This window comes from Chamaea fasciata, unplaced genomic scaffold (assembly GCF_029207755.1).
Source record: "Chamaea fasciata isolate MVZ Bird 193981 ecotype frontalis unplaced genomic scaffold, bChaFas1.0.hap1 SCAF_3, whole genome shotgun sequence".
NCBI lineage: Eukaryota > Metazoa > Chordata > Aves > Passeriformes > Sylviidae > Chamaea > Chamaea fasciata.
The window spans coordinates 70,050,335-70,273,888 of NW_027094088.1; the positions used below are offsets into that span (position 1 = coordinate 70,050,335).

The 223,554-nt window shown below is 40.2% G+C and overlaps 3 protein-coding genes across 6 annotated transcripts; 1 reads left to right on the forward strand and 2 right to left on the reverse strand.

Moving 5' to 3' along the window:
• Positions 1-19,949: 19,949 nt before the first annotated feature.
• On the forward strand, positions 19,950-116,130 carry RTN4IP1 (reticulon 4 interacting protein 1). 4 transcript variants are annotated; one of them, XM_066179472.1, is made up of 10 exons: positions 19,950-20,046; positions 29,066-29,185; positions 93,609-93,760; positions 94,564-94,632; positions 94,866-94,990; positions 100,336-100,384; positions 101,893-102,029; positions 104,136-104,319; positions 105,678-105,770; positions 115,997-116,130. In XM_066179472.1, exons 3-10 carry the CDS (start codon positions 93,635-93,637, stop codon positions 116,111-116,113), a joined length of 900 nt encoding a protein of 299 aa, XP_066035569.1. In that variant the 5' UTR covers positions 19,950-20,046; positions 29,066-29,185; positions 93,609-93,634; the 3' UTR covers positions 116,114-116,130. The 4 variants fall into 4 exon arrangements, with proteins under 4 accessions (XP_066035569.1, XP_066035570.1, XP_066035571.1 ...); XM_066179473.1 differs by lacking the exons at positions 19,950-20,046; positions 29,066-29,185 and adding an exon at positions 91,401-91,521; XM_066179474.1 differs by lacking the exons at positions 19,950-20,046; positions 29,066-29,185 and adding an exon at positions 92,020-92,404.
• On the reverse strand, positions 78,399-91,904 carry QRSL1 (glutaminyl-tRNA amidotransferase subunit QRSL1). The gene is made up of 11 exons (XM_066179470.1): positions 91,835-91,904; positions 91,463-91,622; positions 90,123-90,221; positions 89,030-89,126; positions 87,149-87,325; positions 84,747-84,922; positions 84,524-84,636; positions 82,804-82,996; positions 82,311-82,428; positions 79,397-79,602; positions 78,399-78,929 (listed from the first exon to the last, which is right to left on the reverse strand). The coding sequence occupies exons 1-11, from the start codon at positions 91,856-91,858 to the stop codon at positions 78,718-78,720; spliced, it is 1,575 nt and encodes a 524-aa protein (XP_066035567.1). The 5' UTR covers positions 91,859-91,904; the 3' UTR covers positions 78,399-78,717.
• Positions 116,131-117,100: 970 nt separating the features above from the next.
• CRYBG1 (crystallin beta-gamma domain containing 1) lies at positions 117,101-213,997 on the reverse strand. The gene is made up of 23 exons (XM_066179475.1): positions 213,654-213,997; positions 182,539-182,668; positions 159,456-160,942; positions 152,033-153,479; positions 151,778-151,954; positions 149,270-149,317; positions 149,034-149,152; positions 147,535-147,697; positions 146,450-146,589; positions 142,639-142,765; positions 142,276-142,311; positions 141,728-141,870; positions 141,357-141,483; positions 141,120-141,265; positions 135,051-135,177; positions 134,839-134,871; positions 132,968-133,077; positions 132,615-132,744; positions 128,779-128,918; positions 126,399-126,522; positions 125,065-125,223; positions 122,030-122,192; positions 117,101-118,896 (listed from the first exon to the last, which is right to left on the reverse strand). The coding sequence occupies exons 1-23, from the start codon at positions 213,995-213,997 to the stop codon at positions 118,808-118,810; spliced, it is 5,709 nt and encodes a 1,902-aa protein (XP_066035572.1). The 3' UTR covers positions 117,101-118,807.
• Positions 213,998-223,554: the final 9,557 nt, after the last annotated feature.

Consider the following 223,554-nt stretch of genomic DNA (forward strand, 5'->3'; position numbering starts at 1 on the left):
GTTGCTGAGGTGGGGAGACAGAGTCTGTCCTTCCTGTGTGCTGTGAAGATAACAAGTCACGTTCCTAAGCATTGACCAAGGTTACTGGGGAAGTTTGAGAATGTTTCTGAAAGCAGGTTAGATAAACACCATTTTGAAATAATTCAGATCTAGCTGATCATACCTTTGGGCAAGAGAAAGGCTGGAGGGCCTCTCACAGCCCTTCTTTCCCATCTGGTTCCAAGATAATAGTGTTGATGCAAGGATTTGGGGCATCTGGAGATGCAATGTGGCCTCGTTATGTAGGAATGGCAGAGTTGTTATAAGGACAAGGGTAAAATAAGGAGAGACAGACAGCTTCTGTGGATGAAAGATAATTTTAATGTTGCTGCATGGTGGGGATAAGGAATGGCTATCAAATCACTATTTCACTGCTTTTGAAGTTAACTTGATTGCCCCTTAGTGGACACCCCCACAAACACTGAAGCCAAGGGAACCCTGGTGTCTAACACACATTTTCTGAGTGAGCTGAGTCTTTAGAAAGGCTAAAGCCTCACATGGGATGAGTGTATGTTGTTTTCAATCTCTTAATTAAGGCTTTTAGAGGATGCTTTTCTTTTCCTTAACACTCTTTTTTCATGGGATGAGCAGGAATTTGTGTTCATGGCTTTGACCACCTTGTTAAAATCTGTTGACATGGGTCAGCGGGTTCCAACACTTGAATTAAGGAAATGTGAAGACGTACATGCACCACGTGGTCATGTAAGCTTAAAGTCAGTTAGACAGGCTAGAAATTATGTGAGCTTTAAATAATAAAAAAGCTATCATCCCTTTGATGACATGAGTGAGACAGTAAGGAAGTTCAAAGAAGTTGTTTCTTAATGCTTTATTCCTTGAATAAGCTTCTGTATGTAGCAACACTTAAATCAAATGGTGATAAGGCATTTCTCAAATAGCTCAAATTTACTCTGCTTGAAATTGGAAGAGGAGTTACTGAAATTTTAGTAAGTGCACAGGAAATCTGGAGCACATAATATACTATGAAAGGTTTGTTTGTTTTGTCTAATTTGCATCTTTCAACCTTTCATTTTCTGTAGAAGGAGTTAGAATATGAATTGCTTTTTTTAACGCAGCAAAGATTCTCTAAAGGTTACTATAGTCTCTGTAGTCCATTCAGCACATTCAGAATGCAAATTAGTTCCACATCAGAGTCTTTTTGTGAGGCTTTTCATTACAGGGGGACATGTAAAACACTCAAATTTCTTTTTTAATTTCAGATAAAGGTGGATCAAAAAGTAGATAGATCTCTTTATTTGTATTTTTAAGAGTCTTTTTAATACTTTTTCCTATTAAACATGAAAAGGAAAATAGTTGCATTTCTAGGCATTTGGGGACCCCTTTGAAGCACTGAGCAAAGGAATGCTTAATACTTTGAAACTATGTATTATTGAAACTATCAATTACTTTAACATTTTTCAAAGGCAAAACAGGATCCTCACTAGACCAGCTTTGTGTCTCGTTTTTCTTGTTCTGAGAGATTGTCTATCTGTATTGTAATGAGAAGATGGTCAGACTAGCTTAATGTTTAAGGACTTCTTACTTTTCATCTTCAAAATGATTTGTGAACATCAAGCAGGCACATCAGCTTGAGTTTCTCTAGAAAATACTTGTGTTGAATACAAGCAACAGATCATGACTTTTTGTAAAATCTTGTGGCGATCATTATATACTAGCGGTAATTTAAAAACCTTCCAAAAATTAAGTAGAGCAAAATCATTTGGGGGTGTTTTGGGTTTTTTGGTGTTTTTTTTGTTTTGTTTTGTTTTGTTCTGTTTTGTTTTGTTTTGTTTTAAGGGGGGATGTTGTTGGGGTTTTTGGTTGTTTGGTTGGTATTCTTTTTTTTTTTTTTTTTGGGGGGGGGGAGTTGTTTGTTTGTTTTTAAACTAAAATAATACCTGTTGGATTTCTAGTGATAAATAGCACTGCTGAGGATTTTGTATTACTGAGGCCTGACTCTGTAATTTTGACCCAGGTTTTTGTTGAAGTCAAAGATGACATCACGGAATTCTGCTTGAAACAATTGTTTAATTATTTGCAATGTGTAGGGGTTGATTAAAGCTTTTGTGGCTCCTCCCATTCATCTTGTTCTTGCTTATATTTTACTAACACATTTAGAATGCATTAACAGAGATGAGAAGTCTACTTAGAATATGTGCTGGCTCCTGACAAGAAAGGCAGGGAAGATACCATAAAAATCTGGTATCATAAAAGTTAAATTGTTGTGAGGAAACTCTGTTTGGGGGGTGGCTCTTACTCTCTAAAAAGCTCTGATTTATCAGCCAATTTGTAAAGACTGTAGAGCTATAAAAGGTGATGGAGAGAGGAAATGGACCAGTTAAGTGTTCAGTTCTGGTATCTGCTGGATGCTTATTTAATAAGTCCTGACTCCTGATGTGTGCAGTGGTTAAAAAAAATGAAAACCTCTTCATCTCGAAGGAAAAAATAATTTGGAAAAGTCCTGGAAGTTTTCTAAGGAGGAGCGACACCACCACACATGTTTATATTGTGTAACATTCAACATAATTATGTAAGGAAAATGTGATGACATAAGGAGGAATATAAATGGGATATAAAATTCTCTGATTATATGTTATTTGGTTTATGTGACCTTTCTTATTTTCTTTTTCTTTTCCTTTGGAAACAGCCTCCTTTTGTTTCTTCACCCATTTTCTTAGCTACGTTTTTGTTTTAAATGTTGATGATTTTTTTTTTTTCCTGTGGTGATATTCAATGCCATAATCTATGGTTGGTCCTGGCACTATTCAAGTTAGCCATAATCCTCCTCCCACCCAATCTTAAATTGTGCATATACTTCTATGGCCTAGAAACTGATAACATTTTTTAAAGACTTGTTCCCCTTCCTTTTTTCTCTGTTCCCTGGACTTTTTCTCCTTCAGGAGAAACTCTTACTTTTTAAATAATTGTGTAGAATTCATCTCTTTTAAAGATTTCTGTAAAAATGCTATTATCTTCCTGGTTTAATATCATAAATGGATAATGCAGATGTTGAAATATTCTGAAGATCTTGAATAATTACAGAAGCTCTGTAATTACATTTATTATTAATGTTTTTCATTAGCAAATTATTTGAGTTTATGTTGCTCCTTTCATTCTAAAGACTTATGGTGCTATATAGTAAAATATTACATCTTAAGACAACCCTGGAAGACAAATGAGTTCTCAGGCTTGTCTACATGTGTGCAGGAGGAGCTGTAAGTGAAGGCTGCTCGCAAGAAAGGAGCTGTGGGCCAGGTCAGAAGACAGAATATTTCTAATGTGGCCTGACTTCTTTTCTCCCCTGTACATTCCAACCATATGAATTTTTTTGATGCCATTTTGAAAGAACTTAATCTGCATCTCTCTGTGTCACAAGCATTGCCCAGGGGAGAATGAGATAGCTGGAGAACAGGAAAAGTGGGAATTTCTCTGGTCAGAGCCTGATCAACTGCTCCTGGGGTCACAGGGGCTTGTGCTTAGCATGGAACAGTGCTCTGGGGCTCCTTTTGCTCCACTCCTAGAGAAAAAACTTCTGGAAGCTGAGACAGCTCTACTTGAACATGCACCTGAATTTCCTTCTGAGCCTAAGCTCATGACATATCTATCTCTGCTTTGGCAGCACTCTCTGACACCCTTGAATAAAGAAACATGCAGTGTGGTGTTATATCAAATACCTCTAGCCCTTACCTAGAAAAGAGACAGAAATGAAGTCACCAGAATTGACTGCGACAGCTATCTTGAATGGGCAATTTTTTTTTTTTTTTTAATAACAGAGAGCAAAGATGTTCACAAGATGTTGTTTGGTGCTTTTTACCCACCTTGGCACTGGAACACTGAATAGCTTCCAATTAATCACTATTTTCCTGGAGCTAGAGAAAAAATCAACATCTCCTCCTTTGTGGGAGTCAAACGCCTGAGCTGTTTGTCATGAGTGGATTGTGCTAATGGCGTGATATTTTATCTTACAAATAACCAGAGGTTTGCATTGATCCATGGGAGTATGAGGGAAGGCCAAGTTACCCATTAGATATTGCACCTCGCTAATGGACAGATTAAGCTTCTGTCCACAGTATTTCCTTGCAGTGCAGAGACATTTTCTGGCTTTTTTGGGGGGTAGGGAGGGAGGGGAGGAGGCAAGTGGTGGTGAGTGATACCCTGAATAACACCAAGAAATCAGGCTCTGACACCTGGATCTAAGATATAAAATTCTTAATTCACTGCAGTTGCCTCTTGCACAAACTGGAACCTTGGAGTTTTGGGGTTTTGTGTGGTTTTTTGGGCTTTTTTTTCTTTGTTGGTTTGTTTGTTGGGGGGGGGGGGGGGCTTGTTGTTTTTTGGTTTTGTTTTTAATTCATCATGTTAGAGCTGCCTGCCTCTGATGCTGGAACTTAAGCAAAGGACATATCACGAATTTTAAGCTCCTTTCCTCACAGGAATCCCACTTTGCACCTGTTGGAGGAGGAGAAATTTCATGGTTGCTGAAGGAGTCTCTCCTCTTCAGGTGGGGTATGATTATTCACCTGCTGTTTCCTATGGAATGCTAGGTCCTTTGTTCAGGTGAGATAACAGCAGCATTTCTCAGGGTCTTGGAAGTGGTGTTCTACAGGAAATGGACAATCTTTTGCTGAACCTAGCAATTTCTTTCACTTTCCAGACTTGCCAGTTGTGCAGCCCATTCTGTCATTAGTCAATATGACAAGTGGCACTAGTAGCACTACACATGGATTATAACCCTGCTACCTCTTGCATAAGCAGCAAGCAAGATGCCCCTACTGCAAAGACCTTACGCCTGAAGAAGTTACCATTTGTTGTTGCTGCTTTGGGGCAGATCCCTGCCTTTTTGCACCTCATTGCTCATTTTCACTCTTCAGTTTTAATCTCAATCCCTCACATTTGACAGATTATTCTGTCAGAATTATCAAATGGGTATTCTTGATTTTTCATGATACTGTAAATAGGAATTACAACTTTGCTTTGAAAACAGTGACATGTCCAAGTATCTTTCTTATCTTTGGGTGGCATGAAAAATATCAGAAACTTTCAGCACCCTCTCAGTTGCTGCCTTCTTGTATTTCACTGCTGGAAGTGAGCCCTTCAACCAGTGACATCCATCCATTTCTTTCTTTAATGAAAACTGTTTGAGGATGCTAAAAATGATGGAGCTTTTATCTGACAGCTCTTCTCAGGCATTTTCTGAGCATCAGTCACCGTAATCCCTTTTGGTTGTGTGCAGATACATAAATATGATATCTGAGCTGAAGGGGGATGTGGAAATGATTCTTCTGCATTGGCACAGTTCCAGGTGTGGGGCTGTAACACTTGAAAGTGTGAGAGCAATTCCTGCAGCTTGGTCTGAGTCTGCCCAGCAGGCTCAGAGGCCTCTCTGGCCCAGTGTGGTGGTGCCTGAGCAGCATGACTGACTCCCTTCTGTCAGCAGTGATTTTCTCCTGTAATCTGGCTTCACCCTTCTGTGTTGAAATAATCCAGCCTGTGCTTCATTCCTATTTAAGTAATTCAGATACAAGCAAAGCAGAAAGCTAATTATGAGTAAGTTCAGGAGACTTGGAATGAAACTTTTTTTTAATCCTGACAGTAATTTCATGTGACCATATAAACTGTCTGCAATGTAAAGAGGAATTGGGAGAGTAATACAAGAGTCCACCTGGCAGAGGAATAACTTGTGATCTGTTTAAAATGAAAAAAATTGTAGCATCAACCTGTATTCTGTCCTGATTTCAAACTCAATTTACACTTAAGAAACATGAAAGGCCAAATGGTAGATTGAAAATGGAAATTCTTTGTTCCTGAGAGGGCACGTCTTGCAAAGGCAACATTTTCTGAATCTTATTCTCACTTTTGATTTTATTGTTCAGAAAAGTCTCTAGTTCTTGTGATTGATAAAAAAGACACCTAAAGTGGTAGGAATCATCATGCAACAGAAGGACTGTGGGATATTCTTAGTCTGAAAATTTTCCATCCAATAAGGGACTAAATTGTGTGAAGTAGATTGATGGTAAAAAAAACTGAGTCCTGACAGTAAATGTCAGAGAAGATATATTAATGTACAGTAATGGAGTAGGAAATAGTCCTTTTTTTTTCTTTGATTGCAACTTCAGTAATTACTTGCACAAAATGTCTACTAAGTGTCTTCTAAAAAGACATGAACCAAGCTACCCTATTCCTTATATAAAAGCTTGAAGCAAACTAAGGACTAATTGGACACAATGTAGAAAGAAAAACCTGATACAAGAGGTTCTCAGATACTTTGTAATCATGAACCTCACTTTAATATAGTGATTTCTTTCTTCATCTGTCTTTTTTAGGAGAGTTAGGCAAAACGTTCAGTGATTTTGTATATAATTTTAGTGTGGGTTTTTTTTGTTTTGTTTTTTTTTTTGTTTGTTTGTTTGTTTGTTTGTTTTAAAAGAAAGGTGAGAAGAATCTGCAGCATGTTTCCAGTCACTCTTTTTTGAATGACCAACATGGTTGACATGAGCATCCTTACCTGAGCCCTTCCCTGTGAAGTGTTACAGCAGAAATGGATGAAGAACAGTCATTCCATCCCATGGAAAGTTCTTGAGGTTTCTGAAGTCTTTCTGTATCTTTTGTGGGAACAAAATACAAAGCAGGGCCTTTCAAATGTGTCTGTGAAAGAGAGCCGCATTGACATGCCTAGTTTGAGATCAAAGCCCTCAGATATCCTGTTGGAAGGTTTCATTTTGGTCACAAGCAAAACTCTCAAAACGTTCATGTTCTTCTGAGATGTTTCATCTCTGATGTAGTGGGATATTTGGGTAAATACCACTTTGAAAATGTTGAGAGTAGGTCTGTGTTTCCGGTGCCAATGTGGTAGGATGAGAGGAACTTAAGTGGGGAGAGCTGATAGGTGAGGAATTATGAAAGACCTAGAAAAGGAACATGAACATATAATAAGGTGTTGGCTCTGTGCAGGATCCAGCCTGCTTAAATTGAGACTTAGAAGCCCAAAGCCTAAGGCTCAGACTGTCTGCTTCTTGCACTTCAAGGTACCTCAATTCCATGCCTGAAAATTTCCTGGACACCTGGTAAACTTGCCAGTGTACTGCTGAGGGATCTAAAGCACATGGGATTTTTTTCATGACAGTGTATGAAAGGAGCACTGAAGTCAGGTATTTATTACAGCCCTTTATTACAAGTCTGTTTCTGCATTCTTCAGCCTCCAGTGTCAGTGGTTGTAAGATCAGGATTTTTGTATGCTGCTGCCTTGCAAGCATGCTGATATGTCTTCATAATTGTAGCTGATGTGATATGCAGTGCAAGTGATACCTCATCCTGCTGCAAGTGTAGGCTGTGGAAAGCAGTGACTGCTTTAAAAGGTGTCTGTATTTGTGTAGATTGCATTATTTTTGTATTATACGAATAAAAAGGACTTGAGAGAGTACAGTCTTGTGGAAATGGAGGCATAAATTAAATTAATAATAGAATCATAGAGTGGTATGTGTTGGAAAGGACATTAAGGGTCATCTTCTGTTAGATCAGGCTCCTCATAACCCCATCCAGCCTGGTCTTGAATACCTCCTGGGACAGGGAGTCTACAAACTCTCTGGGCAACCTGTTCCAGTGCCTCACCACCCTCACAGTCAAGAATTTTCTCCTAATACCTGTTCTAAACCTGCCCTCTTTCAGTTTCAGGCCATTCCCCCTTGTCCTATCATACATGTCCTCATGAAAATTCCCTCTCCAGCCTTCTTACAACCGCCCTTTAGGTACTAGAAGACCTTTATTTCTTCTCCAGGCTCAACAAACCCTGCCCTATCAATCTGTCTTCACCAGAATTAAATGCTGATCAGGAGAATTTTCATATTCTGATCTAGGGCAATCGCAATAACTGTTCAGTATTATGGTAAAGGGAAAAAAAGGGATCAAAGTTGGTAAGGTTTGGAAACTCATGGCTTTGTTCCAGGTACGATAATCTATATAGCAAAGCATCTCTCTGTGAATCACATTTTCAGGCACTGATGATAACAGAAAATCAGGAATCCAGAAATAAGCTTATTGAAGATTTTGCACCACTCACACACACAAATGGAACATCTGGATGTAGATGTCACTGTCTATAGTGCATCCTTCCCCATGAAACGAAAAATATTTTGTTTTCGTGACATGAACAGTCAGATATAAAAGCTCCATTACTCTTAAAGGTTCATATATAGAAAACTAAGAAATTTTAAAAACTGCTTTTCAAAAGAATTACACACAGAAATGGGATTTGTGGATCCCATCCACAAGACCTTTCAGTTTTGTCTGGGAGTTTGTCTTAGAAAGCTGGCTTAGTGCCAAAGCTAAGTATTTATGACACTCTGTTAACTTGGTTCCAGCTCTGCCTGTGTTACATCTTTGGCTGTGTGGTTGGTTCTGTACCCCGTTCCTCATCTGTAGAAGCAGCGTCATGTGTCCTTTCCCTCCTAGAGTGTAAGTTTCTCTGCTCTGGTGATGTCTTTTATGATGAGTGTGGAGGATGCAATCTTGTTTAGTGCCTCTGAGCTTCCACAGTATGCAATTATCAATGTTAATGTCTCCAAATTGAGGAAGTGATTGGATCTAGCAGACTGCTTTGTTGTTTGTTTGCTGTTTAATTCTCAGCATTCATTACAAACAGGTATGTCTAATTTTTCCAGCTCTAAGCAAGCTGACTACAATGATGGTATTATGGGTTGGGTTTAACTGACTGGAACTGGTGAGTGAAATGGCTGCCCTTCTGTTATGAATAAATGCAACAAACACAGAGGTAGGCAGAAAAAAAAAAGAATGAAAAAAGGACTTGTTCAGTATGTGAGCTCTGGATTTGAGCTGCTCACAGAGGAGTTGAAAGCATGGAGCTTTGGTGGGATTTCCCAGGGTATTGTTTAACCATGTGCACACAGAGTTCTGCAGCGAGTAAACAGCAGGTAAGAGAGAGACACAGAACAGTAAAACTGGAAATATGGTCTGAGAAAGTATATGCAAGAGAGAAAGCATTTGAGCAGTGTCAATAGAAACCAAGAGCAAGGAGCAAAGAATCACCTGCTGTACCCAGAGAGACAGGGTTCTGGCCAACCCGCAGGAGTACACAGGGTTGTATCAAAGAGCATGTCCTTGGCTGAAGTGCTCCTGCAGTTATATTTCATCAGAAAAAAATGTTCTTTCTCCAGCACACTGCTGTGTATCCTTTCTGTGGTGCAGATGGGAGGCTGAAGCTACACTGATGCTCTGCCTGACAAATTCCTTGCAACTTTATAATCAGTCAGGAGCAAAACCTGGACAGGAAACATTTTGTAAAAAAGGAAATCCCTTCTTACCTAGACATATCTGGGGGTGATAATGTTTGGAAGGGAGAAATATCATTATTCAAGAGAATACCTTGCCATGGCTTCTTCTCCTGTATTTTCCCTGTTTTAGTACAGGTGCTACAGCTTGACCAAGACACGTGATGTGTTCACAAGCACAGAATCGTGTTCTCAGGTGTGCAGGCAAATCACCTGGATCCAGAGCAGCCCATGCCCGCTGGACAGCCGCCAGTTTAGAGCCAAATCCCAGTGACTGTGCGGTGGGATGTGGTGGGAGGCCCTGGGGAAGCAGGGAGGGAAATGAGCCGTGCGTGCCTCTGGTGCCGGTGTGTGTGGAGAGCCGGGAGGGACTGGGTGCATTGCCCGGGGGACGGAGGGCTCGAAAACAAACCCTGCTGCTCGGTGCCGACACAATGGCTCCTTTGTTCTCCGTGGTGGGAAGGAGCAGCTCGGTGCGGAGGATGTCGTGGGGAGGGAGGACTGCCAGGTGGCAGGCAGGGTCACCGCGACGCCCGGCCCGACACAGGGCTGCAGTCAGCGCTGAGCGTAGGATACAGAGAAAAAAAAAAAAATCAGCTCTTTAGAAGTAAATTTGCCAAGAAAATGTGCAAAAAGAGGCACTCGCACTGTTTGGAAAACCAAGGCGATGTTTCACTGGATCTAAATAGTAGGAGAGAGCAAAAAGTGTTTATTCTTCATTCATACACCGAGGGTGGTTTGGTTGGGGGGAGCTAAACCAGGCTCTGTGCAAGTTTATGTAGGTTACTGTGCCAAGAAAAATTATGAGGTGTCACAGAAGGGCAGTTTGGAGAGGTGTACAGTCATGGACTTAATAAAGGCAGATGTTACTTGTGTGCCAAGACAGGTAATTCCTACATGCCCTTAATTTTGCAGCTCAGGGTACAATAAAGTTCAGATGGCTAAAGTATTAGCTTGGAATGCACAGCAAGGCAATTTTTGTTGCACAGTTATTCAGCTGAAATGGGTTAAAGCACTTCATGTATAGTAGACACCAGTCCTGACATTTGCCCCCACCAAAGAAATAACCTCTTGTTCACACACTTCCTAAGTTTGATACAGGAAAACAACACCACAAGTATGGATTTTTCATGCAGGTCAAGGTCTGAACTGCAGGAAATAACACTGGATTTTGAAATTGCCACTGGTGATGCAGAGTAGCCATCCAAAACCACAAATGAGAATGGATTTCAAAGTTTTCTTGGCTGCAAACAGAATAAATAAATAGTGGACAGTTTGAGGAACTATTTGGTTCTGGTCTTACTTTGGCCCCACTAATGTTTTGTTTGATTGATGCAGTCAGTTCAAAAATTGTGTCCTAAGCACAGGGCAGATTGACAGAGAGAAGAAAGCTGCAGTTCATCCTATATAAATGTTACCAAAGCTGCATCAAGGGCGCTGAGAGAGTTGTTTGACTGTTAGAAAATATGCAAAGGGGTATTTCCCCTGTGAGTTTTATCCTGCCCTTTATTTGTGTTTCTACACACTGTTTGTGCCGTGGCTGTATCAGCGTGTTCCAAATTCCTCCCTGTTTAACCACAGCCAGTGTTTGTAAGGCTGACGCTCTGAGGTCAGTTTCTGATCTCCGGGGTGATGAAGGAAATGCGAGAAGGATTTACTGCACCACCCAGGGTTTGCTCCTGCACAAGCAAAAGGAAGAGTGGGAGGCAGATGGGCAGAGACTGTCAAAGAATTAAGAGCGAGTAACAGTTAAAAAAACCCCCAACATAACAAAGACTAAGAATAAAACACACAGCAATGCTATTTTTTATGCACAGTGTTTTGTTTAACTCTCTTGAAGATGTTTCGTGGGTGCTTCCTCCTGTTCTTATTTTTTAGTCTATTATCCTAAGAGCAGGTCATGTAAGGTTTTCAGGTCTCACTGACACAGGCACCCCTTAAAAAGTTGACTGAATATTCTGCCCTGTGCTTCTGTATATTTTGCTTCTCTGCACACGCTTTGCTCTGCGAATAGTAGTTAAAATTCCAGTGGGCTGCCCTCCCATTAAAATACCTTTAATGTTTTATAGAGATACCTCCTCCTTGAAATGGTTTAACACATAAAGGTGCTTTGCTCCTTTGAGAAAAAAATAAGCTATATTGCTGATGCAGAGGCAAGATTGTTTGGGTGGCTCTCCTGTAGATTACTCTTTATGCAAATGGTGCCTTGGGAACCGGCAGATTAACATGTTTCAGGGCAGGATGGAGATGCAAATGTTGCATCTACTTGCCTGGGAGTGCTCTGCTGCAAGAAGGGAAACAAGCTCTCCTGCACATTGCTGACTGCTCTCTTTCTGTCTGAAAGTTCAGCGAGTGTGTTGGAAAATAATTACTCATGTAAAGTAAGAAAGGGAAGTCCAGAGTGCCTGTTTCTGACCACTCTGCTTTGGAAGAGGAAGAAAAAGTTTGAACTTTTTCTTGCTGAGGATAAAGAGTGGAAGAAGAGTAAAACTGGAAAAGGTGATGTAAACTAAAGAACAACAAAGAGAGCAGATGAAATCTGAATGAAAAAAAATTTGTAAACACATGCAGGTTAATTCTCTTGAATTACTGGAACAGGGCTTTCTAAGACTGTGGAAACACATGGATAGCTGCTGGTTGAAAAGTGCATTTTCTAAGCCAGTCTAAGGAAAAAGAAATCTGCACTTTGAGAAAGGGAGAAGAGACTAAACAATCCAAGCTGAGAGCAGAGAGAGGCAGAATTCAACTCCGAAGATTTTGATTAAAGCTTTTTCTGAGAATCAGCCTTGTCTGCCTTTTCTCAGCCCTTATTTTAACACACTTGGTGCCTGTCTGCAAAAACCTCTAAGTGTTCCTGTTGGGTTTTTTGTCTTGTTTTGGTTTGATTGTCTGTTTTGGTTTGATTTATTTTTTTATTATTATTATTTATCAAAGCCTATTGACAGTTCAAAAAATGCTTTGTGCATTCAAGCTGCTGTGTGGATGTAACTTTGTTGCCAGTGTGCAGCTGCTGACAAAATCATGGTGGGACATTTGGCTGCCTGCCCTGAGGGGTCTCCTTCAGGCTCTTGCCAGGACTTCAGACAGAGAACTGGGAATTTTTTGTGGGGCAGTGGGACATGTTTGTCTTTGCCAGTGTCGTCCTCAAAAGGCAGTGGAACGTGCTTTATGAATTGTTGAACATCTCAGGGGGAATCAAAGACCCTGGAACTCGCCTGAAATCTCTGAAAGAAGTGGAAGATTTTTGGGGGTGAAATAGAGTTATCTCCAGCTCTGTTCCCTGCAGGACTCTCAGCAGAGGCCTGATTCAGCACTAGAATTCACTCTCCAATATCGTCTGTTTGTGCTCCATGGAGATGCCTGCAAGGGGTTCACTGAGCAGACTCCTGGTTTTCATGCCAGCATTTCAGAATGACAAAAGAGAGAATGGCACCTGGGGGGGTCTGAGGATATTCCCAGCACATGGGTGTGTGTAGAAAACCTTGTTGTAGCTAACAGTAGCCATGGCACGGATTTTCTGTTTGCCACCCTTACACAGCATTTTCTTTGTCACTGAAATCCTTTCCAAACAACTTGCTGTTATCTCGGTTGTCAGTGTATCCATGGAGTGCCACAGAAGATTAAGGGAGGCTTAAAGAAAGACTGAGACACCACAGGTATTGCAAAGAGCTAATGGGACTTCCTTCATTTCTTCAAAGAAATTCTTTTTACAGCCCCATTGAAATGGCTAAGCCCTTTACTCAGCCTCTCTGCTAGGAGCAAGATGTTGACAACATCCCTTCAGAATGTATTATCCCAAATGGTGCCTGTAAACCAGGCCTCTGCTATTTTGACATGTCTGTGTAATAAGTATCATTCCAGCTAAATAATTGAAATAAATAATTCCAGCTAAATAATTATTGCTGCTTCACTTATGACTTTAGTTAACAGCCTGCTGCAAAACCTAAGCAAACTTTCAAGCCCTGTGCTGTTGTACAGACCTACTATGCCTTCGTAATTTAATCAAAATATCTGGAAAACTGTCAGCATCTGAAGAACAAAATGTCATTTGCTATTGTGCAACAGCCCTTACTGGAATGCCCTTAACTACTATTGAAAGAGAGCTCTTCCATTTGCCCTCCCTCTCCTCTGTCCAAAGGAGGACAGTCCATTTCCTCCACTGATTGAATTAAGGACTGAAAATTCAATTTGAGAAGGAGCGTGGAACTGAAGATTTATTTTGATATGCAAAAATCTGAGGGCTTACCTGTTGGGGTTTTTTTGGTTGTTGTTTTGGTGTTTGTTTTTGTTTTTGTTTGGATGAGAAGGGTACTCTGAGGTGTGGTGGCTACCTGGGGCAAGATTTGTCAGAATATGTACTGTCCGTCATCCAGGCTGGAGAACTGATAAGGCAGACAGGGAATATGAAGGTTTGAGTGGTGCAAAAGGACGTGAAAGTAATCGTGCCTAGAATCACACACAGAATCACACAGAATCATTAGGTTGGAAGAGACCTTCAAGATCCTCGAGTCCAACCCAGCCCTAACACCTCAACTAAACCGTGGCCTGAGTGCCACATCCAGGCTTTCTTTAAACACATCCAGGGATGGTGTCTCCACCACCTCCCTGGGCAGACCATTTCAGTACTTTGAACAAGCCATCATTCCTAAACATAAATAGGTTTCAACATTTTCTCCATAGCACTACCCAGAAAAGTAAATGGAAAAAGTAAGAGGGAAGGGAATACTCAGTGCCCATTTTCTACTTGAATTAAATTTTCATTTGCAAAAAGTGGGAGAGAAGACAAAAATTATCAAAGCATGACATAGTGTGTTGGTTGCATCAGAAATAATGAGTGATAAGGTCTGAACTGTTGAGGAAAGTTAAAGGAGAAAATTGTTAGCAAAGCACCAAGGAATAAACCATATTTTTGAGGCCTTGCTGAACAGTATTGCACAGGGTATTCAATACAAGCTAATTTGCTTAATAGGGAAGTCTCAGGTGAAAGTATGAGAACAACCTGGAAGTAAAATGATAATATCCTTCCTCCCCAGCCTCCAAATTTCAAAAAGATCCATTTTTCCTTTTCATAATTAAGAACTGAAGACACCAAAATGTGTCTGTTAGCTCATTGTAATCATATGGGACTGAAAATAGTCCTAAGCCAGCTGTAAAGAGGAGGAAGAGATCCAGGTGCCTGGGACAGATGGACACAGCAGTCAGTCTGCTGTTTCGGTAGCACAGCTCAGGATTTCTCAACCAGGAATTTACAAGCAAGCTTGGCTGTCAATTTAAAACTAAACTAAATGAAGCTGCTGCATGTGAAAATGGCCAAAAATGTACATTCTGAAAGGTGGGAATAAAAAGCTATTGTTAAAATTTTGAGGAATAATTTGTTTGGGATTTGTTGTTGTAGTTGTTTTGTTTGGTTGGTTTTATGCTAGTATTAAACAAGAAAGCATGACCAGCAATTTATTTTTATTCTACTTCTTTAAATTATGTCTGCTCTGGCAATGTTCTAGTTACCTGAAAGCCTGGCCAGAGCAAAACTCTGCAAGGAAGATGGTTACAAAAAGGACTCCAAAGGTGGCAGTATCCTTCAGGCCGCAGGGAGAAAAGGTAATGCTGACACCTTTCTTGCATCAGGCTCATATGTCAGTGATCAGGGAAGCCTGGGACAGTGTTTCTTATTAGGTTTCTGTAATATGATGCACACTCAGATAAGTAAGCCACTCTCTTTTTTTTGGTGGTTTTTTTTTTGTTTGTTTGTTTGTTTTTGTTTTTGTTTTTGTTTTTGTTTTTGTTTTTGTTTTTCTGCCTACATCTCTTCTGAGAAAGGAAGAGGGAAATCTAGGAGAGCCTGGTGGGATTTCTGTCCTCTTCTTTTTTAGGGCCAGGGGCTTGGAATAGCAGATTCTAATGGAAGGCAGTGGCAAGGAGCAGTCAGAGGTACTTGTGTAAGCAGATGTTCTGCCATGTAGTACCTTAGAGTGAGTATCTGCCAAGATCTACTTACTGATAAAATTTAGCCTTCTGCATGTCTTGAAAACAAGGATTAGAGGATTATGGACATGATGCTAGAGGCAAGCACAGAGTGCAGAGAGAGATGTGTGGATTTTCTGAAGGAAAGGGAAGAGCAGATGCATGGACTGCTCAAAATTTGCCCAAAAAACCCACCTAGAGCATGAACTGTTTAATGAGGAGCGTGACCATCCAAAAAAAGAGGAACTTATCATTTAATGGTGTAGATTGATCTCAAAATACAGACAATCACTAAAACAAGCAAACAAAAAAAGAAGTTGGTGATGGAGGAGGGAAGACATGATGCTGGTGAAGAAGACGTGATTCCCATCCAAGATCCAAAGTTATACTGAGTTTGTGGAGAGAAAACATCACTGACAATTGATGTGAGTGCTCAGCAGTCTCAGTGACAAAGGACATCTTGACCGAGAAAGGAGATTTCTGTGGGTTTATATGGAGCTGCAGCCCCCAACATAAAATCCAGAAGAGTAAAATCTAAGAAAGTCTTTGAACTAGAGGGCTCAGAGGAGGACCATGAAGATGATCAGGGGGTTCTGGTCTGAAGTCAACCTGAGAGACATGGGGTTCTTCATCCTGGAGAAGAAAAGGCTCCTGAGAGACCTTGCAGCAGCCTTCCAGCACTTAAAGGGGGCCTAAAAAAAATCTGGACACAGAACTGTTCAAGTTGAGTTTGGACAGGGCTTTGAGCAACATGGTCTAATGGAAGGTGTCCCGGTGCATGGCAGCAGCATTGGAACTAGACAATCTTTATGGTCAATTCCAACTCAAACCATTCTACGAAAATGAAATGTCTGAAATTTTAGAGGTGGAAATATAACCACCAAAAATCTCAGTCAATGGAACACAAGAATTTTCACAGCCTTCTTCTTCACCTGGGGCACTTCAGTGGCTCAGGTCTCCATGGCTGACCTGAAAGAGGAAATGAGACCCTATTGAAACAGGAAAGAGTGCATGTGTGTATTTGTTTGTGTCTGTAAGAGTTTTCATGCATAGAAACTCATCTTGGGTGAGAATTTTGATGCCTAGATAATGGGATCAATATCCTGGAGACACTGGAAGAGGCAGCATGGTTTGATAAAGCTTGTGATGTGATGTGTTGTGCAGGTTTCAGGTGTGGGTGTTGGGCAGGTGAGAGGATCCATGCTGACCAGGAGATGTTGTAACAGTGAAGAGTTAGTAGAATTCAAGAGCTCTGTATTTGTGCCATGATGAGTGTCATTCCTGTGCTATACACAGCAATGCTCTCTGTTGTCTTCCTTCCTGGAACACTCCATTATGGGAAGTAAGCAAGCACTCTGGATTTTAGTTCTGTAGATGAAAAGTCCATCTGTTGTTGGAGTTGAGGGATCACTTTCATTTTGGTTCTTCTCTGAACACTGCTCCATGATGTTCACACCTCTCTTAAAACTGTAGGCTCTTATTCTTTTGCAAGAGAAGTAACTGTCCCCTCCTTTGACACACTCCTGCTGCCTACTTAGGGGGTTCTGTTGGTGCTGCCCAAAAACGCTATTGCCACCCAGAAATGTGCTTGAATACATCTAGAAGATTTTCTCACTCATAAATAACAGGTTTGTTAGGGTCATTTCTTCCTTATGTCTCTTAAACGCAAGCTTGAAGTATTCAGTCTGTTCCTAACAACACTGATGTCAAATTTGAGTGTGTTAGATTACATGGGAGCCTCTGCTGACTCTTAATCTCCACCTGTTCCTCTGCTATCCCAGGGAACAAGAGAATGAGGAAGAAGTGGGTAAGGCAAACCCAAGGATAGCGCAAAACCTTTGTATATTTACTTGGCTTCTGCCAACCCTGTTCCTGTTCCTTTAGACCTAGTTCTGCCTCTCTGCATTATGTTAAACAAGGGTTAAAAACTGCCTCTGTTCTGGAGTCACTGTTTAGGGCATCCCAGGAATGCTAGATCTCATTTATATTTGTACCACACCTGGCCACAATTCGGTCACGGTCTGGTTAAAGCTGTAGATGGTACACGATAGACACAACTGCTGGGGCGTGATACTCACGCAGGGTGTTCCTGTCCTTGAGATGGAGACAGTGTGGAAATGAAGAAAGCTATCCCTTCCCGTAGTGCACCATCATGTTCCCCTGATGTCAAACATTTTCATTTGGAAAATACCACCTTGCAATTGAAATGAGATCTTAATTTAGAAAAACACTGGTTTCCAAGTTGCCCATGGGCAATCACTGAACGGAAGTAGCTGTGACAGTGGTACCACTTTCTATTTGACTGAGGATTCTGTGCATGTGCTGGAGCTCATGCTCCCAGGAGGCCCCACACCCACCACCCTTGATTATTTTGGGATGTGGTGAGGGAAGGCTGAAGAGTGATGAGAGCTCACTGAACAAGCAGGGACTCTCTCCTCCCTCCAGCTGGTGCCTGGCGATGCATTCCCACAACAAAATTTTTAATTAGAAATCTTTTGCCTCGGGAGTTAGTACATGTGGAGCTAAACTCGCTTCCTGGCTGCAGTGAAGTTTCACTTTCTTCCCTAATTATTTGTTATTTTCTTTCTTCAAACAGGTGCTAGATACACTCCCTTCTCCTGTGTCTGTGTCTCCTCAGCATGGGTGGTAAGACACTGCCCAGTGCTCTGCTGCCTTTTGCAGTAGGAGCTGGACTGGTGAAATTTGTGGGAGTGTAGGGGAGGCTTTCTGCACCTGCCATTGTACGATACAGTACATTCCTCTTAGGTTAAACATTTACTGGAGAAAAGTTGGGCTACTGTTGCAGGAATCAATACACCTGCTTCACTTAGCAAAGTGCAGTCTAGAGGGGCCTGCGAAGTGCCACTCCTTGACAGGAACCAGGAGCCACACAAGCGTGTTGGATCCCTTGGAAAGCTGTGACACAAGCACATCTTCTTCACTGTTCTTCAGGGATTTGATCTGGGTTTTGCTGTTGGCTTTACTGCAGTGGCAAAGTGCAGGTATTCCTCTGGCATGCAGATCTGAAATCATGAAAAATCATGAACAGAACCTTTTTTTTATCTGATAATCCAAAGTGTGTCATATAATTAAGAGATATTTAGAAAGCCCTAGATGGAAAGGATGAAGGATGAAAATCACAGTCACATTTGCCATCTGTATTTCAGGCCACATGAGATAAAAATATAAGAAAAAATTCTGGACTTTGAATATTAAATCTTTCCTATAGGTAGGAAATTTTCAGGTAGCAGCTTTTCACATGGCAAAGGCAATGTTATTGATACACACTGATATTGTAACCTTATGCTGTTTCTTTATTTCTTAAAACCTAGTGTTTATGAGGACTAAATGCAACACATATTGGATCATCAGCTCATAAATAATCAGAGTTGCACATTTGAGTATTACCAGGCATTTCCATACAGACCAAAGCTGCAGCTGATTGACAGCTGTCCCTTCCCAAACAATAAAACTACTTCATATAATAAAGAAGGAAAATGGTGGGGCTTTTTTGTTTGTTGGTTTGGTTTTTTGGGGTGTTTTTCGGGGGGTTTGTTTTGTTTTGCTTTGTTTTGTTTTGGTTTTTGGGGTTTTGGTTTGGTTTTGGTTTTGTTTGTTTGTTTGTTGGTTTGTTTTGTTTTGTTTTGCTTTGCTTTTTTGTTAAAACTCCAAAAGAGAAAATTAGAGATCTTGACATGGCCTCTTTTATAGACATACAGAAGTTTTTGGCAGTTTAGTAACTGATGTAATGTTGATTCTTTCAATAACCTATTTTTAAATTGGTTGTCAGGCCATAGTTGTAATTCACATGAATACCAGGAAAATCAGAGTGGCTGCAGCACCTCTTTGGGACCACGAGGTACTGAACTGTGCTTACAGCCCTGCACAGCTCACACGAGTGGTTCACACTGTGCCTGTATGCTGAGCAACACAGGCAGGAGAAGCGACACGACAATTTTCAGGTTGTTGCAGGACTTAAACTTGGAGTGATCTGCAGCTTTACCTGCTGAAACTTGTGAATGTTGGTTCTGTACACCTGAGTGGTATCAGAGCAGCCTCCCTGGCTCGCCATGCTGATGGCAATGGCTCACTCTGCCACAGTTCTGAGCACAGACCTGTTGTTCTACTTTCCAAGGCTTCCTCACAGCTTAAGCTGTTTGTACATTGTAAAGCTGGAAGAGGTAAACCAGGCAGATTCTCAGCAAGGCACACTAATGCTAAATAGAAGTGACATTTTCTACCAGAAAAGAAATTGTTCTTCAGGAGAACTCTAATTATTTTGGAAAACCTGTGAATATTTTCCTCCAGAATAGTCCATCCACTCAGACAAATCCTTGTCTCTGCACTGTTGTTTTCAGCTGATGCTCTCACTTTTCCTCTTCTAAACATCTCTGGTCGCTCCTTGCCACCCACGGGAATGTTTGTGACCCAGCAGTTCCTCGTGCTCCAGCTCCCTCAGCACAGGGGCAGCGCCAAGCCCCAGCTGCAACAGGAGTGTGCCCCATCTGCAGGCTTTTCCCCTGCAGGTTTATTTTCATGTGTAGGGATAAACTCTGTTTTTCCTCTGCAGAAGAGAAGAACCTGTGTGTGGGCTGCTGCGTGTGTCACAGCAGAGCAGCTGGCAGGTGGTAACTTGTTTATCTGCAAGAAAGAGAGTAGCTCCTGAGCTTTCCCTGCCACCCCAGCTGCTCCTAGGCTGGGCTTGCCTGCAGAAACAGGGTGAGAGTCAGACCTGAGACAACCAGAGGCTGTCAGGGGAGAGAAGGTGAGTGGGCAAGGATGTATGAGGGCTGTGGTTGTGCACTCGGGACATGCAGGACTGTGAGGATTTGTGGGACAGATAAATGGGGGAGGATAGAAAAGTTATGTGTTGATTTGGGTAAACCAGTGTGGAGAGACTAAAGGTGAGCAGAGGACAGGCAAACTCACTATTCTACAATATAATTTCCAGCCCTGCCCCAAACTGACCCTGCTCCTACATCTCCTCCTCTGTGCTTGGAAGGAGGCTCGAACCACACCATGACTGCCTCCCAGTCTCCTGCACCCATCCCTACAGCCGTGTGGTCACCTCTGTCAGGCAAGGGAAGAGCTACAGAAGTCTCCATGGCCTCTGGGCTGCCCCTGCTGCCTGTTTCCCACTCAAATGTGGGGAAAAGTTGGTGCCTTTGTATTGTCCTGGTGTTGGACACATGCTTATATTCTGGCTTTGGCTGCCCATTACAGTGGGAGTTTCCCAGCGAACAAGACTTATCCTTGCCACCCCTCCTGTCTGCTTGGAGTCAGGAATAAGATCTCAACTGTATTTCTGAGGCCTTTATCAGAGTATTATGCTTTTCTCACTCCTGGCAGTGCCTGGAAAATTATAGTTGCCACTGTCATCAGCAGGAGTTTGGAGATACTCTGCGCTGCTCTAGATGGACCCTGAGGTGTGGGATGCTTAACTAGGCAGTCTGGAAGTCAGACATCTGAAACCGAGCTGGTCACCCTAGTCACTTATTTATACATAAGATAAAGCTCCCATTTCAAATGTTTTCCTCTGGCACAGAAGACCTGGGTGGTTCCGCTGTTAAGTGATTTATATGGCAGCCAGCAGTGAGTCAAAATCTTCCAGAGACGATGAGTTTGGCAAAAATTACTTTTGATCTTTCGTCAGACTGATAAACTACCTTTGCAGGGAAGGCTGGCCTCACCGTCAGGTGCTCAGGAGTGCATTGCATTAAACTGCTTCTGCTATTTACTGCCCTGCTGACTGATGGCAGAGAAAACACATGGTGATTTCTGCTTTGGTTTCCTCAGTTGCACAACACCCTACAAGTTCTTTAGGATTACAGTAGCTGAGTTCTTTGATGTTGCAACTTGAGGCTGTTGTAGGTTTGCTTTACTCTATGGTTTTAATTCTTCTGGAAAGCTCCAGTGAGTTTCCATGCAGATTACAAGAGCAGGATTACTTCAGGAACCCTTTTCTATGATGAGAAAATGCTCTCAGCAGGCACTGCCTCTTCAGGCAGAAGACAATAGGTTTGCTTGTCAGTATCTGAATGTTTATCAGGTATTCCAAATTCATTAAATGAAATGGAATGGGGCTTTTAGCAGTATTATTAGCAAGATGACTATAATTTAAGAGAGTAGGAGAGCGCTTCATTTCCTACCTTTAGTAATAAACTGAAAATAAAGCATAAATGTCAAGTGGTAATGTAGCAGTGCGCTTAGCAACCAGATGATCAAATGTTAGGAAAATGCCAGCAGCAGTAAGTCAGAGCTGCCTGCTTGTGTGTTTGTGTGCATGTAAATAGTCTTTCCTCAACTAGGGCCTAAGTGTTGACAAAGGTTGTTTTGCTCCCATATTTGTAGTGTTACCAGTCCTTGCTCATACACTCCTAAGAGTTTTTCTCGATTTCTTTTCCTGTTAAATCAGCCTCTCCAGGGCATTACACAATTTTTGTTGTTTTTAACTGAACTATGTGTATTTTATCAATACCTTTTTGAAAATAAGCTACCAGCTCTCACTGTGGCATCTGCTCTCATGTGAGCAGTAACTATTGCTCCTCTCTCTAGAAGAGCTGCATTTTATAAAGCAAAGAGTTGGGTTTTTTTTCCTTCCAGCCATTTCAAGCAGCCTGCAAACACCAAAGGACTGAGCTGCTCCACCAGAAAGCTCCTTCTGTGGCATCATGTGTAAGTTTTATCCATAAATATACAGGTAGGAAGTGGTGGTGCTAGGAAGCCATAAACATCTATGGGCATCATGAGTGAAAAAGGGTCCCAAGTTTTTTCCCGGAGAAAGCATGGAGATTTCTGGAAAACCTGTTATAAATGTAACACAGGTAGAGGGGCTGCTGCTGCACTGCTTCCCAGTGCAACCCCTACTGCTTTGAAGGGTTGAGAGGCTGAAAGACAGGGCCTGGGTAAATGCAGTGCCTTGTTTAGGTCTGTGTAAGTGTTGGATGGATTAAATCATACTCAGCACGTTCTGCTTCGCCCTGCCCCTCCTGCTGTATTGATTCTCTTCATGTGGGGTAGGAGAGCTTTTGTTCTCCCGACAGCAATAACCCTGGCCCCCCGCTGTCCTGCCTGCCTTGGAGCTCAGCCCATGCACTGCCTGCCTCCTTCCCGTTCCAGCCCTCTCCCTCACAAGAAAGGCCAGGCATATCATCACTGTTTTATGCTGTTATTCATCACCGAAATAAAAGCCAGTGCTCTCACTGACTTCACTGAGCACAGGAATTTGTGTTATTGTATGGGGGGTGCTATTTTATTTTTTTAGAAGGCGATACATGATTGACTACAGTGTCCTCTGTGTTGTCTTGATACACCCAGTATCAAGTGAAGGTTTGTGTCATGAAAGTACAGGTGTCATCTGTCAACCCAAAATGAAGCCTGAAACCATGAGTACCAAACATTTTTTCAGTCTTTCATATCCTCTGTGCTGAAGGCTGTACTCTTTGGTAATGACTAGATCTAGGCAGGAGTTTGATTATTCCTCTTATGAGAAATTCCCAGGGTTCCCAAATCTGCTATTTGTTACTAAATTGTCTAGAATAAAAGAAAAAAATTATTTTTCTGTGAAAAAAAATGAAAGCAGTCAACATGGAAACAAAAATCAAACTGTTCTGATTTTGATGATTGTCTTCAAAGTTTTGAATATACAAATTTTAAAAGCCTGGAAAAGTTTTGCAAACCCTTTTGTAAATGAAAGAGCATATGCTAAAAAAAAAAACCAAAAAGAGCAGATGCTACTTCTAAAGAGAGTGTTTACATTCCAACTTTCTCTCAAAACAAAGCTGTCTGTCCCTTAAAAGAACATTTCCCTAAGAAAATTCTCTTGCAAAGTAAGGAGTTGATGCCTGGTAGCTCACTTTTCCCACCTGCGTTTGGGTTTGCTTAGATCCCCTAAAGCCTTCTGAGGTGCAAAATCAGCTGGAAATACCTTGCACATGGACTACTGCATGGCATACATGGACTTACTTTTCTAAGTGAGCACCATTAAAGCCACTGGTAGGGATTTTGTAGCTAGATTTTTTGGTAGCTGAAGGCTGCCGGCACAGGTGGCTGCAAGCTGTGGAAATGCTGCACTTGTGGCATGGGCAGCAACAGCCCTCTCGGCATGGTCCTCAGGGGAGAGACACAATGGAGACACAGTTTTGGCTTGCTAGAAACCAGAGAGGGAGTGGTTTTTAACGAATGTTGTTACTAAAAGTATCAGACCTTTAGAGAAAAAGTAGTCTATGAAATGTAATTATCTTCTCCCATGGAGTTAATGGAGGGAGAATAACTGTGGCCATCTTATTCTGCTGTTACTATTGTTTAATACCAAATCACTAGCAGCAGCAGCAGACACTGGTGTAATGCTTGTTTCCTGTGTTGACTTCCATTTAAATGTTTTGTATCCAGATAATGACCAATTCTAGTTACAGTGATCTGAATATTGCAAGTATAGCTAACTAACAGAATGATGAACTATTTGATGAGAACAAGATCTGTGGGCAGCACATAAAAACTCCTCTCAAACCTACATTTTACAAACTACAAATGATCAGTAGTATCCTTTTGGGGTCTCCTGTTGGTGACCAGGGCGGTGTACACACAGTCCTGTGTGAAGCTGGGGTGTTCTACTGCCTCAGGTTAAGTGAATTTTCGCCCCGTCAGTACGGATCCAATCTGGTCGGAGCTATAATACAGCAATGCCTGCACAAACCTGCCCTTGGCACCGGACGGGGTGCACGGCCTAGGTAGGCTTATTCTGTGTAATACTCATGTGTCAGCTACCGGGGGGCACGGATCATGTCTCCAATTTGTTTGGGGCACGTGGATTCATGGAGGAAAAGTGAGCTAAACAGGAAGCTTGGGAATTTTGCCGAGACACTGCAGTTGGGAAGAGGTTAAAACATCAAAATATCTGGAGTGCTGATATAAGAGAAATTCCTGGAAGCCTGAACACCGCTGCTCTCTGCAACAGTGTGAGTTATTTTTGCTGGCATTTTTGCTGTTAATGCCACTTGCTCTCAATTAATAGTTAATTAATGTGAGAAAAACTGCAGTAGGGAAAAACATAATAATGAGTCTGCTTGCTTTTTCCACTCCCCCAAAAAAATAATGCAAGCCATTAGTTTCTCCTTGATGATTTGAAAGCCCAGATAGTGCATTTGTATACCCTTTGTGTGTTTGTGTATATTATATTACAAAATTTTTTATACAAGGTGGATGTTAGACAAAATCAAATTTTAAAGATTCATGATTAATTTTGTAATTTTTTCCCCAAATATATGTGGCTTTGATGATTTTCCTTTTGGATGTAGGAATAAATTTTTTAGGAATTAGAATCAGCATCACAGTCTGGGGAACTTTTCTTCATGTACTTGCCAGCTCACATTTCACAGCTCTGGTTTTTTGTGTTTTGTTTGGGTTTTTTTCAGAAGATTAAAAGTTAAAACAAGTGATACTGACTTATGACTGGCAATGAATGAGTTCAGTGCAGTTTTTTTTCTGTCATTAATTTTAGCCAGTGATATTTTTGCCAAGCTCTCTCTTCACTGCATTTCTCTTCACTCTCTAAATTGCAATTACTCTCCCGAATGGGAATAAATGTTGCCTATACAAGTTCTCCTGTATGGTTTTATGTAGACTTAATTTAACATATTGATCTCATCTCACTTGAGGCTAGAAGTAGAGCATCTCTCATGTTCTCACATTTTAAAATTAGTTCTGCCAGATTCACTGTGATTAATTTTTCAAGAGAATTTAACTTTCAGAAATAAGGGAAGTATCAGAGGGTTCGCCTTAATGAAGCTGTTTCCATTCTGCTCTTCCATGACTGATAGGTTTTATCTTAACTAGTTAAACAAAAATGCTGTGATGAAAAAGGAACTTTAGAGAGAAATAATCTCTTAAGATATTCAGTGTACCAGAATTAGCTCTCTTCTCTAGGAGGCTGAACATGTGAGTATGTACATATCATAACTTTTCAGAGGGTTTTTTGTCTTACTGTTATGCTTTGCACAGAACACTTCAACGTCGTTTAATCGGCTTGGTACTCTTTCTTAGGAAGATTAATAGATTCACAAAGTTCCAAAGAGGATTTAGATACATTACTATTCACAGAGCTAGGAGACTGGCAGTAGTTAGTTTTAGAAAACCCAATTAAGCAATTTGATGAGACTGCAAGCATAGTTCTGCAGAGTTCACTGTTTTTGTGTGTGTCTGTGTGTGAAGAGAGAAAGAGTATATTTCTGTCAAATTCTCTATAAAGAGCATCTTACTATGTGCACTGTACATGGGCTGCATCTAGGATGTTAAGTTTTATTATCTTAATATTTGTATCTTCTCTTGTCTACCCTTCTACCCTGTCCCCGCAGTTGCTCCCTTTCTCTGTTCTTCAGGTCACTTGCGTACTTGAGTCAGTATCAGTTTTTATAACTCCATTTCACCACTGAACATTTTGCAGATTTAGCATCTTCATGAACCTGTTAGAAACCCGCCTCTTCAATTACGGTATCTTGTTTATAGAACCTGTGCTTGTAATTTTCAATCTGGTGTTCAGTGTTGGCTCTGTTTTCCTCCAATTCTTTTTACTATATTAAAATACCTTACAGATGCCTGAAGTTAATATATCAGTGCTCTTAATTTAACAACCAAACTTGTAATATTACAAAAAGGTCATCAAATTTCTTCGGTAAAATTGATTTTCCATAAATCTGTATTACTGGCATTACTTATCTACTGTTACATCCTAATAACTGTCTCTTCTGTCAGGTTATCAGTTATATTGTCTTGGATTGTTGCCCAACGGATGCAGTATTTATTTATTTTAACTCTCTTAGGTAAATCTTGGCACAATATTAGGACTCTTTCTAACCTTTTGTACTTCTCTAATATTCAATGAGCTATTGATAACTGACATATTGTCTGACTTGGATAATTTCTTGACCAACACTTTTTAATATTCGGATACATTACTTCAGGCTTAGAATTTTTAAAGAAACATTGAAGTTCTGTTTGGATTTAACTATTTATTATCTTTCTCAGTTACAGATGAAATAAAAAGTTTCTTACCAGCCTCTGGTTTAACTGTACTATCTGGCTTCTTTTTTTTTCAAATTGAAACTCAGCAAGGAGCTTTTGTACCCTAACTTCCTAAATAAAAGATACAGAACAATTTTAAAATGAAGATAAAAAAAATAGAAATGTAAGTCAAATAAAGTTACCTGAATAAAAGACAGAAACAGAATATTTGCATGAACTCACAGAGGGACAATGAGTGTCCAAATGTCCTGTACTTCCAAAGTCATTAGTAGAAATCTGCTTGTATACCCTTAAAAAGGGCTTAAACATGGCCTTATATGTCAGAAGGAACCTCAGCAGGTTAGTGGAAATACAGAATACCCCACTTGCTTTATAACAAATGTGAATTAAGGCAGAGAGTTCTTTGCTGTGAGATACTCTTCCCAATGAGAGAGAGAAAAGTGCCAGCAGGAGGCAAGGGTGGCAGAGTTTGCACTTGAGTTTAGAAGCTTCAGTGTTTCCTGCCCGGAAGAGAAAGGACTCCTGGGGAACTTACCCAGCACTGATGGGCAGGAATGAGAGGAAATTAGGAAATATTCCAACTTTGTGGTTGGCTTCCCACTGAGGGGCAGGTGACGTGAACCACCAGGTTTGCAAAGGAAGGTGAATAATGGTATTGCAAGTACCAAGAAGCCCTCAGGGTGCATTGCAGCCTGCAGTCCTTTGGATCAGCAGGGTAGGAACTGTGCTACTGCCACGTATCCATTGTGATAAACACACAAAAATGAAATCATGCAGTACCTGGAGGGGAGTAATGTCACTCTGCAGGTCTCTTTCCCAAGCCCTTGGATGTGTTTCTTGTAGGTCAAGTGTACAGTTTAGAGGGATAAATAGATAGTGAGGAAGAGAGAGAGAGGATTTTTTTATGGCTTGGTCTCTTCCTCATACGGCACCTCATCTTCCTTACCTAGGTAACAAAACAGAGAACAGAGTAGTTTTGTGTTTTCTACCCAGGAACAGCATACTAATGGAATAAAGCTCTGCAGCCTAAGGTGAACTTGGTTTTGTAATAAAAATAGTTTTACAAAGAAATTCAGAAAACAGGAAATTAGACTTCTCCTGGAAACCAGCCCTTTCCTCCTCTTGCCCCAGCTAATTTAAACATATTGACCAATTCCAACCTTGTCTGACAGGAAGATTTGAGGAATTAGGCTCCTGCTGTCATTGTCAAAGGAGTTGCTGTGAGCAACCTTCCCAGGTCTGATGGAAGCTGCAGCGCAGGCAGAGCCCTTGTTAGCCATCAGAGTCCATGCTGTTGTTTACCTGCATAATGTGAAGCACAGTACATTGGGTTCCGATGTACCTCACAGAACTCCTACCTCTTGCTCTGTTTATTCCACATCCTATGATTCTTAATCAAACACATTAGTAATGGGACAATTTACTGTTTGTTCCTTAATTTACATCATTGCCTGGACCTGAACGTGAAATTGTACTGACCCTTTTTCATTACAGAAGAAATTTTATTGATAAATACTTCTTAAAGGGTGTAGTTCAGTTTGTCTGTAAACATTTTTGGTGCTTGTTGATGCTCATGCTACAGCACTCTACCCTGAAATGCTCTTAAGGAGGTGGACTGGTTACTCATCTGCTCCATTGATAACTTTTTTTGGGATGAAGTGTGAGAGGGTTGTTTTTACTGATCAAAAGCTGATCTATCATCTGCAAGATTTTAGAAAAGATGCTGTCACAAATGGTTTACAGTTCCTTTTCTAGTATTCATTAGCATCCCTGAATAGAAAAAGGAGTTCAGATCACAGGAATCACAGTCCCAAACACCCTCAAGAAGACAAACTGATTTGTTTTCTAGGGAAAATGCTTATCTAGGTTTAATTCTTCAATTACATTGAAACTCTGATTTGTAATACATCATAATGGAACAGTTATAGAAGTCTTGTGAGCAAACACAAGTTGCCCTTTGTCCAGGTGCCTTGTTAAAATGACAGCAGGGTCACCTGGACACCTTTTTAGAGGCAATGAATTGGTGTGAATTACCAATATCACATGAACACCTCCTGTATCCAGCTGGGGATGCAAGAGGAGGAAAGAGGGGGCTGCAGGAACCCTTCACAAGGGCTGTGTCCCTCTCAGGGCTGAGCCCAAGCCTACTGCAGTCCTGCACCTGCTGCAGATGCTGCCTCATTGGAATAGCGTTATCTTCGGTCACATCGTACTCGTTGCATCTCCACTGTCACTGAGGTTCATTGGCAAATGGCTAGGGTAGCAAGAGCCCTATTAGAAGTATTTTCTTACTCTCTGTGTAACTTATTTAAGGGAGAGTGACCTTTTCTTTGTTTGGTTGTTTTTTTTTTTTTAGTGTAACAGCTTTTTTCAAACCCTCGGGTACCTAACCCCCAAGTTACTAAAATTTCTGCGCATGCCGAATGCGTTCTTTCAAGGATAACTTTTCCAAAGTGTAGAATTCAGCTGAGTTACCATCTAAGCAGCAAAATTCAGTATTTCAATGTTGCTGTCAAGACTTTATTAAGTCATTAATTGTGCTACTGCCAGCAGGGTATCCTTGCAAATTTAAAGAATGAAGGCAGTTATTTTGTAATATGCACATTCCAGGACATTTCAATTATTGACCAGGTACGTAAATAATTGATGGCTCACAAAAGTATCACTGTAAGAGCCCTGGAAAGCATTGCATTCATTTGCCAGGGAGGTGGTGGGGTCAGGACTTGTGTAGGGAATAATGATTCATTCTTTCCTTCCCCACTCAGATGCCATTACCCTGCTCAGCTGCGTGAAGAGGACGTTTAGGCTCCAGCCGAGGAGCAGCACTTGACGCATGTACCGAGTATGAGGAACATTGTGTAGAGGTGCCTGTTAGTGACAAACACGTGAGTCTGTTTTCATTTCTGTCCTGCCCCCAAGATAAAGTGGCCTTCAAAATGAGGAAAAATCTGTGAATTTCTGAAAGTACAAGGTGACAAAAAGAAAACAACGGTGTCCATTAAGGAAAACTGACCCTTACATGTCACCCTCTTGCTGCCCCTGCTTTGTCTCATGCCTCCTGCAGCCCCAACATCTCTCTCCTGGCACAGCCATCACAGGCAGGATTCTACTAAGTGCAGTGCCATGGCTACTTGGGATGGCACAGAGGTGTCAGCCCTGGGGGAAAGGTGTGGGAATCTGCCTCATATGCAGCCTGTGTGGAGTGCAGGAACTGAGGTGGTTTTGGCTGTGGATTACAAACAACAATGCAGCCACATTTAGAGACCTTTAATGCCAGGCTCTCCCTGTTAAGGAATGCCAAACCATTGGTGGCATGACAGCAAGCAGTGGTCCCTAGGCAGTGCTCTACACAGGCAGGATGAATTCCCATGCCCCCAATATGTCCTTGGCACAGGGCTTGCCAGGGCTCTGTTTGGGTCTCCTTTGGGGCCAGGTGAGGGAGGAGAATGGCTGTGAGCCAGCTGCTGCTCAGCATGGTGCCCCCTGACATCCCCTTGCCCCTGAGGTGGTGCAGGAAGCAGTGTCAATGAGCTACGGATCCACAGCACCGCATGTGAGCAAAATCCATACCGCACAGTTTAGAAACATGAAAATATTTGTGAAGTTGACCAGAAAGATGTAATATTCAAAAGCATATAGGTCACTTGAGAGGCAAAAGTCCTCTGTGCACTCTCTCGAGTGGGAAATCCAACCTTTTCCTAATAGCTCTTGTGGATACTGTTGGAGCCATGCCCACAAAAATATTGAAACATTTTTTAAAGCCATCAGCCAAGTCATCAGTTACTTAGGCTGATGTTTCTCCTTACCCAGCTTTTGCCACAGGCTTGCTGACCCTTTTTTTCATATACCAAAACAGAAGAAGGGGGGCACGGAAACATGAGAAGTGATAGGTGACCTAGAAGTGGAGATGCAAGAACATGATGAAAGGTGACCTGAGCTCACTGGGCAGTGGGGTGCTCCAGCAAAGGGTGAGAAGAGCAAGGAAAGGCCAGTGGGAAGCCCAGAGGAGAGAACACCAAATGAGGCTAGAAACCCTTATTCAGGAGGAAGATATAGTGTGTCCTCCCTAGCCAAATGAGAAAAAGAAACAATTTAAAAGTCAGGAAGAGTGTGGAAAGGTGAATTGTAAAGAAAGAGCCCAAGTCTTGTGGAAGGAGACAGTCCCTGAGGGTACAAGCAGCTTCAGCAGCCCGAGACACAGCTCTCCTGGGGTGAAGGAGCCTCACCATCCAACTTCCTCGTGGAGCAGATGTTTTCAGCACTAGTTAATATCCTCTTGAATCTCTCCAGATTGGCTTCCCCTTTGGCCTTTAAGTGCAACACTCCAAAAGGGACTTAAAAGAGTGCTGGAAAGAATGAAATTATGTCTCCTGTCTCTCACAAGTGGCAACCCTCTCCGTGTGCCCCAGGCACAGCTTCATGCTACTCAAACATGGGAAAGTTTTGACCCATTTTACAGCTCAGGTCTTTTGTCAATCCTTGTTTTGTACTTAATTTCTCTCCTTCTGCAGTGTAGCATTAGCACTTGTCTGGGCTGAATTTCTTCCTAGTGATTTCATACCCTCCCTCCAAGCTATTATTGATCACTTTTAGCTCTAACCCTACCCTTCAAGGCATTTGCAACCTACAGTTTGTTGTTATCCACTCTGTGTACCGTCATTTAGCTGTTGATAAAACCATTGAGTGAGAGAGAGCTGGCATCTGACAGTGACTCACCAATAGCCCCTGTGCTGAAATCAGGTTTTCAACTCCTTTTGCCCATACCTAGAGCTGGTTACAGCTAGACCATGTTGCTAAAGCTTGTTTATGAGAGTGTCATGTGAGATGACTGTAAGTCATGGATATAGCCTCCCCCTCAGCCACCAGGCTTGCTACCTTGTCAGAAAAGGACACCAGATTCATCTGGTCTAAGTTTTTGACAGAACAGAACTATTTGGGTTTTTCGCTTGATCCCTTTGTCATCTTGTGGGCACACATGGACTGATTGTTCCCTTGTTTTGCTGGGATACCAGTCAGTCTGTTCTGGCATTCCCATGTCCTTCTTTGTATCAAATTTGCCTTCTGCAGACCTCTCATCTCTTCCACACAGTGTTGAAAATAACTGGTAGTGATCTGAGGTTTCATTGGCGTGGTATATTATAAGGAAACATGCTCATGTAAAACCAACCACCTGAGGAAAGGTTGGTTGATGTCTCAGACAGGGTCTCATAGAGTTTCAACAATTGACAGGTCTTCCTCAGTTCTAGGAAGGTCAGTGGTTGCTTAGAGTAAATAACCTTGCTGTAGGTGAGAAATAACCTCAGGGAGGGGAGAATTAGGATTCTTAATGGCAGCAGTTTTTCTGACAAGCAGATGGTAGCATGGTATATAGCAAAACTTAAAGCTGCTGCTGTGAGATGGTGAGTCTTTCTGGTAGTCTTTCTTTTTGCTGACTGCTGCTTGCAGGCACAGAATGAGAGGTATGACATAAGCCTCCCTTTCCAGAAATGCTTTCATTTTGGAAGACCTGAGTTGCTCTGTTCTTTAGGGGGTTATTTTCTCAATCTTGGTTATGGATGATAACCAGAAATTCATCAAAGTCAAAGAGATCAATGCCATTTGTGTTTCCTCTGGGCCTCTGATTCCTACCAGACCTAGGGATTCAGCTGAGGGCAGACATGAGTAGAGTATCAGGAGTGAAGATAACTATATACTTTAAATATTTGAAGAGACTGAGATAATAAATTTGAAGTCAGATAGCTCTCCTATGCTTTTGAAGATCTTTTCTAATTTGAAGTGTTCTAATGCATAAACCCTACGTATTTTAAGAAAATTGGAAAATAGATGTAATTTAATGTGTCTATCTGAACATCATCACCTTGCTAAATCCAAGCTAGGCACCCTAAGATTTATTTATATCAGTTGAGAGAAATAGGCCCCTCGAGAAGGTAATTCATCAAACCCACTTAATTTACATCACTTTGTGAGTCATTCTCTTGAGGTATCTGTACTTCTCTGTTGTGTATATGTGAAGATTAGGATGATGTGGATAACTTCAAGAAGTTCTTGTTAGATAAAACAACTGTTCATCAGCAGGTCTGAACTTGCTTTAAGAAATAGTAACAGTTTTGGGGCTCTTTCAGTCTTTGGTTTAAAAAAAATACATCACCAACAGTTATAGGAGAGCCAATGAAAGCAAGTTAATATGCTTTAGCTACAAGCTGTTGGGCTCTGGAGAATTCAGGAATATTCAAATTTCATTTTTCTGAAAGGCAAACTAATTACTATTGTCAATTTTATTGTTATAAAGCTTCGAGCAAATACAAAAGCATTCAAAGTTCAGTCGTTTATGCTTTGCATTCAGTACTGAAGTAGCTGAACATTTGTTTTCCTGATCTTTTATGCCTACTTTATTGTCATATGTTGTTTGACATTCAGGAAATAACACAATGTTTTAATCAACAATGTAAGATTGCATTAAAACTTGATGGCCCATGGCTTAATGGCAAAACTGAGTAATTAAAGCTGCGGTGTAAGTAATAGTCGGAGGCAAGTTCTGGTAAGATTTCTCCTGCAAACAAGGAAACTTCCAGGACTTACCCACCCACGTCCAGGGACACAGAGGTGCTTGAGCCATTTGTATTTCTTTCGTCTGTCCTGGTGTGTGTAGTGAGCCCACCAGACCTTCAAATTGTCATGAATGATGTAGTACAGCACTCTTTCCAAAATGCAGCCCATGCTGATGGCAGTGAGACTGTTACCTAGCTTGCCAGACATGCTACCCTTTGGACAGGTAGTCCTGTAATTGGGATAAATGACAGCAAGGATACCCTTATTGCCAAATCTTGAAGATGCTTCTGGTGCAATCAAAGGCAAACTCTGCTCTGAGCACCCCCACACAGGTATCATGTGTCTCTGGCAAGTTAACAGAAGGATTTCCATTACAACCAAGAAGGAAATCCATACTGAAACAACCTGACATGAGATAGGTCTCCTGTTATGTCCTGGAGCCCTCTTCCTCTTCTCTCACTGTCACAAGTCAGCAAATATGTCAGCTGTGAAAGTTGCCATAATCTTCAGCTTTGTTGTCACGTCCAATATAAACCATGATTTAAAACTTGTGTCTAGAGTGTCTGGTTTGTAACATCTTCCAGTGAATGTGTAATAAGGTAAAAAACCACTTGTGGTACTTTAGAGAACGTTACCTTCCCAGAAGTGTCATCCCCACACTGACCATGCAGGTCTCTCAGTTTCGCCCACTGTACGCAGCAGTCAGGAAAGGGAGCATCACAGGAAGGAAGGAAGAGCGTCACTCCATTTTCTGTCTTCTGGCTCTGTTTCTTGTAACGCCATCACCTCACAAGGTGACATGGAGGTGGTGTTTGAAGTCGATGTGGAGGAGTTTGGAAATGAGAGCTTTGAAACCAATGCCCGTGTGGCAATGTCCTTTGATGGAGTCAGGGAGTGAGGTGACATAAACATGCCTTTCTGAGGACAGTGAGTCACAGAGCTCTGAAACTTGGCTGAATCTTAGAAAGAATCAAGAGGAGTGAGGCTACATCATAGATGTGCTGGACTATGCCTCATGCATCTCTGGGGCTGCACTTCAACCAGCAAATTGAGCATAGTGCTTAGAGGACTTCCTTCGTGAAATGTAAAATTACTTACTAGAAAAGCTCTCTGTGTAATGTTCCCAATCCCTCTATAGAATTGAATATCCATTAATTTTGCATCTGAAAAATGGCTTTTTAAACTCTTGAAGGTAAGACGTAAGGTTTGTAGCACAGTGGTTGTAGCATCCTGCAAGTTCTTTTCCGTAGGGCATTTTTTTTGACGGAGTTCACTCATTTTACAGAAACACAGAATCACAAAACAGTTGTGAGGGACACCTGGAGATCATCTGGTCCATGGCAGGGTCTCCTAGGGCAGGTGACACAGGAATGCATCCAGGTCTGGTTTTGAATATCTCCAAAGTGGAAGAATGCAGAACCTCCCTGGGCAGCCTGTTCCAGTGCTCTGCCACCCCCAGTGTAAAGAAGTTTTTCCACATGTTGAGGTGGGGCTCCCTGAGTTCTTTCTCCTGTCACTGGGCACGACCAAAAAGAATCTGACAACATCCTCTTGATACCTGCCCTGGTGATGTTTATATGCATTATTGGGATCCTCTGTCAGTCTTCTCTTCTCCAGATTGAACAGACCTGGCTCCTGTGCTATTTCCTGATAAGAGAGATGATCCAGACCCCTCATCATCTCTGTGGCCCCTGCTGAACAACTGATGTCAATTAGTTTCCAAAATCATTTGGACACGTGTATAGATCTCATGGATCATTAAGGGGAAAAATAAAATCCTTAGCAAAGTATGTTCTTGTTCATGTAGTGTTTGCTTCCAGTTGTACCTTCTTCATATAAACTGAATTAAGTTCTTTGTTTTTCGAAAGGAATAATGTGATTGCTGTAGCAGTGCTATGGCAGGCAAACCCCGCCCCCGCAATCCATATCCCTTTTGTGGTTCAGTGTAGAATGATTCGAAAGGAGCAGATATTTATCTCTGTACCCAAACCAAACCTCATGGTACTTGCTTTGGGAATTAGAATAACTTTCTTAAACTATTTTTAAAGATATTGTTCTTGGTCTAGAGATAAACTAAATTAATTTGGGTCCTACATGGTACTTCTCAGCTAACTTGTAAAAATAGTTTTTTTCTGTGTTGCAGCATAAAATCTATTCTAAGTAGTAAAAAATAATGCAGTCCTTTTTTTTTTTTTTCTTTGTGGGGTATAGTTTTAGTCCTCTGTCTGTTTGTACGTTTCTGCTGGTTAATAAATTGGGAAGAAAGAACCATATCTCAGGATCCTTGAGGCCTTTCTTTTAGAGGCTGAGCCCTGAACGTGGGGTCCCTCAGTAAAATAGCATTGTTCTCTTCACTAGAGATACTCTGCAGTCAGTCTTCAGTTTCTGTGATTAATTTGAAAAGGATAGAAGAGACAAAAAGTAATTTTGAGCTTATATTTACAGCACAGTTCACCTCATCAGTATGTAGCAGCAGAGGTGAGAAGAAGCCCACACTTACCTTAATCAAAACATTGCCCTGGCTGCAGTAACATTCATTTGTTCATTCATGTTGCTCCTTGTCCAGAAAGATCATTTGGGAAAGAAAAAACTGATTTAGAAGACAAAGATAAATGCATTTACCTAGCAACTAATTGGATTTATTCCAGTACTTGCTGAACCTCCTGTGGAGCAATTCTTATTGATTTGTCATGGAACCTATCAAAAGACCTTTTCCAACTATAGATGTGCTGTATATGAGACTGAAACTGGTGAACCCTATCATGCTCTGTTCCTGGAAGCCTTTCTGCTCCTGAGACAAAAAGAAAAAATTAAGGGGTTTATTATTTTCATGTCCTTTTCACATGCTGTTATCTCTTAGCTCAAATAATTTAGATGCTTCCTAAGTGAAGTTGGCAAAGTCTTCAGAGTGGGGAAAATTATTTACTTGTGTGTGCAGGTTTGCTACCGGGCGGTATTCCAAAAAATAGCCATGCTAATTGTGAGCTGAGATAAGGTCTACAGTCTGGCTAAGTTAATCATAAACTGAGTTCTGCCTTTCACAACAGCATTAAAAAAACAAAACTACCCAAAACCAACAGAAACACCTCAATCCCTTTTGTAATTCTGCCCAAAGTTTCAACAAGAAAGGATTAAGGGTGCTTGTACTGAGAGTGGCTGTACAACCAAGTGCTTCTGTGCATGCGGAGCTGCGGTCAGGCTCTGCCTAATGATCTCAGAAGGCTCTCTTTTAATGGCCTGGTAGCATTAATTTTTGCTCTGAGACCATTTAGATGTCCATTCTGATAAGTAAGCAGATTCCAGGAAGGCAACCCCTCCTCCATTGCTACAGCAGTGTTTGGAGAGTTATTCAACCAAGAATGGGAAAAACACTGAGAGCATTGCGAGAAGAATATTGAATGGTCTAATTGAGAAAGAAAGAGTGAGCGGTAAAGCTGATGTAACAGAAATGATGGGAAGAGACATGTCTGAAAATACTTGAAATTTATGCTGTTCTCACCTTTTTTTTTTTTTTTTTTTAAACTCTAGAGGATTGTGATTTACATTCAAACTGCCTGGTAGGTTTAAATTTTAAATGAAGCTTGCTTAGAATTATGAATAAGGCCATTAACTATTGCCTTAATAACCTTTTATTGCATGGAACAGCTTCTATAATTGCAACAGGGAAAAGAACTTCAAGCATTTGCATTTGAGTGATTGATGGGCAATTTACAATGTTTGTTTACTATTTTCTGGGGAGAAATGAAAGGGCCTTAATTCTATTGTTGACATTTGTTTTTCTCTAATGGTATTTTCAGAATCCAGTCCTATTGATCAGGTGTGCAGAAAAAGTAGCCTGTGGGTTTGAAGCTTGGAAGAGGGAAATCACAGAATTTCTCGGGATGAGAAGTGTGGATCTAGTTTGGGTGATGTAGTCTGTGCACACTTGCAGCTGCTCTGTAGGGTTATCAGCTTCACTGGTCTTACTAGAGTTGCACCTTGCTTTTGATTTTAAGGTTTTAACAACCCAGACACCAACCCTGAATACCAGATAATCCCCCAGGGTTAGGAAATAAGAAACAGGACTGAAAAAAGATCCTTTAAAAAAACATGTTGCTATATCTTTACATGGGGAAATACACAGTCCCACTTCTAAGTGTGACTGCTGAATCAGAGCAAGGACTACACAGAATAGGAAGGGCAGATTGACTGACATCATCCTGGTGCTGCAAAGTGTCATTTAAATGCAGAAACTCAGATTAAAAGATTGCAGTGAATCAGAACCCCAGCGGACATAAGTTATGCCAGGACTTTGACTTGATACTTACAATCCTGGCTCTAAAATTCTTGATGGATTTCACTTTCCACTCCAGCTTCCTTCAGGTCAAGTTGTGATTTACTGGTGCTGCCCTTGCAGTCTTTGTTGGTGGATAAATATTGTGAGTGTTCTTAGCCAGACAGTTTTCAAAAACACTAAATATTTTTTAATGTCTTAGTTGAGTTTTGGCCAAAAAAAGAGGAAAGCAGAAAAGAAACTAAAAGCATGAGGCAGCACAAGACAGAAGTACCAGCGTTCAAATTTCCCTAATGCAGGTGAATTTCTTAGAAAAAAATACTGTGGTCAAATAGGAGCTTGAAGTAGTCCAATGTGAAAGTGTCAGAGAGTGAAGAACAACAAATGAAAGGCATCTATGGTGATAGAAATCGTGTTTGGTAAGGCACAAAGCAGAAACTTAAAATTCCTTTGAAACATTCCAAGAGGTCTCAGGAACTTGGGAGCTTATGTTTATTAATAACACACTGTGTTTTCTGAAGGAGCTCAGAACTGAATTAACTGTGATCCACAACCTCTTGTTTACTTATTTGGAGAGCAGAAGGTTTCAACTACAACACCAATTTTTGAAAGTGCTTCAGAAGAGATCTGGGATATGATGGTTAAATAAATAAATACATCTGCTATGTCTCTACCGGGAAAATCATTACGACCTGCACCAAAGAAAAGAATACACATGGGTAAATATGATATATAGGGGATGAGCAAACACTGCCAAAGCTTCTTCCTCAGAAACATGTCAGAACTGCTTTCCTGAAGAGTTCAGCAGGGATATTGATATAGGAGATCCAGCTGCTCAGCCAACAAAAGGCATGCAACAAGGTTTTAAACCAGGCTGCTGTGGACATTCATCTTTGAGAGGTATGACTAGCTAGATGAAGAGGAAAGAGAAGTTAGGAGTCCTAGAGAGTTTTCACACTGAATTCCAGCCAGCAGAGATTAATACAGCTTTATGCTGGGAGAGAGTGGTGTTCAAGGTCAGTGAAAGCTCTGAACAAAGTGATCAAATGACCAGTAAGATACTCAGGATAGCAAAGCTAAGGGTTAAATGTGAAGGATCTTCAAATTCTGTGTGATGAAGTAGCGGGTAAAATTCAACATAGATAAATATCAAGGAGGCAAAACCCACTGCAAATTTTATAGTGTTGGAATCCAAGCTGCCCTTTTTGAAAAGAGACATTGGGGTTGTTGTAGACATTGCCAGGAAACTTAGGAAGGGACAACTAAACAGATTAGGGGTTTTTTTGGCCATCATCTTGTTGCATACTCCTGCTTTTCCAGCTCCTTGAAAAGGTATAATAGAACTGGGAAAGGTAGAGAAGAGGGAGTGAAGGGCTGCAAGCAAACAAGGAACGACTAAATAGCCACTTTTTAACCTGTGAGCAAGGTGACTGAGTGTGGCAGATAATATTGCTAGTGGGTGTGAAGAACAAGTCTAGGGAAAAACGCTTATTGTACCTTGCAGCACTATAGCTGGGCGTCCCCAATCAAAACTTGTACTCACCACATTCCAAACAAACAAAACAGATAACTTTTAGGAAACATGCAAATGAACTGGGGAACTTCTGACAAATGAATTTGTGGGAGTCTGAGGTTTATAACTCTTCAAAATGCAACTGGATAAATTCTTGGAAAAAACAAAGGATTGAGAGGTGCCAGATTTGACCCCAGAGACCCTTGCATGGTGGACTGGGATATGCACCAAGGAAGCTCGGTGCAAACACAGCTGCTCTTGGACATCAATGTGGGCCACTGATGGAGACAGCAAGGGAAAATATGAACCAGTGAGCTCCCCAAGTGGGACTGTTTTTCTGTTCTTATATTAACATTCTTCCAGTCTTCAGATAATGAAAAATGCCAAAACAATGAATGTGGTTTGCCTTTGTTTCTCATTGGAGATTGTTTTCCACCAGGTCTAGACGTTGGACACAAGAGTGCATCCAGACCGTGTGACCTCCAGTTATGACTTGCTGGAACTGGAGTCACCCTAGCAGACATTATACAGTGTGCTGTCAAAAAGACAATTTCCCTGTGACTATATTGGCATTCTATTTGGCAAGTACTGTGCAGAGTTTCTCTGGGGCTGAAATTGTAGTGTATTAAGCTTAAATGTCCACCAGTTTTCACAGGTTGAGCCAGAGAAAGCCCAGAGCTTTTGTTTTTCTTCCTGCTAAAGCTAAAAGGTCACAGCATATAAAATCAACTGGTAAGTGGCTTATGGGAAAATGTACAAGGTAAGATGTGAAGCTGAGTAATAAAGAAATGTTTTAAAGGTTTTTTCCCCCTCCCTCTCTCTACCTTATCCTTACCCACCAAATCTATGGTGGTCTGCCTTCTTATACTTTGAGATGTGGGAGAATGAAAAATTCAGCAGTTCTTAAAAAAACTTTAAAAACTGAAGTTAGAAACTTAACCTCAGACCTGTGTTTTACATTAAACCAGTTTTGAGCTACAGCAACCAGTACTCAAGCTGCACTTAAAATTGACATGCCACCATACTACGTGTGAGAGTTTTTCTTGTGGAGCAACATCTACAGCTGAGGCAGCTGTTTACAAGTTCCTAAATGTGCATTTCCTCTTCAGCAGACACTCTCTGAGGGCAGCAGAATGAAGATCACTGTAGTGACTCCCTGTACACACAGATTACACAAAGTTGAACTCTACATCCATATTACTTCCTTGGGCAGCTGTTTTTTGGAAGCCTGAAACCCAGGCTGAAAAAGAAACCTGAAAAGAGCACCCCATAACTGTAAATTAAAGTCATAACCTGGGGAAAACTGCAGGCTTTTCCCTTCAGTGTCCTCATGTACAGCCAAGCTTTGCTGGAGCCTGGGATTAAAATCCTGGTTCATGATCAGGGCCACAATTTTTAGCGGTTGTGGCAGATGGATTAGATCATTGCTGCAGAGTAAAGAGGAGGATTCTTGGTACAATACAGCAGGACTGGAGGTCTGGCTCATTTTCCTGTTGGATTAACAAAAGACAGGAGTACGAGTTAGGTGTTAAGTGAAGTTTTCCTTGCAAAAGCAAAAATGGTTTTAACTACAAATGTTTTGATAATTTCTAGAAACCTAGGAAGATTGCAGAAAATGACAGAAAATGGGGATTTTGAATCTTGATACAAAGCTGTCATCTGTAAATGATAGGCACAGGCTGTGCTGGAAAAACAACCTGTTACAGATACATTTGGGATGTATATTTTTCCTTTTTTCCTGCCTTTCTTTCTTCTTTTCAATGTTTTATATGAGATGATTCTTACCCTGAGATGACTGCTAAGATCCTATATAAATCTCATTGGTTTATAAAGAAACATAGGGGAAGATTTTTTTCTTGTTTTTTTTTTTTTTTTTCCTTTTCCCCCATTTTGATGTAGAAAGAAAATGTGGCAAAAAGCTTGATGAACTTGCACAGTGTAAGAAATAGGAACAGGTCCAGTTTTTCTCATTTCCCTCTACCTTGGCATTTTATCTGCTGACTTGCATTCACTCTCACACAATAAACAGCATAGCTAATGGCAGATTTGGCTCTGTGCATCAAGACTTACCATGGACTGCTGCACTCTTTATACCTTCCACTTCATCCAAAGCTCTCACACATCTTTCATTTCCTAGAGGTCAGTTCTTGTATTTGCCAAGCAGAGGCTGACATATTCCATTTGCTCTTTACTTTCACAGTTGAATATTCTAGGTTTTGACAAGTTATTCCAGTCACTTCCTGGACACCTCTTCAGGTAGATTCTTCTTCAGTGTCATTGCCATCATCAGGACCAGCACAGACACCAAGCAGGGACAAGGCAGGAGATACTGTGGGACTGTGTTTTTTTCCTTAATGGTGCAGAAACCTTTGTGATATTTTCTGTCCCGTGCTGGAAAATTCCTATCAAGCAATCTCTATGGAGTGAGTCGGACCAGCTGATCAGAAGGACAGTTTGGTGGTCAGTGTGCATGACTTAAAATCTCATCTGAAGCCTGCAGAAAGCTTTATTCAATAAAATGTATTCAAGCTTAAAGTAAAAGTCAGTGCATCATGGGTCTTTAAAAAATTATTAGGAATATTAATGGCAGCAACTTTCTTCTACTACTTGTCATCACTTCCCACGCTCTAAATCACATCTTAAGAACACCCCATTGATGCTGCTCTTTTTTCATTTCCACATTGGCAGATGCCACAGGAATAAATGTCTTGACAAGCAGTTGTCATAATTTCTTTTTCCTCTTCCTTCGGTTAGGAACTTACTACAGAAATGCCAATTTTCCCACACACTGTGTCATACATTTAGAATGCATTATGTATTAAATTACTTTGAAATAGTTGGCAAACGAGCTGGCATCTCTCTGATAACTCCCAAGAAAGCCAAACATAATATGCATGCACTCTTAAATTATCTATAAGCAGTTCTGTTCAGTTTTCAAGGGTGAATGCTCAGCTGTGTTTCACTTCCCATGCATTTTTGCTTAAAGCTCATATTTAAATGTGAATGTAGTAGTGCATAGGGGAAAAAAAGAAAATTAATAATGTTAGTGTTTCCACAAATTCAAATACTTTCAGTTTTAAAACTTCAAGTAAGACAATGAAGCATAGAGAGAATTTAAAAACCAACATATTTTGAAAGGATTTTGGAGTAGGGTCTAAAACGGTATAGGTAAAAAATTAAATTCTCTATAAAGTAAATGCAAATTCTAACTTTTAATGGCAGTTTGCCACTTTCCCTTTAAGCACTGCTTTTTCTCTATCAACACCCTTCTTGAATTTTAAAACGATACTACTTACTAAGTTGTTTTTTATTAAAATGATATGTAAAAAAAAGACTAGACGAATAGCTATGATAAAGCTCATAGTAAAGTGGGTGAAATACTTTTATATGAAAGAAGATCCTACCATGACTGCACAGGCCAAAGAAAAATATGAGTAAGGGATCTGAAGCATGGCCCAGCAGCAATGGTCCTGACTGATGTGAGGGGATGGGCTGCTGAGCTTATCCAAGGAACTGGCAACAGAGACATTGCAGGATAAGTGGTTACACGACCATCCAGTAAAGGTGTCCCCTCACATGACTGCGAAAATATATCTTGAATCAGGCTGTAAATAACTGTTCCTCTGATTATAATCAAGGCAAGGGTTTGGGAGACACCTTACCAAAACTATCTCTTGAACCAAGTTCAGAATAGCATCATTCCAGGGCAAGGGAGAGATTTGCATACAGAATTTCAGGAGAACTTCAAGAACGGATCTGGAAATTGGAAGGAAAAGAAATAATAGCCTCAAGAACCTGAGAGTCCCTCTTGAGCTCATATCTTGAGGGATGCAAGAGAATGACAAATACTCAGGTACTGTTCATCTGATAGATATACAGATATTAATCAAGTTAAGCATGTGTTTCTTTCATGTCTGACTTAAAAAACCTTTGAACTGCCTTATTGCTTTTGGCTTCTGCAAATAACCATAAAAGAAAATGAAAGTATTTATTCTGGCTTGCACTGAGTGATTTTGAGATATTAGTTAACATACAGTTATTTCATGGTTACCATGATAATCTCTGAACCACACAAGGACCCTGGCAATTCAGTACTTTTCCTCAAAGCTGGGAAACTGAAATGGGATGTATTCACTAAAAGGTTGGCAGACTGTTTGAAAGCTGGTTGCATGGAGTTTTAATAGAAGGTGTCTCTTCAGAGCACAACATTAAATAAAGAGAACCTGCTGAACCTGTAATCATCACTTCCTTGAAAAATTATAATCAATATGTTGTAAATAAATGTTTGTGGAACTCTGTCTTGGAGAAGGTAATAACCTGCCAGCTCAGCACTTGCTGTAAACCAAAATGTTTGTTACCACAACCTGATTATGGTAATTTAATTTTCATTATACACAGAACAAAACAGAGAAGTGGTTTGCTAATGGGTCTTGAACACAGAGTAAAATCCCACTCTAAATAACTAGTGCAACATCTCAGCGTACTTAGACTTAATGCTAAAGGTCTCACAATCTCTGTAACATGGTAGACAATCTGGAGGTTGCTTCACAGCAGCTCCATCTCGGGAGTGCTCAGGACTCTGACATCATTCAGTATCCATTTATAGAAGGGAAGCAAGATTTCCCTCTGCAGCCCAGACCTTTGCCAGCTCCTTGTATTCTAGTCTTTTCGTCTCTGTGTTTATGCTTCATTCTCTGGTCGGCAGAAGTGCCCTGGCTCCTCTCCTCACCCGTCACTGGTTGCTGTCATACGAGTCTAGGAGGGCCTGGCATCCTGAAGCATCATCCAAACCCTAGGTGGATATTTACATTATTTTCTTCCATTGAGCTTTCTCCTACAAATTGTTCAGCTGTACTGTTTGTTTGTATTTTGTAAACAGATGATTTTATTTGATTTTGTTTGCTTTTATTTTTAACCTTGCTTTCCTCAGAGAGATTTTAAAGTAATTATCATTTAAATCTTTCTGGCAATCTTAAAAGATAAGATAATGGCTGTTTCTCTGGACCACAAGCTCCATACTGTACTCCACAGGTTATCTCAAAGTGGCTCTCTTTCTTCCTATCTTTGGAGAGTAGTTTAAAATTGGTTAATAAGGGTTTGGGAAGAGGAAATGTTTCCTGCTTATCATTGTCAGCCAGAAAAGTTCCCTCATATGTAATGAACATGGAGAAGCTCACCTTATCTCCAAGGGTACTTTAAATTTCTCCTTAATATATTGATTTCTCCTCTGAAGGGATAAACATGGGTGTTTAGAATGGAGGACATCAGTTCCTCAATGAGCATTGGCCCTGATTTAGCAGTGCAATGCCTGATTTAACAGTGCAATGGTTCAATTATTTTAGTTCACATTTTCTTCATTTAATCAATTTAAACTAGGAGAAAAAAATAAAGAGAGAGAAGGTTGGGATGGGAAGGCAGAAATAAGATAAATTCACCTTCAAGGTAGCTAATTGGGCACAGCTGATAATACGACTGAGGATGCATGGAACTGAAGTAATGTCATTTATCCCTGGCCTAAGAAGGTTTTGCAGCCTGTGCTGTTCTCAATATTACTTCAGGGGTTTTACATGTGGCACCTGCCTGATCCAGCCAGCTTAGGCACCTCTACTCAAGCTGCACTTGAGCAACTCACATAGTCATAGCATTTGTTTTATGGGTAGTGTTTTGAATATTCATTGGGAGCTAATTCTGCTTCCTGGATATTAAATGGAGTGTAAGTCATGGCATCAGTGACAGGCAATCACTCACGCAAACACCCTCCCCCCCTGAATATTCAGTAAATTAGTATGGCTTGGAGTGTTGTGTACAATGATATTAATATAATCTTTGGAGAGGATATGGATTTTAAATTGGTGGCAAAGCAAGCAAAAAGCTGTGCTGGGGTACTAAAGACTAAATAAAAATACAGTTGGATAGCTTAATTGTTCCTGGCAGTGAAATTACATGCCATTGGTAGAATAATGGAATTGAAATATCACTGTGTTACTTGTACTTATTTCTGTGAATCAGCCTCTTGAATGGTCCACAGCAAATGAATAGGCACCAAGTTTATATTCAGAAACTGCTCACTCTTACAGCTGTGTAGCCTGTAATCAGACACTCTGCAAGGAGGAGCAGTCAGTGTTCCCCCCATGCATTACATTGAATCTCATCATTTAATCAGCCATGTCTGGGAAAGGATGAGCATAAAGAAATTACTTTCTGTAATCAGCTGAGAAGCCCTGATCTTGGTGTTGCAGATGGCTCTTTTCAGCTAAGTAATTAAGTGTAATGTGCAAGAAGTGTCTATTATACACAGCAGTTGACTAAACCCTAGTGAAGAGTAGAGGAACAATTTTACAATTCCCAGATGCTGGAGCATTTCCCAAAGGTGACTTTAGGAAATGTAACCACTCTTGGTAGTGGTGATCTCCTAGTTTCCTACCTCTGGTTCTTGAGAGGTGAGAGGAAACAGAGCCAGGCCAGAGGCTCTTACAATATAAGTTTACACTGTTCTGCTGGGTTTTACACTTGCTAGGTCAGTCTTTGCCATGTCACCAGCAGACCTAAACAAAATTTTAAACTATCACAAACATTTAAATAGACAGAATTCTCCTTCAATTCACAGGTGGATTTAAGTCTGAAATGAAGATAATAATATTAATATTAATAAAAATCCTTAAAACAGATACAAGAAATCCCATGTCATGCTATCCCCTTTGAAGTCCTTTCCATGAAGTAATAAATCATAATGCCATAAAGGCAGCATGTATGGAAATTTGCTGATTATTCAACATCCTGATCTTCTAGGTTAGTGAGAAAGTTTAAAAGATTTATCTGACTAAATAGATGTCTACATTTTAATTACTCACCTTCAGCTGTCTTTACAGAGATACAGTTGAATATGTAATAGGTTCATGATGAATATGATTCATGCCATCTCAGGGTAGATTTTTAAATTTAGTTCAAAAGGAATTTCTCCTTCTGACTACCTGTTGCCCTCCATCAGAAACAAAAGATTTCCAGAGTATTTAGACATATGCAGTATAATTATCTGGATCAGACTTAAAGTGAATTGTGCCTCATCATCTGCGACTTCAAATTTTTGCCTGCAATCAAAATAACAAAAAAGCTTGGGGATCACTCTGGGTTCAAGTACCAAAACAACCTAAACTGTGATGGTGCTGAGATGCCCTGTGATACTGCCTATATTTGCACTGCAAACTCAAGAGAAGCAAAGCCAGTTTGTGAAACCCTGTAACACCCCTTCTTCCTCATATGCCAAGTCAATGTCAACCACATGTAAGAGCAAAGAATCAGTCTAGCAAGGCAGCTGTGTTGAGTTTTCTTTGCTTGGACATCTGTTCCCTCATCCTCCCCCACAAGAAACCTTTTATTCCAGGAAGCCTCATTTGGAGCATATCTGTTGTGAGGGGTCTCTGACTGCATTGATATCAATATTGGGTTTGAGGTTTTTAGCAATAAAGAACCAAATGCTCAGCTTTATTGCTTAACCTGCAAAACTCACTGAACTATTGCTGAAGGTGATGCTGAGAGAATCACAGATTTATGCTTGGTTTTGGTGCGAGTTAGAATCTGCTGGCTTTCATAATATAGTTTATAACATCTTCATAATCTAAAAATACTGCCAGTCTATGGCTCTGGATGTATGAGGCAGAGTAGTTTGTTTCCACTGATAGACTTTTCAAGGCTTACAGCGATGTAAATAAGGCTGGTTCTAGGAGGCAGCAGATACAAAAAACACTTGCGAAGATGTTTGGCAGTCACTGAGCTTTGTTTGGAGCCAGTGTTGGAACTGAGATCAGGGTTTGGGATTGGAAGATGAGTGCTGAAGACATTATTTTATCACTACGTCTGGCCAAGTGCTCATGTTTGGAACTAAGGAATGGTGCCTGAAAAGGACATATTAATGATGTAAAGTATCTGTCGGGTTGTGTTTACTTGGGGTGTAGTTGAGGTTTTGCTTTGGCTTTGTTTGGCCGAGATACAAATGCTAGGTATTTCTGGGTGTCAAAAACTACTTTTGAAGGGCGACTGGGGTGGGGCTGCAATAGCAGTTTCAGGGGTTATAGTTAAGTTTAGCTTCCCCTTAAGGCAATGGACAGCTAGGTTGGACAGGCTTTAATTTGCTGAAGGAATGTCGCTCTGTCCTTGGTTATGGGCTGTTGCAAAAGAGAAGCCTATTTTGTGTCTTTTTGTTGCCTTCAGCTAAGGCAGAGGTTATGGTTAGCAGGGCCTGATGGAAAGTAGATATTTTTGTGGCAGTTTAGGGTTGGGTCTGGTAGCCAGAGGGTAAGAGCTCATTCTCTTTTCAAGCTATGATAAGAACCTGACTCTAACTATGGCCAGGTGTCGTACTAGGGAAATAGACAGCAGGGCCAGAAGACCAGTGTTTAAAGATGCAATACAGAAGGCACTGTGGACTAGGATACAGGCTTGTGCCGGGAGGCAAGAATATTTCATGCTTCTCTACAGTCTATAGAAGGGTTTCAAAGATATGATCAATTTTGCAGTTGGAAACAGCAGATCCTGAAATACTGGTTTGACTATTTGTCTCCTTAGAGGTGCCGTGTCTAGGAATCAAGCAGATATTGGCTTTGTATCCTCATAATCCAGTCTGTAGCTATTCCAACTGTACTTTGGATTTTTGTCTACCGGACCTTTACAAGTTTGGCTTAATCCAAGAACACAAGGACTCTGTCTACAACAAAGGGCTGTGCAAAATATTGGTGGTTTTGAATGGTCTTCATATTACTTTGAACTCTTCAGAAGGCTATACACGCATATATAAGTGATGCCTGTGTGTGTATACTTTACTAATTGATTCTGTGTTTGTGGAAAGGGTTAACAACCAACCTTGTGCTAGGACTGGTACAGTTATTGACAGCAGGTCCTAAAGGTTTCAGGTTTTATGGCTACAGTCTTCAAGGCTTAATCTCTTACAGCAAGAACCATTGCTAGGAGGGAGGAATATCTTGTTTGTTTGTTTCCAGCTAGGCATCTCTGTGTTAAGACTAAAGCCTAACTTTAAGGGTTGGGAATACAGTCAAAAATTTTGGTATGTCAGATTCTATACATTTAGCATGCAGGACTAGTCTAAGCCAAAGTCTTGTTCGCAAGTCTTTTACAGTGAACAGAAGAGAGGAATAATCTCCCCACCACTGTTGTGTAGTAACCACACTCCTGACAGTAGTTGTACAAAGAGACACCCCAGTAGCAGATGGATAAGAAGTATAAGGAGTTTGCTTCTTTTTGGTGTCAGTCGTCATCCTCCTCTGCTAGGCCTGACAAGATCCTAGCCTGTCAGTAAATGAGGACTCGGTAAATGAACCTTAACCACAAACCTTAGCCACAGGCTTAATAATAATAATAAACAACTTATCCAAACAAGAAGAAAGGTCATACTTTCCTATTGGTAGCAGTCCAGTCCACAGGCATTTCAGTATCTGTGAAGTCAACTAGCTCTTCAGTTGAATCTTGTCTTAATTATACAGCCCAGGGCTGCTTCTCTGCAGTTCTCCCTTGAACTTGGAATAACAAAGAAACCATACATGGCCTCACATCTTATCCTCAGCAGTGGCCCTTGCATCACTAACTTGAGATCTTCAGCCCTTTTTCCATATCTCTCATCTCCGCTCCAGTCTTAATCCCAGGTGTAAATAATTTTTCAAGAGAAATAAAAATCACCCTAGCTACAGAGATGAACTTCTGACTCACGTTAAGCCAGATTCTTTTCAACGTGAATTCTGTCCCACTCCTCTGCATATGACATGACAAAGCTGCTCCTGCTCTCAGTAACTGCAACCCTATGAAGTAGCCTAACCCTTTTTCACAACTGATCTAGAAATTGGAAAATAAAGGAAAAACCAAGCAGGACCCAGTAAATGTCCTAGGAATTTGATCCTTCCAGTTCAGTGCTTTACACCTAAGCCTGGTCTGAACTTAGACTTGTTTAGGGCCAGAGAGATTCCTACTACAGCAACAACAATTTAATATCAGTATTCATTCACTCTTATTCCAACTTAGAGTGCCTTCTAGTTTGCTTTAACCATTCGTTGCCTGCACTTTGCAACCCTCTCTGCAGCACTAGCTCTAGCTGTAAACCTAACAATGATGCAGAAATATCTACCTGGACAAGAAGAAAAAGGAGTAAGTTACTCTTTTCCTTGCTTGACGATGTTTGTTTTCCATATCAGTGGACCATGAAGAAAGGAGCCTTGCTTCTATTGTTGCATATGTTCATGCCTTATCTCTGTTCCAGTTCATTCTTTTCCTGCCCTACATGTGACACCATGATTGTTTCCCTATCTCTGAGTTTTTCCTTGGCCAAAGATGTGTGAGAGAATGGTAGACTCAGTCCTTTGAACACAGCAGTTGTTGCAGGAAAACACCCAAGATTAACTGCTTACAGACCTCCTGGACATCCTTTTGTTTCAGGAAGAAGACAGGGACAGTGAGTTCTTGATAGTCTTTGTGTTAAAGACCTCTGAAGATATTGCTCAAACTCTCTAGTTCTGGGTAACGAGAGTGGAAAATGAGTAAGAACGTATGCAGGTATTTGCTTTCCTTGAGTTCTTGGAAAATAATGGTGCTTTTTGTGGGATCCAGTCCAACTGGTGCTTGGCTGGGGGCAAGCAGAGCTACATCAATGTCTGTGTGTGCTGCAGCCTCTGTGCCTCAGCAGCCGCGCCAGGCAGATGAGCCAACAGCTGCCAGCTCTTTGGAGAGGGGGCAAGAGAATCCCTAGAGGGAGGAAGAGCTGGTGCAGCGCCCTCACACTTCAAGGTGCAAATACAGTGTCACACAGCCACCTGTCACCTACTGGCAACTTTATTACCAATAACTATGGAACATGTTAGATAAACTTTGTATCTGTTAGAAACCAGAAAAACTGCAGATAAATGAGGGCCGATTAGATTTTTTTTGCATCGTCACAGAGTATCACAGGTACCAGTACTGTTTCTCAGGCTCTGGCAGCAAGCCATGAAGTTGGATGCTGATAATCTCTCTTTAGTTTTCTTAACCACTCATCTTTTCTCCTCAATTTCTCTTTAAAAGTTCCTTTGTACTATCCAAAACTGTTTTTTACACCCGGTCAGAGGTTTTATCTCATCTACTATGGATATCTTACTCTGATTTGTTTTTTTCTTTTAACTTGCTACAGTCTCTGAACTGCCTCTGTCCAGTTTCTGTTCTTACTGAGCTAGATTAAATACAAGTAAGACCTTTTCTCCTACAAGGTCAGCTTTTTCTCAGGTCCTTGCAGAGCACTTTATCTAGCCAGGTTGTTTTGGGACCCGCAATACCACGTGAATAACAATGCCTCCCATTGCAGCTGGCAACCAGCTGCTTAGGAATCTCCAAGAACAGACTGTCCTGCAGACCTTGAGGCATTAGCAAAACAGATTTACAGACCCAAAAGCTGCTCTAAAGGTGGGAGAACACTTGGAAAGGGCCTTCCAGGTCCGTTTTGACTGAAAGGAGTCTGTTTGCGTGCACCACAGCTGCCTACAGTATAGCTCAGTGCATGGTATGTGGGAATGATTACTGGCTGAACTTTAAAAGCATGTTGTAGCTCTGACTCAACAAGCTGTTGTAGAATTACACAGTAGTATCCTTACAACTACTCCAGTCAGTCCCACCTGGACCAACACAAATATCAGCAATTCTCTGCCCTGATATTCCTGCTACTTTAGGACACCAGGCAATCTAGTGCACACCACCGGCACACTAGGTTTTGAACCTTTGCCAATTCATCAGCCAGTGGGGAGCTCTCTCATCCCTCCTGGGAACAGCAGCAGGTTCTGTTCCCTGCTTCCCATCTTATCTTTGTCCCTGCTGTCCAGCCCCTTTTACCTCATGCCAGCACAATGAGACCTGCTTACACCTGAGTTAAGCTTTAGTCCTCACACACAGGTCTTACCCTAGTCCTTGCAATTTACAGAGCCACCTGCAAAGTTTGGACCTTACTGGCAGTAACCTTAAATCCTCAACCTAAAAGCTAAAGTAAAACCTTCCACCCCACGCCATATTTGTATGACCTTTTCTTTACCACAAATCCAACTCTTCACTCTCCACTTTCCTAAATAAAAGATCTTAACCTATCCCTAACCTCAGTGCAAGCAGTAATCCTGTTACCACACCATGATTTGGTATGCCACATGACTGTGTCTTTTTGGAGCCTGTAGCTTAATGTTTTCTTTTTCTTAATTGAACTGGAGGTCATTATAGTCAGTGTCATTTCTTTTCTCATTTGTTGCCAATTCTCTTGTTGATGCTAACGAGCAAATAAAAAGCACATGTAGGCTGAGCTAGTAGTCAGGTTATGCTAACAGCAGGGATTAGGGGTTGGGGTTGTTTAGCATTCCAGGTTAACAGAACTAGAACCTGTGGGTGGAATTAGGTGTCAGAAGAGGGTAGAAAGTTTTGTCTTTGAGACTGTTTTACCAGTGTCTCTGGGCAGTGATGAGAGTATTAGGAAGTTAGGATTTGCAGTTAGGCTGTTAGGTGTTGAAGAGATTGGTTTGCTGCTGCACCCCAGAGAGCCCACACGGGTGGTATGGAAAGGGCTCTCCCAGCAAGGATACTGCCCACACCAGCACCCTGTGCTCTTCTGTAAGTAATGAAGGAGATTTTATGTTCCTTTCCCTTGACCTAATTTAGGGTGTGACAGTTTGGTCAGACATCTGCTGCACCTGGTATGGCACTGGCATCAGTGAGCAGAGGATGGACTGAGAACATCCCGCTGCAGTGTCTTTATTACAGGAGCTTGTCCAAGAGCAGATGAGGTGCAGACGTCATTCAACAGACATGGTAACCAAGATTTTGACTTGCAGAGAATTAACATTCCATGGTAACATCACCAGCAAAATGCAGGCTTTAAGAGTTTTATTCCCACAAGGATTAGAGGGAGTTAAAGTACAAGTGCCTCCTTCATAATTCTTGTTAATTTAAGTGAGCACCTGAAGCTTGCATACCTTGCCAGCAGACCTGAGCCAGCATAACAGGTTCTACTTGGAGTTGCCATAGTGTCTTGTTTAACCTAAAAAACAACAGAACCTGAAATTTTCTTGATGTGGCAAGAGTTTAATTTTCCTGAGCCAAAGGGCCTGCAGATAAAGAGGGATCCTGTGACAAAGATAAAGAGGCAATTTGCAGTCATGGAGGTCATTAAATATGCTGGGAATCGTATAAGAAAAAAAATTATACAAACATATTAACATGATACCTGTAAAAACTGAATGTAAGTCTTGTTGAAACAAGTCATATTGGCAAGCCTAGAAAATGATTTCACTGGTTATATAGGGCTAGCAGCAATTCATTAACCACAATTTACGACACAGGCCTGTTTGATGGCTGAATTCATCATGGTGGGCTTAAAGGGAGTCTGCACACATATCCCAAGCAGTCGGATTTTTCTGAGCGATGATGAAATTGAGGATTTAAAGGACAACTTTCAAAAATATATTTGTATTTCTGAATCTCTCAGTTGCTGATGGAGAGCAGGTAGAAGAACTGTGCTCTGTGGCCTGTTTTCAGCCTTATGTGGCTATGTGGCTGTGTCTCAGCCCGAGACATTACATACAGTGTCTAATCCTCTAAACCATAAAACCTCACGTGAATAGTGCCATTGATGAAGCTTGCAGGTAAGGGCTACTTGTGTGAATGACTGCCTGAAGGACCCAGCCCTCTAATTTCAGTCTGTAGGGAACTTTCCTAGCTGTATTTTGTGTAAAAACACCTAAAAATCAGATCCTAATAACATTCCTGGCAGACTTGCTGCTGTGGTGTAGAAGGTATTACTGATATTTAGCTGATGGCTATGACTGTGGAAAGTGATGTACAGATTAAGGCTCTCAGTGGAGCTGATCCAGTTGCACTGGGAGCAGACTGTCACTCCCAAATGTTGGTGAGGCTGAACTCTGCGACTGGGGATAGAAAACAGACACAATCAGTGAGAACGCTATGAAACACATTGAAACTGACCTTCCAGTCTCAATTTTATGCCCAGAGGAGAAGGTGGGAGGCAGGAAAGAGGGAAAGACTCTGGTTAATAAGCTTGTGTTCATGTTGTGAGTCATTCCTCCAGTGTCTGCAAAGAAGCAGTTAATTTATCTGCCAGGGATAAATTAACACTGTAACTGCTTTGCCACTCTAATTACCTAACAAGTTAAAAGGAAATGAGCAGTTGTTCCTTAATAGCTTTTTCTACAATGAACTGCTGCAAACATAGGCAGTAAAAATAATGGAGATGAGGAGGTGTGTGTGGAGTGAGAGCAGTGTCTTGCCCCAAGTAGCGAGGTTTGTTCATTCTTAGAGAAACTGGAGAGAGGCAAATTTTATGCTGTAAGATACATTGGATATATGTGACAGACAGCTGTCTCAGGTTAAGAAACTTGTAGAGCCTTCTTCCTTACCAAGTTTGCTCTGTTGGATACAAGGACTATTTCATTTTAAATATTTTTCATAAATATGAACTATTGATCATTCCAACCGAGAGATACATAGGTTGGTTGGTTTTGGTGGGTTTTTGTTTTTTGTTTGTGTTTTTTTTTTTCTTTACCACTCCATATCTTCTTTTATGCAAGGCATAACTGGAGAGATAATTCAGATAATTATTTGGACTCGTATTTCAATACAATACTACTCTTTTTTTTTTTTTTTTTTTTTTTTTTTTTTTTTTTTTTTTTTTTTTTTTTGTCATGGAAGAGTTTTTCTGGTGCACCCAGGGAAAGGAATATTAAAACCAATATATTCCTGAGAAAGTGAATTTGAAGGCTTCAGAGAGCCAGAACTCTGATTCTGTGTCTCTTTGCTCTTCTTTGGAGTTTCAAATGATGCCACAAATTTAGTTGTGGGCAGTAGCTGTGGAAAAAAATCAATGGCTATAGCATATGGAACTTGATCTGAGAAGAGCTGACAGGTAGTCATTTATCACATGATAAGCTTATTACTAGATGTTTCTCTAGGCAGAATCAAATATTTAAGTATTGTTATAAAGACCTCTGCAGGTGGGATTTAAAATCTTAGGCTGAAAATCTCACAGGATTTAAATGTCACAGTACTAAAATGCTGCAATACAGGTAAAGGAGAGGTGAGCTTTTTGGAGGCAGTAGTTGAGGCAGAAAGAATCAAGAAACTCACACTGGGAATATTTGTACCTGCAACTCCCCACTGAAACCCAGTATTTACTGTGAGCAGGCTTTCAGAGACTGTCTGGTGTGACAGTTGCTTGAATTAGACACCAATTATTCATTACTTAGTCACTGCAATGTCTGATAGTGCATCAGTTTCTTAGCAGTTGTACAGCTGGTTAGGGAAAAAATAATCAATACAACACCTACTCAGCAGAATTTATTGATTTTTAGTCAAAACTAAAATGTTATGCAGAGATGGTTCTGATTCAGTGGAAGCCGCAAATAGATATTTTCTCCTGGGACCACTGTACTTGATTAAAGGGGTTGATGCAGCTCCTCTGCCAAAGGCTGCTATCCCAGCTGACCTCCTGATCCCTAAGGCCTGTCCTGCAAAATCAGTCCTGGTATATCAAAGGGGTGGATGGGGAACAATAAGCTTGGCTGTTTAAAGTAATGAGGGAGTGCTCGGGTAGGAAAATCCTGGGGAACCATATCCTCTTCACCCTGTATGGGTGAACTTGGAGAGAACACCCAGAAGCCTGAGTGCCTGTGACACTTGGGTGTCCATGAACCAGCTTCGCTTTGTCTTTATCTTGACTCTAGACAATTTGTTTCACTGGTTCCTCTGTCAGCTACCTAGTGTTACACCTTGGGAGTTTCCAAGCCCCGTCTCTGGGGCACTTGGCTGAGCAGAGGTTCTTTGGTGGAGAGGCTAAATATTTTTTTATACTGATAGAGTTCTGAATTGTGCTGGAAACAAAAATGTTTCAAAAGGCGGAAGTCTTCTGCACAGATGAGTCTGATCTCCCAAGATGTCTCTGACTGTTTTGAAATTAAAATGATATTTTGACTGAAAGTGCACAAAAAGGCAGGCTCAAAAAGTGCTGGAAACTGAGATATAAAGATGGTTCTTGTGCAAAATAGGCAATTCTACTTAGCTGACATAGTGTTGTAGGAAACTGGAAGGGTGGTGAAATGAGTTTGAAAACCCTTTTGAGGGAAAAATATCCAGCGAGCTTTGGAAAATCTTATGGACTTTTCTGAAATGCTCTGTCTGGTACCCTTGTCTGGTACCCTCTTCTTCCCTTGTTATCTCTCTGAAGTAGGAAGAGGAAAGTTCAAAATGCAGCAATCTTCTCAAAATCTTTGTGAAGAATGCACTTTGGGGCAGAGAATTGAATGGAAAACCAGTTTGCCATGAAATGGCTGGAAATACAGTTATGACACCTCTCGATTTCTTTAGTACTGAAGAGTGTTTGAAATACAGAGCCTTCCTGTGTTGTGCCAGTAGGGCAGTGCATCTCCCACACTGTGGATATATGGGAGCATATGGCTTCTATTTGAAGGAAGTAGTATATCACAAATAAGGCCAGCAGAAGATGATTTTATCCTCAAGTCTCACTGGTGGTAGTAATTTAAAAGATTAGATATTCGGATTTTGAAATACGGAAAATTTATGACTTTTGGGGTAAAATTACTGGAATCTTGTAAAGAATTGCAGAAAGAACTGTGCTTTCAATCTGTGTTTAAATCCATTAAAGGATGTAACCTAAGAAAACATATTAGTCTCCTAACTCTATATTTTCCATAAAATGTGGTCTTATTTAATTTTTTGTTTTCGTTAATTGCTTTTTCCAATTGTTGATTTATGTCCCTATTAATTAGGGTTTTGTATACTCTCTGAAACAATGTTTGTTGATTTCAAATCAGTTGGCCAGGAGAGGGTAAGCAATCACAGGAAAAGTAAGGTGATTTTGATGGGCAAGAAATCTATCTGCTGGATTTTCTATTAGAGATCCAACACTGCCTTAGTTAGAATTTCAGCAACAATATTCTGTGCATTAGGTTTGTTCCCTGACCCCAAATTGGTCAGATACAACCCAGAGTATCTCCTGTTGATTTTAAATGTGCTGGAGTTTTTTATAATCATCCCAACATTGGGGGAGAGGGGAAGAAGAAGACTGAGTGCTAGAGAATTAAATTATAACTGAGTGTGATTGATTATATCTCTATTTTTCACTTTGTTCATAATGTATTTTTCTTTAAGAATAGTTTGTCTTATGTGCCAAGATGTCAGGAAAATATTTGTTCGGTGTTATGAATCTTATTTTAAGCTAGAAAGGGAGATGACTAAGTAATACCAAACCTGTATTAACTTATTACGTATCTCCTCAGTTACTGAGGACTTTCCTACAAAGCTGGATCTTTTCATACCTCCAGGGTACATCAGTGTGATACACTTTTAACCCTGTTTTCTTCCTCATGCACAAACATTTTGAAGATTGCTCTGCAATTCTTAGACCATTCTACTCAGCTGTGGAGCTTTCCATATATCTATGTGTGTGTATATATATATGTATGTATGTATATATATATATATATTCAGTACCTTCTTTCTCAAAAGACAGGAATAGTCACAGATTCCACAGTGTAACAGAACCACCATTCCTGGAGAATGGAGGCAGTGAAAAAAAACCTGAATGAAACTAGAATATAGTGTTCTTAAAGTTGGTCAAAACCCAGTACTTCATTGTTACTGGCTTTGTTACTGGTGGCATTGCACCTGGCATGCTGGTTTAAACAAGTGTGCTGTCCAGAAACTTCCATTACCTTGTGGAGACATGAGTTGTTATATTACAGTTCTTCATCTTAGAAGGTGGTCATAAGAAAGTTTAGTGCTGAAACTAGAATTATACCAGAAATAAAATGCATAAGGTCATCGAGAATGCTTACACAAGCGTGTGTGGTTATTTGGTTATAAAAGGCCTTTAATTTAATAAAATATCTGCTGTTTAGGAAAGGCTGAAATTCATATAAAGGTTTCTCTGGGACTTAAAATCTATTAAAAAGTATTGTGAAGAATTGCTTGTGGTAAATGTTACTGACATTGACTCATAGGGTTTGATGTACATTGGTTTAATGTTCCAAATAACAGGTCTTAAAATCCAGATTCTTCTACTTTCAAGTGTCCCTAATACCCCAATAAATTAACTCTTAGATTAACACTTCATTGAATTAAGGTAATCAAATATGTTCTTTAGAATCTGCATGACTCTTTTATAAAAGTTCATCTGTGTTTTTCAAAAATAATTAAAAATTTAAAAACTTTTTGAAAACCTGGAGTCTCACTTTCTCATAACTTCTGAAAAATTGCTTAATTTTTCTTCTTTTTCTTTCTTCGTGTAGCACCATTCCTTCTTTGCTCCCAGAAGCAGCATTGCTGAGCAAAGACGGGTGCAGTGCTTGTTTGTGTGTCTCCAGCATAGGACATGGACAGCAGTTGTTGCAGTGGTGGAGAGAGCAGATCAGGAGAACGTGGCTGGAAGGGCTGGGGTCTGTCCTTCTGTGTACTGAGAGGGTGTGATCAGCTACTGCTTATTTTCAGGAGCAACCCTTGCTCCACTTGCATTGTGGTGTGTGTTTCACAGTTATGGTTTAAGGATCGATCTTCAGTAGGATCTCTTTTCTCTGTAGGCGCTTGTCTTTAGTGTGAGGAGCCTCAGACTTTGGATAAGAACAAGAAAGTCTGTTTTCTAAAGAACAAGGTGTTAAGCCACAGCTGAGGATGACAGATTTTACCCATGAAATCACTGTATTGCGCTATGCATTAAGTGCTGTACCTCTTTACCCCAGGTAAAGAGGTGAGGAGGAGAACTTCTGAAAACTTACTGTTAGTGACTATGTAAATATAATGTGCTTTATTGGCAAAATCAGTTCAGGATTTCACAAAGTGTGCTGTGCTAGAGAGTGATGGAATGCCATTTCACTTGGGCATGGCATGGAAATTTCTGTGCAGAAATCATAACCAGGCCCTCTGGAAACATTCATTTCACAGCCTATAAATATGTGAGACCACCAGCCCTGCAAAGGGTTACTAGGTTGCTGCCACTTTCTGGGCAGGCAGGAAAGTCATAAAATGAGGATTTCATTACTCAGTTGTGGAACTGTAAAGAGAAAAACATTGCATTCAGAACTGAGGAGGAGAACTGAGGGAGAACTCAGAAAGGACATGAGGAGCAGAATCCTTCAGAAGAGCAGGACTGGAGGCCCCATGGGTGTCATCTGGAGGCTTTTACCTGACAGCTGGAGAGGCCAGCTGAACAAACAGCAGAGAAGGATTTTACTCCTCCAGAAAGGGTCTCTGAGTTCCTGTCATAGACAACGTCAGAAGGTTGGGTGCCCACTACTTGTTGAGACACCAAGTCTTGACTTTGATCAAACAAGAGTTTATATTGCAAAGGATCTGAAACGTCATTAGTTCCACATTGAAATACACTTTACATCTACTTTCATTTCTAAAATACCTGTAGCCTGTGTAAAACACTAGGACCTATGATTCGGCTTAACTACTCAAGCTTCTGGGATTTGGGAGTGACTTTAATTCTATTTTTCATAACTTAAATATTTAACTAAATAGAGTACATCTACAGCTGATTGTGAAATGAAACTAGATCACTAGCATTTCAAACCAGTGATGTGTTACTGGTTTGACTGGTGTCCATGGATCAGGACCATGAGTACAATGTAGCATTTCCCCTCTATATTTGGTCTTACCTGTGTTGGAAGAAATGCTGATTCTCACCTTCTTGAGAGGAGGAATGACTTTGCACAGATCAGTTTAGGTACGTGGACATAAGGCTTATCAGCACATGCAGAAAATATTTCTTTGACCAATGGGGTAATGTCAGATGTAAAATAGCAGGCAAAGCAGGATAGATAAGAAAAAATAATTGAAATATAACTTGTGCAATAAAAACTCAATAGGTTTTTGCAGAGAACGATGAAAATTAGTGTTGTAAAAGTGGCAAACAGGAACCATACTCTCTGCAGCCATTCACATAAATCTCTTTACTACGATGGCAAATTCAATGTAATTTTTTACTCATTTCTGAAGCAGCTAAGATTTTAGATTGAGAAATCCATTTACTGTGAATAACATGATCCTGTTTCACTTTAGAAAACAAAGATAGTGGCTACTGATCCCTCAAAACCTTGGAAATACTTCCATCATTTATTGTTGGGTAGGTAGAAAAGAGTAATTTTTTTCTACAAGAATTTTTTAAAGACCTCATTTAAACAGCATTATGAATACACAAAAACATAACAAATGCACTACAAACAGGTGACTGGGGCTTAACCTGACCTACTTCTGCCAACAGTTGCTACAGCTAATGCCACTGTTTAGCACACACCATTTTCCTGTGACTTTGTGGACAGTAAGAAGCAAGACTTGCTTTAAGCTGCTCTTCTAGATCACAGTCATTTAAAATTAGAGGATAAACATATTCCTGCAGTAGATTTGGCAAAACCTTTTGCTTGTTTTTCTGCAGATCTGAAAAAAAAAAAAAAAAGGTTTGGAAACCATTTTGTCAGTTCTCAAAACATGGAAAGGTTCAGGTACTTCGTAGTAAGAAATATGTTTAACACTACAGTGAACAGGATCAGGAAGTATTTTACATCTCCTATAAGTTATTTCTATCCATTAGGTAAGGGTTCAGTAATTAAACTTTGTTTATTAAGGGTAAAGAAGAGACTCTTTCACTGGTTGCATAATGCTTCTCTTCAACAGCATATAGTATGTTTTCTGATAGTCTTAAATTAGTCACATCCTGACTGTGATACGTTGGGAGAACTTCTATAAATATGTTAGACCATTAAAAAACTAATGATTAATATTTTGGTTGTAAGTGTACCTATGCACAAACACATTACTGCCCATGTCTGTTCTACCTCTGGAATAGCGGACTTCCTTCTGATTTCAGAAGACAAACACGATAGGTTAATTTAACTACTTTCCCTGAGAAAACAGGGCAGACTTCAGGCAATTCTACTGTTTACTAGAGCTTACAGATTCAATGGAGGTTGCCCACTGTGTTTGTCTGACCAGTGCTCTGCACTGAGAGACTAAGGAGAATGTGTTTACACACTATGAGAGTAACTTTCAGAAATTATATAATTTTCTGATGTGTAAAACCTTATTTTCTTGATTATTCAAAGTCTACAAGTACTACACGGGTATCTACTGCTGTAATAGCTGAAAGACTACTTCCCTTGAGTAAACTGACTTGGACAATCTGTGGAAAACTCACAATCTGTACAATCATAATTTATAACTTTAATTTATATTGCATATCTAAGGAATGGATTTTTTAAAAATCTAAAATGGGTAAATGTTACTTTGAGTAACAGATAATTGCATTTGAGCATATAAAACTTGCATTTGCCAGAAAAGTACCTAACCTGTTGAGAAACATTTTCCTAAAAACCCTCTTAAATTAAACTTTATCAATGAAATAGATTTTTGTAGGGGAATGAATAGTTTATTGTGACTGGGGTGGATATGACAAAAAGGACATCTCCCCTCACAATAAGTTTAGGCAACAACAAAAGCTTTCCAACAAAATTTCTAGACTTCTTTCTAGCAGATTCAACAAGTATCACTAATTAAATGCATATACTAAGTTGAATTCTGGAGGAGAGCTGGTAAATTATTTCCTGGGATCCTTTTAGCTTTGCTTTCTGTTTTTCATTCTTTCCCATCACCTCACCACCCACTCAGGTCCCCCTATCCCCCACCAAGGAGCTGGTCATTAGTCCTTTTCAAAAAAGGAGTGAGCTTTTCTAGACATCTCTGAAAATTCTGTGCCACATTGTTTATAACCCTGAGGTTTCTGTGTCACAAGCAATGAGTCAACTATTAAATCAGGGGCTAAAGCACCTCATGAAGCTGGTTCTTGTTCTGGATATGCTTTCCTCTTGCTGTCAGACTGAGCTTGGAAATCCTCTGAAATGGACTTTCCTCCCCTGAAATGTGGGCTTTCCTCCCCAGCTCATTTGTGGAGTCAAAGCCACTCAAGAGCAACCCCCTCGAGGCAAACCAGGCAGTAACCACTGGCTTATTCCCTCGGAAAGTAGATTCAGAAACCGACCTTTAAAGGCCATCTGAATTTGAGGTGGGTTGGACTAACCAAGATGAATTCAACTAGTACTTAACTACCCACAGAAATGTGTGTGCTGCGAAGTTACCTGGTGTGTGGCATACCCTTCTTCAAGGAACTTGTCCTCACGTGGTTTTCATTTCAAAGAGAGATGTGCTCATGACTGACAGACAAGATACTGTCTTTGGAGAGATGTCATTCTTGGAGTCATGGCTTTCTTCTTCAGGGTCAGGTTTTCATCCATTTGTTTCTCTCTTTGAAAGAGCAAAAAGAGGGGGTAACTAGGGCAAGCGTACACATTTTAAAATACATTGCAAAGCATTTTTATGTTATTCATTACTACGGGGTGCTTCACTCACATTTCACCAGGTGGCACGTGCAGGCTTTACTGAGAGTGTTCTGTCAGATTACAGTTATATTGTCATTTTCTGGGCACTTCAGGTCTTGAAATTAGGCTGAGTGGCCTATAATCCTCTCATGTCATACCTAGTAGCCTTCTTTAGCAGTCAGGTAACACGCTTTCTGTGTGTTTGCTAAAGGTTTTGAGATTGCTTTGTACTATTTTAAACAATGGTATCTTGATATTCTTTAGACTTTGTTCCAGTGCTTGGTGCAATTTATGTTGCATTTAATCAGCGGTGCCTGCAAGATCGTCTTTGTTCCTTTACAATGTAAGTTAATTCCCAATAACACCACTTAAAATAATAGCTCACTTGCAAAGTCAGAAAAAGAACATCCCTTTGAAAAAATCAGGATAAGTGAGAAGGAATGGAAGTTTACTCCTTGATTTACAAATGGAGAAATAAAATTTGATGTATAATTACTTATTTCATCTCTAACTGAACGTAGGCACTAATTTTCTACTGAGAATATATTCATGCTAATAGAAAAGTTAAAAAATATATTACAGATATTTAGGAATTTGTTGATCAGCCAGTCTGTTTCTTTTAACCAGTGGCTCAAAAGTAATAACGAAATAAGCATGTTGCACAGCATTACGTGTGTAGGACTTTCAATGCTGGCTGAGGAGTGCTTAAAGAGAAGAACGAAGAGGTTGTTCTTGCCTTCTGACTGTCAGCAGGCTCTAGATAACTCAAGGACTTCCACAAATCCTACTGGTATGGTCTTAATGGGAAGCTACACTGAAGCAGAAATTCAATTCAGTTTGGATTTATATTGTATTTTCTCTCCCTTCTTGACATGCATACTGGAATCTGGCACTGTCTGAGAGGACAAACTGTCTGAAGGACTCTAGATGGATGTATAGGGATCAATCAGATAAAATATAGGTTGCAGAAACAATTCACTAAAAATTAGTTATTTGAACCACAGCCATGTCAAGCCTTTCCCCTTCTTATAGGCAACCATAAATCCATGAAGATTAAACTATCCTTCCATTCTCAAGTTTTGCCAAGAAGTTACACAAAACTTCCTGATCAGCATTTTTCTTGATGCTTTTTGCAAATCTTGGTGTTATAACTCATCTTTATTTAAGGCTGGAGTAGTGCCAGAAGAGTTGTATCTCAGTCATTTCAGGAAGCAATTTCTGACACTTGCCCAGTCCAAAAGGAAATAAAACTTCAAAAAAATTTATTTGCAATGTCCGGATATCTCCTTGTGATTGCAGTCTTCGCACAGGAGACTACAGAGGCTGCTTCCAGGAGGACACACCACCCTGATGACTCAGGCAAGGGGTGGAGCTGAGGTGGCACTGTCACCCTCAGCATTAACCCAGGTGTGGCTGGCCTTCAAGGGAGGGAATAAGGCTTTACTAAAGCAGATGGTGAAGTCCAGCTTCTCTGCTCCTCTGCACCTCCACTTGAATCTATGATACCCATAAAATCAAAGGGTGCTGATGAAAAGTCTGCCTAGAACTTGCTAAAATCCTAATTTGACATACAGCACTGATAGCTGGGAATGTCCCGGTATGATTTTTATTTTTTTTTTATTCGATACAGCTGCAATCAGAGGCTGCTGGTATCTGGAGGAAGGGAAGTGGGTGCAGTACAGTGCATCTCAATGAGCTGTGTGACCAGAATACAACAGCACGGTGTGTTTGGGATATGCACACCCTTGGAAGAAATGTGTGGAAAAGGCTCTCATTGTTGAGGAGTCCTAGCCAAGCAGCTCTGCAGCTTTTTGTAGGCAACATTTTCTAGCTCTTACGTTTTATGACTGATGCTTAGGCACAGTAGAAGTGGCCAGGGTGGGAAAAGAACAAACAGTTCAATGTCAAGAGCAAATCATGTGGCTGCGAGTCAGCCTGCTCGCTTGCTGCACTGAAAGTGCAGCCAGATTACAGCTGGAAATTCCCACTCGGGACACAAAATTAGAAACTGTTTTACACTGAAAATAGTGGAGGTGTGGAGAGAGACAGCCACCCACTTCAGCAGGGAAACCCCCATGTTCTTGAGAGGGTTTTCAAGAAGGTGGAAAATCAGATTTTGTGGTGAGGGTGAAATGGCAAAGGTACCTGGAGACCTCAGTGCAGTCCATCAGAGACCTGGAGCTTGGAACTGACCAAGCCACCCTGCCGTGCTGCCCACGCCTGTCTCCAGGCTTCCTCTGGCAGCAGCCCTATCCCATCTGTCACCTCTGTCCCACCGCCTGTGCCTGCTGCCCCTGGGCAGCCGCTGGCACACAGCGGCTGCTCACAGCAGGGCCCAGTCAGGCACTGGGGACTTGCTGCCAAAGCCTGTTTTACACAGGCACATTCTGGCAGAAGAAAGTCAAAGGGCTTTAGGGATGTTTATTTTTACTTCCACCCTTTTTCTTGCTTGTTTTTGGCAAAGGTATACGCCGCACTTGCTTTAGCAGAGGATTGATGAAATGTAGCCTTCCCTTCTTGACGTTATGCTGTTCTCAGGGCAGCAGGACTCAGTTTTGCTTTCTCTCCCTGTTTAACAGTTAATGATCTGGAAAAAAAAAAAAAAAAAAAACCAAGGAGTAAGGTGACATTGGCAGCGCTGCAGCTCCCAGGGGAGTCGGGCTCTCTGCTGAAGTTTGTGCCCTCTGTAGCTGCCGGGGGCCAGTAAGTAAAGTAGCTGCTCATGCTCTCAAGTAGCAGTCACTTCTTGTCACATCTTTTATCCTTGAGACTGGGATGGGAAGGCAATACTGGGAACTGCAGAATTCTTTGAAAGCCATTCTGAACAAGGCTTGACTTAATTTACCATTCTGGACTTTCAGAAGGTATATAATTTTCTCTCAGAAAATGCATGTTCAAGAAATATAAACAGCCAGCTGCTGTTCTAAAATTGTCACCTCATCACAACTGCTCAGGTATCAAGAATGTCAGCAGTACATCAGGTCGATGAGAGCAAGGGACTTTACCTCCCACCCTGGATAAAACCACCATGATCATAGTAATATTCTGATTCTCTAGTTTATAGCAGAGAAAAGAATCAGAGGTGGTAAGGAAGCGTATTTCAGTTTTATACTCTCAAAAATGTTTCAAATATATTCATATTTTTCAGCTGGGTGAATTGCTGGAAGATTAAAAGTTTTATTTCATCCATGAATCCAAGTAAATGTGAAGCATTGATTTAAAAATAAATAAGCATTGATTCCTTTAGTCACTGTCGCTTTAACACTCACAGTGGCAGTGCTGCTTGGAGAAGGTGAACAATGTACTTTGCTGGCTTTTAAGTCACACAGCCGAGAAGACAAAGCTCTTCCTGCTCAAATTCTTGATGGTGCACTGCAAAATGATATGATAATTACATCACGTTGAGCACACGTTCACAAAGTCAGCAGCTCAGTTTTGCTTAGCAAGCAGCATGCCATGTGCATTTAGGGATGTTTTTCCATTTGATGGTGAGATGGAATCTTTTACACATCAGTGTGGCTTTAGGGCTGTAGTCTGGAGCTAATCAGGAGGTATCTGCATGGTATTTTCTGTTAGACCTTCTCCTTCTGCTCCTTCAGCCAAAGCATACATGTATACTCCCAATACTAGTATCTCGGGTTTGGTATCAGTCCCTTTGATTATCCATTTGTTTCTGAGAAGAATTCTGCTGCATTTTTTTACTGAGTGATGATCAAGAAATGCAATCCCCAGGCTTTAAAAACATAAAAATGTTGGTTCAGGTGCTTCACTTCAGAAAGGTGAAACCACAGCAATTCAGACTTCTCGATTTCTCTGTGTCCCATCATGTGAGACACCTTGAGTCAGGTTATTTGATCTGGAAGGGCAAAATGCTTGCACAACTGGTCACTTGTGGGAGGACAAGATGAGGAGGCCCAGGCTTTAGGAAAGAAACTGTCCTGTCTTTGAGCTGGCTGTGGAGGAGGCAGGGAGTAACTGTTGCTTAAAATGCAGCTCCAAAATGCAGGAACCTGTTCTGGTTTCACCTTTCATGCTCCTTAAGACCTGCCTACAGAGCACAGCCTATTCTGCTATGACCTGTCAGGTAGATAAAGTGGTACAAGCTCATTAAAGTGGGTACAGTATAAAGAAAGCAAGGTTTGTAAAGAAAAGTAGTAGCCCTTGTTACAGCAACCAGTGTACTGGAAAATAAATAGAGAAGATTTTGGGTACTTGGGCCTTTGCCCAGATGGTCTGCTCCTTACACAACCACAGGTGCAGACATGGTTACTACAACACTCTAGATGTGCTGTAGTAACACAGCTGCTCCCAGGTGGAAAAGGAAATACACAGGTAACAAACCTTGCAGTGGCTGGTTGTTTAAAAAAAAACAAACAAAACCAAAACCCAAAAAACCCCCAACCAACTGAAAAAAGCCCCGCAAGCAAAAAACCCCAAAGTAAACCACCTTAACTAAACCAACTGAACTCTCCCCAGCCCTGTTTTGCTTTAAATCAGGATTTAGAGCAAAGTTTATCTTGCCACATATTACCAAAATATGACTTTGCAAACAAGCCCAAGTTTTCCACGTCCGCTTCTGCAGAGCAGAAAAAAGCACAGGCTTTTCCATTGTAGTGTAAAGCTGGTAATTCCTTTTGTTGACCGATCAAGTTACACAAGGCATGTACACCTGGATGCTTGGTGATAACTGGGATCTGAAGGTCCTGTCAGGGCTCCTGGCTGCAATGACATGAGGTCAGGGCAGGATGGAAAGTCCAAGCTGACACTCTAAAAATTGCTGAGTTCCATACAGTTGTGAATAATATGTTCATACATTAGGTTTTCTGATGCTTCTTGTATATTCAGTGTTTTATGCAGTGTCTGGATTTCATGATACCTAGAATGTCCATATTGCCAGTTCATTGATATGCCATAGGAATTACAAAGGATGAACCTGGAAGATTTTGACCACTGGCTAGAATGTTACTGGCATTCAGCAAGGAATATGTTTTAGTAACAATTATTTGTGAAACAGCTAAAAAACCTCATTATCCAACTGATTGTCCGCAGCTCGATGATGAAGGAGCCCTTTGAAATGCACGAGGTGATTTGTGCTTTGAAAACACCATTGATTTAGTCTCACTGCCAAATTTGGGAATTAATGCTGTAGTGATTTGTGCATGTTTCATGTTTTCATAGCCGTCGATCTGGAGATGTAGATCCAAAATCAAAAGCAAGCCCTTGAATTTGGGAGGACTGGGGGGGAAATACCAAACTCCATGGAGCAATGATGAAAGACTGAAGTGCTGGATGCCATTCAGCCATGCTTGTTAAGGCAGACTGTACCTTTGTTCTGGGGGGCTATTTTTTAGACTTTTAAAAAATTTATTTCTTTTACTTTCTTCCAACAGACTGGCAAGGAAATATTGCAGAACTACAATAGCGTTGAAGTGGTATTGACTTTGAATTGAATCTAGTTTCTCTATGCATTTGAAATAACAAGGAGGTCATTAACTGTGAGGTTTGTATTGGGCTAAGCAAACTGACTAAGAAGCAGGAGAATGCTTCAGATGTATGAGGAAGTCTTGGCTTTTAAAGTGCCAGTTTAGACAGTAGCTCTTTTCGGACACTCAATTGAAAAGTTGCTTATTTGATCTGCAAGAAGATGGAAGATGTCTCAGCACAAAATGCTGAGCCATTAGGAGATTTGGATTAGGAAGGAATCATTTCTGTTCTGAGAGTAAGGGAATACTGCAGCTGAGATTTTTATTCTACAAAGATACATAAAGGGCTAGCAGCAGAACATTGTGCTACTGCATTGGCAAGATGACAAGATTTGAAAGTGGCAGGTTTTAAATAAATAGGTGGAAATGCAATTACTTAAAATAAATGAGGTTTTGTCTCTTTTTATTTCACTATTTTTCTCACTTTCTTTCATTATTGCTGTTAAGGACTAATTACACTACAATTTTTATTGCAATCTGTAAGAATAATTGGTCCTGTTTTAAAGCACATCCTATAAAAGGACCATGTTACAAGGCATTGACAGGAGAGTGCTAAATCCATTCTCGTTTGGTGTGCAATACATCTCTGGTAAGACACAGTACTGATTTCAAGAATGAGGGTTCTGTGGTTTTGATTATTTATGCAGAATAACATCCTGCTGAAATGTGGGATCATACTAGAAATCAAAGACAGGACTCCATCATTAATGCCTGAGTTTATGTGGAATAAAACAACTTCGATCCTTAACTGCCCTTTAATATTTTTAATGTAACATTTCCTACAAAACAATGAAAGTTAAGAGTAAGGATATTGGATACACACAAAAATTTCTTTTACTTTAAAGGTTCATTTCTCTCTACCTTCCTCTTAAGTACAAAAATTACTCATGGAGCAAGATTTTTGGTTTGTTTAAAGGGGGAGGGGTAGGCAAAGCAGCACATGGTCAAGTATTAACCAGAGTAATGTCAGAAACCACTTATCCACGCTGAAGAAAGGCTGCAGGCATAAATTTGTTTAATGTCCCCTGCCTTTGGCTGCAGGGCAGAAGGGAGGTTCCTCATCTTGGAGGGGTTCTGGTGAGCAGGCATCCTCTGAGCGGGCTGGGAAAATTATGCAGCTTCTACCTCTGTGAGAAAGGGACTGCCCGGAAACAAATGAGCACCCATTTAATTCCAGGCAATGCCATGGTGGATAAAACTAACTTACATGCTCAAGGACGTGATGGGAAATAATTTAGCTGCTTGAGCCAATGTGAGGGTTCTAGATGATAAACAGAGAAACTGGAATTTCTCATTTATGAATGTAAATCAATAGAGCTGCCATTGCTTGATGGGAATTTTCTGGTGACTGAAATCTTTAAATCACAGGTAAAAATCTCTTAAGAAAGGTTTAGTGGACAGGAAGGGATAAGAAATTGCACACTACGACCAAAAATAACAAAAGTATATGAATATTTTATTAGTGACAAATAACAAAGAAATTATCTCATGGACTGATTTTCCATTGTGAAAAGTGCAAGAGGGAGTAGGAGTTTGTGAGACAAAACCCCCCTACTTTTTATGAGGAACAGGTGACTGACTCTTTCAGTTACTATCTATAATTTATAGGAGGAAAAGGAAAATTGTGGGTTTTGTGGGAAACATTAATCCAAATGCCATATGCTGGCAACCTCATGCTGCCAGCACTGAAACATCTTCAGAATCACTAAATAACATTCTTAATTTTGTTTCTTTAAAATGATTGCTTCAGATATCAAGAAAACTGCAGATTTTGCCTCAGCAGAGGAGAGGAAGCACAGTAGTAAAAATAAGTGGTACAATAAATACTGATAACAAATGTTCATTCAAAAATGTTCATAACTCGATTATGTTTGTTCAAGGAAAACAAAATGCAAATTAGTAGTTTTAGCTGATACAATTTCACAAAGTGGAAAACAATTCTGAGCTAAGTCATTTGGGGGGAAAATGTAAATTGTAACTGTAAAATGTCTAAGAATATTTTCCAGGCTGCCTAATAAGGGTACATTCGTTTCAAGAAAAACAACAACATCCTGGCTGAAAGGGAACTGTTAAAACAATAGCCCTCCTCTCTGTGAATATAAAACAGGAATGGGGAAGCTGAGAGTTACAAATACAGGGCACAAATTTCTAGCTAGAAAAGTTGATACACCTCTTTCCATAGGATAAGATACTAATTACGTGGAATAAGGTAAGATATTAAACACTTAAGTCTTAGGCTTTCCTAAGAATAAAAATCCACCTCCTCTCCTCAGCCCAGCTGTGCTCCTGGTCACCTGCTGGTGCTGTTGGCAAAACGAAATCTTTGTCACCAATAGCACAGAAAGGACTTAGAGATATTTATAGATACAAAGCAGAGACATCATCGCTATTTCATTTGACCATGTATCTTCCCCTCTGATAATAAATTGGGAGGTAGCTAAATTGCAGCTAAACGCTTGAAAATGTGTAGCTTCCCTCCAGGAAACGTAGCAGACTGAGAGGCTGTTGGGGTGAATGTTGTTGTGGCCACCAGGGAAGCCCCTCCTGAGGAAGGAGGGGAGGAAACTACAGCTCAGAGCCGTTAGGATTTCAGTGGGCACTCCTAACCATGAGTCTGTTGGATCTTAGTCACAGGAAAAATAGCAGAAAGCTTGATGGGGGACTGGACTGATAACAATTTGGAAACAATATGAGTGTCAACAGATTAATGGAAAGCATTTTCCTATCATACTTGAGAGGTTTGTAATGTTGTTTTAAGAGGTGGGTGATATACATTATAATGTTGCCACTGTATATTTAGAGTTGTAGAGTGATTTTTTTTTTCTTGGATGGTATTTGACACTTGTGTAGAAATTGGGAGTGGTACAAAAGTAGTACAGCATGCTAACATAAGTAAAGTCTCCTCCAGCAGGATAGTAATAAAAATTATTTACTTCAAGCACAGTGTCTGAGTACTGGCCTTTTCCTTGTAATGGTTCATCAAACTTCTGAAAGGCAATCTCCACTCTGAGGCCTTACCAAGCTTTTTGAAGTAGTGACATGAGCAGAGAGCTAAGTCACTTCTGAAAAGAATCAGTTTGAAAATTATGTCTTTGGTGTCCCTGTGCAGCTGGTCTTCCTCAGTTAAGCAGAGAAAACCAGACCTTCCCAGCTATCAGTAAACACTAATATATTGAAAATAGAAAATATATCAGATGTTTTTAAAGTGGCATATGGGTAGGGACTTGACAATGTTAGCCTTGTAGAAACAGATCTCTCCAAGGGCTATTCACGAATAATGAAACTTATTTTCAGGTCTCATCTTTGGAGAGTTCATAATTTTTCAGAACTGTTTCCTGCCAATGTTCTTCAGTGGTAATTATAGAAAAAGGTTAGTGCTTGCAGCAGGTCCTAGAAAAAAAGACTTAAAAATTGAATAGGTCAATAGAATAATTAAGTGGTATTTAGTCTTCTTGTCCCCCACCCATACATTGTGCTGATACTTAAGGCAATGACAGCAATTTCTGGCTGTAAGAACTGGAGAGAGATGAGATGAGCTAAATTCTCATGTATTTAATAAGATAGAAGAGTGATCTAAAATGGTGTTAGTTCAATAGCACACTCACTCTGGTAATACTAGACCACATGGAAATGTGATGTTTGTTTAGTGAGTTTGCTCACGAGAGCCAGAGCCAGTGGTTTAGGAAATGTCTGTTCTTTCAGAGCAAAGAATGCCAGGAGAAGAAAATTTCGGACAAGTCTATAGGAAAGAGTACCCGTTACTACATTCACTGATGGCTCTTCTCAAGAACAGCATGACCAGCCCATTTACACCAAGCAGAATGAGTTCTGAAAGGTTTTCTCCACCATCTCAGGTCTGTCGATGAATTCCATATTTATTGGCCAAATTCATTGTGAAATCTTAGGTTTGAATGGAACAAATGAAGTGGCGATGAAGAGCAGGAGTCAGAAATGTTCTACAGGAAAAGTGCTAAGGTTGCACAGAGAAAAGCAATGGTTCCTCTCTGCCATAGCTTATCTTAGGGTCTCACTTTTAAAGAAGAAAGGGAAATAATTATCTTCTTTATTTTCAGTTATGTTGCTGGTTCAGTGCAGGTTCATCTGAAGTCTGTTTTTCACCAGGTTCAAAGTATGTTAGATCTAGTCCTTATCCTTCTGTGCTCCAATTCATTCTTGCTGAGGCAATGGAACTGGAGCAACACCTCCCCTTTATCAGGTTGTTTGTAAATGTAACTGTGTTTGAAGAGCAAATGCATTAGAATATTTTGTTGACTTGCTTCCAAAAACTATTTCCTCCTTTGGTATTCCATTTGTTTCCCCTCAAGTTTTAAGACATACTACAAATTCCTCACCACCATTCTTCCCTCCCATGGCATGTATTCCAAAATGCGAATTTGATTTTAGAGAAAAACATGCTGTGTGGCAGAAATACACTTGGCACCTGCAATGTCTCAGTATATATTTTGGGGACAAAAAAAGGAGTAATTTCCTTTAAGAGTAGTGTGTTTCACCGAGTTCCTCCCCCAAGGGAGATACCAGGAGGTGTAATCTCTCCCTTTGGCTGAAGATCAGGACAGCCTCTTTGCTTGCTCTTGAGGGAGTGAGGGAGTCTCTCTTGGCAGGATGTTTTGTGGTCCTGCTGGGCTGCCCTCAGGTGAGATGGTCTTGTGGCAAAGATGTGTAGCACTGTTGGCTACAGCACAGAGTGAATGTTTTTTTGGCTTTGTAAGTGATTCTGTCAGATGGATGCTTTAAGTCCCAAATCAAAGAGGCACGAGCAGAGCTGGGTTTTTTGTTCTACCCTGATCATGTTTAGGAATGTTCTCCATGACAAGCTTTGGGATATGTAATCTTTCTGATCGCACAGTCAGTGTTTCACACAGCCCTTGGGGTTTTTGTAAGTTCCTCACACTCTCCATGGGCATGCTGCTATGGTGCTCTGAGAACCTTGCGTTTGATTTAAGACTCAAGAGTGGGATGGGGAATGAAGAAACACAAATTCTCCCTGAGTCCTTGGAAGCCAACACTTCTGAGAGGTATCAGGTCTGCCCACAGATATCCCCAAAGACAGCCTTTTCCCTGGTGTACTGGGCCATCCTCTCAGGGACAGCTTTTCCTCCTAAATATCTTCTCTGACTTGTGTAACCAAGCAGGTGGAGTCCAGCAGCTTCCCACCTCCACTTGTCTGCAAGTAGGCAAGCTAGTGTCCATGGGAGTGGGCAGATTGGCTCAGAGATGCTTCTTTCTGAAGGGCCTTTTGAGGTATTTTGTGCTCTCCCTGAGCCAAGCTGTATTGGCAAAGTCCACATCATCAGCGTGGTTGCGAAGCACAGGGGGCAGACACAAACACAACCCTAAATGGAAGAAGACCTGGGATGAAGCATAGCTTACAGCTCAGTTCAACAATGTGGACGTCCCTCTGCCTGTCACATTTCTGACTGGGGCTGCAATTGACAATTTTGTTGCTTGTCTGTTTAAGTACTGTGAAGTATGTTGTTTACTTCTACAAAAGAAATTACATAGTTTTACATGCTGCATGAAAAAAAGCAGAGCAGAAACTTTGTGACACAATTGTGCTTTTCCCTCGGCTGTTCTGACAAAGTTATATGACTACAATATCCTTTTAAAGTAGTATCATCTTCCCTGTGTATGTGATGCCATTTTCCTTTGTGGGTTATCCTATCCACTCCTCTGGGGGTAAGTATTAATTTTCACCACTAAACAAAATCCTACACTTTGTGTATTAACAAGAAAGTAATGTAATGGCCCCTCCTTCCAACCCCAGTTGCAGTGACCATCTGGAGACCTCCCCATTCAACTTTGGATGAACTTCAGATGAAGTATGAGAGCCACTTTGGCTCCATACAAGCTGTTCCAAGCCTCATTGTTGCTATTAGCAGTTTGTCTTAGTGACAAGGCTGCATTTTGCCTATTGAAGGTTCAGTTTTAGTGATTCAGCGTGTTTCCATTGTCCACAATTGAGAGTAGATCATTCAGGCTCTTATGTTTCCAGTGCTGTGGATACAATAGCTCATTATCCTGGGGTGGCTTTTTTGTTGGGGGTTTCGGATAGATGCATAATAGATGCAAGCTCTTTTCAGGGGCAAGTTCTTTTCTTGATACCCATGCACAGTGTTTATTGCAACGGGGCTCTATGTGATTTTAGCCTTCAAAGCAAGCCAGTCATGGAATAGAGTGAGGGCTGTAACCCCGAGTTTTTGTTAAGAAAGGCTGCAGCTCCTCAGCCTGTATCTAGCTTTGTCAGTAGGTGATTTCATCTACACAATTCATCAGGGCACAGGTGAGACATACAGAGGCCACACAGGAGAAGCTGGATTTTATTGTCCTCTAAGTCCATCGGCAGCAGTGGCTTGGAAATGATTGCAATGAGGGTAAAGTTATGCTGATAAGGAAAGTTATTTGAAGGACACATTCTTTGTTTCTGATGACATGAAGCTGGGAAATACTGTCAAAACAGTGGAGAGTTGGACGCTTACAGGAAAAACTGGAAAACTTTGATAATCTGAAAAGGAGTGATGAGAAGGAGTGCAAGGTCATGAATCTAGAGGCTTAATAATGAGCTCCCAGCTCATTTGGGAAATGGTTGTCCACTGAAAGCAACAGAGGCAGAGCAAGCCCTAAGTGCACTGGTTAATCATAAATTGGCTCTGAGCTATGTTATGGTGTATTGTGGCTGAGTAAAGGACTAGCGTGATTCCAGAGTGTTCTGGAGAAGAATTTTTCAGGAGTAGCAGGGAAATATAGATGCTGTTGTGTTCATAAACCTGCACCTGGAATTACCTTTACAATACTTGTCACCTGTGTTGGAAGACATAGATTCAGCTGGGGCAGGTGCAGTGAATGGCTACAGGGATTAGCACAGGGCACTCTAATATACAGGAATAAACTGTTCTAGCAGAATAAAGGCTAAGGAAGAATGTAACTGTGGTCTATAAATACAAGAACAAATTAAACACATCAAGTGAGAAGGCATGTTTAAACAAAAACCCCAATATTGCCTTAAGTAAATAGGTGTGTGTGGCTTGGCTATGATTCAAGTTTCTAAACAAAAGGTTCTTGAATATTAATAGGAGAAAGAAACCAAAAATACTTGTTAGATTTTAATAATGGAGATGACTATGAAGTTGTTATCTAAGTAGAGAAATCAAGCCCACATGGTCCCTTTTGCAAGTGTGTTCCTAGCCTTCCTGAAGTACATTGTTAATAACATGTTTTGGTCTTTGTTAAACATGTATTTTGTGTGCCTGTGTCAGACATTCTATGTACCTGAGTAGCACTTACCTTAGCACTAAAAGCTGGTGAATGCAAGTCTTAAATGCTCTCGTCTTGGACTAAATCAAGCTGCCTCTCTGTTCAGAGAGGTACAATTTACAGAAGGTACCCACCTTTGAAGATTTCAACTTAGTAACATGAAGTCAGGGCCCCTCCTTCACCAGAATACTTCTGATAAGCTTTGTGGGTCCTTTCCAACTCAGAATATTCTGAGATTATGTATGCTTCCTCATCCCCATGTTCTTTATCTCTTCAATCATCTTCTCCCAAGACTGGCCACTTCAATGAGTTATCAGCTTTTATGACACTTAATCCTTCCCCTCTCTTGTGTACTTTCTACCTCCTAATGTTTCTCAGCTTGCCTAGACAATGTTTCTGTGCTTCTCAGTGTCACTTCCCAAGCTGTAAAAGCTCCTGGGTGGCACAACCAAGTGCCTACTGCTTTTCCTCCATACACTGCAGTGCAGGAGCTGGTCTCCTCTTTGAGAGTGGTGCTAGCACCTGCAACCCAGCAGTTGTCCCAGGTCATGCTACAATGCAGGCAGGTGCCCAGTTGCTGTCAGGCAGTACTGACCATCTACTGCCTCTGCTCCCTTATTTCACACCCTCCTGCAGCAGCCTTTCAGACAGTCTGTCCTCTGCCCTTTCTTCTCCACCAAAATGCCCCTGGGGATCCTGAAAGAGGCCTCTAGGCCCGTTGCGCCAGAGGTGTCTGAACTAGCACACATGGCAGTACCCTGTGCACCGTGTATCACTCTCAGTGCAGCAAGCCAGGACACACAAATCCTTTTACCACTGGCTGTCACACGCAGTGACATACAAAAACAGTCTCTTCAGCTGAAAAAGATGAAATTTCCAGCTCTTTGAAGTCCATTTCATCACATATTGTGCCGCAGACTTGGCTTGTGACCCTACAGCACTTTCACCCTTACTGTGTGGGTATCGGACCATAGCCCAGGCTGTAAAATGGCACAGGACATGGCAAAGTGCCCTGGCTGCGTTCCTGCTGCTTTCCCTGAATGCCCTACACCCCTGAGCTAAAGACACCTTCTACTGCTGTTCAACAGCAAGTACATGAGGATGCCTCTGCTGGGTGGGAAAAAACCCTTTCTTCTGCCTACAAAGAAAGGCTAGCCTGGAATTGCTTAATTGCACCTGGACATTAGTCAATTGAAGGTGTGGTGAGCTAATTAAGAAGATTGTGTTTTTCATTTGTTGCCTCTCTCTAACATTCCTGTAACTGGATATCTTCTTTTTTTATTTGACAGACAGACGGAAAAAATAACAAACTTAGATAAATCTTTTTTGCTCCTCTGGCTTTTTTGCTTTTTTCTGTGCTCTCTCTGGTGGCATTGTGGGCATCAATTTAACATGAAGTACGACTGCCATCTAACTCTAGCTGAGATTTTTAGACATGCTGTGCACACCTCTTTCTCCCTTTACAGCTGCCCATCTGTATGCAGTGGTACTACTCTCAGTATTCTGGGGGGGCAGAGCTGAGGGGGAGTTGTGTGGGATTCCCCAGGTAGGAATTCCCCTTTTCCCCTACTGCAGCTTTCCACAGATTAGTTCCTGCGTGAATCATAAACTCACAGAGAAATGACTGGCACTTTGGAAGTTACAATGAATTTGTAATTACTATTTAAGTGCACGATACCAGAAAACTAGAAACGGAGGAACAGAGAAGGAGCAGCACTCAGGTTAAATTGCCTTGAATTTCTCTGAGTGTTCTTAGAAAGGGTGAGGGAAAAACTCATATGTGGAAGTTGCATAAAGTGCAATATCAGATGGCAATTGTATTTAAAAACATCTTTTGCAAAACTTAACAATTTTCATCTCAAAAAAAGCTTTTCCACTATACAATGTCCTACAGGTTCTCATTACTTGAAGAAAAAACAGTTTGCACCCAAACCCAGATTGCTTGTATGCTAAAGCTCTAGCTTTTGTTTCTTCAAGGAAACACTGGAATTATCTGGGCTCAATGTGTGCTAAGGTTACACCTACCTCCCACTGTGACCGTGCTGCAATGCCATGAAACTTCCAACTCTATTATTTCAGGGAATTGCTTTTCAAGACAGCTGTACAAAATGTCTGCATAGGCAGGGTTTTGAGTTATTCTTTTTTATTTTCTTTTTTTTTTTTTTTTTTTTACCTCCAGACCTTCCTGCTCCTTGGAATTCCTGTGCTTCTGTAACAAGTGGTTATGAGAGTCTAATTATCTGGCATAGCAATTTTTCTGCTTGTAGCTCTGGAGCCGTGACTTGGCACTGGGAGCAGCTGCACAAAGCTCTGCTCACAACCACACTACCTATAGGTAGGCTGGGGTGGGAACTGCTGAGGGTTCCAGAGTCAACCACCAGTTTTTCTAATATAAAGACAGCAGAAGGCTATCCTCCTGAAGTGTAAGGAACTCTCACTTACATCCTCCAGAAACCTGACCAAACTGGTTCCTAAGTTCTTACCTCTGGTTTGGTGAAATTCCAGCTTTAGAAAGGGTAGGGCGGAAAGAAAATATAGGCATATGGTCCCCAAAAATGCAAACCAGCTAGAAGTGGGAAGAGGATAGAAACCTTTCTGGGGCTGCTGTGAATCTGATAGCCCAGAAATTTAAGTGTCTAACCAGGAATTTGTTTTTTAAGTCTCTACAATTGTTAATTCAACTGCTAACAACAGTTATAAATGCAGAATGGGTGCCTGGTTGGTTGGCTGGTACCTCCCCTACTGTGTATTTCCTTCCCCACACAGTCACTCTATGTTCAGGAATCTGCCAGCAGCTGAAAGTCTGAAGGACCTGAGTCAGTCATCGCTGTGATCTTCTGAATGCTCCTTTAGAGGGTTCTGCAGACTGGAACTGGAGCCTCACTTCAAAAAAAAGGCAATGCAGATACAGGGAACCTCCACCTACCCCTCCTCTAACTGCTTGGGAAACTCCAAGGAAGTGTGCCTTGATCCAATTTTCCCATCAGATCTCTCTTTACATCAAGGACATTTTAAGAGAAAGATTGCCAAGCATAAGCAATGATCTTCCGGTAGGTCAGAAGTCAGTCCAGAATTAGTTTCCAAGGGAAAGCACAGATCTCAGCTTGTTCTCTTCTGCAACACTCCAAGGTGCTTCATGTCTCTCCAGGAATGCTCTCCACAGCCAGGATTTTATCTCAGACTCTGGGCCAAAGACACTGACCATTACTTTCAGAAACAGCAAGTGGTAGGTCTGGGTTTGGGATGTGCACATCAAAGAGCAGCTATTGTAAGTATATATCCAGGTACAGCAATTTGGATAACCTCACTGAGAGCTCTGGTCAGCAAGCTGCTGTAAGACATACCTGCATGATTACAGCACACCCAAATTACTGAACAAGACATTAGTGAAAATACTTTATTTGGATTCTCAATTCACCATCACCCACTAATAAAAGCCATTTCCCTGAAGACTGTTCTATGGAAAAAGTTAGAGTGAGGCTGCAAATAGGCTGTACCTTGATTTTTAGTATTTAAAAATATAATTTAGCTTTTTAAATGTGGGGTTTTTAGTTGTGTACCATTTTTATTGAGTGGGAAAGGTATTGAAAATGCTCACTTTGGAATGTGGAAAATTCATTAATTCATCTGCGATTTTTAGAAACAAGGTTTTTCTTTTTTATATGGGTGACAATACAGTATATGACAAGATGTAATTCAGGAAGATTCTTTATGTTTCCATAGGAGATTCCACCACAGTAATTTCCCTCCCTCTACACCTTTTACATCTCTGCATGCTGTGGACTATGACTGACTCTGATGCAAAACTTCTACAAACTTCATCCTTCACATTTTTAACAATCAGGAAATGGAAACTGCAACATTTCAAACAGGTTAAAAGCCTTTTCAAACAGGTTAATAATTGTTTAGTAAGTCTACAAGATGATGGCTTGGAAATTCAGTTTGAATTACTATTGTGTTGAATGACTGTCCATGAAGGAACAGAAGGCATTATTCCTACAGGGAGTCACACTGAATAAGGTCTCTAAGTATTTAGGTGTTGATTATAATGACCATCACGAAGGAAAAAGAAAATAACTACTCAAGTACTACCACTACCCATCGTTCCCCAGAAGATACCCGTAATTCATCATTCTTACATGAATATAACCAGAGTAATCTGCATTATTTCTAAACCCAGAGGTTATTTTCACCTCCTGCACAAGTTAGCTAGAACTAGGGAATATTTTTAGTTTTTAAAATGAAGTAACACTTCCACATCTTGAATTTTGATAAAACAGGGATCTAAATGCAGGTGTGATTTAGCTTTCTGACAATGACCTTAATAAGCATCACATAACAAATGTGTAGATGTGGCATTAGGGATATGACTGACTGGTAAACTTCGTAGTGCTGGTTGGACACGATGATCTTAAAAGCCTTTTCCAATCTAAAGGATTCTGTGGTTCTATGTTATTCCCTTGTTTCCTTTTGTATTTAACTCTTGGTGAACAGATCCTTGATACCTTTGCTCCAACAGAGCTTGTCTGGTTGATGTCATTACAAAAGTCTACACTCCAGAAGGAAACCAAGCCCTTTGGCAACCACGAAGTTTTCACACAAAAGTTCAGGTCGGTTCTTTAATTGGTCAGATACCTTACATACCCTCCGGGGATTAAAAAATCAGCTTCACAGGCATACCATATGCAATTTCAACTTGGTGTTTTTAGTATCAGTAAGAAATGGCTCTTAATAACATGGTAATGTTTACTTAATGACTCACTTTGCCTTAATTACACTGTAACAAGCTGTCCTGGTTCCATCATGCACTACTGCATAAGGTCTTCTTAAAACAGATTATTACTTCTGCAAAAGACAATTAACTGCAGCAATTCATTTCTTGACCATCCCCACAGCTTTCTTGCTCTGACTAGCAAGTCCCGGGCTATGAAAAAGAAGCAGATTTCTGATGCTGAAAGACACCACTGTCATGCCTCTTTACTTCTTCTAGTTGAATCACTGGGAATTGGACTTGTTTTTCAAACCATTTGGCTACAGTGAGAAGCTGCTTCTCCTGGAATGAACGTCCAATGAACTGAAGCCCAACTGGCAAGCCTCTCTCCGAAAGAGCTGTAGGAACACTTACAGCTGGCAGTCCTGAAAGAAAAAAAACACACAATGCAAAGACTCACTATTAAACCTTAGAGTAATTTTTGTATCAATTCTAAGATAACCAGAAAAAAAAACTACATACAGAAAAAAGACCAGCTAAAATAATTTGACTCAATGAACTGAATGCTAGATGATCACAAGAAATTAATTAGACGGATTTAAGAAGTCAGCATCCTCCGAAAAAGATAGTCAGCACTCCTTAAAAAGAGATTTCTGTCTCTGGAACAGATTCATCTTACCTGCAGCTCACACTCAGCGCCAAGGTGCCCGATTTTAAAATCTGGTCTTACATTTTCAAGCATTTAATAAACTATCCTTAGTTACCCCTGTAAGACTTACAACATGGGGGTGAAATATTTTGATTCTAGAGAGAAGGTGAAATACCTAAAGGGACCGGACATTTAAAATGACTAGGCAGGGGAAAACATAGCTGAGTTCCTGACCCTACTCACCAGCCATGTTTGCAGCCTGTGTCAGGATGTCATCTTGAGCGCTGCGGGTCCTGTTGTCTTCTTGGATGAATTCCGTGTATGGTGCTGCATCTTTCAGAGTGGTGGGAGTGAGTAAAACATCAACACCGCTCTTGAAAACCTTCACAAAGTCATTGGCAATGAGACGTCTCACTTTCTGTGCCTTAACAAAGTACTTCTCATAGTTCCTAGAAAGGAATAGGGACATAAAGGCCTGACACTTTAATTCCCAAAATACAAAACTTTATTTCTTAGTTATTGTGGAAAAGACAGGCCCAGTAACCCTTTTGGATAAAATTTTGACTCACACTGGAAGTTTAGTCACCACGCATATGTTTATGCTCTCATAGCAGAGGAGCTGTCAGAAAAGGAAGATATGAGAGTATACAGTTGAAGAAAAGTGAAGGGAAAACAAAACCCTACTTTACAATAATTAACTAAAAATCAAAACAACACTTTTATGACCATATGGAAACTGAAGTGTGTATTGAATTTCACAGAACCATGGAAAATGCTGAGTTGGAAGGGACCCATCAAATAGAGCCCAACTCCTGGCCCTGTGCAGGACACCCCAAGAACCACACAACGTGCCTGAGAGCACAACTCAGAATGGCTTGGTACTATGACCACTGATCTGGGGAGCCTGTTCCAGTGCTCAACCACCCTCTGGGTGAAAAGATGGTATTTAACCTAATTTCCCTGTTGGGCAGCACAGCAAAGTCTAGAAAATACAGAACTACACAGGTCTGAAAAACAGGAATTAACCATTTAGGATTCAATCCAGCAAGATATTTAAAGCATATAAAAAAGTCCCATCATCTATGCAGAACTCCAAATGGATTTAAAACTATGCATGTGGTTGTAGGATACTTCTCTGTAGAGTACTATAAAGACCTTATCTTTACACATTTTTTCCCCTCTCACGTAAACATGTGGTCTATGGATTTCTGTCTTTACACAGCTCTGACGCAAAACCACATTAGTCAACTTTATGTCCGTTGTTCCTTTTAACTTCATATGCAGAACAGTAAATATGGAATCTCAAATTCAGAGAAGTTCAGTTTCGAAAGGAGCTGTCATCTAAACCCTCAGCCATTTGGGAAAAGAAAAAAGTGAAGTGAAAGAAAAATGGAGTGGTGTATTACCAACTGCTACATGCCAGAGTGTTTACAGATAAAACAACTGCAGCTGCCTAAACCCCACTTTGTTAGAGTAATCTAAAGATTTAAGATTCTGAAAAACAGCGATGAAAATGGTTACGATCAATTAACAGCAGATTCAAGTTAGTAAATTATATAATGGGAATTAGATCTTTTCCTACATTCACTTTGGAAATCAACCTAGCTGTTAACTTCAGAAAGTCTCTAAGAGCCACATCTACATATCTTTTAAATATCTTCAGGGATGGGGAGTTCACCACTTCCCCTGACAGCCTGTTCCAATGCTCCACTGACCTTCTTGGCCACCTGGGCACAGCTGGCTCATGTTCTGTTCATCAGCACCACCAGGTTCTTTTCCCCTGGGCAGCTTTCCAGGCACTCTGCCCCAGCCTCTGGTGCTGCCTGGGGTTGCTGTGACCCAATGGCAGGACCCGGCCTTTTAGAACCTCATACAATTGGCCTCAGCCCATTGATCCAGCCTGTCCAGACCCCTCTGCAGAGCCTTCCCTCCTGCAGATCAACACTCCCACTCAAACTGGAGCTGTCTGTAAACTTGCCGAGGGAGGACTCGATCCCCTTGTCCACGTTGTCTCTAAAGATGTTAAACATAACTTCCTGAACAATCACCTAGTCATTTTGAAACTTTGAAAAGCAAAATAAAAATAAGCTGCAAAAGGCAACATTTCCAGGAGACACAGATGGGTTTTCTCTACTACTTACTTTAAGAATGCTTTCTGAACCCTGCGCTCTGTTCTTCAAGAGTAATTTACTGTGGAACAGGAACACAACTCTCCCGTTCCATCCCGGTGGAAGCTAATTGTGTACTCCTTCACAGAAGGGTTAACTACATGAATTTTGAAGCAGCCTTAGGAAAGCTGATCTGGACAGTTGTAAGCAGAGGGAGCACACTTGGCAGGAATACCGGCATTCCATAAAAGCTGGTTGTTACAGACTGACTGACAACATTCCTGTCTCTGAGAGCAATTAGAAGTCACATCTGATGAATACTCTTGCTGACAGAGCTCTTTCAAAGCAAGTGCACTACAAAGACTGATTACATGCCTAATATTTTTGTTAGTATCGGAACAAATTCAGACAGAGAAAAACAGCACTTTTACTAACATAAATTAGGACTGCTGGATAAGGACTGAAAACTAAAAATGTAAAATTGATCCAGGCACCAGCTTCTCTATGTGAGCTGGATCAAATCCTGGCTTCTGTAAGGACTTCAGCTCAGTACTTCTGCCAATGCTTCTCTTTCCCTGTACACTGAGGCAGAGAGCTGCAGTTAATTTAATTACTTTGTCTCTGGCTTTCTCTAGAAGACCTCGCTACAATGTACCAGCAGTTTTCTATGCAGTTTTAATGAGATTAACAGCAACAGAACTTCTAACACTAGGACAGTAATGACTTCAGTATGATTTTCATGTCATACCATAGGGTAGATTTCTGCCTAATTTTACTAATAGATGCCAATAAAGCCCTGGTAGGGGAAAAAAATATCACTAAGTTGTTTTACTTATTTAATTTAAGCGGCTCACTGATAAGACTCGGGGAAAACTTTTTCATTCATTACTACCAATTCACTAGGTATTACAGAGCTAAAGCAATAATAAAAATACAAACAGCTACTAGTGTAAGGACAATTCCTTTTTGATGTCATGATGAACGACTAATCACCATTTGCTCAAAATTCATTAACCTAGAAAAGCTGAATTTCAAGATTTTCTGCTTACTGTTTCAACAAGAAGTAGTTTCCTGAGAGAATCCTTCCTCTTACGACATCATTGAAGCCCTCTCGCCGTGTTGCAGCATACATACTTTCCGTGGAATCCTTCATGTCAGAACGATGGCCTGGAAGGAAAAGGCATTCTGGGTATTAATGCTTCTTGTAATCCTTAAGGTCTAATAATATCATAGTATAATAGGTCACTGTTTGCTGCAGTCTGACATGCTACTATTCTGGAAAAACAACAAAACATATTCCTGTTTTATTATGGAAATACTAAACCAGATTTTGAGCCCAGACACTGATATCCCTAGTAGTGAAAGTTATTATGTATTTATTTACATATTTTTATCCGCACAAGGTTTTTTACTATATGCCATCTTGGAAAAATGACATCAAGCATCCAACCACGAAAAGAAAAGCTATGAAAACTAACACTTTTGCATGGCATCCAGCAACGTTTCTACTGTCTGAGAAAAAAGTTTTTTCAAAGGCCTTACCATATTCCAGTCCATCAAACCTGGCCATATTTGATGCCACTTCTGCTGTGCACAGCACATGATAGCAGACAATTGAGTAAGGAGTGTGTGGTAAGCTCACTTCAACCACTTTAGCACCTGCATTCCTAAACAGGTCGGCAGCCTTTGACCAGAGAGCCAGAATTTCACTAGACAGCCCTGGTGCATCATACTCCTTAGAGGAAAAACAAGAGGAGAAGTTATTTTACACACTGGTTTACTTCAAATAGCAACCAAAACACAAACACTCCTTGCTAAAAATACAGTGAAACCATTATCTTACCACTATATGATTTAAAGCATTTATTAAAGCTTTTTGCATCTACTAAATCCTATACAATCAAGGAGTATTAAATTAACAGGATTCAGTCTTCTTAAGCGTATTACGTTAATCTCAGTAGGATCAACATATGTATCACAGCTCATGGAATTTCAGCAGTTTGTTCTGAAGGTAATTGGCCAGCTATCCCCTTATTTATCTATCAAGACTGTACTGCACTCCTCTGCAGTCACAGGTAGAAATTCTTCAGGTCTAAATCCTAAAACTAAGGCTGCTGCAAGCAGGAAAGACGAAAAAAAATGGTCACAGCGTAATCAGTGGCAACTGGCACACCTTGGTGAACCAAAACCACCCACCAAAGAAGAACTACAATCATGGGGTTGGAAGAAGACTTAGATTACCTACATTCCTATTTCACAGCCAAACTGTTGATGTTCTATTAAAATTCCCTGTTTTTGAAGATACTTGCTTTAGTTCTAACCCATAATATCAGGGTCATAATACTGTCTGATTTCTGAGTAGCTGTGACCATGTTTACTGTATGCATGTATCTACTTAGAATAACCCATAGCAGTAGAAAAAAATGTCCAAAGGATAGGAAAAATTAACCAATATCACCATTTTAGATTTATCAAGATTTAAACAGTATGCAGCTGATCAATTTTCTAGGCATGTAATTTTTCCATTTCACAGACTGAATAATTGATCAGTGGGCATCTCTGCTTACCAAATTAAAACTTTTGGCATGCCTGTTCCAGCTTAGGTTCCAATAGTGAGAATCCAATTAATAAATGTTACTTACATTGTCTCTTTGAAGGCAGAGCCTTTATTAAATTAAAAACAGGCTGAAGTCCCAAACCATGTTCCTAAATTTTAAGTACTCTTATAGTTACAAACATGATTGAATTGCATACATCGGATGCCAAATTACAGATGTCTTTCAGTTCTTATTAGAACTCTGCAAATCGCAGCTCCTTGTGCTACTCAACTGCCTTTAAAATTCTGCTCTATACTAACACAGTGCCATTTAGGCAAATATCTTAAAGCTCTGCACAAACCAGTACCAAGCTCACTGCGTGGGAGGGCACCAAGAGCAACTTGTTTGAGGTTACGGAGTGGACTAAAGAAAGAGCAACAGAGAAAACCAAGAAGTGAGGCTCCTCATTTCCCCTGAAGTTCCTGACAGTGCTTCCCACCACAATGACATGTTTTAGGTGTTGCATTAGTGTATGCTTACTCCAAATTGCCTGAACAGGCAACAGGGCACACACATCCTGTTCTTTTCCAGGAGCTGCTTTTACTGTCTTCACTGTTTCGAATCACAGGAGACTGGGAGGTGGTGGGCAAGACACAAGTATTTTTTTTTTGTTGTGTCTTATTTGTTCTTCTTGTCCATAACTGTTAACAGGATTTAAATGTTACCTTTGGAATTCCTATTGAAAGCTTGCTGACATCAGTCAAATTAGGTAGTTCAAATGGCTCAAAGCCATCCTGAATTGTGGTTGAGTCCTTAGGATCATGTCCAGCAAGTGAACCTGAAACATGACACATGTGAAGACCAGGAAAATGTACATTAGTTAGCCAGAATTCAGTTTGCTTTGAGGAAATGGTTGTAAACAGAGAGGTATGACATAGTAATTAATACCTAACAAAACTGCTGCATCATCCACACATCTGGTGAGGATTCCTGGCACATCCATGGAGTTCACTAGAGGAATGAGACCATGGCGAGAGATCAGTCCATATGTTGGCTTTAAACCTACAACACCACAGTGAGCAGCAGGGTTTCGGGTAGATCCTCCTGTGTCTGACCCTAAGGCTCTATGGTTTCAAAAGGATCATCATTAGTAAGATAGCCCAGAACATTTCCAGATCATAAGAATGTGTGGCTTTAAGATGCATGGATTTAAAACTCTGTGAATTCTTCCAGATCAGAAGTCATAATCACACAGCCTAAATTCCAGTCTTCTCTCTATGTCTATTTTTCACTTGTTCTCTGATTTTTCTTAGAATATCTAAATTTCCCATTAGGAGAGTCCAGCTTTCTTCACAAAGCAGAGGCAGACAGGTAGAATTCAGACCATCTGAAAATGGCCTCAAATATCTTCTTCTGCCTTCTCTGTTCCAATACTGTGGTTTGTTTCAATGCTGTGGACTCCAACTGATACATCTCATGTGATTTAAGGAACAATTTTCAACACTGGTACCTTATTTATTGGGTAAGCAATGTACCATGAATCAGCATTTTCTAGGTTAAAAATGAAGAGCGACACTTCTTGCCCCTAATAAGAGGGCATACTTTGGAAAAGTGTTTTTCCTGTTCCCAAACCTACAAAGAATGATCAGAACTCCCAGTTTACAGTAGCTTAGGTACAATTAAAACACAGTATATTATTATTATTATTATGCTGAATTCCTTTTTTCTTATGCACAGGTGAAATCTTGTTCTTTCTAAACTGAAATTTTTATTTCAAAATTTGTACTGAAATGAAACATGCTATTCTCTTGTTTTTAATAAATTTAACTCAAGCAGCATTAAAAAGAAAAAGCAGTTTTCATTCAAATCTTTGCCAAAACAAATTTAAACTTCAGAAACAGATATCATTTATATTGAAGTGAGTATTTGACTTTTCTCATAGCCATTTGTTTCTGAAATGGCTGAACGAATTCAATCGACTTTCCTGAAGTGGAATTTTTTTCAAAGCCTTTGTGTGGATGTAAAACATCCTCAATTTTATAGCATTTTTGGACATCCAAATCTCAAATTGAAAATGTAAAGACTGGCAGCATTCCTGGTGCTTGAAAGACACTAATAGGATGGATATACAATAGGTGATACGCAATAAAATAGCTGGAAAAAAAACCTCCCTGATCTGACAAAGTGCTGAGCAGTGAAAAATGGGAGTCCAGCAACACAAGAAAAGGTGCCAGACCCTCTCAGGATCAGCCCTTTCTGGCTCAGGATGAGGACCAACAGTCCTTGGGAATGGGCTGCACAGAGTTCAGTTTCAACAATATTGAAATGTTGATAGGTTACATCCCAGTAAAGGGCAAGGAGATGAAGAGATATATCACTTAAAAAAGCAATTTAAAAAAATTGTAATCAACATTAGCAAGAATATTTTAACAACAAAATAGATGTTTGTAATGTAGTCTATGGGTAAACAAGGATAAAGTAATTAAAGAGCATTTTTAAACACCTTCCAATTAAGAGCACAACTGAAATAATCTTCTATAAAATGTGTTCCAACACGTAGCTCTAAAAATTGCATAAAATGCAAGGTGTGAAGGTTTGTGATCAGTTTTAACAGTCAGATGGGGAAGACAGTATAGACAACTCATTTGCTAAATAGTGTGCTGCTATTCCATACAGTTAATAATTCCTACTGAAAAAAAATCCAGCTTGTTTAAATTCCTTTAGGAAAAAACCTCCAAACAGCCATAAACACACACTTGCCTACAAAATGCCCCAACACTAAAACTGTCTTCTAACTTAAAGAGAGGGAAGAATCTAAGTATCTACGTAGTAAGTACTCTGTACTCTTTTGTTAAATACGGGATTTGAAAGCTTATAGGTCCCAAATCTCATGTACTATTACATAACTATGCTATAAAAACAAAAGAGCAGAGGAAAGATTATGATACTGTTACAAATTAAGGGATATCTTAATTTGCTGAATTACATTTTCAGTGTGTATTTGTGTAATACAATTAGTGAAGAAGAGGATGTATCACAAACCCTGTAATTCTTTTTAAGAGATTATGTGGGAATAAGTGTAAAACTGTCACTCCTTTACTGCCATCATAATTTCATTTCACACAGTGAAAAGTGGTCATACCACTGAATAATGCCTGAAATGAGTAAATCTAAGTATTTCTGCCTGGATTACTTCTGGCTTCATGATATGCTGCAAATAACCTGGGGACGCTGAAATAAATTTTTGCATGCCAGTGCCAATAACCCTCCTATTTCATACAAGCTTCTGAGAAAATTATAAAATTAAAACATTCCAGAAAAGACATTTAGGGAAAGTAAAAGCCTCTTACGCAAAACATGTGAAAGACGACACAGCAGCCGCGCTGCCTCCTGAGCTCCCTCCTGTTATTACCCAGTCAGACTCTTCATCCTCAGAATGGGATTTTGGGACAGACTTATCCTTGTACTGTTTTGAGTAACTCCAGGGATTTCTGACTGGTCCAAACACTCCATCTGTACTCCCAGATCTAAAATAGTCAGGACAAATACAGACAGAAGTGACACACTGTATTCACCAATGTAATTTTTAAAATCCAATTCCTCATCATCCTTGCAAATTCAATTTCAACTCAAGAAGACTGGTGTACGTAAATCCTTATGCAGTCAACTTCTACAACATTGCACACAAGTGTACAATTTATAGCTGTTCATCAGTTTCTGACACAGAACCAGAACTGGTACCTCTTTCTAACCTCTGCTGATGCCACTGAAATGAACAGTCACAAAGACACAAAACTGATTTAAGCTATGTAGAAGTACAGGAGCATCTTTTTCAAAACCAAGGTATTCTGTTTTTCCAGCCCTGCATTTGATGCAAGATCACACTTGTGAGGAAAAACATGCGGCTAGAGGTGGAGAAAAAACTCCACAATGCCAGGAACACGCATTTCTCTGAAATGCCACACTATTATTCACCCTGGAGCCCTCTGCAGAGACCACAGCTCACTGGTTCAGAATGCCAGACTGGCTTCTCAGAAACTGGTTTTAGTCAGCTTGTGTCACCTAAGTGTGAGCTGCCACCCACAAGAAGGGGCAGGGAATGTTTTCTTCTTCCTCAGGCCCTCTACCCCACACTGCCCTGACTGCAAGGTGCCAGTGTTACCAGCTAAATCATCAGACAGAACAGGCAGCTGACAGCAGTTGAAAACCAACCTTATTGAGACATCATTACTTTAGAGCTGGATCTGCTCCTTGATCAAGAGATCATGCAAACACACAGACCAGAATGAGATGCAAGTATTGGGATAAGCTTTTTAGGAGAATGCTGTGCTTTAATGAACTGAGACCAGCTCTAATACTGCATTATCAGGTTTTTCCCAAGCTTTTTGCCTGCTCTTCCTCTGAGGAATAGCTTTTTTACACAAAAAATTACTTTATTCAAAGCAATATTGTTGAAGCACTTCCACCTCATCCATGTGAATTTCCAGTCAAACCTTGGACTTTGGTTTAAGTATAATAAAACCAAAATGCAGCATTTACTGTTTTTCACAGGTAACTAAAGTCCCAGAGATTCCCTTCCAAACCTAGCAGTTACTCCCATCCCTTACAGCCCAATGCTGTCCTCTGCTACACCTTGGCTGCCTTCACTGATTTGTGGTAGAATCAATTTGTAGGAACATTTTTCAACATGCTCCTGACAGAAAGTCACCAACATTAGCTTAGGCAACTTAAAAGCCTTGCTCTTGATTAGCCAGCGGGCAGCAAGTCAGGGAGCACCCATATAAATTACCCCAGTGGCTGACTGGCAGAGGCAGTGACTGCCACTGGGGGCACAATAACAATTACCTAAGGGCAGAAAGCCACCAGCAAAGAGAGAGGAAAAGGCAGCAATGAACTGTGTTGTAACCAATTCTATTACCACACTATTGAACCTACAAGGAGGCCACTTGGCCTTCTGCAAAAGTCGGACCGCTTTCTGCCTCTCAAGCACAGCTACATTTGAACACTATGTTCACAAAACTCAGCGTCTGTATCATTTACACAACACTATAAACACTCAAGAGAGAAGTTCATGCAGCTCTGTGTACCCTTCCAGTAAGTATTCATTATTGTCTCACCTCACAGAAACAGGAGTTAAGGATTAGAGGCAGATTGGAACAGATGGTGTGCATGTTATTTTGTGTAAAATCAACACAAAAATCAACACACTAAAAATAATAAACATCACTCACCCCATTGCAAATTCGTCTAGGTTTGTTTTACCTAAAAGCACAGCTCCACGATCCAGTAATTTCTGAACGACTGTAGCATTGTAAGGAGAAATATAACCTGAGAACAATCAGAACAATTAAGAGCAACTGGTGAGATGCATATAATTTTTACAAGTAGCTACCCTAAACATTTTGAAGTTGTCATCACCACTCAGGCCTTACATAACCTAGGATAAGAACTATGACAGTGACATGACACCTCAGGTAGTGACCAATTCACTTTGTGAATGATGACAGGGGCTTCTCCACTCCCACTTCCATCAAGAACAAGGACATCACTCCTAATACTCATTGCAATCAATCACAACAGATCTCAAAATGCGCTTTAAGGAAAAGTATCTCAAGTAATATAACAATTTTTACAACAGTGATGTAATATTTTGTTTCTTATGCTATTAAAAAACCCAATCAAATTAGAGGTCTGCTAATTTATTTCTGCTATCTTCCACAAGGATTAATATAAAGTTTCACTTTGTGCAGAATAAAACAGAAATGTTTCCTACTTTTGCTTTTACTATAAAAACATTGTAGCACCTTGAAAACATTCTTGACTTGTTAATAGAAACAATGAGTTTAGGAAATTTAAAAAAAAAGGCCTTAAAAGCATTATAGAACATGATTGTATGTTGTGATTGCTGACGTCTACTTCTCCTACAGCCATATGAAACAACTATTTAAGGCAACAATTATAAACAGAGCAACGACAAAGTAGGACTGTCTTTGGATTTCACTAGGCAGAACAGTACTGACTGCTCTCCTCTAGATCTAAAAGCAACGTGAAGGAAAATGCAAATTTTGGAACCACTGTATTGTAGTATACGCATTTTTATTATAACTGCTGTTAAATGCATACAAATATAAATAAAGAGATAATGTGCTTAGAAAAAGATCCATCTGTAATACCAGAAGAACTTGGCTAGTGAAATAGGATAAACGTATTTTCTCAAATGACTCCAGCTCATTTTTGAAAAATACTTGGATTTCTGGGAGACTCCACTCCAAAAACCCTCTAAAGAACAAAAGATCTGATTTTACTCTAAAAGCTTTACTGTACCTTTTAGCATATTTGATGCACATGTTGTCTCAATGCCAGCTGTATTAAAGTTGTCTTTTACAGCAATAGGAATTCCATCTAGAATGCCCAGTGGCTGACCTGCATTAGGAATGATTGTAAAACAGCAGAGATTAAAGCAAAGTGTGCTACATATAACGTTCTCTTCAATTACTGTTTGTTTTACATGTCCCTTTGGGTGGTTTTTGGAAGTCAGATTGCTTTCCACTTGGCATTTGATGGCTGTCTGTTCTATTTTCAAGAACCATCTTCCACTCCAACTCAAGCATTGAGCACTCTGCCCTAACCAGACCCGGCCTGGCTCTGTGAATATGTCTGAGCCCTCCAGAGAGGCAGCTGCTTCCAACCAGGCTGGCTACCCCAAAGGAGTGCACACCTCCTCCAATATGACCAGACAGTGCTTATTTCAGCCACAGGTGCTGCTAGATCTACTCCATCACTAGGCTGGGAGCCATAAACTCTGCCTACCTGACATACACAGTAGGTATGACCTGAAAAATTACTGAAGCAGAGAAAATCCTTCCTAAGTAATTGATTATCTACCATGAAAAAACCCTGAGCCAACAAACAACACCAAAAAAACCCAAAAACCCAACCAACCAAAAAAAAACCTCAGAAAAAAACACCAAACCACCCCCCCCCCGCAAAAAAAAAAAAACAAACCCAAAAAAACCCCCAAAAAACAAATAAACAATCTGGCTGACAATTTTATTAAGCTAGAGGACAGCAAGTGTCACCTAGGAAGGAATACATGTACTGTACCAGGTAAAAAAATTACCTTTTTGGCCTTTCTTGAAACACAAAGGAAAATGAGGATGGCCGTCTACTAAATGCTGCAGATAACAGGACAGCTGTTCTGTTCTCCAATTACTAACTGCAATTAGTGAAGCTGCTTTATTTAAATTTACTTTCTTAATTAAAAACTCGACAGGTTGTGCCAGCTGTTTGCCTATCCCAGTCTGGAGGCGTGTGAATGACCACCGCATTTGCCTATTCATGGTACCTGCTGGCGACACATTCCAAATTAACTGCTGAGGGAAAGAAGCAGACACACCAAGTAGCGGTGCCGTCCAAGAGGCACACAGCCTATTTAACCTGCAGTCCCTCGTTTGGTCCAGGTTTTCCCTCCGATTTTTGGACTAAATATTCTCCTGAGTGCCAAGTGCACACCCACGAGCACCCACGGAAATCTCTATCGTGAGCCTCATCCCCAACAGTCAAACAAGTCAAAACACACCCTTTAAAAAGTAAACGTGCTTCGTCTAACACAGCTCCTCCACAGCAGCTTTTAAAGGACCGGCATTACTTACAAACCAACATACCTCTTTTATACCTTTCCTCTGATTCTTCAGCCTGCTTCAAAGCGGTCTCTTCCGCTACGGTAATGTATGCATTCAGAAACTTGGTGCTTTTGATGAGGGCCAGGCATCGCCGGCAGAGCTCCGTGGGAGTGACTCGTCCTTCCTTCAACGCCGCCGACACCTGAGAGCGAAGCCCGTCTTTCAGGGCAGCCGGGTGACAGAGGCCGCAGCGGGGCAGTACGGGAAGAAAGCGCCATGCCCGCTGAGGGAAGGAGCCCACGGGAAGCGCTCTCCCGGGCCGCCCCGGGGACGGGGGACGCCAGGGAACCCCGGTCACCTTGCGAACCCGCCCCGCCCCTCGGCATCCTCGGCAGGCGGACAGCCCTCGCTCACCTGTCGGAGAGAGGCGCGCAGCATGGCTCTCCCTCCCCGTCGCCGCCTCCTCACGCCCGTCGAGCCGCCCGAAGCCCTCTCCCAGCGCAGCGGCTGCGCGCCGCCATCTTGCCGCAACACCTCGCGGCACCATTGGCAGGGCGGCCAAGAAGGCGGCCGCCCATTGGCTGCGGGGGCCGCCGGGGCTGAGCGCGGAGGCCGCGGGAGCGCCCCGGCCCCATCCCGATCTTTATCCCGATCCCGATCCCGATCCCGATCCTTATCCCGATCGCGATCCCGTGGCGTGGCTCAGCCCGGCCCGGCCAGGCCCGGCTGCCCCGGCCATGCTGTCGTGGGGAGCGGCGGGCGGGCGGGCGGTGCGCTGGGCGAGCGGGCGGGCACCGGCCCGCGGGCTCCGCGCCTCTCCGCGGGCGCGGACCGCCATGCCCAGCTGGGTCATAGACCGGTACGGCTGCAACGAGGTGCTGCGCTTCACCAGGGACATGGTGTTCCCCATCATACACTTCCCTAACGAGGTCATCATTAAGGTTCACGCTGCCAGCCTGAACCCCATCGACCTCAGCATGAGAAGTAAGTGCCGAGCCCGAGCAGGCGCGGCCGGCCTGCCGGGCTGGCAGGGGTTGTGCCGGGGCTGGAGCGGTGCCGGGGCACCGTCCTGCCCCGGCAGACACTTGCCGAGAGTGTCCAGGGCTGTCTCCACACACGTGCTTCCCCGAGCCCTGTGGAAAGCCGCCGCCTCTTGGAAACTTCTTTCAGGTTCTCAGGGATAACGATACAATTAGTTTTTTTCCAAGTTCTTAGGAGAGAGCGATACAAAAAGCCACTGACAAGACTCTGTGTGTGTGTGTGTGTGTGTGTGTGTGTTGCGAGGGTGAACTTTTAATTGAATGATTGTGGTGCTGCTCTCTTGGCCAAGAGACGCCCGGCCAAGGAGCAGCATTTTCCCTAGGTGATGCTGGATTTTCCCGTCTCCTTCAGGAGGATGGGGCTGAAGGTCCAAGTTGCTGCCCAGTCGGCATGTGCGACCTAAGGCAAACCGTGTTGCTCATTGCAATGCCCATCCTGAATTGGCACCTGGGGACGTGCTGTCCTCCCGCCTAGGAAATGTCTCTTTCACTGCCCGGGTCTTTGTATCTGACACATTTAATCAGATTTTCTTGCCCAGTTTCTGGGTTGGAAACACAAGAAGGAAGTTGTGGTAGTAGAATACCTTATACTTCCTGTGTAGAAGTGCTTGCATATCAAATCAGATTCAGTAGGACAAGCAAATATATCTGCAGGAAGCCCGCTGACAGAGCTGTAATCTGTGTTTTGAGTCTCTAACAAATGAATTTTAAAAAATCTTTGAATATAGTTGGGGGTTTGGTGATGGGACGTTTCCTATCTGAGGATTCCTGTTAAGACACTTTCTGGCACAATAGCATTCCTAGGCAGACTTGTCCAAACACCTGAATGGGCATACATGTCCAAATGCAGGCTGTTTTTAGGCTGAGCACTGTTAATAGATGGGTAATTCTGAGACTTCACAGCATTTGCTGTTGCTTACTGAATAGAAGTCCAGGTTACTCATCTTAGGAGATATGACTTAGTATTTTTTACAGTCGCTCTTTATTTCTAAAATTGTAAAAGTGTGAAATATTGCAGATTTTTTACATGCTTCAGTTACAAGAGAAATGAGGCATGTTATGTATAGACAATGCTCTCTAATTGGAACGGCACAATTAATAAATGAACACTCAGTGTGGTGTGTTGTGTTTGATTCCATGTTTTGCAGGTGGTTATGGTGCAACCGCGTTAAATATGAAGCGGGATCCCCTGAAACTCAAAACCGGCGAGACTGAATTTCCTCTAACCCTTGGTCGAGATGTCTCTGGTGTTGTTATGGAATGTGGACTGGGTGTGTCTTATTTCAAACCTGGAGATGAGGTGATACCACCAATCCCCCCTTTTTTTTTTTTTTGCCAAAATGTATAGTTAAAGTATACTATGATATGTTCAGCTTTCATTCTCCTCTTAATTATTTTTTTAATGCTGTTGCCCTTTTAATGAGGCCTATCTGGCAGTAAATTCCTAGAATACTTTCTTCCCTTCATTTTTTCTCTGAAAAACATGGTCTTTCAGAGACTTACTCCTGCAAGTTAATTTCCCTTCTGTGTTTTAGTTTTGGTCCATTTCAGCAGTAGCAAGAATGGAATTTGTTTGTTTATAAGTGCACAACCAAAGTGCCATTTTGTTTTTAATTGAAGATAGAATTCTAACAAGAAGGGATTTGTTTTTATTTTTCTTGAGTTACTTGGAGTAGGAACTTTGGCTTAACCCAAAGAAGCACTTCATGGGTGCCCACACAAGTACTGATACTGTTTGCTTTCACCTACACCACTTGCTTTCACATTTCACCAGTTTTAGCATAGCAAATCCTGATTCTGCGCCATCCTCATCCCTCTAATCTGGGCTTTTCTGGCATAGGAGTAGTTTGGGGGCGGGGGGGTGTGTGAAAAATTGTCTTGTACACAATGCAATGGTGCAGTTTATTTACATAGCCCTCCTGTCCTTCATTTAGCCAGTTTTGTGATTTTTTTTTTGTGTAATATAAGCTAAAATTGTTTTTTGATATACAATGAAGGCATTCTGTGAATTAGAAAAAAAATGCATTAATGAAAGAAACTTCTGTGTACGTACAATTGTGTGCAAGCTACAAAAATGGATGTTTGTTTTCTGTTTGGTTTTAGGTGTGGGCAGCAATTCCCCCATGGAAACAAGGCACTCTGTCAGAGTTCGTGGTAGCTAGTGGAAATGAGGTAAACTTTCAGAACTGTGGCTAACAAAACCTCAAAAGTTGTAAAGACTGGCATTTTTCTTCTTCAGTATCTAAGTAACTTTATTTCTTAGTGCTTGGATTGATTTGTACTCCAGCTAGTTTTGAAGATGGTTGAAAATGTGCAATACGCAATCTGCAATTCAGTAAAGCTTTTTCAAACATTTCAGTGTCACATAGGAGCTGCTGTGTGACTTAGATATGATTTTATTTCAGGTATCTTTTAAGCCAAAGTGTCTCAGTCACACAGAAGCTGCTGCCTTACCGTATGTTGGTCTCACTGCATGGTCTGCGCTTAAACAAGTGGGAGGACTGAACCAAAGTAATTGTAGTGGGAAAAGGTAAGTAAACAGTTCTGGTGCTAAAACTAAAGTTCTTCATTTTTATATTCATGAGCTGCTTCTGAGACACATCCAGCAGTGATAACAACTGTTACAGCATCACATTCATAAAGATCGACTGTCTGAGGATGATGGATTCTGCCTACACAGCTGCTGAGAGAGTCTTCTTTAGAGGAGGGCTCAGATGAGGTCCCTATATAGAGGTAAAAAATGCCCAGAGTTGTGGATGCCCACACGTCCACAAATGGAAATATTTAAGGCCAGGTTGGGTGGAGCTCTGGGCAACCTGCTCCAGTGAAGGTTGTCCCTGTTCACAGCAGGGCATTTAGAACTAAATTATCTTTGAGGTCCCATCCAACCCAGGCTGTTCTATGATTCTGTCATAATCCAATGTATATATAATGTATGGGCTATATGGAGAATTTGAGGATGTTATCACCAGGAATTTTTAGGGGCTTTGCCTTTTTGCCTGTTAAGATAGCTAGCCAAATGTAATATTGTCTCAGGTATGCTAGCAACTCACAAATAGCCCTCTCAAGGACAGAGATGTGGTTCGCTCACTTCTTGCATGCGTGGGCCATTTGGAACAGACTGGTTTTCCAACTTTTAAGAGAAAAATGAGCAGGTGACTGACTGTTATTTGACCTGCAGGCCAGAACTTTGATGAGGTCAGGAATGCAGACAAGTAAAGGAGAATGTGCAAGAGGAGCAGCCAATCAAATAGAAAAATTGACTTTGTTTATCAGTCTGTTAATCTGACCATGGCAGATGAAGAAAAATGCAGTGAAAGATTGGAGCAAATACCATTTTTCTCCTGATAATTGAAATTTTCAGTGATTTTGACTTTTGGATGTTGGAGTAAATAGATAGCAAGATCTTCAGAATGGGAATAAGGGCAAAAGTGAAACTATAGGAGTTGAAAAATAGTAGTTAAAATTACTATGCTGCATCACAGGTTTAGGTCATAAAGTAATTACTGGGTAGCAGGAGTCTGGATGCCTGACCTTTTCTTGATTGATACTGTGTAATGCAACACATTGCAAAGGACACTAGATCTACTGAAATTCTTCACCCACATCTCTAGAAGACAATCGAGTGAGTGGTTGTTCATGTGCCACAGTGAACTTCAGCATGAAAATACTGAGTAATTGTTTTTTCTAAAGATAAACAATGTTTTGATAAAATGAAATTGCAAAATTTAAAGGAGTTTCAAAGAGACATAATTGAAATTAATTTCCAGCTAGTAATAAAATTCTAGATAAGATCACCTTACTTTTTATTTTTCAGTATTTAGACTTTTTATTATCTTCACTTTCACATGTAATGTTAATAATAATGTAAATAGAATTAACCAAAAGATACACTGATAGACTAGCCTTATTTAAATTGTCTTTCCAATCTTCAGGTAAGTGTTTAAATTGTTAACAGTAAAATTCAAACTGCATTAGTAATTTGTCTTTACATTTAATATTTACTTTCATGTTCCAAATAAATTTTTAATTACTCTGTCAGCAAAAAAACCCATTTTAATATAGTTTAAAAATATTATCTGTCCTATCTATAAATTTTGAACTATAAAACCAGCAGTGAATGACTTATGTGATGGTACCATTTTTTTACTTTCAGTAGTTTTTCCCCTGAAATATTACTTGTAGGAAAGTGTTTAAAATGGATTAGAAGGAGCTGTGCAAAATTATATTCCATGAACTCTTAGGGCAATATTTTAAAAACACTAGAATTTATACAGTGTTTCCTGATTTCTTTATATCATACATCTGGTAAGAAGTTACCTACATATGTGATTCTATATCAGTCTTTTTGTCTCCTGTAGCTTTATGCAAATAGCTATATAGAAGGGTGTATATGCACACAAAAATGTCTTCTTTTGGCAGAGAAGCTGTATTCCTTGATAAAAGCTACTTCACTGGTGCTTTAGTGCAATGTTAAGGCATCTTAAAAGGTGCATGATTTTTCTGTTGGTGTGTGTTGTTCTCTTTGCCTCTTTTAAGGCATTAGCGTGGGCTAACCAGAAATACTTGTTGTTAGTCCAGTGTCTGGCTGTACATTGATGTGACAGATTATCTGCTCCATCTGCACATACTTTCACAGGTTATGTTTTTACAAGTTTCCTGAAGTGTGCTCTCATTGTTTGTGAACCTTCCAACAATTCCAGCAATTCCAGTCGTTTTTCCATAGCTTTTATTCTATACCACTCTAATTAACGTCAACATTCTTGTAGAAGCTTAAATGTTCTTGCTATCCTAAATGCTAAAAATGACTCTGTTGTGTTGAAGTTCTCTCTGGATACCTGGAGCTTCTCATATGTGCCACTGACCTGTTTCAGAAAAAAGGGGATATGCTTGTTCAACATGAGCTGTTAAATATCTTGCTTTCCGTATTCACAAAATGAATGACAAAAACAAACCTGACAGTTTGAGAAGCCATTCAAAGTGCTTACATTGCTATTAAGTAAGTCTTTATGTAAATACAGAGGCAATATCTTATAGTTTCATGTATACTGGGCAGAGATGCTGGATTATTTTAATGTAAGCTACCAAATGTACACTCCTGGTTTACATGGTTACAGTGAAAATTTGAATGGTATAATATACCAAGAAAATATTTTTTTTCAGTGTTTGTGTGTTATTTCATTATTTTATCTGTTGAGAAGTACAAATTGCGTGTAGGTTGTAAAACTTCTTGATACAGTAAACAGTGCTTGATCCAGGAATAAATTTCTTAGGGGCATTTTGTTGATATAATCAAATGAAATACAGTTTTATGTCCAAATAAAGTTGATATATTTAGTCAACAAATACATTAATTTTATAACTCTATAAAATTGATGCATTCATTCAATTTTTATCTTGCATGTAACTCAGTCTCTGAAAGTTTCTAATTGTTTATAATCTGGAGAAAATATTAGTCCTTGATCTGTACACCCACTCCCCATGCTCTGCGTGTTCTGGTGGGGGGCACACGCAGCTGGAGCAGGTCCTGCCTCTCTGATGGTCGTTCCAAGCAGGGCCCAGAGAGATGGGCTAAACTTTGAAATCTCATGGTGTGCTTATCTGGGGAGATCTGCTCCCTAGATTTGAACTGCTGGAGGCCCGTGGGGGGCTTGGTGAATGTTGTGCCTCTGTCAGAAAGGAGAAAATCCTGGGGTACAAATGTTCTTTATGTTCTTTTGGAAGAATTGGTTCTCTTGGATCTCTGTCCAGGTCGGAGGATTTGTTAGTTTGTTCCCTGGTGCACATACTTGTATATTAGTTTACTCCTGAGCTCACCCTTTCAGTGGAAACAGGTAGTTTCTATGATGTGTCTTCTCCTGGCTGTGTTTTCCTGAGGCAGTGCAAACAAAATGTTCCTGATTTGGCACTTGCCACCATCTTTCATTAGGTACTGTCCTAACAGGTCCTGCATTTTACCTGTGTGCCTTGCTGTTGTCAGTGCTGTAAAAATGCTGATGTGTTGAGCTGCTGCACCTGGATCTCCTGTGCAGATGCAGTTTGTCTCAGAAATGTAGAGCTTTCTTGAAGTCACAGTGTGGAGAGAGAGTTCTAATAATTGGAAGGTGTAGTAGAAAATAGCCCATGTAACATAGGAACAAACCAAATCTGGAAAGTTTTCTTACCTGAAGGAATTTCGAGGGCTTTTATTGAAGGGAAAAAAAAAAGAAGTCCTAGCCAAACTGCTCCCCAAACTGAAAATGTTACCTAAATCCTTTGAGCAAATTGTACATTTTAAGATGACAGCTTTCCCCCAAATATGTAGCAGAAGAAATGACCTTTAACTAAGGAGTGAAATTGTAAAGGCGATTTGAAAAGGTTTTTTGAAAGGATTTCATTTTGACTGTCCTTCTTAAGGATAAAAATGGGTTTAGCCCAGTATCTTGAGTGTAGTATTCCAGAGCCTTTTCATGTATACTAAAGTCAAAATATGCATGTTGCTCTGGGCATCTGTCGTTAGAAGCCTGGTTCTGAGGATAAGTACATTTTGGCAGATTTAAAAGCTGCAGGCTTTGTGGTATTGTGGTTTCATATTCTTAATCTGAATTTTGCAGCTTGGATCAGTGAAATGGGAGGGAACAGGATCTGATCACTTACAAAAGGAGCATTCTAAAATGGATAGTGTGACCAAAGCCAAGTCTCTAAAGCTACTTCGAAGAACTTTTGTAAACTGAGACTCCAGATTGTATAGTATAGTTTTGTACTGTAAAAAGCAATTTCCTTCAACATCTTTTAGTGTGAGATTTAAAACAGGAATTTCACCAGCTTCTGAGATTTTTCTGGCAAAAGAAGCTCTGAGAAACATGATGTTCCCCAATCCTATGCCAGAACTTCATCTTGGATCTTCTTTGTGTCTTAGAATTAGCAAATGGATCCAAAGTCAAAGGACTGTTTGCAACGTGAGCTGCAGGGTTTTCTTACTAATTCACTTTCTGATGTGTCGTTATTTAATAAAATATTTGGATGAAATTTTTGAACAGTGATTAGGCTTCTAGCAGTAAAGTCCTCACACAAGTAAACCTGTATTAATTTTTTTGAAATGTACGGTTACCAGTTAAAATGAACTCTCAATTGCTAATGATTTGGCAATATAAGCTTTTTCTTGCTTGCCTGCCATTTTCCACAAGTTGGCACTTACATGGTCTTGTTGAGATGTACTGTAAGGAACCTGAAAAATTCTACTGCTTTTTTTTTTTTTTTTTCCTAAAGAAAAAGACACCTATCTTAATTTAATAGAATTTAAATTTGTTAATGGTGACAGTACTTCACTGTATTTTTTGTCTTTCAGATAAACATTATGCAATATGGGAAAATTATGTTCCATATGTTCTGTAGTTCACCGTCTCCTTAAATAATGTGATACTAAACTACTTTTTCTCTTAGATAAGAACGATTTGTGTAGAATGTTGGTGAATGGGATTTTTTTCTTTAGGAGATATGACAGTAGAGTCTGGGAGACAGAAAGTATTCTTAATTGATTTTTTCCCAAACAAAACAATTGCATCTGGGAAAGTGAGGACAGGTACAGGATTTTTGAATGGTGTAAATGCTACTACCTGACAGCTCCACTTCCTGCATTTCGTAGAAAGCACATATGAGGAAGTCTCTTCGGCTGTGCTGAGATAATGGTTTTGACACAGGACACATGATTAGTAGTGTTACGTCACATTTTTGGCCATCTGAACAGTTAACTGGTCTTGAATAACACTGAATGACAAAACCAATATTTTGCTAAAAATAATTCAGTGTCAGAGATGTGTAAGAAACATTAGAATACATAGTCACTCCAGAGTTTATTAAAAGAACTATTAAATATATTTTAATTTTCTCTTACAGAATATTAATATTAGGAGCTTCAGGAGGAGTTGGTACATTTGCTGTACAGGTAATATTATCCAGCATGCCCAGGATGAATCTTCAAGCGTTTCAGTATGAAGAAAAAAAATAACAGAAGGGAATTGAGAGAGGGAATAGAGGAATAGCAAGCTGCTAATCAGTCTGTCTAATCGAGTTGATTGATATTTCCAAAAGTAAAGTATTTTCAGATCCATTGCTTTCCGTTTGTTATGTTGTATTATTTTAAAGTAGGAAGTGGGGACTTTCAAAGAAAGGAGTTGTGTGTAAGATCACATTTCACAATTTGGGTGCCAGAAATCTCTGATTTGTGTAACTTGAAATACGTAGCCTGTTCTCGTTATCTTTCATTCAGCTCTGTGCTCTGAATATGAACAGAACTTGGTGTATGAGTAGGAACACTGATGGAGAACGTCACCTACCACAACTGCTGTAGCTGGTCAATTGATGTGAGAGGCCATCAGGCTTTTGTGTGCAGTGTCTGTAAAGCACAGAGGCTTAGACTGACATTCCCTCACTGTCTTTGCCCTGCTGCCTTTTTGTCTGTCTGTTCCAGTAGCTCTAAACTTTGGAAAGTCAACATGCTCTTTTGTTGATTCATTAGTTGTGGAACATCTTTTTCATGCTCTCAGCTAATTTGGGAGTTTTGATTCTCATGAGTGTCATCTCATGCCAAAACATCTTTCTCTCAAGATTATAAAAAAATACAGAATTTGGGTGATTGCATCGCTGGGTTGCATCACCATGTTACTAGGCCATATGCACAGTGGTTTTAAAGAGGTTTCCAGCAGAATTTTTCGTGGTATACAATTTGCCTGATCCATGATAAAGCAGGTGACTTTCAGTATGAAAGTCTGACCAGTTACAATTTGGAATGGATCAATCCTGGATGAACTACATTAATTAATCTGGAATCAAGGTAAAAAGTGTTGCTGTGAATGAAAAGATGAGAGGCAAAAAGAGATAAATAACTAGCAAAATCTCTTTACTTTGCTATAGCTTTTGGAGTAGGAGATAACCTGTTACTGTCCCTGTGGTAAATCAGAGATGATTGCTTCTTTTTCTAGTTACTAGTACTTAACCTATTTGCAGTAATATGAAATACTTAAAGGGCATATTTAATAATATTCAATGGTACATGTGGTCCCAGTTTGGTAGATTGGCAACTCTGCCAGTACGGTAGATTGGCAACTTTGCCAGTACCTTGTGGTGTATGTTTAGCTGGTAGATTCAGATGGCAAACTGAGAATCTTATTTTTCATGAGATCTAGTATCTTTCAGTGGCATTAAAAATCCCCCACGTTCTTTCCTTCACACCAACTCCTCCTTCTCCACAACCACCTTAAATATTGATAAATTCTAGCCATTATTTTGTCCATGGGATTTGTGACAAATTATCCCGTATTGGAACAGTCTCCCCACTCCTTATTAAAGGTGCTCATTTGTTATATAAATATAATGAGACTTCAGCTTTTTAAGTTGTTCTTAATATTTCACTAAGTTTTAATCTTTGGACTTCTTTTATATACTTGTTTTTAGCTAATGAAGGCCTGGGATGCTCACGTGACAGCAGTTTGCTCTCATGATGCCGGCGCACTGGTGAAAAAGCTTGGAGCAGATGATGTGATTGATTATAAATCTGGAAATCTGGAAGAGCAGCTTAAAACATTACCCTTGTGAGTGTTATGTTGCTTAATACTGAGATGAAGGAATTTGCAGTCAGACCTTCTGCCTTTTGATTGCTTGACTCTATCAGAACTCCCTCAGTTTCCCCCCCTGTTTCTAAAGCATTATTTTGTAAAGCAGATTCACCTTTTTGAATGCAGTTTGCAAGTGAGTATGCTCAGCACATATTTCATTGTAAGGCTAAGTCAGTTAATTGGGAGACAAGCTCACTTCCATGTGCTTCTCTTCAATAACTGTGATATGAACAGTTTTGTAGCTTCCATCCAAGCATTTTGGAGAATATGCAATGCATGAATAAATTGAAATAAGTCTCTGAAATCCTGGGCAAAGCTGGTAAATATAAAATTGATCTTGTAGAGGAAAGAACTATATCATGAAGAAGCAGTGACTTGCCACTGTGCAACTCAACTGGGCGTAAATTTCTCTTCTGTAACATTGGATACAGCTGCCTCTGAAAAACAATCACATTTATCTTGTCACAGCAGCTATGTTTAAACTAGCCCGGGATTTTTCTCTAGAACAGAAGTATTTTTGGCTTTTGTAATCTGTCCATCTGTTTAGATGTAGTCTACTGTGACGTGTATTTGAATATGGTATTTACACTGCTCTTTTTAGCTAGATGGAGCTAACTTTCTGGGAGGGGAAATAGAAGCTGCTCGATATGTGGGAGAATTTTTACTGGTAACTGTGCTAAGGAGCCATGTGCCCTTTAACTGTAGTGTAATTGTCAGCAGGCCTGAGGGCAGCTGTGAGGGCAGTGACAGTGTCTGTACACCAGGATGGACTTTGCAGTTGGTGCAAAATTTGCCTTTGTACAACACTTTAAATGCTAAACACCCATTTTAGCAAGTGACCCCTTTCTAAGAGACATCAACAACAGTGTCCTAGGGTGCAATTTAATGATGCAACTAGGCTGCTCAGACAGCTCTACTGAGTGGGATGTTCCTTCCCTCCCCTTTGCAGTTGTACTGACTCTTCAGAACCCACAGTCAGCTACTCTTTCCAGGAGCATTAGTTTTCATGATCTTCTCATGTTGGCAGCTGACTGTTACATTAACTGAACTTTAAACATGAAATAACACCCTTGGAACACAGGCAGGAAAACTGTCATTCCAGTGAGATAAATACTTTTCTATTTAATTTACATAAAGTATTTTCCTTCATATTTGTAATTATTTAGATTAGAGATATGTGTACATACATATCTATTACAATCTAGAGATTGCTGGAAATCTACAGATGAAAACGAGAATGAGTTGTGCATTTAACAGAACAGGTGCATAGCTCCCTATTGCCCTGTTCAGCCTTTACAGGCTCACATGCTGGTATAATGAGAAGGAACACTGAAACTGTGGCTTTTTGCTAGAGGCTGCATATATCCATTCCATGGGGGGAAGGTTTTAGATCCTTTGTATTTTTAGGTTCAATGTTAAATAGGTAGATGTGAAGAAAAGAGCTGTCAGGAGAGGTAAAATGGCCCCTAAATAAATAAGGAGGTGGAAAAAAAAACCTTGGAGAAGTGAAGCTGAGAACTGGGTAACAGAAAAGATGTGAGGAAATAAGCATTAGTAGAATAATTTGTTTACGTAATTTTAGCCACTGGAACTGACTTTCGTGTACAGCAACACGAGTATGAGTACAACATGTACAAGAGCTCTTCCTCGTTGAGGGCATGAGTCCAGACTAGTTTTGACATGTACATACTGTATTGTTCAGTGCTAGACCTCAAGACTGTTCCAGTAGTCTCTGTGGGAGGGCTGAAGAGATAGAGCTCTAGAAGGCTTTAAGCAAGTACAGAATGTAGTTGTGCATCTAAGTTTGCTTTTTGGAGTTTAAGTGTACTTTATAAATAGCCTGTGTCTGCTGCACAGTGAATGGGCAATAACCTGTAAATTTAAATCTCATTGTACATTGAGCTGGGACTTTGCTAATGTCTTGGGACTTTCTTGCTGCTGTCTTGGAGGCTGATTGTTTTTGCATTGCAGTGACATGTAAAAATGGGAACTATAGCTGATTTCTGCTATTAATTAGCTAAACTACAGTGAAGTTATTTTTCCCATATCATTATTTTAAACCTATTCTTTATTTGTCTGCAGATTTGATTTTATCCTAGATAATGTTGGTGGATCCACTGAGAAGTGGGCACTAGATCTCTTGAAGAAATGGTCAGGAGCAACGTATGTTACCTTAGTGACACCTTTCCTGATCAATATGGACAAACTTGGAGTGGCTGATGGCATGTTGCAGACAGGAGTCACTGTTGGTTCCAAAACTCTAAAGGTATTTGACAAAATATTTCATATTTTGTAGTACTTTAGTGACTACTTCTGTGGCTTGGATGTCAGTCACAGAGCTCATGGAGAGGCAGCTGTTGCATTGTCCTCACATGTCATGAAGTATACTATGCTTGCTTTCTTTCTTACACTAAAAAAGAAATGTGTTGGGGTGGTGCTGCTGGGTGTATATAGTGGTTTGGGGAGCTTTGAAGTTTGATTCCTTATTGTGCTTTCCATTGTGGCCTTTTCCATATGGCTTCCCTAGTGAGTCCTGCTGACAGCCAGGGTTTCACAGTAAACACAGCAAATCCCTGCCTCACTGAAGTGAGGGCAGTTTTGTTACTTGCTTTAGGCCGGTCAGGCTTTCTCTCAAAACATTGTTCCATGACTGATTCTCTTCATCCTGTTCCAGCACCAGAGAGTAATAAGCGTGGTGGAGGGTGGCTAGAAAGGCTTTCATCTCTTTCATGTTCGTGTGTCTGGATGGTGATACTGATTTTTCTAGTTTTCATAAATGGATCTTAAAACATTCTGCCACTGGCCAGATCAGTGGGGCTTTTTAGAACTTTTCTTTTTCTTCCCTATGCTTGTGTACTTGCTCTCCAAATGAATGCTTTTCAAGCAGTTGCTATGGTATTCCTGCGAAGGCTTGGCTGAATGGGATTTTAAGTCCTGCAGCAGTACTTTCACAAGAAAGCCCTAAGACAAAATGGAAAGACCAAAAGAAATAATGTAGTATTATTTCTCAGTGTGCATGTTTCCATGATGAAGAGGATTCTATGCCATATATAAAAATCATCTCTCTTTGGCAGATGATGGCTTTTATTCCTGTAACAACTTACTCAGAGGAGATGCTCTTGACTTGTGTGTGTGAGACGTTCCCAAAATGCTTTTTGTGTGAGACTTTCCCAAAATGCTTTTCATGTGAGCTGCCATCTGTTGTTGGACAGTGATGACTTTGGCAGATATTATGGTGGAAAATTAAGTCACTGATACTGTGAAGTGGAAGGTTCTAAATGGCACATTGCTGGGTTTATTTCACCCCTTTCCTGAGTGTACGTGAACACATAACACAATTTCTCTCTTATGTAATAAATAATGCTGTTTCTAGCTGCAGAGACAAGGTAATTGTTTTTCTCTACTAGTTGTCTTGTGCAATTGGACACAAAATTCACCCTGATCCTATTGTGGTAACACAACATCCTGGTCTGTATGTTTAATCCACATGCTTAGGTGCCATTTTTTTCAGACACTAGCGTATCTTTTCCTTAAGTTACTTCTTCAGAGATTTTGTCATTAATTTTACTTTCCATTTCAGTTTGCTCTCATGATATTTTAACAGATTTGTGATCTTTCTTGCAGCATCTTCTTAAAGGAGTCCATTATCGGTGGGCATTTTTCATGCCAAGTGGCCCAAGTTTGGATGAAATAGCAGAACTGGTTGATTCTGGAAAGGTATGTCAGAAATGGTTACTTGGGTGTTTGTGCTGAAAGAGATGCTGCTTGGACTAAAAAATGGTGTAGTTGACTATTGGGAAATAAAATGTTATAAGAGTCATGGTAAGGAAAACTAGTGAAAAATGAACTTGTTCCAGTTTCTAACTTCTGCCTTTTACATTGAATTTAGGAGTTCACAATGCTTAAGACTGTTCTGCCTTCTCCCTCTTGAGTGTATATTTTTAAAAACACAAAGCTTACAAAGTTACAAGGACTAATGTCCAGTGATAGTTTATTTTTGCCAGTGGGAATCATTTAATATGGACTCTCTATGAAAATTATGTTTTAAGAGGTCTCACTTGGTTCATTTGAGCGGAATAAACACGGCTGTGTATCTGCATATGCAGAATTGCTTAGCTTGGATGGTTGGGTGTCCTGCCCATAGTGTGTGTAGGAGTAGAATATTCTGGTATTGCATATAATAGATGGTCTCCATTGGTAGAGTGGTGACAAGAATCTTGTGTTTCATTATTTCAGTGCTGCAGAGTATGATCTTGGTGCTAATTCAGCATAGGGACTTGGAATATTGTGAGCATTCATAAGCTTCTGGGGAATCTTAGTGGACTTGGGGGGAAAAACCAAGATAGATTGCAGTCTGCTTTTGTGATCTTCTCAGGTTTATGAGCTTGTTACAAAATATATTGTGGGAGTGCGTCCTATGTTTTGGATTGTGTGGTGATATAGACCCCAGCATGTCCTCTTTTGGAATTTTGGCAATATGAAATTATCCAATGGACAACTGCTGCTAATCTTTTTATGTGGTAGATAAGCAGAAGAGTATGCAGAGTCTGTCATGATGGTTGGTAATTTCAGTATGTGAACTGCCATCTTGTGCTCAAAATTTGTGCTTATTAGTAAAATTTAGATCTCTCAAAGTCTGAGCATTGATCCCCCTTTTTTTGGTATGCAATATGATCCAGAGTTTGGAAAAGAGTAAATAAACTGCTGTTGTACTGAAGACCTGATTGCTTCTGTTTTGCCACCTCAGTGCTGCTGATAAGACTAAAAAGTTCTCTGCTTTGCATTATGTCCAGTGCTGTAGGCACAATACTGTGGTGAAGAAAGAAGCTGTAGAAGGTCCTCATCCAGTGATTGCATTCAGTCACACTGCTAAATTATAAGTGTCTAAGAAAAAGAAATGCCCTTGTCTTTGTTCTTACCATTTGTCCTGTTCTCAGACAGTTGCAATTTGTTTTGTGTTCTGCTCCTACCTTGTATGCAAAACAAATGCAGAATATGCTCATGAAAGCCTCTTGGGAAACAGCTGTTTATGCAATAGAGATAGGGCTTAATCAAAGTGTTCTTTGCTGAATAACCTGGACAGGTGAATTGCAGTGCCCCTTACCATGTACGTCATACATACATGAATGTCCTGATGTACTTCTGGTGGTAAGATGATCATGAGGACAAAGATGTTTGCTTGGTCTTTTATTCTCTGTGCAAAAACAGGTCCTCACGTCAGACTGTTTGTCTGCAGAGTCATTATTCTAGCAGCATTTTACTCCATTTTGTGCAATGTTGTAAACATCTGAGCTGTCATCAGGATTTTATAAGAACCAGTTGTGTTCCATTTAGACAGATATTAATAAGACTATGACCTTTCTTGTTTAGACACAAGAGTTCTCCTAAAAGGACAGACCATCCATTCAGAAGAGTAGGTGTTTGGGAAAAAAAAGGCAGGAGAGAATCACTGGAGAAATTGTACCACAGTTTCCTATAAGTAAGTGAAAATAAATGTTTATGTTTGGATAGGAAAGCGTAAAGGAGAAATAAAAAAAGCACAAAGCAATGAAGCTTTGTGGAAGCCAGCAAATTGAGCTCATGTTGTTGAACTTGTTACCTTTGACTGAATATTTTTGAGTAATGCAGGCTTTTTTTTTTAAATTTTAGTCATTTCTGTTAAAGACATCTTAATTTTGCAATTGTATGAAGTGAGTTAGAGAGCAGTTAGAAAGCTCCTGAAAATGAGAGGCACTTTTTTGGCAATAAATGATATGGGGGGATTAATGTAAGAAATTAAAGAGAGATGATGGTTTAAAGAGATGTTACAGTAAGTGAAGTGTTGAAGAGCATACCTCTGAAACATTTACAGATCATTTTGATTTGACAGTGTTTCTCCTTTCAGTCCTTCTGCACCAACAGAGATCTTCAGTTCTGATGAGTTCATCATCTTCCTTTGTGAAAGTAAAAGGATTCTCAATCCTTCAGTGAAGAAGAATAAGCCATTTTGTTTAAAGTTACTAGGTTTTCACCTGGATGATCTTTGCAGCAAGGAATAGAGATTTGCAAAATGTCGGCTCTGAGGAGGAGTTCTTTTAACAGCCTTTTTAGAATGGGGAAGCAAAGGAGAGGATTTGATGAGTTGGTAGTACAAGGAAAGAGAATAATTTTCCTTGTGTCATTTACCTGCACATCAGTCAGTTCTGGGACCCGTAAAACCATTTTCAGTTTGTGAGCTGTTTTCTCTGCCTTTCAACTGGATATCTTGCAAAGAGACTATTGCAAGACAGAGGGGCTGGGAGGCTGCTGCAGCAGCTGTGGGATTTCCTTGACGAATTTTAGAGAGACTGGCTATTTTCTAAACCACTGGAGAATTGCTGTTGTGGTTTGAATTGCAGCAGATAATTATGACCCAGTAAGGACTGGCTTCATGTGAGCTCCACCAAATGAGTTGACGAAGGCCATGTCAGAAGCTGTTGTATCTCTTTTCATGGTATAACGTTCCTGGTGAATTACAATTCTCATCCAAAGACATCTAAAATCAAGAGAGCCTTTAATTCAGGACACAGATCTGCTGGCACACTGTTCGGTGAAGCATCATCATTGAAAGTCTTGTTAGGAATTTGGTGTATTTGTGGTCAGTGTTGTGGATTTAACATCAACAGTTCCGGTTTTTGCCGCTTGCCCAGCATTTTCCTCCTAAGGACATGTCATGTAGTCCTTGCTGAAAATAGACCAAATTGATATAAGTACTTAAGTTGCTAGAAGCCTCTAACTCATAACTGAGCAGTTTCTGTGCCTTTTATAAAGCCTGGTGGAAGAAAGCAGGCTCAGAAGACTCCTTAGTGTCATAAGCAGGGGCATTGAGTGTGTTTTGTATTGCTGCAGGACCATAATAGGATGTGGGTTAACATGCAGCCCAACAGGAATGTGACATTTTCATTTTAATTCCATGCTATTTAAATGCAGTAGAAGTGTGTGTGCAGTGTTTCTGGTGACTTAATATTCTTCCCTTCAGAGAAGTGTTGCATCAGATGGGTGAAAGTTGTTTTTGCAGACGCAAGGCTAAAGGGCAAACAGAGTCTCCAGTCATGAAATGAATAGATCATTCTCTCTGATGTTTGCTTTTTAGATAGATGTTCCAGCACAGGCACCCATAGGAAGGACAACTGCATGCCTATATTAATGTAATTTGTGAGTAGTGTTGATTATAGATTTTGCTGAAAGCACTAAATGCTTTGGACTTAGCACCTGCTGTTATGGTTTGGAGGGCAGGATGCTGACTGTTCTTTGGCCCTGTTGCTGTCTTCTTGTGCAATGCTGAACAAATCACATAACCTTTTGCTACTGTAATTTCTTGATCTACTAATGAGGGCTAATGCCCTTTATTCACCTTTGGTGATTTACTCTGAGATACCTTGTTAAAATGAGGAATTGAATTGTTTTCTGTTGCCGGTCTTTTCCTATTCAGGAAGTAAATAACACAAATGGATATGGTCATCCACTTTGACGGGTCTGAGAGTTGTTTGGATGGCCATGATTTAAGATGGCTTACACCTACTGCTAGTGTAGGTCATCACAGCTTCTGGACTCTGTATCCTAACCTGTGTGTATTGATTTGCTTCCAATTCATCTTGTTACAGTTCTGCAAATAACTTTTTCCCTGGCCCTTATTGCACTATTGTTGCATTTCTCTCAGCTGTATGAATATCAAACAGTGAATGTAACACTGAGTCCTTGAATGTTCTCCAGACATGGCATCCATACATGTGGCCTTCTCTACAGTAATTCCAGACTTCATGGCTGTGCTAAGGCATCCTAAGATACCTGCGAATTCGCCCTTGCGTGGTGCCTGCTTTAAAAAGTCACTAGGGTGCCTAAGTATAGGGGTTTCTACACTTAAATGTCTCAATTAACTAGAGATCAGTCCTTCCCACTCTCTTTAGTCACTCACACTTGTTCTGATTACCATCTTTGTTCGTGCTAAATTGCAAAGCTTGCACCTTTTTTTTTTTTTTTTTTTTTTTGCTTTTAATTTGTGTTTTCCTATTGCAGTGCATTTGCTTGCCAGGTTGGTTGGCTAGAGCACAGAGATGTTGACCAAGGAGGGGTTGCCAAAAGCTCTGTTCAGCCCTTTCTCTTCCAAAAAGAACCTCTATCTGCATTTTGTCATGGCCACCAACAAAAAGCCAGTGTGATTTTTATTAAACCATATCTGCTCCTGTTCCTCCAGGACATGGTAGCTTGCTTATGCTCTTGATGAAAGTGCTGTGTGGTTACATCACAAAGTGTCCGTGAAGGGCACTAATGGAAATTTTGCATACTGTGGGGAAATAGGGTTTCAATATGTAAATTCACTAATACTACAATGAAGTCTGGAAAAAAATTCATCATAATCTACCAGGCATTTAATCAGATGTGTTCCCTTAACCTGAAATAATTGTAAATTGTGTGGAAAGTCAGTCCTGGTGTTCTGAGCTCTAGCCTCCTGGTGTAGGAGGGAATTGTGCCTAGTGCTGGGGTAAAGTGCAGACAAGGCCCCCCTTGTCTGCTGTGAGTTTAGTTTGCTGAGACTGGGAAGATGTGGATCATGCAGGACTGATCTTCTAATCTCTATATATGATATGCTTTCATATGTAAATATGTATTTATATTTAACTGTACCAAAGTTGGTTCTGTCTTATGTATATGGTGACATTGACCCAGATTGCTTTAATTACCAGCATAAATATCAGGACAACTACCAAGAATGTGCCTTACCAGGGATTCCAGAAGACATTAATTGCACTTTCCTTTAGTTAACAGTTTTTCAGCATAGTCCAGTACATAACTAAACCCTGGATCTTCCTTATTTCTATTGATTTAAGCTTGGGCTAGGCTGGCACACATTGCAGTTCTGGGCTTGTCCCTGCTCTTCGTTGTGTTCTGTAGAAGCTGTTCTGCTAGGGCTAATTAACAAACGAGTTTTTGAAGTCATTTTTACACTCTGAACTGTACCCTGATAGCCTGCTTAACTGGGATTTGTCTGCTAGCATTTTAGTAATTGTACATGATACCCATGAGTTCCTGTGGGCTGCTGTTAGAGATTTGATATGAAAGAACATACTTTAGCTTAATAACCAAACAAATAAGACCTGATAAAACAGTTGTTGGTAAGATGGCTGTGAGATTAGACCCTGGGACACTTGCCTTCCATTCCCGTATCTTAACCACTGCAGCATCATTTTTGTTATGGGCGTATTGTTGGGTCAGTTTTACTTCTGTTAGGTATTTGGGACAGAAATACCATGTACCTGATGTCCTTTAATGTGCTCATGGATGAAAGTGCTTATTCTCTGAAATACAAGTTAATAAAAAACACAGCAAGGAAAGTTTTTTATGAAACATTCAAAGATGGGGCTCTGAGCAATCTGGTCTAGTAGAAGCTGTCCCTGCCTCTGGCAGGGGGAGTTGGACTGAATAGCCTTTAAAGGTCCTTTCCAACCCAAACCATCCTATGATTCTATGCTGCTACTGTGCAGTTGGAAAGCTGCCTGTACAAGACGTGACCAGAGCGAGCTGTTGCAGAAGGTAAGGACTTCAGTCTTTGTCTTCAGTGAGGGCTGATCCTAGAACTTGCTGCTGGCAAGCAATTTGAGGCTGGGCATACATTGTTGCATGCCATTTTAAGGGGAAGAGAGAATGAAGAAAGGAGCGAGATTAAGATCCAAGGAGCATGGAACGTGAGTGCAGCAGGGAAGATGCTCAGCTAAAGGAGGAGTGTCCCAAAACAGCATCTTTTTTTCCCATGGAATGACAATGAAGTAACAAATGGATAACCAGTTTTTTAGTTCCAGGACAAGGACTGTTCTTTTTAATGATTTCTCTTCACGATTGTTGTTGACATTGATGACTTACTAAAGGCCAAAGGAGACTATCAAGCTCTTCATTTGTGCTCATGGATTGCATTTAGGCCCAGTGGTAATTTCTGGAGGAAAACAGCCTTTATCTTTTAATTCAGTTAGTCAAAAGAGCAGACAAGTCTTTTCCATTATGGCAAGCCCTCAGGAGGATTTTGATGTCTGGTGGAGCTTTTGTTCTGTGCACATGCAAGTTCCATTCCTGGAGGGTGGTGTTACAGGAGCCTAAGCAGCCTCACCAAGGCATAGGAAGGGGATGTGCTGTGGGAGGCAGCAGCTGGGAGGGAGGCACTCTCCCAAGCAAGGCTGCCCGGCAGCTCTGACACGGCCATCCTTTGCAGACCTGGAAGAGAGCCAGTGCACTGTCACTGTCCTTTGAGTGAGGGCACTTTTGTCCTTCTGCGCTGTGAACTAGGCTTGCGCTCAGTTCGTCGCTCTCCGGAGAATTTCAAGGCTCTCGCTCTCCCTCCAGTGGCAGGAAAAAGCTCCACAATTACTGGAGTGACTTGTTGCTACTATGAGGGTCAAAGCTGTCTCCATTCCTCTCATGTTTTCTCACCTGTCCCCTCCTGATAAACTAAAACTGTGTCCTTGCTACCGCAGAAAGTGGTACCTCCAAGGGTGAGCCTGAATTTGCCATGAGCAAAATACTCCTGTGTGTTCCTGCTGACCAGTCAACTCCTACCAGTGCTGTTCACTGCCTACTGCATTCAGAGCTGGAGTGGCTGGGACACCACCTCTGTGCTGTACGTAGGATAGCCTTAATCAGCATCAGCAATTACTCTTTTTATTTTTCCAAACACATGAGTTCATTTCAAGAGACCTGAGATTCATTTCCATAGTATGTCCTGCATTGGAGAGAATGAAGAGGAAGAAAATACCTTTCAGGCCCTATCTGTTTTCAGATAAACATTTCAATGTGGGTATGTGTAGTCCTTTCTCTCCCAGACTTTAGTTTAATCCCTTTTCCCTGAACAAATAGGTGTCCTCTGGCAAGGAACTGATGCGTGGCTGTAAATAGGCAGTGTTTTTATTATCCAGTTAATCTCCATTTATTATCACACATTCAACAAACAGCAGACGCTCCCCTACTTGTTTGTCTGTTCACAGGAAGAAATTTTATCTTAGTCAGTGGATTATGGTAAAGGCTGAGTGAATCACTGTGCTGCAACACGGTCAGCCCTTTCAGGGTTATTCAAACAATGGGGCTGTCCAGCCAGCCAGATAAAATGTTTAATGCTCTAGATTGCCAGGATCATCAATTTGGTATTCACGTCTCTCTATAGCACTGCCTAAAGCCAGCATTTAAATGAAGCTAGAGGTTACATCAATGTAGCACACGGGCTTTGGGCATGTGGTGACTGCAATACACATGGTGTTTTGAACTGCGAGGCTGCAATCAGGGCTCCTCTGAATCACTGTGTCACCACTTTTCAAATGCAATGCTTTGAATTCTACCCAGCAGGCTGAGGTTGTAACATACCTCACTCTGTCAGGGTTATAAGCTGCAACCTACAGTAAGGGGCTGTGGGTTAGCAGAACACTGAAGTGTCTTGTTCATGTTTCCTCAGTTGCTGCACGTGTCTGAAATTAACTTCTGCCTTTCCCTGGAATCCCTTGCACTTCACATCCCCCATGCTGATGCTCTGCTTTCTTCCCTGAATACCTTTCTTCTCCTCCTAGCCTGTTGCCTTGTCAGGGTCATGAACCAGCAGGCCAGGCTGGGTTTCTGTATCTTTTTTCCCCCTCTTAACTGAAGCACAGCTTTGTACACAACTGCCACTAACAATAAGTGCTGTACAAGTGCTTGGCTCAACAAGGTTCCTGAACTGTGTTTTCCCAAGCATCTGCTATGAAAGCAAGGGTTGGTCTTCCTCAAAACAGTCAGTACTGATCAGCAGCACGTTCCTCCTGCTGATGGTCACAGCAGCTGCAGCTGCACTCAGATGCTCAGTTTACCCCAAACCATTGTCTAATTCAGTGTTTTTGCTGCCTTGAGTCCACGTCCCTCACTTTGCTGATGTCTGAGACAACATTTCAATTATGTCCTGAATGCTGACCAGACATGAGTTTGTCTTGAATATGGTAATTTATACCCAACATTTCTTCCACATTTGAGGTATCTTTGTGGCTCCTCTGCTGCTTGTTGCTACTGAATTTGCTAGGAGTTGGTTTACAGACATTGTCCAGGCAGAACAAGGGAAATAAATTACTAAGCTTTGTACCTTGCTGAACAGCAACTTTGAGGGACTTGGTGACGATATTTATCTGCACAGTTGGTCTCAAAGTGATTTGTCTTCAAATTCTGATGCATTCTTTGGAGGGGTTTCATTTATTCCTGATTTTCTGGCCACGTAAAGTTTCACACTATGGCTAAGTTGCCTTTACAAAATAAAAAGGAAAATCTAGTGATATTAGGCAATATGGTGGTGCAAGTTAGAGTACTGATGTCTTGGATTACTGTTATCACACAAGCAAAGCCAGCAGTTATTTAAGTGCAAGGAGAGGATGTCAAGGTAAGGCACAGTGTATAAATTAAGAGGAAATTAGGAGATCTAAGAAAAGGACCTCCCTGAGCACGGATAACTATCGAAGATCATTTGTTGTGCTGTTGGGGAGGGTGCTGGGGGGTCAGCACTGCTGCTAGGAAAGTGTGGAGGTGTATGAAAACCTTCCCTTGGTAGTGCTGCACACGCACCTTCTAAGCAGCATGTCTGAAAGCAAAACCCTTTGTCTCGTGCTAAAAGCAAGACAGCTTTCTCAAAGAGAGCACCATTCCGAAGCTGGCACATTGTGTCCTTATTGCTGTTGTATTCCTTTTCTGTCTAGCACAATGCATGTCCTGCCAGCACAGAGAAACTACCAGTTCTGGCTTATTCAACAAGAGAGGGTGTATGCTCACAGCTATGAGGGAAATGCTGTTTTCCTTATAGGAAGATACAGGAAGAGTGTTTTTTTTCCCCACACAAGCAAAAAGGATCTTCTTCTAGCACTGTAAATAGTGTGTTTGGATCTTTGGTACTTCAGATCTTCATCACTGCAAGCGCTAGCTGTAGAGTCATCTACTGGTCATGTTTTCCTCTGATAAGAGGATTAGGATCAGTGCATTGGTGCAAGGACATGCACTGGGCTGGTGTTGCAGGATCCAAGGCAAAGGACCAACCTCAGGGCAGGCAGCTCCATGGTAGGAGGTGTGGGACGTACTTCTATAGACAAATCTTATTTTGGCATTTGGAATGCTGACTCAGAACTTGACAGTAGAAAATAACTTCTTGCCTTGGACCAGCAGTGACAAATATTTTTCAGAAGAGCTGAAATTTCTTCTGTTTTTGTTGGTACACTACGACATCTATAGAAATGTAAGGGGTTTAGGCTCCTTAGTTGATATTGGGGGGAGTGAATAAGTAGTTTCACTGTTGTTGTTAGAAATGAGTCTAAAACAATCCAGAAGGCCACTCTACAAAATTAATGTCAAAATAGCAGTTGGTGCAAGCTGGGCTTAATAATGATTTATGCCTCCTGGAACATACAGTGGCCAAGTTTTCAAGTGTAGTTAAATGATTCAGCAACATTGGTGGACTGTTTTTTTGTACTTCATTTGTGGTCTTTTAAGGGTACTGAGCCATGTACTGATTTACAGGTATCTTTAAAATATCTGACATTGTGAAAATTCTTGAGTTTAACAAGAAAACCAGTAGAGAAATAGGAGGGAAAAAATGTTCTTTCTGTCAGTATATTATTGTGGACAACAGAAAGTTAAACCAGTGTCTGTTTTTGAAAGGATGTAGGAGTTGGAGCCTTACATGGTGACATTACTGGTGGAGGCCCCAGGTAAGGGCTCTAAACTGTGCTAGTAGAGGTGTTTCAAACTTGGGCAAAGAGCAACAAAAAGCCTTCTGGATGCAGAGGTATGCCTGAAAAATCTTAAAAGCTAGTGGCTACATGGCAATTTCTGTCCTAAATACCTTAAAGAAACCTTGCCCCTTTCTTCATACAGTTTTGAAGTGTGAGGGTTATACATTACTTTATTCCTAACATAGTGACCCTTTTTTCTTTATTCTGTAGATTCAACCAGTTATTGATGAAGTCTTCTCATTTTCTGAAGTTCCAAAGGCCTTTCTGAAATTGGAAGGAGGACATGCACGTGGAAAAACAGTGATCAATGTAATTAGTAGACAATAAAGTATCTCTAATCATTATTCTACCTGCAGTCAGTCCTTGAACATGAATTGGTATGTAGCATTGCTTCTTTAAAAGCTCATACAAGATGCATAACTTATAAATCTTGTTTTAGAAAAGCCTCTGATTCCTTCATATACTCCCTGTTAATAGGCAGACAAGACATACTAATGTCCCTTAGGCATTTCTACTTGAAAACCATGTTAAAAATGTAGTTGTGACTTTTGCAGAGTACCCCTCATTGTCAGGCTAAGAGGAACAGTCTGCAGCATTTTCCTTTTGTATATCTTGGAGCTTTTATTTTTCAGATGTAAGTACTGAAATAGTGAGGCACACTCTTTATCTAATGGTCTATATGAAACCTGTGCTGTTTTCCTTTGGCTCTCCTAGTTCTATTTACCTTCACTAATCCAGATTATTACTCAAGCTATTTCATTGTCAGAACTAAATGGTCACATCACTGTCTCAAGACTGATACTTTGATCTTGTTATGGCAACTCTCTCATGACATAGCTAATCTAAATAGAAGCAGGGACAAAAATCAATCTGTAACTGATAATTATTCTAATTGCTCAACTCCTGGCCCAGATTCAGCTGAGTGCAGTGTTTATGAAAGTAAGGTAGACACGATTTTGTGTCCCTGTTCCTGCTGTGTCTCATCAGTGCTGGTGAAGCACTGGAGGGTGTGTTTGTATCTGGTGAGCTGCTTTACAACTTGCCATTTTGCCAGAGATGGGGTAACTTCCCCTGCAGTTATACAGGTGGATTGAAGGAAAGTGGCAATCTCTTAAGCGAGAGTCCATTTCCTGCAGTGCAGCTGTGGTGGTGCACAAACCGTGTCATGCAACACTTCCACCAGGGGACAGAAGTGGAAGCCGTGTGAAGGGTGGCCCCGTGCACAAATGCACTGAATACGTGCTTGTGTAGAAGAATCACCCATTCCTCAGAGACTGCAGCTGTTCCACACCATGTATTCACTCCACAGGGGATGGCTGTCGCAGAGGAATTTTGGACAGAGATGGGCACAAGATGAAAGCAAAACTAACCATAAAATGTCACCCTTCTACCTTTCAAAATAATTTCAATTAAAAGTTACCTAAGTTAAATTTATTTGTAAAATGCTATATAATATATAGCAAGAGCACATCAATATGACAATTACCACTGTTTGGAACCAGTAACAACATATTTTCTATTAAGGAATAAAAGCAGCACATTTCAGAGCAACAAAACTTCAGTGCGCCTTTACAAAAGGAAGAAAATCAGTAAGGCACTTCCTCTAGGGTGCTAATAGTAAAAGCACCAGTATCCTTTGAGGCAATACAATAGTAATGAAAATGTTAATTTTAAACAGACTTACTATGCAAGACAAAGGCCTGGATGCTCCTCGGAGCAGCTTATAATAACACTGGTCTAAGCCAGAACATAGCACAGCAGCATAGTACCAGAGTTTGTATTTTATCATTTTGCCAACATTATTAAGGAAAGCTAACATGACCAGGTTCAAAGCAGGGTAATAGAAGGACCTCCTGCGGTCATCAGAACATCCTACTTGTCACAAGCACCTTACTAAACCAGTAAAACGTACTTGGAATGGGCACAGCCCTTCTGGCTGGGCACATATCCAGCCAGGCCTGGCTGTGCCCCTTCCTAGAGGAGTCTAACACTTCTGTCCAACGGGGAGCCAGGAGCCCACCACAAACATTGCTTTCCAACATCTCTAGAAATATTGGGGAGTCGGGCACCCTCCATGGTAAGCCCAACAGGCAATGGCTTGAAAACTCAGTAACCACAGCACTTACAGGCTGTTGCAGTCAACTTTAGTAATCCTTTCCCTAAGAATTGTTGTCTCCTATACAATTTTGGAGTTCAGTAAGACTCTACTTACAAATGTGTCTCAGCAAAGAAGAAAAATACTCACAACTCAAGAAGTTAGGCAGCCTAGAAAATGGGCAAATTCTTCACATTCCAATGTATCATTTTGCCAGCCCTCTCTTTTTCTAACAAAATATCTGCTACTTTACACCCTCCATACATGAGAAAATCTAGACATTTTTCTTAATTTAGGACTTACTATATTAGCATACTAACTATATTTGAAGCCACATGTTAAAACATCTTTGGATGTGCTGTAATAGAGGTCTTTAAATTTTCAGTAAACATAAGTTTGTTACAGTGAACCAAATATATTAATTTCCCATAGTGAATATTTCTCTATACTACAACCCACAGGTCCAAGTTGCTACACATACGCACTGCACTCCTGTCCTTTATAAAGTAAGTTACACTTACTGATTATTCTGGGTTAACTACTCACTGACATGATTGTAACTCTGTGGGGTCTCTCCCATATTCAGTTGTTCCCTTCTAGCCTTAGGCATGCTGCCACTCTCTATCCAGCACTGAATTTTAAGGATTTAAAAACAAAACAAAAAAAAAACAAACAAACAAAACAAAAACAAACAAAACAAAACAAAAAAAAAAAAAAAAAAGAGAGAAGTTTTTGAAATACTTCAGCTTTCATAGGGAAAATAATCTTGGATAGGGAGGTAAAATCATTCTGTTGCTTGCTCTTTTTAAAATTATGAAGAAAAGACAAAACTCTCATCACTGATCCTGTATCCTTCAGAGATGGCAGTGCCAATTCCAGTGTCCAGAACAGTGGCCAATTCAAACATCATCTTTGCTTCATTGGGTTTATACAACCAGTGGTTCCCAACACTGCGTTGACTTTTCTTCGCTGACTGTGTTGACAACGACATGGTCACAATCATACTGTGTGCCTCCTGTAGAGAGAAATGTCAAAGAGGGGAGGTTATCTTTGAAATAAGAGACAAATACACTAGGTTTCAGAAAAGCTCTAGTAACTGCTGGTGTAGACAGTTTCTCTTTGACCCATGGCTCTGAGAAGACAAATGTCTTTTCATCGTTGCCTGCTTTTGGAATTTATTTTTGAAACAGTTTTTGAATTAACCAGGATGAGTCTGCCTTACTCTCTCCACCCCTTTAGCAATTCAGTTTCTCAGCTTTTTCAGCCTGGATGGATAAGGAAAGAAACACTGCAGTACAGTCAGGTGCAGCTCCTTGAAGACTGTCACTGCTCAAAAGTCACACTTGACTATTCAGTTTTCCTGCAACAGTTGTCAATTGTCACTTGGCTCTAAAAATGGAGTGAAGATGTTTAGATGATGAAGTAAGTTCTGCTGCTAACAGACAATACACACGTGACCATGTTAGGGACAATGTCTGGCACTCATTTATTCCTTGCCCTTGTCCTTTATTTTGGCCAGATGAATCACAAGTCATCATGCACAATGTATCACCTAATGTTTAGCTGTTTCCACTGGCAGCTGAACATATCTGAATGCAAAATAGACACATTTCTTAGAAGAGCTTAATCTACTTACATGATGCAATGCCAAACGTTCTCATAGAAGAGCACCACTAATATTCTGACTTAAGAAACCGGGAAGCAAAGACACATTTGACTGGAGCTGAAAGTCAGAATCGATGTTTTTTCCCCTCAGATCTAGTACGTACTGCAGAAATGTAGGACATGTGCATTTCCTGTAGTACAACACACCTGCAAAGCAGGTGGTATTCCCACTGGGAGCAGCCATCTATGCCAACCATTTATACAAAGCACCAGGACACTCCCATGGACACTGTCTTTTTGTTCTGCACCCCAACTGCCTCACCCTCCCTGACTGAGCAAAAGACTAGCCTTGCAGCTGAAAGCTTATGATGAGTGTAACATACTGAGCTATGGAGCTTACGTTATTTTTTGAAGCTCCGTTATCACTGTGAGTGCAAACTTTGCTTTTAAGTGGTGTCTGATAGAATGTAAACATATTAAAATGGGAAAAGATGGGATTTTTTTTCAGTGGATAGGGAAACTATTTACTTTGATAGCATGGTGCTCCGGACAAGGTTTTGTGCTATGCCCGTTTATCCACAAGGTGGCACTGGCAACTGCACAGTTATGCAACTGCATTCGTTTGCTGAGGAATTCTTTAACTGCACAATTTGTGGTCCAGAACGGATCAGCAGAGTTGGCAGAAACAGGCAATGTTCCTACTAAGCTTTCTGAAATAAAAGCTAAGTGTTTTGTATTTACTGTAGAGATTTACTGTTTTAAAGCTAAGAGTGCATCTATACTTCCACCACCAGACCTATCCATTGTAAAGTTCTTCAGTTATAAATGCAGAACACAACTGCTTTTAACATGACAAACTGAAGAAAAGGCAATGCAGTAGTATTTCTGCTTGTTTGCTGCAACTTAGAATTGTTTGCTGCAACTTAGAATGGACTTTAGAAAAAGATACGCAGTCATTGTGACTAAAGATTCTCCTTGAACTGGAGTGTTTTTGCCAAGTCTGTAATTATGGCACTAAAGAGAATTTGTGACTATTTCTGCCACTGCTGTATTACGATCAGACATCAGATAACCCCGATGGCACAGTGCTGATAGTCCTACCCGGCTGAGGCAGGTGATTGTCCCACCCTGCTCTGTGCTGCCCTTGAGCGAGCAGCCTCACCTCGAGTTCTGTGTGCATTTTTGGGCACCACAATATAAGAAAGATTGAAAGTTATTAGAGGGCATCTGGAGAAGGGCAACACAGATGGTGAAGGGCCTTGAGGGGAAGCTGTATGAGGAGTGGCTGAGGTCACTTGGGTCTGTTCAGCCTGGAGGAGACTGAGGGGAGAACTCACAGCAGTCTACAACTTCCTCATGAGGGGAAGAAGGGCAGACACTGATCTCGTCTCTCTGGTGACTAGTGACAGAACCTGAGGGAACGGCACGAAAGGCAGGGAGTTTTAGGTTGGATATTAGGAAAAGGTTTTTCCCACAGAGGGTGTCTGAACACTGGAAAAGACTCCCAAGGAAAGTGGTCACAGCACCAAGCCTGACAGAGTCCAAGAAGCTTTTGGACAATGCCTTCAGGCACATGGTGTGACTGTTGGGGTGTCCCGAGCAGGGCCTGGAGCTTGGCTTTGATGGTCCTTATAGGTCCCTTGCAGCTCAGGATATTCTATGATTCTAGGGGTTCAGTCCTGTTTAGTTCTAAAGTGCTGACTGTTAACTGTGCTATTTTTCTGGTTGGTTTGGTTTTTTTGGGGGTAGTGGTGATTGTAATTGACATAATTAATGTCACAGCATCAATTAAAAATCAATTTTAAAACAGCTAAAAAAATTAATAGAACAGCTATAGAAAATGTTTACTCCCTTCACCCAAAAAAAGCAATTATGTAAGAACATTTGATTATGCTAATTCTGCTAATCATTCAATCTGTTACTTTTTTAGACCTGTGAAGCTCTGAAAACAAAGTTCAGAAACAGTATCTACACAAATCAAATTACTATGACAAAAGTGACTCCAAAATACACATCCCAAGTGGTCACAGACCTCAGGCTGCTATGGCAGAATCTCATGCTTGCCATATAGGCACAGACATTAATAAACAAAAAAACCCCACCTTTTTGCATCTAATCACATCACTATACAAGCCTGCCTTTGCGTTCCTAATATCCTTTGGCTATTGCATCTACAACTACTCTGTAAGAAAATTTGCACTTAGAGAAATTAAAGTTAATGAGAAGTTAGGTTGTTCTTGCTTCACCATTTAAAATAATCATATTCACATTGCCCAAAAATTAACTGAGGCTATCTACAGTGAGTGGACACTGAGAATACAAGATAAGCAAGTACTGTGAGTTACCAAATTATATGTAAGAGAAATGAAATGAAGTCTTAGGGCCTGTATAATTCAGGAGGTCAAACTAGCTGATCGGGTCTTTTTTGCTTCTAGATTAAAGCAACTAAAGCACCATCCTTAATTTATAAGCACATTTAGTGTGTATCCCACTGCAAATACCATGTAATTAAGACCCAGTGTAATGAGATAATATTTGCTTACCTTTGATATCTAAAACCAGCTTGGGTTTCATCTTGCTATAAATTCTGCCATCGGGACTAATATGCCAATATTGTTTGTCTTCGTTCCGCTCAAATGACAGACCGAGTTTAGAGCCAGGAGTTATAAGATTTCCAACAATTGTCAAGCAGCAATCCTCTGCTATCTGTATCATCAGAAAGGCAACAGCAATTATTCAAAGTGGCCTTACTTCTACTGTCCACTGTTTGTTTATTCACATAGGAGAGATACCAGCAGGGGAAAACAGAATTTAGGAATTACTTTCCCTCAAGGAATCTATTTTTGCCCCAAACTCATCTTTCTTGTTCCTGTTTCTGCTGACACTCTTCACTACATGGGAACATTAAAATAACTGTTCTGTATCAGATCAAAAAGATCAGATCAAAAAGATTAATTAGCACCTGTCTCTAGTAGTGGCCAATAACTGAAGATTACATTGATACCATGGAAGACTACATTAACTGTACTCTTATATGCAGTATGCTCCTGGTTATCTCTTCCAGGCTACCGCAGTTGCTAGCCCAGAGACTCTTCCATGCATCCTGGTATCTTTATGGCTCATTTTCTGTCCCATGTGTGAATTTATTAGTCACTACCCACCAAGATCAGTGTAATTCTTATTATGTGAACACCATTGTGTATTGTAACCCTTCCATACTGTGGCAAGCAGTTCCCAATCGTAACTATCACTATTTTAAAGAAATATAATTTAAAAATAATTTGATATGTCACTAGTTTTATTTGATGCTCTCCTCATCCCTTGATTATTTTAAAGGATGTGTTGTCCATGCTATGTTTGCAGAGACTTCAAAAGCACATCATCCCTCAAAGTGTACCCTTTGTAGGCTAAAATGTCTTCGGTATTTTGTCTCTTCCTTGCATAGAGGCTCTCCATTTCCTCTGAACAATTTTTTCCCAATAATTTCCAGTTTTGCAGTTACCTTTTCATATAAAGGACATAACTGCACAGTATTAAGTGTATGAATTTCACAGGGTATCACAGTAATACTTGCTTATTTGTTCTACAGTCTTTTCCTTGTCACTTGTATTACTTGATTCCAAACATCCTCAAATGTCTTCTTGGTTAAAAAAAGAGCTGGCAAAATTAGGCTTATTTCAAGAGAGTATTAATATTAAGGCTGTATTACTAAGTAAAAATTAATTTTTCTAGATAAACAGTGATTTTCAGTAGATCATCATAAACTGCATCGTTTAACTACTGAATGCGCTTCTGCGGCAGATTGAACACTCATCTGTCATTGTTAAAATTAATTCTTTTTACAAGTACTTTTGAAAGTACTATTTCTCAAAAAAGTCATACTTCTGACTATCATAGTCTAGAATTAAAGTTGTTTTAATTGTGAAATTCTCACTTGTATCTGAAGCATTCTGTAGTGGAACAAGGAAAACTCTGAGCTTAGATATTAGGTCCACTAGAACCACAGAACTTCACTCATCTCCATGAAACTCACAGAGAGTAAAGAGACCTGCATTCATATCTGTTTCTGAAAAAAAGAGCAGAGTGACTTCCATATCTTGCTTACTGGTTATCCCACATACTTAAAACAGCCCTTCCTTGAAAACCCCAGCCACAGCTCAAGGTCACATCTCAGTCACTGAGATGACCCAAGCTTATAGGAAGGTGCAGGTTCTTCCAGTGACCTATGTCTGCCTCTCTGCAGGTAGCTATCCACCCAGAAGCTAGCTTTTCTTTGTAATATGTGGTAAAATCCAACTTTTGGTTTGTGGAAAATGGATTTACTACCATTCACCAGAAAGATGGCAGAGCTCTGTAAGAGTTCAGTCACTTAAGGTCAATTTTGCCATCTTACACTCTACCTGAGTGTAGTACTCTAAGCTACCTGATTGCTTTACAGCACAAGCCGTGTATTTTCTGTGCACAGAAAAATTGCTTTATGAGATACAGAAAAAGGGGCAAAAACCAGGAGCATTTATCCAAAGCCATATAATACCACATTGTCTTAATATGAAAAGTTTCAGTGACACATTTGAGAAGCACCATCAAAAGAGAAGTCTTTTGTATGTCATATTAAAGCTTTTAGCTTACTTTGCATCATTTTGCTGTCGGCATAAATCCCTTTTACAATTGCATGTGTCCTGTAAACATGTCTGAACAATGCCTTAGCTTATTAACAGTAAGATTCTTCCCTCCAGCATAGATGACATAGTTATAAATGGCTCCTTTGAAGTTATACAATCCTATAGAAAAAGTTCACGTGATTCTTTGCAGTCATGCTGTTTAACAGTATTAAAGTAACTTAATTTTCTCTTGGCTGGCATCCCTACCTGAGACTGTTCATGCTGAGACATTATATGAACTGCGCATACCTCTGCTCACCTCAATGACAATTTGCACATGATTAGTTTTATGAAGAAAAGTAAGGCTTCATTTGGAAACTTGTTCAGAAGAAAGGAAAAAGGATGGATTTGACAAATACAGAGATAACCAGAAAACAAACAAAAAAACCCCAAAACAAAATAAAAGCAAAAAACCCCTCCATCCCTAAATGCCTCAAAGGAGTGGGATTTTATCTTTAAGCTTGCCTAAATGCAGAAGAGGATATTGTCCTAGGGTGACTTTCTGATGTTTGTATTTTTAATTGTCTGTTTCCTCCCAAATTTGCCCAAAACCAGTACAAATACCAAGCTACATTATGCTAACTGTCCTACTGCAAGGTATCCATAGTTCATAATATTATCAAGAAAGGCCTGTACTTTAAAAGGTTTCCCCTGCTTTGATACTTTTGCAATACTTTCTCTCAAAATCTCAGTTATAACAACAAAGTATCATACGACTAGTTTGTGTCACCTGAAAAAGCCAGAGTTGATTAAACAGAACAAAACCCACAAAAACCAACTCCCTACAGAAAGATTACATTATAGTTGAAACAGATTAAACCTATAAAATAAATGAAGATGCTGCAGTAGGAATAAAATCCATAAAGCCCTACTACTGGAGAGGGAAAGAGAAAATGCACATTGAACTCAAACCTTACCCGACACCTTATGAATCCATCCTGATAAACCCAGATTTGATCATCGGAGTCTGTATCTTCTGTAACCTGTATTCTGAGAAGATTCAGATTATCTAGGTTTCCATCAGCTGACATGAATTTTCCTGTTTCCTTGTTTCGAAGCCTGAAGTACACACGTTTCTGTACAAAACAAAAGAACTCTTTAACCACAATCTCAGCAGAGAACACATACTGCTCTGAGTTCACTTCAGAGCAGTTACTCTCAGTACGGAACCCCAAACCTCTCTCTTTCTTTCTGAAAGCTTTGTTATTTGAGAATTTAATTCAGAAGCCCATAAACATCTGGATGAGACAAGCTGTGAGAACTTGCCACTCTGCATGGAAAGCTTTAGGCTTTCCTGTGCACTGAAATCGGCACACAAAGAAAGCTACATTTTTTTAAATTCAGAGCAGAACTAACTTCTCTCTGCTCATTCCTTCTGTAGATGCTCTTAGCTTTCATTAAGGGTGCACTCGTGTGGCCTATTACACATGAACATTTCTGTTCAGACAAGCTCTCAGCAGGGCAGTCAGTCAAAATGCATTATTTCCTAATTCTGCTTAAGGCTATACAAAGACAAAGCAATGACAGCAAGCAAATGCAGTTGGTTACAGGTACAAGTAACCTATGAATTAGAAAAAGCTGTTTCTCCAATGAAATATGGCTCAGCGAGAACCTCAGATGTTAAAGCTCCCAGGGCTGCTGCATCATTGACAAGATCATATGGTCTTTATTTAGAGAACAAAATAAAGAGAGCATGACAAGAATAAAATTTGCATTAGATTTACAAATTATTCTGCCAAGTAATAAGCAGGGAAGGACTTCCCTCTAAAATCAACACAAAACCACTACTAACTGGAATGTCTTTTTTTTTTTTTTTTTTTTTTTTTTTTTTTTTTTTTTTTTTTTTACCAATTTTCTTGTTGTTCCATAAATAATGCAGATAGTACAGACAGTATGTCAACAACCAGTCTGGGTGCCAGTTACGAAACAACTTAAAATCATTTATATATAGCAGTTATAGCCATTATTTATTAATCCTTAATTAATCCTTACATGCTGTCTTCTGTAATTTGGTTTAAAGGATGCTTAATGAACAGTTTAAACAGTGTAACTGCAAAGCCATGTAGCATATTCAAACAGCTTTTATTACACGCAGAACTCCGGAGGGATTTCTTTGCACAATTGCCAACGCTGAAGTTTGTCACATGCCTGTGACAAGGCTGTAACGCTGCTTTCAACTGTGTAGTATCTCCCCAACCCCAATGCAAGATACAAATTAGCACCTGATGAGCTCATGTCAAACCCCACTCACCTGCAGTAAAGGTCTCAGAGAACCTATCTGACAAAAGCCACTGGCTTTATACCAGTCTGGAATTTCATCTGGTGTTAGCAACATCTGACGTCCCCTGTAATTACTGTGTTCATAAATTATCCATCTATGAGGAGAAAAAATAAGACAATGTTTTAACTGTTGAATTCTGCTTTGGAATCAATAAATATGTTTAATAGAAATCTGTCCCACAACGTACTAGTGTTTAGCTTTGGAAAGCCAGTGATCTTCTTTGTAACAGTCCTTAAAAAGTAATAAAATAACATCCTGATTTAGATCAGTCACATTGAGATGGGTACACAGGAGTTCAAATTTTAGAGTCCTATTTTTTAAAAATTACAAGCTGAATGAAGCAAAGCATTTTCTTGGGAGAACTCAACTTTTAAATACCATTTGTTTTCAAGAGGCACTGACTCCTCAAGGAACACAGATCTATATGCTATAAATGCTACATTGCTGCAGGTGCAGAACCAGCTGGTTTGTGTATCTGAATTCCACTGGACAGGCCCAGTTCACATGAGAAAGAACTACTATGGATGCAGACTGGAACAAGTAAATACTGGAAACTGCAACAGGGTGAAGTTCTCTTGGATATTTCGATACAGGTTTTATTTTACTACATCTCTCTTCTTTCCAAATACCTGCAAGGGCAGTGGAAAAGAGACAGAACAAGAGTGCACATAGAAAAATTTTGTTTATCATTCCCTAACACGCATCCAACTACGCTTAAAATCACACATTGAGTGTAATTTGTTGGAACCCAACTTCTGATTCTCCATTTTTGGCACGGCCAGTGAATTGTGTCTGGGCTTCAAGATAGGCTGCCATACAGTGCAGTTTCTAGAATTTTCTCACAGTGACATGCTGGGACTGTCCAGTAGCCATGGGGGTTTGAGTACATGAACACTCAGTACGGTCGTTTTCAGGTTACCTCCTTCCTCTGACTCATTTGTCAGCAGACTTCTCCATCCAGAAGCAAACTCACTTTAATTTTGTTGCTTTTTCACTGCCTAATTCACATCTATCCTGAGGTATGAAATTAAGAGAATTATAAATTGAGGTCTCTTAGCAAAGGAAGAGAAGATGAAACCCTCTCCAATAAGGAGGCAGCAGGGGCAAGGAAACTGTATTTCGACAAATTTCAGCAGCTGACACTGCTATAATAAAATGAGAATTTTCATTCTTTCCACTGACCCACCAAAAAAACCCCCATATATTCAGTGGACAGGAAACACACACAATTCACAATTCCATTACCTGGATCATGAGGTTGGCAAAGAAGTAACTTCATGTTCAACTTCATGCTACAGAAAGTGAGAATCAACTATATTGTGGTTATGGTGAAAGATACTGAAACCGTGGGAGGCTTCAGAATACTACCATACCTTTTTGTACAACCTTTGTTTCAAAGTTCAGTTCAGTGTGCTAAGGAAACCCTTCAACCAGCTTATCCAGATGGGGAAAATGGTTTGCTCTACAGATTTGCTTATTAGCTATCCACTTGAGGGCAGTCTTAAGCTACCCAACAGCATCTCTCTAGCACACACCTTTGGAAATTTACCTCTTCAAAAGAATATATTTAAATGCAAAGCAACAATAACATGGATCTATCATTAAAAACCAAAGAAAAACCCCTAACCTACAAAACCCACCAAAATTGGGGTGCAAGAATCTTAGAGGTAGAAGTTAACAGGGAAAAAAAACAAAAAGAGAATTTAACAGATCTGCTGGAATCCTGGAATATAGGACAGTAGTTTTAAAAATGCTTCCAAACAGCTTTTAAACTTCATCACAGACTACTTTTTACATGATCTTCAATGGTACGTTTAGAGAACAAAACTGCTAAAAAACACCTGTCAAATCTATCTGCTAGATTCTCATCCAGTTCCTGAGGTAAAAGGAACTATTACTACTAACACCAAAAGAGGTGAGAACATGGTCTGATTGTACCTCTGCCCATAGCAGAGGTTAAAGGATGACCATGAAGACTTATTAAAAAACCTTTTCAACTTATGACACAGATCACAAACCAAATGATTTTTTTAGGACTGACACCTAAACCAAGTGCAAAGAAGTTGGTTTTAAGGATGCTATCCAAGCTGGTTTTTGTAAAATGGCGTGAGAGAAGACATGAGTTTCCTTGAGAGCTTTATGCAAATTCATTTCAACTCCTAGCATGGGACATGAGTAACAATAATAATATATTGTTGAGACAGGATATGAAAAACCTCTGTAAGATGAAATGGCATTAATGCACTACACACATTATGATATTCTAATTTTACTTTTTGTTGTTCCATTACACCTGTAAAGTTGAATAAGTACTTCATTCTAAAGAAACAAAAGGTGATTTTAAACTTACATGCCACCAAGGACTTGAACTGAAGCTATTCGAGGATTGTATCCCAGGAACTGAAGATTTAAGATTTCCGTACTGAATTCGATCTTCTTTCCTTGGAAACCCATCTTTTCAAAAAGAGCTATGCAGGGCTCAGACAGCTCCTGCAAAAGGAAGATAAGTGCTTTTATAAGATGTTGGAACTCCAGATGGTGACTGTGAAAATCAGTACTCCACATATCCTTTTATATCAGAGGTTTCTTCTTGATTGTCTAAGTTCAAAAACCCTGAATGTTTCTGCTCTTCAGCTCTCTACTTAAAATTGAAAAGTCATAAAAAACCCTTATACAAAATACACAAGGGATCTTCTCGCATGGAATATAAAACTTCCTTATCTTCAGGGACAAAGACCTCTGTGGCTAATTCTTGCACAATACCTTAAATATGTTTTAAAATACATTCTAATCAATGTCTAATCTCTCTTCTATTGCACTAACCCCCACTCGTGGGAATTTTCATACAAAGAGTTGAACAGACAGTAAGATAATACTGATTTCTACAGCTTCAAATCATTACAACCTTGTCAGCACTGCTTATCACTTATTGCATTAATTTTTAACTTTTACAGTAGGTTACAGCAACTTCAATCTCTGACTAGACAAAAGACTCAAGATTCATACTACTGAGGTAAAATTCATGACAAGTGAAAACTGTAACATTGGCATCCTCCAGATTGCTCTGGGGAGATGATTCTTCTCCTTCTCTGTCAAAATGCTTCTGGTGTCAGAGGGATTCTGCCCTCTCTGCAACAGTGAATCCAATCTGAATGTCATCTGGAAGAGGAACCTTGGACTCTTTTCTGTGGGGCAAGGTATCTGTAGTGGATTGAAAATAACCTGTCATAATGAAGGCCTTCCTGTGGAAGCTGGGAGGTAGGGTTTGAAATTCCCCAGGGTGAAGTCAATTAAGCCTGAGTGTCCTGGTGTTACAGTGTACACTCAGACAGAAATGACACTGCCACTCCCTTTCTCACAAATGTTCCAGCCAACAACTGCATAAAATCAATGCCACAGCCAGAAGAGCTCCTTCCTTCTGGCATGTGTTCAGTGCACTCACACATCAACTGGATTGGGAACGCCTGACATGACGCAAAGTCTCGACAGACTCCCATACAGCCTCAGGCATGGAAACAGGCCCTCCAAGATACAGCTGGCTCCATGCATGCGTGGCAGCTGATCTATGCATGCTTCTATCTGAATTTATTAGGCAAGACCTCTCATCTACCAATTTCTAGACAGTGCTTAAATTCCTCTTTAATCTTCCTTTAGATGTATAAGGGCTCAGACGACAGTGTTGCATGAGCATCACCATTACCTGCACAGCAGTCCACCTTATCATACAGCAGCTGAGCCGTGCTTCCTGATGGCACACATGCTGCTGGGCTGTGGAAAGTGCCAGAAGAGGCCTTTTCACTTTACTCCAAAATCAGAGTATGTTCAGCCCCACTATGAAAGGCAACACCAGTTAGATTGTCATGCACCACTACAGGTAAAGAGCCCATCACACTGTGATGATGTCCTAGTGCCTCTGACTTCTAAGCCATTTTACAGACTGGCACCTGCCCTCTAAGACATGCAACTTCTCAGGTAACAGCCTTTCAGCCTCTAAAGCAATGCTTTAGAAAGAATCTTCTTTCAAAGAAAACAGAAACAGAAAAGGAAATCCTCCAATTTTCTGCCACACCTTATCCTGGGCAATTTTTTTTTGATTCAGCAGTAACATTGTTATATAAAATAGTGAGAAGTGCAAGGTCAGCTTATAATTTTCTGTCAGTACTTCCCATGTACTGCACTGTACCAAGCTGGTGTTCCTGCATATCTACATTTAGTTATTCACCACAAAGTTTCTGATTAAAAAGTAATTTCAAATGACAGTTCAAGTATAAATCACATTCACAGCTGTTTTTTGTAGTATGCTCAGGAAGAAGAACATGTGTCAAATTCAAGATTGAGAAATGCTATTTTCTATCTGCAGCACGACCATGTGGAGCATGCAAAGCAAGCACAACCAAGATATAGTGGAATCTAACCCCTGAAACCTTTGAGCTTATAAACAGCCCTTAATATAGTTTCATAAGTTCCCTGATTTAAAAAAGCCCTTTTAGCTTTCACTTACAAGTGTATCAAATATCCCTTTAATTTCCTTTTTTAATGGTCCCTTATAAAATGATCCCTCCAAAGGGGAGTTTAACTAGATAAATACAGTAACATGACAGTAAAATAGCAAAGGTGCTTCTTGTATAGAAATGTCATGAAAAATCCTGAGGAAAGGTATAGAAATGGCAGATGGTGGGGAGGAATTAAGATTGGTGCTGCCAAAATACAGTCCCAAAATAAGTCTCACAGGTGAAACCAGGAGCTAAATAATAAGGTTCAAGCTTTTGGAAAATCATGAAAAACAAACAATATAAGTAGTTAGATAGAAATTATCATTCTTTCTATTCTGGTTTCCTAATAAACCAATGAGCAAAGTGACCCATTCTCCTCCTCTCCACAGCTAGGGAGCCTCTGAAGAAGGAAGCAGCAGCACATGATTTGCAGACAGATGCAGCTCTGTGGTACTGTCTGAAGTGTGATAAAATGTAGGGCTAGAACAAGTTTCACAACTGTAAAGCACTTAAAGAAACACAGAACTGGAATTTCTGTTTTAACACAACAGTCTCTCACAAATAGTAAATCTTTTAAAAGTAAGCTGATCCCTCCAGCATGAAATAAGCATTTTAAACCCAGGAACTACTGACATGTACAGAAAAGCTTATTTTAAATCATGCTGATCACCCACCAAGCTTGGCTAGAAACAATTCTACTGTTTTTAATAGGATCTGTCTACTAGACAGCCAAGGAGTTCAGAAGGCGGACGTACTTGCTGCAGTTCTTTGTTTACAGAGTACATTAAAATTCTCCAGAGCCATGAAAGAAGATGACACATTTTAGCTCTCCTTCATCCACTACTACACTGATAGGCTACCAAAATTACAGTGGAGTACAATAAAATTTCCAAATTCAAAGAAGAGATTCAATAGTGAACTCCTCCTTTTTTAAAATGAGTACCATCTCCTCATGTTGCTGTAAGTTCCTGGAATCTTGACCAAATTTTGCTACTAATTACTTTGATCTTAAAGGACACTTGCAGATTCCCAAAGTGATCCATCATAATGATTGGTTATAAGCTTGAGCAAACTCATTCCTGGCCACTGATGAGTTACGAGATATGTAAATGTAGTTCAGTTTGTATCCACCACACATAACAACGCTGCCTGATTTTGCCAAATAGTACTGGGTGTTGCTTTACCTTAGCTAGAAGGGTGCATTATTTTGTGATTAACTCAAATTCCATTGTCCTGATCGTAACAACAGTGTCTTATAATTACATGTATTTCATGCAAAGTTGCTTATTTAAGCCTGCTTTTAAAATATGCATCAAAAACATGGTCCATGGTACAGGTATTTCTTCACACTGTCCCACCACTTTCTCAACCCATTCTAAGTGGTCTCTCCTTGACTCTTTACTGAAGTTCTTTTATAAGCTGTTATTAAGAAGAGGCATCCCAGGCAGTTGCTTCTGTAACATCTTCTCCTTTACAAAAACAGCACAGTGGCCAAGAAAACCTGACTAACTGCAGCTAGGACATTTAACTGCTCCTGCACAGAAAAAACCCAAACCCAAACAGACAACCACCCCGCCACCCCAACCCAAATCCTCCTCTGTTGCATGTGTGCCCTAGAATTTTTAAATTTTGCAAAAAATGGGGAATCATCACTGTCCTTATCTTTACAATATTTCTAATAGGTTTTACTTACAATATTTATGATCTGTAAAGATTTTAGAACTGCTTGGGGTGAACAACCCATTGCTGTCAGATTAGGATAGATCCCTTCTTCCAACACATACTGGTTACCGGCAAATTCCTCCTGGTCATACACTATGCAGCTGCAGAAAGAAGAAGAAGTTTCCTCTTAAGACATCTGTGCCAGTGAAATGCAGACCTGTTATTTACAATGTTTTGTCCTGAAAGATTGATGTGCAAACAGCAAAGCATTGTTCTCTGTTAAGTCCCCATATATGAAACCACCTCATGTGTTAGAAAGCTGGTTGCTTTTCTAAAACTTCTACCAATTTAGTGATTTTGCAATATTCGTTCAATGTAACTTACCTGCCATCTAAAATTTTTGAAGACTTCACAGCAAATGAATCAATACATCTTGTGTTTTTTTCAAATATTTGGCAGTTACCCTTGAATTCAGGCTCTGAAAATAACTGGACCTTTAAAAAGTTATAAACATATTTAGGAAATTCATTCTTCTACCTTCAGTTACATCTCTACTATTAATTCTATAATTAGATAAAAGCATACTCAAAACACCCCGACTTCCTTGGTTACCTATGTTTGTCACCTCTTCAGTGTTACAATCCTTACTCAAGAGAGCAAGGTAACAATTCCAAAAATTACTTCTGGCTGTAAACCACTTAGTGACATACAAAATAATTAAAACAACACTAAGAAGTACAGCTCCTTGGTCTGTCTGCTGGGTAAGATGTTTAAATTCCCACAGCATGACCAGAATAGGCATACATTTATTAAAGGGCCATAGAAAGTTTTCTTTTATATTATCAATCTGCTTAATATCCAAAATGCCTACTCTTCACAGTAAATGAAAACTCCCTGCCTCTCAGAACACTAATGGTGCATAAGCCTGGCAAAGGACTCAGACAGCATGCCAAGAAGCGTGGTATATATTCCCAGGGTGGGTGGGCTTTATGAGCCCATTACAGCTATAGACACAGTCTCATGTTGTTGATTCTTTCTCTGCTCCAAGGATAAGAGAGGATTCATCCCCCAGAGTCTTTTGCCCTTATTATTAAAAAGAAAAAAATTCTAAGCAGCAAACTTGCTAATTTGGCTAGAGGATAATTAGCCATGATCACACAGAAGTCATTCACATTACAACATGCCTGCCAGCTTTATTCACTCTTAATAGAGATAGGAGTGTGGGCAGGTACAGCATTCTCCAAAGAGGAACACGCTGACAGTGGATGCAGTCTGTTGGCTGCAAGCCACTCCTTTGTTTCCTTAGGATAAGGTCTTCCTTAGGATAGGGTCTTAACAGGCACATAATGTAAAGATGCAAATAATTTTTCAGCACACAGCTGAAAATAAGCAGCCTTGAGATTTTTATTCCCTATAGTTTATGCCATTATCCCTATGCAGGAGATTCCAGTGAAGCGTGCTTTTAACCAGGAGTAGCAAACCAGGACAGCTAAGAATTGTCTCCTTAGTTTTTAGGGCCGTGATATACTCACCACTTTGACTGAAATGAAAATAAAAATAACTCTGTACAGGGACAAACCTGAAAAGGTTCAGAATTAAGAAGGATGAAAAAGCTGCCCATTAGCCTCACTCTCAAAACTACATATTAGTACTTGCACAAAGGAGACAATCCAATGTAGAAATATATTAACTCACTGAACAGACAAGTTCTCCCTGCCATTTCCTTCCCTTATGTTATTGACAAAGATGGCATTAACTTTTAAGCACAACTCAGTATTTGTGAGTGAACAACTCCCTTCAAGTACAACCACCACTAGCAAAACTCTTAACCAAAGAAACATGCTAGAAAGAAATTAAAGCCAGCTGTACCAAGAACAGTATCTCTGTTGTAGAGCCCTCACCTCAGCAACAGACTCCACATCCTGCACCTCTGCATAGAGGGCTGTGGGCTCCAGCTCCTAAGAACAATCACTGATACCCCAAAACACCTCACTTGCTGAACTAAGACATTGCCAGTACGCTAGGAAAGTTCTGATGGCAATTGTGTATTAAATCCCACCTTCCTTGGGTCTTAATGTGCCTCACTCAAGAGGTTTGGAAAGTAGCCTTCCTCCACCAGCAGTTCTGACTTCTTGTCTGACTAGTTAGCCACCTATGCAAATACCTGAGTGTTCCACTGGACAAAGAGCCACTTCTTTATTTACAAGTTACAGACACTATGAAGTATGTTTCATGTGCTTAAAGAAGTGTCTTACCTTGACTTTACCCCTTTCGCTTCCAACAATATCCTGCAAAAATTTTGAGGGGAAAAAAAGGGAAAAAATATTTTCAACAGTGATAAAATAACACACAAAAATTACTATTAATTATTGTTTAAATAATGTAAATAAACTGAATTTGATAGAAAAAGTAGACTTCCAAATACTCTAGAGAAACTTGCAAAACAAGTATAAAATTAGCTCCTTACCATAACAATGGGTTGAACTGAAGATATTTTGCAATTCTTTCCTCCCCATGCCTCAATGCTTGGATAGAGCCCTTTAGCCAGTATATACTGCTCCCCTGTAAACTCAGCGTTCTCGTAAGCCACCCATCTGAAAGAGAAAGAAGAAGAGGGTGGTTGGTAGAAGTCAGACTACTTTTCCAAAATTCAGATGTGTATATTCATTACTGTCATAATGTAAGAACAAATAAAAAGTTCTTGAAGTGCCAAATTGTGATGTTGTTAAAACCGTAAACAAACCAGTGTATCTGCTAGTGCAAATCCCATGCAAATTTTACTGCCTTCTTGCACTGTGTTGATACAAATCAGACTGAATTAGCTAAAGCAAACCACAAGTTCAGACACATCATTTGCCACATATCCTAAAAGTTATCTCCAGTAAGAATATTTCAAGATGTTTTACAATTCTCAATTCTATCATTTTACCAAGATCAAGTTCTTCTCTTAAAAAAACCCAAACAAACCAAACACCCCAGACAGAGATCAGAATACAGCTTTTTCAAAAAAACTAACTTTCAGAGTAATCTGGGCAGTAAATGTAGCAATACTGACTTTTAATGTTGCCTGTAGCTATGGCTCAGTTGTTTTTAAGGAATTACACACCTCAACAGGATGTTGAGCTGCAACAACAGGCATATATGTTAAGCAGAGGAGACTGATCTCTGCTAGGAATCAGAAAGAGCAAGAAGGATATCCTTGAAAGTTAAGCATTAAAACCACCACAAATTTGACCAAATCACTGTATTTAAATGGAAAGCCATTACAGTAACTACTCAGTTGGATGTCATGCTTGACATAGGCCACAAACTCAGTCTTCTGTCTCAGTCAGAACATGCCTTTTAGGAAAACTTCCAACTTTTGAGATGATACACATTTGAAGTATTGGAAAAGCAACCAAATCACTACATCTATCTCTCTGATGTCCAGCTACTCCTGCAGTACTTTAGGTCCAATCTTAAATACCTGCTATCAGTTAGTCTTGCTAACCATAGTCTACTACATTCAATATATCTTCTGTTATAGTCTTCTTCTAACCCTGGTTCCATACTGAAAGCCCAAACAGAGCACTTCCTGCATCTATACTACCTTTGATTTTGTGATAACCTGGAGAACTTGTCTTGCCTTTCACTGCTATACTTCCCAAACTTTTTCATACTTATGCCCTGACTTATTTTCCTGTTTGGTTGTCTTTTGAGTGCCCATATGAGAACAGACCACAGCAGCAGCCGTGTTTCATTCATTATATTTATGCAGGAATCAGGACATCTTGCTGGTTCCTGATTCTACAAGAAAAACTTCTACTCAGAGTCAACCTGCTTTTCATTTTAGCCACTGTAGTGCATAACGAGTCTATGCTAGGTTATGCCAAAATCCACTTTCAGTAGCTCAGAACCTTACTGAGTTTCTACACTAACAAAAATTTCATATCATAAAGCAGTAAAATGATACAGATATTAAAATCTGCAAGGGAAGTTAACTTTCAACATCAAAATTCCCCATTAATTTTCTATGTGTGTCCTGCTAAGCTGCAGTTTTATTCCAAGTACAAATGCTAGAGTCTCTGCAGATAGAAGAAGTGGGATAACCTCAAACTGAAACAAAGGTGCATCAACATGTATGTGCCAAGCGTGTGAACTTTGTTTTACTTGTCCATGGCAAACACTCAAACAGTGATTCACATTTATCACTATTCACATCTCTTGGTTTGCCTCAGATATAATCAATTATTCCAACTTGTTACGTACTAATTACTTACGGCATATTTCAAGGCCCATTTCAAAATCACCTCAGAGTAATTCATCAAAGAGACATTGGTATGAACAATAAATTGAGCAGAGAATTCAAATTCTCTCAGGTGTGTCTATACCTGTACACCGCATATATCAAAAGCAGTGAAATGAGATTTCCTTCAGCAGGCATTCACTAGATTTTTCAATGCACAAGTGCCAGGATACAGCTGTGGTGCATGGTAGTTTTACTTGATTGAGATCTACGGAAACTGGTGTTTCTGATACAAAGTAAACTGTAAGACATGTCAGCAGCCTCCTGAGAATCCCTGGATAGCAGTCGTTCAGCTTCCCCCATCTAAAAACAAGACTGAATGCAGAAGTAATCAACGAATCTCACTTGCACATGTTCGCATTTAAATAAATGGGATTTAAATAATTAAGTGCCACTCTTGTATGCAAGTCAGGCCCATGCAGTTAGACAGTTCCTAGAGTCAGGGCTTAATGGTGAAATACTTGTGCTTCTCCACTTCATTCAGAAGCCCATATAAGCTGCTCAAAGTAGTAATAACATCATCAAGGACAGGCAGCTGAATTCAGTACCAGCTAAACCTGTCAAACCTCAAGATTATCCCTAGGAAGAAGCACTGCCTTAATCCAACTTCTGACTTAACAGAAAGGCCTGGAGAGCAAGACATTGCCTGCACAGCTGAGCAAGAGGGCCACATTCCAGCTGCCAGACACAACAAAAACTGAAGTGCTGCTCTGCAGCATGGCAGCAACCATCCTGCCCCACAGGGAGTGAGCTCTCCCAGCACAACAGATTTTGTAACCCCCAGACGTACAAACTGCCTTAGTGAGGTTGAGCAACAGCTCCATCCCAGGGTGCTGGAGACCTTCACTCCTGGGCACCATCCATGCCCCTGAAACCAGAAATTGCATAAAGTTTTGATTATATATTGTTAGTACTATTACACACAGAGAATCTTTCTCCACAAACCTCTGCGTACGACATCTAGCAAGTGCAGCTCCAAACTGGGTCTGAAAGTATAGCCAAGAAAATAACCCCAACATGGGTAACTCACTAAAATCAGATTTGCCCTTAGTTAGCTCAGGACTCACCTTGTCTAACATTAGGAGGGAGGTCAGAAAGTTAACTGGCACCTGCAGATTTGTACTATAATTGACAGATAGGATGAGGTAATAAAATTCTATTTATAGGAAAGAGAGAACACAGGTTCATAATGCTCCTTTGTGACTAAGATTCTTAGTATCCCAGGGACCTGCAAACTTTAATTTTGTGGCTCCTTGAAAGGTTTTTTTCTGAACATCAGTTCAGATATACAGTGAAGTTAAACCTTTGTTTGAAGTGTTCTCCAATGGGGTAACTGGGGCACTTGCCCTTTTCAGCTCCCAGTGGAGGTTTGTTCTTGTACCTTATGTCTCCAGTTTCACTCATGTTACCTTCCTGAGTGCATCTAAGTTAAATTTACTACCAACTCATTACCTAATTATTTCCTTAATATCACTCACTATCCATATGTACTCTAGAAGCAACCCAATCTACACTGTGGATTAATTACTTGAAAACTAGGGGAAAACCAGGCTGATAACATGACCACGGTAAACAGATGACTATATAAAATAAATCTGGGAAAATTTTTCCAGCTAGTTCAAAAGGAATCAACTAAAAGACAAGAGCTTCTTCCGGAGTTCTGGCAAAAGTTTGGTGTGTTTATGGATAAAGAAAAGGCAAATTTCAAACACGCAGTTCCTGTGATTTTGATCACTATTTAATAAAAGCTTGAAGAAGATTTTAAGCACAAGGGAAATCAAAATAGTACAACACTTAATTTTAGTACTTGCTTGAACTTGTAAAGGGTGTTACCTGTTGCTAGTAAATAGCTCCATTTTCTGCCACTTCAAATTCTGCCAGTTTGGAAGTAAAGATCAAACCCTACTTAAAAGAAGAAAGGCCTCTCCTATTTTCAGGCAGCCTGGATTGCTTTCTCCCACTCTAATGGCAGAAAAATAGATATTGAATTTCATGTTTGGCCAGTTCCAAAAAATGCTCAAGAGCAAACCATTTTAATTTTTAAAGAAGTACATTTTCATTTTTCAAGAAGTCAATCCTCATCTCCTTAGGATATATTTTTCACGATGTCTTTACTATGGCTTTAGTGAAGACATGAAAATACTGCTTAGAAACATGTTTAGAAACATTTAGAAATTTTAATGCAGCTAGGGCTGAACTACCCCAAAATGGAATAGTCACTCCCCAAATGCAGAGCTGAGCTGTCTCCAGAAATACAGTTTAGAGCTGCAGTTGAGCTCAGAACTTGTTCGGTAGTATCTGTGCACTGCAGTGTCAGGCCTTCTTTTCTTTGATATACCCTCTACATTACAGGGCAATCAAATTAATTATGTGGGAAATATAGATCCTCTGTTATCTTACTGCTCTAACTGCTTATCCCAGATACCTGTAGTTAAAGAATTGCAATGAAAGGTTGAGGGCTTCTTACATTTTTGATTTATTTTAATTAAGTGTTTTCAATATGATACCAGGAAGGTTACTTCGAAATATTATGACAAGCTTTTATTGAATCTGTCACAGTTCACTATGTCATCATCTGTACTACAGTCTAAACATCTCAGGAAATTACTCAATGGATTATTCATGGCTCTGTGACAGATTCCTTGGAAGGAAAGATATTAAAAAAATCTTCTACCTGAACAGACTGTTAACACTTCAAATAAAGCACTGTATTGCCAAACATGACTTCACACAGATCATTCAAACTTTGACACATTAACATTTAGTAAGATCACCACAAAATCCCCAAACACTCACAACCTCTCTGAAAACAGAGGGGTTGTACAAGATTCTTAAGAGCTGAGTGCTAACCACTTGTTTATGAACAATGTATCTGAGTTTTTTAAAAGCTTATTGCTACAAATTACAGCTTTTAGAGTCAACAAGGCGAGATTACAGGAGCAGTAGCAGAGTCTGTGGGACAAGTTTTGTTCATAAAGACTTCCAGCCACCTTTGCCATTAGAGTACTAAAGTCACTCCTAATTACTAGAATACTCAAACTCACCTATGATTCCAATCGCAGATGCAACAGACACATTTACTAGAACAACTACTTGAAGGGCATGATAGGTAACCCACAATTTGTTTCCCAGCCTTCAGAGGCTCTATCCCATGAATCTCTCTTGCATATTACAGAAGAGAAAAGAGCACAGTAGCTTCAAAGGTCATCAGTCAGAAAAAAAAACCTGCTGTCACACCATATTCATATACAAATTAAAAGCATTCCTCTGGAATGCACTGAGCTTGATTCTGCTACCTTTATCCAGACAAAACTTGCAGAGATATAGCACAGATAACACACAGAAGGATTTAGGGTGTGGCTGGGTAAGGCAGAGCTTCCAGCAAGTCACCTGCATGCATACCAGGCAGGGAGACAGACTGTACATCTTGTGCTTTTTTGGCTCTGCTACTTTAGTTAATTTTGTGTGTTTGCAGCCATGATTGCTAATACTTGTCTGCATTTCCAAAATACTTTGACACGGTCTGCAAGGCTGTGAAACTCAATCTGCAGTTGATGGACTTGACTAATCAAACAGCAAAGTCTATCAGCTGATCAACTGCATGTGATAGCACTCATGGCACTGAGAGTTGGTTTGTTAATGGCCACGGCTAATACAGACTTTTGGGAACCATGTTTAAAAAAACCCCAAACATACAATAAAAACCAACACCACAGCACTAAACCACTGTTAACCTATAGGATTCACTGCAAAAGCAATGTTAATTTTCAGAACAGTTACTCTCCCTAATATCAGAAGGTGAGCATAGTAAAAGTAATCTCTATTTAAAACACAAGTGGGAGAAAGAGCAAGGAATCTACCTCTGCTCAAATGCAAGAAGCTTGGAAATTAATTTCAAACCTGGAAATTATTTCTGTAACAATTTTTCTTTTGAAATGCTTCAAACAAATACAGTCACAAGACCAAGCTATTTCTTCCTCTCTTGATGAAATCTCATCTCATGCTTTCATACTTTGTGTATAAGAAAGTCAAAGCTTCCTGGGACCACCTTATCTTATTGTAAGAAGAAAGATGTTCTACTGTACATATTCACCAAAACTTTACTTTTCACATTCTGTGGTCAAGGGCAGAAAATTTTTACCTGAAGACTCCACATAGAAGTCAGAGTCCTGAAAGACATCTGCAAACACTATCAATTTCTATAAAGACCAGCATATCCAAAATGAAAGAGTGAATAAAAATATCACTTACACGCCACTTAGCACATTTATAGACTGTGTCCTCAGCCCATATCCAGTCTCTTTCAAATCAGAAATGATACCTAGCACGTTGATATTGGAACCCTTTGATCCAAAATCTTTTTCACTGTACATTATCATATGGGAGCTTGTGAAGTCCTGTTAAAACAAAGAGAAGCACCATAAGGAAAGCGCCACATGACATTTCAGAGCACTCAGGAGATGCCTACTACGTGTCTTTGGGACTTACACCAACAATTGGTCGCAGGGACTGCACCTCCTCATCGTAGCCACCCCAGTCTGTCCAATCCCGATACGCTCCTTCTTCCAGCAAGTACTGATGGCCTTCAAAGCCAGCCTTCTCATAAGCAACCCAACTGAACAACAACAACAACAGAGTCTGCATGTGAAAATGGACAAGTGCCACTCCATGTTTTCATGAAGCGGATGCAGGTATGTGATATTTATTCTTTTGCTGTGAATATTTTCATATCTAGCCCTGGTGTATACCTCAACCCAAAAATTACAAAAACCGAATAAACACAGACTGGATTTGTCCACTGCAACTTCCAGCCTAGGGAGTTACTACTTCAGATGTAAATACTGCTTTTCCACACTTACACTCCTCCCAGTACTTTCATGGATCCCACTGATGCAAGTGGAAGTCTTGTCTTGTCTTCTGATTCCTTCTCATCAAGTATAAAGATCTCTGATTCTATTTCCACATGTCTTCCTTCAAAGAAAGGCTTCTCATAAACAACTACCTGGAGTGGAAATGAGGCAAAAGAAAAATTGCAGGGAGGATGATGCATTCTGGCAATAGCGAGTTTCTTTTGCATGGGCACATAGAGGGAGAATGATAGAAAGTGGCAAAATGATGAACCCAACTACTCTCCTCTACAAGAGGCCTTTCCACTAGAGGTGCAACATGAGGGCTTGAGCATTCATTACCCATCTGCATTATTTGGACTGCTGATAATACTGTCATATATGCACGTGATGGATGCAGAAATGTGACAGAAGTTGCATTTTCACGCTGTGGTCACATACAAAAGGACTACGCAGTAAGCCATAAGTAGTTGGTGTCCAAACAAAGCATACTTATCTACCCAAGTGTAGTTCATGTGCTGCAAAATAGCTTTGGACAATCAATACACACTGACTTTTACCTTTGGCTCCCCACTGACTTCAACTTTGCGACCACCCTGTTAAAAGAAAAAAAAAAAAGGAAGAAAAAATTAAGCTGTTCATGAGACAATTATAGATGTCTCTAAGAGTCATAAATTCTTTACAAAAAGGCAGGACTAAGGTGAAATATTTCTTAAAGAGTGCAAGTGAAAATGAAAGGCAGATTAATGGCAGAGATGGATGCAATCAAACGTTGTAAGTTCAAGAACCTCATAGACTAAAAAATTTGGGTTTTTTAAACAAGTAAGATTTTTCTAAGTCTTGAAAAATCTTGCCATCTTAATATATTATTTATAACACAGAAACATAGGTCATTAAACTGGTAAGTAATAATAGTAGTTTACCATTTTCAAGGGTCTCATGGACCTAATGTAGGCTTCCTTCTTCTCCCAGAATAATAAATTAGGATATTCACCAGGCTCCAACATTAAAGGAACTCCCTGGAAACCAGGTTCTTCATAAAGAAGCCATCTAAAAGTAGTGGAGGTGGAGGGACAAAAGTAAGACATAAAACCCCCAGAACATTTCTGAACAGTAAAGAACAAGACAAAATGCTTACTTTAGGAACAAGTTCATTGTATCCTTAACAAAACTTTGTTTCTTTACCACCAAAACTGCCAGCTACAAGCTGACATACTGATAATCTTCTGTGCTCCAAAGCAACCACACATGCCTTTTGTTTGACCAGGCCAAAAAACCCAGACCAAAACAGTGAACAGTAAGAATTTGACTGTGTTTTATCTGAAGGCAACCATCTTTAGCCTGAAATATCAAGATTTAAGGTTATTCTGTTATTTTTTAAAATGGTTTTAAAGTGCAGAACCTATTTACAAGAATTTTAAAAATCCCTACTAAACCTTATTTGTATTTGATGCAAAATCTGCTCAAAAAAAAAATTCTAACCTTACATTGTTTACTAATACACAGAAGAACCTGAGAACTCCTTAGAAATCTTCCTCATGGTTTGTGTCTGCTAATAATAAATCTACTTTGAAAAATATAACTTTGAGAATTCTTGATAGGGGCAGCAAAAGTAGATTTTCAAAGCTTTTTCAAAAAAAAAAAATCTTAGCCAGTCATCACTTGCTGGAAACAAAGAATCATACTGCTGATCTCTGTGTAAGGATGTCAGAGTATTTCTTCAATTTAAATGTGCTGATCTCAAGAGAAGTGCAGTGTGGAACAGTATAAAACACACGAACAGCAACACTTTTTGCAGCCAACCCTTTAATTGTGTAAGGACCATAATGTATAAATCTGGTGATATTAAAGAGATTAAAATAATCCATCACTCTTCCAGGCATTAAAGAGAGAGTCCAAGCTAATATGAACTGGCACAAATTGGTATAGTTTCATTGCAAACACATGGCTCCAAGATACAAACAAGGTGCTTTAGTTTAATTACTGTCTATAGCTGAATGTTTGATATATATTGTGTGCCCTGTATTCACACCACTCAGTTAGCCCTTGGCTTGTGGCTGGTCACATGTGGTATTTCCAAGGGCTCAGTAGTGGGGTAAATTCTGCTTAATACCTTAATATCAATGATTTGGATGAGGGAATTTGAGTGCTCCTTCAGCTGTTCTGCAGATGGCAAGAAGTTGTGTGGGAGTGTTGATCTGCTGAAGGGTAAGAAAGCTCTACAGAGGGATCTTGATCAATGGGCCAAGGCCAGTGGGATGAGGTTCAACACGGGAAAGTGCAAGGTCATCCCCAGGCAGTGCTCAAGGACTGCGGAAGAGTGGCTGAAAAGCCGCCTGGCAGAAAAAGACCTCGGGGTGCTGCTCAGCAGCAGTTACACATGAACCAGCTGTGCCCAAGTGGCCAAGAAGGCAAATGGCACCTTGGCCTGTATCAGCGACAGTGTGGCCAGCAGGACCAGGGCAGTGACTGTCCCCGTGGACTTGGCACTGATGATGCTATACCTCAAATCCTGTGTTTCAGGATCAGTTTTGGGCCCCTCACTACATGAAGGACATTGAGGGGCTGGAATGTCTAGAAGGGGGCAATGGAGCTGGTGAAGGTCTGGAGCACAAGTCTAATAAGAGTGGCTGAGGGAGCTGGAGATGTTTAGCCTGGAAAGAATGAGACTCCAGGGAGACCTCATTGCTCTTTACAACTGCCTTGAAAGGAGGCTGTAGCCAGGTAAGTGACTGGACAAAAGGAAGTGGCCTCAAGCTGCACCTGTAGAGGTTTAGACTGGATATTAGGAACAAATCATTCACTGAAAGAGTTGTCAATCACTGGAACAGGCTGCTCAGGGAAGTGGTGGAGTCACAATCCCTGTAGGTATTTAAATGATGTGTGGAAGTGGTTCTTAGGGACGTGGTTTAGTGGTGGACTTGGCAGTGTTGGGTTAATAGTTGGACTGGATGGTCTTATAAGGCCTTTTCCAACCTAAAGGATTCTATGACTAACTTCACTGCAAGAGCTGACACACATGCAAGAACAAGGAGAGTACAGTCAGAAGATAAAGGTGCATTGACTCATTTTTGTTGGCAGCTTTTAGCAAACAGCAATTAAGCATGAACACTGGGAAACTTTAAGATGATACAACCACACCCACATGGCAAGGTGACTCAGAATCAGAGCCTCCCTCACCTGCCAATACAGTGAACTATGTCATGCCTATAAACTAAAGGCAAAAAGTCCCCTAACCCTGCAACATGCAAAAAAGCAGCAGCCATCTGCTGAATTTCTCATGGAAGCAACTTCTTTCTACCTAATGAACAGATATCCAAGAAAGACAGTTGAAAAATAATATATTTCACTTCCTAGTGAAAATATTAGTCTGCTTTCCTTCAAGGATACAAATGCAAGAGAGAGATATTAAGACAGCAAGAGTTTATGTGGATTTAGTAAAACAATGCTGTTAAGCTAATGCAAAATAAAGACAACTCAGATGTGCACAGGCTCTGCCTCCTTTCAAAAAAAAAATTGTGATTTTATTGGTCACAGATAGCTTTTAAGCAAGACAGAAATATAGTGGAGACGTAGATGAAGTGAATTAACAATCAACCTCAAATAACATATCTGATTTCATTACTCTTGCGAGACATGTAATTTGGATTGAGGTTGCAGTTCACCAGAAATAACTTCCTGACAGAGAACCAACCACTTGGACGTCTTCAAACATGCCTATATACCAAAATGCTTCATTTTTTTACACAAATCAAGGTGTAAATATTTACTCAGATAAAATACCCTTCGCCTTAAAATGAAAATGTCCATATATCATGTGGTAGATTTGAAACATCATTGCAGTGGTATGTAACACCTGCCTTAGCTGGGCAGTTTTTGATAGACTATTTGCAGCAAGACAAGTGCTATCAGTGCCCAAACATAAGAGCTGACAACCAAGGTCTGTACACCCTGTAAGTTCTGCAGAATGACTGGAAAAGGCTCCAGTTTTATTTTTTGTGAAAGAAGCCTCTCTCTTCTGCATACTTTTCCCAGTACTACTTTGAAGCATGTTTTCAGTAACGGTTTACAAGTTTGTTTATTAAGCCATGAAAACAAATATTGGTACAGCACCTGGATTGCTCCTTAGAGGTCTCCTTTCTCATAAAAGCTTGCTTGGCTCACAATATTACCCTCCTAAATCAGATGGCCAGATATTTTCAGGTGACATAACATATTTGTATTAAACATCACCATAAAATCCCAGATCAAAATACACTGTGAAATACAAGAATGTTACGAGTAGACTCTCTAAAGCACTAAGTCTTAGTTTATAACAGAAGGACTTCAAAAATTTTCTTCTTTTAGTAGGATGATTTAAAGTTTAGAAGAAAACAAGTGGGAAATGTGGTCTTATTTTAGCAGTTCATTCCCCACCCTCACTTACGATAAGTTTGCCTGAATGAGAAAAAGCAAGAGAGGCAAACTCTTATTTCTTGGCTACAAATATGCAAAGGTTATTCAGTATTTACTACACACAAGCAGAAGAAAATCTAACTCTAACAAAACATTCTAGGTCAGACTCCCCAAGAGTGAAGCATTACAGTGATGTACTAACACTGCTGTCAACAAATACTGCCAAAATATAGGACTAGAATAAATACAGCCTGCTCTCAAGTCTGACAGGTGTAACCAATCGTTTAAACCAAATTCCTTTTCATTGCACTACACATTCATACAGAGCTACATACTTACATGCCCCAATGTACTTTAATAGAACAAGTCTTCTGAGTGGTTCCAAACACCCCTGTTTCTTCAGTGTCATCAAAAAAGGAAGTCACGATTCCTAACCCTTCAGGCTCTGTATACAAATCAATTCGGCAAACCCTGTAATCCTGAAAAATGAAGATCCCCATCATCACTTGATCTGTGCTGTGAGTTCTGTAATTACTGTGCATAACTAAATCAGTTTTGAAACACCTGTTTATTTTAAATTGTTTCCCCCTTGTCAATTACTACTGTTATTAGGTGCCTATAATAAAAGTATAGCTAGGCCAGTTTGCCTGTGTCTGTTTGAACCAAGACAGTCAGTCAATCTCTAATAAGTATTTACATTGTTTACTTTCTGCCATCTAGGCAGGAATGCATCTGCTTTCATCAGTTAACATCTTCTCTAGCAAATTAAATCCTAAGATAACACCAAACAAGCCATCCTTGAAGAGAACTGCAACTCAAACAAGAACTGTAGTTACAAGCAATACATATTCCTCCTTTTTCCTTTCCTAGTCAAATAACTTTATAGCTTGTGCTTCTTTTGGCAACTTGCAACTGTAACTACTTAATGGTAGGTTAAAAGTGCATGTAGAAAGGCTGTTCCATCACGTGTGAAACTCACTGGTAAGTTTGCCCACACCAGGAAAACCAAAGTTTGGTGTTTGACACAGAAGTTTTTACTGAGTACAGATTGGGTTTGTATCGGAAAAAAAAGAAAAGCTGTATTTTGAAAATACTGAAGTATTGATGGTTTTCTGGGATGCTTTTTCTGAAACTGACCAGACTACAAAGCACATGCTGCATGTAGCATTTTGGTGGCTATTCTAATAAAGCCCTCCAAGTTCTGTTCCTACCCTGTCCTTCCTCTTGGTGTTACCACAATCCCCACTGCACAAAAGCCCTCACGTGCATTTTGTGATTAAACATGAAATTCAACATGGAAGATTGTTTCATGCACTTGCAGATCATGTTACACTTGTGTCCTAATAGACCAATCACACTCTGTATCAGTATAAAACATCACTATACATTAAGATCTATTAAAAAAAATTACTTATATTACTTGCCTTAACAACATGTCTTATTGAACCGATCACTGAAGGCTTTTGAGACTTGCAGTCATTTTGCTCTTCAAAAGTACCTGCACCCCAAATATCTGTGAGTTCCAACTCTCCTTCTTCCAATGGAATAGAGGGGCCTTCAAAATTTGGTTTCTCATAGAGTATCCAGCTTAAAATAAATTTTAGAAAAGCTAATTTTTCATGATGCTTTATCCAGTGTGATTTGCAAAAATTATGTTCCAACTTAACAAATCCTTTCATACACAGTACTGCTTCCAAACCCTTGCCATTTCCCCAATACAGCTTATTCACCCAACACTGCTGATGCAAGCCCTTTTTCAGTCTGTGATACCTTTAAAAACAATGATAAAAACAAAGATGTCTACTGCTGAATTGTACTTTCACAAAAAACTCCTCCACCTTTTAAAATTCATAATTTGCGGCAGCAAAGACTACTGTCTCTGAATACCAGACTTCGTATGAGATACTAGTCAGAACCAATTTGTACACCATAAAATAATGACACTACAGACTGCTGCATCATGTATAAACAGACAAGTTGCATGGATCCTGTGAACAACAGCCTGGAGTTCCACAGGAGCTGGTGTAGATGTGCCAGAGGATGCTCAGAAGACAAGGACAACTTCATTTTTAATGGCAGACTGGAATATAACTAAATAAGAACTTCATCCACCTGCAAATACAAACCCTCCACTCAGGTTCTCAAAGGAAGGAGGAAAAAACCCCAAACCCAGTCCCTTTAGACCACGCTGGAAAAGACGACCTGGTTTACAGAGATCAAAAGGGTTTTGTTCCAGTTTTCTGAAGCTCAACAGCAATCAGTTTGCTTCCCAGTACCTCCTACTGCAGCTAGCCCTTGTGTCTGCACCTTACTATCAGATAATGACTTTTGAGAACCTGCTATTTACTGCATTATAGCCTGGCCACAGCATAACTTGCCATGCTAGCCACACTACTAATGGCCCCGCTGTTGATGCTATGAATAAAGTAGGAGATGAACTTGTTTTGAATTACTCTTGGGCAATCTAGCTTTTAGAGCAAAATCCTTCTCTCCTTCTGTCAGAGAAACAGTCAATTATCTCTACAGCACCATCTCATTCCTTTGATCATAAAATAATCATGTAAGCACTAGCTTTAAACTTTTCTACTAGCCTTATAGCCCAATCCAAATACTATGCAAGAATCTCTAATAACCAGAGGAGTTGAAGGGCAAAATAGATGGACAGAATCTGTCATTTCATCCCACACCTATGCCTGGTGAAATCTCGCACCCTGCCAGATGGTAACACTCACTCAATTAGTCAGCAAAGTTTTCCAGCTCAGAGCTTCCTGTTGCAGAGGTAAAATGCCCTATTTCTTGCTAACAGCTGTCCATGTTACATTGCCACTTACAAGGCAGACTTACTCTGAATCACATGCCAGTTCAGTTTCAAAGCATTTTTGAGTAAAAATCTTTATACAAAGAGTAAAAATTCGTCTCTTACCATCCTCTAATGACTTTAACTAAAATTGTTGGTGATAAAACCCAAGAACTGCAATCTGGAACATCATGGAAAACTTCAATGCCAGCTTTCTGACAGTCTGAGTCACAGTATATCATCAGCTGTGTTAAAAAAAAAAAAAAGAACAAAACAGAAAAACACAACCAGTAACACATAGTTTTATCTTCCTAAGCTTTAAATATAGAAAGGAACAGTAAAACTATTAATATTGATCTTACCTTGCCAGGTCTGGGATTGATTTTACTTTGTCCATTTCTTGGAAGTGTCTAATAGACAGTGAGAAGAGAAGAATCACAAAAAAACCCCATGAAATCAAAAACATTTTCAGTAAAGATACTCGGCTATAAAAAAAGGGCTATTAGAACAAAATAAAAACTACTCTAAATAGTAAAAACTAATAACCTTTCAACTATATCTACTTATCACTTCAATCTCTACTTCCCTTGCAGAGCACTATCTTGTCATAAGTGTAAAAATTTATACACTTTTTAAAAACTGAATTATCATCTTGCTGAAGTTGACTAACCTCAGATTTGAAATGCTTTAAAACTGTCCTGATCAGCTTCCTATATATTCAAGGAGTTCGGTAGCAAGAGACTACTTTAAAAACTGCCACTGATAAAGTACATGCTGTACAATGATAAAGGTGAGTTTAAATTTCTAAAAATGTCAAGCCATAATAAAGCATGATGTATTTTGAAGGAATATATGAAAATACTGAGGATGCATAATTGGCACATACATGTATGAGCTAACCAGCATAATCAATTTTGTGATGAACACCCTGTAACAGGTTTTTTCAAAGAGCGTGAGACTGTGCACTAAGTGATAAACTGAAAATATTCAGAACAAATAAAACACACTGAGGTATACAAAATCTAAAACAATGCTCAAGTCAGCAGTAAATTGTATGATATAGAATATATGGGAAAGTTGTGGTTGCATCACGTCATCTTCAAACAAATAAAGCAAGCATTGAAATTACGTGTTTGGTTTCCTAGCAAGGACCAGAGTGCTCATTCAGGGACAGGGTCCTGCTCTTCTAGGAATTAATCATACAAACAAAAAGACCAAAACAGATCCTGCCCCTAAACAGGTAACCAGCAACACATGCAAGGAATTAAAGAGAACACAGCAGTTAACATGCAGAGCAGGCAGTGGTCCCAAGACAGTTCTTAACCACCACCAGGCTTTTGTAGGCATCATCAAGGCATGTTGAAGCACAACTGGTTTTTTAGCCTGCGCTTCAGTTCCAGTTACAACTTGTTCTGTGTTTTGAGGAATGCCAAAGTCATTGTTTTGGGCTGCCCTTACTCTTTCCTTCACATTACCCACTAGCCTTTCCATCATCATTTTCTTAGTCAGTGGAAGACGCACAGCCGGTACACCTCACAGAAACATTTTTGATTCCTAACTTGAGCAAAACAATTCAGTCAGCAACAGTGCCACAGAAATCCAGAAACCCTTTGAAGCCTAAAGGGATTCTCTCAAGTGCAGTCTTAGGTATGTAAACACTCCACTGCTATATCAGGCCTCCACACTCCACTGCAAAATTAAAACCCACTGAAGAACAACAGTTTAAGTAGCAAAAACCACACTAAGAAGTACTAGACATTTAGCTTTAAATTCAAGGTTTTAAATCCAAGCAGGAACATCAGAGTAAGAAAGCCTCTCTAACTGGTAACATAAATCTACACTACTGTAAATAACCCCCCTAATCTTCATTTCCACTCTAATTAAGAAATCTTCCCGTAAGAGAAGAATCTACATTCTCAAAACTGCAAAGTACCATGGATGGTTGTCTCTGGCAAGGTAACAAGGAGCTAATTCTACTGCCTCACTCCTTTTATAGAACTGTTACAGCAGATAACCATTAGCTTTGGAAAGTATTTCTCTAACTTCTTACATGCTGCTTCAATTCCACAGGTCACGTTCATGTGGCTATTAAACTCTTGAAAACATATTTCTTCCCATGATTCTTAGATCTCCTGACTACAGTTTTCCTCTCAGGCCACAGTAGGGGCTTACATTAACAGAAATAGCAAATACTACAGAACATTGGTTCATCATTTTAAAATGAGAAATTACAAACATATTCCATATTAAAGCTGCCTTGAGGGGAAAACATAGGTCTGTCTTCAGTCATGAAGAACAGATGCTTGTAATCAAACCAAGGGACAACCCTCCACTGTAGCAGCACTTTCAATAATCACTACTATCAAGTTCTTAAAGTATTCTTAAAGAATATATATTTTTCTGCCAATGCACAGGAATACAACAGAGGGCTAAAATAAAATAGTTGCTCTATTGCTTATTTTACTGTACAATGGCTGAATGTCTTGTTGGAAGAGAAGAGAGGTTACTTCAACAAAAGTTTTCTGAAGTTCACAGAAAGCATTCTACTAATTAGCAATAAAAAAATTAAAGCTAGCATAAAATTTGTTTCAATGTAACACAAAATCAAGTATGAAGACATTTGAATAAAAAATGCTCTCCATTCATATTTGCATAAAGTCTCAAAATAAAGACCCCTTAATTGTCTTGATAGATGTCACCTCGTTTTCATTTTCAGATAAAACTGGTACCATACCTAAGTTCACCTCAATGTATTTGTAATATATACATATACCAAAAGAGGGGAAACAAAACAATTTATGCACATTGTCTATCAGAAACATAAGTGCTGGATAACTTTGCAGGCACCTTTTTAAAAACACATTACTTACATCCACATCTAATAAACCAGGGGGGACATTTGATTCATATCTGCTTGTCCCTAACCAGCTCGAAAAATTTTTCTCAGGGTTGCCATAGTTGGGCATTTGCAAACTTAGTTCTTTTTTGGCACTATCAGCTTGCAGGTACTTCTCCACAAAACTTGGAAACTTGATATCTGAAAGAGACTGAATTGCAAAATCAAAGTTAACAGTCATTCAGCAGGTAAACAAACACTGTTTAATTTCCTGAATGATCTTTATTACCTCAGATTTTTGAGGCATGATGAATGGCCCAGAAACATCCTGTTGTAAAGGAGGCATCCCTGAAGAGTCAGTTGCAAAAGCTGTTGTGTTATTTACTGAAGTGACAGAAGGGCTAAAAAACTTTTCTTTAGAAGACAGCAAGCTAGAGAAGAGGGAGCTTTTTTCAAGTCGTGATCTCTTAATTTCACCATCTGTACAATCAACATTCTCTTTACCATTTATTTCATGGGTAAAGGCAGGTTCCTCTCTACATGACTGCAGAGCTTTGAATATGATACTTTGCTCCGTTGATGCACGCTTGGGCCTGACTCTGGCTATCGTTTCCAGGCTTTGCATTTTAATTTGCTGTGCTGGTAACAGATCCTGTGTTTTTTCCCTCCTCAGTCCCAAACCAAAAGTAAATACACTAGGATCAAATACTTTCTCTAAGTTGTCTTCATGAATGGGAGGCATTGCAAAGTGGGGTGCAGGAGACTTTGGAAGCTTTGACCTCTTCTTTTTCTGGGGTAAACAAACAGAGCTGTCTAAGTTTTTTATTGTTTCAGCAAACTTCTTCATGTCAGATGGGGAATCAAAAATGCTGTCGTCTTCAGCAGATCCGTTACAGGTTTTGCCTGGGCTCTTCTGTGTATTGGTGTTGTGGTCTGATTCCAATATACTGTCTTGACTGCTGTCATCACACTGCAGTGCTGCAAAGTTCAAATCTCCTGGCTTTACCTTTTTATCTCCATTTTCCATCTTCTTAAATTCTGATCTGGAAACCTGATGAGACGGTAGAGGATATTTATCATTATTGCAAGGTGATAAAGCCTCTGTGTTTGGCAGCACTTTTTCTTCATTTCTATGGAATTCTGAGCTTGTGTAATTTCTTTGGTAGAAAGGATCTTGAGCATTTTCACTTTTAACAGGTGAGCTCAAACACAGTTTAAAAGGTGAACTTTCTTTCCTTGCTGTGGTTAATTCTGGTTCTGGTTGCTTCAGAGAGACACTACCAGCATCACTTTTGCTGCTTTGGTTAAAAAGGGATATGGCAGCTTTTACTTTAAGTTCTGTTGTCTTCCCAATATCCTCACAAGAGGCAAAGCTTTCTTCATTTTTGCCTTTTAACTCTGCAGTGCTTTCTTTCTCCAGTGTGCCATTCTCAAATAACTTCTGGCGACTGCTTTGCCTATTTAATGTTTTATCAGGCTGTTCATTTTCTTTAGGTTGTTTTCCAAATTTCAGCTTTGCTCTGCCAACGAATGTGCTTGGTACAGCGCTATTTTTTGAAGCAGGGATGTCAGCAGGCCTCTGGCTCTGGTTAGCACATTTGTTTTCAAACAAGGAAATTTTGTTGGCAATGTTGCTGTTAGTTTTATTAACTGGTTTTTCAAGAGTGTCCTGCTCATTTTCTAAACTCTCTTGATTCGTTTTAAAATTCAGCTCTATGTTCTTCGGTTTGGCTGGACTACAGGAGGCAAAGTGACACAAAGTGACATCTTTAATTAATCTTGAACAGGCTTGTAACAATTTTCAAAACAATAAAATGTAGAATTATAAACTGTAGACTTACTTTAGATTGTGATATCTCAAAAGGAATCAACTAAAAGAGGAGTAACTATATGGATTAAAAAATAAGACGCTAAATAAGGAGTATCTATTTCAAACATGTACTTAGGTCTTTAAGGTTAGTAAAACAAACACAGCAGCCTACAGCCTCTGCAATTGAGGCAGAGAACTCAACCATTATGACTGACAGACATTAAAATTTAGTAGTGAATAGGCAGAATAAATTATAAACATACAATTCCCTCCAGAGTTTAGAAAACAAATCCCAATTCATTAAGGTGATAATGAGTTGGTTAACATTTGCATATTCTCTCCAATGAGTTCTGAAGACATCTGCTCAGATTCTTTTCAAGCCTTTACACCTACACTGCAGAAGGAACCTCAAACTAAGTGAAAGAACTCTTCCACTCTCATGAGTGCTTGCAGAAAATGTTAGCTGTCCCCAAGCACTGCATCACCACCTTGGCTAAGCAAACACCACATGTGAGGACTCTTCCACTTCCTTCAGGTAAAATTAGCTAAGAATTTAAATTGTGTAAACTAAGCCTAATAATTTTACAAGAATTGAATTTGGAAACACGTTTGTTTTTAATCAGAGTGGACAGAGAAGCATATACAAGTACATGCACACAGTACTCCTGTGCTATGGCAGAAGGCTGATGATGCACAGCTGAGTGTTTCAAGCTCTTTTCTCTGAATACCTACAACGAGGAAAAATTATTTGTCCATGTAAATTGCTACTGCATACTGTACAGTATGAACAGCTGTGAAGATGCAAGGCAGATGACTTCAAAATTTATCAGTCAGATCTAAGGTGTGTCAAGGAGCCCACTATCACCTCAAAGACAGTCCTGTTCTCCAAAGAGGAATCCTGGGACACTCAGCAGTAGGAGGACAGGTAGGAACTGCCCTACATGAAAACTGCCAAAGTGGGAGATAAAAAGAAAATAGCTTGCAGCAATCTCCAGGGTCCCAAATGCTCTACCAATCAATGGATGATTTAGGTAATTAAGTGCTTTCTTCTTTTTTTTACCTACATAAACTGTGTTCTCAGGCAGCTCTTTAGAAAGACCAAGAAAGAAGTGTGACATACAGGAACAATCCAAAAAGTGAGATCCCCTCCCCTCTTCCTCAAGTGATCCAACCCAAGTCAGAAATTAAACCCTTCTAATCAAGACCCCCCATTGTACAAGTTTTATTTCTTTGGAATACCATGAGAAACAAACTTACTGAAATAACGGGAAGATTCAAAAGTAGTTACCTATGAATCTATGCGGAGTGCAATTGTTAAAAATCATAGAATCATAGACTATTAAGAGGCTGCAATGGATCTTAAAAGATCATCTAGCCTCAACTCCCCTACCACGGGCAGGGACACCTCCCACTAGACCAGGTTGCTCAATGCCTCATCCAACCTGGCTCTGAGCACTGCCAGGGTTGTGGCATCCTCAACCTCCCCAGGCAACGTTCTGTAGTCTCACCACACTCACAGTAAAAGTTTCTTCTTAATATCCAACATCAATTCCTATCTCTCAGTTTGCACCCAGTACTCCTTGTCCTATCACTACAGTTCCTGGCAAAGAGTCCCTTTTCAGCTTCCCTGTAGACCACTCCCCTTCAGATACTGGAAGGTTTTTATGAGGTCTCCACGCAACCTTCCCTTCTCTGAGAAGCCCAAACTCTCTCAGCCTGTCTCCACAGGGAAGGTGCTCTGGTCTTCTTATCAACTTTGTGGCTCCTGGATTTGCTCCAACAGTTCCATGTCCTTCTTATCATTTCATTTCAGAGAAGACTTCCCAACACTGCTACCTGCAACTACCAGCCTACTCAAGCTGGTTCACAACTGGAAGGCTCTTATGCATGATCAATAAAAGACGAAATAGCAAACTTAAAATCCCCTGGCCATACTTTGGTAAGTGCTAATAAAACACACTTGGAAAACTTATGGAAAAACAGAAAAAAAAATGTTCCCGAAAGAGGGAAGGTATGAAGGGAACTATCATACAGCATAAAATTAAATATATAAAGGCACTACTCTTCATTTGAACTACAACTGTTTTTCCATAAACTTTTTAAAGTTAAACTATTCCATGACTTTTCTCTTTGTAAAACAAATACGAGTTGCAAGGGGCCTCTAAGGATCAGCTAGCCCAACTTCCTACTCAAAACAGGGACAGCTTCAAAGTTAGATCAAGCTCCTGAAGGCTTTGTCTGACCAAGTTTTGAATAACTTCAAGGATCAAAATTTCACAACCTTCCTAGTGAAGCATTGCAGCAGGGCAGCCACTGTTCCTGTGAATTATTTTTGCCTTATATCCCATTAAAACTTCACTGTTTCAACTTGCAGCTGTGGCTGTTGTCCCTTCATCCCTTCACTCCACAGCTCAGGGACAAATCTCGCTCTGCCTTCTCTACAAATAGTGAGAGATGACTGAGGTCTACCTGTATCCTTCTCTCAGTTGAAGAAACCAAGCTGCTTCAGCTTCTCCTTGTACACGATCTGCTCCAGAGCCGTCACCTTCTTTAATGGCTCACTGTTGGACTCATTCCAATCTGGGAACATCTCTCTTACATCAGAAGAGAGTTGGAAGGGGAGGAAGGGCTACAACTCAACAGAGTGACCCAGATGTAGACTCATGAGCACCAAATATCTTGTCTTTTGACCTGCTTGCTATGCTCCTGCCTATGGAGCACAGTACAGCCTTAGCCTTCACCTGACAGAATGATGTACTACTGACACGTGCTGAATTTCCTGCTCACCAGGACCTTTCATATCCTTTTCTGATCAGAAAAAAAAATGCTTTTCTTTTACCTGTACATTCAAGAGGTAACACTAATGGCCCAATTATCTTAACAAATTCATTCCCATACCACCCTTTTGTCAGCCTGTTGCACTACTACATGCATTTATTTCAACACATACCTTCCCCATAAAATCTGTGTCTCTCTGTATGCCCTGACACAAGCAAGTTTAATGGCTAACAGTGATACTTTTCAGCCACACTTAAAATTTATTTTAAATGAAGAGCTCACCCCTCAAAGGTATAGTTTCAAGCTTTGCAAATTTATGCAGAAACAACCACTTCAACACTTTCTGCACTACTTCTGCACAGCAGCAGCAGCCAAACAGCTGAGACCAAAAAGCATGAGAAAACTCAGCCCTGCAGCTCTACTCACTACAGCTGGCCTCCTCTAATCTTTTCTTTACACATTTTTCCACACTAAGAAATACTGATTTTAAATATAGACAAAAGATGCACTTTATTGCAAGAACTGAGTTTCTAAGCTCGTTTAAAAGGAGATGTTGTTTCAGTATCCCTTAAGTGTCTCATCTCATATGGGGAAAAAACTTAACAGTACAAATGCTTTCTTACAAACACTCCAGTGTGGCTGATTCTTACTACCCATTCCTGATCTGCAATGCAGGCACAAGAGAAACACCAATGTCCTTTTCTTTGGCTACACCTTGCAGCTAAACTGTGGAAGCAAGCAGTTAAACCTCTCCCAACAGGCAAAAATGGAAGGTGAGCCACAAGTCAAGAATGCAACTGGTGCCAAAAAAACACTGATGCCAAAATTCCAGATTAAGGTGAACAAAGAAAAATGGCATGTGAAAAGAGAAGAATTCAGCAAGTGTGCTTAAATGTAAAGGCAACTTCAAAACCATGTCTGAACATAAAATATGACAACTGAAGCCAAGTTTTCCGCTAAGCACATCAAAGTAACTACTGCCTGAGGTTTTATTTGACAATTAAGATTTACCATCAACCTCATTTTAGTCTCAAACCTGATAGGTTTCCCTTTCAAAAGCTAGAAGCAAAGTATCCCATGACTTTCAAGTTATCCGGTACACAGACATAAATGGAGAAAAGAGAGAAAATGTTATCTTTATTTATGGGAAACCTGCATTTCTGTAGGTGACTGGAGAAACTGACCTGTTTCGAAATTATTTCTAAAGAAAAACTTGATTCCCAGAATTGGCACAATGTCATTAGTAAGAGTCATCTTACTAAGAGTCATGCATTTTTAAGGGAGAACTACTTGTATTATATAAAATTCATCTTACAAGGGGCCAAGGAATCTCTAAGTAAATGTGTATTTTTCAACTAGAAAGGAATTCATGTGAACTACCTAACAATAACTTCTTAACCTTTGAAAATGAAAAAGTTATCTGTTCAAAGCTATAACTAGAGAACAAAAATACACTGTCTTCTATTAATGACGCCTTTTTACCTTTCCCATTTTACAGCACCTTAATCCACATCCAGGTTTAGGGTCCATATGTTCTAATGAATGACTATAAATTACACCAGATCACCTGAGCATGTAACTCTGGCTAAAGAAATGGTGCACTGCTGTGCAATGACAGCTCTCAGATGCATCAGAAACCTTGCAGGCAACGCAGCAGTCCCCACCCAGGGCTAAAGTTCCTGTAGCAGCAGATAAGGCTAAGACACAGTGTCACACACCCCACAAAATGGGATGAAATAGAACAGGCTGTTTATTAATTAAAATTTGGGTTTTCAGACAGGACACTTGTCTTTTATTTTATGAGTACAGTAAAAGATAATTCAACAAAACCAGGAGATACACAGAAAAAATGAAATCCAGCTATGCAGGTGTTTATAACTTCACCATCACTAATGACAGTGACACAGAGAAGAAACAATATGAAAGCTACCTTTCCTTTGAAGCAGTGAAGACACAAACTCAAGAGTTTCAGATCTGTCATCTATACTGTCAGATGGCAAAGCATCACCAAGTCAAAAAATGCCACAGTTTAACTTTCAGTACTATGGCTTTTCAAGCTTAAGTTACAAATTAACAACCCAGATGTAGGGTAGTACAAATTGTGCAAAGGAAATTGCTCCTGTGCTTCTCAGATGTGGGAAGCATGACTGGGAACAGACATGTCTCAAACCACCCCACTGAACCTCCATGTCCCTCTACCACAAGGACAATTATGAACGCCCAATGTCCCTCAGGTGGGCCTACAGGATCCAGCGTACCCCAACATCTACAACTGAACGCACCAGAATGAGGGGTGCAACAGCACACAGTACACAGCCGTGACAACCAAACAACAGAAATGAATAATGCAAACAAATCACTCCCTGTGGATGAGAATACAATAGCATCCAAGTAATCAATCACTGGTCTCATACTAGTGATAACAGGGAACTTTATAAATACAGTCACTTCTTAATAAGCCTAAGGAAAGCTCTGATCACCTGTTTGACAGAGTTTCTTCAAGTAAAATCAAAATCTGGAAACTAATATATGCATAATTCTGTAAATACCTGATGTTATTCACATGCATCAACATTTAAATTTTTGATGTGCAGGATTCATCCTGCATATACTTAAGAAAGTAATCGTATGTATTCAAATCTCTGGAGTGTGATCTATCATACAATTTGAACAATCAAGTCCTTCACTGCATCCTATATTTCTTAGAAGAACTTATAGAAAACTTAAACACATTTCTTATTCAAAGATTTTCACGGACAAAATCTTGAACTACATTTGGTTATAGAGAGAAAAATTACATTTAGGTCCATGACAGATTAATTAATCTGATCCACAATGATGATGACTTAGCAGTTTTTATGTTAAATTATTTCATATAATGGAATTGACAAAGACATTCCCTATCCATTTAAAAAATGAAAAAACTGATTATTTTTCTAATACACGTAGACTACACTGCTTGTTAAATGGTAGCTTTAATTATGGGGGTTTTTTTAAGGCAGTTCTTAACTGAAAACAATTTAAACAGATAACAGATACACAGCTAGTGTTTCCATAGAATTCTAAACACAGATACAAGCAAAAGTACAGCTACAAGGACAAAGTAAACTAGTTTGTTACTTACAGGCTAATCTTTGTTGTGACTGTTCTGGAAGCATCCAAACTCTTCAGCTTTGAGGTGTCTAAATCAGAGTTTGTCTGTCTCTCAGCTGACAGACACAGGTCTCCATTTTTAATCCCATCAGTATGCAAGAAAGCTCTTCCATCTGGACCATTACCATGCTTTACTGCTTTGGTATCATTTCTGCCTTCAGCAAACACCAAGGCATTGTCTTCTGTCTTAGCAGCCAAAGAAGCTTTGGGAGACTCCAAACTGTCTTCCCCAAAAGCCACAGGTATAGCTCCCTTTTCCACTGAAGTTCTTTTTGTTACTGGGTTAGTCTCTGGTGATGCTAAAGGTTGCCTTTTTGAAGAGTAATCTTTCACCTGACCCTTCAAACCAGTAGGGGAAATGGGTACAGAATCCGACTGATTCTTTTTATATGATCTTCTCCTTGCAGAGGTTGTGCTTGAAATCTGCTGCTTGCCCTTGTCACCTTCAGCTTTAGATGCCCCTTTGTGAGCAGATCCAACTTTTAGGTCCTGATTACTTGAGGAAGAGGAATTTCTTTCAGGAGTCTGTTGAAGAGACCTCACTTTTCGTTCAGAGCTTATTATCTTGTCTGAAAACACCTCAGAATGGGCATCATCCTCAAAAACAGATTCTTCTCTTGCAGTATTCTCAGTCTGGTTTCTGTCTCCATTTGGAATATCACTAGATGACTGAGACTTTCTCCGTTTTCCAGACCTTTTACTAGCAGATTTTTTATCCATCGTGTCCAAATCACTACAATTTTCTTCTGATTTAAGAGTCACGGGTTCATTAAGGAGTTCTTCTGTTTTTCTTAGATAGATATCAACTGTTAACACTCTAGCAGAATATGCGTGTTCACTCGCTGCAGATTCCAACTCGTATGGCAAATCCTTTGGTTTTGCATGCCCAGGCTCCTCTGACACCCACGTGTTCACAAGCTGCTTGTGACTTAAGATACTCTTCTCCAAGTCTTCACTAGACAAATTTCTCAAGCTCTGTATGAAATCTGGAGTTGTGGAATTATTTATGTCTGTGACGGATTCTTTCTCCAATCCCAGTGTTTCCACATTCAGGCTGCTCTCACAGAAAGAGTTTTTAATGGTTTCGCTGCTGCCGCTCCAATCTGCTGACCACTCACTGTCAGAAGAGACTCCCCTACTACTCCATTCTGAGATTGTATCGTGATACAGCGGTCTTACTTCCCCACTGAAATTATATTCCTGTGCCTCAGAAAGGGCACTTACGTTTCTCACTTGTTTCTGTACTTGAGGAGCTTCGTGTCCTTCTTTGAAGTGCCTACAGTACACTGCCTGCGCCCCGTGAGGAGAACCCGACCTCTCACCCTTATGATGTGAAGTGTGTTCTAGTGAACTTTTGACATTTTTCCTCTTCCCTGTACCAAACAAATTTCCAAGTCTTTCCAAAACAGGTTTCTTTTTGTTTTCTTCTCTAGAAGAATCCGGAAGGTGTGAGGTGGACTACAAAATCAAACAAACAAACATTTGGTTAATGTCAAAATTGTTTCTATAATACATTTGTTTGTTTTAGGATCACCTATAAATTAAAAGGACACAGTGAGTGGAAACAAAATAGTTTACTGGCTCTCAAAAAAAGAACAACAACAACAAATACCTTGAAAAATGATTAGGACTCCATGATGCTTCTGTGTGTTTTACATTTGGTAACAAGTACGCTCACCTTGCCTTATAATGGCAGCTTGATATGTCCCAAATCTCAAACTTTTGAACAATTAGTTAACATCACTCAAAATGTTACAGAAAAGCATCCTGGTGCCTGCAAGATCGGGGTTAAACTTCAGGGTCAAAATTTTCCTTACAAAAAGAAGAGTGGGGAGTTTAACTTTCTCTCCATACTGGCTGAGTCAGTTTTCACTCTTGTGCAGGTAGAGAACAGTTTCAAAGGTGTAAGCTATCGTACAATTCATACATTTCTAATTAATGAAGTTCAGTAAATACTTGGCTTGTGTTTTGGACTAAAACCCCCCAGAACTATAAAAGCTACTGCATCACTCAGTGATCATTACTGGGTCAAACACTGCCCTGGATTACTCTTGGTTTACCAAGTTCTGCCTTACAACTTCTAATTAACATGGTAAACAGGAAACACGCAACAGCATCGCCGAGTACACATGCATATTTGCATTTTAATACATTAGCACTTTTTTACATGCCGGTACGATGAATACTTGTTTTGAGACGTCTATTTCAAAACACCGCGAGTATTTTCTACCCCGGCGCACCTGACCTCTCGAGGAGAGCGGGTTCCCGCGGCAGCACGGACCCTGCTCCAGCAGTTTCCAACTTGTTCCTTGCTGCAGACGCCCAGCTCGCCTGCCCGTGCCCAGCGCGCTGTCAGGGCCCGGCGTCACCCCAGCGCCCAGGGCGGGCCGGCGCAGAAGCCCCCGCGCCCTCCGATCCCTTCCCCGCAGGTACGGCTGTGGAGAACCGGCCCAGCACCACCTCACCGGAGGAGTCACGGCCCCCGTCCCGCGCGTTGCCGGGAGGGTGAAGCCGCCCGAGGCTGCCGCTGTCCTCCCTCGTCCCAAAACGGGATAAGCAGGAGGAAGGTGCCGCGGCGGGCTTAACCCGCCGCCGGCCGCGCCGCATCCTCGCCTCACCTCCCCACCCCGCCGAGTCCCGACACTCACCGCCCGGCTCGGCTGGGCTCGGCGGCCCCTGCTCGAAGCCTCGGCACGCACCCCGCCGCTACCCGCGCGGCTGCCCCGGCGCCGGCCGTCTGTGCGCTCCGCCTCGGCCCGCCCCCGCAGCCCGCCCCAGCCACCGCCCCGCCGCGGGCAGCGGCTCTACCTGGCCGGGCCGCCCTTCCCGGCCGCGGAGGGAGGGAGGGAGGGGCGATGGCAGCGCCGGACCGGCCCCCAGCGAGGGCCGCGGGGCAGCGGGAAGTGCGGGCGCCCCCGGCCACGGGTGAGGCTGTCGTGGGGGCGGCGGGGCGCGAGTGGGCGCCGCGCCCCGTACGTGCCCCAGCAGCCCGCGCTGCGGCTGCCGCCTTGTTATTGAGGGCAAAACGCCGCCCCGGGCAAAACCGACGCCCTTTGATGTTCAGGGAAAAGCAGCGAGGGTTGGAGGCGGGCGGTTCGCGCCGCCGCCGCCCCGGCGAGCTGCAGTGCGGGCTGCCCGGCGTGAGCCAGCGCCCGGGCCGGGAGAGGGGCAGCGCAGTGCAGGGGAACCGGCTCGTTCCCGCACGGCACGACGGCTGCGGGGCGTGTGGAGCGGCCGTGACCCGGCCGCCCCCCGATGCCGGCCGCTCGGACGTGCCGGGAGCAGGCGTGGCTTTCCTTCAAGTCCGGGAAGTGTGCGGGGGCCGGCACCACCCGGCACCGGGGCCCCCGTGGGACATCTGGGTTCAAAGCCCTGCGGGGAGATGAACCCGCATCTTCCACCGCGCCCCGGCGGGCGCGGCTGGTTGCCGTCTGTGCCGCCTGATGTGCCTGCCCTGCCTGTCCGCCGCGGGCCGGGGACACGGCTGCAGGCGGCCGGGGCTCCCCCGCCTGCCCCCGGCCCCGGCCGGACCGGCGTGAGAGTGACTCCGCGGCCAAATGGTGCCGGCGCCCTCCCCGGGCGCTCAATTAGTATTTAATATTTACTGAATGCTCAACTAGTCCTCTTCTAATTAACGCTTAATGACTTATATGAAGTGGAACAGCTTCAACAGGAAGGACCACGCAAATCTCACCTCAGAGCGTCTGAGGACCCAGCGCGGAGGCGAGAGAGACACCAGGTCAACCCGCCTGCAGCTGGCCGGGATGCCCGGCCTGCGGTGTGTCTGACCCTTTGGCTATTGAAGAAAATAAGGACCATTTTTTATGGAGTCACTTCCTCCTCCATCTGGGAAAGTGTCAAGTTAGTTATTTTTTTCTTAATCAACAGGCTACACAGTCTTGGCTCAGGAAAGCCACACAGAACCTGCCATAATGCCAGTGAATGTGCAGCAGCAAGGCTTGCCAAAGCAAATGAAAAATACCAAAACACATGAAAAACACAGAGCCTAAACTGGGGAAGAGGTAGAGTTGACTTATACTGCAACCTAACAGAAATCCATGGAACACTTGTCTTTGCCTACCGCTCTTAACCAATGTCACTCATTCAGCTGATAAGCAGCTGTACCACCAACCAAGACCTGTGTCCTCACACAGTGATCATCCACCAGTGGCCTTCAAATAGGCAAGTCTATGGTCATTACCTTAAGCTCAAATTTTTGTATTGTTGGGGTTTAGGTTTTATTAAACAGTGAAATAATTTACAAATGAGAAAGTTGATGCCTATCTTTTCCCACTCCCTTTGAGGACTTTTCTCAACCAGTAGAACCAAAACAATTAAGTAAAGAGCAACATTAAGAGCTGCATTAAGTTCATACAGCTCAGACAAGTAAAGTGCTTTAGTGATAACAAAACCAACTATAAATTTCCCTATCAGATGCAACAATCATGAGTAATGCAGCCCAATTATTAATTTCTTATTCTATGTATGTATTGCCAGTACTAACTAATTATAGGGAAAGGATGACAATAATGAACATTGCTAGCTAAAATAAGCAAAAATATAAAATTTTTACACTTAATGCAAGCCAATAAGGAATGATCCTGACTTCTCTGAAAATTCATAATAACTGCAAGTATGAGGAAGATGACTATATTGCTCATGCTAAAAACTGTTGAAACAGCAAAACGGGAAATTTAACTTTATTATGGTGTCAGCATATTAATATTTGGATGGAAACAGCTGTCAGTCTTCTGAAGTAGTTGGGAGGACTACATTATCAACCTGACCGTCATTATTAGGCTTGCTGTCAAGTTTTAGTTTGCAAGATTACACATGGAAAAATTAGTTATTTGAACTGGGGATCTGGATTTCTCTCTTCCCAGCCACTGATTTTCATAAAGTCCATGGGAACTTAATTATCATTGAGACGTCTCCCCCTTTCAAATGTAGTTTAAACTACAACCAACAAGTTCAAAAGGTGTTGAATGGAAGTCAGGAGGGACAGCCAGCCAGTCCAGTCACATAAGCTTTGTTTCCTCAGGGAACAAGGCTAAAGATTTTTCCTTGATCCTGAAATAGCTGCCCTATGTAAACTGTTTTGAAGTAATTTCTTCATACAAAGTACTTTAATTATATACAGCTCTTTCAAAACACATAAAAGACCAGGTACTTGCCCTGAAGAGCTTGTATTTTAAGTCAGATAAAGGTAGGTGAGCCAGTATTGCCAGTGCAAGAGGGCACAGAGGCCGAGCTTCTCAAGGGACTCCCAAGTGGGACCCAGCCTGCCAGAGCACAGCACGGGAATGCTCGACTTCCAGAGCACCGCGCGGAAATGTTTGATTTCAGAAGGCAAGAAGTACCCTTGCTCTGCAGATCAAGCTTCTTCAATGTGCTTATGCTGAAGCATTCCTACTCTTAGAACGTTAGCTGCTTGAGAAATACCTAATCAAAGGCATTGGCAACTGAAAAATCTAGAGGATCTGCCTATCCATTCCTTGCACAGTGTGGAGGAAGCCATTTCAAGCACTCTGCATGAACCTTGAAAGCTGTGTTCTAATCTGGAAGCAAAATGCCACTGCCTTCTTAACCAAGAAATGTAAATCTTGTTTGTATTTATATTCATACCTGTTTATGCTAGCATTAAAGTATTTCCTCTGTTTCTGGCTGGGGTTTTTTTTTCTCATTAGCTAATGTAAGTTGCCACAGCCAAACCCCTAATTTAACAGTGCAATTAAACATGTGCTTTGCTGGTCTCCAGTGAAAAGAGAGCATAAGCTACTATGATCTGTTGAATCAAAACGTCAGGATGTGTCTTGAGGGATCAGTTGGATGTTATTTTCTTAGATGAGTTCACCTGAGTCAGCTGAACATAAATGAAAACACTTCTTAGAGCACACATTAGAGAAAAAAAGCAGTATTTTTACTAGTCATTAGCAACTTTGTGGTAACTAATAGATGGTAATATCTAGTGTGGACAGTTCTTTAATTTAAACATTTATTTTCCAGCATATGTTCATCTTCAGAGGGGAAAAAAGCAACAAATCATTTAGTGAAGAGTAAGTTTGAGCTTTTTCATTCATTAGAAGGTCATAAATAACTGGATTTCAAGTAACATGAAAACTTCTGAGACCCTTCTATCTTCAACAATTCTAGTAGTGTAGGACCCTTACAAATTCATGATGGAAAGTCAGTAATGTCAAGCATCTTTAAATCACGCTATTGTAATTCACTCAACCATGAGAAACAGAAAGCCTTGAAGTTCTAGCAGTCACATGACATCCGAAAAAGTGCTTTAGCCAAAAAAATTTAAATAAACTATTACTCTTCGGGCTTTAACATTCTGCAGAGACTAATACTCAAATATCCCATGCTAACAGTGCCAGGCTTTGTGAGGCTGACAATTGCTCTGGAGTATTACTGGCTCAACATGCTGTGAAAATATTAGTAGAAAAACTGGAAGGAACAATGTACAAATCAAAGCTGAGAGTGAGAGAAGTCTGAGAAGCACAAGACCCACTTGAGTCCTCGAGTCCTCCAGAGAGTTTTCCTGCCTACAGGTGAGTGCCATAGCTACTGGCAGGGAGAGAGGAGTGAGTTGCAGATGGAAATGAAGGCTTGGTGCTTATGTTCTTCTTTTAAAAGGATGGGGGAAAAATATACTTAACAAAACATTTGACCTGAGTCAATTCTTGTTCTGATTCACTGAAGAGAAAAAAGCATTTAAGTTTAACTTAACTTATATTTTAAGTTAACCTAAATGATCTCTAAACTTAACTAGTTTAACTGACCTTGCTGTCAATCAAATGGATTTGAATTACTTCAATTCACTATACTCATTATTTATGCTGACCCTTCACAAAGACAGAAAGGGGGGGTTGCTGTTAGGAAAATATGTCTTATGTTATTTTAACTCCCAAACTGTCTTCTTCCGAATACCAAGAGTTTGGCATATACTCTTTAAAATTTTTTAGAATTTCTTTTAAGTATACCTTGTTCCAGGTTGAAAGTGTCCTCTTCAGAGTTAGAGAAAAAAAACCACACTTTAAATTTAACAAGTCCACTCTAGCATGCAATTCACTCCCTGCCTCTTCCAGCTCTTTGCCTGCTATGCAGATAGAGGATATAAACAGCAATTACTGGATTTTAAACAATTTCATTTTTACCTGAGCAATCTGTGCAGAGAATGTATTTAGATCCAGGAACTTACCTGAATAAGCAAGGGGCTATAGATGTGAGACTTGAGCAGAGTGAAGTGAAACGAACATAGATTTTCTTAATAATCATATTTTTACACATACTGTAATTTTCTACTAAGGATATTTTAGTGAAACATTTCATATCTTCAAGAGAACAGGACCTGTCTGCTTCCAATTTATTTTTTCACTGTATAAGCAAATTTTTAGTTCAAATGTACATTGAAAATTGACTATTTTGCAACAGCATATAGATTAATGAGACTAATGAGCCTGCATGTTTAATGGATTTTTTTTTTGGAAAGGCAATAATCAAACCAAGAAGCATATGTATATATATATATAATTTTATCCCATATTATTTCTTAGGTGACTAACACTGAGATTTAGATATTGGATATATTAGAAAAGAACAGCAAAACTGAAAGGAGCAAATCACGCAAAATAAAATGAATGGAAATCTTCCAAAAAAGCTCAGGAAAGACAGAGAAGCATTGATAAAATGAAACAGATCCTCACATGAGTATTTGGGAGAGGAGGGAGATAAATAAGAACAGGCATGTCAGAAAAGGCATGTCTGCTCCCATCTCCTCTTCCCCAGAGCTAGTTATTTCCATAAACCAAAATCCTTCCCCACTCCCCTTCTGTCACGAGGAGCATCTGTCGGTTAAAGAAACACTCTATAACCTAATGGAGATCAGTTGATTTTATGATTTAAAAAACCCCCTGTGTATTAACATGAATATTTCTGGTGGGGCTTAAGAAGGGAATAAAAGAGAGCATTGTTTGCCTTACCATGATGATGATAATTCTTTCTGCTGTTTACAGAAGAATAAACAAACTATCGTGTGTGAGATGCAGTCCTGTGTGCCACTAACCAAACCCTTTTTCTTAGCAATCCTCCCACGCTTTAACCCCTTCTTTCTTCTGGCAGCACACAGGTAAAAAACAAGCAAAAAAAAAAGGAAGTAATATCTGACTTGAGCCTTTCCAACTGATAAGTCATTTGGCAGACAAATTAGAACTATGAAAGGGGCTCAATTAGAGGATAGGAGAAAGAACTGCAGAAGGGTGGCAGCAAGTCCTTCAGTAAGCAGCTCTACAGAAGCAGAGAACATGTTGCAAAGTACTACAAAGTTAGTGTTGGGCAAACGCCTTACGTGTATTAATTAACGTGCAATAGCAGAGCATAGATATGCAACAGCAGGAGAAAATATACCACACACGTTGGTTCTCACAGACCTGGTTACTGTTTTCTGATCTGAATTTGGGATGGCTGAAGAAAAAAAAATCACCTGTGCTTTTATGCAGATACTGATTTTATATTGGTAACCTTGGTTCTTCACCTTCCTAGGTTGTTGTATTAAATCTGTATTTAAGCTATTCATGGTAAAATGATACTAAAAAGGGGCTTGAAAAAGCAGAAAAGAACTAGCACCAAAAGCAGGAGCAGATATTATTCAACAATGAATAACTGAGAGAATATTTAGACTCTCCTGAACCTAAAAGACATCTAGAAAAAAATTATATGCAAAAAAGTAGTATTAACATAAATGATTGCACTTGCAACTCTTCATGTTTCAATACAAGAGAAAGTGAGGAAGTTTGATATGAGTTAGCCTCATATCTTCGCTCTCAGGATTTTGAATCTTGCTGTTGGGTCAGTTTTATCATTAGATAATCTTAGTGTAAAGATTTATCAAAACTACATCTTTCAAAGTAAAGAATGAAAATAAACATATGTATGTTTTGTTCTAAGAGACAGGAACTTGAAAGTACTTGTTCTGTTAAGCAATAAAGGATAAATGGCAAAAGCATTTTGGAGGGAAGAGAGTGGCTTGGAGTTAATTTTAAGTCTCCCCTAATCAGAAGCCACAAATAACAAATGTAAACTCTTTCCTCTTTTAATTTCTGAATGCAATTCACAATGATAATGAATCTATTACATAAGTGGTTTTGATTTAGCAGGTCTCTTTCTTCTACACTTGTGGGTCTCTCTTCTGTTTTGTGAGAGCATAGAGTCCTGTCCCTAACTCTAAATGGTGTATACTGGTTAGTATAGATTTAACATAAATTGTCTTATTTGAGATCTATAGCTTACTGCAACACTTACACCTTTCAGATGACGTATTTGTGTATAGTTACCAGAGACAAGAAATAAGATTATTTTTCTGCAAACCTAAGAGTATCTGGAATGAATGAATGGATCTCTGGAAATCAGCTCTTTTCCAAATACCATCAATCTTCATCTCTTCCCCATGCTTTCACACAAAATTGTAGCTGTTAATAGGAACTCAGTAGTCTAGAAAGTCTTTGGCACTTGAAAAGGTCTTGCAGCATTACATTAAATGATTATAGGGCAAAAAGGAAATAATCACACAGAGCCACATGCATTATCAGTCTTTGCCAAACAGGGCACTGATGTGGCTACTCTGTGCTGGTTAACTGAGCTGGCTTTTCCTGGGCATCTCTATATGACACTGCACGTGGCCTCGCCTGGAGTCCTGAGTAGGTTTTTGGGTGCCACAAGGTAACAAGGATTTTAAGCTGTTGTTAGAAAGCTTCCAAAAAAAGGTTACAAAAAACGGTGAAGGATCTTGAGGAGAAGCCATATGAGGAATGGCTGAGGTCACTTGGGTCTGTTCAGCCTGGAGAAGGGGAGACTATAAAAGGAAAACGAAAAGCCTTTTGCTAGCAACACAGGGACTTTCCCCAGGTCAGGCACAGTAGAGTATAGCCTGTCACACGGCAAGAGGCAGAAAGCCATCCTTGTGAGCACTGTGTTATTGAGGTGAGGCTGTTAAGGTGTGAAAGAATAAAGACAGTAAACGAACTGCAAATTGGAGTGCTAATTTCATCAAAGCCAAATTTCATAAACAACAAAGTGAACTGCATGTTTAACAAGCTGACTTTGGAAAGTTGATGTGATGGTCCTGTGACAGAAAAAAATTACTGTATGGTTCTGACTCTGAAAACCACTTAGCAGGTTGAAAAATGACAATATTTAATCAAACTGTATTTAAATATGAAATTAATGTATTCTCTCTTCTCCACAGAAGCTCTCATTAAATAGATTAAAATCATCTGATGTAAATCCTATTACACATACCAGGATATCATTTGGTACGTTTCAACTGAAATGTGTCTCAAGTCAGCCCCCCAATATCAAGGTGCCCAACACAGCAGCTGTTCTGGAAAATATGTGTGTTTCAAAGAGCCCTTTTATGAAATGTATAAAGTGTTGACACTCCTTGATAACTTCTTTGATGTACAGATTTTCCATCATGTACAAATGAAGAGTTTTAAGTACAAGGAACTATTATTACTAAAACACCTTAGCCTGACTTCATAAACATTGGCTGGATACCTCATTTTACATCTGAATTACAGTACTATAACTTAATATTTATCCCAAATAACAGTGTTGACCTAAGGCTTCTGGAATTCACTAGAATTATTTCTTATAATAATTATTGCAGAGAACTGCCTCAATATTGGTTGGAATAAACTTTAGAAAACCAGTGTGAAGAAAATGGGAATGACTCCAAAACCACTGGTTCCCTACAGTGCTGTGGGCAAAAACATAAATCAAGTGGAATAGTCCTTCAAACTCTTTGCTTATAATCCCACAATTACTTCCATATCGCAATATTCTCCATTAAGCAAGAGCAACTTCTAAGAGGAAATGTTCTCACGAAATGCATTTTTATTCTTAGGTGTGTTTATTTTAGGCTCCAAACAGAACTAATTATTGCAGAAAGCATTACAAGAGACACTATGTCTGTCTAGAAAACAGATACATTATTAGTTCTGAAGAAGAAAGGGAGACACATGTTTTCCTCATATTACAGATGGATTACTAGAGTCATGCTGCATTATGCTACAGTGCACTCAAACTGCTACATGTTAGCTACTAAAGAGATACAACTACAACAGCATTTAAATCACACTACTATTATTGGTGGATAATTGGATGAAATTTCTAATTTCTACTTGGTTTTAAAAAAACCCACATTATAGCTTACCTCTAAAAATATATTTTGTTGATTAACAAAAATGCAAGAGGGAATTAGATCAAACTGGATGCAACTATACAGTTCAGAAATACCCAGGTTTCCAGGAAATGTCAAGAAATATATAGTTATTGATTCTGCACTTGAATTCCTGAAGTTGTTAGTTTGGATATAGGCCAATCCAACATACTCTACGACTGGCTTTGGTGTCTGTGGCTTAGAACAACAGATTTGACAATGGTACTTTTAAAGTTAGCCCTTAAAAGCATCATGACTAACCAGTTTTAGCTACAGTAGTTCTAGTGTTGAGCTCAAACTATTTCAGATACTTTCTAAATAAATTCTAGCAAAACCACTCCATTAGCAGCTCCTGGAGTCCCCTTTGCATAAACTCACTCCATTATTTGTTGGTGCTTTGGAATGCAGGAGGGAGGTGGTTGTAGACCATTAAAACCCGGTAACCAACAAGTGTTTCCTGTAGGCAGAAGGCAGGCATGAGTCTTCTCTCCTGTTCCTAATCTACCACTTCCCTCCCACGCCTCCTTGGCACCTGTTTGGACAGGCTGGGAATACAAATCTCTCCTACTCTGTATGGTTTTTCTCTAGCTACCTACCCTTTTCAGAGCTCTACAGGTGACTCCATTGTCTTTCTCTTCTGCAACTCAGGCTTTCCCAGCCAGCCACATGGTGAACCTGACAAGGCTCTTCAGTTTCCCAGCCGCGCACAAGGGTCTGAACAGCAGCCAGCCATGAGCAGGGGGAGCTTCTCTTTTGCTTGGCAGACACATGGGAAAAAACCCTCACAAACTGTCTACATATCTCCCATGTTTGGAAAGTGAGAGTCTTTTTCAGGTCCAAGAGTCAGAAATTTATCTAATAAAAACTGTCGGACACATCAGACAAAAAACATACCCTTGGTGTTTCCAGAAGCAAAACCATCAAAACTCCCCTGGAGAAAAGGGAGGGGAAATATCCAGAATTATCTCTGATAAGCCTTTTAAAATCACAAATTTCTCCAGAGGAAATACAAAAAAAACTAAACAGATCTTGATGTTCTTTTTATCTGAACTCTGGTTGCTGAACATTTATGGTGTAGTATGGCGTAGTTTGTTTGATTTTTCAAACTTCTCAAAGACTACACTTTTAAACCTCTATTTTCCTCTGAGAAAATTATTCTTTTTTTTTTTTTCCAGCAAATATACCCTAGAAAGAAAATTGGTAAAAGGGAAAAAAAAAAAAAAAAAAAGGGGGGGGGGGGGAGAATTGCAAAGATAGGAGAGGAAAAGGAGATAAATTTTCATTTGCACATAATAAGATATGACTCAGAGGAAATTATGATGTCAAAGTTCCATCATAAAAAATCAAAGTTTCTAGTAGAAAACATTACACTCTATTTAAATCTTTAGATATTGTTTGTAACCACAACAAACTAAAAACTTATCTGGTGAATGCTACCCACTGTGATTTTGAAAATTATATGAACAGTACTAGTTTGTAGGAATAGTAGATTTCTTTTATAATCTCTAAATCTTATTCAAACAGTAGTTTAGGAAGTTTGGTTTTTTAAGTGGATCATGCTTTGCTTTTGCAGATCTTGAGCCATAGCAGGTCGAGTACTTGTTTTAAAGCAAAGAAACATTCCAGCTTATTTACTCTAATTCAGTTCTTGAGAAAATAAAACCAGAAAGATGAAGTTTTTCAAGACTACCCTCTTCGAACCCATTATTACACTGCAGCTGGCACTACAGAGCAATAAATTACACATATATGTATGCATATACACATTCCTAATTGTCATACTCATTATATAGCTTAAAAAGTGGCAAAAGCCTGGTCAGGAGGAATGGACTATTAGCAAAAGCTTTGTGTCGCAACCTCCTCAGATCTGTACTGTGAGCCACCTGGTCACGTAGCATGGCAAAATGGAAAGAGGGCCACACCCAAGGAGAGAGCAGAGCTGGCTGCCAAAGTCCTGAAAACCATTCCAACATATTGCACAAGTGTGGAAACAGTACAAGAAAAGCATGATGCAGTACATCTCCTCAGCTCTCCACACTGCAGATCACTGCACAGCAGCCCAGCGTGGAGGCCAAAAACAAACCCCTGGTGATTCAAAGAGCAGCTTCACAGGACTGTATTCACCAAGGGAAAGAGAAGGGAGGAGCATACCCTTGGGAAGAAAGCAGTAAAGTGCCGGGTGTCATCCTAAGGAAAAGTTACATACTAGCATAAGTAACACCTGTGAAATGTTGAAATGCCATGTAGCCGCATGTTTGGCACGATGATACACAGAGGTGGGGCAGATAAAGGATGGTCACTGATAATACCAGACTGCCTGGTGCACACTCCCATGTCACCATTACCAGAGTCATTATGTACTGTCAATGCTTGATCATTGATGACAGACCTCCTAAATAATTTGCAATGCATGAAGGGTTCATTGCCTTCCCTGTGCAATACCACACTGAGTATGTGGCTGTCCACATTATCTCCCTGGTGCAAAGCACAGACGTGTGCTGGTTTGACAGACCTTTTATTTTTGTCCCTGCTTGGGAGACTGTGGTTTATACAGCAGCTTAGCCCTGAAGACCTCAGCACTATCACATTCCAGGACCACTGCTCACATGACTTTAGGCCATCATTAATCCTCTCTAAAAGAAACACATTTTCATCCACTGCTTCCACTAGATTTGTTCACAATATTACATGGAGCATGCAATAATTCAGATGAAATTCAATTCCAAACACAGCTGAATAAGAATACTATTCAGAATTCAGATCCAATGTAGAGTTGAACATAACCTTTTTATACTTCACCTGCATCAGGGTGAATGTATTGCATTGCTCAGGAGAGCTGTCCAAGTGAAGTTGCCAGCCAAGAATAAATACATGCAAGTTGTCTGATACAAGTTCAAGTTTGTTTGGGTGTTTTTAACCATATATATAAAACCCCAACAATCTCCTCAATAAACTGTGTGAGTACTTGAAAGATGTCTATCAGATTAAGAATTTACTGGTATCCCTGCCTTCAAATATATTTTAAAGGGGCGAAGGGAGTCTTCTTGACTCAGTACATCCACTGCCATATTGAATGCCAAAGTATTAGACTACAATAGAGATTCCTCCTGCACCAATATTCCAGGACCTATGTTCCTTCTATGAAAATGATACCTAACTCCATGCCATCTTCCCTCCTGTGCTTTTGCCCTTCTCTAAGCCCATGTTTATTGTCAGCTGTGGTCCTGTACACCTACAATCAACCACAGCTTAGATGCTCTCCTATTGATCTCACCAAAAAGCAGCAGAAATATAAGAGAAAAAAAAGTTTTCAAGGTCTCTCTGAACCAACCACAAGAAAGGGACATAACCTAATCTAGATGTTATTTTTAGGAAATAAGAGAGTTGGTGCCTTAAGCCATGTTGGAAACAGCAAAATGAAAACCTTTGTAAGGTAATACTGAAATGAATTTGTGGTTCAAATGGGGATAAGAGGAAAAATAAGCTGAGAATACGGAAAAAAAAAGTTAACCGACAAGGAAATTGCCATGATGCCATCAGTCTAGTCAGCAGCACAGTATTTTATTAAGCAGAGAAGTAATTTTGTTGAGCAATACCCAGAGAGGTTTTGTCATGGATAGCTGTGAACCTCACTTGTGCTGTAATTAGCCATAGATTTCCAGACTTTTTCAAAGACAAAAGGATGAGCATGTCTTCAGTGGGCTAAAGTCAAATCACAATAATCAGATAGTTTTATAGTGGACCTGATGCCCAAGCTTTTTGACACTGGGACTTCTCAGACTTTTGGTTCTCTGCCTACACAGTGAGTATGACACTGCATGTATAACTAGTTGCTTGATTCTTCTGTCTTCACTATAAGCAAATATGGCTGAATTGAGGACACCTGTCATCTTCTGTTAAAGAACCATATCTTTGAATCCAGAACATCTCTGCTGCAGTGTTACGACTGCTTGCTGTGTCCTGGGAAACCTGGGCAGAATGATGTTTGACCAAAGGTTTCTATCATTATGGATACTCTAAACTAAGGAATCCTTAATTCTGTCATGTGTCTCAGACAGATCAATTGTGTTAGAAAGGCAATTCTACTATGAATCACTTACTCTTTTAGGAATGCAAATATCAGAATTGTAGGTTTTTATGCAGAGACATAAAATAAACCTGACTTACAGCAGAATCCTATAAAAGCACAAAACTCTTAACATGTAACTGAAAGCATTTAAATGACAGAAACTGTTCATTCAGTATTCTGAACACTCCTACTTCCATGTTTGGGTTAGTTTTCTTTCCTATATGCTGTGAATTTAACCTATAAAAAACTAATTGTTCTTGCTTTGGGGTTTTAGCTTCCTTTTGTGCCATCTTTTTGATCTCTCCTCTCTAGTATCCTTCTTGTCCCCTCTTCCCTCCTCCTATCGAGTCCTTAACAAAGAACAGACACAGGTAAAGCAATGGATATGCAATTATCACAGCCCAAAAGAAAATGGACTTGATGTACACAAATTCATATCACATTTCTCTTTATATTTTTCCATAAGAACAGACATGGTATCTAGGTTCTATCAGTGCAATAAGCCTTACCAATGCTGACTTACAACTACAGCTGGCTGCCCAGGTGTCCTGATTCAGCATTCCTACAGGTACAACACCACTCGTGCACTATTAAAAGTAAATTGATACTTCTATATTTTTAAATGTTAATGTTGAGACAGGTCTATGTTAAAGGACAGTACCATATGTTATTAAAACCGAAAGAATTAACAAAAGTGAAGTTCAGTCCTCCATTCTTTTTTAGTGCAGTTCTTTAGGAAGAGCTCGCCTACATGTGGGCTCTTGCTGGCAGGTGGTATGACACAAAGACTATCTGGACATGCTGGGGTTAATTTTGCTTTGTTTCCACGATCCTGCGCACCCCTTTCAGTTAAATATGCTTATGGTAGTCAACACTGCCATTATGTCTCTGTAGACCATGCTCTTAAATATTCTCTTTGCAGAAAAAGCTTTGATAGAAATTATATTCAATTTATTCCACCTGTGCTTTGTGGGTTTTAACATTTGCCATGCCATTTCAGTTTACTGGTTTATGACACTTCTCACCAAACACTGTGGACGGGTAATTTAATATACAGTGGCTTAGTGGAACATAAGTGTTTGTAGGAGACATCGCTGTGACTTAAATTGTCAGCATTTAAATTCAGTCCCAGTTCTGCATTTCCTGGCTTCCATAATGATTTCAGTACTCTCTAAACTCTGGGTTTTTTCTTAATGTTTATGGTGATGCTGTGTTTTTAATTATGAATTGCATATTTATCAACTAAATAAATCTGAAAAAATACTTATGTATTAAATATCTCATACTATTGCAAAACAGATAATGACTCAGAGCTAAACATCTTTAAAAACACTAAAAGTTTAAGAGACAGAGCAAATTAAATATTTGCTAAGTGTATAAATGCTTTGTCAACCCTGTAAGAAATGCTGGCATGGCCAGGGCAAAATGAAGCTTTTTTTTTTTCCCTTCCCACATTTCTCCACCCTACACAACTGGTTTGGTTTGATAATTTGATTACTTCTCCCCCATGAATTTCAAAGTAAAGACTTCAGTGTTCTTCTCCTATTAGCACCACTTTCTTGCCCAAATCACATCATGGTTGCAGCCAAAGAATAGGAACAAATTGTGTTGAAAGGATAAATGGAAAAAACCCAACTTAGATAAACCAGTATAGCATTCTCATATTTTCCTATACCTTTTAAACCAGAATAAGGAATTACTGGGCTGGTCAGCACAACAGCATCCTATTAAGAGCCATAGAGACAATGAATAATGTAGCTGTTCTGAATGTTGTCGAAGAATTGCATGTGATCTATGCTTCACCACATCTGATCTTTTTCCATTCTTTTTATGTACTGTTTTCTTCAACTGATACAAATACATCATGACAGCAATCCCAAAGCTTATGAATAAAATCCTCCAAAAATACTCCAGTTCATATCTACATTTAAATATACACCCATACATACATTTATATCTGTATATGTTTATAAATAAAAATGTAAATAAAATTACTATACTTATTTTAGCCTATAAAATATTTATTACTCTATTTTTTATTTATTTAAATATATGAAATGTACTTATTCAGATGTCCCATAAATTAGTGAACCAGAGGCACATCACATGTAGGCAATTCTCATAAACCTGTCTATGTAAGGAACTTAAAAGTTATACTTTAAATTTAAAACATGGGAAGCTACTCTCTCCTCTGTAGGGATGATAACGGGGAGCAACATGATTAAATGCCTTAGCAGAGTGAGCACAAATATGTGTAACTGAAAAGGGACTAAGTGAATGCCAGCTTTGTGTAAGGATTTTCAAGGGATTTTGAATCTGTGTGTTATTAGCAAGGGGGAATTCTTAGTAGAAAAAAAATTAAAAGGACGAAGATAAAGAAAAAAGGAAAGGAAAATGATTCAGCTGGTTAAGGCTGGGAGGGAGCTGGAAAGTGTGACCATTATTTCAGGGAAACAAGTTACACTTGGGGAAGGAAGGTGGCTGGAACCACCACTAGGTAGCAAATGACCTGTCTGCACTGAACCACACTCTCAGTGAGGTGTACAACCACCCTGAGTGACCCTTGCCATATTTCCCACACAAGGAATAACAGTAATTTTACCAGGTAAGGAACACAACAGTTATACCAAAGAAGAAGAAGAAAAAAAAAAAAAAAAAGTTGAGCAGAAGTGTAATTAAGCAGATAGAAACTCTGCCAAGAATCCAGACATGCAGCACAGCACTGAGCAGGCTTTTTTTTCCTGTCTTTTTCCAGGTAATACAATAAAAATTTGTCCTGCTGCAACTTTCAATGAGCTGGAAAGATATAACCTATTCCAAACAACTTAGGGAGGACCTATCTAGATTGTAAAAGAAAACTAAACAAAATCAAGGAGAAACCCAGCCCCCTGCCTCATCTAGATGCCTCTCATAGGTGACTGCCTTCCTGTAACTCCCCTCCACCTCAAAAGAAAAAAATGCTTCAGTGTCATAGAATTTCCTCTCCTTTTCTCCCTTCAGTCTTTGCACAAGGCAGGTTTGTGTTCTCCTGAAATTGTGGGGGTTTTTTCTCCTTTGAGAAAACCGACACCAGCAAATATTCTCAGCCCCCTGTGTGACTCATTTTATAGGACTTTGGCTACCAGGTTTTGTTTAGCTTTCTGATTTGAAGCTGGAGAAGGAGGCCTTCTCTTCTTTTGGTCTCAAATTCTGGGAGGAGATTGGTTAACCACTGAAAGGCCTTATCTATTAAAAATTGGGGTGAACCTTAAGGCAATGACTGGTTCTCCTCTAGACAGGTTCCTCTCACCTATCCATGAGCAGATAATTTTGTTGTCTGTTACTTTGGAAAGTGACTCACCTGCTTTTTCACTTACTTGGTATGGAAGTTTATCAACTGACAGTATGAAATGCTTTGTTTCTACATTTAAACATCACTCTTGAAGGTAATTTAGTAACCCCATGGATCCCAAACAGACTTTAGATTTTGTTATTTCTTGAGAAAATAAACCACTGTAAGAAGAAGCAGTATGATAAGCTAGGCTGAATGTCTTGCTAACATTTCTCTGAGCAAGGCAGACAGAAATTAAAGAAGCAGATGAGGAATCCTAACATGAAAATATCTTAGACCTTGATGAACTATCATCCTGAAAGATGTGTTAAAACAGTATGAGGAATTAGGGATCTGCATATTTGCTGTCTCAGGAATATGGCAAAGGCAGTGATAGAATAAACTCATTTAATCCAGTAATTTGACACAGAATCAAAATGGGTTTCCATAGCCACGCCTGGGTGTTAGAAGTACTCCACCCAGTTTCCTTCGATGAATATTCATGTCATAGAACTGAATCTTTGTGTGAAAGGCAGTGGCTGTGTTCGGGTAGCAAGTAGGTGTGAGAACTCTTATCTAGATGGAGAATCCTGAGAAACCTTTAGACAGGTACCTGGTTATAAATCTGAAAATATGACTAATCAACACCTCAATATAAGAGCAGAGACAGCATTAGAGCACACAGATGCCACTTAGAAAAAATAATGTTGAAGCCTAAGTATCTCACATGGAATTTAAAGTCTAAATTTTTGTAATCATTATTCCTAATGCACAGGAAATATATAAATAATGAAGCATTAAGAACTCTATTTTCATTCACTCATTTCATTTTACTATCAGCAGAAGCCAATCTAAATTTGAAATTGTTCTCTAGGGGAATAAATGCCTTTCAGTGTAACTATACAGAAACCTATCAGCTTAACACCTGTTTGTCTTTAACTACATAATTGAAGGTCATTTGAGTTTGCCATAGCACAAGTAGGACTGCTTCACCCTTGGTATCAGTATTTTGTCACTGCTAAAGCTCCATGACTGCAAAATACACATTTTATCTGTGACTTGGTTCTCAAATTGAATTATTATTTATCCAAAAAGAATGAAATGAATCAATCATTCAGGAAGTTGTTTCTTCATTCATAGTGAGAGAATACTGGCCACATTGTTTCATTAATAAGTCTAAAGGATATAAAAACCAGATAGTAAAATCCTGGCCACAGCTCTCTACTTCATGCAGTATAGGCGATATGACAGCTCAAGCAATCCTAAATGTGAATCCACACAGACATTCTAAATATAAACTGGAATCTAAGAAAGCTATTTTCCCTTCACTTGCAAACAAACTCAAGGATACCAAATGCTCCTATTTAGCTTCAATTAGCAAAACTGGAAAATGTATCCAGTGATGTAATACATTATTTGGGAAAAGGAATAAGCTAACTTTTAGAAAACAGAAATCGTGTATTTTGTGGATCTGACAGCTAGAAATTATTTCTGAGGGCTTTTTAATATTTAATAATGAGTTATCAAATGTCTATTTGCCAAAATACCAAAAGAAAACCAGCTAATCTTTGATTTCATGGAAGAAATGCTTTGCACATTAAATAGCACGGGACTAGAAAAGTCAAGAATCACACAGAATCAGAGAATATTCTGAGTTAGAAGGGACCCACACAGATAATCAAGTCCAACTTTTAAGTAAATGGCCTATAAAGGGATCAAACCCAAAAATGAAATACATACTCAAATTTGTATGATTTTTGCCATAGATCCAGTTACCCCCAGTGACTTAATAAACATAAGCAACTTGTATTTTGATAAGAGCAGTCTGAAATCTTTCTTTCATTGTTATATAACTGACATTTTCAGTCGTTCCAATCAGAAGCTTACAATAAACAAAATTATAGATTCCAGATGGCCTTGCAAAGGGAAAGAAAATGGAAATCTGTACAAAACCAGAAGTACATCTGAATCAGCATCAAAAGTATTTGATGAGAAAGAAATATTGTTATGAAAGGATGCCTCTCTTTTTGCTAAGAAAATGATGTAGTGAAAGGAAGTATTTTTGCCTTATAATTTGGGGAACACAACATTTACTCATTAAGTAATACTATCAAGCACGTGATCTTAAGCATTTTTTCATATCCTGCTGTTTTACCATCACTACTTATGGAAGTCAAACAAAAAGAAAGAGAGGCAAAGTTGCACTGTACCTCAAGAACAGTTGCTGTGAAGTGCAAGAAGAGGCAAGATGAAGATTTGTTAAACAATCCTGGAAGAAGATGAAAAGGGAAAACCAGGGTATACTATGATAGCAGTTTATTATAGAGTAGCTTTTTGGGTGAAGAGAAGTCGTGGTTTTTGATCATGCAAGGGAAGCATCCAAAAGAACACAACCTGATGGCTTTAATTACTCCTGGAAATTATTTTTTTTTTCTGTTAGAAAAAACATACAAGAAGGAGACAGTCCAACAAGTTCCTGGAATATGCTGGGGACAGCTTTTTCTTTAGAAGGTAAAGAAAACCATTAAGGGAGTGGCTATTTTAGATCTTCTGCTGACTAGTAGGGGATGAACTGGCTGAGAGTGAAGGCAATCTAGATGAAAGTGAACTCCATCACTCCATCATAATCACTATAAAAAAGGAAAGAAGAAAAATCAAATTACCTTTTTTCCCCAGAAAACAAAACCAAAGTTTTATGAGCTCCAGAGACTCCAGAGATAAGCAAGGTTTTGTAGGAAGACTGTTTAATTAACAAAAGAATGTAGGAGAGCTTGTCTTAGTCATTGCTGGAGTCAGTTCTTAATTACCTAAGGTAAAGGGAATAATATGAATTAGGCAAAAACAGAGGATAAAACAAATTAGTCTGGGTACATTATTCTGCAAGACTCTACTCAGTACATTTACCTTTGAAAGGTTTATGAACAGATTTCCATAGAAAGAACAGCAACAGAGAGAAGCCTGATGCAAACAGCTTTGCTGTTTGTTTTCTAATGCACCATTTTGCACCACTCTCCCACAAGAAATGCTGAGGGAAGGCAGGGCTTCCTTAAATCTTAATCCCCATAAACCATCTGTCATTGGCAGGTGACTGTGTTATTAGACACATTAGGAGATTATCCCAATACAAAAGAAAATGCTGAATTCACACACACACACCCCCCAGGCAATTTCCTGGATTTTTATGATTTATCCAACAATCAGACTTTTGCGTTATATATCAAAGTATAAAATTATGTGGCCTAGTCTCATTCACTTTCAGAAGCTTCATTTAAAAGGTTGTAAATATTCTTAGTAGAAATGGATTGATTCCAGGTTAGAGAAATGACACCCCAACAATTTAATTTAGCTGCAAGTATGAACAAATTATTCCAAGAGAAGAACTAAATGCCAACTCAGCGCTTTCTAAGCAACAGCTAAACCCTCCCATTTCTTTCCACTGAAAAATATCGAACATCTACTTGCTTTTCTAGAAGTTCTTGCAAGAAGTTAATATATAAGACAGCAATAGGGTGAGCTGCAATTTTTTCTATTGGAAAGCCAATGTCCCAGCTAGCTCTACTACAATGGAATGTCACCCCAACACAGTAATGTGCCGTTCTGCTGTTTTGTGAAGAACTGAGATCTTTTTGTAGGATGTTTCAACAGTATCAATAGAACTAAGGTCCTGAATGAGACCAAAGGGCTATTTGGGATATGTGTTATTTGTGTATTCAGCTAAAGACCAATGAGTCTTTTCCAAATGCAGAAATTAGTAGATGAAATCTGCTGGCTTGAGAAGACTGAAAAATAAATGTGTTTGTTTTAAAGACAGAATATTTTAAGCCTTCATCAAATATATATTCAGATGAATATTAGTTCCACAACCAAGAAGAAAGCAACTTTTTCAATTACTGGCCTGCTGAGTACTTTTGTTAATGTGGAAAAAGAGTATTTCTCTCTCCACGGAAAGATTACAATAAAGACAAGAACGGCATTGCACAACTTTGTCTGCAATCTGAAATTAAGTTCTCACATTAGAACAGGAGTAATTAGCATTTTCCCTAGCTTGCTTCCATGCAGTAATACTGCTGCCAAGCAAATGAGTAACCTTACATGAGCTAAATGAACACTAGAAACAAACGCGTAGCCATTCTTCCTTCTCTGGGAAAAAACTTACAAAGAAAACAGTACGGGTTAAGTGGGGAACTGTAGAAACATAGGTGCTGTTCCTTTATTATTCTGGCTTACATATTTTTTATGAACAAAAGGAAAAAGCCATATGGTTTGTGGGAGCATGTGGAAGATCTCCTCGAGCCATTTTCTTTTTTGTCTCTTCATGCCAGCTATAGTCATTACGTATCTTCCTTATTTCCGTACCTGTTATTAATTTGAAAGTTTTCCAGTACTTCAAACGCAGGTCTTTTAAAGGAAGATTACAATTATATAAGCACACATATTTAGTCTTCTCCTACCTTTCTGAGTGCTGCTGGTAATGAGGCAGTAGACATTGATATTGCTGGGAGAGCGTAAGAGTGGGGGCAGACTACTGACAGTGTTTGGTTCTCCTGGACAGTGCAGCGTCTGCCCGATACATCATAGTACCTGCAAGGAGAGGAAACACTGTTCAGTTAATGCATCCTAGCCAAAGAAAAAAGCCTGAGTCAGTATTTGCTGTATTTCTGACAAAACATTAAGATGTTTACTCGTGTTGCAGTGGTTCCAGGCCTCTGGCACTTCCAAAGTTTACTGCTTTATTTTACCTAAACTACTTGCTCCTCTTCTTAGACATTAATTCATCCCACCTGCTTTAGCTCTCTGAAACTAACCTGTCAGCTTTTTCCTGATAATAAAACAACCAAAATCCAAATACAATACTCAGCAGCATAACCACATCAGAGCCACAAGGCAGAAAAAATTAGTCTTATCTCCTGTCACTCCACCTCTTCAGAGACAATAGATTACAACATTTGGGGTTTATAGTTCCACATTACGTCACGTGTTCCATTCACTTTCCTTCTAGAAGCCATCTCAGTAAAGAACCAGTTGAATTTTCAGAACAGATCACTTATTGGGAAGAGGCTGTCACAATAAAGTGTATACATTCATTCATTTTAAGCAAGTCAGTCCTAAAACTCAAGGAACCTAATTTTGCTTATGTTTATTCCACAGTGTCAAACTTCAAATTCTGAATCCAAAGAATTTGAGTCAAAAAACTCACTTTATTTTTCTCTCTCTCAAAAGAAAAATAAAATAGTGGAAACTGACCAAGTTACAAAATCTCTTCCATTTCACTGCCTGAAAAATCGAAGTAGCAAGAATCCAGAATTCTATGAAGATACAGTTTTATTAAAAGGTTGATAAATATAACAGTTTATATAATGTTGTCTTTTAGATGATTCAACAATTGGTTAAAATGCAGCTTTTTAAAAATGGCATGTATTTTGATATTTTTATCTCAAAATTGGACTGAAATTTTCATAGGATGATAGGACAATTCAGGGTGAAAGTCACCCCAGGAGGTCTCTGGTTCAATGTCCTGCCTGAAGTGGAGTCAGCTGTGGGAACACACCAGGTTGTTCAGGGCTTTACCCAACCAACTCTTGAAAATCTGCAAAGGCAGAGGCATAACCACCTCTCTGGACAGCAGTGAAAATATTTTCTCTTACATCTAATCTGAATTCCTCCTTTATCAACTTTTTGCTGTTGCTTTGTTTTCCCACCATGCGCCACTGTGAAACGTCTGGGTTCATCTCCCTCACCACCTAAAGCTGCCTCCTCTCCAAAATTGAGCAAGCCCCAATTCTCCATCCTCTCTTCACAGGGCAAGTGGGGCCTCACAGGCAACCATCATACTGGTGGCCATCCAATGAACTTACCCCAGTTTAAAACACTGAGAGATCTCTAGGCAGAAAAAATATCCTCATCAAATATTTTACTTTCTCAGAAAAAAAAGTCTCAAAATGTTCTTGTTTTGTTTTGTTCTTAAAATATGCATATTTTCCATTCTGGCTGGAACAAAACTACCTTTTTCCCACAGGCCTCTTTTCCAGACTCATCATATTGTCCCAAATCCAGCTCTGTTTGTACAGCTTTATTTGCAAATTCAGTTTTATAACTGACTTTCATATAGAGTTTTCAAAGAGTGAATAAGTGAGCAGAAAAGCCTCAGGCATACTTATAAAGTTGTTCAGTTTATTGCATAATTGTGGTGAAAATGTTTTGACTTTTTAACACATATCCCAATAAGCAAGTGCAATTATTTTGTTTATTTACCTATTTCTAAGGAAGAAACTGCATCACTCTTAATAGCTGGTTACCTTCCCCAGGACATAGCTGACTTTGAGCTGTCCATCTTGATTTTCATGTTCTGCCTCCACCGATAGAGCTTGCTTTTGGGGTGGCTCCACACACATTGCATGTGAGAAAATCCAGAAGTCACATTAAAAAGCTGCACAGGTAGTGCTGGAAGATCCTGTGGCACCCTACCCTGTCTACAGTCCATACCACTGCAGGGAGTTACAGTAGGTTGGGGACTGTCAGCTCCGTGACTCAGAGCAATGGAACAAGTGACATGACATGGGCAGGAGACCGGGAAGGTGTTTGGATAAGAAGTCGGGGTGAGGAGGAAAATAATGGCACACCAAGGGAAGTGGATGGAAAAGCTGTCAACTGTTGAGGTGACACTGACACTCTGCAAGCCATCATTCGCCATGGTGCTGCTGGGCTGGTGACAAGCATCTGCACCCCAACTGATATACAACGAACGTGTCAGAAAATAACACATCATCAATCCCAAATGGCAAAAGGAAGCTAGAGGAAGCTCTGGAAGCAAACACTTTCTAGGTCGGAAGACAGGATATTTCACCAGGATATCCTTTGTCCAGCTGCAGAAGGGGGCTGTGCTGGTCCCCAGGCAAGCCAGCAACATCCACCTGGGAAGCACCTGCTGGCTCCCTTCCAGCAATGAAGGCTGGCCCTTCCTGGGGACATCCTCATACCTTTCCCCACGTGCCCACTGCTGATGGCCATCACTCCCTGAGACACCATTAGACCTCAGGGCACTGGGATGTCCACAGTGTGGTAGCCAGAAAGCTGCTTCTTTCAGAATATAGTGAAGCAGCACCGATTCTTTCAGGCACCTTTTTTTAAAGGACACAATTCCACACCAAAAACTGGAGCTGACAGAAGCAGCCTGGGAGGTTTCAACCCAAAGATGTTGCACTGGAAAACAGCCAGCTACAGATTTCCAAACAGGTGAGAAAAGGTACCCTTTGAATTTCCTCACAGTTTGAGGTCTATCCTCCCAACAATCTGCTGACAAGGTGAGCTCACCAGAGCCTCCGAGTTTTACTTTATGGCACCGGGCAGTTTTCCAGGGAAATGCTGCAGTACGCTTCCCACCTGAAGGCATGGGCACACACACAAGCTCCCGAGGGCAAGACAGGGTGTGAAGGCACAGGGCTGCACCACTTCTGCCTCAACTGTCCAGCCAAATTCTCTCCCTCCAGCCCAGATGCAGAGGAGCTCACCCCAATGCATGGCAGAGAAACTCACTGTGGGGCAAGGGCTGGTGGGGGGGACAGTCACCATAGAGAAATTGAGGCACTGTCAACCCACACCCTTGCTTTTCTCACCCAGGCATGTTTGTGTAACCATACCCACTTGCTCAGAGCCCAAAGGCTCTGGGGGGAGAAGGTGCTTGCAACATGCTGAGCATGTTATGAAACCCTCCCAGACATTTTGCTCAGCAGTAACTACAACAGCCCCATGTTACCTACGCTGTTTCCAGCACAAATCCAAACCATATCCCCATACCTGCTATCATGAAGAAAATTAACTGTGTGCCAGCCAAAACCAGCACACATATTTTCATATAGCTATTAGTTACAGAAATAACTAATTTTACAGTGAAGCAAAGGAAAACCAAGAAGGAGGCCTTGGAAATTATCCAGCTTTTGGAGGGAGCATGAAGCGTGAAAAGGAGGAAGGAGAAGTTCTTTAGGTCTGTACATCTTCTCTTTACCTGATTTGCAGTGGAACTACTGACTGGAAAAGGAAACCATCAGATGGAAATTGACCTGGCAGTGCTCTCTTTATGCTGCAGACCACACAGTTTGGCCCCATCACTCTCACCTGTCCATGCCTTAATCCTTAGTAGCAACACAATTATCTTATTAATTATCAGTTATCTAATTAATTATCTTAACATATTGACTTGAACTATGACAGTTACAAAAAACTTTGAAGAGAACTGGCCTGTAGACAAAAATATATAAAGACAATGTAGGACCAATGAGCAAAGGACTTACTAACAAAAAGAAGAAAAGAGTGGGTTGCCATACATTTTACCCTAACAGTGCTTACTAAACTAGCATCCTTATAAATTTTACAGACATAGCTTCCCTCATAATCCATCACATTCAGCCCTGAGATCCATCTCCCATCTGCTGTTTTTCAGAACAGTCTTCAGTCTGTAACAAATAGATAGCTCTTGCCTATTAATTCCCACTTTTCAATCAACACAGTATGAGATCATTTTTTAAGAGAGTGCATGCATGAGCAAGAGCAACTTGATTACAACAGAAAGATATTTTTGTTAGTTTATTCAGATTCTCTACCCCGTCTTCCCCCTCCCACATCACATCAGGACTAGAATTTTTCCCTGGGAGAAGCAGATATCAATCTGATCAGCAAAATGACTGACTAAAGATTTACTGCAAAACACAGAACAATATGAAGAGCAGTAAGGAACGTTTCTCTGGTTCATCCACCACCTCAGTGCTCGTGACTATGATAGATGCACCTATGCTGACAAATAATTTACCTCCCTGGTTCAGTCGCTGGTCCCAGTGCCCTTGTCAGCCATACCACACATGCATCACCGTGTGCTTGGACTCTCTTCTGAAGGAGATCGACTACTTCTCTCCGCGAAAAAGCCAAGGCACAGCTCTGTGGATAGACTGCCCTGAGGATGTCACAGCAAGGATGGGTCTAGACCAATAGTGGCTTCTCCTGCCCTCCACCATCCCAACCAGCCTCTTGTCCTCAGACAGCCTCTGTGTGCCTCACACCCCACAGCATGCAGCATACTTTTGGCATAATGCTATGAAAACACCAGTCTTGAAGGCAGCAAAGCAACCTTCACATTACTTCAGACACTTTGAACTGAAGCCACAAAAATATAATTATGATCTTAGAGCCATGGGGGCATCGGACCCAGGTCAAATGTTAGACGGCACAAACACAAACAGTTCACTCCAGAGGCGAAAGAGGTGTGGATACATCTATAAGGATCACTCCTTCGGGCAGATCCTTTAGCAGTGCAGACTATTTTAAACACGGGTTTTTAAATTGTGCATTATTTGAGTTGCTGTTGTTACAGCCTTAATATATTTTGAGCATTTCAAACAGTCTGCTCTGGGCTGAAGTTTTCCATACAAAGCTACTGCTTGTTATTCTTTCTGTCATCTTTTCCATAGAACTAGTATGTGGACTCCCTGAATAGTCTGCAGCAAGCTACCTACCACATTTGTATCACCTCTTCTCACTGCCTCAGCAGTCCCATTTCTGTGTCTCTGGTTATAGAAGAGAAGAGCCAACTTCAGCCCTTACACAAGGTGGTTGCCACACTGGGACACCTCTTGCACATACCTACCTACTCACACAGAGTTTTAAGGGGTGGAAATCTGGAGCAGACACGCAGGACTTTGAAGAGATGTATGCTTGGGGGGACATGTACTGCATGTCCTTCTGTTGTGGGAGTGACTGGATGTGTGTGATTTTTATAGGGAAACTGAGCATTTCAAAATTCTACCAGGCCTTGGGACTGATGAACGGCTCTGAGCTCCTTCTCGGGCATGGCACTGAGAAGTGGTGGGGAAGCACGCATCCTCTTGTGCCAGCACCCTGCCATCTAATGGCCAGGCTTCAGATTCACAGGTGAATCAAGTTTTGCCTTTCTGCCTCCACCGTTCTAGATCCTAGAGATAGAAAAGTCTGTTTAAACTACCTTAGGTCACATCTTGTCAGCACAGAAGTATTCCTACTGGCTTATTTCGAGGTGTTTTGTCATACATGTTAATAACAGAGTTAATACCTCACCTAAAAGTACCCTTTGTTATAGTTACTCCACTCTGCCTTACTAATTCAGCCTAAATAATTCCTTCCTTTGTTTGGCAAATTCACACTATTTAAATACTTGTAGGCTTCAGCTGTATCTCTCACTCACAACCATTATTTAGCATCATCTTCCCTTTAGTAAAAGAATTCCCATGTTCTTCTCTCTGTTTGCTTCTGACAAGACCTCTCCAGCAAAGATGTGTCCAGAGCTCGACACAATGTCCCTGCTCGACTCACACAAAAAACCACGAAGAGCAGGTCTGCTGCCTCGTTGCTTTGTTCCACGATACATTTGTTCACACAAAGACTGCACAGAGCTTTTCTGAGCCACTGTAATACCACAAACTTGTCGTACTTGTTGTCCACTTCCATTCCTACATATATTTGTTTTTTCTTTCTACTGCCTTCCCAGTACAATATATTAATTTCAGGTTATTAAATGTAGTTGTTTGCGTTTGGCAGTTTGTTGAAGCTCTGAGCAACTGCCCATGAGATGAAATGGCTCCAAGCTTCTGTCTTTCCTGCACTTCAAACAGCATGCAGCTGGAAATACTACAGTCATTAGGCCTTCAAAACATGTTTTTCTGAGTGCTAACACAGACACTCAGCGCTGCTCTGTAGCCAAATCTTTAATAGAGTGAATCCAAGCAGCTTCTGTTTTCTTATTCCAAGTGATCTTCTTCCACTTTACAAAATCAAAAATCCCCTCTGGCATAGAAATTACTGCAATTATTAATTATGTTTAAAGTTAACTTCTTTAGCACCTCTATTAACTAGGAAAAAAACCCAATATAAAATCCAATAAGAAAGTTGAATTATAAGGTTTTCTGCTAGATAATCTGGAATCTAGTGAATAATGGAGTTAGCTGCCCAGAAACCTTGCCATTATATAACTAGTTAAAATATTAATGAATAGTAGCATAGAGCTTGATCTATACCAGGCTTGTTCCAGATACTCATCACCCTTTCACTATTTTGCCTCCTGATGTTCTCAACTAAAGAATTGACTGTAATAGATGTAATTTTGTATCTTGTTTTCTTAAGCATCTTTGTATCTTAAGTATCTTCACAGCAACTCACTTTTTTTCCCCCTTTTTATATCTACAAACCAGGTTATCATTCTGTATTGACATTCCTATGAGGAGATGCATCATAAACTTCAGTTAATGCCTACCACAAACAATCATCTCTCTCTAGTTGTATTTCTAGCACTCATCTGCATAGGAAAAAACACAATCTAACAACAAACAAAAATTTGGTTTGGTACAAAATAACCAGAATTTGTACTGATCCACTTTCTAAAACCTCATTTCAAAGGAGAAATGCATTTTGTTGTTTAATCACTTGAAGGCTATTCAAATTACTTAAGCACTTTTTTAACTCTTTAATTTGAAGACCAATAACAAATTTTATCAGTTACTACTTTCTGTGAAACTGAACTCCCTGTGCTGATATTGATGCTTTAAAAAAAATCCCAAAACTTAGTACAATACTCATATAAGATGTAGTCCTTTAAACATTTTTTTTTTCCTTTTTGGGGGGGCTTTTTTTTTTAATTCAAAAAAATTTAAAAAGCTCATTATTATCATCCAGCCACTGGGTGGCACCTCTACATAGATGCCAGGTGTGCCCCAACAAACCCATGATGCCTTCAATAATCACTCTATTCCTCCCACAGCCAAGTGTTGACATTACATCGGCTTCGTGTACACAGCCATGTTTGGGAGATTGCTAAAGTTGGTTACAAAAAATTGGCTTTGTAAAATATTCCTGGAATTTTCTGCTTTGGGAAAAATGAATCTGTGTAGAGGAACCTGTCAGGGAAAACCTGATTCCTGATATGTGTAAGCATGGGCAACTTTTGATAGCATATGAGATTGTTTTGACAGATGTGCCAGAGAAAATATATAATGAACTTTGTTGCTTCTTAGTAATATAAAACAAATCATGTCTAATATTACAGTAGTACCCAGCAAGCCCAAGCAAAGTTAAATTCCACTTTGGTGGGCAATGGACTAATAAGATCCTTGCCCCTCGGTCAATTGTAACTATGCTGCACTGGACTATCTCAATGAGTGAAAAGCTCATCTTGATATTTATACTCTGGCCTAGCTTTAAAGCATTGTATAAACAATAATCATCACACTGAGTTACCTAACACAGGTAATATCTCATTTTATATAGCAAGAAGCTCAAAGAACCAGATGAAGCTGTTTGACTGAGGAGACAAAAAGACAGCATCACTCATTTCTTTAAACACATGATGCTTGTCTCCCTTTGTTCATATTGACTCACCATGACTTGAGGAACAGAAACATCACATTACTGCATCATTTCCCTGCTTTCTGTAGTTACGTTGGGAGATACAGAATGGTGTTTACAAATCCAAGGACATGAAAATGCTTTTGAACAGACAGACTCGCAGCATTTCCCCACCTGCTGTTTTGTGTGAGTTTTAGCATTTTGCTCCAAAGTGATAGTTGAAAAAAAGCAAAGTTTGTGCTCTTTAAAGTTTGCTGTGAGCATCTAGCAACCTGCCTCGGACTAAAGTTCTACTTCAGTGGAAACAAAGTGGAACTTAGAATAAGTCCAATTCATCTGGACAATTCTAAATACAGTGCGATTCCAGCAACAAGTAGGAAAGTCTTTAATTCTTGAGAAGAACGTTTCTGCCTACAAGAAGAGCTAAAACAGGTTTGCATACAGCAAAATAAGCCTCTCGAGTTCCTACTGTCCAAAGGCAGGAAAGGCTGTGCAGGAGGGGTACAGAGGCAGCAGGGAGGGAGGGATGCACTGTTACACACACCTGAGTGCCAAGTGCTGTGCTAGGGACACCACTTGTCACAGGGAAATGAATGACCACAGCTCCAGGCTGCGGCTGGGGACTGCGGCTCACAGGAAGGTCTGGTCCAGCATGAGAAGGTCCCAGAAGATTAGATGGCCTTTCAGCAGTCTCATGCTCTCCCTTGCCTCTCCTACACCCATTGGGCCAGTGAGGAGACCCTGTGCAGGTCCCTGAGCCCAGCATGAGGGTGAGCCCCTGGGCAGCACAGCCTGAGAGTGAAGAAAGGGCCAAATGAATGAGATGCAACCAGGACTTGTGAGGTTTAGCTGATGCTGCATAAACTCATCCATTTATCTATGCATCAAAATCTTCATAAACCACACCCTACAATTTCAGCAAAGGAACTCACCTAAAATGAGTTGATTTCATGAGCTAAATTAGCCCACTGTCTAGAACAAAGACAAGCATCTAGTGTAGTACCAGCCATTCCACATTTGCATCAATTATGCTGAGCCCAGCTGAAACTCAGACTTTTGGCAACAAGGCACTGAGCCACCTTTTGCTCACAAAATAACACAGAGGCTTACATTCAATGGAGATTTGTGATTACAAATTGCATTAATGTAGATTTATTATGTCACTTCTGAATATCAACAACCTAAATACCTATGTAACCTACAGTTACAAACATGCTGCAGAAAAAAGCAATCATATTTTTTTTTGAAAGTAGTACTAGAAAGGCACCAATTAAGAATGTAGACTTAGCTTTGTAAACTCAGCTTTGAAAACTGGCCATTAAAATTTTACTGAGTTTTAAGAAGAAAGGAAGAACAATTTAATGAAATGATTAAACAACTTCTTTTTGATGTCAGGAATGGAAAACTGAATTGAAATGACAAATTCAGTAAGAAATAGCAGGAAAACATAGAGTTATATTTAGATAAGTCAGCTTGTGTACTATGAGATGTTTTGTTGCTCATAATTTCAGGCTTTAAGTAATTATAACTTTATTGCAAAAGTTATCACTATGGATTTTCCCATTTGCCTGAAAACACACATCTGCAGAGATTTTAATATAAATCCTAGATTAATTGTTTTCATTTAAATTCCATGTATATTTCAATATGGAGTATCTGAGTGAAGTCATTTCTTAAGAGATGACAATACTGAACCACAGTTTATGAGAGACTCTCATGTCTTAGAGCAAACAACCTTCATCCTTTATGTGTATATACAGTTACATTTATGACAACAATTTTAAAATGCTTTAACACGGACATCTTTTTAGATAAACTTGTAAAAACCTATTCTCATACTTCATATGGCTTTTCTAATCACGTGTCCAGCAGAGGAAGTAGTTCAGGGAAGTCTTGAAAAGTATTAGACCTTTCAACAAGATAAGAATAACAACTTACATCAATTGCAGTCACAGATGCATCACAGAAAGTGATTTTTGTCACAAATTCTAGCACAGCACCAATGTAAGATACCATTTCACAGCACATTCCACAGCCCTACAGATTATCATCAGAGCTCTTTGCTCTCGCACTCCTTTAAATGCCATTAATACAGTTATTTAAATTTTCAAAAATTACACATCAAAATAAACTCATGGATGTGGATGGGTTTTCTACATACCTCCACAGAGGTCAGGCTTTCTGCCAGCTCAAACCGACATCATAACATGGATTTACACTATGAAGTGCTTCTTTGAAGTCATATTGGCTTCTTCAGAAGGACTAGCTTACCGAGTAAATAGCAGCAGAATTCAGGATTCCTTCTGGATACAAGCTCACTGAAGGCAGCCTACCTGCATCTCTGCATCTTTACAGAGTCAGAAGACCATGGGGTTCACCATCAGAGTTTGTTTTGCTTCACCTTTTGAGGAATGAGTTGTCTCCTGACAGTATTTTTGCCTCTTGTCAAATCCATTTACCCTCTCCTGTTTCACCTCCTTCTCTTTTCCACAGCTACTAAAAGTAATCTTGCAGGCAGTGAGAGAAGAAAAAAGAAAGGATGCAAAAATCAGCAGAGGGGGGGAAATGAAAAATGAAAATGGGAGGCTCCTGGGAAAGGAGGTGCAGACAAACTAGGGAGAATATTTTTTTAACTGGGACACTGACAGCCCAGTTAATTTTGTGTAAGGCTTTGTTATTTAAAATGATGAGCATTTTGTTACAATTCAGTACACTTACTTAATGTTGCTTTCACTCTGTTCATTAACAGCTCTCTTCTGGATTACTAATCTACAAGGCCTTCAACTATTGGTTTTGAACAGCTCATCTTCCAGCCTCAGTGCTTGATCATCCTAGAATGCTTAGGTACCTCCCGAGCAGGAAACACCTTCATGTTAATTATATTAAAGGTCTGAGCTGGAGCCTGTCAAGCAGTTCTGAACACAGTAAACCAGGCACAGATTTTGTGATGAGTAAAAACAATGTGCTCCTATAATGGAATCATTACATGTAAAGAAAAATGCTCAGAAAAAACTAAATAAGGTCTTAACTTTGAGGAAGCTGGTTACAACAAACTATTTTTATATCTGGCACTGATCTGTGACCACACCTCTAAAAAAGAAGTAAGTTTATCTTGTCTCTTAGATTTAACAAACAGACAGAGCAGAGGTGGATAATCTCAATGCACATGCACTTCTGCATGAAAACAAGTTTGATTTGTCCACCACAAGCATTAACTTTCAGCCACACCTACTCTTCTGTTTGGGTCAAGTCTATAATTAATGAAAGCTCCCTCTCCATGTGACAAGCAAATTTTTATATTACCCCCCTTATCTTTGATTAAAGATGCCATCTATAAAATTATAAGATTACTATGGCAGTGTTTGAAGCTGATTTAAGAATAAAAACTTGAGAGAGTGAACTCGCTCTTAAGAGCCTGCAGCTACAGCATCGCATATTCTTACGTGTACCTGACCTGGTCTGTACTGAGCAGGAGTAGCCTCCATGGTGTTCACTGAAGGAAGGAATTTACATTGCAGTAAATGTCATGCTTCAGCTCTTTGTCATCAAGAAATGAATTGTTTCAGTGCAGTACTCAGTGACAAACCGCATTGTTCACGTGTGTGTGAATACCATCTAAAGGATTCTGACGCTTTACGGGCTCTCAGTGTGCAAGCTGCTGAAAGCTTCATGTCTTAAAATGTCCACGTGACCATTTAAAAGCAAACCAAACCCCAAAAGTTCCACGTACAAAGTTTTCTGGTGTTCTTTTGGAGCCAAAGGTGTTTGTACCGTCCCAGTGCCTGAGTAGGTTGAGTAGCTTGCTTTGGCTCTGGGTCTTACGCAAGGCAGTAATTGACAGTTGAGTACAAAGAGTAATTAAGTAAACATCTCGAATCACAAAAAATAATTCTACTACCATTTCAATTGCATTTTAATTTTAAAACAGTTCACACAGTAAACTTTATCCTAAAGCATCCTGTGGTACAAATGTATTATGAGCCTTGGACTTTACACATGAAATGCAAGTCGTTCTGGAGCCAGTTCAAAGACTGACTTAAGTCATCTAGGATGTCCTATTTACAATAGCTGACTACAGAGTCATCTGCCTGCAACTCTGTAGTTACCTGCTAAAACCTTCTATTTTAATTTCTGCATTTGCCTACTTTCAACCCTCTGAGGGCTAGAACCAGTTTAACAAGGCATTTATCTCATCATTTGTGACCCAGATGGGGCAACTCATTCACAAGGGACAAGAAATCAGAATCTCCCACAGATAAAGCCTCAGGATCTGGGGGCAAAACATTTTTGATACGCAGTTTGAGACAGCAAAGTATTTTGCCTTGGTGACGTTTTCAAAGAACATTTCTTAACAATATTCTCACAGCTAAAGGAGCCACAGATCCCTTTCCAAAACCCTAAGTAATTTCTAAAAGGGAGCATGAGTAAACAACTGAGGTAATCAACACTCTCTTACTAGAAACAGTTATGCAAGGGAAAAGAAAGAAAGCTGTTGTGTTTTCATTGTATTACATACACAGTGAAACAAGAGACAATTTCAAAATCTTCAGACCCAGTCTCCAAACCCAGACCTTCAAGCATTCTTAAAGCCTCCTCTAGGCTGCTGTGTGCAGTAAATGCATACTTGAAGATGCAGTCAACCTGGCAGCAGACCTTTAGGACTGCAAAGTTTCTTCCTGCAAAAATACAGACCTTGAAATCTCTGTCAAGGGATATTCATTAACCATAATGCAGAACTGTACTGTTTTCTGTCTTCAAATGAGATAATAGTGACTTCAAGAAGTCAAGGACCAGGAGGAGGTAACTAAGGATGACAAATAATTCTTAAATATTTAACGTTTATTTTTGAGATAGATTATTTCATTCATTTAAATGTTATAAAACAGTAAGTTATAGATGTAAAAATAAAATGGCATGCTTTTGCAGAAGCATCATTAAGAAATGGACTTTCTGAGAGACCTCAGCTGATCTCTTTCCATCAGAAGGCAGCACTGTAGCCTGGTCCGTAAGTCTATTAATTATAAATCTTTAACATAAAGTAAATGAAACACACCATTTTCTATTAATGTTTCCATTAATTAACAGGAAAAAAAAATCAGAAGCTACAGAAACAAGAGGACACTGAAGTCCTGGTTTCCCTAAGGAGAACCAGTTCAACATAATTTTAATAACTCAGCCTCTCACTAATTAAAACATGCAATAACATTTTTAGGAACTTCAGAACCACAATGGCTGTACCTGGAAGCAAGACCCCATATCCTTCTCAGGCAATGGTCTATGAGGTAAGTTCAGTTGTTCAAAATAACTTACGCAAGTATTCCCAATACTCCTCTTCCTTAAGGATGTGTCAGAAGAGTAATGAAAATGGAGGCAATGAACACGACTCAAGCTTTACCAATTTCAGCACAAAATCTAGAATTAACAACCTGCATTTTACACACCCATGTCACTATGGGTGTGAAACCAGCTCGTTCATTAAAAGTTTATTTTCTTACCACATAAGTCTGTATAATGTAAGTATTACCCCAAATCCATTTTTATCCTCTCAGTATTGATCGGACCTCACAAAACAGGTCAAAATGAGATGTCAGTTTTCTAACATAAAATTTCCAGCTAAGATGTAGCTGGTATAGCCAAATGCCTCCCTACATTGATTGGCACAAAACAAATTAATAAAAGCAGTTGTGGTGGAGAAGAAAAGATGGAAAACCTCTAGAAGATAAATACAAGAAGGGCCAAACCAAATTGCTTATTATATACTCTGCTTTTCTTTAGCTTGATTCTATGTCCTTGGTCTTTTTTTTTTAAGTGCTCTACTAGGCAAATACTCAGAGTTGGCTCAGAAGTCAGTTTTGCTACAGAAACTTCGGCATGCAGTTAGTAAACTATTTCTGTTAAAAAGCTCTTCTCATCCCTCGTAAAAAGGCACACCGTTTTCATGAAGGAAAAGCCTCAGTGCCCCCTTGGCTTTGTAAGCCACATGCAGCAGCAGTTCTGCACTGCATCCTGTACACAGGGACGAGAAAGCAGAGTTGCCCTTGAAAGTCTGGGCAGACTGAACCACGGACTGCAACACCAGAAGATGCAAGAGGACTGGAGGGCTTTGTTTTACAGCTAATTTTTTGAACTAGAACTGCCTGTCCTCCTCAACCCTCACCTTCATTATTAAATTGTAATTTTGGCTAGATTAAAGGACAGTAGAGCAGCATAAAAAGAAGGGTGCAAAACTAACCAAAATAAATACATTTGGGACAGATTATTGAGCAGATGTAACTAATGAGACTGTTCCAGTATATGAGACAAAGAAATTAGAGTGGAAGAAGCAAAACACTTCTGAAAGTATAAGAGATGAAGGAGTGTGAGGACTTCAACAATTAACAGAAGGACTCCTCAAGCCATTTTTTAAATCATGTATTTCTTCTTCTTGGAGGAAATTTTCTTAGGGTGACTTTATGATGCTGGTATCCCAAATCGTCTACAGAAATGGGAAGAAGTTTCAGGAAAAATTAATTTGTATAAACATTGAAAAATTGTCTGCAGTGATTCAAGCTTTTGCAATTTGTTGTTTTCTGTCATGCTTGTTCTATGTAGGTGCCACTAAAAATTCAAACTGAAATATTAAGTCATACAGTCATGTAATCAACAGGTAAATTGCATTAAAGCCCAAAAAAAAAAAAAAAAAAAAAAAAAAAAAAAAAAGTAAAATCTAGTACTATTTGCACTGCAATTACACTGAAAAGCTTTTCAGTCTCACTGTAGTAAGTGCTGTCCCAAAAACTGGGTATGTCCAGTAAGAGGGAAGGGAGAAGACATAATTACACTGAAACATCAGCAATTATCCTAACAGTTTCAGCTCAGTAGCTGCGTCATCAGATTTATCACCACCAAGACCCAGCATCTGCCAGGGAAAACTTGTGGCAGGAGGCACCAACATCACAAAACAGCTGGTGTGAATACCAAAGCCACTGAGAGAGGACGTGAGCATGCTCCTGGGAGTCATCCAAGATGGACACAACATCTGCACCTCTATGGTCTTCCAAATCAAGATCATGGGACAATAGTGCCACAAACTTGGTGGCATTTCTAGTAACCTCCAGGGTAACAGATGTATCAGTGATAACACTTCACTACTGCCCAAGTGATGCAGGACGGCAGGGAATGTCACACTGCGGTAAGATATGATCAGCAATTTGTTGGACATGGATTTGTCTCCAAGTTCATGCTTACATGGATTAAGAAATACAAACAGGGAAGTTCAACAGCAAGTATTCAAAAAGAAAGCCTACAAGAAAGAAAGAAAACTTAATAAAAAGTTAGACAGTGAAATAAGGTTAGATGTGCAAATCTGAATTTCATTAAAGCATTAAAAAGACACTATTTAGTTTCTTTTATAAACAAAATGGGGATTTTTTTTCTCTAATTATGTGATAAAGCATACTGGGCAAAAACAGAACTTCCTGTCTTTCCTAGGCAATATTATTAAGCTCTGAAGTCTAGGATTTATTTTTCCTTGCTCTAAGCTCACTAACTACAAATGTTTTAATTTGTAAAAATTATCCAGGACTTTTCTAAAACTAAGCTGCAGCTCTGACCTCATGTGCAACCCAGGCAGTTCATTTCAAGAGCTTTCAAAATACAATGCAATTTTTAAGTTCCTTTAAAAAAAAATCAGCTTTACACTTCTTTTATTAATCTTGGTAATTCCCACATTAGAGATCCTGTGTGGGTTTAAAGATATATAAAACAATACTGTTCAGCTTTATATAAGAAAATATTAATTTTGTTGGCAACCTGGATTATTTCATAGTGACTTTTCCGATCTTCCAAGTCACAGCTGTTTTTTTCTTTCCTCTGTCTTCCAGATTATGTATGTGCATAAAACTCACCACATGTTTAACTATCAAGGCTCTTCCACCAATTTGTCCAACCACAAAGCAATATAACAAATATTTCAGTGAATTACAAATCATTAACTATGAATAAGCAACAAAGGGTGTGCACTGGGTCTGGCTGGAATGGAGTTAATTTTCTTCACGGCATCTCATATGGGGCTCTATTTTATACCAAAATAAATAAAAAGACATCAAAGTTTCAGCTACTGCTGCATGGTGCTTGTACAGTACCAAGGCTTTATCAATTTCTCATACATTCTCCCCAGCAAGTGGGCTGGAAGGGAACAACTGACCCAAACTGATCAAAGGGATGGATATTCCACAGCATGTAACACCATGCTAAGCAATAAAAATTCTGTTTTTGTGATAAGGGATGTTTTTCCAAAGTAGCTGCTGCTCAGACACTGGCTGGGCACTGCTCTGCTAGTGGAATTATTGAGGGACTGTGCATCAGTTGGGATTGGTTTTCTTCTTTGTTTATTAAGATACTCTTATCTCGATCCATGAGGTTTTCTTGCTTCTGCTCTTCCAGTTCTCTGGACTTACTTTCCTGTGCCATCGTGTTGGACTATTTCTTTCACTTACAGCAAAAATGTTTTAATTCAATCCTGTGTGACTGTTCTAAAGAGAAGAAAAAAGTTACCAGAGTTAAATCAGTACTGGCCCTAAATACACTCCAGTAGAAGCATACATATTTGATGAGCTTTTTGTATCAGCACCTATGCATTTAATATTCTTCATATGTAACGTAACACTCTTTGCATTGAGGTCATAAAGGATGAAACACACCCAAAATTTCCGTTTTCTCATGAGCATGTGATCCCAGTCTGCCATATGCATAGAGCAAGTGGTTGCAGAAGGTGCCTATGCGCTACGTATCTTCAGCAAAGCTAAGTAACACATTAAAAAATTTCCATTCTTCTATTTGTGGTTGTCCACAGGCACACACATGAATAATAACAAAGGAATAATCAGTTAACTCAGAAGTGGGAAGGGAAAGGAAGACTTCAAGGAGTGTTTTGCAGAATATACCATCAAATTTGGGTGCCCTCAGAAAATGTGTAGTATTTCATGAACGTGAAACTGTAAAACTGTCCTTTGGACCTCTTAAATAAAAAAAATACAGTTTCTGACCATGCTAGAGGTACTACTTCCCCAGCAGCCTAGGTCAGTTCTGCAAATCCATCACCCAGAGGACGCTTGTTTATAGGCACAGAGCTTGCTCCCAAGGCTGTCTGCTGGACTACCAACAATACTGACAGGTTGTTTGATGTGGTGGCATGGGGCCAGTCCATCACATCTTAGACCTTAACTCTCTGAAATCTTCCGTGGAGTGCTCATCTATAATACTTCATCTTGGAAGATGAGCTGGAAACAGGATCTCCAACACCTATGAACTCAATTACTGTCTTCCAAACATTTTCTTGCCATGGGGACTGCTCCTGGGTAGATGTGGGGCTCAAGAATCTCTAATTGGGCCACCCTGTCCCCTGACAAATGCCTTGCACCTCTAGACCATCTCAGAAACCATCTTTTCTTTCCAGGACCAACTCATCTTGCCAAAGACTGAGAATATTTACAGCCATCACATCCCCCTAAATTCCTGCAAATGGTGAGGAGTCATAGAGAAAGGCAACACCCTTCCTCTGCACAGAGGTAACTTTGGGGCCAAAGGCAGCAGGGTCATGACAGGAACTGAATGGCATCAGCAACATCATTCCAAGTCCTGGAGCATTAGTCAGTGTTGCCTGCTGCTCACATACCCTGACCTCTCTGCCAAATATAATCTGGCATCCTGGCTTGTGCCAGCAATGGTACTGGACACCACAGTGATAATAAGGACTACATAACAAGATACCACAGGGAGGGTAGTGCCAAAATTGTTTCTTTACTGTGCCTTGATTGTGATTCGACCCTGGGAGAGATGCAGAAGGCACCAGCAGTGCCACAGCACCTGTTCTTCCCCCTGGCACTTTGGAAGCAGGTCACCAACATTCAAAGCTGCATGAGCACCAGTGGAAAATATTCCTGTTCACAGTTTTGGGAGGTGCTCACTACTCCTCCAGATGCCCCCAATAACTGCCTTGTTTGTTCATGTGTCCTTCTTCAGCTTTGTGAACTCGGTGACAAGGCACCTAAACCAATGAACCCCAGCTTTTTAAAAGTATTGGAAACTGAAGTTAAAAACTCCACAAGAACAAGAAACTTGCACTCAGGCTGAGGAGTATTTGAAACATGGGAAGAAATCTGGCCCTTTGTTCCTCTGATAGGAAGCACAAGTGGCAGCAGCAACTTGTGGATGGTTGTGGATATTTCTAGACTAGAAAGTCCTTATGTTTGAGCACAGTAACCACACACACATGCATCCCTGAACACAAATGAGGACCACTGCTCAAAAGCAAACCAGACTATTCAGAATACACATGCAAAGAAAAAGGTTCTGCCAAACCCTTGTTCTGAGGAGCTGTTAGTCATTTCTCTATTTTTGACCAAGCTCTAACACCTCCTGTATAAACCTGACACTAAAGTTCAGAAGATGGTATACTCAAAAGACTCTCCAAGTTTTTGTATTCACAGGGTAAAATTACAAGGAAAAGAGAGGCAAGTGAGGGCAACCCAGAGAAGACAAAAAATGCTAAATCAAGTAAGTCTGTCCACATTACAGTATCCAGTTAGAAAGTATTTATTTTCATGACCTTAACTCTCAATAGCCTTTATTTCACAGCTGTTTCCCCTGACGCTCTTAATGTGACTACAGAGATAAAGGCAACTGCACGTGCCCTTCCCACAAAGTAAGAGGCTACTTGGAAGAGGGGTTCAGAAGTCTTTTCACAAGTGAAAATGACTCAAACACTAGATGGAATATTACACACACTGAGAGGGGGAAAAAAAAGAAAAAAAAGAAAAGAAAAAAAAAAGCACCAACTAGCAAAATCTACCCTTGGAGAAGCACCCTGATTTCTTTTGAATGGAAAAAGAAGGAAGTACGTGTATCTTACACACATCATGGCCTGCCGCTGCCAACACCTGGCTGCTCACACTTGCTTCATTAGATGACTTAAACACTTATTTTGTCATCAGCTGCAAAATTTATTTATAATCATCTGTACATGTAATGGACATCCTGCTAGTAAGAAAGCTCAGTCAGTAAATCAAAATGCACGTTAAAATGAAAACAATTATTATGTCTTGTATATAAAATTGATTTATATTTTTAAAATTTATATCAAATCTACTTTACACACCTAGGCTGCAATACAGCCTGTACATCAGTGAGTTCTCTGGAAGTAAATAAAAATATATTTCAGAATTATGAGAGAAACAGATCAGATGGTGGATAGTCTGGGGAATATTGTGCCTAGAAAAAGAACCAAGGGAATGGCATGTTGGAAAAAAAAGTAAGTAGTAATGAGAGAGAAACCTTTCTGTTGTGGTTGCAGAGTCTCGACCAGGAAATTAATGGTAAACTCTTGTCAACTCCTACTTCATGTGAAACAAAGTCAGAACCGATACATCTCACTGTGGGAGGAAATGAATACATAATAGCACATTGCTTTGGCAGCTATCCCACCATAATTACAGGAGACCTCCACTTCAAGGGGAAAAGCCTATCCAGTCCAATACTGGGTGAGAAAGAACTCCATGGAACAAAATAAAGAACAGTGGGAACAGAAGATTTCTGGATTTTGACAAACCTTAACCAATAAAGGCTCCAGAATGTGGAGCCTTTAGAGCATAAAGGACTTGCTTTAAGGTGGATGCAGGAGAAGCACTACTGCAGAAAACAAGCAGGAGGGGGGAAAGCACTGTTTAGAAGAATCACACAAGGAAATATGCCAAAGGTTGTCAGGTAACTCAGATCTAACTTAGAAGAGATTAGGCATGTCCAAACAGGTATACAGATTTTTTTTTTCTTTTAAAACCAAGCAAAGCCAAGCAAAACTAAACTGTAGAGTACGGCAAGTTAATCACAACAGCAGTGTTATTAAGGAATCACCCTGATTATATTTAGCAAAATTTTTTTAAAAAAAAAATTAGAACAATTCCAAGGAAAACAAGTGACAAATAAGCCTTTGAAGGCAAATCAGATAAAGTAAACAGGCATCCAACAGTGAGAAGTGATTATAATACCTTTCCAACAGTAATTAAATATCTCTCATGGCCTAACTGTATTTTGTACTTCTAGAAGAAACCTGACAGAGTATTAAAACATAAATACTCATTACAAAAAAACTTGATTACATCAGGCAACACTACAATGTCATCAAAAATACTCTGCTCAATATTTGAACTTGCTAGAGCACATGTAGACGCAGAAATTGAGAATTTAAAGTTGCCAAGTTTTTGTTGGACACTTCCTGTTCAGTTCCTCCCCAGCAGCCAAAGAAGCACCCCTGGAACATGCAATCCTCCCTCGAATACCTACGGGTGAGCCCTGAACTATTATTACTGCCTCCAATGCTGCCCCACTGGTTTGGCAGCTAGTGGGACATTCTTCCAGTGCCAGCAGCCCGCCAGCAGTTCCTGCCAGGCTCACACACAGCTTCTGAGCACTGTACTCTGCAGTGGGGAGAAAAGACGTATAAGTCCATTAAATCTAGGTTAATTTAGGATGCAGAGGATTCATGGAAATACTCAGGACTAAAGCACACACTGTTTCAAAATGTTTGTATTTGAGGTCACTTTTTGATGGTGTTTTTGTAGTAAAGTCTCACCACCACACAGTGGTTAGTTCTTACAGGGGGGGAAAAGGGGACTGTTCACACAACAAAACATACTAGTTTATAATCTGACTAGATTTACTTCTGAAAAAAACTTACATTATGAAGTATATGCTGATTTTCTAATTTTTTATTTCTTTGTAAGATATTCCTAGCACCCTGGCACACATGTATAAGTTTTATGGCATTTGTTTTAAACTTCAGTTTATAAAAATTAAAGCATCTTCTAAACCATCCTTTGATCCAAAGACAGTATGTTTGCGCTAACAAATAGTTCTTGAAAGTCAAGATGAGAAGTTCATTATCTTAACAGATAAAGCTGCATTTAGGTCTCAGAATTTTTTATGTTAATTTTCTTTTTTTGTTTGATTTATTAGCTATAATGAACCAGTGGACAGTTCTGTTGTAACTCTACTCATTTTTGTCCTTCCGTATTGAATTACAGTGAAAACCTGAGGTCTCTCGCACAGAATCTAACTTACCCATGAATTTAATTCATATGGAACACTGAAAACCCTGTATTGAAATGATTAGCTCCACCTTAACTCAAAGGCTGTATAGTAAAGTTTCCTACTTGTCCCAAGAGAGGAAGATATCATCTAGATTTTATTGAAGAACTGGTTAGTTCAATTACCAGTCGCTCCAAGCCACAGATCCGTGGCCTAAGATAGTGTTAACAATGAGACAGACTCATATGAGTAATAGTTCAACTCTGGCTGCCTTTGGATTTCTACTCTTCCATCAGAGAGGACAGAAACCTCGTAGTTCAGGTTTGTTAGAACTTTAAAGACAAGCATTTTCCTGAAAACATCAGGAAGTTTCACCCCAAATACAGAAGAGCCCTGGCTACACCCCATTTCTGACAGGAAACATGACAGGAATGGGCATTGAGATGTTCATCAGGAACCAGGGAGTCCATTTCACGTGAGCACACTTATTACCTGCAGGACTGTCACTTAAACTGTATTTAAAATACTCCCCTGTGGAATGTTCATAGGCCTCTCAGCCTCCTTTTTAATTCTTCACCTCATACACACCCATTAAATTACACAAGGACTAAGAAGCCTGATAAGTTCCACTCTGAAATTGCAAATGATATGTACTCATTCAGAGCTTTTGAAATATGCCAAATTTATTTTGGTCTTTTGTGCTGTTATTTACTATTTGCATAGTCAAAATCAGACTCCATTATTCTAGACATTTGATAAACACACAACCCAAGCCACCACAGCCTGGGAGAGATTACTCAAGTAAACTAACAACACAGACAAAAGGTGTGAGAAAAAGATTTCTTACTGCCTAAACTGAAAACAAGGGTACCTCCCACTGAATAAGTTAAGGAATCCAGCCACAAATCAGAAGAATCCCACAAAGTTAACTCAGAATACATCTACAAGGTGGGTTGAGGCAGACGTCTGCGCTCAATGTGTCCAGGTCCAGATCAGCCAGGTAAAAAGCAGCTGTGGTTCACAAGCCATGTCACTGTGTTAGTTGGGTGTTGCATCTGCACATTAATCCTCCCAGGCTGACTATGTGAGCTTATTCTCAGTGCTGTGAACACCAATCCATCAGCCCAATCAATCTGCCTCTCTGCAGAAGGTGATTGTATTAAACTCTTTCTGTTAATGGTAGACAAACCCAGCTATGTTGCTTCCAAACAGAAGGTACCTTGCCCCCAGGCAATTTCAAACCCAGGGAGGTGAGACCCCACCTGCAGTCCTGCATCCAGCTCTGGGGTCCCCAGCACAGAAAGGACATGGACCTGTTGGAGCAAGTCCAGAGGAGAGACACCAAATTGATGAGGGGGATGGAGCACCTCTCCTCCGAGGGAAGGCTGAGAGAATTGGGATTGTTTAGCCTGGAAAAAAGAAGGCTTCAGGGTGACCTAATTGCAGCCTGCTAGACTCAACAATTTTTTCCTCTTCACCAAGTGCACAAATCTTCAAAGAGAAGGAACACAACCTTTTCATTTCCAATAGAGAGAATATAAGATCGATATCTTATCATTTCCATCCCTATTTTCTCCCCTACTCCTTCAGCTTTTGCCCATAGCTAAGGGAGGTCACAAAGATGCTTCAACAGGGGACAACAGGGAAGCTCCAGCATGGATCTACACATGTCCTCCCCACAACACAGAAAATGAATTATTTGTACCTTTTATATACTCTAAAACAATATAATTAGGGGTGAATCATCAAAACACTCTTCTTGAAGATGGAGATGGCACTATAATGCTATAGAATCTTATTAATAATCATATGGTTTTATTTCATGCCAAATAAATGGTACAGTTTATACTGTACCAAAATCCTAAATACATATTTTGTCACAAGGATTACTGGTTACTCACTAAATAATTCATAAGTGGCACAGGATTCCCAGCCAAGGGTAGGAAAATGTGTCAGGACTGCTAATCACACAACGCCTCCCTGGCTCTTATGGAATGTCCACCATGAAACCCTACTGGTGGTTTTCAAGGAGTTAAAATTATGGAAACCAAATCAAACAGACCAGTAAAACCTTCTGAAAGTCAAAAAAAAAAAGAAACCTTAGGCACTCCCCCAGAAATCCACAGCTCACAGTGACACTTGGAATTACCTTGCACTTCTCAATGCCAAGTCTCTGCAAGTCCTTAGTCCTCATCTTATTCTACCACCAAATATTATCAGCAGCATGCCCTTGTGACACCTATGTATCTCCTGTACATGAAAAGTGTACAAAATTATGTGAGTACAGAGAAGGGCCACCAAGATGCTTATATGCTGGGATACGAGGCACACGAAACACCCGGAAGAGTAGAAGCTGACTGCTTAACAGGAGCCAATCTCTCCTTGGAGGGGCACAGGGAAGGACTGAGAGGTGAGGGGTACAAGTCGCAGCATGAGAAATTGTGCTAGCCTTCTGCCAGGAAAAAACAGAAAACCTCCTCATTTCTTAAAAAGCAGCCTCTCCTCACAAGTCCACTGATTTTAGAGGTTCTCTCCCCCTTTCCTAGCATTAATAAGAAGTCATCTACATGACTCTCCATGAGCCCTGAGAGACTGCATTGTGGCACCTGCTCCTGGCCATAAAGAAGGGACAAATGGAAAATGATGGTTCCCACTAGGCCATGCAACTTAAATGTTTTCTGCTCGGATGTTTATAGTCTGTGAACTTGGGCACTGATCCTTCTGGATTTGAATGGCATTGGACAGTATCCCTGACCTACAGCCTTGCCTCAACAGCAGCACCACAGATGTGGCACCAGCAACAGTTCCAACGACTCTGGAGACAATAAAAAAGCAGCTTACAAAGAAGAAAGACCAACTATAAAAAAGCTGGTTAAAGGATGCACAGGGGCCCCTCTGTCTGCCCATATTTCTTAGAGTATTCACTGAGTGATTGAACTGCACAAGGAGCACTGTAATAAGGTATCCTTACTAAAATTTTTATATTTTCTTTTGTCAAAATGTCAGAGACTGTGAAATATGTAAAAACCTTCTTAAGAAAGATTTTTTAATATTTGATCTTTGCATACTTTCAAGTCTAATCAACAAGAAATGAGATTTTATCTGAAACAGAGCAACCCACAAGCTCTAAGTGATGTCCAGGTGTTAGAAAGACAAATCACTTGTTGGTAGAATTGCCTTGTTAAGCTTTAGGGTCTGACAGGTTTCAGTGAGCCCTCACCTAGAGGGAGGTTAACAAAGCTGGGGAGAAGGATTTACCCCTGACAGCAGACACAAAGAATGAACAATTTATGGGCCACAAGGACATTGGGCAGAACCCCCAAGATAAGGAAGGAACTTATAAACCTTACCCAGCAACTGTGCTGAATCAGCTCTGCCTGGGTAAAAGGCAATTCTGCAGGGGGAGATCCCGACCACCAGCTCACGGATCATTGACCCAAAAACCCATCAGCCCAAAAGAAGAGAAACACCATGGCACTGATTAGCATGAGAAGTGAGAGAATCATTAACCAATAGAAGATACAACACTAATTAATACGAGAACTATGAAACTTGTAGCAAATTAATTAAGGCTTCTGTTTGCTAAAATGTATAGCGAAACGTTTTGGTAGTGCTGGCTTTATGGGTTTGACACCTAGCACCCCTTTCTGTACAGAACTGTAAATAAATCAAATACCTTGACTATGTGTGTGAATTTGCCCTTTGCACGCAGAGTAAAATGAACCTATTTTGGGACAACAAAAATAGTTGTGTTTCTTGCATTGGGGTCTACCTGAAACTCAGGATTTGGGGAATTCATCAAACAAGCCTGTTTTACAAATTTGCATAGCTCAGGACATTTTTAAATTTTAGTTTGGTTGACTTTATAACAGTGAATTCTAAATGAATAAAGGATTCAGGTACCAAAAAGAAATTTTATCCAACTAATATTTTTTTTTTAATTTTTACTTCGTAATTTCCAAGTACAGTTCCAGAATAATACAGAGGATGGTATCTTATTTTCTTTAAATAAATACTATGGGTTTTCTTTTCAGAGAGCACTAAAGGAGACCAATCTCTTATACTGATCAGTCTTTGTCTATCTTTCCCTTCTTATCTCGAGAGAGCACCAAATGATGAAATATTTGATGACAGATTGTATGAGCTCACAGAATGTGGCTGCATGAACAAACACATGTGTGAAGATAAGAAGTAAAGCAGAAAGCTTGCTGGTGTGACAAACACAAGAATTGTATATACAAAGACACACCGCTATCAGATACATTACCTGCATGGAAACCACTGATGCCTTCTGTCTGTTTTGAAAGCTGAAGAAAGGAGGGCTGTTTTTTTTTATTCCCTTGCACAGGAACCTCTGGTGACAGAACAGATCTTCAGGTTTTTATTCTATTTTTAAATGCAAGCTGCTAGAGGAAGAACTGCCTAGTATCAACAGTTCCCCATCTTTCCCATCACAGGATTATATTTCCAGCAGAATTTAACTTTTCTAAGCATTACTGTTTTGGCCATAGGTGTAGCAGTGTTCTCTCCCCTTTCTCCTGCTTCCCCTGTTCTCTTTCTCAAGCCATCTGGGAAAGGTTTGTTTCCCATGCTTTTCCCAGCCATCCCAAGAAAATGCAGAAGTAGGGATCAATCACAGTTCACTAAAGAAGATTGTAAAATCTTAACCACAATAAAATGAATAACAGAATATACAGACTAACAGGAATTATGCAAAAACAAGTCTCTCAAACCAGACTGCTTGTGAACAAAGAAGGTGCCTTAAAGCAGCACATGAAAAACCAGAACATAGTTTTTGAAGCTCACAACCTTTTGACTTTGCACCGCAGCATCACCCACATGGAAGTATCAACCAATGGAGTCCCCCATATTGGGTAACATTGATGGAATTCAAATGCCCAAATTTAGATGTTGGAGATGTCACCTTCAGGCAGCTTTTAAAGTCAATGAGAAAAAACTTGCACTTCTAAGATGCAATTCATTTAGCCTGGTTTAGACACTCACCTTCAAGTGAGATGCATTGCACTGAAGATATGACTATTTGCCCTCCTTGATTATAAAGTGAAGAACTATTTCAGATGCAGATATCTGAAATTAGAGGATATGGATGTCATCTTGCATATGAAGTAAATGAAACTAATTGTATTGACATACTAATTCCGATCTACAAATGTCCCGTCTCTTCCCGGAGATCACCACAGGTACAATAAAGTACCACTCTTCTCTTTGTTGCAGGCTTGCAGGAACTCACTAGAGTGTGCGGCACAAACTGCATGATGTAAATTTCAAGAGGATGGAGAGGGAGGGAAAGATGGGACAGAGTTGTAGAAGCAAGGACCAAGACAAGGAGAAAAGGAAGAGACAAGAGAGAGATGTGTTGAGAAAGAGTAGAGACTGAAAACTTCTGTTTTCTCATTTAGACAAGCGATACTCACTGAACTGGCATGCATTCAGTGTTTAACATTGTTTTTAGCACTCCATGCATTACTAAGTGCCAACTGTATGTACCTGCACTCAATAAGAACTTTTTGTTTGTGCACCTTCCTGGGTGGTTTCTACAGTGATATTTTATAATAGTAATTTCCCGAAACACCTTTCTATTTTTATTTGTCGCTATTTCCAAGTGTGGATCTGACACACTAAAACCAAAGGTGCCGAGACTGGCACCTAGTTCGAGTAGGATAGAACCCGCTTTTTCACAACAGTCCTTGTTTTAACAGGCATTTAAATATTCAGTACAGAACTCCTATCACCTGAATGGAACTCAGCACTACTATGGATCAGATTCACCTGGATACAGTAAGGTACACCATCTCTTCAAATAAACATCCAACAAAGCCAGAAGCACCCAAAAGATAAGGAAAAAATCCTTGACTGTGAACGGCATGAGTCCACTAACTCACTTCTTTACTTTTTTAAGGATTTTTTTTTTTCCTAATTTAAGTGAAAAAGCAAGAGTAAAGAAAGACAGCAATTCTTGTGCACCACTGCAGTTAGGAATGAGGTGCCACTCTTCTCTACCAGGATCTACATTTCATACCCTGACATCCAAGCAGGCTGACCAGGAAGGCACCAGCAGACTTACTGGTTCATATTTTTCAGACTGTCATTTGATTTTGAAAAGGACAAAATGAAAAAGAGAGTGTTCTTCACCCTGATGTTTACACAGCCACCAAACCCATGAAATCAGCAACACAGAAGCAGCAGCTGATGTTAAACACATGCAGGACGGACAAACTACTACTTTCATGGCATAGATGTCATTACATCTTCACAGGACAATATTTTTCACTTCTTAAAAATGCAGAAAAAGCAAATGAATGTTTTAGCATGTCATCCCTCTTATTTTAGTATCTTTCTAGAATTTTTTTTTCTATGGACCAATTTCCTCATTAGGTCACAGTAGAGAAAAAAACTCAGAAAAAAAAGTTCTGCTTTTAATTCTTTGATCATGATATCTTAAAAGATCGTCACTCCTCTATATAAAAAAAATAAAATTAAAATATTAAGTCTTTATTCCTAATGTTTTATGCTTACATTACAGATTACCAAGGATTATACATCAAACCGAATTACCCTTTTCCATTTCCACCTTCCACTAAGTGCAACTAGGAACACTTGCAGAAATCCATATTCAGTCTTACGAAAGAGTTTGGTGAATGTTTCCTTCTTTTTTTCAACCAGACAACACACAAATGTGAAGCTACCCATATAAAGTACATTGAATTGAGGGCAAAGTATGAATTTTTGATTTGTAAAGTATGAACTTTACAAAACAGCAAATTGTATAACAGTTTCCTACATTTTATTCTTGTCAATCAATTGAGCTACTAATGGTCTTCATTATCACACACCTTGTTTTTCACAGGATGAAGCATTTGTTTTTCATCTTTTTCCAAAATGTGATGTTACACGAGGGCTATGAAGCATAGCTCCTTCACCTCTTGTAACACAGAAGTCACAGATGAGTAATTTAGACTAAGAACATGGAAGTAGGGAAGAGATACAGGAGCTTGGTCTCAATGACACTTTCTGCACTAAAAACATATTTCTTCATATTCAACATATCTTGTGGATGTGCAAGTTCCTTCCCAAGATAAGGTATAATTCCACAGTCTAACTTTACTTGGATGCAGCCTAATGCTGTTTCCCTTTCCTCATTTTTATGCTATTACCGAAGTCTCAATAAATTTTATTTCCTTGCCAAATCACTGTAGAATAACAGTCACACAGGTTTCTTTGCCTTCACATATTTAGCATGTTGATGAAGGTGAACTGAATTCATTCAGCCGGGGGAGAGGAAAGTAATAAAAACAAGGTTGCTGGTGGTACTGTTTCTAACATGCTCAATATCAAATATCTGTGTTTCTTGAAACTGAGGAAGTAATAAGCAGCAAAAATACTCTCCTTTTTCACAGTGATTACACTGACACATCTTGAGCAAGAATCAGGCTACTGTCATTTATATGGTAGCCAACTCATAACTGGACCAAGTAACTTGTCTGGTCTTGACCATCAAATACAAAAAGCTCCAGATTCATAGGGTAGCACACATTTTGAGAAACACTGCTAAACAAACACACCCCAAAGATAAACAGATTTTTTGGTCCTCCTGCAGCCAACTTCCTGCTACAAAGTTCAATTCCAAGCCATCCTCTTAATTTTTCAAGCTGCCTTTGGGTGGAGATCATTCAGTGTCCAAACCATGACAGCAGTATAAGGACTTGACCTCCAAGGGACCAAGTAAAAAGTGGTTTCATTATATGATGTGGTTACCTACAGCATGGTGACAACTGTAATTCTTTTTCCTTTTTATTCCACTGCATCTTCTTCTGTTTAGAGGCTCAAACTTGTAGCTGTTATCTGAGGGAGATTCTACAAGCTTTTGGTGGAAAAAGTAATCAGAGGAGTTCATCTGGCTGCCCTGACACTCATGAATGCAGGCAGTACAACATAAATTTCATAGAGACAGGAGAATGTACACCTGTAACTTCAAGTTTAAGGGAGCTGGGATGCTTGTTTGGCTTTTATTACAAGATTTTTTTTATGCCATGCTGGCTACTGCTCTTCCAGATAAATAGCTAACAGCAAGGAGAAGTATTGACTACCTGGAAAAGAACATAAGACAAGAAAAACAGCTGCTGATGAGATAATTTTTAAACTGGAGTACCATACCATAAATAGGTGTCTTCAAACTGACAGCTGTCATGCTTGCCATGTGCCAAACCATAGCTAAATCCATTAGGCCACTAATTAGGCATCTCATATCTTCAAAGTCATCCCTATACACAGGACGCTCTATCTGTCCTATACAGTATTCTTGAGACCAAGCATTACAGCCTACCATGCATATAATAAAAATAAAATACTTCAAACCGTGTCTTTTGAAAAGTGCTATCATAATCTTCAACATATTTTTAAGAAATGAATTTAGGGTTTCTGGCTTTATACTAAAAGCTTACTTCATTCCTTTTTTTTTTTTTTTTTTTTTTTTTTTTTTTTTTAAGACAAGGGTGGTAGAAAGCTACACAAACAGAAGTTTGTGCTCTCTGAAGATGACCAGCTGGAGCTAAAGATGTTGACATACATGTGCATTTTCATGTGCTGAAGCACAAACCCAGCCTGTCATCAATAGTAGAAGGATTGGTTCCCCGACCAAAACGCAAAACCCCCAGTGTTTAGTAACAGGAGTTACAGCCCCGTCCTTTCAAGAGACTTGCAATTATTAGATTTCTCTTGTAATTTATGCACAGAACTTGAAAACAAATTTATGCAATAAAAAACATCCTGGTATCTGGAAGAAAAAGAAACCCACACCTAGATTAAAGACTTATGCCACCATTCATTTGCCCACATCTAGATATTCTATTCCGTTTTGGGCCCCTCAATACAAAATACACTGATAAAAGAGCACAGGGCCCCAAGATACTTAGGGGCTGGAGATCTTGAGTGGCTGGGGAAGTAGGTTCAGCCCAGGGAAAAGACAACCACATCAGAGCCCATCACCTGCCTGTCAGTTTGCATGAGACGGTCACCAAGAGCCATGAGTCTATCCAGTAGTGCATGGCAGGCACAGCACAAACTGTGAACTGAAGTATGTTCCAGCATTCTACAAGAAGAAACTATTTCACACAAGGCAACAGTAACACAGCTTGGCCAAAGTTGTTGTGCAGCCTCTCTTCTTCAAAGATTTCAAAACTCTAGTGGACACAGACCTGAGCAACTGAGATCTTAACCAAGAGCCAGCCTTGTTTGGGGCTCCCTTCTGCCCTGAGCTACACTGTGATCCCCTTCTGTTTTATCTGACCTTTGAAAGGCAAAAGAGGGATCTGCTCCTTTTTGAGGTCACCTGCCGCACTGCCTTGAGTCTGGCCATTCAATAATATTCTGAAATACATCATTTCCTGGTTTAAAAGTTCTGAAAAGGAGACTTCCTTTTCGAGCTTACAACTTTTTTTTTTTTTTCTTAAATGTAGGCAGCACTGACAGCTTCCCATTGCCCAGCTTGTGATGTTCAGATCTGAGCAGTATTAACCAAACTCTTTCCTGACGCAGCCTCAAGTCCACCATATGCTGCTGTGAATTGACCTTCACGTCAGAGGTTTTACTGCTCGGCAACCCCACGGTCTCACTGAGTTTCCTTGTGCTGTGGCCACAGGCTCCAAACAGCCCCCGGGGAATGCCTGTGTCCCCAAGAAGCCAGCATGCACCAAGTAGTTATTACTCATGGGAGACTTGGAACCACACTGGGAAGCGACAGGTATGGGGAGCACCGCAGCAGAGTGTTATCAAGCCCTTCTCTCTCATCTTAACTCCTCTACTACGTCCAGAAAAAGCGAGCACAGAACAAGCCCACTGCTGCAGAAGAGTAAAAGCCACTCGCACACGCCGGCCGCCCTTAGGAGGCTGGTTTGGGCAGGAAGCCTCCCCCTGCTGCGGGCACAGGGCTGACTGTTACTTATTCACACGGGCGCAGCTGTTTGTCAACACGGCTCGGGCGCCGCTCCGCCAGCAGGCTGGGGCGAACGCGGGACGGGAAGGCGGCTGCGGGACACGCTCTTCCCTCCTGGACACAACCCCCCCGGTCCCCAGCCGTGCCCGGCCCGCCGGTGCCCCCCGCCGCCCGCTCGGGTGTCGAGCTTACCGCGGGGCCGGGGACTCGAGGGGGGAGGCAGGCGGCGGGGTCCAGGCGGGCGCGGCACCGCCGTCCTCCCGGGGATGCTGCTCCTTCTTCTTCGGGCGCCAGTGGGGGAACGCGGGGCGCCGCTTGGGCGCGGCGGCGGCGGAGGGGCGGCGGCGGGGGGCGGCGGCCGCCCCCTCGGGCTCCGAGTCCTCCGACTCGCTGCGGCCGAAGAGGCGCTGGAAGCGGCCGCGCCGCGCCATGCAGGGCTCCGCGGGGCTTTGCGCGGCCGCGGGGATCTCCCGCCGGCAGCCGGGGCGGCAGCGGCAGCGGGGGGAGCGCGGAGCTCTCGGGCTCTCCGCGGGCATGGACGGGGCGGCGTGGCAGCCGCCCGCCCCGGTGTATGCGTTTAATAAGGTGATTCCCTCCCTCCCTCCCTCCCTGCCCACCGCCGGACGCGTCGGTCCCTCCCCGCGGAGCGAGCCGCGCCGCGCCGCGGCAGGCGGGCTCCCCGCCGCTCCACAGGAAGGGAGCGGCCCACGTGTGATCCGTGCCCAGGGTGTGCATTAGGGGCCATTATCTTGTTGTTGTTTTCTGCTAAGCCTGAGGTGTGCCCCGCGCCCCGGACACTTGTGCAAGGCGCGGAGAAAAGCTGCGCGCCCGTCCGCACCGCGCCGGGGGCTCCGCATCCTCCCGCTGCGGCCGCCCCCCAGCCCCTCCTCGTTTAAGGTGAAAAACACGAATAAAGAAAGTCAGCTGTAAAGCCGAGGGGCTCAGGAGCCAGCACACCCCAAACCTTGCAGCGCTGCTTTTTGTCGCGGTGCCCGCCACATCAATTAATTAGCTGCTTATCCCTCTCCCTGGGAATAAATTGGCTCTGACCGCCCTGCTGGCTCGTTATCCCGCTGAGGAGGACGAGGAAGACATTCCGTAGGGAGGCAGAGCCGCTCCCGCGGGAAGGGTTAGGCTCAGACACCTTGCACTGCGGAGGATCGTGTCTGGTCGTATCGTGACCAGCCCCTGCCAGGACCTGGCGATCCCATGTGTCTCTTAGCGCTTTCAGGAATCTTCTCTTAAATGACTCTGAGGTCTAGCTTTCCTTAGGAAACGCCGTTGTGCGTTGACGGATGCCGTCTGTCCTGAGTTGCATCTAACAAGCACGCATTTGTCTGATATAAGGAGCTTTTAGAGTTCTTGTGCTTTTGGTTCTGATTTTTGCTTGTTGCTGATGGGACATGGATGTTATAATTCTCTGCTAAATTTCTAAGATAACATAATAAAAATGTTGGAAGTCTGTATTCTGGAAAAACTTTAAATTCTGCATTATGCAATGGTCATAATCAGCCAGTAATTGACAAATTGATGGATATAAATTAATGATTTTTTATGGCAGGAGGAAAAAGATGTGAGCAAGGTGGGAGAACACAAAATACACAGGAGCTGGCTGAGCAGCTAAGTCTTACCCATACTACTGTTTTACCCCAAGCAATATGTAGACCTCTTTGGGGGGCAGATTCTGTTCTTTTGATTTGTAATTTATTTGGTTAGTGATTAACTAAACGGACTAACCTAAAAAGAAAGTTATTTTTCCCAAATTTGGGTACGTGTCATGCCAAAATTGGGCAGACCTGGGAAGAAAGATAGTTGTACTCTCAGGAACTGGATAAGGGATTGAGGAAAAAAAGTCAATTTCAGTAAAGCAAGCTACCTAAGCATGAAGATTGATTCTACAATCTAGACACTGTAAAGATTCAAATAGCTATACCTCTTCTCTTACTTTAGCCTAAAATTATTCATTTCTATTTCCTTGGCTAGAGAACCACAACTGACATAACCATGGCATTTTCTGACATTCACCATTGAGGAAGCCGGATAAATACATAACTAAGTCTGTGTGCTATATTTCCATTTAGGTGTCAGTTATAATTGGGATTCTGCTGTGCCAGAGCAAAGGTAAATTAATTGGTGTTTGTGAACCACTTCACCTAAACAGCACTGGAGAGAAAGGAGTCTTAGCCACTGCAGTCATGGTGTGTCTTCTCCCTGCCACTCTACCCATTAGATACCTTGAGCTGATGGCAGACCAAGCAGATGAGGGTATGTTCAGCAGACCTGTGCTACTTCATTCGACAGAAAAAATAATAAAAAAAGTGCATTCGGCCTGAAAACATACAGTTTAAACAACATAAGAGAGAAAAGGGAGAAATGCAAGGCACAAGTTTTTTTCAAATCCTCTTAACATTATTTTGGCAGGGTCTGGATTAGCATTAGCACCATAGAGTACCTAGAAGATGTGCAGAATTCCATATCTCTCTGGAGAGACACAAATAAGATATATGCATTCCATATCCAGTATTTGTGCTTCCAGTCTAACATATCCTAAAAAGTCCTGATACACAAAATTAAGTGAAGGGGTTTGGTTGTTTTGATTGTTTTTCAAACTTCGGGCAAAATTAAAGTCTGGTTGTTAAGTATGGCAGTGTTAGAACAATGTGTGATTTCGATCCAAACAGACCTGCCGAGGCCCTGTACTTTTAGTTGTACCTGTCTTATGTAGAAGGTTTGAACTTCTTAAGTCAGGAAAGGCATTTTTAAGGCCATTAGTTAAGATAGACATAAGCATTAGCCAGTCATTCAGGAAACTTGAAATGATGGTCGTGTTTATGTCAGCAGCCAGTTTATGTCAGTTTAATTCACACACATGCAACAGAACAAGTCAGTCTAGCTTTATCTGAACCAACACAATTTTGCAACAGTTCATAGTACTTCATACCTTAGAAAGGTATTATGCAACAAATTATTCTTCTCCTGTTTGGTGTAATTCCCCCACGGTGAAAAAGAGGATGATTGAGTATCTAGATTAGACTTTACCATACTCAATAGTCTTCCTTGACTGCAAACTGTATGTGAGATATGAAAAAGAACCAAAAAAACCCCTAAACCTGAAGCATGCTAATATTGGATTTACAAAGCTAATCTGATAAATACCAACTCAAAATTTTTGAAGTCGTTATAGAAATCAGGTAACACAAAAGTTGAGGTAATACTGTTTATTCAGATAATTGATTCTCTCTTTTTATTGTTACAAAACAGAAACAATCTCTGCTCTAATATAAAGCTATTCCAATATATGGCACAATATCTCTGAAACAAACAAACAAACCTCCAATCTAAAGCCCATACACAAATTACAGAAAAATATGAGTGGATTATCATCAACTTTGTTATCAAACTTTTTTCTCCTTTTTCAATACAACATTTCCTTCAGAAATGTTGCATGCATGCAAACATTTGAGATTCAGATAATTCACTGTTAGAATATATGAAGACTGCTTTTGATTTCCACATTTTGGAGTTGGTGGTAAAAGAGCAATACAGTACACAGGGGCCAAAATCCTCCCTGTTCACACATAAAACATGTAGGTCCCAAATAATGGTCCTGAAATCCCACATTCATTTGATACCTAACCCTGTGGGCACTTAAATTCCAGAGTTGCCTCCCTATTTGTCTTGAAAGCGCCCCGGGAACTTTGGGATTCACTTCCCCACATGCTCAGAGTTGCCTCAATCTTCACGGGACTGAGAGTCGGGTGCCTGCTTTTTGTCTAAGTCTCACAAGGAGCTAAAAACTAGCTATTGCTTGGCCTGAATCTCTGCTGGGACTTCCTGTGCTTGCATATTTGGATCTTATTTAACTCCTGCAGTAACAGCAGGCTCCATACAAAATGCCATATTTGCTTCCATTGTTTTCCAGGAGTTCCAGGTATGATGTAGAAATAGTGATGGAAATGGTAGCCTTAATTTGGTAATATCCTACCTACAAGAATAGGTTCTATCTCCCAGTCATTTCACCACTAATGTTTGTTTTCTGGCCCAACAAGAGACTAGAGGTTCCCTGGCCACACCTGAAAAGAGGACTGTGTCCCATTCCATATCTTGAAAAAAAAAGGCATAAATTAATGTCCTCAGTAAATTATCAGACATGAAGGGATGTGAGTGGTCACCCCTGGGGTTAAAGACAGCCTGGAAAATGCAACTAAATATTAGGAGCAGGAAAAGCCAGGGCTAGGAACTAAATTAGTTCAGGAACATGGCAGCCAGAATTGTAGCAAGAGCAATATGTAGGAATCCAGGGAAGCAAAGAGATCCTTAAAACAAATAGTAGGGCAAACCCCTTAAAGGTAAGCAATTCCATGTCACAGGGAAGGACTTTTGGAAAAATGGCAATAGCTTGACTGAGAGTAGGACTAAGAAATCTGGAAGCAAGAGACAGTGATGTGAGCTTCAACCAAGAAGTAAAATTGGAAGTCAAGCATTTCTGAGACTGCCTTATGTACCTGGTTGGTGGGGCAACACATCACTCAGGCTCAAAGGGCAATCATTATTGGCATGCCACTTGCCATGATTTACCCTGGCCTGTCTGGCGGCCGCATGGCTGGATTGCCTGGGGGGACACACGGGAGCACACAGGCACTGGAGCTCAAGTAGATGGAAGCACTTCAGGCTCTGAGGACATTTTAGATTGGGGGGGAATTTACATAACCTCATGCTCTGAATTTGATCTTGTACACAACTGGGTGATTACTTCAGGCAGCAATTTAGATTTGCATATTGGATGCTTTTGCTCTTATTTTAACTTGCCTGGTTCCCGTCATGGTTCAATTTGGGATCTGGTATTTAAGTTCATCTGTGAGCTAATACCTCTCTTGAAAGTATGCAATGCCCATCTCTTAGGTGCTAGTTATTGATCAGATAAGTAAAAAATGGATGTGACTCTTACCAGGGTCGAGATTTGCCCTTCATTTTTCTGATAGCTTTGGCTTAATTTATAACCCATTTATTCGTGAATAATTCTGGCAAACCCTTTGATACTCTAAGATTTTTTTCTGTAAACTAAACTGAGTATTCCACAGTAGATAGGTTTGGGTAGAATTTTTAATGGGAAATTAGCATGTTTAATTAACCAATTCAATATTAGCATTATTATTATTATTATTATTATTGCTGTAGAATGCCAAAAATTTATCTGAGCCTTGAATTGCTTATATATTCACATAGATGAAAATTGTCATGTAGACCTCCCTGCTACCCACACACCTCCTGTCAGCAACTCAAAGAAGAGTCCTACAACCCATCTTTGGGCCTTTAAAGAGTCTTTTGCATTAGAATGCTACAGCCCAAGGGAAGCAAACAAAGTCATGTATATAATCCATGGGGTTGTAAAATTTCAGTGCTCACCCATTATAAGTGTCCCACAGTGATGCCAAGGTGTGGCATGTGGTCATTGACTTTAACATGGAATTTTATAATGCTAACCAGAGCCATGGTAGGTTTTATTAACATGCAAGTGAACTACTCCTGCATCAGTTACTACCTCCACATAATACTCCCATCGTGATGCTAACAGTGAGAGTGCCCTGTTTGGTTTCAGTGCCAGCTAGGTTCAGCCCATGAGTCCAGGCAGATAGCCAAATAGATTTCAGTTATGAAATGTTCAGGAGTTCCCAGTGTTGAATATTCCCCTTATTCTTGCTGATACATCCATGTAAGTAGTTTTCATTCCTTCTCCAAACAGTTCACAGGGAAAAAAATGTCTCACAGAAAAAAATATTTCTTTCAGGGGTTTTCTTTCTATTGCCTGCCAAGTGCTTCTCTCATTCTGTTAATAACAATCCAATGTCACTTTTCTTTCATGATAGCTACCTTTCACTGAAGTGCAGTGTCAGTAAAAAGCCAAGATAACACCTACAACTCACCCACAAACCACTTCATTCTTGCTCTGAGTATCCAAATATTTTGTTCTTTTGCCCATCTGTAAAAGATTAATATTTCCTCTGTGCATTTTTCAACTTATAGTTTCTTGAAAGCTTTCAGTCTTTAGACTTACCAGTTTCCATAAAGAGTTCAAATAAAGATTTTGAGCCTGGTCTCAAGCTGAGCATTAATATCTGTAAAACACTTCATGTGTGCTATGTCAAGATTGATTCAATATGGTGTTTATTTGGCATCTGAAATTATTCAATAAGTATTTTTTCCCTCCTCAAAGCTATAAGAGGGATAAGACAGCTGTAAGAAAACAGGCTATATAACTAGTCTGAAACAAATGATGTGGATACTACTCAGAGGCGAGAACATTCCACGTTTTGGCTACTTTTTTTGTTTTCCCATCTTAGTGGGAAAGGAGGAGGGAGGTGGGACATGCTGCCTCTCATGGGAGCAGAATGCCACTGATTGGAAGCATCATTGATGCCATTCTTTGCATCAAGGGCTCCAGCATCCTCTGGAGTTTGATTAAAAGGAAAAAAAAAGTATGTGAATTCTAATATTCAGTTCTCCTGTAGTCACAATTTAAAGGTATACTAGTAAGACCATAAATAAATTCAATTAGAAAATCACCACAAATTAACATAACAATGAGGCATTAGGAATATAACACTAGCAAATTGTTAATTTACTGCTTAATATCAAGATGTGCTTATGTTTTCCTGAGTAGATATAGCTTGGCTGAAATGTATATATTTCCAGGCTAATATTTTATGGCTTTGTTTCTCTTGCTTTCCAATTTTGCACTGGTTAGTGTGCATAGAACTGCTACACTTTCAAGGCTTCTTTCATTTGCCAAAAGCAAAGCTATAGGTCATGTCCTTCTCTGGTCTAAATTTTTGATTATTATCTAGGTTGAAATTAATTTGTCACCCTAAAGAATAATTTTTAATTTGTTTGACTAAATCAGCAATGCCATTCTATTTTATTTTCATCATATTCTCATGGAGATCTGTCAGCTGTCATGGTTTAAGTTAGGATGGGATCTTTCTTTTTGAATTTTTAAGAAGGAAGGCAGACACTACCAGGAAATTTAAAACTCATTATTTCATAGAGATTCTAGGTATATTACTGAATCAATAGCCCTGAAAACTAGATACATAATTACCAGTTATGTATTATTGCTCATTCTGACTAACAGATGAGCTTGGAAATGGACAAGCATGAAGGAAGGTAGGGCCCTCTCTATCTTCAGCAATTTACAGTCTAGAGCCAATGTGCTAAAGAATGAAATGTAAGCACAGCTGATTAAATTGCTATGGTATATGAGCATCCTGTGACAAATCCAACAGTTATCCAGTCTTCTGTAAACTAGTTGGGTGCTAAAGAATCTGCAATTAAACATTAGGCTGACCAGATGTAATTAAAAGCATAACTGTTCTTATGTATCTGCAGATAATACAGGAGCATTACTAGGAAATTGAAACTGTCTGTTCATAGTTATGTGTACCAGTCACTTCTTCCTCCTGTATATTACATAGGGTCTATAATACAGATCCTGTGAACACCATCAGCCTCTGTGCAGCCATGAGCTCTGTCCTCTTTCCAGATGAATATAAACCTTGCACTATCCCATGAAAAGTTATCCAAAGAAGAGGTGTTGAAATAGCCTGATGAAACAAACCAGTCATTGTGAGTCCTGGGGAGGAGAAGCACGAAGTAGTAGGGTTGTTTGTCAGCATTTGCTTTTGCCAGGATAACCAGCTGCGATTACAGAGAATAAGGATGTAATATCTAAAACAAACACAAAGAGTGACTGTGAGAACGTGGGTCAGTGAATTTCTACCATTAATAAACAGTAATTAGGAAGTTATCTCTCAGCTGTTCCACAAAAAGATAGATGAAGGAGAATGCGTAAGCTAAGCTAAGTCTTTATAAACATGCCCTTCCCAATAAGTTATCAAGGAAACTAACTATTATGGGTTCAGGGAAAAAAAAAAAAAGACAAAGAGAAAGAGTAAGGATAATCAATATGAGATGAAACAAGGAATTGACTTCCTTAAATTTCTCCAATAAGATTATTCTTATTTAAAGGAGTTCCTTCTCTAGGGGCCAGAGTACCCACCTGCAGGTCAGACCTGCTGTCAGGAAGCCGATTGCTTGTCCTGGGCCCTGGTGCAGGACATCACAGAAGAACCAACAGTGTCTTTGGATTATTGCTATGTTATTGTTTTCGCCATTACTGTGTACTTCTTACCCATCTGGACACAAGAGTTGCTGCCAAAAGTGAACTTGAGCAGATCAAAGGCAACTGTTTGTACTCTGAGCTGTGGTAAAGAGCCAAGGTGGTGTTCCCCTTTGACCCTACCAGTTAAGGACATGGGCTTAATAGGAGAGAATGTATTATCCAGATCAAAGCCAGTGTAGCTGGTGTCACGGGAGAGCCTTTGGCTTCTGTGTCCATGAATGTCCATGAATTTCCTATTTTCTGGGAATGAGGACTGGTAGGAAGTGATGGCACCAGCATAAGAAAGAAAGGCAAGAGCACCTTTCCCAATATTCTTGCTGTTGAGAAAGGTTTCTAAGCAGGTTCATCAAAGTAAGCAGATCAAAGCCTGAAAAGAAGTGGGAAAAGAGGTTCAATTTAAGATGCTAATGGAAGCAAGGAAGGTACATAGCAAAGATCTGAACTTCAGGAGAGTGGACCTTAGCTTGGTCAAGGAATAGGTCAGCAGGAATCGCTGGGGAGCCAAGAAAGAAAAAAAAAGAGTTGGTCTTCAAATCTAATCTCCTTGAAGCACTAGAATGATCCATTGTGATTGCACAAGAAGATGGGCAGATACAGTGGAAAGCCAGATTGGCTGAAGACGAAAGTTCTAGCTGAGCTCAGAAATAGAAAGGAGGTTACCAGGAAATCTAGCAGCATCACTCAGGCATTCAGGAGTCGAATTAGGAAAGCCACACAGCTGGGATCAAAACCACCAAGGAACATGGAAGAAGAAAAAGAGCTGCTACAGATAAGCAGCCCTGAAAGAAAGGTGAAGAAAAATGTAAACTTACTGTTAAATAGTGCAGGCAAGACACAAAAGATGTAGTGAAAAATTGCATAGAAAAGGCTGGAGTATTTAATGCCATGATTGCCTTGTTTTTTACTGCCAAGGTCAGGTTTCTGAGTCTAGTAGGAAACTATGGGGACTGAGGCACACAACCCATACTACAAGAAGATCAAATTAGGAATAATAAAGTATTTCTGGACAAAGGACCAGACAAGATGCATCCACAGAAGTTGAGACAGCCAATGTGTTTGTGAGGCTCTTCTTTGTCATCTTTGAAAGGCTGTGGCAACTGGGGGAATTCTCCAGTTGCTGGTAAAAGACAAGTATCACATCAGTATTTTTTTAAAATCAAGAAGGAAGGTCTGCAGCATGGTCAGCTCCTGGGAAAATGAAGGAACAAGTCCTCCACATTTTAGACACATGAAGGACAGAATGATGACTGAAATCAGCCAGCAGAGATTTATCAAAGTTATATCATCCTTGACCAATCTGATTGCCTTTCATGATGAAATGGCTGGCTCTGTGGCTGAAAGCAGAGTAACAGATGTAGCTTATCTGAAGCAAGACTTTCAACACTGTCTTTTGTAGTGTACTGGTAGCTAAACTGAGGAGATGTGGACTGGATGAGTACACTGCAAGGGTAGTGAAAAACTGGCTGGACTGCCGGGATCAGAGAGCAGTGATTAATAATTCAATGTGTATTGGGTTTCCGTGGCAAGGTTTTGGTCGCGGGGGGGCTACAGTGTTCTTCTATGGGAACGTGCTGTAAACTTCCCCCATGTCCTACAAAGCCAACAGCAGCTGGCTCCAAGATGGACCCAGTGCTGGCCAAGATCAAGCCCATCAGCAATGGTGATAACAGATTTAAAAAGGGGAAAAAAACACTGTAGAAACAGCAGCAGGGAGAGGAGTGAGAATATGTGAGACCAATAGCCCTGCAGACACCAAGGTCAGTGGAGAAGGAGGGGGAGGAAGTGCTCCAGGTGTCAGAGCAGAAATTCCCCCACAGTCCCTGGTGCAGACCATGGTGAGACAGCTGTGCCCCTGCAGCCCATGGAGATCCATGGTGAAGCAGATATCCCCTCCTGCAGCCTGTGGAGGAGCCT

Bases quoted from the DNA above. Each gene is read 5' to 3' on its own strand.
- RTN4IP1 (XM_066179474.1), top strand. From the start codon at position 92,158: ATGCTGTCGTGGGGAGCGGCGGGCGGGCGGGCGGTGCGCTGGGCGAGC. The intron at 94,633-94,865 runs GTAAACTTTCAG...ATTTTATTTCAG, and splicing joins TGGTAGCTAGTGGAAATGAG to GTATCTTTTAAGCCAAAGTG. The intron at 102,030-104,135 runs GTGAGTGTTATG...ATTTGTCTGCAG, and splicing joins CAGCTTAAAACATTACCCTT to ATTTGATTTTATCCTAGATA.
- QRSL1 (XM_066179470.1), bottom strand. From the start codon at position 91,858: ATGCTGCGCGCCTCTCTCCGACAG. The intron at 89,127-90,122 runs GTACAGTAAAGC...GATTGTTCTCAG, and splicing joins TGCATCAAATATGCTAAAAG to GTTATATTTCTCCTTACAAT. The intron at 87,326-89,029 runs GTGAGTGATGTT...TGACTATTTTAG, and splicing joins CTAGACGAATTTGCAATGGG to ATCTGGGAGTACAGATGGAG.
- CRYBG1 (XM_066179475.1), bottom strand. From the start codon at position 213,997: ATGCCCGCGGAGAGCCCGAGAGCTCCGCGCTCCCCCCGCTGCCGCTGC. The intron at 122,193-125,064 runs GTAAGGTTTGAG...CTGATGATACAG, and splicing joins ATGGATTCATAAGGTGTCGG to ATAGCAGAGGATTGCTGCTT. The intron at 118,897-122,029 runs GTAAGCAAATAT...TTCTCTCTACAG, and splicing joins GCTGGTTTTAGATATCAAAG to GAGGCACACAGTATGATTGT.